The sequence below is a fragment of the Sturnira hondurensis genome, unplaced genomic scaffold (assembly GCF_014824575.4).
Source record: "Sturnira hondurensis isolate 20B ecotype Veracruz unplaced genomic scaffold, ASM1482457v3 Scaffold0000256, whole genome shotgun sequence".
NCBI classification, from domain to species: domain Eukaryota; kingdom Metazoa; phylum Chordata; class Mammalia; order Chiroptera; family Phyllostomidae; genus Sturnira; species Sturnira hondurensis.
This window is the reverse complement of record NW_028072887.1, coordinates 5610426-5898783: the sequence shown is the minus strand read 5'-3', so window position 1 is coordinate 5898783 and position 288358 is coordinate 5610426. Positions and strand designations below refer to the sequence as shown.

The 288358-nt window shown below is 38.5% G+C and overlaps 1 protein-coding gene across 1 annotated transcript; it reads left to right on the top strand.

Moving 5' to 3' along the window:
• The first annotated feature begins 109497 nt into the window (after positions 1–109497).
• NXPH2 (neurexophilin 2) lies at positions 109498–251201 on the top strand. Its single transcript, XM_037029042.1, has 2 exons — positions 109498–110076; positions 248800–251201. The coding sequence occupies exons 1-2, from the start codon at positions 110026–110028 to the stop codon at positions 249541–249543; spliced, it is 795 nt and encodes a 264-aa protein (XP_036884937.1). The 5' UTR covers positions 109498–110025; the 3' UTR covers positions 249544–251201.
• The last annotated feature ends 37157 nt before the right edge of the window (positions 251202–288358 follow it).

The following is a 288358-nucleotide window of genomic DNA, read 5'->3' as shown; positions in this document are numbered from 1 at the left end:
ACATCAAAAAAATTCAACATCGATGTCAAATCACTACTTTTCACTTTTAAAAAACAATCCAATCCTCTGCAATAACCTGACATAAGCAGAAATTTATTGCATACAAGCTAAGATAAAGTCTTAGCTTGTATGAATTCATAACACTGATCAGAATTTGGTGGGCGTCTCATGTATGTCATCTCATTCCCTGGTTTAAATATGGGTTTGCTAGGGCTGCTCTTGGGCCAGGTGTTGTGTGTCTGATCTCAGGAGCTGCAGAGTCCAAACTTGGCTGATCCATGTTCACTGCTGGTGTCCCCTCCAGGGCATGGCCGTCCAGAAACCCCAGTGGGGTCCAAACTATGTGCAATGCTTGCACAGGTAATTTGCTAGCCTAGCAAAGCTGGGTAAACTATTTCAAAGAATACTGCTTTAAAGATAGCAAGTGTGAAAAATCACCATAAGAACTGCATTTTACTCTTAACTAGATTTCTCTCTGTTTGCTGAAAGTAAAAAGGACTTTTAGAAAATGCTTGCAAATACATTGTAGTTTTAATAAATGCAATTCTGTAAAATATTTTCATAAAACACTTTCAAATGATTTTATTCTATTTTTTGTATTTTAACCAGAATATGACTCTTAGCATTTAAAAAATTTTAACCTTTATTGAAACTTTTAAAAAGTTCTTTTCTAATTTATTATATCCATTACAAATAAGGGTTTTTCAAGGTTAAAACAGTTTTATGCTGACAAAAATCAAATGCTGAGCATTGTTTAATATAGAGCCTAACATTACACAACATAACAGCTTCCATTTATTTCTATTTAAAGCAACACTAAGTGACTAGTAATATCATATGATTTATATTTTCCTATGCATAGCATAAAACCTACAATTTTATATACTTAAAGCTTAAGTATGGGCTACAAACTACAAATATTCTCTGTTGAAAGTCATACTATATTAAGAAAATAAATATTTATGTCCTATTCTTAATTTAAAGATGCACATTAGTTTTCAATCCAATCTCTTGCACAGAGAATTGATGTAGTTTTAATTTTTATTTAATAAGCAGTTTCTTTAAGAAATCCTATCATTACTTGAGTGCTTTGCTGAACTCTCTGATAAACAGATATTTAAGCTTTGAGTATTGCTGAGCCTAGCCTGCTGCCTTCGCCTTCTATTCATGGTTCCCCACACAAATGTTTCTGTTGGCTTCACAAATGCCGGCCTCGAGCACTCGGGCAAATGAATGAAGTTGGCTCTCTGTAGAATACTAATAGCCTTAACCTTCCTCTTCGTATACTAGTGGTTTTGAATCTTTTTTAACACAGCAGATTTAAATTGGGCAAAAACCAACTGGTCCAACACCAAACTTATTTTCACATTTGAATGGCAAGAGAACAACATGAAAAAGAATTTGAGACTGGGCACAAATTATTTACCATTCGCTTTTTAAAACAGGGGTCAGAATACGATGTCTATAGGCCAGATTTACTCAGCATCTGCTTTTGTAAAGAAAGTTTTTGTCCTAACATAGCCATAGGCAGTTGTTTACATAGTGTCCCTGGTGGCTTTTGTGCCACATCAAAGTTGAGTAATGGTGAGAGACACCATACGGCTTGCAAAGCTTAACATTTACTATCAAGCCCTTTAAAGAAAAAAATCCTATTCCTGATTTAAAAGAAGTACAGCAGGATATACACTGATCTTATAGGAATAGCAACACTCTATGAATTTAAAAGTGACTGATAAACCCTACAAGACTTCTCTTGGTAGTTTGTTGCAAGATCATTTATAGCCAGTCCGTTGCTGATGACTTCTCATAACAGATTCAAAGTATAGGAGCATTGTGAATGTGTTGGTTTTAGAAATTTAGATGTGTGAACAGCAGGGCAAACATATCTTTATATGTTGTTTGGTAAAATACAACATACACTTAACAATTAACTACACATGACCTAAGTGGAGGTGATATAATGGTACTATAATTTATAATTATGAAGCAAAATAGCCATTGAAAACCATCACTGAGATGTCCCATTTATTCTGAGAGGCTATCATACTTATTGCACATATGTCTCTGACCAGAAGCTTTGCAAAAGTTTGAGCCAAGTCCTGAATTCTGGGCCATGATAAATACTAACAAAGCAGTAGCTTAAAATTAGAAGGAAATGTTGATAGTTCTTACTAATATTCTGGGTTGGTTACTGGTAGGTGACCAATAGTTTTCTTTGAAAGCATAAGTCTCAAGAATTATGAGTTAGGTGCCTCTAAAGTTCCAAAAAGGGCTTGTCCAATGTTCTTGGTTCATAAGTCATATACCAGTATTTTAATCCAGGCAGTTTGACTTCTTAACCCTGATCTGACATTGACTAGGTTTAATAGCCTCTTTGAGAAATGACTTCATTAGATGATCCATAGGATGAAAAAGGAGAGGGACCACTAAGCTCTACTCTTCCTCTGTGATTCCCAGTCACCTCCTGTCCACTAATACAAGGTGGTCCCTCTCCTTGTATTAGCAAACAGTCCAAGACCACAGATAACTCAAATGAACAATTTTAGCATATTTTTATTGTGTTTCTTTGTAGTACAAACTCAGAAAAGGTAAAATCTCTACAAGCCCAGAATGTAGCAATAATAAAATTGTTGGATCTCCCAGCATTTTCCAGATGAGTCATCTATGATGAAAGAAAAAGGTGCTTCTGTGGACCACCGGTCTCCTGACTCTGCTCCCCCTGCTACCAGGGCACCACCTTCCTGATGGCTCAGGCTGCTCAGTGCATGAGGAACAATACAAGCTCTGAGTTTCAGCCTGGGCCTCCTGGCCACTCGACTCTCCCATCCACCATTGTTTTCTTTTCCCCACCTCACTAAACTCAGCTTTCTCCCCTCAAATCCAATAACCTTCTGTTTCCCAGAGTCTTTCAGAGGCTCAGCTACAGTCTTCTGCTTGGTATTGAAGCAGTATAGGCTTTATATTTTACCTGTTCACTAAAGTTATACATATTCTTGGATTCATGTATCTTTCAGCTCTCTGACAAGAAAAGAATTTTTTAATGGACATGTTTTTTATTTGTTTTGTTTAGCTTATCTGTAAAATGGATCCTAATTCTTAAATCTTTTAGTTGATGCTGCCATAGAAAAGTGTGTGTGTGTGTGTGTGTGTGTTTTGTCTTGCACATTCTCTAATGAAAGTTACCTGGAAGGGGTCATGTGATCCCACCATCTACAGATGAAGGATGCAGATGGAAGAAGGGAACATGGGGAGGAGAGAAATGAGAAGCTGAATCACACTGTGTATTTCATTAGTATTTGGTAGAAAGATTATGGTTCAGTGGGTTGAAAATATCACATACATCAATTTTCCTAAATAGTGAAAAAATTCAGAGTCTGTGATGAAACTAACTTCAATTTTAAAGATATAATTTGAAAGCCTTTGATGTACACATGGCTGCATATACTCACACTGACCTAAATTAAATGTATAAAGACATGACTGTTTTGTGAGAGGCTGGAGAATATAATGCCACCTCACAGATAGGAAACCAGAACTGTCACAGAACCACCAGAACCACCTCACAGATAGGAAACCGCACCAGCTGGCCTGGGGACTCTCAGCAATCACTCATCTCACCTTGGACTCAGCAACCCCATCTTTAAAATGAGAGCATTGAGCAAAGATGATCACAATAGACTTTTCCCAATGCTAACATTATGTGAATCTGCAATTACCCAAAGTCTCTGCCCTGAAAGAAATCTGAACCAAGACAATGCCAAGGAGTACCGGTTGCTAATATTCCTGGAAATCCTGAACTGATGCCAGAGTCTGAGAAGGTAATGAAGTTGGCTTTAGGCTAGTGCAAGTCAGTGTAAGCCTATGTAGTAAGTTGGTACAGTTGAGCAATCACCCTCGGAGCAGAGGTAGCCAATTATCTGAAAAGGGAATCGCTTTTGCACAAAGCTTCTATTTCAGAAATCAGAAAACTATTTCAGTGACACGATCATCCAACTTCTGACTATAATCTTGTGACTCTCGGTACATTCTTAAGTGTGTGTCTTGATTCTCTCCATTCCCCACGTAGTGTAGGGGCATGAAGCACAGCTAGCACAGATGTGGTGACTGCTCAAACCAGTAAATAACAAATACTCTGGCAATACCATTGATGGGTGACTAATGCCATCAATTTAGAAGTTTTGCTACAATTATTAAAACTCTTAATATCATCTTTTAGTTTTCATTCTTATTGTTTGGCTATGAGATGCCCATAAGCTCCAGTCATGTTTTTCTGTTATTAAAGAGTAGAGTTACTGAAAATTTATGCATTTACTCATGTATCCATTCAAAAATATATATTATTGAAGTGTGCCAGCCTATTGTGTCTGATGAGACTAGCAGAAAAGTTTATTTTCCAGCACAGGACATAGATACATCATCAAATGACAGTAATATTATCAGAGCTACAATAAAGGTATACAAAATGCTGAGAAATCATGGAGGAAAATGCACTTAATTCTTCTTGGTGTAGGCAAGTTGGGCTTCACAGAGGAGGTGACACCTGAGTGTTAGAGGAGGCCACATATCCTACATAGAGGAAATAGCATTTCCCAAGAGAGGCAAAGTGGAAGCTGCAGTGTGTAAGGCACCTAGAGAGCTGTGCTGCATTTAGCATCACTTCGAGCAATGGACAGAATGGTGGCGGCCATGAGAGATTAGACTGGACAGGAAGAGAGGCTCCAGGAGGTGCCCTCTCACATCTACAGCTAAACCAAACTGAAGTCGTCTGATCTCATCTGATCTCGAAGCTGAGCAAGGTCAGCCCAGTTAGTACTTCAGTTGGGCAGAAAGAGTCCCATTCAAAGAGTGGCTTAGAGCCTGAACTAATGAATTTGGATACTATCTACCAGAAGGGAAAAAATTACCACACTTTTCAGACTATAAGATGTACTCCCCACCCCAAATTTGGTAAGAATAATGGTTGTTAATGCTGCTGTTGAGTTCTGTTTACATTTACATTGGTGAAATATTATGTTATTAGATATTTTACCACATTTTTTGCTTCAAAATTTTTTTCTTATTTTTCTCCTCTAAAACCTGGGTGCATCTTATGGTCTGAAAAAGGGGGTATATAACCCAATATGCAGTTTAGAAAGAATGCAGAAAAAAATATAGACTACAGATTATGAGATTACAATCAGCCCTCTATATCCACAGGTTCTTAATCTGTGGATTAAACCAACAGTGTATAGAAAATAATTATTTTATTTCTATAAATTTTTGATTGATTTGAGAGAGAGAGAAACATCAATTTGTTGTCCCACTTACTTGTGCATTCATTGGTTTATTCCTGTATGTGCCCTGACCAGGGATCAAACCCACAACCTTCGTGTATTGGGACATATAGAAGAGGGTATGTAAGGTTATGTGCAAATACAAAACCTTCTTATATAAGAAACTTGGAGGTCTGGGTATGCTGGAATTCACAGAGATTCCTGGAACTAATACTCCAATTAACGTTGAGGGACTATAGTTTACTTTATGCATATTTTAAAACTTAAGAAAATAGGCCCTTTATCTTGTTTCAAACAACTAAGGAAGGAACTAATCTCTTTCACTCAGTTCTGCCTGAATAAAAATTAAAGACCCCAGATGGATTGCAGCCCATGTGTTTGAATTGACTTCACTTCCATAAGAATTTTTCTAGGCTCTTCCTTGCAAAAGATGGCCTGGGGGGCTAACAAGTGTCGCATTGATCAAAGGTTCGGTCTGCGAAGAGAGAGCCAAGGGTACAAGCTGCATTTTGCTCCTGGGAACCAGGATTCAGAAATAAAGAGAATAAATAAGAATCAACCAGTTAGAAAGGAGTAAACTGTGAACATCTCTCCCTCTTGCACATTCAGGTAGCAACAGCCGCCTTTTCCTCCTTCGAAGTGAGCATGAAAGAAAGGCGATTTTCACTCCTCACACTGACCATTGAATAGGAGGCTTGACACTAATAGTTGGATGACACTGGACATGGTCTGTTTAATATTTTTTATCTCTGTTATAGTAGATATATTCTCATGTTTGCTGGAAGAGTAAATTTTTCTGGATTCAAAAATTTACCTTTTTGTCTCTATAATATAGAGTTCTGAACATAGAAATATGTCATCTTTGTAACAGCATACACTTGTTATTGTGGTAAAACATACATAATGTAAAATCTACCATTTTAACTGTTTTTAAGGGGGCAGGTCAGTGGCATTAAGTCCATTCATTCACTCTGTTGTGAAACCATCACCACCTTCCATCTCCAGAAGTTCTTCTTCCTGAACTGAAACTCTGTCCCTATTGAGTAACCCTCCATTCTCTCTGCTCCTCCAGCCCTGGTGACCACTCTCCTATTTTCTGTCTCTGTGAATTTAACTACTCTAGGTATGTTATACAGGTGAAATCATATAATTTTGTCTTTCTGTACCTAGCCTTTTCACTCAGTATGGTGTCTTCAAGGTTCATCTGTGTTGTAGCATGCATTAGAATGTCATTCCTTTTGAGGCTGAATAACTTTCCGTTATTTGTGCTCCCAAGAGAACCACCTTTGGCTTTCCATTCACTAGCTGATGAACAGTCCAGTTGTTTACACATTTTAGCTATTGTGAAAATTGGTTTATATTACTATTCAAGTCTCTGCTTCCTATCCTACAACGATTTCCATTTGCTGCAGTGGAATTTCTGGGTCACGGGGTAACTCAAGGTTTGCTCTTTTGAGGAGCCATCATATTATCTTCCACAGTACAGGTACCAGTTTATATTCCCACCAGCAGTGCACAAGCATTCTCATTTCTCCACATCCTCTTTAACACTTGTTATTTCTGTGTGTGTGTTTGGTTTTTAGCAGTCATTCTGATGAGTGTGTGGCCAGTAAGCAAGTGGGATCTCATTGCTTACTGGCCATCTGCATTTCTCTCTCTCTTTCTCTCTCTCTTGAAATGTCTATTCAAGTACTTTGCCCATTTTTAAATCAGGTTGTTTAGAGTTTGTTGTTGTTGTTGTTCTTGTTAGATTATAGATATTCTTGATATTAATTCTTGTCAGATATATGATTTGTGAATATTTTCTCCCAGGATTTTTTATTCTGTTGCCAGTGTTCTTTGGTGCACAAAATTTCTTAAGTGTCATAAAGTTCAATTTCTCTATTTTTTCTTTTGTTCTTTGTGTTTGGTGTCATATTCTAGAAATCACTGCCAAATCCAAAATCATGAGACTTTCCTTTATGTTTTCTTTTAAGAATTTTAGTTTTACCTCTCACATATAGGTCTTTGGGTTCAATTTCATTCTTCTGCATAAAAATATCCAGTTTTCACCCTGGCTGGTGTAGCTCAGTGGATTGAGCGCGGGCCTGCGGACCACAAGATCGCGGTTTGATTCCCAGACAGGGCATGTGCCTGGGTTGCAGGCCAGTTCCCCGCAGGGGCCAGTTCCCAGCAGGGGATGCACAAGAAGCAACCATACATTGATGTTTCTCTTCCTCTCTCCTTCCCTTCCCCTCTAAAGATAAATAAATAAATATTTTTAAAACTATATCCAGTTTTCCTAAAACTATGGAAAAGATTCTTGTTTTCTCATTGAAAGGTCTTAGCATCTGTGTGAAAATCCATGATGGCATATACTTTTAAATGACTTCTAACTTGGGGAAAATCTGAGCATAACAGTAATGTTGCTTTTGCTTAGTTTAAGTTTCACAGTAAGAAAATTCGCTGTACCCTGGTTAGCTGCATCCCACACCCTCAGGAGTGCAGAATACTAATTGCTAGAAAGAATAAAAGAAAGCATACAATAATGAGAAGAATGCTACTTGAAAATGTTATCTGTCAAAAGATGTAACTTGCTCCACCAGAAAGGGACTAAAGTTCATGTCAGAAGAATGACATTGTTACCTCACACAGCCCCTCTTCATTCTGTCCCCACTGAGTATACACACAGGCAAGGATTCCTGTCTTGTAGTATCTTGTTCTTCTGATCTGTAAAAGGAGATTTATTAGTTTATTAGTTTATTATGCTGAAGGATCAAGTGGAGGTGTTACTAGATATTCTGAAAAAAATAAAAGCTCTGTAATTGATATTATTATCGTTGTTATTTTCATTGGACATTTATATAAATTCTATGATCTCTCTCATTAGGCTTCTCTTTTCTTATTTATAAATCAAAATCATAATGCCATTCACTCAATAACACATTCAAAGTAACTGTCTATTAGACAAATGCCAAAATGCCTCTCTCATATATGACTTGAAGCACATCTACCGTTACTCAATTTCAATCACACTAACATTTACTGAGACTCTACTTTACACTAAAAACAGCATTAACTGGCAGAAATTCAAAGTTGAAAAAGACAAACCAGCACATGCAATATAATTTAATCTCTAAGATCTTTTGCTGTAGAAATAAATACCTTCAATATATTCAAATTTTGTAAAGAAAATTACTGGGAACCATTCTGCCTGGTATCAGGAGCTGTAACCCCCCCATGGCTAAGGCTAAGTGAGCAACCTTCAGACACAAGCCACTAAGAAGACAAAGCTTATCTCCCTGGCAGGAGTGCTGCTTCTACTCCTTCATCCATTGCTTGATCATTTAGCCAATGATGGGTAAGATTCCCCAAGGGGGAAATAACCTAAGACAGGCATGATCACATGGTGGCCCCAGGAAAGGACTTGGGGGTTATGGAGAAAGGGGGTGATGGACCCTTGCCCCTCAGCTCTGACAAAGCCTGAGTCCTCATTCTGTCTGTGAGAAGTCTCCTAATCTCTTGGCTGCTTTGCTTCCACACTGCCTGACTTAAGCCTGAAACAATGACAGAGGGTGGTGCAAAGCTGTGCTGGAAAGGGCGGGTTCCCCAGGTGATCAGGCCTAAAGAAGAATATGTAAAGTCCTGTGAAATCTGCCTTGCTAAGAGTGCTCGCAATTAAATGATAAGGGTTTGAGAGGAAATGAATTTGTTTCCCAAAGTTTTGTAGCCCTTTAGCTAACAGACCCTGACTCCAAATAGGCCTGTGGGGTTCTTTATATGCTATCTATTGTTTGATCCTTACTGCCTGACAATAATTAATGAACTTTACCTGTATTCATGTGCTAAGTGAACCCAATAAAAGCTTGTCCAGGCAAGGATCTGCATGCTCTCCCCTTGAGAGAGTGGCCAAGCCACTCTGAGGCACTCTCCCTCCTTGAGGGAGTAGCTGTGCCATCCCTTTTCCTCCGCAAGACTCAGTAGTCCATGTGAATTTGTCTCATGTCTCATCCATAATGCCACGGGCACTGCCGGCCAGTGCCCACATCAGAAAATAATTATGTATATTTATAAGTAATGTATTTGCAATAAATTATAATTGATCTCAAACTTTTAATTCTGTATTTGCTAATTCAGATTTTTTATATTTATAGCTCCTTTTTAAAAAGTATTTGTAAATCAGAATTAGTTGTGCATATACTTTCTTCTGATAAAACATAAGGTCTGTTAATTTCTCTCTTTTATATTAGAGCTATGTGAATGCATTCTCTAAACTTATATAATTTTTTAAGTTTGAATTAACTGTAATAAAAGGCTATTTTTACTTATACAGAATTTTTTTCTTAAAATAGACTATGGGAGGGAAGATTACTATCCTGGCATTTGCTTTGAAATCAGCCAACAGGAGTATGAAATACCATGCTCTACACAGAGAGCGATATGACTACCGCCAGCTGAATTGTATTTGTACAAAGTTTTTGACAAATAATACCAACTTGGTAGTGTTTGTCTCTTGCAACTTGGAAAATTGGTTTTGAACCTAGAAATTATCCCCAAATACCTACAATTGTCAATGGGAGAAATTCCTAGAAACCCGGTTCTTCTTGCTAAAGCAATAAAGATTTAAAGATTCTTTAGCATCTTTATTAGCGAGACTATTAGCATGTAAGCAGGGTGTATTGATGATCCATTCTCATATAAAAGATAACAGGCCTAGCTAAGGTGGGTGGGGGGCTGAAAGGCATAGATCCTGGGTGAAAACACCAGGGTGGCAAGGGCAGGGGTGGTGGGGGCTGGGCTGGCAAGTGTGAAGGTGGCTAGAGGCCCCAAGTCCTTTGTTCTAAGGATGTATATCCTTAGAGTATACAGTCAACTTGGCTGTATGAAATGAAGGTGAAGAAGTTACATACTGATGGACAGGTAAAGGTGGTGCTAGCTTTCCAGGACTGGGGCGTGAATACCCAAAGGTATAGATGAGCTTCTTCCTTTAGGCCACAGGTGGCAAACACAAGGCCCATGGCCGAATCCAGACCTCTACCTTGTTTTATCTGGCCCAGCACCTTGTTTCTACCCAGTGGCAGTGCAGAACTCTTGAACTCTTGCTTAGCTATTAAGGAGCAGTGACATTCATACAGTCCTAAAATTACACTGGGCTTTTTGAAGGCAACCTCGAGGCTGATGTGGCCCCCAGTGAAAATGAGTTTAACACCCCTTGTCTTGTTCTCTAAGAAGACAACTAACCCAATTAAAAAATGGGCAAAGGACTTGAACAGACTCTTCTCCAAGGAGGACATACAGAGGATCCAGAAACACATGAAGAGATGCTCAATATCGCTTGCTATCAGAAAGATATAAATTAAAACCACAATGAGATACCATTTTACACCGGTGAGAATGGCTATCATAAACAAAGCAATAAACAACAAATGCTGGAGAGGGTGTGGGGAAAAGAGGACTCTGGTCCACTGTTGGTGGGATTGCAGACTGGTACAACCATTATGGAAAACAGTATGGAATTTTCTCAGAAAACTAAAATTGGACCTGCCTTTTGACTCAGCAATTCTACTGCTAGGATTGTATCCTAAGAACCCTAAACCATCAATCCCAAAGGACATATGCACCCCAATGTTCATAGCAGCACAATTTACAATAGCCAAGAGTTGGAAGCAACCTAGATGCCCATTGGTAAATGACTGGATCAAAAAGCTATGGTACATTTACACACTAGAATTCTATGCTGCAGAAAGAAAAAAGGAGCTCCTACCTTTTGCAATAGCATGGATGGAACTGGAAAGCATTATGCTGAGTGAAATAAGCCAGGTGTTGAAGGGCAAATACCATATGATCTGACCTTTAACAAGAAGCTAAACAACAAAACAAACAAGCAAGCAAATTATAACCAAAGACACTGAAATAGAGAACAGGCTGACAGTGACCAGAGGGGAGAGGGGAGGGAATTTCAGGGGAAATAGGGGAGGGATTTAGAGGAACATATATAAAGGATACATGGAAAACAACTGAGAAGGGTGGAAATGGGAGGGAGGGGGGAGCACGGAGTGGGGGGGATGGGATGGGAGTAATAGACAGAAAACTGTACTTGAAAAATAATTAAATAACTTTAAAAAGAACACCCCTGCTTTAGGCACTATGGGCCCTACTGGGCATTTTAGGCTTTGGGATGAAAGCACAGTTTCAAAGGCTTTCTTTCCCAGACAATGGAAAAGATACAGAGAATTTCAAGGACTGCTGAGTTAGTGGGTGGAAACACATCTCCCTCCTCCTCCCTGCCTTGCCCCCCCCCCTCCCCAGGGGGCTGCTCATTCTATTGTAACATTACCCACTCCAGTATCTGAAACCCAAATCTTTAGGGACTTTAGGATCAGGACACTTGGGTCAGTGGGTGAGACCTGTCTTCCGCCTCCTCCCTGCCTTGTACTGTCTGTCTATTCTGACTAACACAATGAGCACCCATTGTTTTAACAGTCTAGGAATGTACATAATAATATGGTATTTTTATTACTTGTAATATCCTCTGCCCATTATGTAATGTGGTAGGTTGGAGCAGAAATTGCTGGAAAGCAGGGGACCCCAATTTGCGCAGGAGACCCCAATATCCAGCACAGAGACTGCTCTCCCTCTGCCAGGAAAGCAGAGGGTCCGGAAGGGATTTGAGGTGGTGGAATAAAGCAGCCTGCCTTCTACAAAGGGAGGGACTGCCTCCTGAAAAGGGGGAATTGCCAGAGGCATGAGGCCAGCCTAACACAATGCAGTGAGCAGCAGCAGAGAGTTCCCAGGATTGAACCCAGAGCTGGGGGCAAACTGCCTACAGCCTTGGGGCTACTAGCTCATGACACAGGCTGCTCTGGACTTCATGAGCTGTGGGGGCTAGATGCCTGCCCAGGGTAACTGGAGACTCTTCCTCTGCCTGGAATAGGGAGCAAAAACAGCCATGGCCATTGGTTAAAAAAGCTGGGCACTTCCTATGGTTTCCAGAGTGTATGGGATTCTTAGAGACAGGGCTTTTTAAACAGTTGGCCAGGAGAAGCTTTCTCAAGCTTTTGGCTCTGAAAACAGGCTTTTATCTCTCTCTTGGCTCTTGGCTCATGGTGCTTTGTCTTGGAACTTTTGGTCACAAGTGTGCTTGATGTTCTGGGCCTCTGGCCCTTGCTCCCTGTACAGATGGGAGTGCTCACAGGACCAGCAGGTGCCACATCTACCAGGAACTTAGGCGCCTAAAGGTTGGAAGCCCACTCCTGTATGCAGGGTCCCACATGTGCCTCACTGGGCTCTAGCCTCTGGGACTCTATGATCCAATGCAACGTGGGACATGCATCCAGGACAGCTACCCGGAGACTGAGAGCAGCACACCCCAGACCCAGAAGGGGAGAGAAGAGGAAGACGGCTACTCTGAAATCCATGGGTGCACATTCCAGAGAGGATGGAGATCTGATCGTGTGACCAGTCTAAGCTCCAAAAAGGATAGATAAGGAAACGGGGAACTTCTTGATGTGGTTTTGGATTATAATCTTTTGGGGAGAAAGAGAATTTCTGAGTCTCATGGACGAGAGAAAGGCTCAGAGCAGGAGTGCCCTCAGCTCCCCCCAAATTGGAACTCTGTTAATCAAAACATGTTTTCTTCAACATAAATCGTTGGGTCATGTATTAGAGTGACAGGCGACCGAACCCCATGCTGCAAAGTTAGAGTTGGGCTTTCTTCTTTAGTCCAGGCTCTACGTCTGAGAAGTCTTCCTTGACCCATAATAATAGCTTTTGCCTGAAGACCAAGTACTTAATCTTTCTTACACTTTCTTTATATGTATGCATTCTTATACCTTTGCTTTCATCTCTTTATGACTTTTCCCCCTGTTAGAGTAGAATCTCATATTTATTTTTTTGTAGCTTCTGGCACACAGTAGTCACTTGATTTGCTTCCAAGTGGTTTCATTCCAGGAGGCACCAAATAACACACAAGGGGGAAAGTTAATGCAAAGAGTAGCTGGTACATGCAGATCTAAGTATAGCTTTGTTTATTTACTCAAATGATGTTGATCATTTTTGGTGTTTTACTTATGTTCAAGGCATCTGAAATACATCAGGGAACAAAATAACAAAGTTCAGCTCATGAGAGCTTACATTTTAGAGTAAGAGACAGACTACAAAATATGCAAGGGGGCAACAAAGAAAAACATAATTTATTTATTAAAAATTATGCATTTATTCTTACCTGTTTAAACTTCACTCATCTTCAAAGTACTCTCCATGTGCTGCAGTACACTTTTTAAGACTTTTTTCCACTGCTTAAGCAGTTTTTGAAGTCATTGATTTTGATGCCCTTTAATACTTCTGCTGGGTTTTTTTGGTTTGTTTGTTTCACCTCTTCCACATTGTCAAAATATTTCCCTTTGAGCACTCTTTTTTGAATCCAGGGAAACAAAAAAGTCACTTGGGATGAGACTGGGCATGGGAATCGTGTCATTTTTGGTCAAAAACTGCTGAACACTCAGCATAGTATGGGCAAGTGTGCTTGTAAATCACCCATAATGAAATGGATAAACCCATTGAAAAGGTCTTCAAAAAATTCACTGAAACCAAACCTAGCCTCTCACAACAGCACCAGCTGGTGCACTGATACACATGGGCTCCTAGGACACTTACCTAGTGAGGGAAGCCTGTTCTCCACAGGGCCCACCCTCCAGAACATAGTTCTGGTGTTTGGGGTTCCCCCACATACATATGTTTATGTACACACACACACACACACACACACACACAACTTTTCAATGTAGGCAAGTGCTAATAAGAGATCTATAGTGAGGTAGAATATCATGACTTCTTTTTACATAAGGCACATGGAGATTAGACTGAAGGAAGCACAAGAATAAGCAGGAAGACTATAGATACTACCTCAGCAGGTTATTGTCCAATGGGATAGGTTACATGACAGCACTGGAGGTGGTAAAAAGGGATCTATTCTGCATGCATTTTGAAGATAAATACAATAGACTTTGATTATTGGAAATAGGATATGAGAATAAGAGAAAAGTCAGGTTTGACCCTAAAATTTTGGCCTGAGCAACTAAAGGAATGGAATTCTATTTACTAAGATAGCGAAGCTTAGGAAAAGAGCTAGTTTAGAAAAGAAAAATTAAGAATTCTGGCACTATATTGAGTGCGGGCCTGCGAACCACACAGTCACGGTTCGATTCCCAGTCAGGGCACATGCCTGGGTTGCAGGCCAGTCCCCAGCAGGGGACTCACGAGAGGCAACCATACATTGATATTTATCTCCTTCCGCTCTAAAGATAAATAAATAAAATCTTTTAAAAAAAGAATTCTGGCACTATAGACAAAATAAAATTAAGAAACCTGGCATTATAGACAAAATTTCTACATTGAAACCCTAACCCCTTATACCTTAGAATGCAGCTGTATTTGGAGATAGGTACCTTTAAGTGACAACTGAAGTTTAATGGAGTCACTGTGTTACACAGCAGACATGGGGGCAGGAGGTGAATGATATACTACTTCCCAAGGGACCCACCCTTGTGTTTTGGGGGTCCCCCACCCCATACTAGGTGCTCCTTGCCCATCATCAGGGAATAATATCTCTCAATGCCAGACATTGGTGAAAAGGAAAGGGACTATTTATTTTTAAAGTTATACAAACTTAAGAGTAATAACTTATTGTTTTCACGGAGATCTCAAAGTCCTTTAGAATACCCCAAAACGCACAGTCCTTCTTTCCTCCTCTGCCTAAGCTGGGCTACTGTATCTCAGAAAAAGAAATAGAAGTGCGTGGTTCTTCTCTGCCTGAGTCGCGTGGTCTCACAAAGACCCTGCATGACTGCCATGCCTGGGTTTAAATTCCAGCACCAGTCTTCTCCTCCCCGTACCATTTCTGACTCCTCCCACAATTGGCCACAGCTGCCAGCATTCCTGTATTTTTCCAGCTTTATTGGGCTGCCATAGTAAGTCGGGGCAGTTGGGCCAATCATCTGCAAGCTCTTACATAAGCTCTGTAACCAGGGGGAGTTGCCTTCCAGTTACATCATGGGATAAAGTCACTCCCATCCCCTGGCTCAAAGCATGGCCACGGAGGTTTAACATATTTATGAAGCCAGTTAAAGGTAATAGATATGTTAACTGACCATTCTAGAGGCTATCTGTAAAACTGTTGCTATGCAAAACAGCTCTTAACAGCCCTGCTCCATGTGTCCCATCCCCCAGCTCAGACTTGTGGGGTGAGGACATCCTATATATATATATTTTCCAATATTTTCTGGACACCCTGAGTTCTTGACCTCATTACAAACCCCTATTTGGGGTCCCCTCCAGTTGCACCCTGTTATAATAGAGTGGGGCCCCAATCCAATCTGACTGTCAATCTTATAAGAAGAGGAAGAAACATCAGAGGTGAATGTACAGGAAGGCCATGTGAAGGCATAGCAAGAAAGTAGCCATCTACAAGCCAAGAAGAAAAGCCTGAGGAGAAAGGAACCTTGCCCACACCTTGATCTTGAACTTTCAGCCTTTAGAACTCTTAGAAAATAAAAGTGTATTGTGTGAGCCACACAGTCCATGGAATTTTGTTTTGACAAGTCTAGAAGGATAATTCACATGAATATATTGTCTCTAATATCTTTTTACAGTCATTTAGAGGCTAAATGAATTCTGATGGCTCCATATTTGCTCAATTTTTCACTGCTTATTCACGTGTACTTGCCTAACAGCTGGGAATGCCACCTGCATCCACGACATACTAGGGAGAGGGCACACAGGTACAAAACTTCACCTTGTCAAGCTGCCTTCCCCATTTGATAGCTCATTTTCTCCTTTCAGTTTGAATTACCTGGCTTTCATTTCTTCTTTTAAAAAATGTTTATTAAATTTATTGAAGTGACATTGGTAGGAATTCTGGGCATCAATATAAACACTTGGTAAACTCTTAAATCTCTGATTAAATGTCAAGACTATTGCTTGCCTAGTGCATTAATCAGTTCTCTTCTGGTAAATACGTGTGCATACACACACACACACAGCCTTGCTCCATTCTTTTCTGTCTTCCTCATGTCACAATCTGAACTTAATAGGTTTCAATATTTCTGACCCTGCAGAGGAATGTAAATTTTCTCAGAAGTTAAATAAACAAGATAGACATAGGAGGCAGGGAAGGGAGGATGGTATTAATTTTCTACCAAAATAAATCAATTCTCCACCTCACTTAGCTTGTGCAGACCTGGCTTAAAGAGTGGATCTGGATTTTAGAAGCCCTGTCAAGGCCATTTGTAGAAATTGGAGGATTTGCTAACCAAGAAGTAATGGCTTCATCCCAAGTGCCTCTTTTCAGTGTTGTGTTCCAGAGGGTGCATAATTGCTTTGGTGGAATATTGCAAAAATGATTTCACACTGTGACTAAAATATTTTCACAACTATCATCAAGGGAATGGTGGAAATAGGAAATACATTTTTTTTAGTGTGATCAACTAGATAGATAGCCTTGAGGCTTAATGGTGTGTTCCTGGCTTAGAGCCAGTTAGCATGAAATTTAATTTGCCATAATCTGCCTCAGACCATTGGAGGACAAACTCACCTCTAGCTGGAATTTACCCAGCTTTTAGCACCTAATAACTCAAGGGTAGCATGCCTCTAAAATGATGTCTCTTGTCAGTTCTTCCTTTGTTATAACTCTCCCATTCACAGCTTCCCTCTGCCACCACGGTCACCATACCTGAGGCCTTTGTCACTTCTAACTTGGATGAAGAGATAGCCTGCGTATTGGTTTACCTCCCTCCCTCCACCATCGCCCCTATACTGCTTATTACCACCCGATGAATCTCCCTAAAGTACATATTTTCATAATATTTCCTACTAAAAAAAAGCAGAGGTATCTTTAACTATGCAGTGGAAAACAACTACCTTTCTAGATTTAGCCTCAGTGAGTTGTATTTTTATCTCTTTTACTGTATCCTGAGCATCTTACTAACAGTGTACCCCAAACACAAGAATTTTAACTGCTTCTGTGACCTTTCTCCTGGTCTCACACTTACCTTGATTGTTCTTTTCTTGTTTTTCTTACTACCTATCTTTTGGGATCATTAAAATTGAACCTTAAAGACTTTTTAATCCCAGCCTTGCCTTAAAGTAAGTTTGTTTTGGCCCTGACTGTATAAACCCATTTTATAAGTATTCAGATCACAAAGAGGCATTTCTTCTATCTTCAACTTGAAAAAATACATGTATTTTAAGAGATTGGTCTTTATAATTTTAGCAGAATGCTAGACATTTTTACGTGTAGTAGATAAATAGACAATAAATATCAAAGATGCTATGCTGAAGCCAGAGATTTAGTTAATGTTATTAAAATGAAACTTGAAACACTCTGGTGGGTAACACCAGGGCCAGCCTTTGCCTTCCACAGAGATGATTAAATAATTGTCTTTGGAAAATATGACCTGTCCACAAGAAGAAAAAATCTCTAAAGATTTTTATTTGAAGGTTCTCTGATGAAAGATGTGGGTTAAATCAATCTACAGCAAAGGCCACAGTGAAAACACCCTATACATGGACACAGAACTTTGGTTTTTATGATTCTGTCTTAAGTATGATTGAACAGTGGCCTAGAATTTCAGGAGAACTCAATTTTTTTAAATCCTCACCTGAGGACATTCCATGCTTATTGATTTTAGAGAAAAGGGAAGGGAGGGAGAGAGAGTAGGAGAGAAACATCGATGTGAGAGAGGAACATCAATCAGTTGCTTTTTGTACATTCCTCAACCAGGAACACAGCCTACAGTGCAGGCATGTGTTTGATTGGGAATCAAACCGGCAACCTTTCAGTTTACTGGACGACACTCCAACCAACTGAGCCGCACTAGTCAGGGCAGGAGAACTCAAATTTAAAAACAGAGCATAAGATGAAAAGAGAGGAAACAATTGGTGAAAATAGAAATTTTGAAAAGAGAAGAAAAATCCACATACTACTATTGTCCTCAGGGATAAAAAGATACTGCAATTGTAAGAGAAAAGAATACCATGGAAACAGATATTCAGAGAATAGAATAAAATTTTTATAAATTAAAACATAAGATGAATAAATTAAAGACTCAAGAGAATACTTGAAAAAAAATTGAGGAATTGTCCTAGATTACAGAAATGAATGAATGAATGAGTAGTAAAAAGAGGGAAAATGAGGAAAACACATCACCCACACTCAAAACCAAAAATCTGAACCATAGGAATTTCAGAAAGAGCAAGGAATAAAAACAAAATGAATAAATTTCATCCAAAAAGCAATTAAGTCTATTCTCAGGAACCAGACAATTTGTGCTTACAGAAAGGAAGAGATCAGCATAAGACATATGTGTATGATACACGCAGCACAAGAAGTGAAAATAGAGGCATGAAATGGGACATCATTACAAAGTTTCAGAACCTGGAGTGAAAGGAAAGACCCTCAAAGCTTCCAGGGAAAAACACAGATATATTATACAAACAACTGAGCAATATTAGAGAGTGAAATACAGTGGAGGGTAAATGCCTTTAAAAACTGAGAGATAATAATCTCTAACTTAGAATTCTATGTTAACAAAACAATTAAACATGAGGATGATTAAAAATTATGTTTTAGAATGTGAAAAGTCTAAAAAGTTTACCTGCAAGGCATTCTTTCTCGGGGCACTACTGCATGAGAGATCCAAGAAACAGGAACCCCTGAGACTGAAGCAGCAGGGAATCCAGGAAGAACAGAGGCAATTTCCATGATGCTGAGGGAACTCCTGGGACTCTTCACCGTACCAGGGAGGAGAGGAAACAGACTAGATTGGAGCAGATAAGAATGCCCAGGAAGCAAACCTTCAGAAAATGAAAATGACAGTACATTTATTGTGATTGGATATACTGAGTTGCTCTTATCACCTGGGAGAAAATACAGGAGTAAACTAGTCTCAATAAAAAAAGAAACTAAATAAAAGTAACATAAGAAAACTACTATTCTGGGTGGGGGAAAAAAGCAGAAAATATACCTGAATGACAATAAATTTTTAAAAAAAGAAAACTTATTATTCTGAAGAAATACAAATTAATCATCAAAACAGGAAAGGTCATCATAGACAACTACAGAGCTCAGCTAGTAATCGAATTTACATAGTCATGATGTGAATCCTACATACTAGTATAATTCCAACGGGAATTTATTAAAGGTAAGGGAACACAGGTGCACAGGTGTGTGTGCCTATATTGGAGGTGCAAGAAAATTACTACATTTTCTTTAGTAGTGAGAAGTCAACAGGTAATGCCTACATCAGAAAACATTAAGAAGTTAATTACTTAGAGACACAGTTATTATTTAGAGATGTAGATCAAAAGTTTTACAAGTACTTAAAGAGTAGAAAATGTGGAAGATGTTTTTGGAGATTGCTATGTTCTGTAGAATAAACCATGTTCACGTATAACTTGGATAAAAATTTAAACTAAGTTAAAAGTCCAATCAACCATACTCACAGACACAAAGAATAAGCAGTTTCTGAAGGCAAACTGAATTAAATTCCCAGCATATGATCAGGCCTCATCAATTTGAAGTTGAAAAATTCCCCACGGCCCAGCTGCCCCAAGGCCTGAGCACCCCCAAACAGGGGCAAAGTATCTCCGCCTCAAGGTCACAAAATACTGGTCAGCAAAGAACAGCTTGTCTGCATGTCCTAGAGAATTTGTTGACAAACTATATTAATTTGTAATCATTTTATTTTTCTGAAATTAGAGTACAGGCAAGTTTGTTCCCATAGTACAAGTTTTTCCACATTCTTTCATGCTATTATATTTTCTTGAGCAGCAGAAAATGTGTATAATTACAGAAAATTGGCTTAAACTGAAACTTACCTGCTTAATGTTACTTTCTATAAGCTGAGTATTGTGAAAAGTCATCAATCGTGTGCATTTCAGCAAGTTTTTTCTAATGTGAACCCCTTTGGTGTAATTAGAGGTATAGATGTATAAGCATAACCTTTTCGGTTGCAAATTACAAAAACTCTACTGAAATTAACCTAAAGGGAGGAAAAGATGAATAAACTCATGAAGTTTGGAAGTCAAGGTTGATACCTTCAGATATTTCTGGATGCAGGTATACAAATTGTCTTATTATGACTGTATCTATCAGTGCTAATTCCAAGTGTTGGTTATTTTCTTTCTTAAAAAGAAACACATTTCTCCAATGAAGCTAAAATTGATGGCAGTCTGGTAATTTAGGCTTTCCTGACCTTAATTTAGAAACTCTGGTTGAGAATGAGAGGGCCTTTCTTCTTCCTGTGGTCACGTGTAAACTTGAGGAAAGAACTCTGATTGCTGTGCGTGTTTGTGCCTACCACTTGGACCAATCACTCTTCCCTGTGAAACTAATCTCAGTGATTGACCAAGCCTAGATTATGTGTCAATTCCTATTGTCTACCAAAATTGACAGTTCTACCAAAATTACATGGAACTGAACTAGAGCTTTTCTTTAAAGCAGTGATTTTCAAGCATTCTCATGTCACACATAAACTAGTTAGAAAAACTCTGTGGCACACTGAAAATATATTTTTTGCCGATCTGACAAAAAACAGGTGTAGTTTTGATTCATTCACACCATACAGCAGTTTGTTGTGTTGGCTGCTGTCATTTTTGTTTGACAATCTAAAATAAGAAGGGTCAGTACCCCCAACTAAATAATCAGGTGTTGCATGTTTTAAGAATTACTGTGGCACATCAGTTGAAAATCACTGTTTTAGGGTAATGGACCTTAATATACCCCCCACCCTATCACCCACTCCCCCACTGATATATGCCTGTCATCACATCATTAGAACTAAGTCTTCCTTAAGGTTTTAATGTCTTTTAAAATATAAATGTCACGAACACAAGCACCAGCTTAAACTGTAAGTCATATAAACCCTCTGTTCCAATCAAAGTGCTTACATCAAGTTTGGTGGGTTGAAGGAGAGGCAGTAAGTATTTTTATGGTTAAATTCCGGAGCAGAAGGATACACTATGTGAAATTACTGAGAGTGAAGATGTAATGGGGACCCCTCACCTCCCGAGAAATAGGGGAGACGTAAGAAGGCCAGGGATACTTCATGGCTGCCGAACCCGTATACATCATCCTGGCAAACAAGGCGATGCACGCTGGCTGGGCAGGGGATGTTGGGGAGCCTTTAAAAGCGGAGCATGCAGAAACCACTCTCTTGGACTCTCTCCTCTTTCCCGGCAGCTGACGGGTGGAGTTCCCGAGCCCCAGGCCTTTGGGACCCGTGGTCTGGGTTTGTTCCTGGGCCCCTCCCTGAGCATTTCAGGGCCTGCATGGAGCACAGCCGGCTCCAGCAAAACGGGAGGGGAGGAGGCTCCGGCTGCAGGGCTTGGGAAGCGTGGCAGGACAAGCTCCATGCCCCTTCCCCCTACAGGAAGACAAGGAGGCTGCTGCCTGCCTGCTTCAGCAGAGTGCAGGCCTGTGGGACCCAGTTCTTGCACAGCTGGGGGACAAGCCTCCTGTCCCTCTCCTGCACAGGAAGCTGTGGGAACTCGCGTGGTAGCTGCCCACCCACTGGTCTCCCACTGGCTCCTTCATGGTAGTGGGGGTGGGGCTGCCAATGGCAGCTCCTGCCCGGCAGCCCACCGCCCAGTAGCTACTGTGGGAGCAGTCTGCCTGCTCCTCCAGTGGGGAGGACAATGGCAGTTCCCGCCGTCTCTGCTACTCTGCCTGCTCCAGCCCAGGCAGGACCTCAGACCCACCACATTAATGTGCGGTGTGGGACTGCGCAGGCCATCAGGGGGTATGTTGTGAGTACGACGCCTGGATGCATGGACTCTGAAGTATGAAAAGGACCGTACTTTGGATGGAAGGATAGGTTTCTGGTGCAACCTTAACCTGAGCTGGCAAAGAGTGGCAGGGTGATTTTCTCTGGACATTCTAAAGGAAACAGACTTTGAGATAGAAACCTGCCATCATTTCAAGCTATATACACCTTAAATAAAGGATTCCTTTTTTTCCCCCACTGGATGCTGTCTCCAGAGTTTTGCCTCTGAGCAGCAAGCAGTAGGACCCCACTGTTCCAGAACAGCACTGGTTATTTGGCTACAAAAACACTTTAAATAGTATTATTTTGCCTCAATTTCTGTTCTGTCAAGCTATGAATGCCAAACAAATAGTTCCAAAACCTAGGGGCTTAAAGTGACAGTAACTTGTTTCTAATCTCACATGGTTTTGAGGGTTGTCAGTATCTGTGGGATGACTGTTACTCGGCGCCTGTCATCCAGGGGTGTTCAGATGTTAGCTGGAGTCATCCGGATGAGTTCTCACTGACTGATCTAGTGCCTGGCCTGGAAGATCCGGCAGCAGGTCAGCATCTCCCTCTCAGTACTGCGCATCCTTCCTATCAGGTATGGGCTTCTTCTCAACTTGGCAGGATAGTCAAGGGTGCTCAGACGTGTGATACAGCAGCTGGCTTTCCCCAGAGCATGTATTCCCAGAGAGGCATGCACAGCTGCCACTTCCCCTGGAGACTAAGCTGGAAATGGTTTGGCGGCGCTCTTGCTGTATCCTACTTGTTAAAGCAGTCACAGGCCAGCCACATAAAGATGATTGAGGAACAGATTCCATCCTTGATGGGAGACTGACAAGCATATACAGGGATGTATGAAAGAAATTGATGGCAGCCACTTTGTTGATAGGTCACTACAACTGCCCATCAACTGGGAGATTTTCTGGAAGCAGCAAGAAGGAACTTACTTTGTACCCATGTAAAATGGTACAAAGGACCACTGAGGGTTGCCTTTTCACCTGTTCTTAAGTATTTCCTTGCATGTTCTCTCTACTTCATAAGGATAGATGTAAGTTTTCAAAACCAAAGAGCTGAGTTGCATAATGAAGTATTATAAAAACTTGCATTTATTACAGATTTTAAAATGCTCCAATTTTTGGTGGGATTTTTGCATTTTTGCTTGATTATTGATATTTTTACCTACGAACTTAGCAAAAATTTCAAAGCATATTCAAAATTGAAACTGAGTTATGAAGGCTATATTTATACATTTTATAGTTGGGAATATAATATCAACAATACAACAATATAACAATGACATAAAGAATACATTGAACATAAAAGTTGTGATATATATATTCATATATATATATTCATATATATATATTCATATATATATATATATGAATAGTAGCCTTAATAAGAAAAGATGAAATACTGTTATTTGTGATGACATGGATAGGTCTTGTGAATATTGAGCTAAGTGAAGTCAGTCAGTCAGAAAAAACTATGAACATTATAATTTCACTCATATGTGGAATATAAAACTGAAACTCTTAGGCACAGACAATAATATGGTGGTTACCAGAGGGAAGGGGCTGGGGGATAGGAGAGGGCGAAGGGAGCCAAATATATGATCATGGAAGGTGATTTAACTTTGGGTGGTGGGCACACAATGCAGTAATACAGGTCATGTATGATAGAAATGTATGCTTGATAACTATAATTTTACTAACCAATGTTATCCCAGTAAATTTAACTTTAAATTTTTTTTAAAGAATATAAGTTAAAGTGCAAATATTCTCACAATTAGTTCCATTTTGCAAAAATCTGTCTTTAACTAGTTATTTGATACATGCACCGAACAAAAAACTAAAACTTTATTATTGAATAATTATAATGATAATTTTTGGAATAACTTATGTGTCCTACAATAGAAATATGAATGATAACTCTGGTACAATGAAATCAATGTATTTTATGCAATCATACAAAATATACTTATAAATAATTTCTAATATGGAAATTTGCCTCAGTGACAAATGACAAAAACAGGATACAAGTCATATAGAAAGATCAAAATTACAAGATGTGATACAAAGGAAAAGGTGTGCCAGGGAAAATAAGACTATAGACAAAACCACCAAAGTATCAATAATATTTAGACAGCTAGATGATTGGACTATCAGTAAATACATTTATTTTTCTGACTTTTCTTTATTTCCACATTTCTATAATAATAAATACCACCCTAGCTGGTATGGCTCAGTGGAATGAGTGCCAGCTTGTGAACCAAAGGGTCTCACATTTGATTCCCAGTCAGGGTATATGTCTGGGTTGCGGGCCAGGTGCTCTGTAGAAGGCATGTAAGAAGCAACCACACACTGATGTTTCTCTCACTCTCTTTCTCCCTCCCTTCCCTTCTCTCCAAAAAGAAACTTTAAAAATATCTTTAAAAAATAATGATAAATGCCATTTATGTTCTTTAAAGAATGAGTATGGCCTTTCTCATCTTTCCTTGCTTTTCATGTAATCAAGAAACCCCCAAGAAGACATCGCCTTGGCAATATAAAAAAGAGAGAGAGAGAGAGATCATTTTCTCTAATCACTTCACTAGGTGGTGGGGGAAACGCCAAATCCAAATGAAGATGTCAAGGCACTTATCCCAATGGGAAGTAGCCTGTCTCCATCTAAATTGGGCCTAAGCTGTGGCCTTTTGATACTGAGGTATGAAGTCCCTGAACAAAACCTCCAGGCATTTGTTAAAAATTCAAGGCCCTGAGGAGTAGGACACAGATGGGCTCCAAGTCATCAAAACATTATTTCATAGGTTGATAGTAAGTCATAAATAATTCTGGAGTCTGAAAACTTTGCTGTTTTATAGGCCTTGGCTATAATATCAGCACAACTTAGATGAGTTTCTTCTGAAAGTTCAGACTCTTAAATGTTTATGAACATGTTCCAATTCAATTCAAGAAGCGTTTATTAGATAGTGCTAAAACATTTGTAAACATGATGCGGTACAGAGAGGTGAGGAATATGTTATCAACTTCGCATTGTGGGCACAGCTCTGCAAGTAACCAAGGCAGGCAGGCTCCACAGAGACACAGGAGTATCCCTGGTAGCACTGTGTCCCCACAACCCAGTACAATAAAAGATGGCAATGGCGTGTGTTCACCCATCTGAGAAAAGGGAGAAGAAATAGTGAAAGGTTAATGCATTGTGCCTTTAGTTGTGAAAAGCAATGTATTTGGCCATATCCTGAAAGAAGGTGGTATTTTCTGCTAAAAGAAGAGAAGCAGATATTTAGTCCCATGTTTTGACAGTAAGGATTAAAGCTTTGCTTATTTTCTTTGGCATCTGAAAATGAAGTAAAGCTGGGCAATCTGCAATTTCCCATCTCATTTTTGTGATGAAAAATTATGAGCTGAATGATCACGCACAGCCTCTTGGCAGGACATGTTCCAGGTCTTAGAGTAGACATTTAAATGCTACACCTATCAATGTTTCCGTGTGTGTAGGGGAGTGACCGTGGCACTGGTGACCATTGTCCAGGGGTACAGAGTCTCACTCACTTGCATAGAGCAGACCTGATGCTATACATACTGTACCAAAGACTATAAATAATTTGTGGGAGCCAATACAAAATGAAAATGTGGAGTCATTTCCTTGTTTAAAAAATCTATGAATTTCTAAAGGATTATTCCAAGCATGGGGCCATTTTAAATAGAGGCCCTACTGAGTCACGATCCTGTACAGACTGCCCAAGGAGTTGGCTTAGGTACATTTGTTCTTCCAGGCTTGCATCCCTATTCCTCCTTCTCTGAACCCTCTGATAGGACTGTCAGTCTATAACCACACCCTAGGCTGGCCCTCAGCACATTGACAACTCGTGACTTCTGATTCCAGCTCTCTTCTCGCCTTTGAACTCCTTCCCACAACTCCCAGAAGCTGGTTATTCTTGGCTATCACCAGATTGCTTGGAATCTTCCCTCCTCCCTGCCATCCCTCACAGGCCATACTCTCCGGGATACTTAGGATAACTTTTTGTCTTCAAAACTGGGCCAGATTGCAGTCCATTTTTTCACATTAGGAAAACAAAAGTTGATAATGCCAATAAAGATGTCTCCCAGAATAACTGAATTTACCCCAAATCACAGAATGTAGAAAACTTAATGTGAGTAGAGTAAGACGGCAAAATTGCTGGTTCTCTCTAAGGTCAAATGGGAGGACTCAGGAATAAAGGGTTTGATCATACCCAGTTGTGCCCCCTCTCAATAACCCTACATAACCACATCTAACCATGCCACTGTGGTCTTTTATCCTGAAGTTGTCTGCTAAAAGCACAAACAGGGAGATCAGCAGAGAAAATATTTCATTGACACCCAGCAACAAAATTACGAGCCATTTTGTTATAAAGATCTAGTCCTAGAGAACTGAATAGCAAATATTTACTATATAGTAAATATTTGTTACATACCTATTTTTCATACTACTCATTACTTTAAAAAACACACAGGATTACATTCAGCCCAATATTATGTAGGTATGGCTTGCCAAACTTGTTGTCTCAGGTCAGGCTCCTTGAGGAGGCAGACTCCGGGATGGAGTTTAACAGGCAGGTCACTTACTAAGGAAGGCCCTTGAGGTCATGCTTATGGAAAAATGAGGAAGGAGGCAGAGTTGTGCAGAGGGAGAAATAAAGGGTTGCAATCCAGGCCAAATGACAACGTTAGCCAGTGCTGTGGGATCTCAGAAACTAAACAGCCACCCACCATTATCCTAAGAAAAAGTGAAAAGGCCAGACATTTAAACCCCAACATTTATCCATCATTGAGAACAGCCAACCCCAGAAGAGTTTGGTCCTTTTCAACTGAGACAAGCCCTGAAAAGGCTAACAGTACATCCACCACACCGGCTGTTAAAATATTGAAATGTTCTTATTATGTCTCGCATAATCAGGTACTGCCATATGCCTGGGCCACACCAGCATTTTGGGCCTCCAAAATTATCTAATCTTATGACTAGGTTCTGATTGATAAGTGCGGATGCTATACCAATTATTGAACATTTTTAATATCACTTGGACCACTAACAATATCAGTGAAGATGGAAGAGTGGGGCCATATTAAGGGAAGCTACAATCCATATTTAGGGCCAGTTGACAAGTCTTAAGAGAGCTTAAATTTTGTTGGATTGCCTATAAAGAGTTGATGGAAATTCTATGCAAATATACCATTAACTAAAGGTAAATTTTATTAAAAACTGGTGTTCTAGACAAATTAGAGAAGAGAATCTGAGAGGCAAATGATAAATATAAAACAAGGAGGGAGGTGAATAGATCTGCAAATAAAGAAGATCTGAATCCAAATGCTAATTTCAAATTGTGGGGATCCAAGTTTACTAGTTCAATTTTAAATGATGAACTTTAAATTAAAAATTATCCTCTTTCAGTCCCAGTTCATTAGTTTCATGAAGCGCTCATTATTTATTTCTGTCTTAATTAGAAACAATGCTTAATTTAATTTGGGCCTGCTGACCAAAAGATTCCTGATGGGCATTTACACTCACAATGCACAGTTACAACAAGGACATAGGGATTTTCTCTAGAGTATTACTGGATGAATTTGTTAAAGGACATTCAACACATTTTATTAAATAAGAATTTCTGAATTATGAGCCCTGGCTGGCATAGCTCAGTGGATTGGGCATCTGCGAACCAGACAATCGCAGTCCAATTCCCAGTCAGGGCACATGCCTGGGATGCAGGCCAGTTCCCAGCAGGGGACACACAAGAGGCAACCATACATTGATATTTCTCCCCCCCTCTTCTTCCCTTCCCCTCTAAATAAAAATAAATAAAATCTTTAAAAAAAGAATTTCTGAATCACAACTAATCTTAAAATTTACATGAAATATCACCGAATATTTATAAGCTCAAATTTACATTTCATAATTAACTCTAGAGCTGAAGTTAGAAACCAGATATTACTACGAGTCTGCTATATTCCTGTGGAAGAAACATAGGAGGAAGAGCAGGTTGGAGATGAACCCAGAAAAAACATCTTAAGTACTCTACTCTTTCTTTGTCTCATGGCATCACTTACAACTGCACTATTCATCCATTCTCATGTCCAATAGAGAGGCCCTCCATAAATAATGGAGAACTATGGAGCCTGGGATACTTTAAAGCATTCTTTTCAGATGGTGCTTCAGTAAGCTTCAGGAGTTATGGGAGACGCTCAGGGTTACAGGTGGGCAATCCATGATTGCGGGGAGGCCTCTGGTCTCCACTTCAAGTAAGCCTTTATTTATTTTTATATAGAGTCCTTTTACAAACTATTTACATAAAACAATCTCATAATTTTTTTAAAAAAGTGCAGACTATGGTGGCTTAAATCATAAACTATTTCTTTTTTTTAAGATTTAATTATATTTATTTTTAGAGAAGGGAAAGGGAAGTAGAAAAAGGGGGAGAGAAACATCAATGTGTGGTTGCTTCTCACATGCCCCCTACTGGAGACCTGGCCTGCACGTGCTCTGACTGGGAATCCAACCAGCAACCCTTGGGTTCTCAGGCCATCACTCAGTCCACTAAGCCACACCAGCCAGGGCATAATTATGTCATTTTAGGGCCAAGTATAGGTAATTTGGATGAATTGAGAACTCATGAATTGATAATTTAGACCTAAATCACTATCACATTGACCTTTCAATATGTGTGGGGAAAAAATAGGTCAGCAAGAAAAAAACCTTAAAACCTTACCTTACCTTAAAACCTTAAAACCTTTAAACCTTACCTTAAAACCTTAAAACCTTTTGGTTTTAATTCCTTAAAACCAAAAATCATTACAGTTGAAACTAGATCAGATCAAGCCTTCGATTCTGACAGTCACCTCGCAGAAAAATGTGTGTGGTGACAGTGCGGAGATTTAGGACACACAGGCAGCAAAACGCAGAAGACGGGAAATGCTGCTGAACCTGGATTTTTCTGAAAATAAATTGCAAGGATAAAGAGTGACGGGACCCTGTAGATTGAAAGAGATTTAAGAAACACAACAATGAATTATAATGTACATTTCTGTGTGTGTGTGTGTGTGTGTGTGTGTGTGTGTGTGTGTTTTGTGTGTGTTGAAAGAAACAAGTTTTTATTAACAGGGTTCCAATCTTGGGGGTGCTGAGCTCATTCCTTCCCAGAGCCCTCCTCTCCCACAAGATCCAGAACTTCCTTTGCTCCCCAAAAGGTTACGAACAAAAACTTTGCCCAGAAGTTCCCCATATCCTTCAGCCAGCCGTGGAGACAGATTTTCTATCCTCTCTAGAAGTGCACTTGTGAGTTTCAGTGTCACCGTCCTCTCAGAGCAGCCCTCTCCTTCAGGACCTGGGGTGCTTGCTCCCAGTCTCCATGTGGCAATCGATCCATGCTACACTGGATCATGCGTCTCAGATGCTAGAGCCCAGAGAGGCACACGTCAGTGTGTGGGACCTCTAGGTCTCTAGGAGTTGGCTCCTGTCCATGCAGGGTCTAAGTCAGTGGTGGGCCCCACATCTCCTGGTCCCATGAGCGCTCCCATGCGTGTGGGGAGCAGGGCCAGAGGTCCAGAATGTCCAAGTGTCAAAAGCCCAGAGGGAGAAACTTCTCACCAAGCTCCAGAGTCCCACACCAAGAACCCCTGCACCAAGAGAACAACTTCTCATATTAGGCACATGAGAGAGCAAGAGAGCTCAAGGGTGAGAAAGTGCCTTTCTTTTAAGAGAAGGCCTCCCAATATCCCGTGTGCACAGGAAGCCAGTGGGACCAGACCCCATTCTGTTAGGGATCTCTGGACCCAGGGGCAAGTAGGACTATGACATGGTCAGCAGGAAGTAGCTCCAGAAGACAACAAGGCCTCCTCCCATTGCCTTTGTAAGATTACAAAGGGTCCAGAGTTGTTAAATGGGGGATTACAATGGAGTACAGAGCATGGGTCTCCTGAAAAATAGGAAAAACCCCAATCTTGCAAAAGGTAGGAAGGGGGCAGGAAACAGCAGGAAGTACAGCGTTTAAAACATGGTACATAACAAAGGCAGGTTAACAGCTTGTGCGTTCCTGAAGGGAAGACCTGCAGAAGCTGCAGGATTGTGTCTGCGACTGTGAAAACATGCTTGGGCAGAGTGACTCGTGACACAGCTGGGGGAAGCTCACGCAGACGACCCCCTGGAGGCCCGTGTTTCGCCGGGAACTCTTGTCCTGACTAACGATGGCGGCTGGAAGAGGCTCGAAGACAGTAGGGAGCTGACAAAAATGGTGGAAACTGGTGCACTGTAAGAAAAAGTGATGTACATTTCTTATTTGAACCCTTGTTTGAAAAACCTGGACAAAATTTAGACTCTGAGGAAATCTAAATACAGACTGGATAAACAGCCTTAAATTTTAAAGGTACATACCAAAATACTTATAAAATGATAAAATTTCATTAACTTGCTTCAAAATTATCTTGGGAAAACTATGGGTATTGCTATATGTGGGATGAGATTGGCCATGAATTAATAATCCTTCATATTGAGTGATGGGCACCCAAAGGCATATCTTTTTACTTTTGTAGTTTTTGAAATTTTTAATAAAATCTTATAAAATTATTGAAAACTGTGTGTAGTAGGAAAGATTTTACTTGGCTTATAAGCAGCACAACCAGTCTTATTCTGCCTCAATTTCTACTGGTCAGCTGTGCATCCACTTCAAATCCTGTGATCTCTTTAGCTAGAGCCGAAAAGTAATTTGGACATGGAAAATTGCCATCAGATCTGGAACTTTTCCATCAATGAAATAAGCAATTGGAACTATGTTACAAAGAGATAGAAGCTGTGTTACCTCAGTGTTTCTTGAGAGTTATCTGCATTGCCCTAGCAAGAGGCCTCACTACCTACATTGGAATCCCCCAAAATCGTTTCATGATTCGTCTCGCACTTTTTCTCATCGCAGCTCTGTCACCCCTCCGTCCCCAACTTCCAACCCCAGTCATTTAAATTCCCTGTGGACCTGTGTCTAGCCCAAGTCAATTAAATTTGTGGTTGGGAAGATAAGCCCAAATGGCATAATAAAAATACCCTTAAAACTGCAGTTATCAGGTACGGTAAAAAATGCCTCCCCAATATTCATCTTCCCTTTCTTCTTCCCAGAATAACTTCAATATGCTCAATTTATTCAATAAAATCCTTACCTTTCCAGACTCTCTCACGAGACTGTTATCCATGTGACATAGTCCTGGAATTTAAGTGAAGATTCTGAATAGGGATAAGAGTGCTCTCTCAAAATGAACCAGCTCCTCGTGGTCTTTCCTTCCTCCCTTTCCTGTTTGGAATGCAACGTACCCGGTGCTCTAACTGCCATGTGGCCACCACAGGAACAAAAGCCACATGTTACAGATGACAGCAGGAAAAGAAGTGGAACCTTATTCCTCCAACAGCTGACCAGCCACGAACTGCCTACACCCCAGTCCTCATCACGTGAGGAAACTGGGTCCCTATTTTAATAAGCTATTGCAGTACGATTTGTGCTATTTGTGCTATCGAGAGCTAAAAGTAATCCCTGATATATTGCCCTATTACTTGTCCAAAATAAGAAAAATATGACCCTTATTATTAAATTTCCAGGGAAAAATATGAAAGCCCCCAAATTAAATCTACATTGTTTGGTGAGTGTTAATACACAGCAGAGATAGTAAAGATGTTATCCTAAAAATTTCGCACTTTGCTTATCTCAGGAGACTGAGATCACGTACGTAGTAGGTCTCCATCAGATGTCTAGGCATTAAAAACATCTCCTCTACCATTAACATTCTGTGTGCCTGTGACTTAATATAACAATATATATTGAGAATATTTTATATGTATGTATTTGTGTGTATATATATCCTCATCTTTTATTTGTGCTGGGAGAAAGAATAAGTATGTAACATAAGTTTCTAATAGGAGAAACTCACACTTTCATTGGAAAAAGAGACTTGTAAGCATACAGGATGGGGCAAAAGTATGTTTACAGTTTCTTGTTTGGAAAGCAATACAATTATTAATAAACAATGATACAAGAATAAACTTTGTGTCTCTCGTACTCACAACTGTAAACTTACTTTTGCCCCACCCTGTATTGATGTAAAATAAAAATGTATTGCAACTTTCCAATGTCCACAATATAAGTACTATAAACATCCAGGATAGTGCGGCCCATATTCTGCCTTTGTGCAAGTTAGAAAATTGTGCTTTTCCACAAAACATCGTATTGTTATCTTCCACTGAACATTTACTACTATTTACATAAACATAAAATAATACTGTAAATAAAAATATATAAAAACACAAATGCACAAGTATTATATACAAATACACATGATGTAACCAGCATCCCTAGAGGTCATGTCCTGCACAGGGATCTTTCCAGTCTGGGATAAATCATAGTGGGCTGGAAAGTCAGGGGTGTCTGTCTCTCAGGGCAACAGTTTTGAGTTGATGCCTTCATATATTACTTAAGCAAAACAGAGGCAAAATAAAATTTTGTGCCCATGTATTTTAGCTTAGGTGTTCATTATTCTAAGACATAGTATCTATCCCCAGAAAATAGTAAACCATGAATCCCTGTATCCTGCCAAGTCTACAAAGTTAAAAAGCTTTTCAATCATGCTATTAGAAATCCATGGATGCCTACTCTCCAACGCCATAAAGGAACTCACTCTCAGAGTGGCAGTAACCCACATTCCAGAAGAGCTTTTCACAGACTCGAGAATCACACATTTGCAGGGGAATGAACATCTGCAGGGAAGCAGAGGAAGCACTGTGCACCCTGTGTCACTCCACGTGCAGCTGCGACTGTCTGCATCGCCACCAGTGAGGCTGCAATGCTCCTGGCTGAGACACCCGAGCCAGGGGTTTTATTCACACAAAAAGAAAGAAAAGAAAGAGAGAGAGAGAGAGAGAGAGAGAGAGAGAAACCTAGCCTTTAACCCATCCTGCACAAAACTATAACAAAGCAGACGAATTTAGTGCAATGACACTTTCCAGTAAAGTGCTCACTAAAGTGTACTGAAAAATACCCTCTGAATAGTTATGATTCCTCTCAGATTAAAAATAGAAATGATTTCATACTGAATAAGCCTTTTGTGTTTTTACTTTAATAAACTTTTTCTTAAGTTGTAACTGCCCCCTACAATTATCAGAATGTTTGCAGATTTACCAGGCAATAATTTCTACTCAAATGAAAGTCTTTAAATTACTAACTAGTCACATTAAGTGATTTTATAGCTATAAAATGTTTGATACATAAATAACAATTAGTATACTCGACTTCAAATACTAATTCAAGACCAAATATAGATAATATTCCTATATAAATGGATGAGTAAGAAAGAAACATTACATATTGATTAGTAGAAATTGTCTCTCCTTTTGATGATTTTTCATGATTAGTAAAACATCATTCCCATAAATATTTTTATTCGTATGTGCTAAGAGACATACAATCATAAAATACATTACTATTTGGTTATCAACACTGGACTGAGCATAATAGAATTCTTCTATTTATTCCAATGGTGATCAATATAAATATACTCTGTTATTGATATTTATATACAATAGTAGAACTTTATAATCTAGATTATTTGGGATTCAGTAGAAGTAGATATATATAATCTACGTGATTTGAGTTGTTTAATCACTTTCCTTGCATAGAAGAGAGCTCAGGTAGTGAGGACACATCTACCCAGGTGTCTTCTGAGAGTGAAATCTTTCTAACATCTTCCAATTCCAACCTGACTAGTTGGGAACCTTCAGTCCTAGTTATACTAGCTTTGTAATATTGGGCATTTCTTGGCTCCTCTGGGCCTCCATTTCCTTATGTGAAAGTGAAAAAGAAGAATATATACCTCTGCATAGTATTGTTGTAAAGAATAAATTGGTTAACCTATGTAAAGTCCTCAAAACAGTGCCTGGTATATAAAAAGTACTAGGTAAGCATTAGTGACCATATCTTTTTCCTACTAGAAGAAAAAAAGCTAGTTGTCCTATGAAAATGATCAAAGTATATTTGTAACCCATAAAGCAAAGGCTGAATGAATCAGGATGCACAAACAATTTAAAAATCATAACAACAAAATACATCTCTTTGTTCTGCACAGTGAGTTCGCTGTTCTCCTTGTTTGTATTGTCCACACTACGACCTAGACAGGCAGTCCCACAGCAGGTGCTGTCTGGTGATGGTCCAGATAATGGTCCAGAGAAAAAGAAGTCCCCAGGCTTCACTCACTGGCTGATCAACTCTGGAGAAAACCTTTAACCTCATAGGCTGTCACTCTTTTACTCTGAAAATAAGAAACTGGAAGAGGAGCGGTGGATCCAGAACTCCTGAAGTTCTACACGATCCCAACATTTCATCACTTTATGAATTTACAATTTACGGATTTTTACAGTTATAAAATATGGAAAATTCTTTGATATAAAAAGTGGGAATGATCTCATCTTTGGGTGAGAAACTCATTTTTAGATAGTTGAAGTCAAGAGCACTTAGCTGGATAAGGCATTCAATCACCTGAAAAGTTTCAAAGCAAAGAATTCTCAACCACCCTCCAAACTCTCATCCCAGTATGGTATCAAAAGTCGGCCATCTTTAATAAGTTACTTATATGATGCAGATATGAGCTAGTGTGGCACCGAGTTGACAGATTGATTTCTTTGAAAAGTAAATCATGTAATTATCCCAGTTCACATTTATATTTCTGTACGATGGTGTTTCTCAGTTCTTCTTGGGCCATGCCACTCACTGAAAATAATTATATTCATAAAGCTCACTGAATAATTGGATGAGTTTGTTCACAGCCACAGGCAAGGAACTAGGAGTCTTGTCACTGTCACCTCTGACCAATGCCCCAAGGGCTGAGGACATTAGGACCTCATATCACCTAAATGCATTCAAAGAAGAGGAGGAAATCTCATGGCAGGACTTTATAAGTTAAAGGAAAAAAGGATCCAGGACACTGAGATCAAATTAGTTTTCATTTCCTCCTCAATGCCAGAAATGCTATAGTCCTTTTTAAGCAGTAAGAAAATTTGTGTGTGTGTGTGTGTGTGTGTGTGTGTGTGTGTGTGTGTAATATTGCTCCTGCCTATGCTATGTTGTTTAAGAAGTATTCAGCCCTGGCTGGTGTAGCTCAGTGGATTGAGCACAGGCCTGTGAAGCAGAGTCACCAGTTTGATTCCCAGTCAGAGTACATGCCTGGGTTGTAGGCCATGCCTCTCGGGGAGGCGGGGGAGAGGGGCACAAGAGCCAACCACACATCAATGTTTCTCTCCCTCTCTTTTTCTCTTCCTTCTCTCTCTCTAAAAAGAAATAAATAAGATATTTTATTAAAAAAGAGAAATATTCAAGTTCTCTGTCTTGGGTTTTAGTATATAAACCCCAGCTCCCAATAAAACTTGGCTACTGAAAATTGAAAGCATTCATTTTAGACTATTAACTACCTATAGATTTTAAAGCTCTAAAAACCCTATTTTGAAACTCAAAGACTGCTTTGCTCTGGGTAGAACCCAGCTTCTACTTTCCTGAACAATACATTTCAGCTCCAAGGCAAATGCTTTAACAGAGGAAGAATACAGTGGGCAAATTTATTATGTGTTTTATTATTTACTCATTTATTAGGTGAAGAGGTAATATTTCAATGGAATATAAAGACACAAACACAATGAACCTTGACACAAACCAGATGGTGACATATACTTGAGAAGAAGAATATGCAAAGTGTTCAGGGAAGTCCTTAATTGAAGTGATTATTTTAAGAGAAAAGGCAAGAATTATTTTGGGAGACATTAACTTATGTACTTGGAAATATTCCTTGTAAGCACATTATTTTTTATTTCAGCAACTGGTTCTATTCCCACAAGATACAGGAATGCATTATTAATTTAACCATCATCACTGAACAAGAGTTCTGGTACATGAATTTTCTAGATAACTGTGGCCTACTTCCTAAAGACTTGCCTCTAATTTTCTGCTTTTTTAATTTAACATCTATAAATATTCTCCTTGTTCTGATGTCCATGCCATGCTTAGAAAGTTCCCTCAAACCCCAAGGTTATAAAAAAATTTATATAATGTATGATAAAAATAAAATACACAAATAACTTTTTAAAAATTTGTGAACCATCTTGTTTCATGTCCATAAAAGAGCAAGGCAGAGAAACAATCTTTTTTCAAATAGTTTTTCAGTTGTGCCAATCCCATTTAATGACAAACTCAATCTTTCTCCACTGATTTGAAAGGCCTCTTTTACCATATACTAACTTCCTCCACATATTTCTGCAACAGTGTTTTATATATATATATATATATATATATATATATATATATATATATAGCTAACACATCTATACACATGCATATATGTGTGTATTTATGTGCACATGTATACATATTTAGTTTGTATGTGTATAAAAATATTTAGCTGACATTTATATATAATATACTCTTCTTTACCTGAATTAAAATTGGAATTTTGATTAAGATTACATAGAATATTGATTCATTTTTAGAAAAATAATGTTTACATTATATTTATTCTTTCCATCCAAACACATAAAATCTATGATGCTAAGTGGTTCTCATATATAGTTCTCACAAATATCATATTAACTATATTAATATACATGCTATATCATGTTTTCTAAATGGTTATTTTGAAAGTATCAGAAAGCTCTTGATTTTATTATAGATCACTTGTGATGAATCACTTTACTAGAATCTCATATTATTTATAATGGTTTTCAGCAGATTCTCCTTCCTTTCTAGGTCAAGGACCACACCACTTTAATAATAATTTTGCGTCCAACTTTATATAAATTTTCCTTCATTAATTTTTTCTATTGTCAAAATTACTCAGCTATGAAACAGTTTTATTAGGATTGAATATAAATGAGTCTTTGGGGGAGAGATGACTCTATGTTCTAAATTAGTCCTATTTATTTGAGGGTCACATGAATGAATCAGTGAGTGTACATGAGAGTTCATGGTACATTTGATAACTTCTAACCTGATTTTAAGTTTTGTAATTATCTATTTTGCTAAATCCAATCTGCTGTCTGACATTTTAATTTTGATTACCGTATTTTTTTCATTTACAAAAGTTCTGCTTGGTTCCTTTTTTCAAATTTTCTAAGTTGCCTTGAAAATATGTTAATGCTTATCAATTTTTCACTAGCTATACTGAGTGTTGTTCAAAATCTATGTATGATAATTCCAATATTTGATTATCCATCAGGATTTTCTAAAACACATTGTTTCTGCTGGTTCTTTTTCCTTTTTCTAGCTTAAATGAGATATAATTGGCATGCACCATTGTGTAAGTTTAAGGTGCACCATGTAGTGATTTGACACATACATATATCGCAATATATTTACTGCAATAAGATTAGTTAACACATCCTTCCACTCACATGATTGCCATTTGGGTCTTGTTGTTATGGTGAGAATATTGAACTCCACTGTCCTAGCAACTTTCAAGTATACAACACAATATCGTTATTTAGCCACAATGATGGGCGTTAGGTCTCTGGAAGTTACTGACCCTGTAAATGCAGGTTTGCACCCTGTTATGAAGAACTCATTTCCCACACGTCTCAGTCCCTGGTAACCACCATTCTACTCTCTCGTTCCTATGAGTTCCAGGTTTTTAGATTCCATGTGTAGGATCAGGAGCACTCGCCTTGTCCACACTACTCTACTAACCCTGAGGCCACCCACCCCCATCCATGGGCAGGCCTCAGGCCTTGACCTTTCTCCCTTTTGTCACAGGCTGCACAGAAAGTCTAAGTACATGGCACAGGCAAACAACTCTGAAACAAAAGGCTTTGGTGCTCGGATATTCTGCTTATAAATCTGATTCAGTTTATTTTCCCATAGTGCTCAGGCAATAAGCCACTATCTTTTTAACTTATCCATTTTTTAAAGACATTGGTTTCGTTTTTGTTGGTGGGCGTAGTGGCTTTTAATTAGCATGTTGTTGTTATTCAAGCAGGAGGAATGACCTGAATAACCAAGCCCGATTGCTCAGGAAGTTGTGGGACCATTTTTTAGTCACTGAGGACTGAAGAGTGTGGGTTCTAAACAATGTGCAATGCAAGTGCTTGTCAAGTGTATGAACAGAGAGCAGCTGTGCCTTCCTTATCTGGCCCGTATTTGGTCATGCCTGAAATGCTAGTAAATTGAACATGTAAAACTGGAACTTTCAGCCCAGCTGGAATTAACTACTCCTTCCTCAAGAATCTTAAAGCAATTTGTAACTCTAATACGGCACTAAATCTTCCCCTGGATAATACATTTGTATGTATACACAATTTGTATGCATTTCTCTTTTGATGCAAAGCTTCTTGATGGCAATGGTTTTGTGTTCTCACCTTCAGAGTCCAAATACCCCTTGGTAACAGGATAGCTGATGTGGTGTCGGCATTGGAATGTGTGTGTTAAATTATAGTGAATGAAAGGAGACTGGTAGAGGTGTTATTCAAAGCCAAAAAGAACATGCTTTTTAACATTTAAAACAAATCGAGAGATGCAAACAGGCAAATCCAGGCTGAAGGCAGTTTATACACTTAACAAGTGATTTCACGAAAGAAAAACAAAACTAAGGTTAAAGTAGGACTGGTAGAGGAAGGGACACAATTTCAGAGGCCGACTACGAAGATCACGTGTTCTTGGGCCAGACTGGTGTGTGGTTATCGTTTGAAGGTGCACCAGTCTCTGTGAGACCTCCATCAAGCATGCTAGCAGTCCTGCTTTGGCAGAGGTTATGGCAAAATGACACATTTTGAAGTCACATTTTAGATGTTGAAATCGGGCTTACAGACACCAAAATCTGTATTTCTTTCCTTAACCTTGTTTTTGCATTCAGAACTAAATGAAGCCACCTTCTGTTGCTGAAAAATTATTTCCCAGTGTGAATTATGGAGGCCTCCCATACATGCCTGGACCAGAGACCACCTGTCCCCAGAGTGGTGATTGCAAGCACTTACCCTGACCTGGGATGGAACCCACGATGTAGGTATGTGTCCTAACTGGAAGTCCTTAAATGAAGCATTCTTCTTGTAACCAGAATGGTGAGAAAGTTTTACACACTCAGGTATATTGAGGCAAGTGGCTTACTGAACTGTATTAGAAATTTATTTGACTCCTTAGTTGGCTAATGTGACAGAATCATCTTTCTTTAATTTGACAGTTTTGAATATAAAATAAAATTTAAATGTGCTGCTCATCTGAACAGTTTGAGACAACACTGTCAATTCCGTTTTCAACTCTTTGCCTGTACCCGTGGGATTTTTGAAAACTGTTAATCCTCACTTCCTCAAAATTTTAAATTAGTTCAGTTTGAAAAAGAACAGCTATAGTTCATTTTGTGGAACATATATATTATTGACTGTGTAGGGAAATAGTTGACAACTTTCGAAATTTGCCTTATTTCAGGCTTGGAGTTGCAGAGAAAGCTGCCTTTGGTTTTGTTATGTTTTCTACTTACACCACATTACTTTACATTGTCACCTCTTTCCTACTTGCAGGCACTTATGCTTCCCGTGTGTGTGCCCTGACCAGGTATTGAACCCACAGCATAGGTGAGTGCCCTGACCAGGATTTGAACACAAAGCTTTTTGGTGTGCAGGACGACATTACAACCAACTGAGCCACCTGGCCTGAGCAGATGAGCTGTACTGTGTTTCATAGTTGCATGTAACTTCCATTTTTTAAACAAGGTGATCAAAGTCTGTGCACTCACAGTCCAAGTTCACAGTTTGGTTTGAATCACCTTTGACCACATGCATTGAGAGATGGTGACTCGGTGGCACATTGTTTTAGACCAAGTTCATGGATTGCATCTCTTTGCCATTCTTAAGGTGACAGTACAGGTTTAAGAAATGTACTCTTTCATTAGATAGAGCCTCATTTTTCCCCTGAAACTCAAAAAGTTTCTCTTGAAAAATTATCTTGAACTTCTAATAGATATATGTTCAGTGAACAAGTGTCAGGATTCCATGACACACAGACTATTATTTTATCTTCATTTATTCTTGAGACTTGAAATTTCTACCTATGTTGTTATTGTTTGGTTTGAATTAAATACTTTTTGCAAAAATAACTGCTTTCTGTCTTTTAATATTAAAGTGTAATATTTTCAAGTCACCTTAAGAAATGATTAGGAATCCAAGTTCAAGTTTAAATATAAACACCTTGCCTTTATGAAAGCAAATAATATAACTTAGGTGATAATTAATGAATAGTTTTCCTCTCAGGTTGATATAATATATACATACATGGCCACAAAGTTGTTTTCTATTTTTTCATCATTTTAGATTTTCATAAGATTTGAATTCCATGGGATTCCTTTATGGTCTCACTCTCTGAAAATCTCTTACCTTACTCAAGTGTTCTTGAAATCCAAAAGATTTTAACAAAATTCAGAAATAAAGGTGAGTCTGTCATACGGTCTGTGACACGATATTATAAGATAGTATCACAACATTGTAGAAATGATGTAGTCATGTGCCCACCAGCATATTAACCACTACCTATGTATGACTATTCAAATTTAATAAAAATTAAATAAAATTAAAAATTATTTTTAGTTATAACAACACAATTCAAATGTTCAGTAACCACATGTCTAGTGGCCATCAAGTTGGACAGGGTATATTATAGAACATTTACTTCATCACAGAAATTTTTCTTGCTCAGTTCTAATCTATACATGCCTACCAATTTTGTCACTAGGGAAACAAACACTGACCTTAAATGATTAGCCTAAGTTGTTCTCTGATTGACAGAGATCCAGGCATAAGTTTCACATCTTCTGATACCTGAATCGATTTTTTTTATTTTCCTTTTTTTTAATCCTCACCCAAGGACATTTTTTTTTCAATGCTTTTAGGGAGAGAAGATGGGAGAGAGAGAAACATCAATACAAGAGAGAAGCATCAACCAGTTGCCTCTCTTACCTGCCTGGCCCAGGGACTGCCTGCCTCCAGACTAGGGATTGCAAGTACCTGACCTGATCCGGGATCAAACCCATGATGTAGGTTTGTGTCCTTACTGGGAATCGAACCCACAACCTTTTGGCTACAGGGTGAAACCCCAACCAGCTAAGCCACACTGTCCAGGGACTGAATCAAGACTATTTTTGCTGTTCACTGATCAAAACCATTTTTAAAAGCAGCTCACACACACACACACACACACACACTTAAAAACATCAGGTGTTCCTTCTCTGCTTTGCATCTTATCTGCAAATTGCAGATGGAAGATTAGAGAGGAGTTTTAGACTGTGCTCGAGATAGTGAATCAAGAATACTGAAAAAGCCAAGAAAATGAAACTTTTCTTCTAGAACACTCTGGTAAGATTAAGCACTGTTGATCTCCATTAATGATAGAGAGCAGAAAAAAAAAACAAAGAATGTGCATGACTAATATTGTTAATAAATGTTAGCTTTTCATATTCTGGGTTTTCATAGAAAAAATAGTTTATTATAAATTCACAGAAATAGATCCTACAGTACTTAATATCTTTGTAACAACTCTTAAAATTTTCAATTAATTTCAAATACACTGAAATATTGCAAGAATAGTAAAAAGAACTCATATACTTTTCACCCAGTTTTATCTTTCCTTTTTTTCTCTTCTACAACTCTTCTCTTTCTCCCTCTCTCTTTTTTCTCCTTCTGTCACTTCCTGACCTTCATTCCTCCTTTTCTGTATAGTTTTATTTAAAAATAAGTTCCATAAATTATATCTCTTTAGCCCTAAATATATTAGTTTTTGACATTATCTTATACAATCACAGTAGAACTATCAAAATCAGCAAAAGTGAACTTTGAAAATAATTTTTACAATAGTCTAGCATTTGTTTTTATACAATAGACTCCATAAGCTCCCCAGATGAATGAAATAAATATATTATGTTTAAGTCTTAACTCAATGCTGCTTTTCCCATGTAGGCTTTGTTTATATAAAGTATTTGCTGGGTTTTCTGGAACTTCGTCATCACACTTGTCTTATTTTAGTAGTAATCCTCAGGCTAAGTGAATGTTTAGCCTTGTTACCCTATTCAATAATTAGCATATTTAATAATCTTCCCCAAAGTCAATCATAATAATAGATCTATCTAGAACAAGTCCAATCATTGTTAATGTAACAAGAACAGTTTGGGTGACATTGATGTAAACTGGCAGCCAAGGACAGTGGACAGGAATGTACATGTGTAAACAATGATGACTTCACTGTACTAGTCAGTGGGGGTGGTAGATATTGTTGAGTGAGCATGTGTACTGTGTAACTGTTGTATTCAAAATGACTGAGTGAGTAGAGCAACAAATGGGCATCCAATTTTGTGTTAAGCTCAAACACTCCTCAGAGGAAACTATTCAGATGATTCAGAAGGCTGCAGCTGTGGGCAACTGATGATAGGCAGCTTTGTCATGACAATGTGCTGTTCGTGCAACACATTTCCTCAGAGTTTTGGGGAAAACATGAAATTACCCATGTGACTCAGCGCCTCCTACCGCCCACATTTGAAGCCCTGCAACACCTGTCTTTTCCCAAAAGTAAAATCACCTTTAAAAGGGAAAAGATTTCGGACTATTGACGAGATTCAGAAAAATACAACAGGCACCACTGATGGTGATTGGGAGAACTGTGTGAGGTCCCAAGGTGCCTACTTTAAAGGGGACTGAGGGATCATAGTCCTCTGTACTGTGTTTCTTGTATCTTTAATAGATGTCTCTTATTTTTCACATTACATAACTGAATACCTTCTGAGCAGACTATATAAAATATATATGTTTGTGTATATATATGTGTATATTTAAGAGGAGCAGACTATTAACATCTTATTTTGAATCAATTTGTCAGTGGCCCAGCTGAGAACAATATTGTAAAAAAAATGACTCACAGAAAAAAATATATGTGAATGAAGACAGAGTAAGGGGTGATTTCTGAAGTCAAGGGACGACATAACCTGTTGGGGTACCTCAGTGTGGGACCCTAGGGATGAGCTAGGAAGCAGAAAGAAGCAACATACCTGGGTGTAGAGAATCAGAAAGAGGCCACTGAGAGGAAAACCACTGGCACTTTCAATTGTACCACGATTGTTAACAGTCCTCCAGTGGACCAACATTATAACCCTGGTGGAATAAGGACAGGGTGATAAATGCTAATAAGGGCAGAAGTCCCAGGAAGCTAGATCCAAACGTCCTTTAGTTTATCTCCTCGTGACAAGGAACTTAGGTCCAGCAAAGCTCTTTGATAATTCATCTGTAAATTCCTCTGTACTCACAGAAGTCTTCCTCCCTATTCTGTACCCCTGCCTTAAAGAGGGGGATGTGAATGTAAGCTCCTTCTTCGGGGCCTCCAAAAGAACAAAGCAAAGAGACTATTAGTGTCATTAACGGGCATTATGAGCAGTGACCAGAGCAGAACAGTCAGTCTTAATCTGACTTGTCATTTTGCACATGGCAGGGGAGGCAGAATGGACACCACATGAGCCCGACAGAAGAGGGCAAGTTTTGTTGGCTAAAGGGTTTCCTTTTAGGAAAAATATATGAACACACACACAAATGTATTTCTGGCTGTTTTGTGTTTGGCTGGTGTTCCGGTTCCTGTCGGATGACAGATGAACTTCTCTGCCTTAGAAGATGTGATGATCAATTTTATGCGTCAACTTGGCTGGCCTACAGTGGATGGACCCAGATGTTTGATTAAATATTATTCTGGATGTTTCTGTCAGGACATTTTGGTGAGATTAACATTTAAATCAGTAGACTTTGAGGAAAACCCATTGTCTGCCATATGTGGGTGGCTTCATCCTATCAGTCAAAAGCTTGAATACAACAAAAAGACACCTTTCCTGGAGCAAGAGAGAATTCTCCAGCAGTTGGCCCTCAGACTTGATCTGTGGCATCAGCTCCTCCCTGGCTCTATCTCAGATGCCTTTGAACTCAAACTGGAACATCTACTTTCCTGGGTCTCCAGCCTGCCAGCCCACCCTGCATATTTTAGATTTGTCAGCTTCTGTGATGAAATATAAAGAATTAGCAACATTTTATTGGTTCTGTTACTCTGGAGAACCCTGACTTACAGAAAAGAGATGCTCACAGAGGATGGGAAGATACCTGGTCAGCAAACAGAATGAAATTGTCTTGACCTAGCCCTGGCTGGTGTAGCTCCGTGGATTGAGCACAGGCCTGCGGACCAGACGATCGCGGTTCGATCCCCAGTCAGGGCACATGCCTGGGTTGCAGGCTGGTTCCTTGCAGGCTAACTACCAGCAGGGGACACACAAAAAGCAACCATACATTGACGTTTCTCTCCCTCTCTCCTTCCCCTCTAAAGATAAATAAATAAATAAATAAATAAATAAATAAAATCTTTTAAAAAAAAAGAAATTGTCTTGACCTTGCCCTCAGGAGGATAATTACATGTAAAGTTATTAAATAAGGATCATACTCAATTTCTCCATTTTATTCTAGCTAGGACCCCTAAGTTTCACTATAATTTCTATTTTAAAGGAGCCTACTGATAAAGACAATATTGTACATTTATTGGACATATAACTTCCATTTCAAGGAAATCCAGTCTCATGTTGTAGGGGAAATCCAGTCTCTTATTGCCAGGCCATTTGTTTTGGTCTGGCAAATGTGACTCAGCTCTGTACAGAAAACCTACAGAAGCAAAGTGGTGGGCAGGAGCCAGACCTTCAAACTGAGTTTTCCCATGGGAATCAGGCCCAGAAAATACAGATTGTTATCACTTGCTCTTGCTAAAACTCTATCACCCTTGTCTAAAACAATAAATGTGTATTGTCTGTCTTCAAGGTAATTTCCAAAGTCTGTATGAGTTCTCCCAAGGACAGAGCTAATCAGCTCATTGTCATTCCCCTCTGCATGTTATTTTCATTTTCTTGATTGTACCTAAAATGTAGACAATAATATTCTGTGTAATAGATAATAAATATTTCTCTGATGTAAGACCCCAGGAAAACAATAAAAGCCTGTCTAGGCAAGGGTTGGCGCACTCCCCTCTTGAGGGAGTGGCCAAGGCACCCATAGGTACTCTCCCCTTGAGAGAGTAGTCCTTCCTGTTCCCTTTTTCTCCACAGGATTGTCGTCGCCTGTGCATTCATTCTCATCGTCAGCCACAACAGGCAGACTCTGCTGGACAGGGTCCGCTACATCTTGTCAATACTAACTCTGAGATTTTCGCATTTTTTTATGTAAACAGCACTATCCTGGGACATTGTCAAGTTTTTCCACTGCAGAAGGCAAATAGTTCTAAAAATATACTACTCTTTGACTACCCATTCTATGTATTTTATAGTCTCAAAAATTATTTTCATAAAATTTGCTCAGGTGAGATGGTCGGTTGCATAACCTCCTTACTGGCCACATCTCTGAGAAACAGGAAGTGATGGAGGGGTGTGAGAATAGTGGTGAGATGTTAGCTCGCCCTTTAATAAGACCTTGCAGTTCATATCCAGCTTCAGAAACTCCTAGTGCAAACATTTTATGTGTTAGGTAGAGGAAAACAGTCTTTCTTCACTTATCTTACCTACACCCAAGCTTATCGAGGGTTCTACCTCCACCCAAAATTGGTACAGAAGTTAACCAACCACCTAAACATAGAAAGAACAAAAGAGAGTCATGAGACAGACAGCAGTCCATGCAAAGGTATTGTCCAAAAGGCCACAGGAAGTGACAGAGCAGGGGCCTACCCTAGAACTATTATTTCATGTCTAGGTCTACGGACGTATATATTTTTAACATGATAATTCTACTAATTTACTCCACTACTTTGAAAAAAAATGATCATCCTGATTCTGGGTGAACTGGGAACCATAGGACCTTTTTGCTCGGTATACACAGTGTGCTGTAGCACTGAGGAACACAGGCTCTGGGTGCTGAACCTCTGGCTTCAAGTCCTGGGTCCACCACTTGCTGGATGTCTATGGGTAAGTTACTTATTCTCTCTAATCCTCTATGTCTTGTTTTTCGAGAAGAAAGAATAATAAAGTACATCATAAGAATGTTGTAAAGATTAAACAAAACAAGTCATTCAGAGAGATTAAGATTTAGTAAATGCTACTCATTATTAGAATCATTATTATTCATAAGCAACATATGCAAATCAACAGTTCTTGAACAAAAACTTTGAACAAATAATAAGCTACAGAAATAGGAGCCCTGTATGAAGTGGCTGTGAAACTAGAAGAAAGACTTGCTTAGCATTCCTTTAAAAAAATCACCCTTAGTAAACTATTTTGTGCTTGCTATTATAAGGAGACTGGTCAATCCAAGTACAGCTGGCTGCAGGCTTTGTTTCAAAATATGAAGGCATTCAAACCCTGAGTACTACTGACTTTAACTTCAAATAAAATAGATAAATAAACTTCTGACCCAAAGAGGATCTAGCTGTGGCTGGAAATATTCTATAAATTGATTTATCAAAGCTGGTCTAAAGGATTGCTTCATAGCTTCTTTACTGAGTTGTGGGGGCGACTTTCTTTGCAAGTCCCCCCGTGTGCCATGGATGAGAGTAAACATACCTGAGACATGATGTGATCTGCTAGGGGAGGAGAGGTGGCCAGTTTCTCAGAGAAAAAAAGCCTTGAGCAGTGGCCAGTTTCTCAGGGGAAAGAGGCATTGAGCCCCTTCCTCCAAAGGCTTTTATTGGGTTGTAATACACAGGAATACAAGGCAGCAAGGATCAAACATTGATAACAGTAGATAACAGTAAATAACATTTCAAAGAAATCTGAGGGCTTAGTCTGAGTTAGAGTCAGAGTCTCTCCGGAAGAGTTTTAGCGTTTCTTGCTCGAACCCTTAACATATGAATGAAAGCACTCTTAGCAGAGCAGGTGCCACAGGTTTATCAGGAAGTCTTTGTGATGCCAGATTTTCCCCCAGGACACGCTCTAGCAAGACAGGGAGCTGTACCCCTCCCCATCAGGTATTCAGGCTTAAGGGAATTAGAGCCAGGAAGCACTTCTCCCAGAGAACATGGGGTCTTGGGCTTTGTCAAAGTCGAGGGGCAAGAGTCCATTGCTCCCTCTTTGTCGCAGCCTCCCCGAGTCCTTCCATGATGACCTCCCAAGTGGTCATGTCTGGCCTAGGTTGCTCCTCCTGTGATGGGTCTTACTCATCAAGGACTTCCAACCAAGCTTTGGGGGCTGGGAGGAAACTGAGTCAGCATTTGCTACCAGAGACAAGCTTTTGTTTCCTGCTGCTCACATTCCAGAGGTCACTGACTCCTCCTTAGCCACAGGGGGTAGAGTTATAATTCCTAGAACCAGGCAGAGCTATCCACGACATTGAGTTGTTTACAAATATAGAAAACTATTTCATTGAGATAATTTACAAACATATTAATATTTCAGTTGGTACTAAATACTTCTTAATTTCCCCAAATTTAAGCTGATGATGCAAATGAATCATTATGTACCTATGCACTAATACCAATAACAAAAATGGTATAAAGTGGGTTTGATTTTTACCACATCTGAAAAAACTGAGATATCACAGGTCTTCAAAGATTGTTGTAAGGACAAATTTCAGGGAAAGAAAACAGTCTTTATTTACTTTGTCTCCTTTTTGGATTTCCAGGACACTCTTCTGTTCCCTACCCCTATTCTTTACTGAGGAAAAAAATTAATCTGATAACTTGATGTCCTTTTTTGTGTGTGAAAATTTTATTTATTTCTTTTTAGAGAAGGAAAGATAGGGAGAAAGAGAGAGAGAAAAAAATCAATGTGCTGTTGCCTCTCATGCACCTTCTACTGGGGCCCTGGCCAGCAACCCAGGCACGCGCCCCAGACTGGGAATCAAACCAGCCACGGTTTGGTTAGCAGGCTGGCACTGAACCCGCTAAGCCACAACAGCCAGGGCTGATAACTTGCTGTTCTTATTCAGATCATGTCTTCTGCCAGCCAGCAAATGAACAAATAAGTTTGAATTTCCCTATGTACAAGGAGAGATATTTGAAAAAAAAAGCATTTTCTTCTGAAGTTCCTCATGGCACATTCAAAGTGAACTAAATCTTTCTTTGTGACATATGTGAATTATTATTTTAAAACTATTGCTATTGGGAATGACAAAGGTTCTGAGCACATCTGGGTCATATCCAGCTAAGAAAATGTGTTATAGACATCTCACCTAGGAGAAGATCATTCGCTATTTCCTGAAGGATGAGGAAGAGACTCATCCTTCAACCAGCACTTGGCTTCGAGAGGGAGAAATCACAGAAAGAGAACCTCTCTTTCCTGATTATGAAGGGGACAGATGTTCTGGAGGCAGATCTGTGCTGGAGAATGTTAAGATGCCAATTTTCTTGAAGAAGTAACCCTAAAGTTAAGAAAACATGAACCAAAGAAAGGTGTCTTGGAAGATGCTCAGTCCTTCTTGGATAAACTTTGTTGATTTCATTATCATTTTTCTTGGTACTTTATGAGACTCTCTAAAAGGCTCCAGCCAAGCTCAGCTTTCAAAGGCAAAATAAAGGGAAAAACATTAATCTTGTGGGTGTCAAAAAGGATCAATATGTCTTGTAACCCAAAGGTATTTTGTACCATGGTCGTACTGATAGCAGTGATGATTATGGTGGTGATTTTATTTAAAGTAAAAGCATCAACCTTAGGAGAAAAGAATCTCATGAGGTGGTCCAGGAGTCCTCCCCACCAACAAGATCTCTTTCAGAGTTCAACTTTATGGGCTTATTTGGGGGTTTTGCATTTGTTTTTGTTTTTTTTCACAATTTTGAATGTGCAGAATTATTAATCATTTAAACTGAGACCATATCTCATTTTTTTTCCTGTTTTATTGAAACAGAGTTGACATACATTATTATATAAGTTTAAAGTGTAAAACATAAGGATTTGCTTTACATATAGTTCAGTTAATATTCAGCACCTCATAAAGAGAGAAAATAAACAATTTTTAAGTTATCCTTTCTTAAAACATTTAAAAGTGATACATCTATTGTATGAGTATTTTATTATGTATCCATACATTTTAATTAAAAAATATCACTGCAGTTTATAAGCATAAAAATAAAAGAAATACCCTTTTAAACTACAAGTAGAAGGGAAATTTCTCGATGTGCGTTTGAAAAACCTACACCTAACATCATATTTAGAGGTAGAAGACTGAACACTGTCCTCCGAATGTCAGAACAAGAACGAATGCTTGCTCTCAACCCTTGCATTCAACATTGTTCTCACAAGTATAATGAACAAAATTTTTTTTAATTATACTAATTGAAGGGGAAGGAATAAAATTATCTCTAGGTTCAGACAACATGATGGTATGTAGAGAGCATCCTAAGAAGTCTATAAAAACTGCTAGAGTTAATAACTGAGTTTAACAAGGTTGCAGGAAAAAACAGATAAACAAAGATTAATGGCATCTGTACGAACTACAATATATGAAACTCTTAAAATTAAAATTAAATAAATAATTTGATTTACAATAGCATCCAAAACTATGAAACACCTAAGGATAATTTAACAAATACATGAATACTACTGAAATCACACACCATGGTTAAAAAAATTTAAAGACCAAAATAAATTGAGAGGCATATTACTTTTACGGATTGGAAAATCCATATTGCTAAGATATCAACCCAGTTACAATAAAAATTTTATCAGATATTTTTGCACAAATTGACAAACTAATTCCAACCAAAATTTAATTGGAATGTAAATAACCTAGAATAGCTAAATAATGTTTTAAAAGGAAGTAAGTACAAAGTCAAAGCACTTATGCTCCCAATAGCAAGTCCTACTTTAAAGCTATAGTAATCAAGGCAATGTTGCCTGAATTTAACAACAGACATATGGAACATAATAAAAAATTCAGAAATAGAAATACACATTAATGTTTTACAAATTGATAGTGGAAAAAGAAATGTCTTTCCATAAATGATGTTGGAACACTGGGGGGAAAACCTCAGTCTTTACTTCAATCTACACATAAAATTAATTAACATAGATTATAGCCCATATGTAACAGCTAAGAGGATAAAACTAGATGAAAATATTGTGACCTTTAGGTAGGCAAGAAGTTCTTAGGCACACAAAAAAGCATATTAGAAAAATTATATATTGGATTTGGTCAAAAGTAGTAATGTTTTGTCTATAAAAGATACCATTTAAAAAAAGGCAAGCCACAGACTGAGAAAATATTCATAGCACATACATGACAAAAGCTTGTATCTAAAATATAATTTAAAGCCTTCTGTCTCTATTAACAGACAACTTAGTTAAAAGCACAAAGAGTCAAATGGACACGTCATGAAGTATGAAATTTGAGTAGAAAACTAAGGGCACAAAAAGATGCTCACATTCACCATTTATCAGAAAAGTGTACACCTTAACTATAGTAAGGTCCCACTTTATACTTACAATAATAGCAAAAATTAGAAAGTCTATCACACCAAATGCTGGCAAGGGTGTGATGCAACTGGTACTGTTAGGTTTTGCTGGGAATAGTGTAAAATGGTCCGACCATTGTAAAAACACTTTGGCAGTGTCTTTAACAGTTGCACATACACCTGTCATAGAATCCAACCATTCCACTTTTAGGTATTTATTCAAAAGAAAGAAAGGAAAAACATTTAGGCACACAGAGACTTGTGCCCAAATATTTGTAACAGCTTTATTCATATTTCCAAAGTGGATATAACCCAAATGTATGTCTATCAGCAAGTAAATGGATAAACAAATTGTGGCATAACTATATATTATAACGACATACTGATCGGCAATAAGAACCAAACTATAAGTACATGCAAAGCGAATAATTCTTAAATTACTATGTAGTGTGAAAAAAGTGATCAAAAGAATATGTACTGTTACATTTATTGGAAACTCTAGAAGAGATAAATCTAATCTATAATAGTTGCTTAGGAGCTGAGATGTGAAGGGTCAAAGGAAATTTTTGTGGTGATCAAGATGTTCTCTATGTTGATTATAGTGGTGGTTACATGGTATATATATACCTTTTTCAAAACATCAAACTACAGTTGACCCTTGAATGACATGGGCTTAAACTAGGTCCACTTAAACGTGGAATTTTTTTCAAGACAATAAATGTGTTTTCTCTTCCTTATAATTTTTAATAGTATCTTGTTTTTTCTGGCTTACGTTATTGCAAGAATACAGTATACAATACATATAACATACAAAACATGTCTTAATTGACTGTTTATGTTATCGGTAAGGTTTCCAGTTAACAGATTATTAATACAATTGGTCTTCCACATCCTCAAATTTCTAACCACAAATCAAAATTTTCAATTTGCAGTTTGATGAATCCTATGATGTGAAACCCATGGATATGAAGAGTTGACTGCCGTTAAGTTTGGGGGCAATGAAAACATTCACAGATTTTTGACCGTGCAGGGGTTCAGTACACCTAACCCCTATATTTTTCAGAGGTCAAGTCTATAGAATTGAAATCAGTGCACTGGATAATATGCATGAGCAAATTATACCTCAAAAGTCAATAATAATAAACTTCACTAAAATATAAATGTCAAAATTAAGCCTTTAAAATATGTCTTTGCCTTCTTTCCCATTGCCATTTTCCTTTCTCACAGGCAGCATGTCTGTAACACCTGTATCTAAGATTGTGTTGGCATCTTTGAGTCAGTGTCAATGAGCTATGTACAGAGAAAATGATACATCATCACAAAACATGAAAAACCATCAGTCAGTCATGGAAATAATTTAATTTTTAAAAAATAAAACAAGACCCTTTTAAGAAGTGCAATGTTTTCTTTTTTTCTTTTCTTATTTTACTTTTTTAAAATTTAATTCTTGTTCAAGTACAGTTTTCTGTCTTGTATTCCCAGCCCTGCCCCCCCCCAGTGCTCCCCACCTCCCTTCCATTTCCACCCCCCACCTTAGTAATTATACATATGTCCTTTATGTTTGTTCATGTGAGTCCTTCCCCTTTCCCCCTGTGATTCTCTCCCCTCTCCCCTCTGGACCCTGTCAGCCCATTCTGTATTTCAGTGTCTTTGGTCACATTTTGCTTGCTTGTTTGTTTTGTTGTTTATATTCCCATTAACAGTGATATCACATGGTATTTATCTTTCACCGCCTGGCTTATTTTGCTCAGCATAAAGCTTTCCAGTTCCATCCATGATGTTGCAAAGGGTAGGAGTTCCATCTTCCTTTCTGCAGCATAGAATTCCATTGTGTAAATGTACCATAGTTTTTTGATCCAGTCATTGAGCGATGGGCATCTAGGTTGCTTCCAACTCTTGGCTATCGTAAATTGTGCTGTTTTGAACATTCGGGTGCATGCATAGGTTCTTTTGGATTGGTGCTTCAGGGTTCTTAGGATACACTCCTAACAGTGGAATTGCTGGATCAAAAGGCACATTCATTTTTAGTTTTCTTAGAAAATTCCATACTGTTTTCCATAGTGGTTGTACCAGTCTGCAATCCCACCAACAGTGAACTACAGTCCCCTTTTCCCCACAACCTCTCCAACACTTGTTGTTTGTTTCTTTGTTTATGGTAGCCATTCTGACTGGTGTTAAGTGGTATATCATTGTGGTTTTAATTTGCATCTCTCTGATAGCTAGTGTTATCCAGCATCTTTTCATGTGTCTCTGGATCCTCTGTATGTCTTCCTTCGTGAAGTGTCTCTTCAAGTCCTTTGCCCATTTTTTAATCGGGTGGCTAGTCTTCTTTCAGTGGAGTCATGTGAGTTCTTTGTATATTTTGGAGATTAAACCTTTGTCTGAGGTATCATTGGCAAATATGTTTTCCCAAACAGTTGCTTCTCTTTTTATCTTGATACTGTTTTCCCTGGCCATGCTTTTAAGTTTGATGAGATCCCATTTGTTTATTCTTTCCTTTATGTCCCTTGTTCTAGGGGACGTATCAGTAAAAATATTGCTGCATGGAATATCTGATATTTTCCTGCCAATGCTCTCCTCTAGGGCTTTAATGGTTTCCTGGCTTATATTTAAGTCTTTTATCCACCTGAATTAATTTTGGTGTATGGTGTAAGTTGGTGCTCGAGTTTCATTTTCTTGCATGTAGCTGTCCAATTTTCCCAACACCATTTGTTGAAGAGGCTGTCTTTACTCCATTTTATATTACTGCCCCCTTGACTGTAGAGATTTGGGTTTATTTCTGGGATGTATGTTCTATTCAATTGGTCTATGTGCCTATTTTTATGCTAGTACCAGGCTGTTTTGATTACAGTGGGACTGTAATACAGTTTGATATAAGGTATTGTGATCCCTCCTACTGTGTTCTTTTTTCTCAAAATTGCAGCTGCTATTCGGGGTCTTTTATGGTTCCATATAAATTGTTGAAGTGTTTGTTCTATGTCTGTGAAATATGCCATTGGTACTTTAATAGGTATTGCATTGAATCTGTAAATTGCTTTGGGTAGTATGGACATTTTGATGATGTTAATTCTTCCAACCCATGAACACGGTATATGTTTCCATTTATTTGTGTCTTCCCTTATTTCTTTCTTCAGTGTTGTGTAGTTTTCTGTATACAGGTCTTTTACCTCCTTGGTTAGATTTATTCCCAGATATTTTATTTTTCTTTTTGCTATATCGAATGGGATTTTTTTCTTGATTTCTGCTTCTGCTGTTTCATTGTTGATATACAAAAATGCCTTTGATTTCTGGATATTGACTTTGTAACCCACTGTTTTGCCAAATTCATTTATTAGTTTGAGCAGTTTTTTGGCAGAGGCTATAGGATTTTCCAGGTACACTATCATGTCATCTGCAAACAATGCCAGTTTTGCGTCCTCCTTTCCAATTTGGAAGCCTTTTATTTCCTTTTCTTGTCTGATCACTGTGGCTAGAACTTCTAATACTATATTAAAGAGAAGTGGTGAAAGTGGACAACATTGTCTTGTTCCTGATCTTAGTGGAAAAGATTTTAGTTTTTGCCCATTGAGTATGATGTTGGCTGTAGGTCTTTCACATATGGCCTTTATTATATTGAGGAATGCTCCCTCTATTCCCACTTTGCTGAGTACCTTTATCATAAATGGGTGCTGTACCTTATCAAAAGCTTTTTCTGCATCGATTGATATGACCATGTGGTTTTTGTCTTTGCTTTTGTTTATGTGATGTATTACATTTACTGATTTACGAATGTTGAACCATCCTTGCATCCCTGGGGTGAATCCCACTTGGTCGTAGTGTATGATCTTTTCTATGTATTGTTGGATGAGATTTTCCAGTATTTTATTGATGATTTTAGCCTCTATGTTCATCAGCGATATTGGCCTGAAGTTTTCTTTCTTCATTGTGTCTCTATCAGGCTTTGGAATTAGGATGATGCTGGCTTCATAAAAAGAGTTGGGGAGTTTTCCCTCCTTTTGGATTTTTTTGAATAGTCTGTGAAAAATAGGGGTTAGCTCTTCCTTAAAAGCTTTGTAGAATTCTCCTGTGAAACCATCAGATCCAGGGCTTTTGTGTGATGGGAGTTTTTTGATTACTTCTTCAATTTCATCTGCTGTTATTGGCCAGTACAGGTTTTCTGCTTCTTTTTCATTGTGTTTTGGAAGATTATATTTTTCTAGAAATTTGTCCATTTCATCTAGGTTTTCAAATTTCTTGGCATACAGCTCTGCATAGTAATTCCTTACAATCCCTTCTGTTTCTGTGGTATCAGTTGTAATCTCTCCTCTTTCATTTCTGATTGTGTTTATTTGGGTCCTCTCTCTTTTCTTTATGAGCCTACTTAAAGGTTTGTCTATTTTGTTTATCTTTTCAAAAAACCAACTCCTGGATTTGTTGATCCTTAGAATTGTGCTTTTAGTCTCTATGTCATTTAATTCTGCTCTGATCTTGCTTATTTCCTTCCTTCTACTTGCTCTGGGCTGTCTTTGTTGTTGTTCCTCGAGTTCTTGCAGGTGTCGGTTAGGTTGTTTGTTTGAAATGTTTCTATTTTCTTTAGGTAAGCCTGTATCACTATGAACTTCCCTCTCAGGACTGCCTTGGCCATGTCCCATAAGCTTTGGGTTATTGTGAGTTCATTTTCATTTGTTTCTAGAAACTTTTTGATTCCTTCCCTAATTTCTATCTTGACCCATTCATTGTTTAATAGCATACCATTCAGTCTCCATGCTTTGGGGTGTTTTGGGTTTTTTTCCTGTGGGGTTGGTTTCCAATTTCAGTCCCTTGTGGTCAGAGAAAATGCTTGGTATGATTTCTATTTTCCTAAACTTGTTGAGTCACGTTTTGTGTCCTATCATGTGGTCTATCTTTGAAAATGTTCCATGTGCATTTGAAAAGAATGTGTATTTAGCTTCTTTGGGATGAAGGGCTCTATATATATCAATCAGGTCCATTTCATCTAGGGTGTTGTTTAATGCTGCAATATCTTTGTTGATATTTTGTTTGGAAGATCTGTCCATTTTTGGCAGTGGGGTGTTAAAATCCCCTACTATAATTGTGTTGCTGTCAATATCTTTCTTGAGGTCCTCTAGGATTTTCTTTATATATTTGGGTGCTCCTATGTTGGGTGCATATATATTTATGATGTTAATGTCTTCTTGTGGATTCTTCCCTTGAGAAATATGAAGTGACCTTCTAGGTCTCTCTTTATGGCCCTGTTTTTGAAGTCTATTTTGTCTGATGTGAGAATTGCTACCCCGGCGTTTTTTTCTTGTCCATTTGCTTGGAAAATTTGTTTCCATCCATTCACTTTTAGTCTGTGGTGGTCTTTTGACCTGAGGTGGGTCTCTTGAAGGCAGCATATATGTGGGTCATGCTTTCTTATCCATTCAGCTATTCTATGTCTTTTAATTGGTGCATTTAATCCAGTTACATTTAAGGTTATTATCAAAAGGTACTTATTCATTGCCATTTATGTACCTGTGTTCCTCTCCGTCTCTCTCTTTTCCTTCCTTTCCTTAAAGCAGCCCTTTTAGTAATTCTTGTATAACTGGTTTGGTGGAGTCATGTTCTTTTAGACTTCTTTTGTCTTGGAAGCTCTTTATTTGGCCTTCTGTCTTGATTGAGAGTCTTGCTGGGTACAGTAGCCTTGGTTGTAGGCCTCTGTTTCTCATTACTTGGAATATATCTTGCCATTTTCTTCTTGCTTGGAATGTTTCCATTGAGAAGTCAGTAGCCAGCCTTATTGGGACTCCCCTCTGTGTTACTTCCTTTTTCTCCCTTGTTGCCTTTAGATTCTCTTTTTGTCTTGGAGGTTTGCCATTTTAATGATGATGTGTCTTGCAGTAGGTCTCTTTCGGTTCCACCTGATTGGGACTCTCTACAATTCCTTGAATTCGTGTGAGTTTATCTCCCATCAAATTAGGACAATTTTTGTTATTACTCTTTCAAGTAGATTTTCTATCCCTTGTTCCTCTTCTTCTCCTTCTGGTATTCCTGTTATTTGGATATTATTACGTTTCATATAGTCTTGCATTTCTCTTAATCCCTCTTCATTCTTTGTAAGCCTCTTTTCTCTTTCTTGTTCTTTTTGGGAGATTCTTTCTACTGTGTCCTCCAACTCACTGATCCAATCTTCTGCCTCATCAATCCTACTCTTCATACCTTCTACTGTGTTCTTCAGTTCAGAAATTGTATTCTTCATTTCCTCTTGGCCTTTGCTGATGGTTTCTATTTCATTTTTCATGCTGGTATAGTTTGCAGAGAGTTCATTGTAGCTCCCCTGTATTTTCTGGTAGCTCGTTGTAAGCTCTTTGAATTTCCTGATAACCAGTGTTTTGAATTCAATATCTGATAGGTGACTTGCCTCTATTTCATCTAACATTCTTTCTGAGGCTTCCTCCTTTTCTTTCATTTGGGGATTTTTTCTTTGTCTTCCCATTGTTTGTGATACTCTTCTTGTTGGCCTCAGCTTCTTAAATTGATCTATTCTGGTTCCCTGGGTTTATGGTGTGAACTTCTGTGGTAAGATACCTGTGAAATTCAGTGGTGCAGTCTCCTGCAGGTATCTTGGTGTTCTCTGCTTCCACCTAGTCCCTTCTTTATTGTGTATGTGTGATCAGTTGGAGGGGGAGGCAAAATGGTTTATGATAGCAGAAGATTATTTAATGTTGTTAAAATAATAACAGAAGGACTAAAACCGGACAAAAAGAAAAAAATGAGGGACAGAGTACTGAAAGATAGAACAACAATACAGTTTAAAAGATATAATATTACTTAGAAAGAAAGTTGAGAAAGAAAAAAAGGAGAGGGAAAACAACCACACACACACACACACAAATAAAAACCTTCCTTTGTCAGTTTCAAACTATGCAAACCGGTTTTTCTTCTCACAGTCGGTAGAGAAGAAATAGACAATCTTTAGGCTATGTATAGAGTTAATTGTGCTCTTTGACCCAGCTTGCCACTTTTAACAAAGGATGGCCAGAAGATAAGTCTCTTGTTGGGAAGGGGAGGCTGTGAGTTGTATCTAGAAAGCAGTGTGGTTGCGGGTGGTCAGATTTTGAGGTAAGGTGAGAGTACAGGTTAGTAACTAGGTGTAGCATGTGAGCAAATAGAGTTAATCACTACAGTAATATAATTCAGGAACCTGTAAGGTGGTCTAAGGTCTGAGAGATGTGTTATGAAGTATTTACCGTTGCATAGAACAGCTATTATTTACAATAATATTAGAGCAACATTTTCATGATAGGCTCTATGTGTTCTGTCTAAATGGGGGTTATAGAGCTTGGGTAGTATGCCAAAGGAAAGCAAGTGGTGTGAAGTGTAGAAAATTTGCAATACAACTTGGAGGAAAGAGCAGTGGGAACCTGTCAGGTAGTACAATATAACCAGCCAGGACTAAGAAACCTGTACAGAAAGAGGAGGAATACAAAGATAGTATTAAAATTAAAAAAGAAATGAGAATAATGCAAAAAATAATAATACACCTGGAAGAAAATTAAGCAAAAAACAAACAAACAATCCAGCACATACACACACATACACACACACAAGTCAGGAGAAAGGAGGAATAAGTGGAAAATTTGGGAAGAACAGAAGGACTAAAACTGGACAAAAAGAAAAAAATGAGGGACAGAGTGTAGAAAGATAGAGCAACAATACAGTTTAAAAGATATAATATTACTTAGAAAAGAAGTTGAGAAAGAAAAAAAAAAGGAGAGGGGAAAAAAACCACACACACACACACACACACACAAATAACAACCTTCCTTTGTCAGCTTCAAATTGTCCAAACCGGTTTTCTGGTTGTGGCAGGACCTCTCTGAGGGCTGGTGTGCAGGCGTGCACTCGAGTGGGAGCCAAGCTACCAGATTGGGATGTGGGCGCCCGCACCCCTGGCAGGCTGCCTGGGTCCCGCGGTATCTGGCACTGTTTTTCTCAGTCTCCTGGTGGGACCCAGGTGTTCCCACCCCTCCCCTGGATGGCTGCTGGGTGGTTGGGCCATGAGGCAAGTTGCTGTCACAGAACACCTCAGTTCACTTTCCAATAGAGACTTCTCCACAAAGTCTGCCTCTCAGCCCAGCCCAATCCCAAAAGACCTGCACGACAGTGTCCTTCTCAATTCCCTGGGGCTGGCAGTCTGGTGGGCTGGTGGGCTGGTGACCACAGAGTCCACAGTTGAACAGGCCCCTCCACCCCTGCCACCCTTTACATAAACTTCAGCCCACAGGTCTCTGCCCAGTATTACCCAGCCTGCCTAGACTGGGAGGGGGGGAGTCAGTTCTCTCCCATGGAGTCTGTTGCCGGCCCACCGGGTGCCAGGCTTCTGGAGTTCCCTCTGCCACAGGCGCTCTGGCACTGGACCCAGACGGGGCCTCTGTTTCCCATTGACGCCTGTAAGGCATCAGATCGGTGGCCGCTTCTCGTCTGTACTCACACACTGGCTAGAGATTGCCCGCCATGGGCACAGCCCGCTGCGGAGGAGGCCATGGGCGCAGCCGCTTTTGTCTTCACTCGCCTTCTGGAGTCCTCGCCGACCTGAAGCTGTCTCAGAAGTGTCAAATAATTTAAATTTTTGAGGATTGATCACTATAAGCATTATTTCAACATTCATTTAATTTAATTGTTATTCTCTTCTTTTTCTTAAGTTGTAGAAATACCCCTTATATTTTAATCCTCATTGGAGAATATGTTTATTAATTTGAAAGAGAGAAAGGGAGAAGAGAGAGAGAGAGAGACATTGATTTTAGGGAAACATAATTGGTTGCCTCTTGTATGCACCCTGACTGGGCATCAAATCTGCAACCTAGGTCTGTGGGATCAAACCTGCAACTTTTCAGTGTATGGCACGATGCTCCAACCAACTGAGCCACCCAGCCAGGACAGAAATACCTCTTCAGAGCTTCTCCATATACAAAAATATCCCAATCAACCAAAAAATACAAGAGCAGAAATAAACAATGTATAGACACTTCATTTTTAAAACAATCAACTGACTGAGTGCTTTCAAGTAGTCCTATTTCATAACACTGGGAAAAAATACGTAGAATGACTGGCCAGCTTGTTGGAGTAACATCGGCTCTGTTATATGATTCTTTCTTTTGCTTCCCCAAAGCACAGACAAAGCAAAGAGGAAAACTGAAATCTCCCTATAGCCCTGCCCCCTTTCACCCACAACTTACACTCCAAGTGTGGCCCTCAGCACTTTCTCACATGTTCAGCCCAGCGAGGGCAAGAGCTCAAAGTGACCACCTACCGGGCCATTAAGCCTTAGTCAAAATTTAAACAAACAGACAGACAAAACCTCTGAGCAATGTCCACTGCTATTTCTTCTGATTTCTAGCTCTGTGGCTCATATTTTACCTAAAGACACAGATGCTGGAAAGAAGGTCTATAGAAACATTTCCTAGATCAGGACCTAAGGAACACTGTTCAGGATCCCACCTTCTGGGAGGTAAAATTTTATGCCCAATTAAATAGAAAAAAATTACAAACATGAAAAAAAATAACTAAAAAATACTAGTTCTTCTTCCTCTGTTCAAAAGTATGTTTATTCTAGAAAATTACTGTTCAAATGCCCTCTCCCAGCCAGCTTTCACTCCCTGATCCTAACTTGCTAGGATGTGAAAAATGCTGTTACTAGAGGGACCACAGTTCACAAAAATAGAAGAATTGGAAACCCAGAAATGTTGTGGGCCACTCTGCCTGGTTTCAGAAATTGTAACTCTACCCCCCATGGCTAAGGATGAGTGAGCGACCTCTAGAATGCAACCCACAGGAGACAAATCTTGTCTCTGGTAGCAAACACAGCCTCAGTTTCCTCCCTGCCCCCAAAGCATGGTCAGAAATCCATGACAGGTAAGTCTCCTCACAGCGAGGAGCAATCTAAGCCAGGCTCGATCACTTGGGAGGCCATCATGAAAGGACTCGGGGTGGGCTGCAACAAAGAGTGAGCAATGGACTGGAGCCTCTAGCTATGTGAGATAGCCTGAGTCCCCATGTCCTATGGGAGGAGCACTTCCTGGCTTTAATCCACTTAAGCCTGAATTGCTGATGCGAAGGGTTGCAGCTTCTTGCCGTACTCAAGTGGATCCCAGGGAAAAATCTGGCATCACAAAGAATTCCTCAAAATCTTGTGGAACCTGCTGTACTAAGAGTGCTTTCATTCATATGTTAAGGGTCCAAGCAGGAAATGAGTATGTCTCCCAAAGTTTCTGCAAACCCCCTTCCTGATGCACTCTGACTCAGACTCAGCCCTCAGATGTCTTTGAAATGTTATCTACTATTTGATCCTCGCCACCCTGTATTCCTGTGTATTACAACCCAATAAAAACCCCTGGAGGAAGGGGCTCGAGGCCCTTCCCTTCTGAGGGATCGGTGACCTCTCCTCCCCAAACAGATCATGTCTTGGTAGTGTTTACTTTCATCCATGACAAATGGGGGGACTTGAGGGAAAAGTCGCCCCCAAACAGAAAGATATAAAAATTAGAAGCAAATAAAAAGAAAATATATGTGGTGGTAATACAAACAGGTTTCAGAATTGAGCCCACCACCTTTTCTCTGGCTAGCAGTCCAGGACCGCCTGTCCTCTCCCTGGGACCAATGTCATGGGTCTGTCCACACACTGATCGCCCAAATGTGCACACACATAGGCACCAGGTAGATTCTTACCCTTCTTCTCTCACTAACCTAAAGAACAAAAGCAATCTGCAGAAGCACATTTGTAATTCCATATCTGCCATCTGTAAGTTTTTATAGAAAATTAACCTCCAAAATAAATCACTAATAAAGTTATTTATTTGCCATTTTTAAGGCTCTGTTAAGTTCTTTGTTGGCCTTGTTTCCAAATATTTTTCAACATGTCACAAATGCATTTAGTCTTTGGTTATATAAGTCCCAAAGATGTTTGAAATTAATGGATTTATGAATTTCAGCATGAATATAAAATCTACTGTAAAGATGAAAAATGAGCCCTAGCTGGTGTGGCTCAGTGAATTGAGCACTGAACTGCAAACCAAAGGGTCACTGGTTCAATTCTCAGTCAGGGCAGATGCCTGGGTTGTGGGCCAGGTCACCAGTAGGGGGCGCATGAGAGGCAACCACACATTGATGTTTCTCTCCTTTTTCTCCCTCTCTTCCCCTCTCTAAATATAAATAAATAAAAATATTTTTAAAATAAGGATGAAAAATGGAAGAAGAAATAAGAAAAAGGAGAAGGATGTGAAAGAAGGAAAAAAGAAAGCATGTCAAAAGGCAGGCACTGTCCCCTGACCAAATTCAGTGTTTGGGTAATATTTAGGTGAGCACTTTATTCTAAACAGTTTTCCTGGGGAGCACTATCAACCCCAGACTGCATCGTATGACTTTGGTATGAGTGACTGTGAATGAATGATCTTTCCCCTCTTCCTTCCAGCCTGCCTTCCTGCCACACTTTTTTCCTCTTACTTCCTCTCTTCCTCACTCTCTCTCTCTTCCTCTCTTTCTTCCTTTATCTTTTGAAAATTTAAATTATACCCAAGTATGAAGTTATTTATATGTCTAGAATACTTCTGTTTATTTTACACTTATTTATATGCTTCTTTTTAATGTTTCTCTGCCATTTTGTTTGCTGTATGGTTTTCCTCTCATCTTTTAAGTACTTGGAGGACAGAGTTAGCAAATTCTTTTTGTTAGTTTCTTCCTTTTTCTACCTGCTTCACAGCCAAATTAACAAATATATGTAGAATCTTTGTAAAAGATTATGCTCAGGATTGGTTCTTAGTAAATTCTTACTCTCTAAGTAAGGAGTATTAAATAAACCAAATAGAATTATACTTATCATATAAAATTATGGAAATGCTTTAAAATAATTTTATTAAAAAGGAACAACCATCTTTCAAATGGCAGTGAAATGTCTAAACATAGATATGCATTTGTCATATTTTCTAAAGTTAACTCTACAAGGAGAGTTTTTTCTAACCTTGTAGAGTAACTAAATATTCGCAGGATTAATTTAGTAGATTTGGTGTATTACATTAATAGTAAAATGACATTCCCTTGATATTATACATCACTCATTGATCATATTAAAATCCTCAAACTAAATTTAAATTACCTGTAATTTTGAGAACTTCACACATATTTATGCATTCTAGCTACACTTGCAGCTTTCAAGTCTTGAGAAGATGAAAGAGATTTGTTTAACTGTGAAACCTTCTTAAGAGCTTTCTAAGGCTCCACACACTATACATATTTTACATATGAGACAAAATTTAGGAGAATTTAGGCCACAGTAGTATAAATGTCAGATTCATTTGCTTATAATATAAATAATGCAAATGTTCTTTTATACCAACAATGATTAAATTCTTTTTGATGTAGTAAAGAAAACGATAGACCAACCATTCAGGGTGATTAAAGCTAACTAAGTATTTTAATATGACTAATTTAGTAAAAGTAGGAAGAAAAGAAGGTGGAAAGTTGAGAAGGAGGAGAAAGAAAGACAGAGAGTTTCCATTTTAATTGCTTATAATTATAGTAGGTGACAATGATCTGGACCAACCAAATTGATTTCTCAGTGGGGAAACTGAGACCCAGAGTTTAGAGTTAGTTTATCACTTTCCTTGTATTTGTTTGCTATTAGAATACTATCTACCTCATTAAACAGATGCTACAGCATCCTAAAAACCAATGAACCTGTCATCCTCTAGATTTAAAGAAGTAGAAAACTCTCTTCATCTTCTTGAAATTCCAAGTCAAAGTACTTTCATTCTCACACACACAAAAAACACTGGGTATACTTAATAAGGTAAAATTATGATTCTAGAGCCAATCTTTAGATCTCTAATTAACACAAAAGTAGAAAATGAGTATATTCACCTAAATATATTAAATGGTAGCCATGAATACATATTGAATGATTCCTTAGGCAGGAGCTCAGGGAGACAGGGTAAATGAATGGAAAATAAATGGGCTTTTGAATTTTTTTTAAAAATAATAGCAATAAAAATTTGAATTCCTCATCATTTAGACCTTAATGACTATATGTTATGGGTCAAGGAACATAACTAGCTTGACCTTGGTTTCTCTCATCCTTAATATGAGTACAACAATGTCTGTGTTATGCAACTACGGGGCAGGTTGTTGGAGATACATTAAAAAGAGAGTACACAGTCTGGCAGATAAAAGTCCTCAATCTATTTTAGTTATTATTATTACTTTTATTATTATTATATTTTGGTATCATTGTTAATTACATTAGTATTGGTTCACCTTCAGAAAATTACCTAGTTCATATTCTCATTTATGCAGAAAATTCTAAAGCTTAATTATTTCACACTACCCAAACTATCAAGTGACTGGTTTAAATAACACAATATTAACTTTTTAATTTAAAACACAAATTGGCTATAAAGAAGAGGGCAACACTGTGCTTAGACAAAAATTATATATCGAGACATGTTTGAATATCATTACAGAAGGAGTTGAAAAATATCAACAGCCAATGTCAGTTGTATAATTACTGTGTATGAAGCTGTTTTCTCATGTTGTCTCATTTGATCCTGCACAAAGCCTGTAAATTAAGCACTACCCTCACCTGCATTTCACAGACAAACTGAGGCCCAGAGAGATTCAGTACCTTGCTCAAGTTTACAGATCAAGCAAGTGGTCGAGCCAAATTGAATGTAAGTCCTTCCCACACTGTTAATCTTTACATAATTCTACCTTCCTGGGCCCTAGTGCATATATTTTCAGGAAGGTAAGATGCCCTGATAAAATATTCTTTTCATGCGTTAGTTTGGATACGAACTATAGCAGAAAGCACGGAGATTCAAAATCATGGTGGTTCTTCAAAGTAATTTTATTCCTCATTTACATAAAAGCCAAGATAGGTGGCCAAAGGCTCAAATGGCAGCCCCACAATTATTGGGAATGCGGGCTTCCTTTCTCTTGTTGGTGTTTGTTGTTACAAACACCTTTTTGCATAAAAATCCACATATCTATTTCTCTACATACACATTCTGTGTAAAAATGCAGGATGGCTGTTCCAACTCCCACCACCATGTCTGCATTTCTGCTGGTGGGAAGAGAGGAAAAGGACAATAGTGAGCTGGGCCTTTAAATGTTTGGCCCAGAATTTTTCCACAGTTCTGCTCCTGTTCCATTGGCCAAACACTTGGCCACATAGCACAGCGAGCTGCAAAAGATGCTTTAAAATGTATATTTGGTTGCAGATGGCCTGTGACACACTAACATTATATTAATTCAAAAGAAAGAAAAAATCAGCAGTCTCTTCCACATCCTCCTACTTTTGTCTAACCTGGGAGTCCAGATCCGGAGCAGCCCCGCCTCCCCGCCCTTGGACACTGTTTAAAAAGCACTGACCCATCCCATAGCCCGTTCGTCTACAGTAGACAGATCCACTGAGGTTCAGTGTGCATTTTCATTCAGATTTTTCCTGGCCAGTGATTTGTTACAATTTCCATGGCTATAGCTCATTTTTCACTATCGTCATTTAAAGTGGGTCTTTCCTTTACCTAACATGGGATATGCTTGTATCTCTTGCCAAGGGAATTGTACTTTTTTTGGCCCAAGATCAAAGGTGATCTAGTTTCCCTTAATCACAGATGATCTCCTTATGTTCTTTACAAGATATTTGTTATTGTTGGACAGAGCAGACTTGAGTAAAAATAGAAATTACCAGTGTGAGAGTTTCCAAGAATAATAACTTTAAAAATGCTGACAAAAGCCCCATTGCCTATATAAGGATAGGTGATTTGGTTTTCTTTTGAGAGGTCTCTTTGGTTCTCTGCTGACCAGCAACTATCTGACTAGAAACTTGGATAGAGAAAGAGAGAGAGAGAGGGGGGAAGGAAAGAAGGAAGGAAGGAAGGATGGAAGGAAGGAAGGAAGGAAGGAAGGAAGGAAGGAGGGAGGGAGGGAGGGAGGGAGGGAGGGAGGGAGGGAGGGAGGGAAGGAAGGAAGGAAGGAAGGAAGGAAGGAAGGAAGGAAGGAAGGAAGGAAGGAAGGGAAGGGAGGAAGAAAGGAAAGAGAAACTGACTGTGGAGACTGACCAGTCCCATGGTTGTAAGCTGTAGGTGCAGGAAAGCCAATGTGCAGTTCTTGTCCAAGTCCCAAGGTCCAGAACCAGGAAAACCAATGGTAAAATTTTCAGTCTGTGCACAGGAGAAGATTGATGTCCTAGCTCAAAAATAGTCAGAGAGAGCAAATTCTTTCTTTTTCTACCTTTTGTCCTATTCAAACCTCCACAAGGCTCACCCACACTGGGGAGGGCAGACTGCTTTATTCTTGATTCAAATGCATGTCTCGTCCAGAAACACTATTACAGATGCCCCCAGAACAATGTTTAACCATATATCTGGAAACTCTGTGTCCCAGTTAAGTTGACACATAAACTAAGTATCACAAGGCTGGAGACAGTGCCGGAAAGAAAAGAGGGTACTGATGGAGTACTGCTAGCTTTGGCTAAGCTGTTGAAAGAGAAGGCAGTGATAGGCGACCAAACCACAATCATCCGAGCTGCACTGGCGGAGCAGCTAGCCAGAGAACTGGTGACTTAATAGACACCACTTTATAACATTTAGGACAAATGGGATTATTTTTTCCAAAAAAATGCACAAAACAAAAATGAGTGAACAAACAAAATATTATGAAACACTATTTTGCTCTGCCTGCATCATTTTTATTTTTCTTCTTCTCTTAGGCAATGTTTCACCACAAATTCATAAAATCATAGCCTAACCTCCTCTTGATTTGGGGGCTTTAATGTGGTCAAGCTATCCGGGGCGGGGGGTAGTTTAAGATCTGGAGACTCAGATAATAGCACCACAAACCCAGGATTAAGTGTATGTATTACTTTGAGGGACTTCAAATGTCAAAATAGGATGGCTCTTCAAGTAGTAAAATTTATTGTATTTAAACAGTAACTTCATTTTATGTTTTCTGCCAGAGTCAGAAATCAACCCAACCAGCTCACTTACATAAATATCTGAAAATCAAAGGGAAAACTGGACAAATATTAGAATAAACTTTCGAATTAAGTTGCAGGATTTCTGGGCCGCATTGTGCACAAAGTTTCAAATGTCCACACACAGTATTCAGAAGCCAAAGCAAACGCTGCTCTGCGGCTCCCGAGAGGCATTCAGTTCTCCAGGGGCAGCGCACTCAGGAGCTGAAGGAGAAGGGACAGACAACCTGAGCTTGAGCAGCAACCTTATAACAGACACTCTGGCACGTCCTCCGTGGATGGCCCTGCTGACCTTTGGAGCAAGACGCAAGGTTTCCAGCAGGGGGATAAAGCTTTCGGCAGCTGATCACACTCACTCTGATAAAGACAGGTAAGTGCAATGGTTTTAACACATGGGATTCTGTCCTCGTGGGCACAGTAGATTTTTCAGAGGTCTGTGGATGGTGCCTCAGGTGATATCTCCTCCTCAAATGGTAAAGATTCTCCACAACAGATGATGGACCCAGGGGAGAAAGGCACCACAGGCAAGTAAAGATGCAAGCAGTTCTTGCTGGAAGTTGACAGCAACCTAACACTGATTGCCTACTGAGGCTCAGATATTGTTTGGTTAAGCCTGAGGGAGAGTATCTGCTTAAAAATCATGAAAAACAAATAACCCAGAGAATGGGATGCTTTGGCTCATGGGACTTTTGGTTATCTGAAAAGCCCTGATTTTTCAGCACTTTTTAATTTTTATTTATTTATTTACTTTTAGAAAGAGGGAATGGGAGGAAGAAAGAAAGGAAGAGAAACGTTGATGTGAGACAGACACATCAATCGGTTATCTTTTGTACGCACCCCTTCCAGGGACCAAACTCACAACCCAGTCACGTACCTTGACTGGGAATTGAATCTGCAGACTTTTGCTTTACAAGATGATGCCCGACCTGCTGACACCCACCGGTCAAGGCTGATTTTTCAACACTTGTTGGAGTTCCTTGAAGTTGGACGATTCAGTTCCCCACCTTAGTGTACATTTAGGAGTACAATGAGTGTACCTGAATCAGTGGGACGGAATTTGGCTCAGACACTTGAATTGTAAAAAACCTGTGATTAATACTGACCCTTGAACATGTACCAAAAGGCCATTTATTTATTAAACAAATAATTATTTAATATGTACTGTCTGCCAGGCATGAAAGACAAATATGCCTGAGAGGAAAAGAAAAAATTGACAAAACATTACATAAATAAATATTTAATTACAGACAGCTGTGTTCAATGCTATAAAAGTGGTGAGCCGCTGACAATTACAAGAGGCCCATCCTTTGCCGTCAGTAAAGGAAAGCTTGCTTGGGAAGCTGATATTAACTTAAAACCAAACAGAAAAAAAATAGCATTTATAACTATTGTTAAAGCCAAATTTGTATTTAATTTTTAATACAACTGCAAAAAATACAAACAGAATAGTTTTTCTGTAGCCAAATGTTGCATCCAAATAGCATACTTCAGAGTGAAAAATATTTGCAGATATTATAGATTAATTTGAGATTCTTTTCAAATATTTACTGGCGAGGATATACCTATTCATATCCTCCATTCATTTTCTTTAACTTTGTCTTTTTCTTATTGATTTAAAGGAATTCTCCTGTTATAGAAATGAGCACTTTATATGCTGCAAATATGTTTCTTGTGTTACCCTTTTGATTACGTTTTTTTATCTCGTGCACAGATTTTAATACTAACATGGAAAAAACTAGCAATCTGCTTTAAATTGTGTATGTTTTTTGGGTGTCCAACACACGGCCCACAGGCCACATGTGGCCCAAGGTGCTATGAATGAGGCCCAATAGAAAATCATNTCATTTTCTTTAACTTTGTCTTTTTCTTATTGATTTAAAGGAATTCTCCCGTTATAGAAATGAGCACTTTATATGCTGCAAATCTGTTTCTTGTGTTACCCTTCTGATTACGTTTTTTTATCTCGTGCACAGATTTTAATACTAACATGGAAAAAACTAGCAATCTGCTTTAAATTGTGTATGTTTTTTGGGTGTCCAACACACGGCCCACAGGCCACATGTGGCCCAAGGTGCTATGAATGAGGCCCAATAGAAAATCATAAATTTACTTATTTATTTTTTTTTGCTCATCAGTTTGTGTTTGTATATTTAGTGTGTGGACCAAGACAGCTCTTCTTCTGCTGGTGTGGCCCAGAGATGTCAAAAGGTTGGACACCCCTGTTAGATCTTAAGATATCGTTGTTTACTGTAAGGTTGTAAAAGTAGTCTGTGTATTTTAAAATAAAATTTAGGGGGTTACTGTTTACATTTATTCCACATTTAACTTGTTTTGGAGTGTGTATAAGGCATATTTTTCAAAACTGTTTTCTGCCAGACAGTAAGCCAATTGCCACAGCATCATTTTCTGAAACTATCACTCTTCCTCATTTATTTGAAATTTTTTTTTGTCCTCTACCAAGTTTCCATACGTATTTCTGGACTCTACACTGTCCTCACTTCCCTTTATTTTCATCTGCTTATCTTATGACCAGTATATATTATCTTAATACTATAATTCTGTAACAAATCGTTCTATCTAGAAGGGTTGCTGCCCAACTTTGTTTTTAGGAGAATTTTACATATTTTGTTCTTCTGTACATTTTAGGGTCACCTTATTAGGATGTTGATTAGTATTGTACTGAATTGGGAAAGAAAAATCATCTTTACAATATTGACTATTTCAGTTCATGGATCTGGTATACATTTTCTCATTTTCAAGTTTTTGTGACTTGATTCCACTGTAAAAGAAAGCACTTAAAAATTAAAATTCGGTTATCTTGGTATTCAATTGGTATCTTCAGTTATTCAGGTATCTGAGGTTTGAAGCAGGAAACACAGGGCTCCTAAAGTGCTTGCCATTCCTGATGTTTGGGGAAGCAGTTAAGTTCCTTGCTCTGAAGTCTACAGATTTAGGAGAAGAAACCTCTAGTAAAATCATGATTCGTGGCAAGTACAATGTTTTTTGAGACATTCTTGGGGATTACAAACACTATTTTATCTCAAGAATTCCCTTTTACTGTGATCTTTACCTGCTGAATCATGGGACAATTTTCCCCTACTGCCTTCTTATTTCTAAATTGGTTTTAGCCACAAAGAAAATTGCACATCTGCAGAAGGTAATGGTCCACTTCAGTCTGATTCAGTTCTACAGAGTTCTGATTTCAGTTCAAAACTTCTGACAGCCAGTGCAGCAAGGTTGGAAAAGAAAAAATGACAATATAGCATAAGTTCATTAGTTTTACATACAGTCATTTTGGCTTTGAAATAATCTTCTAAAGCTTACTTCTTTAGCTTCAAACATTTGTTTTTTTCTCTGTTTTTCTAACTCTCTGTTAAACACAACAATACATTTTACAGTATTTTCTAATAAATGCAAAAAAAAGAAAGCATATTTTCTAAAAGTCCAGTAGATGGCAGCATAGAGCTACTGTTCACAAAGCTGGGCCTCAGGTTCTGCTGAGCAGAATCAAAACATAAACAGTGAGTCCCTGATACAGAATGTGAACTGAGCATGTAAGCTGACACCAACCCAAGTGACAACTACAACATCTCCAAATTTCCTGCGCATCAGCCAGTGGGCATTTAGAATGAAAACTAATTGCAAGTAACAAAGGAATGGAACACAAATATGATTATTACACACTGGCTGATTCACTGGCATCATTTAGGAAGCAGTAAAAAGAACATTTGTGAATTTGAATATCCTTTATTGGCTATTTATGGGAAAAGAAATGAAAAGGCTAAGTGCTTCATGCCGATTACTTTGTTACCAGGATTGATGTTAAAGGCAGTCAAATGTTGGTTAGACACAGGGCCCCAGCCATCAGCACATCTGCAAGTCTCAGAGGACAGAGACTCACAGGCTTATCGTGCTAGAGGGTGGGATCTCAGCCCACTTCCTCAAAATAACAAGAGCCTGGAATCTGCTTTCCAGGAGACCTAAAGTGACTTCCAGCTTGTTCCCTGATGGCCATCTTTCCTGACCTTCAATTACATCACTTGTAAAATTGCAAGAATAGATCCTTCTCTGCTTCTCTCCCTGTGGTGGGGACTGGAGGAATCAGGAATTCAATGGTGGATTCTACAGCCACCAACAAAGGCTTGAACCCAGGTCCACGCTGTTTGCCATTCAAATCTGAGCAAATTATTCAAGCTTTCTAAGCCTCAGTGATCTCCACTGCTATGTAGGTTTAGCTTATGAGGCTAGAATATATTTAGCCTGTTTTCTCTGCTCAGTAAATTTCAGCAATTATTATTAGAAATGTATATTTTGTTCTGGTCGTGCCACCAGCCATTTGTATGGACTTAGATAAATCATACAGCCCCCCAAAGTCTTGGCTTCCTTATCCCTAAGTAAAAGTTGGGTTTCAACCACATTTGATTGAAATATTATATATACATACACACACACACACACACACACATATATATATAAACCCAGCTATCCCACTTCTGGAAATATATCCAAAAGAACCTAAAACACAAATTTGACAGAACACAAGCACCCCTATGTTCACTGCAACATTATTTACAATCACCAAGACATGGAAACAGCCTAAGTGTCCATCAGTAGATGAGTGGATAAAGCAGTTATGGGACATTTACCCAGTGGAATGCTACTTGGCAGTTAAAAACCAAAAAGACAAAGAAGAAAATTTTACCCTTTGTGACAGTATGGATAGACCTTGAGAACATTATGCTAAGTGAAATAAGCCAGTCAGAGAAAAACAAATACCATATGATTTCATTCATATGTGGAATGTGGAGTCTAATGAAGAAACTGAACCAACAAGGAAAATGAGGACAGATTCATAGATAAAGAGCAGGATGACAACTAAGGGCGAGGAGGATAAGATGTGGTGGGATTGAGCAAAGAGGACAAAGGACTCATGGACATGGACAACAGTGTGCTGACTGCTAGAGAGAGGGTGGATAAGGGGACTAAATGGTAATGGGAAAAACTACAACAAAGATTAAATGAAGTGTATTGTAAAAAACACGCATAATGTATTATAAATTGCAAAGCACCGTAAAAATGAGAAGTATCTTCCCTAACTGGAAATCTGGAGGAATTAGATGAACTTGGCTGACAGATAGTTTCATGGAAGTGGCCAGGTGTGGGGACCGAGTTAATCAGAAGGTTGCACCCATGGTCTGTAAGCACAGCTGAGGTAATCTGAACATAATCATGTTAAAGATGATGGATGTTAAGCAGGAGACAGAGGCAACACAGCCAGACCAGGAACACTGGCTGAGGCTGGCTGCAGATGCTTCAGGAGAGGAAAAAACCTCAGGTCCAGCTACTATTTGACAGTCCACACTCAGAGGAGACTTTACCACAATTCCATGAATGTCAAGCCCTGGGTCATTCTCTGCCTGCCTGCGTGGTCTGCTGATACAGATCAGTAGCATTCATCCTTCCCACAAAAAAAAAAACAAAAAACCTACAGGTCTGCCAGAAGTTTCTGAAACTTGAGTATTACTCAAAGAGAAAAAGGCTTTTTATCAGGCAGACATGACAAATGTGGAGGAGGTTTGTATTTAGCGGGATGATTCTTTACCATCACCTATCAAGAGATCAGAACCTGAGGAAACATCACACATACCTTGAATGGAGTGAGGACTTCGGACTGAGAGCAGGCTACTAAAATGCCCTGTGAGGAGCCAGGAGACCAGGGAGCAGCAGACACCTTGTGGATGTGGAGAGAGATCAACCAGGTTAGAGAAAATGAGAAATTCACCAACACTGGTCAGAGCTCTGAAGTTTAGTCTCTCGGCACTAATTGTCCAAGAATTCAGTGATGATGAAAACAGAAGCTGTNAAAAAAAAAAACAAAAAAAAAAAACCCTACAGGTCTGCCAGAAGTTTCTGAAACTTGAGTATTACTCAAAGAGAAAAGGGCTTTTTATCAGGCAGACAGGACAAATGTGGAGGAGGTTTGTATTTAGCGGGATGATTCTTTGCCATCACCTATCAAGAGATCAGAACCTGAGGAAACATCACACATACCTTGAATGGAGTGAGGACTTCGGACTGAGAGCAGGCTACTAAAATGCCCTGTGAGGAGCCAGGAGACCAGGGAGAAGCAGACACCTTGTGGATGTGGAGAGAGATCAACCAGGTTAGAGAAAATGAGAAATTCACCAACACTGGTCAGAGCTCTGAAGTTTAGTCTCTCGGCACTAATTGTCCAAGAATTCAGTGATGATGAAAACAGAAGCTGTGAAGTCCTAATAAAATTAATTGTTGTGGTTAAGCTTCAGCCAAGATCAAATTGTATTTTTAAGATATGGCAAACCAAAATAAAACCGGAAGGCTTCTTGGCGAGTGTAGCAAATTAGAGCTAGAAAGGCATCTGGAGATGGTCAAGGCCAAGGGCTCTGTGGAGAGCAGCATCTTGGCCAGGGTCTGCAGACACACCCAGGCCCCTGGGACTCTTTACTCTTTACTGATGTCAGCATGGCCCTCCGTGGTCAACAGGAAGGATGCGGCAGGGAAGGATTTCCCCTGTTCTGACGGCTGTGCCAGCAGCAGCCTGGCGGTGCTTCACTGATGAATAGCTCTTTGCTCCTGCCTAGCCTTTTCTCTGCCAATGTTAATGTGGTTTCCTGCATGCAGTCTCTCTGATAAATGATAGTAACAACGGGAGCACTTATGAAACTCTTTATTAAAAGAGTTAATACAGAGTTAAAACTCTGTATTAACTTCATCCTCACAATAACCCTATAAAGGTTAAAGCCCCATTTTACTCACAAGGAAAATGAGACATATAATTTAAATAACCCAATAGATGACATTTAGTAAACAGTATATGAAGGCACGATTAATTCTGAAACCCAAGTTTTTAACCACACCAAGAAGCAGTAAGCAGCAAAGCTACCCTTATACATAAATAAAGATTGGAACTTGGAGTAAAATGTGCTTTAAAATACCTTCCTCCGTTCCCATCAATAATTTTGTGTATGTTATCCTCTAAAATTGCAGTGTTATCCATCCAATATAGATTGAATAAATTAACAAGCAAGATTACTAATATATCAAAAACTGTGAATATTGGTGCACAGTCAAAATGAAAACAGGAGTTTAATATGTGGAGTCAGTATGTTACTCATAATCTTCTGTTTAATTATATTATAGGATGACCAAAAGATAGGAGTATAACAGTAATTCCCTATATTAATCATTTTATATGCACACTTTTAAAGAACAACGTAAATAGTTTTTCATTGTTACGCTGTTTTTCTAATTATATTTATTACACTATAATGTTGCCCTTTAAATTGAATAATACGGACTTGAGAGTTACATTTTGGATGTTTTATTTATTTTATTACTCTGATAATTAATTTTTAGTTCATTTTACAAAATCACTCACCCCTAATGGATCCGGGGCAGGGAGCGGGGGTGGGGGAGGAGAGGCTGCTACCTCACAGAGACAATCAGAGAAACACTGCTGTCAGATCTACAAAGGGAGTTGCACTAAGAATTTCCCCACCGCGGGAAAATTGGTCTCTGTTGAGGGCAGGGGGGAACTAGCCAGAGCGTAGCTATAAGGAAGTAAAAGTTGTTTTGCTAACTAATGCAAGGGGGCTCCGGGACACACCCGAAGAACAGGGTGTGTTCCAGGATGTGGTGCAAGAAAGAGAGTTAAGCAGTTTAGCCATCTGGACAGTTACTAAAGAGGAAATTTTTACCCCCGTGCACGAGCTCCACTGACCAATCAAGTAAAAGAGCACGAGCCAGTGCACGAGTTAACTCACCAATCGCTAACTGCCACATTGTGCCCCTGAGCCAATCGATAACTGCCACATCTGCTTCTGTATCCAGCTTGCTTGCGCGCCTCTATAAAACCCTGAGCCTGTAAGCGTTTGGCATGACTCTCGTTTGCAGCCCTCGCAGGAACGAACGGTGTCCTTGGACACCCTGAGAGTTCGCCCCTGCGCAGGTTAAACTTGGCCAATAAAGCAACATCTTTGAACACCTGAAAGTCTCCGACGTTTGTTCTCGCGGTTTTGAATGCAACAGTCTCATGGATCTGTCGCCTGAGGTAAATGCATTGGTACACGAACAAAACCAAAATCGTTGTCTTTAACCTAAACAGATCTCCGGGTCATTTCCTAGCCCAAATGGCTAGTGCATCCCAGCCACCATCTGCATCCTAAGCAGCACAGGTAAAGAAGAGACAAAGAGAGGCTGGCCTCCCAGCCTTTACGGAGACTCCCAGATGTCTCACACAAAGTTTCTACGCGTGAGTCTTTGGACAGAACTTAGGCAAATGTCCAGTTACAGCAAAAGGAGGCTTTTGCTTATCTTTTAGGTTTGGAAACACTAATTCCTGAATAATGTGAGGTTCTGTTACTAAGAAGAGAGGGGGGAATAGATGTTGGGTGTTGCATTCGAAACTGCGAGAACAAATGTCGGAGACTTTCAGGGTTCCAAAGATGTTACTTTATTGGCCAAGTTTAACCTGCCCAGGGGCGAACTCTCCAAAGTGTTGGGAGACACGGTGCCCGCAAGGGCTGCAAATGAGAGTCGCACCCAACGCTTACAGGCTCAGGGTTTTATGGAGGCGCGCAAGCAAGCTGGATACAGAAGCAGATGTGGCGGTTAGCGGTTGGCTCAGGGGCACAATAGGGTCACTGATTATTGGTGACTTAACTCGTGCACTGGCTCGTGCTCCTTTACCTGATTGGTCAGTTGAGCTCATGCACAGGGGCAAAATTTCCCTCCCTAGTGACTGTCCAGATGGCTATCTGCCTGACTAACCTTGTTGCTCTTACACCACATCCTGGAACACACCCTGCTCTTCGGGTGTGTCCCGGAGCCTCTTTGCGTTAGTTAGTAAAACATCTTTTGCTTCCTTACAGCTATGTTCTGGCTAGTTCCCCTTTGCCCTCAACATTGGGATCGGAAACTAGTAATCTGTGCCGCATTATGTGAGATACAAATTACACATTATTAGATAAAATCCACATGCAGTCTAAAAGCCATGAGAAAAGTACAAATAAAACTTTAAGGAAGTTCGAGCAAAAAAAGAGTTTCTTTTTTTTTTAAATATATTTTATTGATTATACCATTACAGTTGTTCTATTCCCCCCCTTCAATCCCCTCCACCCACACCCTCCCTCCCCCACCATTCTCCCCCCCTTAGTTTATAACCACGTGTCTCAAGTTCTTTGGATTCTATATTTCCCCCACTATTCTCGCCCTCCCCCCTATTTTCTGCCTACCATCTATGCTATTTTCTGTGCCTTCTCCCCTCTTCTCCCCCTCCCACCCCCCTGTTTCTAACCCTCCATGTGTTCTTCATTTCTATGGTTCCACTCCTGATCTAGCTGTCTTCTTGGTTTGCTTTTGTTTTAGGTGTGGTTGTTAATAACTGTGTGTTTGCTGTCCTTTCACTGTTCATCTTTTTCATCTTCTTTTTCTTATATAAGTCCCTTTAGCATTTCATATAATAAGGGCTTGGTGATGATGAACTCCTTGAACTTGACCTTATCTGAGAAGCACTTTATCTGTCCTTCCATTCTAAATGAAAGTTTTGCTGGATAAAGCAATCTTGGCTGTAGGTCTTTGGATTTCATGACTTGGAATACTTCTTTCCAGCCCCTTCTTGCCTGTAAGGTCTCTTCTGAGAAATCCGCTGACAGTCTGATGGGTACTCCTTTGTAGGTGACTGTCCCCTTATCCCTTGCTGCTTCCAGGATTCTCTCCTTCATTTTGGTCTTGGCTAATGTAATTATGATGTGCCTTGGTGTGTTCCTCCTTGGGTCCAACTTCTTTGGGACTCTCTGAGCTTCCTGGATTTCCTGGAAGTCTATTTCCTTTGCCAGACTGGGGAAGTTCTCCTTTATTATTTGTTCAAATAAGTTTTCCACTCATGGCTGTTTCTTTCCCCCTTCTGGTACCCCTATAATTCGGATGTTGGAACGTTTAAAGATGTCCTGGAGGTTCCTAAGCCTCTCCTCATTTTTGAAATGAAGGGAGATGCACAGGAAACCAATAGTGATGGAAAGGAAATGGGGACTCAAATCAATGGAATGGACCAGAAGGAAGAACAAAACATCCCACCAGAAAGGAATGAAGAAATGAGAATTCAAAAAAAAAAAAGAGTTTCTTTGGGAAGAAATCTCACAGGATGATCTGATCATAAATTCTTCACTGGGCAGGTCAGGTGGGTAGTCAGGCCCCAGGGTTATAACTTCTTTAGTGAAAGGTTTTAAGCCAGCTTTGTCCATTGTTCTTGTGCACCTAGGTTAACACACCTTTGAAATAACTGTAACTGCCTACAAGAAAGAACATAATCTTGTTAGCTTTCCTTAGTCCCCACCTTGTTTTTATTCCCATCTGCATGTAATCTTCCTTAATTTCAATTGCATAAAAAAAACCTGCAAAACTGTTATTTTTCTGGAGCATTTGTTATCAGTTTGCAGTTGTTATCAGTTTGTCTGATATACACTTTTATAATCCCAATTCTTTACAAGTTTGGACATTTCTTATGTTGACAGGGAGAATATTCCTTCTAATGGGAAGCCCCCATCCAAAAGGAACAGGAGAAACACCTGATGAGCACAGCCATATACCAAGCACTGTGCTGGGCAAATTACACACATTACCTCATTCTTTCCCATAGAAATCTTCCACAGACAGAAAAGTTAACGATTTCAAAATTACGCAGTTGCTAAGTGGTAGAATCCTAATCCTGAAAGAAGTGATAAGAACCTTCTTTCCCCAGGGAGCACATAAAATGAGTAAAGAGGAAATGGTAGGCCTTGTGTATCAGTGGTGGTTAGTTCTGTTTCACTGGAACCCAGAGATCCTGAAGCGGGAATGAGAGTTCGCCTGAGGCTGAATCACGCACAAGATGGAAACCAGCCTCAGGACTTAGAAGTTTAGCCTGTCCCAGGATAGGATTGTGAAAAAATACCTCAGACCTAGGAGAAAGCCTGGGAGAATAAGAGGGTTGGGAGTGGGGAGTGATCATTTCTAAACATAAACAGTTGAGGGAAATGAGAGTAACTCAAGACTATGTTAAAAGGAGAGCATATTCAACATGGTTAGGATCACTACTTAGTCAAATTTTAAAAGTGGACATAGTGTAACAGGGCGCAGTCAGGAGGGGGGCCCTAAAAAAGGATTTGGAAGGGGGTCCAGAACTCAAGGAAATATTTCCAGGAAATATTAAGATGTCCTCACCTCCCCCCACCAGGTGTCAACTGGGGGAAGGGACAAATGGAGCAGGGCCATTGAGAATTGTTTTGCATAGCAACAGTTTCACAGCTAACCTCTGGAATGGTCATTTAACCTATCTATAACCTTTAATTGCTTTCATAGATATGTTAAATAGCTGTGGCCACCCACGCTTTGACCCAGGGAGAAGGGAGTGGCTTCTACCCAGGGTGTAACTGGGGGCTGGTCCCCTGAGTTACAGCACCTGCGTGAGAGCTTGGAGTTGATTAGCTCCAGAACATGGGGCCACACCTGCCCAGACTCACAATGGCAGCCCAGTAAAGCTGGGAGGGTATGGGAGTCGTGGCAGGTGTAACTGATTGTAGGAGGAGTCAGAAATGGGGCTGCAAAGGAGGACTGGTTCGGGGATTTAAATGCAGATGTGGCAGCCATTGGAGAGAGAGAGCCACATGGTTTGAGGCAGAGTGAGGACCCCCTCTTGTCCAGGTGAAGAAGAAAGCCACGTGCTTTTGGCATAGTGCAGACCCCTGCGGCTCTGGTAGAAGAGGCCCACATGGCTTTGGGGTGCTCCCTTTGGCCCCGTGGTCTGGGAAGCAGGAGAGACTTTGCCTGGAAGAGGAGTGAAAGAACTCTTTGCCAGTAAGTCATGAGAAGGCACCATATCACTTTGGATTAATTGAAGATCCTGCCTGGATGGCGACACAGCTCGCAGTGCCAGCAACCTGAAACACAGACATGTGCTGCTTTTCCTGAGGTACGGTACCCCGAATTAGGGCAGGGGGGAGGAACTTCGGTGGGTGTCTGTGGTTATCCTAAAGGACTTTGATATTTTTATGGGGACATCGGGTCACTGCTTTAAGTCTGTATAGCTTTGAGTAAACCTTTCCTTTTCTTTTCACAAATCTCTGACATTGAGAAATGTCTTTCCTTTGGTGGCAGACAGATAGGTATTACCAATAGGTATTAGTATACTGTCCTTGGGAAGGGCCCCTGTTTTCTGTAACAGTTTTTGGCATCCGTGGGTGGGCCAAATAGTGCCCCCCCGCCTTGGACCTCTGTTCGGTGACAATAGCAGGAAATTATGTAATGTGATACACATATGTATTAAACATTTGTCTCCATATGTATAAAAGTAAATAGATGCATTATCTTTTGATATAAAGACAAAGAATAGTTAGATTTTTTTTTTGCAAAAGTTACCTCCTAATGCATCCCCTGTAATTGAAAGGTTTTTCATAGATGCCAAGAACAGTGTGAAGCAAACTTCATACAGAATCCTGTGGGTCTTTACCATTCATCCAAAACTTTTACATATGACTCGATAACTTGTTTTGACAACTTAGATTTATCCCAAACACTAAAGTGCTGTTTTGAACTCTATTTCATACTTAAATTTCATCAACTACTTGGTATCTTGTTTTGTTACGTAATTACAAGTACAAGCACCTATGCAAAGTTACAGTATTCCTATTTACCAACATTTAATTCATAGATTGCTTCTTCACCACCCTTAAAAAAATATGTTCCATCCTCTTTCTATCTTATATCGTGGTTCGTTAACACAGGACACAGTACACCTGTGTCCACTCATAGAACAGTGAGCTAGAGGACCTTACAGATCATGAACTTAAGCACCTATATCCTGTAGATTGATGCCGTTATGGAAATATAATATAAATTTAAATTTTCTACTAGTCATGTTAAAAAGTTAAAAAGAGAGACATGAAATTAATGTTTAAATATACCCATGGCCAAAATGTTATTATTCAACAAATAAGCAATATAAAAACATGTATCAATAAAATACTTTGTATTTTTGGTACTAAGTCTTTGAAACCCAAAACATTTTTACATTTATAACACTTCTCAGTTTAGACTAGCCACATTTCAATTGCTCACTGGCCACACGTGACCAGTGTCTACTGTATTGGATGGGGCAGCTTTGGGTGACTTGAGATGTATCTCTGGTTCAGGAAGTTTAAATGACTTGGTCCACGTCATTTAACCATGATTAGCCTTAGCTTAGCATCCACTTCCTGCCCCCAACACCATCAGTACAGAATAGTGCTAATGTGGATTGCCAGACTTAACAGAAGTATTACAGATCTAATGACTGATTTAATAGTGCATTTTTTATTTAATTCCTGTTCAAGTACAGTTTTCTGTCTTTTATTCCCAGCCCTGCCCCCCCAGTGCTCCCCACCTCCCTCCCATTTCCACCCCCCACCTTAGTTATTGTCCATGTGTCCTTTATACTTGTTCCTGTGAATCCTTCCCTTCTTCCCCTGAAATTCCCTCCCTTCTCCCCTCTGGTCCTTGTCAGCCTGTTCTGTATTTCAGTGTCTTTGGTCACTTGTCTTTGCTTGCTTGTTTGTTTTGTTTAGATTCCTGTTAACAGTGAGATCATATGGAATTTGTCTTTCACTGCCTGGCTTATTTTGCTCAGTATAATGCTTTCCAGTTCCATCCATGGTGTTGCAAAGGGTAGGAGTTCCTTCTTCCTTTCTGCAGCATAGAATTCTGTTGTGTAAATGTACCATAGTTTTTTGATCCAGTCATTGACTGATGGGCATCTAGGTTGCTTCCAACTCTATTGTAAATTGTGCTGCTATGAACATTGGGGTGCATAGGTTCTTTTGGATTGGTGTTTCAGGGTTCTTAGGATACACTCCTAACAGTGGAATTGCTGGGTCAAAAAGCATGTTCATTTTTAGTTTTCTTAGAAAATTTCATACTGTTTTCCATCGTGGTTGTACCAGTCTGCAATCCCACCAACAGTGAACTAGAGTCTCCTTTTCCCCACAACCTCTCCAGCACTTGTTTGTTTCTTTGTTTATGATAGCCATTCTGACTGGTGTTAAGTGGTATCTCATTCTGGTTTTAATTTGCATCTCTCTGATAGCTAGTGATATCGAGCATCTTTTCATGTGTCTCTGGATCCTCTGTATGTCCTCCTTAGTGAAGTGTCTGTTCAAGTCCTTTGCCCATTTTTTAATTGGCTTGCTAGTCTTCTTTGAGTGGAGTCATGTGAATTCTTTGTATATTTTGGAAATTAAACCTTTGTCTGAGGTATCATTGGCAAATATGTTTTCCCAAACAGTTGCTTCTCTTTTTATCTTAATATTGTTTTCCTTAGCCATGCAGAAACTTTTAAGTTTGATGAGATCCCATTTATTTATTCTTTCCTTTATGTCCCTTGCTCTAGGGGACGTATCAGTAAAAATATTGCTGCGTGGAATATCTGAGATTTTCCTGCCAATGTTCTCCTCCAGGGCTTTAATGGTTTCCCGGCTTANTTTGATCCAGTCATTTACCAATGGGCATCTAGGTTGCTTCCAACTCTATTGTAAATTGTGCTGCTATGAACATTGGGGTGCATAGGTTCTTTTGGATTGGTGCTTCAGGGCTCTTAGGATATGATTCTAACAGTGGAATTGCTGGGTCAAAAAGCACGTTCATTTTTAGTTTTCTTAGAAAATTCCATACTGTTTTCCATAGTGGTTCTACCAGTCTGCAATCCCACCAACAGTGAACTAGAGTCCCCTTTTCCCCACAACCTCTCCAACACTTGTTGTTTGTTTCTTTGTTTATGGTAGCCATTCTGACTGGTGTTAAGTGGTATCTCATTCTGGTTTTAATTTGCATCTCTCTGATAGCTAGTGTTATCGAGCATCTTTTCACGAATCTCTGGATCCTCTGTATGTCCTCCTTCGTGAAGTGTCTCTTCAAGTCCTTTGCCCATTTTTTAATTGGGTTGCTAGTCTTCTTTGAGTGGAGTCATGTGAGTTCTTTGTATATTTTGGTGATTAAACCTTTGTCTGAGATATCATTGGCAAATATGTTTTCTCAAACAGTTGCTTCTCTTTTTATCTTGATATTGTTTTCCTTAGCCATGCAGAAACTTTTAATTTTGATGAGATCCCATTTGTTTATTCTTTCCTTTATATCCCTTGCTTTAGGGGACGTATCAGTAAAAATGTTGCAGCGTGGAATATCTGAGATTTTCCTGCCAATGTTCTCCTCTAGGGCTTTAATGGTTTCCTTAAATATAAAAGACTTATATTTAAGTCTTTTATCCACCTTGAATTTATTTTGGTGTATGGTGTAAGTTGGTGCTCGAGTTTCATTTTTTTGCATAGCAGCTGCAATTTTTAGAAGAACAAAGTAGGAGGGATTACAATACCTGATATCAAACTGTATTACAGGGCCACTGTAATCAAAACAGCCTGGTACTGGCATAAAAACAGGCACATAGACCAATGGAACAGAATAGAGAACCCAGAAATAAACCCAACTCTCTACAGTCAATTAATATTCGGCAAAGGGGGCAATAACATAAAATGGAGTAAAGATAGCCTCTTCAACAAATGGTGTTGGGAGACCTGGACAGCTACATGCATTTTTCTAACTATAAGATATAATCTTATTGTAGAGAATGTTTACTAACTTTTTACATACTTACCCCCAGAATATGTGGGGGTTTTTTTAAGTGGATTTTGGAGAGCGGGAGAGACAGGGGGACAGAGAGAGAGAGAAAAAGAGAGAAATGTGAGAGAAAAATGTCAATCAGTTGCCTTCCATATGCACTGGACCAGACTGGACCAGACGAGTAACCTAGGCATGTGCCTGACAAGGAATGGAACCACAACCTTTTGGAGCACAGGATGATGCTCTAACCAACTGAGCCACCTGGCTTGGGCGTATTGTCGAGAATGGTTTTTAAAATCTAGAAATATATGTAGAAAATAAAAGTCACCCCTGAGAATGACTACAAATATTTAAAAACACTATGAACAGTATCATATCTATTAAAAATAATCATTCTAGCCCTGGCTGGTGTAGCTCAGTGGATTGAGTGCGGGCCTGCAAACCACACAATCGCGGTTTGATTCCCAGTCAGGGCACATGCCTGGGTTGCACGCCAGTTCCTGGTAGGGGACTCACGAGAGGCAACCATACATTGATATTTCTCTCCTTCCCTTCCCCTCTAAAGATAAATAAATAAATAATTTAAAAAATAATTATTCTAAATATTGTTTTGAGGTTTATTCCTATTCTAGCCTTCACATTTGTTTTTGTGTTCCTAAAGCTTTCTTTTTATTACAAATTGTTCTCTTTCTCAGTGCATTTAAAATGTTGTATAATTTTTAATCCTACTATCAAAAGAGCAGCAGTGCCCAAAACACCAGTTGAGTAGCCTGGGGGTGGAAAGGCACAGCTGGGATCTGGCCTCACTGGGCATTTAGATACTTCTAATGATCCACAAGTGAGCCTGCCAGCATCTTCCGGCTGTTAAGAAAGGTACACGCCAGGTTTATAATCTCATCTATCCCAGATCAACTTATTCTTAGAGTAAAAGCATTTTTTTTTAGTTAAGTAAAATATCCTTCTTCAGGACATAGTCTGAAATGTGTCACTGGAACTGTGGCATTTTGTATTTTAAACATATCATTTTATTATATTCAGTGTTACAAGACAACCCAAACAAGGTCCAAATATAATAGAAAGTCAGAATGTTCTACATAAGAATCAGGGTCTGAAACTTGCACATAAAGAGCCACCTGTGCACACAAATAAAGTTGTAATTTAAAAATAAAAACAAAACAAGGATGCAAGATAAAGAGGGGACAGGGTTTTGCTTTTAAAATGAATCCAACAATGAACAGACAAACCACTCTGAACTACATATGGTTTAGCACGCAGTACCAAATTCTCTCACAGCCAACCACTCACCAGAGTTTTTCATGTTTGGCTTCACATGTCTCAGTCTGTTCTTGCACACATTTGACCTGGCTTTGCTAGTGCATTTAAAGGCAGTCTGTTCTGACGAGGACTCCCAGCTGAGCAGGAAGATTTCCTGGCATCCACCCAAGCAAAACAGGCAGCATCTCTCCAGCACTGCTCACACACCCTCACAATGGTTTTACAACATAAGTGCAGGCAGGAGAAGACTTAGCAGGAGAACTCTCCCGTGTGTGTGGCGGCTTCTGGAGTTTGAGGGGCATGCCATTGGTTAGAGCACTTTCAAGGGGGAATTTTTGTTACTCAATGCCCTTAGCTGGAAGCATAAGCCTGGCACTCAAAAGCCCTCTGAAGTTTATCCCCACAAATCCACCAGTCTTACCTCTTCATAAATATTAATATACCATATTTTGCCATATACAATGCATACCCACATTTATGGCCCAAACTTTCAGGGGGAAAATCTTTCTTTTTAATGTTTTAATTCAATTTTGTATTTGTTTATATTTAGGTACCTGTTTTGGTATTATTAAGGAATTTTAACAATTATTTTTTAACATATTATGGTACAAGAAATTTTATGTAACAAATAATTACAAAACACAAGAACAGATACGAGTTATTTTATATACTACCATGTATATATAATGCNGCCATATACAATGCATACCCGCATTTATGGCCCAGACTTTCAGGGGGAAAATCTTTCTTTTTAATGTTTTAATTCAATTTTGTATTTGTTTATATTTAGGTACCTGTTTTGGTATTATTAAGGAATTTTAACAATTATTTTTTAACATATTATGGTACAAGAAATTTTATGTAACAAATAATTACAAAACACAAGAACAGATACGAGTTATTTTATATACTACCATGTATATATAATGCACATCCTTATTTTTCCCTTGAAAATTTGGGCTAAAAGGTGTACATTATACACAACAAAATGCAGTAAATCTCTTTTTTTCAAACTGATTTATTTAATATTACATCAATAAATGACATTTTCTAACTGTTGCACCATTGTTCATGCATGAAATCACCTTCTGCCAACTCCCATGGTTCTTTAAATTCCACTTGTCTTTAAATTGCCACTCACATGAAGCCACCCTGTGTTTCCTTAGCTTATTTACCCTACCTGCATTTCCAAGGCACTGACTAATAGGAGGTCACACATAACTAGTGTTTTATGATTCTCACCCGTATTATTATCCAAATGTGTTGACAGAACATCTACCGAGAGCCAGGCTCTGTGCCTGGTGCTGGAGATATAATGGTGAGCAAACCAAAGCAGGACTCCAACCCACCGTCGTGGGGCTCACTGCCTACAGTGAGAGATCCACGTCAGCCCGATCAAACTGAAGCTTTCTTCCCCCTGAAGTTTCAGATGTGCCTCTTATTTTACACTTGCCATAGATTATATTTTTATTTTTGGTACATATGTCTACTCTGGCCAAATAGGTTTCAAATCTTTGTTTAAAAAAGAAGATAAGAAACTCACATTGAGTATTGCTGCATTCCACTCCTGTGACACACCACTTACACGTGTTACCTCTCATCTTCACAGCAGCACTGTGATTCTAGCATCGTTCACCTGCTCTGGACCTGAGGGATCTGAGACCCAAGAGAACCAATGAGAACATGCGCCTCTTCAGTATTTACTGAAGAAATGATTGACTGAGTGATTGGAAATCAGATGTAGTTACATTCCAGCAACTCATAAGTATACCAGCACAACCATGGAAATTAAAAAATATATAGTGGATTGAGCGTGGGCCTGCGAACCAGAGGATCACAGTTCGATCCCCAGTCAGGGCACATGCTTGGGTTGCAGGCCAGTTCCTGGCAGAGGACACACAATACATTGTGTGTCTCTGGCAGAGGAAACCATACATTGATATTTCTCTCCCTCTCTCCTTCCCTTCCCCTCTAAAGATAAATAAATAAAATCTTTAAATAAATTTTAACCTATATATATATATATATATATATAGGTTTAAAAATTTTTTAAACTAGCTATAAGAGCAAACAATGAATGATCAGAACAAATGGTTGTTTCCTTTTCTCCCCACAATGTTTTAAAAGCTTAATTGTCTCTATTTTATTACATTCTCCACTCTTTAATACACAAACACACACTTTTATTCTTTCTTAATGTATTTTTCCAGGGTGACTTGAAGTCCACTGATTGCCTGCAGTAACTCAGGAACATATGGTATATTTTGAGAAAGCCCTTGAATCCATGAGAATATGTTTCGTGGAGATGGCTGGGACGCGTCCTTCAAAACATGCACCGCATGCCACCTGATAGTGCAAAGTTGTGTCGAGGGATCTACTCTTTTATCTTCAAATTAGACTCAAGGACCACACAAAAATGAACAAAAATCTGATCTTAAAACCTGGCTTCTGTCCTTCCCTTTATGCTGGCATTTGATTTAGTATAAACCACTCATAACTCAAAAAAGAAGAATCCTGAAGGCTCTGTTGGGCTTCAAGCATAACATTTTTCAGAAGAAAAATGTTAACTTACAATATAAAGTAGAGATACATGTTTTTGCTTGTTTGGATGCTCTCTCTTTATCGTTCATTATGGGGTTTCAGGGCTGAGAATTTATTAATACCAAGCTGATTTTAGTAATAAGTGCTATCCTAGAGTAGCGATTGCAACTGGTGTGCCACAGAATTTTAGTAACTAGTCAATGTGTATCATGAGACAGAAAGGGCTAAAAATAGCTATCCTAGAGCACAGGGACAAGGTGGAAACTCACCAGATTTAAGTCACAGTAGGAGGTCTGAGTTGTTGAGAGGCAGAAAACGGAGTGTGAGGATGGAGAATACAGTATTCTACTTTCTTCCTTTCTGAGTGAAAAAAACAACAATTTAAATCAGAGACAAATGATGGCAAAGGTGGAAGAAGAGGAGAGAAGGTACACCAAAGTGAGGAAAATGGTAGAAAAAGATTTGTCATCTGTCAAATGGGGTAATAACCTCAGAACCACCGTATTGCATAACTCCAAAGGATACCCACCACCATTCATACCAGGACCGGCCACACACTGTGGCTCCAAGCTACACCATAGAGTTAAGTGTACAGCACAGTGTCTGGCATATAGTTAATCTGCAAACAACTTCTGGTTATTTTATTTTCCCTTTTTTTTTCTGCTGCCTCATTGCATAGTGACCACTTGCTCCTTTTATCCACCAATTTCCTTAGCAATATATTTGTTACTGAAGCCATAATTCAGCGTACTGTCTTCCCTAAGCCTAGATCACTGGAAACTTCCCACAGAAAATTCTAATTTTTAACTCAGATAATCTTCTTCTCTGGAGCTCTGACACTTGCTCATCAGTGGAGTTAGAACAATCATCCTCCTAGACCTGACTGTTCAATATGGAAGCCCCTGGTGACATTCAACTACTGAGCACTTGAAATGGGTAAATCCAGACTAGGATGTGCTGGCCACACACACTGGATTGACAAGACTCAGTGTGAAAGATGGAAGTAAAATGATTTCATTAATATTTTTTCATAGTGATAACTCTTAAAATGATAATATTTACAATTTATTGGGTTGAATAAAATAGATTATTAAAATTAATTTTACCTGTGACTTCTTGCTTTTTTAATGTACATGCTGGAAAACTTTGTTATATTTATTTATTTTTAGAGATAGGGGAAGGGAGGAGAAAGAAAGGAAAAGAAACATTGATTAGTTGCCTCTCTTACATGCCCTGACCAGGGACTGAACCTGCAACATGGGCATGTGCCCTTACTGGGAATCAAACCAGTGACCTTTTGTTCTGCAGGATGACACCCAGCCTACTGAGCCACACAGTTCAGGGCCCTAATTGAAAAAAATTAATTGTATATGTTACAACATTGTGTTTCTATTGGACAGCATTGGCTTAGACCCTTTTTTCCCAAGCATACTAAATCAACACTTTGAGTTGTTTACTAGAAGTATTTGTATCCTTTCTCTCTCTCCATTCCCACCATGAATTGAGCTCTCCATTTTTGTTCTATCAACCTGGATGTTCCTAATGCAGCCTTCACTCAGCTCTCAGGGCTGCCATAAGCCTTGATGGAGCTCCTCCTACCTGGTGCCCAGAGCCTCCCAGTCCTGATGGCCCAGCAGAATCACTCACATGAAAGTTTTTCAGAATACCCAAGGGCAGAGTCAGGCTCCTGAAGTTTTCCTACCCTCCACCAATGAGTCAAGGTGCAGCCAATTACAAATTGCTGCTTCAAGTCCAAATTCCCACAGGTTGACGTTTGAGCAAAATCTAATGATGACATACTTACTCAGTAAAAAGTATATACATAATAATCAGCCATTTCTGTGTTGCTCCTTTACAAGCAATGGAAGAAAGAGCATGTTGAACACTGGAGAAGCCTTTGCCCCATGGGTGGCAAAACGATGAAAGTAACAACACAAACCAAGCCTACTTTCTTATGTCTTCAGGCCAAAATTTACAAAACTCAGAATTATCTTGTTATTTTAGTTTTTTTAAGGGAAAGCAATAATTTAAATATCAAGATGGTGGATAAATTGAAGACTGTAAGTAGCTTATAACATTGCAGGTAGTGGGTTTTCTCTCATCCTAAATGCTGATTTTTTTTTTCCTTTTAGCAGATGTCTTTTCCCCCATTACATATCCCAGTGAGTTGCTCATTGATTTTTCACTGGTGACCACACAGGATGATTTGGAACAAGTCCTGTAAAGTTGGGAATCAGACAAAAAGTTATTGATTGAAGATATTGGTTTGATTCCCTAAGCCAGATCTGGCTGGTACTTTGTAACAGCAGTTTCTTGTGGGATGTCCATCATGAGCTTGCAAGACTGGGGACACTTATAAGCTATTGGCCTCCCAATGGCATAGCTAAATTAACTGTCAGCGTTTAAGAATCTCTCTCCTGAGCAGAAAAAGTAAAGGTGAGCCCCCACACAAAATCCAAAATAAGAAAATCAACAGAGTTGGGGACATAGTAGGTGCTCATGGAATATCTGGTGAATGTTGAATTAATTCATAAATAAGTTCTGACAAAATGCTGATGGATATTATTATAAGCTTGGAACTTGAATATCAATAAATCCAAAAGAAAATAATTTGAATAAATTTTTATAATCATTTATATTTTATAATCATTTATATTTAATCATTATATTTATGTGTCTTTTGATCCAAAACACAGCTTAGGTTAATGAAATGGGATATAGCAGAGTAGTTAATAATTTGAATGTGAGTGAGAACACTGGATTTAACACTAGTTAAATGGGTGACTTTAGGCCAATTACTTAACTTCATTGAACTTTATGTTTCACAATAATTAGAAAAATATTAATGTCTCAAAAGTAAAAACTCTGCTTTATGTGAAGGGCTAGATATCTATTTCTAAAGAGCATATAAATGCAGTAAGGTGCTAGATTTACAAAAGTTATAATTAATTGAAAAATCGGATACTGACAAGAAAGAAAAATGCAGCATTAGAGATTCACCCCAGAAAAAAGAAGAAGGAAAAAGATGTGTGTGTATATATATATTTGAAAAAATGTGACCAGCTGGGAAACACATTTCTAGACTTGTAAGTGGTAACAGTAGTAATTATAAAGATACCATATATGAAAAGTACCTTATAACATTTTTGCCTGGGAGGAGATGAGATTCCCTGGGGCAGGTTTATTCTTCTATGCACCCCGGTGGACTTCATTTACTATCCTGGGAAGCTCCAGGGTGGAATTGCAGGAACACTCTACAGATTATAGAATTCTTACTTAGGAATGTGGAAACAGGCCAGACACATTTGTGGATCAGTGGGAACCCAGGAACACTGAGGGCAAGGAAAAGAATCCAGTGTTTTATTGGAGTTCATACATGGACAGGGTTTGAAGAAACTGTGCCAGAAGGAGAAAAATTAGGGTTCCTGAAAAAGCCAGATTAAGGAGCTGGTCTGGGGTTTGAAGCAAACAGGATGGGCAGGTTCAGGTGAGAAGAGGGTATGAGATAGGAAGAATAAAAGTGGCAAACAGAAAATATTCATTTAGTTCTGCTCCTTCCCAAAACCCTGTTAAAATGATCATAGATTAAATTTTAGTAATTTTTGAACATTTCAAAGGATAAATTCATAAGGTAAAAAACAATGGGAAGACAAAAGCTTAAAAACACAAATTGGGAAAAGCAGAAGGATTTATAAAACCTACTGTAGCATCGTTGAGAAAGCTCAATCCTAAATCAATAGAATTAAAGGTGAGGGGGAAAACAAGATTTCCTGCTTTCAGATGAGGCTTAGAAATAGATGACTTCCGACAACTCTGGGAAATGTAAACAAAACAGAAACATCAGTTGAAAGTGTGCATAAGAAACAGATATTCCCCCAAATCCTTATTGATGAGTAAATTGCACTTCCTCGTCCCTGAATGTTATAAAACAGAGTCTCTGAATTGAAATATATTAGACGCCCTGAATGTTTGGAGATACATAACCAAGACAGAGAGATTAAGTAAAAATTTGGATACTGAATTTTGACATCATTCCCTGCAGGCTAATATTGCCAATCAGCTCCTAGGACAATAAAACCAAGGCATGTACCCTCTGAAAAGAAGATTGGAAGATTCTCCTCTGAGTGTTCTGATCAGGCCAAGAGCAAAATGTGAAGGGTATTGATTTCTGTTGTTGTTGTTTTTTTTTTAAATAGTCAGGCACATTAATTCTCAATGAAGCTCAGAACCAACATACTAGTACATAAAGTGGTTCCAAAAAGCTTTCCAGTGGTTCCTTCCTCAGTCTGAGGAGACAGCTGAGGACCGTTCTGCCATGGGGAGAGCCCTTAATGCGAAAGACGGAGACCAAGACAATTAGAAAAGAATGCAGAGGTATTAGAGGGAAAAGAACACTTCAAAAATAAAGTCATATAGTTAGAAAGATGAGAGAAGGCATTTTGTCCATAAACCAGAACAGGACGAGAGCTTTTGTAATATAGCATCTTAATGTAAACTGAAAACTCAATAGAAGCCTTGGAAGATGAAATTAAGAAAGCTTTTCAAGGTGTCAAAGGAAGAGGACAAGTAGATGGAATAGAAAAGATGAAAAATGAGAGTGTAAAAAGACCAACATCTGAATAATAGTCCTTTCAGAAAGGGAAAAAATGAAACAGAAAAATAAAATAGTAAAATAAATAATTCATAAGGTCAAAAATAATGGGAGAAGATAATAAAATAAATAATTCAAGAACAGCTTCCAGTCCTGAGGGGTGTGTTTTTAATGCCTACTGAGCCCTCAGCATAGTGGGCAAGTGTAAATCTGCATAAAAGGCCCATCGTCATGAAATGCCGGGGACAAACAAAAAAAATTTAAAGCATCCAGGATATACAAACCAAAATAAGATGTCTGATCGGGCTGTGACTGGTTTAGATCAGTGGATTGAGCACAGGCTGCAAACCAAACGGTCACCGGTTCAATTCCCATTCAGGGCACATGCCTGGGTTGTAGGGGCACCATGTGAGAGGCAACTACACATTGATGTTTCTCTCCCTCTCTTTCTCCCTCCCTTTCCCTCTTTCTGAAAATAAGTAAATAAATAAAATCTTTAAAAAAATAAGTCTGGTAGGAAGGAAGATAAAAAACAAAAAACAAAATGCATAGGAAAGAAACAGTAATTACAGTTTTCCACATACCTTATCCATAAATACCATTTGTAAAAGCCATAATAGTGCAAAAATGAAATATGTAACCAAGGCTTTGATGTAAGTATATTGAAGGGGTGAAGAAGGTGAGAAATAATGTAAGAAAACTATAACAACAAGGACACATGCATCATTAGGTGATTTTGTCACTGTGTGAACATCCTAGAATGCTACACTTACACAAACCTAGAGGGCACAGATTACCACACACCTAGGCTGTACGGTGTAGCCTATTGCTCCTAAGTCTGCACAGCACGTCACTGTACTGAATACTATAGGCAATTGTAACACGTGGTAATATTTGTATCTCTAAACCTAGAAAGGAGACAGTAGAAATGTAATATAAAAGATAAAAAGTGGCACACCTGTAAAGAGAACTTGTCATGAACGGAGCTTGCACGGTTGGAAATTGCTTTGGGTGAGTCAGTGAGTGAGTGTTGGGTGACTGTGAAGGCCTCAGACATTATACTGTAGACTTCATGAAAACTCTACATTAAATTCATTTAATTTTTTTCTTTCTTTATTAATAAATTAACCTTAGCTAACTGTAACATTCTTACTTTGTTAACCTTTTTAACTTTTTAAACCTTTTATAATAACACTTAGCTAAAAACACTATTGTACAGCTATACAAAAATATTTCTTCCTTTATGTTCTTATTCTATGTTAATAGTTAGTTGTGAGTAATGCTCTGCATTATGATGTTGCCACAGCTAAGAAGTTTTGACATCTACAATCATCTACAATCTTGTGATGGCTCTGACATCTCTACAGCTGTAATGTCACCACACCCATGATGACACTACTCCAAACATATCACCATAGCTGCAGTATCACCATTTTTACCATGTCACTAGGCCTCATGGGACTGCTTTGTGTATGGGGTGCCTTGTTGACCTAAATAAAGCTCATTATCCTATGCATAACTGCATAGCTATATCTTCCATATCAGAAAATCAATAGAAAATGCCTACCATAAGAAAAAAATGAGGTATGGCAATCTAATCATTGTTTTAGAAAAAATGGTATGGGGAAAACTAGAAATAGATAAAAATAGAAAATAAATAAAAAATAAAGGCCCAATGAACCAGATATAATAATTGAAGTGCTTGAATGTGGGGATCTGATTATGTAATGGGGCAACAGGTAGCATGAGACTACAATTCTTCATAGTAGATCTTATATAACAAGTAAGCTTTTTAATGTATGTGTATCTTTGAGGAAAATAAAGCTAAATTTAAAAGGAAGTAGGAGGTGGAGAAAAAAGAGAAGGAGAGAACCACGTCACTAGAGTGCCTTGCTGCACTTCTCTGAAATCTTGGGTGCAAGTTGATCACAAAACCCAAAAATTCACTCTGTAAGAAGTAGCAAAGCTCTAGAAGCTGACCCTTTAGAGCAGCTGGCAGCTTAGCAGCTGCAAAGGGCTGTGGGGGCCACAGGCACATTGAGCACCAAAAGGGACAGAACCCAGAAAAGGACAGTTGCAGAAGTGCAAGCAGTAGCTCTAATTATGAGCAGTCAAGTTCTTTTCTACTGCCTCCAACTCCACCATAACTAGGAGACGGGCCTTGTTAATCAAGCTGGGCCATATTGAAAGTGTCAGTGTAAATAACACCCGCCATAGTTTTCTGAAAGACTTCACAGTGCTTCCTGATTAACTGGCTATAAAGAACCACAGTAGGAAAAGCTCAACAGAATGCTGTAAATGCATACATACAATGCACTCAACTAAAATATACTTAACAAAATTAGAAGTGGAGGTTACAGGTAACAGCTTCTTGTAGCATGGTCTAGAGAATAGATGAAAAACCCATACAATTTATAATATATCTCCCACAAGTTTGCTAGATGTTGAATGTTCTCCATTGTTGACCTCACACATAAAATTTCAAAGGAGACACACACAGGGCCTAAACATAGTGAGATGTTGTACAGAAATGTTGAGAAAAAATGGAGTCACTCTTATTTAAGCCACGTCACCAAACCAAAACTTACTAAGTAACCTGACTGCAGTTTCATCCTCTTACAGGAGTGGAACTTGAAACCAATCAGTCTGGAAGTTCTGGCTCAATACTTGGAAGTCAATCTGCATGATCAAATCCCTGCCATCCCCTTCCCCTCTAAAGAAGATGACCTGGCCTTCCAAAACAATTCTTTCTTCCATTTGGCCAGTGCCTCCCCTGTCACAACCCTCTGCCCATAAAAACCTTCCATTTTCTATAGCCTCTTCCAGGGCCCTCCTAATTGCTAAAGGGAATGCCGCCTGATCCACGAATCACTTATCAAAGCCAGTTAGGTCTTCAAAGTCGCTCTATGACTGTCTCTACAGCTCAGGTCTTAGATAGTGAAGTACCAACTTCTCTACTTCCTCATTTTATAACTTTACAAAATGTTTTTTAAACTAAGTCTTTGCTTGTTTTTATGAAAATGGTATCATAATACCAAAATGTTAGATTGCTTTAAGGATTATGAGAAAATGTTTGTAAATCACTAACTAATATGTCTGGCATACAGAAAATGTTAAATAAATAATAGTTATCACTGTATTCTCAAGGAAAGATTATAGAAAACTCCAACTAATGGTCAAAAAAACTAAGGGTCAAACTCCAACTAAGGGTCAAAAAAACTAATGTGTTCCTCTAAATCCCTCCCCTATTTCCCCTAAAATTCCCTCCCCTCTCCCCTCTGGTCACTGTCAACCTGTTCTCTATTTCAGTGTCTTTGGTTATAGAAGAAACCTGCATTGGATTGGGTTTGTCAAAGAGCTTTTTGTTTTGCTTGCTTGTTTGACAGTGACCAGAGGGAAGAGGGGAGGGAATTTCAGGGGAAATAGGGGAGGGATTTAGAGGAACATATATAAAGGATACATGGACAACAACTGAGAAGGGTAGAAATGGAAGGGATGGGGGACCACAGGGGGTGGGATGGGATGGGAGTAATAGACAGAAAACTGTACTTGAAAAATAATTAAATAAATTTTAAAAAATCAAATAAAAAATAAATTGAAGGTAAGACCCTTTAACAGCAAAAAGATTAAAAAAACTAATGTGTATTGTGCTCTTTAGGTTCTAGAAATACTGCATGTACTTTTATTTAAACTTTATATTCCACCAAGGTCATAAAGATGGTTCCTGGTAGAGTTCAGATTTGAATATAGGACTATGTGACTTCAAAAACCATGCACTTTCCACTAAAATTTCTAACCTGAATTCTGTTAGTGTATCATCAAATGTTAATCTTTCAGATCAAAATCTCTTCTCTCTTTCTGATCTCCACATGTCACTTAGAAAGAAAAAGACCTTTGAGGACATGGTGCAGCTGAGAGAAAATGTTTGATCAGAAGAATGAAAAAAGCAAAGCCCCAGAAAATTTGGCTCTACATAGAGGATCTAATGCAGGGGACCCCGAGTACCAGGTGAGCTCACCCAGATGCCAGGAATGGAGGGGGAATGAAAAGCAATGAGGAGAAAAATAAGAGACAATTTAGAACTATGGAGATGAACTACATAAGCAGCCCTACTAAAATCCAAACACTTTCCAGGACAAATGTTTAAATTTGGAGTCATATTAGAAGTCTGACTATTTTGTTTAGTGTATCAAACATTGAAAGTTAGTATGTTCCAATTAATTAATTAATACTTAGGCATATCAGTCATGTACACTGCATACTCTCGAGTTCTATAGAGAGAAAGAAGAAGAAAAATACAGTCTTACTTTCAGGGAGTTTACCATGTGGTACTTCTGATAAAACAGTCCAGATAAAAATGACAGTAATGAAATACCTCAATGTTTGGGAGTTGGGAAGCATTTCATGAGTGGTGCTCACAGAATCTATGGAAGAAACTCAGAAACCAAGATATGACTGTCAGTTGGATAAGCCAGGAAAAACTTCATTTGAGTTAAACCTTGCAAATAAATTTGAAATAAAAAGGGTAGCAGGGTTTTGGAAGAGGTGAAGGAATGAATTAATAGGCATGTTGATACCACTATATGTTAGAGGGGCAGTGATTTGCTTGGTCTAGAAATGAGAACCAAGGCTAAAAGGTCATAAAACGTAAGGCTGGAAAAATCAGATTTTGCTGAATCTTATTTTTTTGAGAACTGTAAATATCAGGCTACAGTGTTTTACTTTCTACTAAAAAAGGAGCCATGAAGATTTGTGTTTGTTTGTTTGGTTAATCAAGAAACATGGTAAAAACTTCATTCCTTATCTCTTTACCCCAATTTGACCTATAGATTCAAAATGTAATGTCAACATAAATTCTAGAAAAAAATTTTTTAGATGTTGACATACTAATTTTAAAATTTAAATGGAAGGCAAAGGACCCAGGATGGCCAATTATGAAATTCTGAAAAAGAACAAAGTCAGGGCCTCATATTACTTACAAGATTTACTATAAAGCCACAGTAATCAGGGCCATGTTGTATTGTGAAAAATCTAGATACATAGATCAATAAAATAGAATAGAGAGCCCAGAAATAGATGACGTAAACACAATCAACTGAGATTTGATGCTAGTTCAGAAGCAACTCAAAGGAGAAAGCTTTTTCAACAAATGGTGGCAGAATAATTAGGCATCCTGTAGGGAAAAAAATAAAGAACTTCAATCCATACCTCACACTATATTTTTAAAAAATTTTACTTAAAATGGTCATAGACCTAGAGGTAACAGCATAAAGTATAAAAAAATCCTGGTAGAAGAAACCTGCATTGGATTGGGTTTGTCAAAGAGCTTTTAGATACAACATTAAAAGCATAACCCATAAAAGAAAATACTGATTAATTTGACTCTCACAACTTTAAACTGTTGCTCTGTGAAAGACACTGTTAAGAGAATAAAAACAACTCACTGATCCAGAACACTCTATTTGTAAATCGCATATCTGAGAAAAGACTTGTGTGGAGAACACATAAACACTCCTGAATCTCAATAATTCAAGAAATAAAATACCACAATAGAAAATGAGCAAAACATCTGAATAGACACTTTACCAAAAAAAGATATATGGATGGCAAATAAACACATGAAAGTATGCTTAATATCATTGGTTTTTAGGGTAATGCAAATATAAAACACAATGAGATGTCACTATACATCTTTTAGAGTGGTTTAAAATTTATTTATTTACTTATTTAATTGATTTTAGAGAATTAGGAATGGGGTGAGAGAGAAAAAGAGAGAGACAAACATCGACCTGTTGTTTCACTTATTTTTTACTATCTTTTTTATTTTTTATTACTTATTATTTAAGTACAGTTTTCTCCCTTACCCCCCCACCCCAGCCCAACACCCCAGCCCTTCCCACCTCCCTCCCATTTCCCCCCTCCCCCACTCCCGTTATTGTCCATGTGCCCTTATAATTGTCCCCCAAAACCCTTCACCCTTTTCCCCTGAAATTCCCTCCCCTCTCCCCTCTGGTTACTGTCACCTTATTCTCAATTTCAGTGTCCTTGGTTATATATTGCTTGCTTGTTTGTTTTGTTGATTAGGTTCCTGTTAAAGGTGAAATCATACAGATTTTTCTTTTACCACTGGCTTATTTTGCTTGGCATAATGCTTTTTAGTTCCATCCATGCTGTGGCAAAGGGTAGGAGCTCCTTCTTTCTTTCTGCTGCATAGAATTCCATTGTGTAAATGTACCACGGTTTTTTGATCCACTCATTTACTGATGGGCACCCAGGTTGCTTCTAGTACTTGGGTATCATAAATTGTGCTGCTATGAACATTGGGGTGCATAGGTTCTTTCAGATTGCTGTTTCAGGGCTAGCATAGAATCCTAGCAGTGTTATTCTACTTATTTATTCATTAATTGGTTGACTCCTGTATACTGTCTGACTGGGAATTGAACCAGCAAAATTGATGTATCAGGGCGATGCTCTAACCAACTGAGCTATCCAGCCAGGGCAGTTCAAAATTTCAAAAACCTGACACTATCATATGCAGATGAACACAGATTAACTGTAACTATTACACACATCTTGTGAGAATTAAAAATGTTACAGGTACTTCAGAAAAAAATTATTGGTTTCATTTAAAGTTAAATATCAGCATGACCCATGAACATGAACTAAGGGGGCACAATGCTGGTGGGAGGTGGGGTATAGGGCAGAAAGGAGTAAAGGGACACTGTAATAACATAATCAATAAAATATACTTTAAAAAGATTTTATTTATTTATTTCTAGAACTAATGGAAGGGAGGAAGAAAGAGAGGGAGAGAAACCATCAGTGTGTGGTTGTCTCTCATGTGCCCCTCACCAGGGGCCTGGCCAGCAACCCAGGCATGTGTCCCAATTGGAAATCAAACTGGCAACCCTCCAGTTTATAGGCCAGCACTCAATTCACTGAGCCACACCAGCCAGGGCTAAAATATACTTAAAAAATAAAATAAAAAAGTTAAATAGAAACTTAACAAATGACTCAGCAATCCCACTACTGGGTTTCTAGCCAAGTGAACTGAAAAATGAATGTTCACACAGCTGTGTTCATAATTGTCTCAAACTACAAGATACCTAGATGTTCTTCAATAGGAGAATTGATAAACAAGCCCAAAGCACCTGTACCAGGCAATGCAGAATCTCCTATTGATTTGTGCAACAACATGGATGAAACGTAAAGGCATTTTGCTAAGTGAAACAAATCAGATCCCAAAGGACATATTTTTTTTAGATCCAAGAAAAAGGGAAAACTATTGGAATGAAAACTAGATCAGTGGTTACCAGAGTGTGGGATTAGGGGGTGGGAAACTACAAAGGGATAGCACAAGAAAGTTGTGAGGGAACTAAAACCCGTGAAACTAGGTACAACAAGAGAGAGCTTTTGTATTTTAAAAAAGCCCAAAAACCCAAGACAATAAAAAGAAACAAAAAATAAACACCAACTTCTATTTCAAACTGATTTTTATTTCCTCAAAGCAGAAACATGCTAACTATAATGAAAGGATAAAGGCAATTATAATGAAAGCTGGTGAAATACACAAATCGGACTCATAACTCTTGCTCTCGCCTTCTCCTTCCCCATGATCAATGCAGAGAAAAAACCTGGACTTTGCCCATTATCCCACTGAATCTCCCCTGTGTGGTTCTCTTTGTGTCCCTCAAAGTGTATTTTTATCACACTAGTCCCAAAAAAGGTGCTCAAAAAGTTCCAAGGAAAATAATTATGGACTTTTAATAGTCCTTCAACAAATCAAGCTGTTTAACTTCATTTCATCTAATGTTTTCCAAAACTCAGAATTTTTTCTTCATGTAAATATCCACAAATTTTGTAAAATGTATTTCATATTTTGCATCTATTAATTTAGTAATTTATATCTATTAATTTAGTAAAACAGACTTTAAGAAACACTTATAAATGTTAGAATGCACTTTTGGATAATACCTAAAAGACTAATTTTGGATTCATAAAAGAGTTGAGGTCTTCAGGGATTTTAGAGATCTGGGTGGATTGTTTTTACTGCTGATCTACAGACCACGTGATATTCATTAACTTTATTATATTCATAGAACCACAGTCTACATGTTCCAGCCCCAGAACGGCATCACAATTTAAAAACTCAATCCATGCAACTGAAACTCACTTCAGAATAATGCAAGTTCTTAAGTTTTTGCACACCATGGAAGAGCTGTCGAGTTCCTGCAGTAGTTTTCAGAATGCTCCTTTGTTCCTTTCCACTGTATTTGCACACAGACTATCTCCACCTCTGTTGTCTCAACCATTCCTGGAGTTCCTCCAACCCTCCCGACTTCATGTCTCCTTTGGTTCGGCTTCGTTTCACATTTACTCTTGAACCTCCAAGGCTGAGTTTAAGAAGTCTGGCAAAGTAGACTTTCCTTAGGGAAGGAGAGTGGGGAAACAATCAGCAGGTTCACGCACAAGGGCAGAATCCTCTTTGTTAAGGGAGGAAGAAAAAGCCAGGAAATAGTGGTGATGTTTATTCCATTATACGCCAGTAGGGGGCATAGTCCTACCTGAGGAAGGCATTTTAGCCACAAGGGAGCAGGAGATGAACATTAGGGGAACTCGGGGCCTCTGTGCTTATTGACCAATCGTTACCATGATGGCCAATTTTCATCTGGGTAAATACAAAAAGAGAATAATACTTAGAGATGATGTCAGCAGGGATATTTTGAGAAGCCTAGTGGGGTACTCAGGGGGATCCATGGGGCATGTAAGGGAGGATACCTGTGTGCCCAACTCTCCTGTGGAGCCACACCAGGCATCTCCTGTTGGGCTGGGCTGCTGTCTGCCCGAGGGACAGTGCTTGGGAAGAACAGCCAGATGAAGATGGAGGAAAGAGAGCCGAGGTGGGAACTGCTGATCCGATTGGTCCATCTGGTCAAAANCCACAGTCTACATGTTCCAGCCCCAGAACGGCATCACAATTTAAAAACTCAATCCATGCAACTGAAACTCACTTCAGAATAATGCAAGTTCTTAAGTTTTTGCACACCATGGAAGAGCTGTCGAGTTCCTGCAGTAGTTTTCAGAATGCTCCTTTGTTCCTTTCCACTGTATTTGCACACAGACTATCTCCACCTCTGTTGTCTCAACCATTCCTGGAGTTCCTCCAACCCTCCCGACTTCATGTCTCCTTTGGTTCGGCTTCGTTTCACATTTACTCTTGAACCTCCAAGGCTGAGTTTAAGAAGTCTGGCAAAGTAGACTTTCCTTAGGGAAGGAGAGTGGGGAAAAAATCAGCAGGTTCACGCACAAGGGCAGAATCCTCTTTATTAAGGGAGGAAGAAAAAGCCAGGAAATAGTGGTGATGTTTATTCCATTATACCCCAGTAGGGGGCATAGTCCTACCTGAGGAAGGCATTTTAGCCACAAGGGAGCAGGAGATGAACATTAGGGGAACTCAGGGCCTCTGTGCTTATTGACCAATCGTGACCATGGTGGCCAATTTTCATCTGGGTAAATACAAAAAGAGAATAATACTTAGAGATGATGTCAGCAGGGATATTTTGAGAAGCCAAGTGGGGTACTCAGGGGGATCCATGGGGGATGTAAGGGAGGATACCTGTATGCCCAACTCTCCTGTGGAGCCACACCAGGCATCTCCTGTTGGGCTGGGCTGCTGTCTGCCCGAGGGACAGTGCTTGGGAAGAACTGCCAGATGCAGATGGAGGAAAGAGAGCCGAGGTGGGAACTGCTGATCCGATTGGTCCATCTGGTCAAAGTTGAAGACAGTGGGAGAGGAATGGCTGCCATGGCGCTTCGGCCCCTAGATCATGCGCAGATGCAGCTCTCTGTCCAGTGCTATCACAGAAATTTTCAGGGAAAAGGAATCTGGGAAACGTGGGTTCTGGTGTGGTTACACAGAGCATTCTACCATGGGGATGATTAGGGAAATGAAAACTCACAAACACACACCCTTCTTTAGTAGCGTCACACTATATGCTACTTTTCCATTCCTGTTGGTCACAATGAGAGAACAATGAAGACGAGTTTGGGAAGATCTGGAACTTTGCTGGTAAGTCATACACAGCAACACTGTTGGAGACCACGTTCTGTGATGGATAGGGGCAGAAGCTCCAGGGTTGCTGGGTCCAAAACCTGGGGCCTATCACATGAGTGCTAAGTGTCTCAGGCTAAATACTTAATTCCTTTGTTCCTCTCTCTATTCTTCAGCTAGTCGTTGCAAATACCCACCTTACAGGACTGTTGTAATAACATATGTAGAATGCCTGGGGTTAAACGAGAATAGAAAGCTCAATTTAGAAATAATTGAAAACAAACACCAGTGAAGATCCTGCTTGTTTAAAATTATCAATATAATTTTAAAGTTTTTATTGCTGAAACAAAATGGTTTTAAATTATAGTTATGTATTTTTAACTTATGTTTTCTCTTTTTCATTATCAATCAAAATGTTTATAGCTATAATTATTTAATAACATACAGGTAACTGAGTATATTACATATATAATATAATCCCAGAATTCAGAATATTCCATTTTAAATTATAATTTGACATAGAATACATAGGCATAAACTGGCATAAGTGTAACTCCCAATTACTGAATAAACAATTAAAATAATTTAGTGAAAGGCAGCATATTTGGCATTCTAATATCTTAGAAATTAAGATAGGAAATTCTATTTCCCTGTTTTTGATAAATTTATATGTCTGCATGAAGTTCCTGGATATTACAGCTTCATAATCTGGGCCCTTGCTTAGGTTAATGTCAATACATTAGCCCTTTCTCTTCATTATTTCCTGATAATGAATAGTGATCTCCTGTCCTTGGTTTTTCCTTTATAACTGTTTGCCCTAAATGAGACAATCAGTTGTTTTGCTACAATGAAGAAGACCCCACGGCTCTTTGACTACATGTCCCAGATCACTTGGCATTGACTCAGATGTTCCCTGTCCTGTCCTCCCTCCTGGTGTGCTCTTTTCTGCAATCCTGATTAAAGCACACTGTACTTCTCTGGGTAATTTACAAGATGCTTTAAAGGGAAAGACCCTGGACAGAACAATCTGAGTCAATTAGCATAAATTAGATGAATTTTAACTCATACTGAATATTTGCTTTCTGTTACCTTTCAGGTATTGTGTTCAATACTAGCAGTATTGGCATGTGCTTTTTTTTTTTTTGCCTACCATTAAGTACAAATTAACTGGAAAAGATTTTTGTTCTTTTTTTATACACATGAAGAGATAGGATTATTGATTGATTCCGTATAGCTCATTTTATTTTTTAAAGATTTTATTTATTTATATTTAGAGAGAGGGGAAGGGAAGGAGAAAGAAAAGGAAAAAATATCTGTGTGGTTATCTCTCACGTGCCCCTACTGTGGACACGGCCAGCAACCCAGGTCTGTTCCCTGACTGAGAATCAAACCAGTGACTCTGGTTCACAGGCCAGCACTCAATCCACTGAGCCACACCAGTCGGGGCTATATAGCTCATTTTAATTTAATACTTTATTTTTATCTATTCACATTACTCAGCGAAGTGAAAATCAGATTTAGGCTATTCATTGTCATCCATTACAAGGAGGGACAAGTGGACACCTGCCCACCTATTACATTTCCCTTGCATTACAATTTGTACGGCTCCAAATTGAGGGGGCTTTTTATCCAGAAGGCAATGAGTGATCCCTAGCAATGACAGAATTCAAGAGTGCAGGTCCTCAGTCAGTATGCATTAAAACTGGGGGCAGATATTCAGGCCCTTAACAAAGTTATCCTTAGAAGAGCCATGACAATTTTCCTGAAGCTCGAGCTTTATAAGGCAATGCAATGCTCCATTTGGCCAGTAGATAGCACTCAAGATATTTCAATAAGAAACCTTGGGGCGATTTCACTCTGCCTGCGAAGTATTAAACAGGTTCATTCTAGATGGGGAAAATAAATGCCCCCAAATGCTTAGAAATTGGGATTTTGTACCTAACTTCAGCAGTCTTGTCATGTAAATTTGTACCTTATCAGGAAAGGAAAATTAGCCCACTTGTTTCCTTCAGATTTCTTTTTGAAGGCAAGAAAAGTACTGCTCATTTGACACAGTTGAAATAAAACATGAAAGCAGTGCTTAACTGATAATGTTGAGATCCAGAAAGACCACAAAGTGGAATGTGCCAGTTGCATTTCACGAAAAGACTCAAAATGCTACATCTTTTGCACTCATCCACTCTGCTAAAGAGCACAATTCAAAAGTTGCATGTATTTCAGAATGCAATGTTCAACTAAGAACCTGGCTGTAAAAAAAAAAAAAAAAGAGCCATAATTACTTGACGCTAATGGGCAATGCCTTGGAGTGGCTAAACCTATGAATATGTGTGGCTGCAGCTGTATTTTGATAAATGATGGCTTCTCTGATGCATAAGGAGCAACTCACATTCCTTTTGAGGGAAGAAAAGGTAAAGTGAGCAGCTCCCATGAATTTGAACAATCTCCCACTTGTCGCAACCTCAGTTCATCTGATACAGCAAGTATTGGTCTGTGTTAACTAACTAAGATGCTGTTCAAGCAGACACAGAAAACTGAAGGGTGAGAAGTTAGAAGATGAGAGTCATTCAAATATCTATCAAAGAGAAATTGGAGGTAACTGAGTGAGGAAAGATCATGTCCAGGGAAAATGCCATCTGAAAAAGAATCCGAGAAAAAACTAAAGAAACAACTTCAAATTCCATCTGCAGAAAATTGATGGTCAGTCTCTTTAAAAAGTTTAAAAAGGGAATGAGGATAGGTTTTCATTCCCTGCTCTGGAGGGTCCAACCTTAAGCTTTAGCAGTTGCTGCCCAAAGCCCATTGGAATGGGTTTACATACTCAGGAAGGCTGACCCGGGATCCTGCTAAAAACTTTCCTTATTTAGCCTCAGATTGCCTGAAACTGCTTTCAGCCTTTGGATTTCCTATTCATGTGAGCCATTAAATGCCTTTCTGTTGTAGTTGTTTGACTCACTTGGGCTGTTTGGCATTTGCAACCAGAGGTGCCTTACGAATATGCAGGAGAGGTGAGGGGGGGCATTCCAATCTCTTTTCCTCCCGGATTTCTGTGTTCCCTCTTCTACGAACCCTAAGCATTTTCAAATTGGAAAATTTCCACTTGATTATCTAAGAGAGTGTTCTGTAAATGTGTTTTTCTTTCTTGCCCCTTTCTTAATCATTGTGGGTCAAGCAGTTGGCACTCTGCAGCTCTACCCTACCCAGAGTAAGAAGCCCAGCAATGTGAAAAGAGCCACTGACTCTGGGGTCTAGTCTTCTTCTGCCAGTCCCGGGCTGTATGATCTTGGAAACATCACTTTCCCTCTCTGGGCCTCAGTTCTTTCACCTATAAACTGAGGGGGCAAGCAAGATATTCCAGTTCCAACCATCTATGTCTCTGTTCTCCTGCCTTGTCTCCATATATGAGGCAACATCTAAAGCAGGTAAAATGACTTCCTAGTAATGACACTCATCAAATATTTTATACAAGGAGAAAAGGTGATTAGTCAGTCAAATATGGACAACGCATGAGAACCCATGGAAAGATAAAGGCGGGTTTATAAAGGAAGTCTGATGTGGTGAGTAGGGCTGTAACATGAGCACACAGAGAGAAGCTCTCTCCTGCCTTGTCAGTCTTAAGGGATGTTCTTTTTACCCAGTCACCCTCTCATCTGGAACCCCAGGCTGCCTTTCTTTCCCTCCCTCCAGCTTCTCTTCTTGGCTGTTAACTGTTGCATCAACCACCAGCACACTCCTGGTAGCACCTCTGACATCTAAGTGAAGAGACAGTGAAGAGACAGTGACCACCAAAGGCGGAGAAGAAACAATTTCACCAGAAAGGTATTCTTCTATTTGTCTTTGAACTCAGAGCCACTGAGTTCTTTAACAATAAGTTAATATGATAAAATTTATGAATTCGTCAATTATATCTACAAAGAAAACGTCCAGTTCTCTCCTGGACATTTAGAGTTAAGTCCTGTAGAGTTAAGAATGTAAATAGGTTCTAATGATCATCTGTTGAAGCCTCAGTGCATTGCAAATGTGGGGGCTACTGTTCTGTGGGAGAATGAAAGAAGGGAGGGAGGAAGGAGGAAGAGAAAAAGGAGAGAAGGGACAAAGAAAACATTAAGTTTCTGGGAGAGCAGCTGTTCTCAACAATAGCTGTAGAATGAAACCTCCTGTGTGAAAAATACCAATGCTCAAGTCCACAGTTAGAGAAGTTCAAGTCCCCAGTGGTGCATATGCAATCATGGTTGTGAACAATGTTATACAGCATCATGTTTTATTAAATAGTTACTCAAGAATATTCCATTACTCCATAGTGTGGCAACTTAAGAAGATTTTTAGTAGTGAAGAATTGATATTAAAAAGCCCACCAGCTTTTCATTATATAAGAATGAGAGGTCCCAAGGCCTCCTGAGAATCCTTCCATCCTTGGGGTAAGTACTTCCATGTCCTTGAGTCCCAGATCACGCTTCTCTGAGGGTGCACAGTAGCCCCGTGCCATGTACTTTTCCCTATCTCTCACCCTTCTAACATTATGACTAGATAAATGCTTTAGGCTCAGTACCATCAAACCTCTTTTCTTGATAAAAAGATGGACTCTGGGGCTTTTAGCATCCATAGATTATTCCCACAACTCTTATTAGCAAAAGGTTCATTCATTCACTACATCAAAACTTTTATAACTGCTGGCCAGAGGAAAAATACCAGAGGCAGAGTGATGATGAATTGGAAAGAGCACTGCACTGAGAAATGGAAGGCCTTGAATCAAGTTTCAGGTTAGCCCATGCTTTTCCAGTTGACCTGAAGCAAGTCACTAACCTTTTGAGCTTCCATGTCCTTAAATGCAAAGCGAGAAATTAGTTAATGTCTAATATCCAGTGAAACTCTGAAATGTTATATTCTTATCCATGTTCTGGTAATCACATAATAAACAGTTAGGGTGAGGAAATAAATACAGAATAGCACAAGAAAAAAGCTGGCAGTCCAGATAAGCCATTGACAAAAGCTGACAAATTTGCCCTCAAAAATTTAACAATATCCCTGTAAGTTGTCTTCTTACAAGACCACAGTGGAATTACATGGTAGTGAACTTGGTAGATTAGCCTTTCTGCTCCTTGTTACATGAAATGACCATCCTCACTCACCTCACCTTTGCAAAATTAAAAACCACCTTTGCAAAATTGAAAGGCAAAGATCTGATTTTCTAGTTGTTAATTGCCTCAAGGAGAGAAAGTGATACTGTTTTTTAAAAATCTAATATCACCCTGGCTGGTGTAGCTCAGTGGATTGAGTGCGGGCCTGCGAACCACACGAGGATCGCGGTTCGATTCCCAGTCAGGGCACATGCCTGGGTTGCAGGCCAGTTCCCAGCAGGGGACTCATGAGAGGCAGCCATACATTGATATTTCTCTCCTTCTCTCCTTCCCTCCCCCTCTAAAAATAAATAAATAAAATCTTTAAAAAAATCTAATATGCCAAGAATAATTTAAAATAGTTCAACCCCAAGTTCAATTCACTGTTCCTTTATAATAGCTCTTGCCCCCTTGTCTCTCCCCCCCCCATTCTTTTCTTTCCAACTACGAGGACTGTTTCCTTGTGCAACCTCCTCCTCAAGACCATCCTGCAAGTTATCACTGCATAAATCTTCATGCCTCCTAATGTGTGACTTTTCTACTCCAAAGAATGTTAAGCCTCCTTATTTCCTGCAGATCAAGCTAAACTGTTTAGCGTGACATTTCTAGAACTCTACAGTCTAGCCCATAACTTAGCTTCCCTCTCACTTTTTCCTCATCGCATTTCCTCCAGTCAGTCTGGTCCACTTATTGTCTACCCCTCAATTGTCCACCCTTCAATTATGTCATATGAAGTCCCTCTACTATATCTTTGCTTACATTATTCCTCCCACACAGAGTGGCTTTCTCCTCCCCCCCCCCCACATTTGTTGAATGTTTCCTGGTTGGACTGCATGTTCTGAAGGACAGAGTCAATGTATTCAAAGTATTAAACGCCTCTATATGCTTCTGCCTATCTTCCCCCTTTCCTTCCTCCCTCTTTTTCCACTTTCCCATAGTATGTACACCAAAACTTAGGAAATACAATAAATTATCAGTAGCCACCTTATAAATACAATAATACCAGACTTTAGTCAATGATGTTCTTGGTGCTTCTCTCTTACACAGGCTGATCAATAGGACATGCAAGTTCCCCCGTGTCCCTTAGTTTGGAATTCAACACCCTTGAGGACATTTCTTTGTGAGCATACTTGGATATGTATCCTAGTAATAGTAAGTTTAGGTTCCACTTTAAAATTTTATGTGTGAGTTTCCCCAAAACACAGGCATATTCTAGGAAATACAATTTAAAAAAAAACGAGGGAAGTATTCCAGTCATTATATCACTTATTTATTTCAATAGCATATGAAGTCAGGCACTTCTTATTTGGAGACTCAGTGATAATACAATTGGAAACTACTAAACAAGACAGGAGCACACCTTCTGGTTTCATAGACGAGTCACCTGAGGCTCAGGCAGAGAGGACCATGAGTCCAAGTGAAGTATGGCACCTTGCAAAGTTGTGTGCCCTCCTTCCTCTCTGAAATAGGGATTCTTTCGGTCTGCCAAGCCCTTCCCCATTAAGTCCTTCTGTTTCCCAGGACTGTTTGTAAATAAAATGCAGCTCTATCCAGGGATCTAAAGTTGGACAAGAAGATCAACCTATAAAGATCTCTTCCAATTTTTGAAATTATCTTCCTTAATCTTCTAGGATAGAGTAACTTCCCGGAAGTGGGATCTAAACATGGGTAAAGACAGAATTTTTGTGGAAGTGGGGGTAGCTATAAGAGGTGTTATAGATTTAGATATGCAAATAGTGATTTTGTTTGTTTTTTATGGTCTATTGCAAAGAATAAGAAGAGTCTGATGATAAGAGGAGGAATAAAACTAGTGCATCCCTTGCAATAGGGCTCCAGAAACCCCCACTCAGGTGCAGCAAGGGATTAGTTAGGATACATATCCCTGGGTTGCCGCTCTCTCCCCCATAAAGAGAATGGCGTTATACTAGAGAAATATTCCACCTGCTGCCTCAAAAACAAAACCTCTGAAAGTCTGACTGAGATCCCAGAACACTCAGGAATAACTTCCCTCCCCAAACCCACAATCTTGACACACCCAGTCAGTGAGAAGAAGTGTGGGATATTGTACTACCCAAGTCAATGCTCCTATCTTTGGGACCAAGGAAATGAGACTGCTCTGCTGCATACATGATCCTTGGCCATTTACAAAGTCCCCTCTCCTTTCCGTGTTGGGGTGGGAGATAGTAAGTGGAGGTTCCTGAAAATTCCAACCCAAACTTTTCTTTTTGTTGTTTTATTTTTATTTTTTAAAAAGACTTCATTTAGCCCTGGCTGGTGTAGCTCAGTGGATTGAGCATGGGCCTGTGAACCAAAGGGTTGCCAGTTTGGTTCCGAGCCAGGGCACACGCCTGGGTTGCAGGTCAGGTCCCCAGTAGGGGACACATGAGAGACAACTGCACATTGATGTTTCTCTCCCACTCTTTCTCCTTCCCTTCCCCTTTCTGTAAAAACAAAACAAAACAAATAAAATAAAATAAAATAAAGACTTCATTTATTTTACTTTTAGAGAGAGGGGAAGGGAGGGAGAAAGAGAGGGAGAGAAACATCAATGTGCAAGAGATAAATCAATTGGTTGCCTTTCGCCACCCCCAACTGGGGACCTGGCCTGCAACTCAGTAATGTGCCCTTTCTGGGAATAGAACAAGTGGCCTTTCAGTTCACAGGCCAGCACTCAATCCCCTAAACCACACCAGCAATATTTATTTATTTATTTTTAGAGAGAGGAAGAGAGGGAAAAAGAAAGGGAGAGAAACACTCATGTGTCCGAGTGACATCCATAGGTTGCCTTTCCCGCCCCAACTAAGGACCAGGCTCAATTCAGGCTTGTGCGCCCCCACTGGAATGGAACTAGCAACCTTTTTGCCTCGCCAGACAGCGCTCCCTACGTGGGTGGTGACGGCGTGTTTTATTTATTTTTTAAGGGCTGGAAACCAATCGCAATTCCATTCCCTTGTCTCAAAATATTGTCCTTCTGTACAAGCTTTGTGATTCAGGATGAAGTAAAATAGCGTTGCCTTTCTTATTCTGTTGAAGCAGCTGCCCAGAGACTCACCCCAGGAGAAGTAACTTTATCTCTCTGGACCTTAGATTTCCCATCTTTTCAGTAAAGGAGTTGATGGCTCACGTCTAAATTGCCATCCACAGCAGACGTATGGGAGTCCGCGAGCCCCGTTGTCCTCTGACTTTTCTACTCGAGTGTCCAGAACGGAGATAGCTAGAGGTTAAGGACCTCTTCAAAGGAGAGTTGTTGTTGACACAGGGCTAAGAATCGCCTGCCGTAGGTTTGTAGCCTTGCAATACCCCTCTCCAAGATTTTCGAAGAGGGAGGTTGTAGCAGGGTCTCCTCTCTTTACTCTTCTCCCTCGCGGGGCACAAGGTCTCCGAAGTGCAGCTCTGTGGGTCTCCGGGACACCCAGCTCTCTACACAACCCTCAAAGCAGAGTAAGCCAGGACGCTGCACCTAGCTCGGTTTCTCATAGCGCTGCTGCTACCCCTCCTCAAGGTTCCTCTTAATTTCCACTATTTCCATTTCCAGAGATCCCTCTAGCCGAGCCAACAACACTTTGCACCCCTTGCTCAGAGCTCTTCAAACCACGACTGCCCAGGAGAAGGGCGCTCTTCAGGTACGTCCCAGACCTCAGCCCTACCTCGCTGTCCTAGCCTTTTCAGTTCGGAGCCCTCCACACCCCGCCCTGCCCAGGATCCAGACGTTGCCTCCTCCCGCCCCAAAAACTCCCTGGATGTTTCCAGGGTGCACTCTTTCACGCAACCACGCAAAGGGACCTCCCCTCTCTCACCTCCCCAGCAAAATGAGAGCCGGTTAGCAAGCAGGGCGCCTGGCCCAGCGGAGCTATCCAGACCAGCCCTCTGCTGGGCGGGGGCAGAGCAGGCACCCGGACTCTCGAGGCCCCGGGCACACTCAGCTCTGACCTGCAGCCGCATGGAGAGGCTGAATCATTAAATAATCTCATGCAGGAAGCCGCACCAAAGCGCTCGACAGTGCACCTGCAGCCCGAAGATGCCCCAAGCGCTCACCCAGACCCTGGGACGCCTGAGTCCTGGGCGCTGCTAGAGCCCCGCACCTCATATCGGAGCACCAGCGGTCCCTCACGCTCCTTTCCTACCCGGTCTAAGGAGAGGTACGTGGGGGCCGGATAGGCAGTGCCCGCCCTCCCCCTTCCCTCCCGCCCACCGGCCAGCGCTGCGCAGCTCTGCGCTGTGCTTGGATTTCAGGAGGCAAGCATCGCGCTGCGTGTCCCTGGCGTCCTCAATCCTGCCCCCGCGAAGTGGAGATGTAGGAGAGGCAGGCGAGGGCGCTCAGCTCCTGAGACACCGTGCCAGCCGGCACCATGCACCTACGGCCGCTGCCCCTCGTCGTGGTCCCAGGCTTATTGCAGCTGGTGAGTGCTGGTCCAGCCATGCGCCCCACGCACTGGGGACGCGTTTCGGCGGGAAAACCGAGCCGGTGGCGGATTCGGAAACGGAGCCTTGCGCTGCTTGGGACGTTGGATTAGGGAAGAGAGCCGTGGAGAGAGTTGAGGGTTGCCTCGGGGGTTGGAGGGGAGAGTCAAGGATTGCAGTGGAGGAGACTTTGGGGCAAATGAGGAGCTTAGCAATGGTTGCAACTTGAAGTCTGGAGTAAAGTAGTCAGAAAGTGGCCGAGGACCTGTGAGAGGAAGAGGTTTATTGAGTAGAGGCCCAAAAGGGATGAGAGTAGAGGATTATGGTGAGGACGGACTGAAAGACCCGACTCCAGCCCATAGTTTGAAGGCTTGGCGGTTTTTATTTTTCACGTGTTTTGCCCCTATGTCCACTGCTTCCAAAACATTGCACAGTGCATCCTTGTTCACAGGGCCAGTGAGTGGAGGCTTGCTGGGGGAAAACTTGGGTAAAATACCGATCTGGAGGGCCGACTTAATTTCTCTTTCCTTCCTCTGGCGCTGGAGACTGGGATGGGGTTTTCTGCAGGCGACGCAGGATGTAACTTTCACACCCATCTCTACGCAGGAGCTACTCTCGGGCATCTCTAAGCAGTATGCATGATCCCCAAGACTTCTTCCGCTTGGTCCGGGCGGCTCAGGGGCCGCTGAGGAATAGGCAGGCTGCTGGAAGGTGTTTCGGGGTTCGCGGACGTGGCTCTAGGAGACTGTTGGCACTGTGCAACTCCTTTCCCGCGTGGCGCCCTGCTTTCCCCCTTCCGAAATATACCTGTATGCTGTATGTATATCTAGTTAGTTGTACTTAAGGGACATTCCCAAATAAGATTTTCCGGAAGACAACTTTTAAAGTAAAAATATAGAAGGGGATTACTTTGGCTCAGTCTGCATCTGTGATGGATTTCTCCTGCTTTGTTGGCACAAATCTTGATAGGGTGCTGTGAAGAGCTTTCTCCAGATGCCATGGTTTCTTTGGCTGTCATAGAAAAGACTACCCAGTTAGCTCTGGGCTGTTAAAGCAAGATTAAGGATCTGGAGCACTTAGAGAATGATGATCTTTCCCTTTTTTCTTCCTTCCTTGTCCTTTCCCCTTCCTTCTTTCCTCCCTCCCTTCTCTATCTCTTTTTTTTTCCTATCATTTTCCTTTACAGAGAAAGATCAAGTAAGTTAAGGAAGTTTCTTTACGATATGAATGATATTATAGAGGCAGAGCTACTTTGCAAGTTTTGAAGATAGAAGGAACTCTAAACGGTTTTAGGGAAGGAGAGAGGTTGCTGCAAGGAAGGGCTGGTCCACTCTTGTTACAAAGGAGATTAGCTTCACCTGCTTAGCGTTAACTAAGAAATTCTTCTTTAGCATCAGAAAAAAAATGCAGTAATGCTCTCAAGTGTCCTTGCATGAACCAGTACATACTGGTTAAAATGTTGAAATCAATCTTACATTTAATTGAGGCATTATGCAAGCAAAATATATGCCACACTAGTCTTTAGTATCACTTGCTTTTTAAAAAGTTTAATCATGATTCCAATGAAAGATGATATAACAAAGCAGTATTTGTATAGTGTGTGTAAATAAAACTGTAAAAGCCTAAGGAAATCAGGTACTTAGGTAGGATCTTCAGAATATCTCCATAAATCTCTTAGTTCACTAATTTATTTTGGCATTTGATGGTCATGAACTATGCATCTGTTTCATTGTATTAGACTCAAAGATGAGAAGATGAATTTCAGCATATATTGGGGGAAAGTTCTGCCATATGTTATATATAAATGTTAATTTTCTTTTCACACCACCATAGTCAATAGGGAATAGGAAACACATCTTGAAGGTATTACATACCCTCCTTAAGAGCTGGATTCTAATATAGCATGGGTTGATTGATTACTTTTTAAGGAAGCTTATGTCAAATTCTAATCCTTTTTTGGATTGTGCTTGGGTTGTAATGTTTTTTTCCTGGAGCACTTTATCATGGTAAGTGAGGTGGGGAGCTGCAGCTGTGTGATAAGCACACATTCCTTATGCTGCCATCCTTTTGGACAATGAAAGGCTGTTTACATTCTCCACATTATTAGAGCTGTTTCCAGCCTTATAACACAAGGGGGTTAAGATCTGAAAGGAAAATGAGTGGCTAGGCAGGGTAGATCTAAAGGAAAACATCCCCCAATCCCTCTGCATGCCTTACCACAGCAAGTTTCAAAAAGGACAGATTGTACTGTGGCCTGTATGGCTTATAGTTTTGTTCTACCTTTTCCAGCTCATGTTGAATTTTTATTTATTTTATTTTTTTGCTAAACCCTAACTGCAAATTGATAAAATATTTTCTAGATTTTAAAACTAGGTTTTTGGGGTTTTTTTCTAGGAACCACTTGTACCTAGTAGATCTGCCCTTGCAGGGAGGGAGTGGGGGCGGCAGTGGGTTGTTGTTGGAAATGGATTTTACTTTTCATTTTGCACTGCCAGACTAAAGAATACACTTTTTACAAAAATGCTAAATATTTTTAATGAAAAATGATTCGCTTGGTGTATTGGATTTAGTTTTAAGAAAATTGCATTTTATCTGAAAGCAGTCTTATTTAGATTTGGCCCAAAGAAGTCACTAACCCCATAGAATACGGGTACAATAACTAGTGTTTTTACTTATTCTGTGATATTGAAAAATTTTAAGAAAACGATAAGCTGAATTGATAAATATTTCAGATAGCTTATGACATATATGTGTATGTTACCTGTCTGCCCAATTTTCCTGGCATGTGTCCAATGTTTTTATAGACAAGTTGCTATACCTAATTAATAGTATTGCTAGGCATTTGCAAAATTTAAATATCAATTCTGAATGTATTATTTTCTTTGAAATTTTCATTCAGCAGCATATTCTTTATAAAAGTATTAATAGCACGTTATTTCTTTTCTGCCATCTAATGAAGAAAATTAGCATTTGAAATTAATATTATAATAAATTGAGTATTATTTCTTGACATGATCCAAGGTGATGACTTGCCAATGACAACTTCTTACAGGTTTGCATGATAATTTATAACTCATAATAAGTACGATTTTTTGCCTTTAAGTAAAATGCAGATTGTAAAAAGCTTAAATTTGAATTTAAGTGGATATTAGCATGACTTTAAGATAAAATTTAACTATGATTTTTGAAATAAAATTTTATATATTTTCACTTGTTTTTCTGTGATATAATGATGAGTTTATAAAGTAATATATAAATTAAAAGTAATGTACATTTTTAGAATCCTATCAAATCAGAATACAATGCAAAGTGTTAAAAGAATAATTTCATTCTCATTATATAGTATCGTCCCACATAAACTTAGCACATTTTTGCTATCTTAACAAACTAATAATTTTCATATTTTTAGTGCAGTGTTTTTAACATATTTATTTCCAGTTCTGTATAAGAAGTGATAACCGCTGACTGTCTTTCATTCAAAAATCACAATTTTCCGCTTACGGTTGTTTTTCTCTCATACACTTTTGATCAATAAACATCAAATCAGTATTTCCCAGTGTAGGATCAGTAGTCATCTGTTGGCAAGATAACAATTCAGAGGAGGAAAAACATCATATCATGGTTATAATTTAGAGTTGGCTACACTTCAAAATTAACTCCTTCTTAAAAGCATTATTATCCTAGACACTTATAAAAATGAGAATTTGGATGAGACAATTAAGTCTTCTGTTCCAGCCACTCACCACCCAGTGTAAATCATGTTCCTTTGGCCTACTCTAAGATTGTGCTACCTGGTTCAGTTTTAAATATCTGTACGTAGGAAACTGACTCCTCATGGGAACTTATTTTATAGCTTAACTAAATTTCCAAATAGAAAGGAAAAACTTCCTTAATCTTTGCTCTGAATTTTTTGTTTTTTGATAGTTTCTGATTAGTAGTCAAAATGCTAAAGGCAGAAGGCATTTTCGAAAAGCCTTTTCGAGTTTTATGTTGTCAGCTTAAAATGTGTAGCTCTTACAAATTGAATGAATTAAGAAATATTGACTTTTATACTATGTTGCCCACCTTTTATCTACTGAAGAGCTAACCAATGTCCTTTTAATAATTTAGTCATTTAGTAGTAGAAGCCCAAGATGAGTATAAATGTGTCAAAGGTTTGTGATTTTGTAAAAGCTCTAGGACTGCTGTACTGTTGACATATTCTGCAGACTTCTTTACCTGAAGCTTTGCTGGGTAAGATTTGAAAAAATAATTACAGCTGCACACTCATGTGCCTCCAGTTAGGGCTGTGTCAGCGTTTCTGTAAAGAATCTCATTTCTATCTTAGCCATAAGCATTATTGCCAGTTAAAAGTTGGCATTTGATATCTTGATTTGAGAATCAATTATTTTAAAGCTGCTTTAAAAAATTGGTGCAAATGATTTTGAGCACTCGTCCACGTGAGACTACTCTCTAGATATTGTTGTAGTACACAGGATGACAATCAGTGAGTTAATTTCTATGTTTATTCTTGCACAGTGGTTATAATGTAGATTGTTGTATGTTTAAATTATTTCAAATAACATTTTCCAGTTAACCATTTTTATTGCACCATTCTAAGATTTTGTAACGCTATTTTGTCACAAGTATTTTTGATTGTGCCAAACTCAGATGCCCTAGTCAGTGTTTTTATGAGTCTCTGTTATTAAGAATCTATTTGAACTTTTTTATTTCTAGTGATATGGCCAATGGTGTTGATGACAACTCCATTCTCAGTTCATTATCCTGTTCAATAAAAAGGATCTAAAGCAATTTACAGTATAGATTTTCACATTATAGGAAGTATTCTGATATATGATTGATTGAAAACTTCCATTTTATGTAATTTTTAATTTGCGAAAATCTAGATAAAAACTTTCAAATAACAGCCTATTTTGCTCTAAGATTAGTATATAAGGAGGAATTCTAATTCTTTACCATTAAAAAGGAAAGTTTTATTATTCAAATCCAAAAGCTATAGCATATATTCTCCTTTTTCCTAGCCAGATTATTCAAGAAAATAAAATACATAGCTTTAAAATTGCTATTCTTATACATTTTGCCTTTCTTAGATTTACGGACCTATAGTAAAAGAAGTGGAAATTTTATAAACTTAAACTACCATGATAATAATGCTGTCTTAGATTTGCACATGCTTACATATTTTCAAGCTCTTTCACACAATTTATCACATTCTATTCTCTGATAAAACTATAAGATAGAGAAGGCAATTTTAAGCATTTCCAGGTGTGTATTGGAAAGTACAATGCCTATAGTGTCAAAGGTTTGGTTTTACTTCTAAATAAATTACAAATTCAGCCAATGGTTACTGACTGTTTTGATCCAGACTTTACACAGAAACTACATATAGCAAACATTGATGAGATAGCAGTAAACAAAATAGAACTGGTTCAAGAGTGTGCATGGATGTGTGGGCACACGGGTGTGTATGCATCTTGGGCAGATCATGTAAACAGCCATGATCTCTAAAATGAAATCATTAATGATAAAGTAGATGAAAAATGATTCTTAACACCTCATTATTTTAAAAAATATATAGTAAAAGTATTTTTGTATTTTTATTTTTATAAATTACATCTTAAATTATGATACATTTTAATGTCTTAAAATTGTTTTAAATAAAATTGTTTAAATAAAAAACAATAATAATTGTTTTAAATAAAAAATGTATGTGCTGTTAACCACATTGTAAATGATACATATGTTTAAAAGTAGATTTAAAACACTGCAAAATTTCTTATGCTATTCCTGATCATGTAAAAGGAAAATTTAGTGAAACTAGGCAAAGGGAATTGACAAATACTTATTTAATACCCAATCAACCAAATAAATAAAATTTTATTAAAATGGTGCATTCAGGACTCCTCTATGTGTCTTTTAAGTTGTAAACTACTAACATTTAGTCACTGTTTTAATTTAAGTAAAAAATAGATTGACTCTCAGTTAAATTCTAATTACTGAAATGAGGAACATTACAGTTTAATGCTGTATGTACTTCAACCAGAAGACCAGCACGTGACTTTTTTTATGCCCCAGTAGAATGCAGCCTATTTAAATCAGGAACACTTATAAACTAACTCCAAAGCTTTCAGGAATTCAGATGTAAACAGCACAAAAATTTTTGAGGAAAACCAATAAAGAACTGGCATTCAAGACTTAACAAAGACGGAGAAAATCGTTAATGGTCTTAATCTGTGGAAACAGCTAATGAAGCAGCCTGACCACTCCTGAAGTTCAGTCTTGCTAATCTTTGAATAATGTCCACGTCTTTAAAAATGAACCTTGACTTGTGATGTTGCTGTTTTTAGCCAAATAAAGTGATTCTAATGTCATGAAAACACTTGTGTAAATCTCTTCATGCAAGAATATGTAAGATTGCAGTTTTCAGGCACTATCATAAATACTGGCAATTTAAAATCTCACCAATTTTACCTTAAGTTACATAGCATACACACACACACACACACACACACACACATATATATATATATATATATTCCTCAAAACAGTAGGTAACTAAAGAAATAGTCTAGGTTATTTGAAGGGAGAGACTGTGTGTGTAATTTACATGGTTGTGAAACACCCATGTGATTCCCGTTCCAGAATTCTATCCCACATTTGTGTGTGTGACTTAATCAGTGAAAGTAGTTGAATATGCTAATCTGCATTATATTTTGAAGGGTTAAGAGGTACACAAGAATAAGGACTTCAAAGAACCATTTTATGTTCTGCGGTAGTGATAATTTTTATCAATAAAGTTTCATTTGGATAATCCAGACAGAATAGATTTGAGGTCTGTTTAAGGAATATGGTTACAGCAATGTAAAGAGAAGTCAATTTTTTTTTGAAGGCTTGCTTCCCATAGTAGTGAATTTATCTCTCGGCCCCACGTAGATGACTCCCAAATGTGTACTTTAGTTTCTACCCTAGTGCTCAGGCATGGAGGCCATATCCCCACACTTACTGTTCATTTTTACTTGGATGTTTTACTTCCTATTCACACTCAACATGTCCAAAGTCCCCCACATCTTCCCTGAACAAGTGCTTCCAACATTCAAGGATTCAGATCTTGAAGTTACCACCTCCTCCTTTTTAACCTGGTATCTTTGTGTTTGGACAAGTGACTTGGTTTAAAGTGCTACATAGTTTACACGATTCTCTCATGTATGTGATCTAATGGTTCATTTCATATCAACTCTGAAAGATAAACAGAGTAAATATTGCACTTGTTTTACAGATGAAGAAACAGAAGCATTGAAGTTTTTGGAGATGGACTATAGACCACATAAATGGTCAAAGTTGAATTGCCCATCCAGTCCAGCCCTGAAGTCACGACAGCAACCATTTGTAGTAGAAGGTTGTGAGCTCCAGTACTGACGTCCAGAATGATGCGCTTGAGGGACTTTTCTAGGAAATGTATCATTCTGCTCAGTGATCGTGCTGAGGTTGGAACCTCAACTCATTCATTTTAAACAAGTCTGTCAGAAAGTCAAACAAGTTAAACAGAGCAAGCAGATTCTTGGAGCATGTTTTTAAATTAGGAGTTCTATTTAGAATTCAGTGTCACAGTTTGAAGCCAAGGGTCCCAGCTTCTTTTTGCAGCATGAGGGTTAAGTTGATGGCCAACTGATGTGGTTCCACTTAGGATCAGCAGAGGATTTGAGAGTTCCTTTGATTTCTCATCATCTCAACCTGCACCACTTCAGATTAAAAACATGAATAAGAAGAGACAGTAAGGCCCTAATTTCTAATAAGGGCCACTTAATCCTTGTTTTCTAGTGAGCAGTTGCGAGTATGAGAAGAAGCTAGTGTGCTGAGCGTGGCCATCTATTACTGCAGGTGCTGGCACCTGTGCAGACCTTGTGAGCATTCATGTGTAGTTTACCTGTAGTATCCTTGGTCTTGCTTTCTCTCTCCCTTTCTTATGTTTTCTGAAAATATATATTGTATTAGAAAGATAGTGTAGGGTAGTGGATATTATTGCCTCTCTACTCAAATCCATTTGAATCTCTTTTTAGCATTTCTATGCCTCCTTTTTGGTTTTTATTTTACCACTAGGTGCTTGTAACTTTCCTTCCGAGGAGGATGTCTTCAGCTGTTGGACATACCTGGCCAGAAGGCACTCAGAGCCAGACTGCTGTTTCCTTCCGTCCAGGACAGCTCTTGACAAATGACTGATGGCAGGGGCCAGGAAGTGAAAAGCCCTTCCTTTGCTCTTAGGTTTAACTAATATTCTGGAGTGTGCCTGTGGGAGGGGACTGACGCTGCCCTCCAGGGGACTTCGCCCGAGTTACACACTTCCAAGGCTCCCTCCCATTCTCAGACCTACTGTTGCCTTACTCCCTTGGCAGACTTCTCCGGGAGCTGTTCATTATAAATCACTTGCACTCAAACACGTGTCCGGGCACCTACTTCTGAGGAACCCAGCTGAAGTTTTCTGTTTAAATTTTTTTGATACTCAGAAATTTTTAGAGTAGCCATTCTCACCCCTGCCTGCTTTCTGACATCTCACATAAAGATATTTACTATTAACAGTTGAATGTGTATCTTTCCTGAAATTATGGCTCTATCTGCTTTTATCATAATTATATGAGCATAACATATTGTTCTATAACATATATTTTTAATGCAATTATATACTGTTGCCATTTTAATACACTATAGAATAATTTGTATCTTTGAGAATCCTTAGTATTTCATGCCACTGGAGTGCCATAATGCTTTTAATCAGTCCCTATTGATTTTTTATTTTTTTGTATTTCTTAATATAATTGTGAGTATATTTATAAAATAAATTCCTAGATTTGAAAATACTGATTCTGGGCTGGGAATATACAATACAAATTTGGATAAATATTAATTTTCTCCTAAATGAAATACAGTACCACTTATAGTGTGTATGCTTACCAGTATTCCTACGTGGATAGTGCATTTTTTTAACTTCGCCGGTCTAGTAGAAGAAAACACCTTATTGTTTTAAAAATGTGTTATATATTCTTATTAGGAAATGTGTTTTCATATTTAATAACAATTTCTATTTCTTGTTTTGCGATTTCCTTTTTAAACGATTTCCTGTTTTTCAGTTTCTTTTTTCTACAGCCTTTCAACTTTTAATTTCATTTTTATACTACTGTTGCACAATTGCTTATTTTATTATTCCTGGATATTTTTTTATTATGGTGGTGTTGTGGATACCATTTCTATGCCTCCTGACATTTAACAATTGCTTTTGCTGGAATATGAAGAAAACAATTTATTTTAGTATATTTATGTTTGAATCAGTTCTATTTTTGAACTGGATTATTAGTTTTAATAATTTTTAATTGGATTCTTCTGGGTTTTATGTATAGATAATCATATTATCTGTAAATAATTTTATATTAGCTATTTGTATTTAACTTTTATAACTCTTAACATTTATTCTTCTCATGTACTGGGTAGAGCCTTCAGAATGCTTTTGAATAACATTGTGAAAGTGGCTATTTTTTTTCTTAGTTTCAACTCAAAATTTTACTACACATGGTGTTTGCTTTTGGTTTTCAATAACTAATCTATCAAGTGAAGAATGTACTTTCCATATCAGAATAAATTTATGTTGATCATAGAGGCTAATTTCAGATACATTTTAAAATCATTCCATTTTAAACATTTTAATCATTCTAAAATATAGAATGATGCTATATTTTAAAAATGTCAATCTGTTTCTTATTTCTGAATAGGTTTCTTAAAATTAAGCTCCTTAAACAAAGTTAAACTATCTATATTTTAATACATTGACGTATGTATTTTTATGTTGTTAGTTTTTTTAATTTGGGAACACTGATTCTATATTCATAATAAAATAAAGCAAAGTGAAATGTGTCAGGTTTTGTATTGGGATTATTTGAGGATCACAATTAGAAAAAAATCTACTTTTCTCCTCAATTCTGGGAGAACTTAAACAATTAAGAATTTTTTTCCCTTGGAAGGTTCTTGGGAATCATTTTAATTCATTTGAATATTTTTTCTTTTAGGCAAAGAGATATTTTTATAAACATTTCATTTTCTTTATAGATGCTTACCTATTCAGATTTTTCTTTAATCCTTACTGAATCCCTTTTATTTATTTTAAAGGAAAATTATGCATTTTTGTGTATCTTCAAATTTATTTAGCATAAATATTTACATACTATTACCTTAAGTTTTTAGAAATCTACTTCATTTTTGTGAATTGGTGCCATATTTCCTCCCTAAGTTTGTATTAGTTGTTTTGGAACAGCAGTAGCCAGGAGACTGCCTTCATTTCCTCTCTAGGTTTGCCAATGTAAGTGGAAGCTTTCTGTGACACAATCTGCTGTAAATTTACTAAGTTGCCCTACGCTGAATGAAGCCTCAAGGTAGGGAGTGAGCCTCAGACCTCATTCTGCTCAGGAGAGGACTGTGCTGCCTCCTGTCAGCTGCCCTCGCTAGTGTCTGTGAGCAGGCACGTCCAGCTCCTATGTGTTAAGCTTGTTGGTGGGAGAAGGGAACTCTGATGGGGGAGAGGGGTATACCATAGTTTACTGCTTAGGTGCTGTTCTCTTTTGCCTTTGGTTTCGGTCTGCTCAGTGCACTTGGCTTGTCCATCATCTGATTTACTCTTTTTTACATCGTTTAGAGGTTCTCGAATTTTGTCAACTTTTGGCATCCTTTCCTCCTCTTAGCAATGCTATGCATACATTCTAGTTTTCATGTTAGTAGTTTATTTCATTGGAAATTTGGGAAGGAGGCGATGTAAATATATTCACTCAGCTTTCCTCGTTGCAACTGGAAATCTTTTAGTCATTCTTGGATCATCTTTCTTTACCTTCTACAATATTCATTCAGTCACAAAATCCTCTGAAATTTTCTTCCAAATTCCCTCTGTAAACTGCCTCTTCCCTCTACCTGCTTGCATTCCATCACAACAGTAGCCTCCTAGCTGGTCTGTTTTATCCCAACGTGAGCTGACTGAATTCATGTCGTATGTCAGAGAATTATCTTTCTTAAATTCTTGTTTGATTTACTATGCCACTCCACTATCAAGAATGAGATTGCGATTCCTTCTTTCTTAACACATTGAGTCTAAATTTCTCTTCCTGGCTGTCCTACCTTGAATCTCTCATCCAATATTCATCACATATTCTTAACTGCAGCCAATTCTTTACTCTTAATACTCCACGAATACTGCAGAGTACCGGGAAAGCATAGGTCTTGGTGTCACACTGACTCAGTGTGTTTATCTCTAGCATCTTGGTCAAGCCAATAAATCTACTCAATTTCAGTTTCTTTCCTTATACAATAACCATAATTACAACTGTCTCATAGAGTTATGATGATTATATATAAAAATGTAAAATGCCTAGTACCTAGCATTAGCTTAATTTCAAAAGTCAATTTTTGTTTCCAACTGCACCAGCTGCAACAAATTAGGTTCTTTGTGTGCAAGCAACAGAAACTGGCTCTGATGAACTTAGGCAGGACAGAAATATTTGGAAACAGGAAGCTTACAGGAGAAGTGGAGAACCAGGCATATTTAGAGTAGAATCAAGAGGCTAGCTATCAGGAAAGTATCAATCAACCAAGATGATGAATAAATACCAACCTGTTATTTATTTATTTATTTTTTTAAATTAGGCCTTGTATCATTTCATTTAAGATATTATGCTCTGGTTGAGAGAGCCTGGTTGGGTTGGGTCATATGTCTTGGCTTGAGAAGGGTGGGGCACTTTGATGAACAGTTCCACACATCCTGGGGAATCAGCACTATATGTTCCAAATAGAAAAAATTATCAAAGCCCTCAGTAAAAATTATCAAAGCCCTTAGAGAAAGAGACCCAAACACCTACAGAGAACAACTGTTCTAGGTCTTTAATTAGTTAGCCTGGTCTTTTACCCATAAGTAGACATAGACAACCAAAGATCATCAGACATTTAGGAGAACTCATTAGACAAAATGAAGGACAAAGAGAAACTAACAGAACCTACCCTGGAGAGAATAAGTAATATAGGGGGTATTTCAATTTTAAAGGTTCCTAATTAGTATCCTCAGAAAGTCAAGAGGATGTTGCATCGTGAAAGACAGAGCAGACTGCATCCTGAAGAGAGAGCAACTGGGTAATGAGCAACAACTCTTGGAAATGACATATATAACTGACAGAATTAAAAAGTCAGGGAAAAGATGGGGAAAAAAAGGACTAAGGCCCATGCTGATGAACTGTGAGATGAAGTCAAGAAAATCTGCCATAACAGAGCCCAAAGACCAAAAGGAGGAATATCAATAAGAACAGTGAAGAGACCCAGACGATTAATCAAAAAAATCCAGTGAGGAGCCCCAGAAACAGATAATATGGTCTGAGGGGAAGGAACATAATCAAGGAAACAGTATTGAATGGGCTGACTAAAAAACAAGCAAACTTCTGGTGAAATTTTTGACCTTAAAAAAAAAGGAAACACTAAGAGTTTTCAGAGAAACAAAATAGATTACTAACAAAACAAATTCACATTTCATTAACCACACTGGATGTTAGAAGCAATGGAATAATGCCTTCAAGTTCTGAGGGGAAAGGGATATATTGAGAGCCAAATTATCAATCAAATATGAAGGAAAAAGGAGGAAGAGAAGAGAAAATCAGGAAATAAAAATGTGGCACTGGAGCATACAAGGATTTCAGGGGAGTTATCATTTATTTCATGTGGAAAAATCCTCAGAGAGGTACTTCAGCAAAGCAAGAAAGAACATAGAAAGAACACATACCATTCAGTGGTATCTGAGTGTGACTCAGACATGGTGGGAGCTAGAGAAGGATTCCTTAGCTGCTGACCCCGGGAAGGTACCGGATTTCATTTCCTTCTCTGATCCAATCACACTGTTGCTCTAGAGGGAATTCCTTAAATCATTTTAGTTTTATAAATGCTGTTTGTTAGTTTGCTGTGTTTGAATGCATTTCTACACAAAGCTTGAATGATCTCTATATAGGTTAATAATGGAGAGTAACTATAATAAATGTTAACAGACTAAAATAAAACAATATAAAACTTGGAGGTAAAGCAAATACAAAAGATGAGAATAGTTGATCATGCTAATTATTTTTCTTAGTTAGAACTTAAGAGGAGCTATCTGATGTTAATAAATTAAGAAATAGATTTTAAGGCTTGAAAGCTATAAAATAACAGAAGAACTAAAAATAACAACCAACAAAAGTTCAGCATGGAAATTTAATTATTTACTATGTTTTTTACATTTTATTCTGTTAAATAGATTAGGAAAATAAATTTCAAATTAACATCTCAAAAAGGCATTTTAACCTTAAAATGGGATTTCATATTCGTGCACTTCCTTTTCTGTAGTGTTTTTGACAAACATTATTTCTACATGAATTCGAAAATAAAGTTCTTACTAGCAGGAAGAGCTGCCCAGCGGTGGTAAAGGCATGCTCATGAGGCCGTGAGGTCCCCTTCACTGGGAAGTGATGAACGCGCTCCTGGCGCAGATTGTGGTGGCAGTGTTAGGGGTGTATACTTGAAACTCGTCCAGTTGTATACAGTAAACATTTTCAGCTTTTTGCATGCCAATTGTGCTTCAATAAAGTGGTTTAAAAATGGGTAAGGGGAGGAGATCCTAGGTCATGCTGTACAGCAGGGTTTCTCAGCATCAGCACTGTTGAATTTGGGGGCAAATAATTACTTGCTGTGTGTGGGAGTGGGGAGGTGGGCAGTGACCTGTGCAGTGTGGGATGTTCAGCAGCATTCTTGGCCTCTACCCACTAGATGCCAGTAGCACACTCTCCTAACTGTGTCAACCAAAAATGTCTCAAGACATTGACAAATGTCCCCTGGGGAGCAAACACACCCCAGCTGAGAACCACAGCTGTAGACGGTTCCCGGCGGTAAGAAGCGGAACCAAGTGACCTCTCTGGTCTCTCCCAAATAAATGTGCTTTGTCTCTGAGTTGTTGGGGAGGGGTCAGCAGTTTGCATAAACCTAGTTTCTTTCTTAATACCTTTCTTTTCATCTGAGGCAACTTCCCTTTGGTTCAGTTCAAAGCAACCAATATATTGATTGAGTGCCAACTCTGTCAGGCACTGTGCCCACATCTCTAGTTGACAAATGTTCCTTTTTAAGGCAAATGAATGAATATGTTCCTGCTATTCCTCACTGGTGGGGAATTCCCTCTCTAGTAGATATTCACACACTTCTTTTTGCCTCAGGTACACATATGGTGTACACTCTTTTTACCAGGTATTAGGGCTGGCTTGGAGAGTTTAGTAAAGCTTTTCAAGTTCCATATTTTAAAATGCAGTGATGAGAAAATACATTGTAGAAGATAGCAAATAAAACAGAAAAATGACAATTACAAGTAATAGTTGCTTAACAAAAATGAGAGGTAAATCACACTTGACATGCATATTTGTTACAATTAAAATATCATGAGATTACATTTTTCAAAGAGTTTATTACAAACCCAGATTATATTGTGGATATCCAAATTGGGAAGCAGCACTTTGAACTGGAAAATTTGATTCAGTGTCTTTCTTCTAAGTTTTAAAAAGTTGCTTAAACCTCTTTAAGTTTATTCTTAGGAGCTAGAATACATTTCCTTTTTATTGAAAAATTGGGGTTGTTCAAGTTTACTGAAATGTAAATTCTGAGTTACTCATTTTTTATAAATGGTATGTATGCATCACTTCTACATTGGAATGCATTTTTAATTAAGTTTCTCCTTTAAGGCAATTCTCATTTTTTAAAAAACGTGTCTATGAAAGTATACTGTGAGAGTTTCATCTTTTCCCCCCAAGATAAACAGGGTAATAAAAAAGTAGATGGAATGTTTCCTCATGTCAACATTTAAAATATATTTTCATGAAATGATAGCTATGCACAAATAATGACCTTTCTTATTGGGACACAGTGAGAGCCACAGGGGACTGCACCTGTCCCTTTACATCAACCACAGAAGGTGCGCCTCCGCAGAGCCTCCTGGAGCTTTCCAAGGGAGTGTGCCGGACACCGTGGGCAGGCAGCCCATTCTTGCTTCTTCCTTTAAGCCATACACACAGGCATGCACGCAGATAACACTCTCCTACTGACCTTTCTGACCTTTTTTCACCACATCAAAAGGGGTGTCTTTTCAATGGCAGGAGGATGTCTTGTCTCTACCTTTGAAAGTTATTGACCTACATTATGCTACTGTCTCTCTCAGTACAAATACTAAACAAACCAGTGTTTGTCAACAGACTCAGCTTTCCAGTGCAGCAAATGGCCATAGAAAAAGGCTTTTTGGTACCACATTTTCATTCATTTCTTCATTCAGCAGTTAAATGTCTGCTGTAGGCTATGCTAAGCTTTTCCTTAGAATGTACTCCTAGGGAACAAAAACATTTGTTTGTTCTTTTTCCTGATAGACCAAATAACTTTATTTAAAGAATGAGAGTTTCAACTCAAAGTTTCTTTTTTTTCACTTTCCTACCAGAAAGAACAGAACTAATTTATAGCTCAGCTCCAACAAAACCCTGTACTAACCCCAATTTTTTTGACATTTTTTCCCATCATATAGTTCTTGAACATGTATATTCTTTTATAAATGATTCTATTATATATGGATTATATGATATCATGTACTTTGGAAATACTTTTAAAAAGTATATGGGCTTAAATTTCTTTGCCAGATGTGTCACCATTGCTGCCCTGAAATTTGACATGCCTGAAATTTGATGGAGTCATTTTGATTCTGTGTATATGAATTATCTCTACAATTTTCCTTCTGAAAATTGAGGTGGTTGGGTTGGATTCAGTGGTTTTCAAATGCTGGCCCATGGGCTACAGCCACAGTGAGAGTGTTTTCAGAGCCTTCAGGAATGTTACATCAGTGAGTCTGGGCTGGGGCCAATGCACCAGGTGATGCTGGGGCCTGGCCCGATTTGGGAAACCCTAGACCAGATGGGCTCTTAGATGTCCTTTGGCTTTATGAATATATGATACTGTCAGAGCCTTGGCCTCTTGTGGGTGGAATATGAGCCTGTCCCTAGGGAAAGAGCTGCAGCCATACTGACCACACTGACAAAGACACAGGAAGGAGAACGAACGCCTCAGGTCACCAGGGGTTTTCCCAGCTTTTGCAGAGTTCCCTCCAAAGGTGTGTTAAGTGCTTCTCTCCCGGCTCCTGCACACTCAGGCACATCTTCACGGTAGCATTCATCTCATAGCATTGTAATTGTGGGTGTACATCTTTTGTATATTCCACTTAATTCAGGTAAAATCTATGAACACTGAAAATGTTGATGTCAATGTCTGCAACACTGCAGTCAACCACACAGTAGGCACTTAATAAACACTCGAATGAACAAATGAATGAGTAAACTATCGAAAGAAACCACTCAATAATCCCCCAGTAGGCTGTGCTTCGAAGCCAATGGAAAACTGCCTGTGACATTACAGAGAATATGTTTATATTTAATGTAAGGTAAGCCCTTAGTCTGCTAATTTACTGTCAAAGATTTTATTTGTTTATTTTCAGAGAGAGGCGAAGAGTAGGAGAAAGAGGAGCTAAACATCAGTGTGTGATTGCCTCTTTCACGTCCCCTACTGGGGACCTGGCCAGTGACCCAGACATATACGCTGACTGGGAATCCAACCAGTGACCCTTTGGTTTACAGGCTGGCATTCGGTCCACTGAGCCACACTAGCCAAGTGAAGCCCCTTTGTTTTGGATCTCTGGATTTATATAGGTAAAAGCCGTTAAAGTTTCTTACTCTTGACAGTATCATCACAGTGATCCTTTGGGAAAAGATTTCTATACCTATGTGAAAGTGCCACACTGAAATACAGTTTGCTCTGTCTGAGTCTCTCAAGACTAAGTCTGTTTTCCTCTATTAGAATAAAGGAAAGATATGTGCCATAGCCAAGGAGCTGGTTGTTTGCCCTTTAGAAGTCCTTTGGAAGTAAATACAGATAGCTAAAAATAAAATTCCTTGTTCATTCACAAACATTCAGTTTATAATGTTTTATAATCCCTTGCTATCATTATTATTGACTTATGTATTTCTAGAGCAATATGCCATGCTGTTGTTCTTTTTAGTATGTTGATATTTATATAATCACAGAAATAATTAATATAGAAATGATTTCTAAAGTATAGACTCAATTGTTTGAATGAAAAATACTATGAAAGCAAGGATTTAGACATTTAATAATTTCAAAATTATGATCAAGATTTATTATCTGGTCTTTAATTCTGATATTTCAATACTTTCCTACATTAATCTCTTTATTTCATTAATTTATTTTTATAAGGTAATTGGCTTTTTAATTTGTTGGTATTCATATACTAAGGCATTATTTTTAGTATAGCCTAATTTACTCTCTTCTTAAATTATAATCACCATGTATCAGATTTTTATTTAGTACTAATTAAGGTGATTATTTCTTTTTTTAATTTAATTTTCATTGTAATTTTTTCTATTTCCATTTAGTCTCCATATATCCACCTCCCCTTAGCAGTCACCACACTATCTTCTATGTCCATGAGTCTTTTTTCCTTTTTGTTCAAACACCCCACCCCCTAACTTCCCCCCACTCCAGCTGTCAGCCTGCTCTCCATCTATGAGTTTTTTCCCCATTTTCCTTCTTAGTTCAGTTTGTCCATCAGCTTCCACGTGTGAGTGAAATTGTATGGTATTTGTCTTTCTCTGATTGATTCATTTCACTTAGAATAATGCTCTCTAGGTCCATCCGTACTGCTGCAAAGTGTAAAATTTTCTTTTTTATGGCTGAGTAGAATTCCAATGTGTAAATGTCCCACAGTTGTTTTATCCACTTACCTATTGATGAACACTTGGACTGCATCCCTATCTTGGTGATTGTAAATAACACTACAATGAGCATAGGAGTGTTTTTGTTCTTTCTAATAAGTGTTAAGTGTTTTGGGTTACTTCAGATATATTCTCAGAAGTGGGAACACTGGGTCAAAAGGCAGATCTATTTTTAATTTTTTGAGGTATTTCCATACTGCTTTCCACAATGGCTTCACCAGTCTGCATTCCCACCAACAGTGCAAAAGGGTTCCCCTTTCTCCACATCATTGCCAGCACTTGTTTTGTGTTGATTTATTGATGATGGCCATCTTGACAAGTATGAAATGATATCTCAATGTGTTTTTAATTTGCATTTCTCTGATGATTAGTGACATTGAGCATCTTTTCATATGTCTGCTGGACATTTCTATGTCTTGTTTGGAGGAGTGTCTATTCAGGTCTTTTGCCCATTTTTTAATTGGGTTGTTTATTTGTTCATTTGTTTTTGGTGTTAAGTTTTATAAGTACTTTATACATTTTGGATATTAACCCCTTATCAGATGTATTGGTGAATATATTCACCCATTTTTTGGGTGTCTTTTTATTTTGTTGGTGACTTCCTTTGCTCTGCAAAAACATTTTAGTTTGATGTAGTCCCATTTGTTTAGTTTTTCTTTTGTTTCCCTTGCCTGGGGAGATATAGCTAATAAAAAAATTGCTACAAGCAATGTCTGAGATTTTGCTGCCTAGGTTTTCTTTGAGAATTTTTATGGTTTCAGGTCTATCATTCAAGTCTTTGATCCATTTTGAATTTATTTTTGTGTGCGGTATAAGATGCTCTAGTTTCAGTTTTCTGCATGGATCTGTCCAATTTTCCCAACACCATTTATTGAATGAGCTAACTTTAGCCCGTCATATGTGCTTGCTTCCTTTGTAAGGTGATTATTTTATGACTGGGATTTTTTAAAACTTCAAAGGCCTTATATGGTTTTAACAGTGATCACTCTACCTGTCAATAAGCACAGCAACTTTTTTGCACCATTGGGTATTCCCAAATTCTCCCACCTTATCTATCAGAAAATGTAATGTAACGTAACGGTGCACATAGGGCAGTGTGTCCTGACCTGAGCAGCCACCCAGGGCTCTGTAGGGAATGGTTCCTCTTCTTGTTACACTATGCAAGCATATTTCCAGCAGATGGGGGGCAGTCCTACTTTCAGCTGAAGAGGATTACCAGCAGACGGTACGGTATAAGTGGAACACAGTGCACATGCTCCCCGTGTGATAAGACGCCCTGTCTTTATCCCTGGCATCTTCACATGGGCTGTCAGGGGAAGCTACTTGGATTTTCATCCAGGAACAACTTTTCTCTGGATTTGGAGCAACAAAAATCCTAGGGTATGACAAACCCTTCTTATATGTTGTACAGCATTTAAATTAAAAGGCCAACATTGACATGGTTAATTTTGACCGAGTAGTTGAGCAAATTTCTTCTATAATATTTTCTTTTGGTTTGTTTTTCTTTGGATTTATGTTGGAGAGATGTGGAACCAAAGCAATACAGTTGTATTCAAGTTGTTATTAAGTGAGGTGCCTGCAGAAAAAGAAGTGAATTCTATTAAGGCCTGAAGTGGGAAAAAGCTGTCATCTTCATCATCTTTGAATGTTATTAATGAGAGATTCGACTATTTTTATTAAGGATTCTGAGATGCTAGAGGCTTCTGGGTAAAGTGTGGATCATGGAGAGATGCCAGTATTGGAGTGAAATCTGGTTCCCTTGGTAGTAAAACAAAACGGCTCGTGGACTCCTCTTATCTCAGTTTGACCTTGATGATATAATAGTGTAGTTCCAGGCTCTCGTTTCCCTGTATGTCAGGAATAGGCCACAGCACTAGAAAAGCAGCACTCACATCTGCTGCCTTCACCCTCACACACTTAGCGCCAGATCGGCTCAATATACTTCCTAACAGAAACTCCAGCTCGGCGCTTTCTCTGGGGACCCAGGGTGTCCTGGCTACTTCCCAGTCCTCTATATACCATAGTTCTTGATCTAGGAAGGAAATTCTCTAAGCTTCAGTTGTGTCTGACCTTTACACTTCTATGGGTTTTAAGAAGCCTGATCTAGGCTTTCCACCTTTGTCACCCTGTACTCTGAAATGTGATGCTATGTATGTTTGCCTCCACTCCCATGTCACTCTCTTTGAGCACCTACAAGTACTTTAAATGGTGAGCTTCAGACACCTGCTTTTAATTTTCTCAGTCTCAGAGCTACTAGGTTTCTTTTTAGCTGAACCTGCCAACCTGCTTTTTTTAATCTTCAGATAAAGTACATTTTGCTTTAGATATGTACTTCAGTCAGAATCTTTGAAAGATTAACATTCTTGTATCTCCAAGTGGCCAGAAAACCACTCCTCAACTTTATTTTAGTGAACTTTGGGGGTGGAGGAAGATGTACTTGGGTACTAAGCCCGAGCCTCCTTTCTCAGCTTCAAATGACACAGGAAACCTCCTTAGATTTTCAACATGCTTTCTCAGAATAGCACTCATTTTTGTGCCACAGAACATGCTTTCGCTTCTTGCTGAAAATGAACATAAGGCACAGCAGATGTATTAGTAAATCACAGAAATTTCAAGACCACGAAGCTAATGCCATTGAAAGGCTGGAATGCATAAATGTGGCTGGAGTGTGCCATGACCCTTGATTACTGGAGACCTGGCCAAGAAACTAGGATGCAAAGTTGCCCCATTGCTAGAGAAATTGACAGCCATGGTGATCAGTGATGTCAGGTAATACAGATCAGAGAAAAAACGTTTGGTGTAGGGGTTAGCCATAGGTAGCCAGAGAACATTTTAGACACTGCTCTGGTGAACGATTAGTTGAGGTTAGTCAGGGCACAGACTGGGAAAAATGGAGTGCCCTGGAGAGACTCAAATGGAGGGGAAGGTTGGGGTGAATTGTGACAGTAGGTCAGGCATGAGGAGAAAAAGCTTTGGACCTTTATGGATATCTGAGCTTCAGGGGGAACTAGCTCCAGCACCGTCAGACTCCCTCAGGGTGGATGTTAACTGGCAGCAGTATTAGTCAGTCAGAGACCTGCATGTGCAGAGCCTGGTTTAATTGGGTGGCTGCTCTTATCTCAGATATTTGCTTGTCAAGAGGAGCTCTAGCCTTTTTCTGAACTTGGTTCCCATAAAGAACTGAAATTATTCTTCTACCAGCGTTTGATTTCAAAAGATAGTCCACATCTGCTCTGGCTGGAAACTCTGCCCCTCTGTCCACTCAGTCCGCGAGTCTGGTATATTAATCTAAGAGAGTAGTTTTCAACTTTTAGTATGCAAAAACTTGGAAAGATTGTTAAAAATGCATATTCTTGGGCTGCTGTGCATGAGACATACCATTGTTTCAGGTGGGGCCCAGGAGTTTGTGTTTTAAGCAGAATCTAAAGGACTTACAAGGCAGATGTTAGAGATGCTTTTAAGAAACACTAGCTTATAGGGAGCTGGTTCTACTTTGTTTTGTAAAATATTCCTCTAAGAACAATACAGGTTTTAATGACAGGTGACATTATTTAAGGATTTTGTTGGCATAGCTCCTCCGAAGCTGTGGTCCGTTGTGCAGTGGATGAGATACGGTTTCTGTGTGCTGCACATAGAACATGTCAGGGTTACACCATTGGTCACCATGCTTCTGACAGGCAGTTCTTTCTGTTTCAAAGGGTCAAGCTGAGTGATCTTAAAACCTAAGCAGCTATTGAGAATGTAGACAGACTAAGAATATACATCAGGGAAAAAAGGAGAATGTTGTTGGGGTGTGTTTATTATTGCCCACTAGTAGATAGGCAGTGGGTAGTCCATTTATCTTACTGCTGTGTCACCTAAATAAATGGGTATTTGTCCGATGTAAGTCAGCAATTATCTTTGAGAATGAACAAATTATAGATGAGTTTTAACTTTTTTATTTGGGACAAAAGGTGTCTTAGAATAGGTTATAAATTTTTAAGCATTTTTCAAAATGATGGTTAATTTAAAAACTTTATGGAAGCATAGTGATCCATCTAACCAAAGCACATGGGGAAGGGAGACTTGGGAAACCCAGACTCATCAAGGTGACACAGCATGAAGCCATCCTGCCATGAATCAGCTCCAAGGGTCTCATTACTCACCTGGAGGTAAGTTGGTAAAGCTGCATTGCTGGAAATGCAAAGCTAAAGACCATGGATTTCACAGTGACCCCAGCAAGTACAGAAATTCTGTCAAGCTCACCCAGTAAAACACTGGTCTTGGCTCTTTTTGTAATTCACTCAAGCATTGAGAACCCAGCCCACTGTTGGCACTGGGATACAGGAATGAAAAAAGATATAGTCCTGACAATTTTATTAAGTATGTCAAGATGTATTACAAAAAAAAAAAAAAAGAACAGTGCATTGGAGTCAGTAGCAGATGCTGTTGTTCAGCTGTCACTGTCACCGTCTACTACACCTTGTCCTTCGTAAAACTCTAGCAAACATAGGGTGGCTTGTCAATGGCATGTGAGTGGTAATTCGCTGAATTCTACTTTCAGGAAACTTTTTTTCCTTAAAATGGAATATATGTGGCTGGAATGACTTTTGCCCTTAGGCACTGTGCCCCTTTCCACCTGCATTATAGACACCCAGCTAGGGGTGCAACAGCCATAAAAACACTCACTATCAAAAAAATAGTTGTGAATCATTATAAATGGGATGTGTTCATTTTTAAAAAATGAAGGAAAGGAAAAGAAAGAAAAGTGTCCTTTAAAACCATGTGTGAGAGTCTTATGGGGTTCAGAAGGAGTTATAAGAAGTTTCAAATGACAGTCTGTTTCTATCCCAGCACACAGGGCCATAAATTCCTTTGCAAATTCAAACGTTAGTGACAAAATGTCTCAGGACCTAAGGTGGTGAGCTTTGCATCCATCAAGGTCACCGGAATTAATGCTTTAATGGAAATAAGTGTATTGTGATGTAATAACTAGCTTTCATTCCCTCAGAATGGGAGAGGAGAATGAAATGTTTGGAACCACTTCTAAATGAAATTTTTAAAGTGTTCTTGGTGATACACAATTGGTGTAAGTTTAGTCTGATTTCAGAATTCTCTAGACATGGTAAGACAGTCAGGGAAATAGGTTCTAGAAGGCAGCAGTCTTGAAATTTTGAGAACTGAAACTTGCAAATGTACCCATTTGACTTAACAAACAGGATGTTCTACAGTGAGGCTGGGCATGTTTCAGGCTGAAGGCTTCTGAGGAGTTCATAGGGTCCATTTAGGCAAAGACATGAGTCAGGCACAGAAGAATTATGGATTTATGGATTTATGCAGGAAACTATTATGGATTTGGGGTAGGAAATAGAACTCAGAAATTGAATTCTTCTTATTTACTAGCTGTGTGACTCTGAGCAAGTCACAATATCAGTAAACCTCATCACTCCTTCGTGTAAATGAACCTCAGTGTTCTTTCCCATAAATGTTATGTCAACCTTAAGTTATGCTCAGATTTAAAATTCTACACTACTCTAGTAATTTCACAAGGATAGAGGAATATGGCCCTTTGGATCAGAGCAGATTTGGGGCAGAGGCCTCCTAGTCTCCTGGATAGCTCCTCAATAATATTATATAGTATTATTATGGATAGAATCCAGATGATAATATGTAAAATTAGGGACAAGCTTCATGAAGAGAGCTGCAGTCTTATTCAATTATAATTTTTTGTTTTTCTGGATGTCTCTGTTTAAGGTTTTTGGCCTCTCTGATAAGATTTAGTCCATGGATTTAGGAGATGACAGAAGAAATTTCCCTGAAACTTGAATGTGTTTGAGAGTCTAACAGAATTATTCTCCCTTCTCTCATCACACAGCTTGTTGAAAGCACATTGTAACAATGGTATTCCTTGGGCTACCATTTCTGTCATAACTCTGTTATGAACTTCTGAACATTTCTGTTATGAACTCAGATATAACTCTGCAAGAGAATTCATTGGTATGTGTGTCAGTCCAGGTTCAGCGAGACAAGCAGAATCTCTGGGAGATTAGGTGATAGACAGGTGATGATAGATAGATGATAGATAGATAGATGGACAGACAGACAGACATAAACATATACATGATATATACATGAACAGTAATACTTCACTAGTGTCCACAGGTTCTTGAAACAATGTATAATGAAACCAATTTTACCGTAGGCTGACTGCTTTAATTAAGAGTTCGGTTCCTATGGCATCTCGTCAACATCACATCAAGTATTCAGCATAATTCTGGTAAGCTGCTAGTTCCCTTTCCCAGGTAGCCTTGTATTCCGGTGGATTTAAACTCGTGTCCAGTTTTCTCTATTAAAGTCATACTACTTACAGGTGGTCACACTTCCACAGAATAAAAAAGACTGTGGTACATCACATTGCTTAATTGGAGACTTTAGTTATTAAATGAGTGGGTCACATGTCTGCTGATTGTTGCCTCATTTGTCCATTGATCCAAATTGAAGGCTATCAATTAATAATACAATGAATTGCCTTTAACTCATTTAACTGCTTTGCCAGCCTAATTGGTGGCTTTGACTCTGTCAAACACACTGACTAATCCTATGAAACAGTTAGGGTTTGAGGCATTAGATACCTTTCTGAGTACAAGAGAGTTGTTATCAAGTCAGTTTACTTTTACTTGTTATTGTGATCCTGTAATTTAATTAATTATTACTGTGAATTAATAAAAAATTGATTCAGGATATAAAGACCTTTTTATTTATAAAAATTCAGTTAAATATCTGAGAGATTAAATAAAGGCTAATCATTTTTCTTAAAATTGGTGGAAAATTAGGTATAGACACAGCAACTGGCAAAAAAGTTTCTGAACATCTAGGCAAATTCTGAACCCAGATTACTTCATAAGTACATTCATTTGGGGGAGTGCTTAAAGGAACTGGCACTGGAAATCTTAGAAAAAGTGTTTTTTTGTAAGAAATATGACACATAACTTGCATCAGTGAACCCATTCTCAGGGAAAAGATCTTGGCCTTACAATGAAAGATTGACATCTTTTTATGTTTTGATCAAAACAAAAAATGTTTAGCCCTGGCCAGGTGGCTCAGTTGTTCCACATCATCCTGCACATGAAAAACCTGCAGATTTGATCCATGGTTAGGGCACATATTTAGGTTATGGGTTTGATCCTTGGTTGGGGCACGTGCAAGAGCCAAGCAATCAATGTTTCTCTTTCACATAGATGTTTTGCTCTCCCGAACATGCTCTCTCTCTTCCTTTCTCCTCCTCCTCCTCCTTTTTCTTCTTCTTCTCCCCTCTTTCTAAAATCAATAAGCATGTCCTCAGGTGAGGAATTAAAAAAAGAAAGAAAGAAAAGAAAAAAGTGTTTATATTATGAGAAATCCTAGTTAGTGCATGAAAACAAGAAAAAGAAATAAATGGTTTTCATATTAGAAAAGAATGAATGAAACTATTGTTATTCACAGATGGCATCATTGTATAACTAGAAAATCCCAAAGAATCAACAACAATAGCAAAAACTCTTGGAACTAATCCGTGAATATAGCAAGACCAAAGCTGAACAATATGAACAAAAAAGTAAATTAGTATTATAATGCAATGTTTAAAATATATATCTGTTAGTCTTTACTGATATAAGTTACTGAATAAGAAATAGAGAGAATAAACAAATCCACATGCCAGAGAATTCCACCTGGTTTATATAGATAGGATATCTGGAAGGAGGCAATGAGCATCTATCTATTCTTTAAACTCGGGCTGCACATGATAGTTTCTGTCCAAACAGAACTGTATGGAAATGATAAAAAATCAGTTTATAGTGGGAAAACATGACAAGTACTATCTAAGGGAGGTGATCAGTTAAAATCAATGGTGATATCATATTAATAGTGTATTTCTTTAATATAATGGAATGAAAATGTCACTTTACCTCTGTAATCTTCCTCCTAAAACACAATCTGCTCATGAGAAAAATACCAGACAAATCCCAATGGAGGGACAATCCACAAAATCTCTGCCCAGTACTCCTCAGAATTGCCAAGGTCATCAAAAACAAAGTCTGAGAAATTGTCGCCACCAGGAGGAGCCTGAGGAGACAGAACTAGGTGTACTGGGCATCCTGGAAGAAAAAAAAAGGACCTTGAGGAAAAACTAAGGGAATCTGAAAAAATATATGAGCTTTAGTTAACAAGGATATCTCAGTGTTTTTCTATTAATGACAACAAATATACCATATTGATGTAAGATGTTAATAACAGGGAAATCACTTATGGAATAAATGGAAACTCTGTACTATCTTCACAGTTTTCTGTAAATTTAAAGCTGTTGTAAAGTAAAAAGTGTGTTTAAAAACCACATAAGGTATGTGTGATGTATAATGTACATGTCTTGGATAAAGATATCTCTTTTGAAGTGGCCAGGTGCCAGGTCCGATCTCATCAGATAAGAAGCCTTCTCCTGAAACCTCTGCCTTTAATTCAGACTAGGAATTTCACCAGATGGCTTTTTCTCACATCCAGTCCCCATCATGACTTCACAGTGATACTGTTTATCTTCAGACCTGTAAATAAGGAGCTGATGCTCAGGAAAAAGGGGGCAGTCAGTATTCTGTATCTTAGTAAATAAGATCTGAATAAAAGTGATTTGAATAGACTTTTTCTCCTTATATATTTTTTCACATTATTTGATACAGGAGGCCTTTAAAACCATGTTGTTCTCTAGAATTAAATCATTCTTTATTGCTGTGTTCTCAAAATTTATTTTTAATCCCTTCAGGCCTCCATTTCATAACTTAATGTATCTTTGAAATCAAACTCACAGTAATTTAGGTGTCTCAGATATTCCTAAAGTTATCTCCCCACAATCTCAATGATGCCTATTACTCAGTTTGGTAGTTCAAACTTAAATTTGAGTATAGAATTTAATATTTAGTATTAGAGTTTAAAATTAGTATCCCTCACAGCCTTTAAAATAAGGAATGAAGATACCCTAGAAAGAAAAATGTAGTAAAATTAATTTGAATGATCTAAATAGAATTATTAGAAGATAAACAAATACTTTACCATAAAAGTTAATACGGTTGTTAAAATTCATCATGAAAATTGCCATTATCTGGTATCCAAGAAAAACAAGGAGGCTAGAGACCCAAGGTGGTAGGAGAGGAAGTAGAAGCAACACTAACCTCCTCCCAGGACCAATCTGGAAATTACAACTAAATTGTAGAGAAATCATCTTGAATAACCAACTGAACACGGCTAAAGGGAAGCCTTTACAACCGTGGACAGACAAAAGGAACCTCTTCACCACAACATGACTGGTAGGGAGTGCGGAGCAGGCACAAGATGGCTGATGGGGGTCCCATGGGTGGCAGCTGAAGTTCTGAAGAGATAGTTCAGCATCCAGGGTGTTTGCCCTGAGAAACATGGGGTCTAAACCCCAAGCTGGGCTCCCGAGCCTATAGCACCAGAGCCAGAAAAGAACTGAGATAACATCCAGCTGTGAAAACCAGTGGGGTTTCTGTCTGCCAGGGAGAGATGGCTGAAGACTCAAAGAGCCTCTTAAAGGGCCAACACACACAATTTTATTTGCAGCCACTTACCCCAGACTTCAGCAGAGTGGAGTAGAGATGCCTGAGGGGAGTCTGGATTTGGTGGCTCTAGGGAGAGAACTGAAGAAACAGCCACCAGTATCCCTGTGCTGAGTCATTTTCCACAGTAGAGTCCATTTTTCTCGGGCAGAGCACTACCTTCCATGTAGCATCAGCGTAGGGGGAAGCAATAGCCCCACTTGCAGGAATTACTTTGCCCTACCCTGGGGAGCTTAATCTGGGCTGCTGAATAGAGCTTGAGGCTCTATCACTGATTAGTTTAACAACTAAGGAGAATCTCTGGGAGCTCAGTGAGACTTCAACTGACCTTCCCCAATGTCTGGTGCTGATGAGAACCAGCCTTGGTTTGCAACCTGGTTCTTTCTCCACAGAAACAGGCCCAGCAGAAGGAGCCATACACTGTGGGTCACTGATAACTCCAAACAGGTTGACCAAGGCCAATCACAAGCAGCATCTGAAAAAGGCCGAAACCAGAGTCTTTACAAATCTACCTAATACATAGAAACAAATACAAAGAAGCAGCCAAAATGAGAAGACAAAGAAACAGACTCCAAATAAAAGAACAAGAGAATTCTCCAGAAGTAGAGGTAGAAGAAATGGAGGCAAGCAATTTATCAGATAAAAAGTTTAGAGTAATGATTATAAGGATACTCAAGAGCATGAAAAAAGACACATGACCCTAAAAGAAGTATCAGTCAGAAGTTAACAATGTAATATCTGAAATAAATAATACACTGTAGGTATAACAGTAGGTTAGATGAAGCGGAGAATCAAATCACTGATTTGGAAGACAAGGCAGAAAACTAAACAGCCAGACAACAGCAAAAAGAAGAAAAAAATTTAAAATGAGAGCTTATGAAACATTTTGGGCACATGAAGCTTAACAATATCCACATCATGGGAATAAGAGGAGCAAGGAATCGAGACCCTAACTGAAGAAATAATGACTGAAAACTTGCCTCATCTGGTAAAGAAAAATGACACACAAATAGAGGAAGCTCAGAGAGTCACAAACAAATGGGACCCAAAGACACCTACACTGAGACATAGCATAATTAAAATGATGAGACTAAAGACAAGGAAAGAATCCTAAAAGCTACAAGAGAAAAGCAGATAATACTTATAAGGGAGCACAAATCAGACTGTCATATGATTTCTCAACAAAAACATTTCAAGACAGAAGGAAATGGTAAGAAATATTCAAAGTGATGAAAATCAAGGACTTACATCCAAGGCAGCAAAGATATCATTTAAAATCAGAAGAGAAATAAATAGGTTCCTAGACAAGAAGAAGCTAAAGAAGTTTGTTAACATCAAAATAATACTGCAACAAATGTCAAAGGGCTTACTTTAAGAAGAAAAAGAGAGAGAGAAAAGAGAGAAATAGTCTAACAATAAAATGGCACTACATATGTATCTACCTTAAACGTAAATGGCTTAAATGTTCCAACCAAAAGACAGGGTAGCTGAATGGATAAGAAAAGAAGACCAATATTGTGGGAGCAACTTTGCCCACAATGTCCCGTGTCCCCCCCCCCCCCGCCACCCCCCCCACCCCATCCACCATGGATGAAAGTAAACACTATTAAGACATGATCTGCTTGGGGAGGAAAGGTGGCCGATCCCTCAAAGGGGAAGGGCCAAGAGCCCCTTCTTCAAGGGGCTTTTGTTGGGTTCATTTGCACAAGAATACAGGTAAGGATCAAATAATAGATAGCATTCAAAGAACCATGAGGGCTTATTCTCAGTCAGGGTCAGATAGCTAAAGAGCCATATCACTTAGAGGAACCAACATCTTGCTTGGACCCTTATCATTTAAATGAGAGCATTCTAAACAAAGCAGGTTTCACAGGATTTTACATATACTTTCTTAGGCCTGATCATCTGGAGAAACCACCCTTTCCAGTACAGGGCTGCACCGCCTTCCAATTCATAGGCATTTAGGCATAAGTGGACTAGAGCCAGGAAGTGCTTCTTCCAGATAGAAAGGGGGACTCCAGCTATGTCAGAATAACTAGGGTGCAAGGATCCATTGCTCCCTCTTTGTGGCAGCCCCCCCTGAGTCCTTCCATGATGGCTTTCCAAGTAATCATGTCTGGCTTAGGTTGCCCCTCTCTGTGAGGAGTCTTACCCATCTCTGACTACCAACCATGCTTTGGGGGCAGGGGAGTAAGCTGATGCAGTGTTTGCTACCAGAGACAAGCTTTGTCTTCTAAGTGGCTCACATTCTGGAGGTTGCTTACTCTAGTCTTAGCCATGGGAGGCAGTTACAATTCCTCAAACCAGGCAGAGTGGCTCCCAACACAATATATATGCTACCACCAAAAGATACATCTCAGAAAGATACACAAAGACTAAAAGTAAAGGGATGGGAAAAAAAAGTATTTCATGCAAATGGAGATGAAAAAAAGCTGAGGTAGTTGTATTTATCTGACAAAACAGATTTTAAAATCAAAGATACAGTAAGAAACAATGAAGGAAAGTATATGATGATAAAGGGAACAATCCAACAAGAAGATATAAACCTAGTAAACATTTACACACCTAATCTAGGAGCACCTAATAATGTAAAGCAAATCTTGATGGACGTAAAGGTAGGGGTCGACAGAAATACAGTCATAGTGGGGGATTGTAATACCCCATTGACTCAATGAGTAGATTTTCCAGACAGAAAATCAACTCGGAGATAACAGTCTGAAACAACACACTAGGTCCAATGGGTTAAATTAGTATCTTCAGAGCATTGCACCCCAAAGCAGCAGTATATACGTACTTTTAAAGTGCTCATGGAACATTTTCTCAGGTAGATCACATTTTAGGACACACAATACATCTCAAATAATTTAAGAAGATTGAAATTATATCAAGAATCTTCTCTGACCACAATGCTATGAAACTAGAAATCAATCACAAGATGAACACTGAAAAACATGCAAAGGCATGGAAGTTAAATAACATGTTATTGAACAATGAATGGGTCAATGATGGCATCAAGGGAGAAGTCAAAAGGTACCTCAAAACAAATGAAAATGAGGATACAACAATTCAAAATCTGTGGGACACTGGGAAAGCAATCCATAAATGAAATAGAGTCTTAAAAAATGATACAAATATAAACGAAAGAGCTGTTTTTTAAAAAAGATAAACAAGATCGATACACCTTTAATCAGACTCATCAAGAGAAAAAGAGAAAGGACTCAAATAAATAAAATCAGAAATGAAACAGGAGAAATAACAACTGACACCAAAGAAATACAAAGTATTGTAAGAAAATATTATGAACAACTATATGCCAACAAACTGGGCAACCTGGAGGAAATGGATAAATTCCTAGAAACATACAATCTTCCAAACTAAATCTGGAAGAATCAGGGAATCTGAATAGATAGATTACACATAGTGAAGTTGAAGCAGTAATAAAAAAATTTTAAAAACCTCCAACAAACAAAAGCTCTAGATCAGATGGCTTCACAGGGGAATTTTATCAAACATGTAGTAACACCTCTGCTTCTCAAGCTATTTCACAAAATTCAAGAAGGAAAGAAGGCCCACAAACTCATTTTATGAGGTCAGCATTATCCTAATTCCAAAACCAAATAAAGACACTACAAAGAAATAAAATTATAGGCCAATATCCCTGATGAACAGAGATGCTAAAATCTTCAGCAAAATATTAGCAAACCAAATAGTAAAATTCATCAAAAGCATCATACACCATGAATAAGTGGCTTTTATTTCAGGAATTCAAGGTTGGTACATTTGCAAATCAATAAATGTGATACACTGTATAAACAAAATGAAGGATAAAAACAACATAATCATATCAATAGATGCAGAAAAATTACTTGGTAAAATCCAACACTCATTTATGATAAAAACTCTCAGCAAAGTGTAATTAGTGGGAATATGCCTAAACATCATAAAGGCCGTATATGACAAACCCACTGCCAGCATCATACTCAAGGGGTAAAAACTACAAACATTCCCCTTAAGATTGAAAACAAGACAGGGATGTCTGCTTTCTCTTCTCCTGTTCAAATTAGAACTGGAAGTCCTAGCCAAAGCAATCAAGCAAGAAGAAGGAATAAAAGACATCCAAATTTGGAAAAAAAGAAGTAAAGCTATCATCATTTGCAGATGACATTATATTGTACTTAGAGAACCCCAAAGATTCCAAAGAAACTACTAGAACTAATAAATTCAGCAAAATAGCAGGATACAAAATTGATATCCAGAAATCAGTTGTATTTTTATATGCCAATAATGAACTAACAAAAAGGGAAATTAAGAATTCAATCCCATTCACAATTGCTCCAGAAAGAATAAAATACCTAGGAATAAACCAAAACTAAGGATGTAACACACCTGCAGTTGGAAATTTATGAGACATTGAAGAAGATCCAAATAAGTGGAAGTGCATACCGTACTCATGGATAGGAAGAATTAACATCAACTTGTCTATATCACTCCAAGCAATCTATAGATTCAACACAATTCCTATCAGGATTCCAATGACCTATTTCTCAGAATTAGAATAAAGACTTCAAAAATTTGTAGGGAACCACAAAAGTCCCCACATGGCAACAGAGATCATGAGAAAGAAGAACAAAGCTAGAGGAATCACACTACCTAATATCAAACTACACTACAAAGCCACAGTAATTAAAACAGCATGATACTGTTACAAAAACAGACATGGAGGTCAGAGGCATATAATACAAAGCCCAGAAATGAAGCCACACCTTTATAGTCAATTAATACTCGACAGAGGAAGCAAGCACAGGCAATGGGCTAAAAATAGTTTATTCAGTAAATGGTGTTGGGAAAATTGGACAGATCTGTGCAGAAAAACGAAACTGGACCACCTTCACACACAAGAATAAATTCAAAACGGAACAAAGACTTAAATGATAGACCTGAAACTACAAAAATTCTAGAAGAAAACATAAGCAGCAAAATCTCAGACACTGCTTGTAGCAATTTTTATCAGATATATCTCCCAGGCAAGGAAAACAACAACAAAAAAAGATAAATAAATGAGTTTTTGCACAGCAAAGGAAATCACCAGCAAAATAAAAAGACAACCCACGGAATTGGAGAACATATTCTCTGATACATCTGATAAGGAGTTAATATTCAAATTTTATAAAGAACTTACAAAACTCTTTACCAAAAAGTCAAACAACCCAATTTTAAAAATGGGCAAAGAACCTGAATAGACACTTCTCCAAATAGGACATACAGATGGCCAAAAGACGTATGAAAAAATAATCAATGTTACTAATCATCAAAGAAGTACAAATTAAAACCACAATAAAATATCATTTCACACCTGTCAGAATGGCTATCATCAGTAAGTCAACTAACCACAAGTGCTGGCGAGGATGTGCAGAAAGGGGAACTTTGTGTGCTGTTGGTGTACTGCAGACTATTGTAGCCACGGTGGAAAGCAGTATGAAGATACTTCACTTCAAAAACTTAAAATGCCTATCAGACCAGAGATTCCACTTCCTGGAATATATAAGAAGAAAACCAAAACACTAAGTTGAAAGAACACAAGCACTCCTATGTTCATTGCAGTGTTATTTACTATCACCAAGATATGGAAGCTAAGAAAATTTTATCCTTTGCAACTGTGTGGAGGGACTTGGGAACATTATGCTAAGTTAAATTAGCCAATCAGAGAAAAACAAGTACTGTATGATTTCACTCACATGTGGAATCTAATGAACAAACTGAACTAACAAGCAGAACAGAGAGACAAACTCAGATAGGGAGAGCAGGCCAACAGCTAGTGGTTGCAGGGAGAGAATTGACAGGGTGGAGGGATTGAGCTAAATGTAAAAAGGACTGATAGGCCTGGACAGCATTGTGGGGATTGCTGGAGGTGGGGGTATACAAGGACCAGTGGTAATGAAAAAAAATACAATGAAGATTATATCAAAAAAAGAAAAAGAAAGGAAATGTGATTAAATTATGTCTTGGTTCAGGAGGGAACACACTAACTTCTCAGAGAGGCAACCTTTCCCATGTTCCAGATTCTGAAATAATTTATTTAAGGTATTTCAAGGTGATAAAATAAAATAATTGTTTGCAATATGAAAATAAAAGTATATGGTTGTTATATAAATAAATAAATTTTATATGATTTCACAACCAATATGGAAATAAAATGTGTATAATTATTGCTCATAAAATCTAGCTAAAATATTAAATTCATAATAATAAAAGGCAGTTCAATGCATTTATAATTCAATGCAATTACAATGATATTTTAATATTAGTCCACTTATAATGTAGTATACTCCAAATTCTAATTCACTTTGAGATGTGGTAAAAAGAGCCAAGAGCAGCATGTAGATAGGGTGCTCCTCAAATTATCTTTTCTAAATATTATTCTCCTCCTCAGGATTTCTGTGAATAGCCAGGTCTCAGGGAGAGCACATATCTAGTAGGTGATGTATGCTACTTATACCATATATTTCTTTTCATGTACTTTTTGTGTCCCAACATATCCTGATTCATTTGACAAACAGGTTCCTGTTCTCATGAGCATATGTTCTATGAGAGAGACATAAGTTAACAAGAAAATAAACTATCAGGAGACCTAGACAGTAAGAGGTGCTATGTAGGAAAAAATTCAGGGTAATGAGGAAGAGATAGGTTAGGGTGCGGGGGGCGGGGGGTGGTGTGGGTTAAACAGAGGGACAAAGTTTTTCAGGCAGTGGGAAGAAAAGGCCTGCCTGGTGTGATATTTGAGCTGAGACCAGAGTGGAGTGAAGAAGCCAGACGTGGGAATAATTGAGGAAAGATAATCTGTGCCCAGGTAGAGAGAATGATGCAGTGATGCCCATTTATTGTCAATAGGTTCAATAACAACAATGTTGAGATAATAAGATACAAATTTTAAAGGAAGGATGCCAAGGCCCATCCTGGTGTTACCTCATTTAACATTACCCGGTGCAGGACGAAGCCCTTTCACCTTCCATGAGTGTGGTGGTGGTATTCCAATGTAGCTTTTGAAAGAATAGTTTAATAAAACAGTGTGTGTCCTTGAAAGATGTAAAATGAATTACATTTTTCTTGGATTAAATTTTATAAGGTAAGAAAGAGAACAGGTTTGCCTCTACCAATAAAAGAGATTTAGAAACATAAATTTACTGTATACTAAAAGTTTTAAAGCTAAGAATAATATTAAATGCAGCATTGAAAGAACCTAGTAAATCAGTGAACCTACCATTGTAAAAACTAAAATGTGTGCTAATTTATCATGTTTTTAATTTATCTACAGGAAACCATCTTTGAACTAATGAATAAAATCATCTATAAATTGCCAGTGGCAGAGGTCCAATGTTAGCAGAAAGAAGTGTGTAAGGAGGTCTTCTTGCCTTATCTAGCAGGGGGCTTAGTTGGACCATGGGGTTTTTTTTTTTTAATCTTTTTTTTAAGATTTTATTTATCTATTTATTTTTTTAGAGGGGCAGGAGAGAGGGAGAGAAACATCAATGTATGGTTGCCTTTTGTGCATCCCCTGCTGGTAGTTAGCCTGCAAGGAACCGGTTTGCAACCCAGGCATGTGCCCTGACTGGGAATCGAACAACAATCGTCTGGTTCGCAGGCCCGAGCTCAATCCACTGAGCTACGCCAGCCAGGGCGGACCATGGGTTTTGAAGCATGTTTCCTACAATCAGAATGCTTTTTGATATCACTCTAAGGTTATGTCACACTCCATTCATCACTTAATATGTTCCCAAACTTACCACAGTTCTAAGAGTTAAAACTAATACTTCTGATGTGGCTTATTTTATTTTACACTTTTTAAAGTAAATAAGCAATTGTTAGAAAATATTTAATAAAATAAAATCATCATTCAACTTAATTCTGTGCAATCAGCTAACTCTTGATTAGATTCTTCTGTATGCTTCTTAAACAACCTAAAAAATGTTTTTCCTTTCTAATTATTTTTATCCAGTTCAGAGAATGCATTTGTCTGGCCACAAAATAGTCTCAGTCAGATTTGCCAGGCCTTCAGCCAAAAGATCTGTCCTGCTGCCTCACTGTGTGAGAAGCCACAAAACAGTCTATGGCAACAGAAACCACCACTATTATTTATAATTTGCAAGGAGACCTCAATACTTCTGCTTTACTGCAGCTTATAATACTTAGATTTTTAAAAATTGTCTGAAGTTGCTATGGCTGTGCCTACATCTGCTTTTTTTCTTTTAATTTAATTATTTTTTTAAATTTATTTAATTATTGTTCAAGTACAGTTTTCTGTCTTATACTTCCGTCCCAGCCCACCACCCCCAGTGCTCCCCACTTCCCTCTCCTCCCCTCTACCTTAGTTTTTGTCCACGTGTCCTTTATACTTGTTCTTGTGAGTCCTTACCCTTTTCCCCTGAAATTCTCTCCCCTCTCCCCTCTGGTCACTGTCAGCCTGTTCTGTATTTCAGTGTCTTTGGTCATATTTTGCTTGCTTATTTGTTTTGTTGTTTAGGTCCCTGTTAAAGATGAGATCATATGCTATTTGTCTTTCACCACCTGGCTTATTTCACTCAGCATAATGCTTTCCAGTTCCATCCATGCTGTTGCAAAGGGTAGGAGCTCCTCTCTTCTGCTGTGTAGAATTGCATTGTGTAAATGTACCATAGTTTTTGATCCATTCATTTACTGATGGGCACCTAGGTTTCTTCCAACTCTTGGCTATTGTAAATTGTGCTGCTATGAACATTAGTGTGCATAGGTTATTTTGGATTGGTGTTTCAGGGTTCTTAGGATATACTTCTAACCGTGCAATTTTAATTTAATTATTGAAGTTAACTGTCTAGTGGATTTGTCATCATCTACTTGTCTGAAAGGTCTTCAAAGGTACCTCTGTGTCCCTAAAACTGTATAGTTTGTGACCTTTTAGCAGCTCTCAGTAAATGGGGCTGAATTAATTCATAACCAAACAGATGAATGAGGCCCCACACTTCTGCTACTTGCTGGGCTAGGTTCATGAAGTGTGTGATGTCTAGAATATCTAGCCAAGTTTTTTCTTATTTATGAGCTTATTTTCTATCTAAAAATGATAAATTATTTCATTCTTCATTTGCTTATGTTACTGGCTGTATTTGGACTGTACATTAAGGTTTAGAATTAAATTATTTGCATATGTTTCAAGATGTATTATTTACTCCACAAGAGACACGAAAAGCAGAACACTCAAGGGCTTTCACACTCACAAAATGCTTCTTTTGAACATAGTAAATGGTGAACTATAAAAAGAAACATCTTTTCAGCCTTCTCCATGGAAAAGAAAAAAACGAGAAAACATGTATTTTGGACGCAACAAAAGATTGCATTCTTATTTTCTTCCTATAGGATCCTCATGTCACCCTGAATATCATTGTATGTGTATTACTTGTGTGTTTTCTGTTCAAGACCAAGAGAAAAAAATGATAAACTGGAGCACTTCCTAAGCAGTGAAATTCCTACTATCCCCCTACCTTCCCTGAGATTCACAGGTAATGTACACTCATACCTTAGGCTCCTGGTGTAAGCCTAACTTCTATGGAAGCATCTTTTGAAATGAAAAACAATGGAAGTCTTTTATGTGAGCAGCACATTTCCTGCTGTTCATTTGATTTGGACACCAGAAACCACTTGCACTGCTCTTAAATTAAGTTGGTAGAAGAACGCTTGCTCATTTAAATTCATCCTTTATGAGGAACATAACTTAGACGGTGGTGTTTTCATAAGAGAAATATTTCATGTCAGTGAATTTGTTATTTTATTCTGACACTATAAACTGTACTCTTAACTGTTTGTGATTTAAAACCATCATCTTTTTTCTGTCTGCAGTTCAAGCAATTGCCCTCAAACCCTTGAATTTTTACCATTCTATTTTTCAAACTAACAACTCTGCTTGTGATAAAGAGGCAGATAAAAGGTAAAATGTAGGGAAACCTCTAATTCTTTAAATTTTCTTAAATTTTGTACTTTTATTTGAATAAGAAATTATTCTTTGAATATTTTATACATCTAGTATTCATCATTAGATAATTTAAATATACATTGACAATGGGAAAAGTAGATAAAATAATTGTATAAACATGAAATATATAAGCTACTATCATTAATAATTACTAATCAAATCTGAAAATTTAGCACTGGATGAACTAAGTCCAATAAGAAATTGCAAGTCTAATAAAAATAGTAAATTGTAGCCTTTTGGTGAAAAAAAAGTAGAAATGGAAGTGAGAATGCGAAACTACTTTTATTGCAATTTAATATGTAATCACAGAGTATTCCTTAAGCTTGCTGATCACAACACATAATTTTCTTTTTAAAAAAAATTGCCATTCTTAGTCTGTCTTTAAGTGTTCTGCTTTGTATGTTGATTCCTCTAAATTCTTAGGTTTTTAATAACATTCCATCTTTGACTTCTGAAAGCAAATCTAATAGTCAGGAAGTAAGATTTTCTATTCCCACTATTTAGATATGGCAATTTGTTCTTCCTCTCATAATAAATCATTTTTCACAGTAGATTGTATGTGTATGTTTGTGTGTGTATTTAAACCTCAAATACTAGCATTTTCCATTTCTCAATAATTTCTATCCATTTCAATATAAAATATTTCTAGCTAGTACCATATTCTTTACAGATGTTTTTGTTATTTGTGCTGTCATGGTTCAAGGATTGGACTGTGATGGCCCAGGAGGTGGCCTATCGAGCAGTGGTCTGCCTCATTGCAATGCTGACCTGTAGGGGGCATAAATGATGACCCTGAGCTAAGGTTCAGTAGCCACTATTGCATGCTCAATGTACAGCATCACCTTACGCCTCTGTAGAATGGGCCCACATTGCCTACTCAGTCTACCAGATAACCATAAAAAGAAAAAAGGGCAGTTGTGGGTTGCCATCTTCCTCACCTTTTATCCTCATGACTCACAGCACTATCACCAGAATTTCAGAGTGTGTGGATGGTGACTTTGACCATCTCTTTGTGGACTAGACCACCAGTCATGCTGTCCCATGTGAGTGAAATGCCTGAGCCATCACTATGTGGAGTTATGATCCTTCAATCATTGTGTAATTATGAAGTATATCAAATGTTTTATTTTTTGATAAATGAAACATTATAAATACAATTAAAGTACTTTCCAGCCCTCTCCCATAATTGAGTTCCCCTCTTTCCACCCCAAAGGTAATAGCTATACTGAAATTGCAGAGTCACTTTTGCTGGCATACTACATGTTTAAGTACAAGTAAATAAATGTATTACTTAAGTACAAGTATAATAAATTTATTATATTACTATAAGATTATTTATATTTAGGCCACTCTCTTTTTAAAAACTGCATAAATCATATCACACAATGAGCATCCATTAGCAGCTATTTGTTTAACCAGACATTATGTCTCCGAGATTTTTCCCTTTTGAACATGTATTTTATTTTCACTGCTATAGTGTGGACCACTATATAAATATACCACAGTTTACTTATCCATTCTCTTTTGATGCACTTTCAGATTTGTCTGAGTCTTTTCTTTTATTAAAAAGGATTATGTAATTAACTTCCCTATATAAGACTTCAAATCTATAAGAAAAAGTTACAAAGAATCAATTTTAAAAAAGATAGAGGCTATACATATGCAGCACACAAAAGTGGAAACCACAATGGCCAATGCATATTTGAAAGCACATTGAACCTCACTAATAATCACTACTTTTAGCAAAATAGCAAAAAGATCCTATTCCATATCCATCTAAATGTTGGGTGAAATTAGGTAGGTTGATACTACATGCACTACTGGTGAGAGTGTACAGTGGTGCAATGCTTTAGAAAACAATTTGTTAGTTTCCAGGGCAAACCCTATGATCTCCTTGGTCCTGTTTTAGGATGACTCTTCACTCTTCTTCTCTTTTCTAGCATAAGACTAATTGGGTAGCAAGCCCAGGCTACAGCTACAACAAAATGATGAACAGGGTAGTCTGAGAGTGTTCCCTGTTAGTGTTTGGAACAGTGAGGGCAGAGGTGTGGGTGAGGTGAGAATCCGGCTCCTGTTGTTATCATTGCAGCAGCTGCTACTTATTCCGTAGCTTTGCTACCCATGAAAGGAAAACTGACAGTTGGATGCACATCTCTACACTTGTACATTAAAGGTTTCAGGGCAGAGAGTCCTGGACTCTTTAGGAATACATGACCATTTGATTTCCCACTGAGTATGGGCATGGAAATGGGAAGAACCCTCTGGGAGCAGTGGTCTGCACTTGGAGACCCCCCCACCCCAACCAGCGAAGAAGTGAGCTTTTCTCACAGATCCTCACATGGTGATGCTAGAGCCAGGAAAAATCTCTTTTCTTCACACAGATCTTAAGGAACAGAGCTGTGCACAAGAGAAAGTGACTGAGAAGTATGTGACTGCAAAGCAAGTTGGTCTGTAACACAAGAGAGGCTCAAGAAGAGGAAGGAGGTCTGGGTACCTCAGGGATGAAGACCTAGGGAAGATGACAGCAGGGGACAGCAGATTAAGGGTATTGATAACTATGGGGAGGATCAGATGGACTCCTAGCCAATGCCAAAACATTGGACTCATCAAAGAAAAGATCAGTCTAACAGGTGGTTTTAGACTCTGGTACAACAGCCAGTTTATACAAGCCTCTGAATATTAATGCAAAATAGTAGGATCGGTACCAAAGATGACAATAAATTACTTTTGTTCTTCTAACCTCTGAGGAAGCTTTTTTGTTTGGTTTTATAATATTTTTTTTTTACTTTTCTCTCTTTTGGCAGAAAAGAGATCCACTATTAAGCCAATCATTAATTCACAGATTATCAGCACTAGTTCAAGAAACAGACTTGTGCCTATTTATTCATGGAGACAAATTCTTTTTTAAAAAAGGAAATACATGCTAATAGTCACAACAAATCCACAACTTTATACTTACTAAAACATTTGGAGAGCATGTAACTCCTTTACTAATAATGTAAATAAAAACAACACAATATTTAAAGACATGGTAATAAATAAAATAACAAGAGACCTTCGGTCATTTTTATAGCAGTTCCATTGAGATATAATTCATAAACCATAGTGTGCAACTCAGCGAGTTTCACAATATTCACAGAGTTGTGCAACCATAACTGCTAAATAATTTTGGACTGTTTCATCACCCCAAAGGAAATGCCATAATCATTGATGTCATTCTCCATCTTTTCCCTTTCTTCCAACTCTTGACAACCCTAGTTTACCTCATACAGGTTTGCCTATTCTGGACATTTTATACAAATAGAATCATATAATATGTGGTCTTTTGTGACTGGCTTCTTTTACTTAGCAGAAAGTGTTCAAGGATACATGTCATAGCAGATATTAATACTGCATCAATATTTATAACTAAATAATATTCCATTATGTTGATATATCACATTTTGTTCATTCAATTATCAACTGATAGACATTAGTTTAGTCTCTTTCAGGTAGGAGGAGATTCTGCACAGATGACCATGACTTCAAAGAGATACCTCATAGAGTGTGTAAATTTATTCCTCCTTGCTTTGGCAAATCTTATTTAATCAATGCAGATTAACTGCCTTTGAAACAAGCAATTAAGGCAACTACTTTTTTTCATCTATTTTTATGTATGTATGCATGTATATATGTATTGTTGTTCAGTTGTTCCACCACCAATACCCCCACCCAAGCCACCCCCAACTCTCACCCTCAATTCTATGCCCCTTTGGCTTTGTCTAGGGGTCCTTTATACATGTTCCTTAATGACCCTTCCCCTTCTTTCTCCTGTTATTGGCCTCCTCTCTCCCTTGTGGTTACTGTCAGTTTGTTCTTTATTTCAATGTCTGGTTATATGTTGCTTGCTTCTTTATTTTGTTGATTAGGTTCCACTTAATGGGTGAGATCATATGGTATTTGTTTTTCACTGCCTGGCTTATTTCATTTAGCATAATGCTCTCCAGTTCCATCCACACTGTTTCAAATGGTAGGAGTTCCTTCTTTCTTTCTGCTGAGTAATATTCCATTGTGTGAATGTACCATAGTTTTCTAATCCACTCATTTACTCATGGGCACTTAGGTTGCTTCCAACACTTGGCTATTGTAAATTGTGCTGCTATGAACATTGGGGTACACAGGTTCTTTTGAATTGGTGTTTCAGGATTCTTAGGGCATAATCTCAGAAGTGGAATTTTCAGGTCAAAAGGCAGTTCTATTTCTAGTTTTCTGAAGAAATTCCATACTGTTTTCCACAATGGCTGCACCAATGCTGCACTGCCACCAGTATACGGGGGTTCTCTTTTCTGCACAACCTCACCAGCACTTGTTGTTATTGAATTGTTTATGATGGCCATTTTGACCAGTGTGACCTAGTATCTCATTGTAATTTTAATTTTCATCTCTCTGATTGTTAGTGATACTGAGCATTCTGTCAGATGTCACTGGGCTCTCTGTATGTCCTCCTTGGAGAAGTGTCTATTCAGGTCCTTTGCCCATTTTTTAAGTGGGTTGGTTGTCTTTCTGGACTGGAATGGTGTGAGTTCTTTATATGTTTTGGAGATCAAACCCTTGTCCAAGGAAATATTTGCAAATGTATTTTCCCATATGGTTGGTTCCCTTTTCATTTTAGTGATGTTTTCTCTTTCCATGCAGCTTTTTATTTTGATTAAGTCTCATCTGTTTATTCTTTCCTTTATGTCCCTTTGTCTAGGGGACATATTGGTGAAAATACTGCTGCATGGAATATCTGAAATTTTCCTGCCTATGTTCCCCTCTAGAACTTTTATGGTGCCATGACTTATATTTAAGTCTTTTATCCATCTTGAGTTTACTTTTGTTTATGGTGTAAGTGGGTGGTTGAGTTTCCTTTTTTTTAACATGTAGCTGTCCAGATCTCCCAACACCATTTATTGAAGAGGCTACTTTTATTCTATTTTCTGCTTCTGCCCACTTTGTCGAATATTAATTGTCCACAGAGACATGGGTTTATTTCTGGGCTCTCCATTCTGTTTCATTGATCTAAGTGTGTCTTCTTATGCCAGTATCAGACTGTTTTGATTACAATGACTATGTAATATAGTTTGATATCAGATATTGTGATCCCTCCTACTTTGTTCCTCTTTCTCAAAATTTCTGCAGGTCTTTGGAATCACTTATTGTTCTGTATAAATTTTTGAAATGTTTGTTCTGTATTTGTGAAATATGTCATTGGTATTTTAATAGGATTGCATTGAATCTATAAATACCTTTGGGTATGGACAATTTGATGATATTAATTCTTCCAATCCATGAACACAGTATATGCTTCCATTTTTTTTATGTCTTCCTTAATTTCTTTCTTTAGTGTTGTGTAGTTTTCTGAGTACAGGTCTTTTACCTCCTTGTTTAGGTTTATTCCTAGGTAATTTTTTTTTCTTGCTGCTATAGCAAATGGGATTTTTTTCCTGATTTATGTTTCTGATATTGCGTTGTTGGTATACAAAAATGCCTTTGATTTCTGAATATTGACTTTGTATCTCACAGCCTTGCCAACTTACTTATTACGTTGAGTAGTGTTTTGGTGGAGTCTCTAGGGTTTTCTATGTATACTATCATGTCATCTGCAAACAATGACAGTTTTACTTCCTCCTTTCCAATTTGGAGGCCTTTTATTTCTTTTTCTTGTCTGATCTCTGTGGCTAGAACTTCCAATACTATGTTGAATAGAAGTGGTGAAATTGAACATCCTTGTCTTGTTCCTGATTACAGTAGGAAAGTTTTAATTTTTGCACATTGAGTATGATGTGGGCTGTAGGTTTCTCATATACGGCCTTTATTATGTTGAGAAATACTCCTACTCCCACTTTTCTGAGCGTTTTTATCATAAATGGGTGCTGTACTTTGTAAAATACTTTTTCTGCATCTATGGATATGATCATGTGATTTTCATCTTTCCTTCTATTTATGTGATGTATTACATTTATTGATTTATGAATATTGTACTATCCTTGCATCCCTGGGATGAATCCCTCTTTATCATGGTGTATGATCTTTTTAATGTATTGCTGGATGAGGTTTGCCAATATTTGGTTGAGAATTTTACTGTCTATGTTCATCAGTGATATTGGACTGTAGTTTTCTCTTTGATGTATCTTTATCTTATTTGGGAATTAGGATGATACTGGCCCCATAAAAAGAGTTTGGTAGTCTTCCCTCTTCCTGAACTTTTTGGAATAGTCTGTGAATGATAGGAGTTACCTCTTCCTTAAATGTGTTGTAAAATGCTCCTATGAAACCATCTTGTCCAGGGTTTCTGTGCGCCAGGAGTTTTTTTTATTACAGCTTTAATTTCACCAGCTGTTATCAGTCTGTTTAGTCTTCCTACTTCTTCTTGATTTAGTTTTGAAAGATTACATTTTTCTAGAAATTTGTCCATTTTACCCAAGTTTTCAAATTTCTTGGCATATATTTGTTTGTAGTAATTTCTTACAACCCTTTGTATTTGTTTGGTATCAGTTGTAATCTCTCCTCTTTCATTTCTTATTTGATTTATTTGTGTCCTCTCCCTTTTTTAATTGATGAGTTGGATTAAAGGTTCATCGACTTTGTTTATCTTTTCAAAGAGCCAGCTCCTGGGTTTATTGATCCTTTGAATTGTTCTTTTAGTCTCAGTGTCATTTAATTCTGTTCTGCTCTTATATATTTCTTTCCTTCTACTCTCTCTGGGTTTTGTTTGTTATTGTGTCTCCAGTTCTTGTTGTTGTAGGGTTAGGTTGTTTATTTGAAATGTTTCTCTTTTTTGGTGACCTGTATTGCTATGAACTTCTCTCTCAGGATTGATTTCTCTGTGTCCCATAGGTTTTGGACTGTTGTATGTTCATTTTCACTTGTTTCCAGAAATTTTTATTTGTTATTTAATCTCATTATTAACTCATTCATTGTTTAATAGTATGCTTTTCAGTTTCTATGTGTTTGAATATTTTTGAGTTTTTCCCTTGAGGTTGATTTCTAGTTTCAAGACTATGTGGTCTGAGAACATGCTTGATATGACTTCAAAATTATCGAATTTGTTGAGGCTTGTTTTGTGTCTTTTCATGTAGTCCATCTTTGAACAGTTTCCTTTTGCATTTGAAAAGATGTGTACTGTGCTTCTTTGGGATGAAAGCTTCCATATATATCAGTTAAGTCATTTGATCTAGGGCATTGTTCAATACCACAATATCCTTGTTGATATTTTGTTTGAAGGATCAATCCATTGTTGACAGTGGGGTGGTAACATTCCTTACTGTAATTGTGTTGCTGTCTGTATCTTTGTTAAAGTCCTCCAAGATTTTTTAAATATATTTGAGTGATCCTATTTTGGGTGCATATATATTTACAATATTTATGTTGTAAATATTTATGGATTCTTGATGGATTCTTCCCTTGAGGATATGAAATGTCTTTCTATGTTTCTTTCTATGGCCTTTGTTTTGAAGTCTATTTTGTTGGATGTAAGTATTGCACCCCTGTTTTTTTCCCCTTTCCATTTGCTTGGAATATTTTTTCCCAACCCTTCACTTTCAGTCTGTGTAGGTCTTTTGTTCTGAGGTGGGTCTCTTGTAGGCAGCATATGTGTAGGTCATGTTTTCTTATCCATTCAGCTATTCTATGTCTTTTGGTTGGAGCATTTAATTCATTTACATTTAAGATTATTATTGATAGGTACTTACTTATTCATTGCCATTTTACCTCTACTTTGACACTGATATATAAGTCTATTGGAATATATTTGTGAATGCTTTCTTTTAGCCAGTTTTTCTGAAATGTGAGCTACAAATATTTGCCAAAGGGAACAGATCTGACTCAATTATACCAATAGATTTAGAAATGAAAATGCATGAAAAAATATCATTGTTGTTTGTGTTTGTCATATTCCAGACCAAGCAATATTTATTATTTTTCATTACTACCATATCTGTATTTTGATGCAATCCATTAGGTTCAAACTCAGGTCTAGGCCTGGATGTCTTTGGAACACGAGCTTCAAAAATACCCTGCTGACATTGCAAAACTTGAGTCTGGATTTAAATTAGGTCATTGTTTATTTTTATTTGAGTTCATAGAGTACCTTTGACTTTCTCTGGCCCCATTGGAAAGGCAGATGCCTGCTTGCTAGCACTGGGTAGAGTTTCACCCAAGGGGGAGGTTTGCGTTGTTTTCCCATGTGTCCTGTTGGTGTCGTATAATCCTTCAGTGGATGTCATATTCAAGCATCATGGGATCCACTGTTGTTAGTTGTATTCATGGTATCTGAGGACCATAGGAAGAAACCTTTAATCCCATCTTCTCTGATTCTATAATTATCCCAGAGTTTTTTTGACATGAATATTCAGCAAAAATATTAGTAAGAAAATTTCTGTCCAAAGCACATGCAAATACTTTTCTATAAGATCCAAATTTGTCTTTTAATTATTAAAAGCAACCTCTGTTTTATTCAGTTCATTCTATTTAAAAGCCCTTACTTCATCCTAGAATTCCTTAGTGTTCTAATTTATGTAGGTTCCAGGAAAAATCTGTATCCTTCAGGGCTCTATCCCCTCATAACAACTAAGTGACTAAAAACAAAGTCAAGTGTTACTTTTGAAGTATCTCACATCTGACATTGTTGGGAATAAATTAAAAAATCTGAATACCGAGCCCAAGACTCTATTCCTGGGATTAATACCTTGATAAGCAGCTGTTCAGTTTGAGCCAAATGCTGTGTTGATCCCTTTCATTTGGAATGCTGATAGTTGGCTAGAATATGTGTGAATGAGGGCATAGGGTTGACTTTGCAAGCCCACTAAATACTGAGCAATATGCTAGTTTCTGTGGAAGGTGACGTGAATAAGCAGCAGTACATTTTACCACAGTAACATTCTCCCCATTAATGCCCAAACTGAGTGCAATAAAGGACTTTCTATGCTTTAGGTATCTTCTGCCTCTGTCCTCCATCTAGTTAATTGTATAAGAGCAGAAAGGAAATAGAAATAAATGTATTTGATATCTGGTTATTTCCAGCAGCAGTTCAGAGGGGATTAAATGTAACCACTATGGAAAATTCACAATACACTCAATACCTTGTCATTAAGTAAAGTTTTGCTCCTTTTGTTACATTAATCTAGATTTTTTTCTAGTTAAATTAGGACATCTGTGTCTAGGTTACCTCATTTTAGCAGTCAAAGTAAGGCATGAGTGGTCTTACTTCTGGAGTCAGGGAAATTAGTTAAATGACAAGAGGTGCTGCCCTCACTTGAGAAATCGGATTGTTTATCTCTTCCAGAAACTACTGGGATTTGGATCATACAATTTTAGAACTTCATTATATTAGAAACATGAAAACAAAAGTGTGGGGGGTGATTTCCTATTTTTCTAGCATTCTGAAAAAGTTGTTTCAAAGAGAAGGTAAACAAAGTAGCTGCCAGGACTCTGGGCAAACATTCCTCCATGACCATCTCTGAACTCCCCAGTGTTCCTCACTGTGTGAGTGGCTGAATGAGTGCATGCAAGGTTGTGCAGATCATCCAGCTGTTAAGCCAAGGGCGTCCACAACGCTGCCAATGCTGTGTTGGCCAGAGATGATAACTGTTTCTGAACAACACACTCCGTGAACTGACTCCCCCTGCCAGCTCTCCTCTTCCCATCCACAGCAAAGTTGAAACGTCAGCAGCATTCACAGAGAATCAGGCCGAATTGTCAAACAAAGGTGTTTTCACTGTCTCTCTCAGCTCTGTGGACTTCTATTCTATTTTAAAATAAGTCATTTTCTCCAGAAGTTGACACAGCACATATTACTTGCCAGGAAAATGTGGAGGGGAAGGTGGGAAGTAAGGGGATTGTCCCAACATGGCTCTCCTCTTTAAGGATCTATTTCAAGGTATATTACTTCCCCTGAACCGCCCCCCCCCCCACTCACATCTTTACTAGAATTGGCTGTCTACAAGAACAGGACAATCAGTGCCTGTTTCCAACACTACTTTAGCAGAATTTTCAGCATGACTTCATGTACATCATGGCGGATCTATTACGCAGTCTCTCTTTCCCCCTCGAGCCCCATTGTGAACAAATTCTTACCATGTTCTATAAAGCAAGCAAAAGACTTTAAATTTTATAATGTAATAAGAATTAAAATTTGGATGATAAAAGTTATTACACATGAGTGAGTTTGTCTCTCCAAATCAAGGAAATAAATTAGCTTCTCTGCTTTGTAGCATATGGTATCCTCAGAATTGCCTTCATATAATTATAACTCTGTTTATTAAAAGGAATTATGTAACAATATGGTTGATTTATTCTGATGTGACTGGCTTAGGAACTTAATTGGACTATGTAATATACCCAAGATAAAATTAATTTAATTAGCAAATCCATTTCAGGATGACTAGAACACACTATCATAGTTTGATAATCTTCTGAAAAGGTGAGCAAGCAAATAAGCAAAGGTCCTGAACAATTGGACATCTCTGTGACGTATTAAGGGCAGAAACAAAAAACAGAGCACTTCCAGCCAGAAAGTTGAAAAATAATACTTTACATCATGCTCTTCACTCGTTTTTTAAAGACAGACTTTGTCTAAGACTTTTATAGTTCTAGGACCTTCTCTTCCTAAGGTAACCAGGACACGGTCGCTGAAATCTCCTGGATTCCCGACTTGCCTCGCCCTTTTTCAGTGTTGCAGTCATGATCTTCAGATGGCCAGGTCATTTGTGCTACCAGGGCCCTGAGGTGAAGACTTTAGAATTAGCCTGAGCTCAGTAGGGGACAGTTTGCATGATTCTTTTCTGTGGTTATAGAACACCACTGCAAAATGGCACCATTTCACACAGGTAGATTATAGTGAACAAATATAGGTGGACAAGGGCAAAATTACCACAGCTATTACAAACATCTCAGAGTCTGAATGTCCAAATAATTCTAGGATCAAGAACTTTTTCTTCCCATCAGCTTCCTATCTGTTCTCCCTGTTTCTTTTTTTTCTCTTCTCATTTTTATTCATTTTGTACCATGCCAATATAATATATATTTTGGTTTATTTCATTATTTCATATATACATGCAGATCCTGCCTCACTCTGTAAAAGGACCTGAGGCAGCTTCACTTCTGCTAGGTTCATCTTGCACTGTGCCTTTGATCATATGTCATTTTCCTACCAGAGAGCAGATGGCTTTCCATCAACTGAACTGCAGAGCAAAATCCCACTTCCTCAATCCAGGTCCTCTGTAACATGCCTCCTCCATATTCCCCTGGCCTTGCCAAGCACAATCCCACTGTGGAGACCCTGCGTGGCAGCACTTGGGATTTCTTGTCATTTCCTCCCTTGCTATTTCCTTTCTCCCTCTTTGTGCCCTCCATGTATTTGCTCATCCCATATTCTATTTCCAAATAGTTCCTCACCACGTTTCATTGCTGAAGCCTTTCCTGATCATCAAAACCAATAATCATTTCTTCTTTTTCTGAATGTATCTATTGTAAAATTTGTTGTCATTTACAGAGGGTCTGTAGCCCTTCTTTCCTCTATGGTGCCTCCTAGTACAGCAGGCTAACATGAAAGCACATTATTATTATTATTAATATTATTGTGGTAGTTGTGATTATTATCATTGCTATTTTAACCATTGATACAGTGCTACGAGTTTCTGACCCTGAGGCAATAAAACATTGCTCATGGAAACAATTATTGCAATTTTATTCACCATCCTATGTCCAATCTGGACTATAATCCATTGTTTTAAGAACTTTCTACTTTTAGAAAAAGTAGACACTGTTTCCCAGGAATTCATTAATTATTAGTGCCAAGATATCTTTCAGGGTTTTCTGACTTCATTGTGCTGACTAGTGAATCTGTGAGTTATGAAGACACAAGGTCTCTGAGGATGTTGTTGTAGGTCTCCCCAGCCCCAAAGAAACTAATGAGAGACAAAATTCCCAGTTCACCCGATCCTTTCCCCTTTGATGTTGCAGTAGATGTGGCATGAGCAATAATATATTTCCTGAAAGCCATACTAAACAGCAAAGCTAAGGGAGCGAATTCAGATGGTCGCCTCTGTTATAACTGTGTTTCAGGGTAGTTAGAGTTGCACTGCATTGCATTGAACTTGAGACCTTTGTTTTTCTTTGTTTTAAGATCAAAATTGAAAATGGAAACTAGAACAGAGGTGCTTCTATAATGAGCGCTGAAGTTACCGAGGAAATCTGTATTGGGCCCATTTATCAGTAGACCCGTAAAAGACCCATTTATCAGTACCATGACAGTCCTATGAGTAACGCAATGCCTTTTTTCTTAGTCTTTTATCCTGGTGGGCTTAGGTGAAAGGTATAACTTTAAAGACTAGATTTAAGATTTTTGCACACGCTGAGGGGATGTGAAAATATGTTTTCCAAAGTAAATTTGAAGTAGTAATTACCATTTGGGGTAAGTCCGTGAAGTGTAAAATATTATTCCAAGTGTTTTTCTTCATTATTTTATTTATTTTTATTTAATTACAAGAAAAGCCACATTGCTTACATATCAGTTCCATTTTACAGATAAAGAAAATAAGTTTTAAAAAGTAATAAAGTCACATTTGGAACCCAAACCTAATCCAGACTCTGCTTCTTTCCACTACACTAGATTGTGTCTACATATGAGAACGAAGATGTTCTGCTCAACAAGACAATAAAGCTACTCTTGCATGTGGATTATTGAGTTGTTAACTACAATTTAGTCTGGCAATGTCTTTCAAAGATGACACACTTTGTAATGATTCAAAGAAGTGAGCTACTTATCAGTTGTCTGAAAATCATGTAAGTATTTTACAGATGATGATTAGGACACCAACAATTTCAAGGGCTGGAGTGAGCACTAACCCAAATATGCTGCCTTTCACATGAAAGAGTATCTTAGAGAGCTTGAGACATACCAGAGACAGACTGACTCTGAACATATACAAAAATGTGAGGGAACTGGAGACATGGGAGAGCGAGAAATGAGGACACCATGGTAAGACCTAAATCTTCCTACAAAGATCACCCTCAAGCTTCAGCTCTGTTCTTATTCACAAAATCATATTCATAATCACTGGGGACTAATGAGCTTTTAAGTCACAAACCAATATCTCCAAGTCCTGGCATCATTATCATGGATTTTTCAGAATGGCACCATGTCTATGTTCAAACAAAGTTTTTACCTGACAACTCTCTTTCCTTCCTGACTTTAAATTACTGACTTCACCAAGATCCTATTCTTGGTCGCCTTCTTGGTGAAATCCTCATCACCACACCAGAAGCACAGGGGAGGACCTGGATTTATGATGGCACCTACAGTCATGGGCAGTGCAGTCTTTTAGGACTGACCCGTTAACCTGTGGATATATATCTGGGTAGATAGTACCAGAGTTATATTAAATCATAGGACACCCCACTCGTGCCAGAGTATTGCATTGCCTGTTAGTGGGGGTGAAACAACTCATAAATGTTGAAACTGAATGCTTAGAACTTTTACTCTCCTTCTAAAATATAACCTGGGAAGCAGAGATGGAACCCCAATTATCTTTTTGTTGCCAGTGCTTAGAACATGATAGGTCATTAAGTTTTTGTTGAATATGTTCAAGCTGAGTCCTGCTTCTTAGTAATTTTCATTCATCCTAGACTTAACCTTTACAACAACCCAAAATGTCTCATTCTTCTACTTGACATTTCTTTGAATATTTAGAAATAGCATTTCTCCTGGCTGGCATAGCTCAGTGGATTGAGCACGGGCCTGCAAACCAGAGTATCGCAGTTCGATTCCCAGTCAGGGCACATGCCTGGGTTGCAGGCCAGTTCCCAGCAGGGGACTCATGAGAGGCAACCATACATTGATACTTCTCTCCTTCTCTCCTTCCCTTCCCCTCTAAAGATAAATAAATAAATAATCTAAACAAAAAAAGAAATAGCATTTCTATTTTCTTTGAAGTCTTTCTCTTCTTGATATATAACTGCAAGTCCTTCCACTATTTCTGACTTTATGTTTAGGACATTTCTAGATCCTGGTCACCATCTTCTGGAGACAACTCATTATGCAATGCCCCTTTTAGAACCAAGTATGAATGTCAAGGTGTGACCTGAGCTATGTAGGAACAGTAATCTCCTTTGATGGTCCTGCATGTTCTGTTCTTATAATGCAGCCAAAAGCTTGCTTAATTATCATATTCCCTTGTTGGCTTAATTGTAGCTAGAGGACAATTAAACAGATTTTTAAAATATGGAAATAACAGTTTCTGCAGAATTTTTTTCCGAATTTGAGAACTTCACATTTCTCTCTATTAATTTCAACACTGTTTCCCAGGAGTTGACATGAAACTTTCCTTCTTGCCTTTCAAAATCTTTTTCATTCTTAGTCCTTTGATCTGATATTAAAAATGCCTCCCAGTTTTCCCTGGCTAGGTAGCTCAGTTGGTTAGAACATTATCCTGATATGCCAAGATTGTGGTTTGATCCCTCATTAGGGTACATGCAGGAAACAACCAATGAATGCATGGATTAGTGGAGCAACAAATCAAAGGGTTTTTTTTTTTTTGCTCTCTCTCTCTCCCCCTTTCCCCCGTCCCTGTTCATCTCTCTCTCAAATCAATGAATAAATATTTAAAAAAATAATAATGTCTCAGTTTTGAGTCATCTGCAGATTTAATAAGTGATTTCCTTCTTGATTTAAACAAATAAAATACCTAGATATTTATTCAACCCCTGTTTAAAGTTAGAAGTTCTTGGCTATTCTAAATAATGTTGCTATGTATGGTGCCAGATGGGTTCTAGACATATTATGGTGCTCGCTTTGTAAGGTACATAAATGTTTAATAGCTGTGTTTGATACTTGGAAGTAATATAGCATTTTATGTCAAATATAATTGAAAAATAAAATATGAAAATTTAATATTCATTTTAGTCAGATGTTCTTTCTAGATTGTGGTAACTTTTTATTCTTTCTCTCTGAGTTACCCCCAGTTATAAAAAATGGTCTTTTGTTTATCTTGATTTCCTTAAGTACACTTATCATGAGGCCATTCATGCTAAAGAATTTCATAGAAATTTTTCAGTCAATAGAAAAATTATCATTAAGGGAACTTCCCCAAATCACTTCATTATAAGTCGTGTAGATATATGGAATGAGAAAGAATTCTTTCTGCAACATGACAGTGACCAGAGGGGAGAGGGGAGGGAATTTCAGGGGAAATAGGGGAGGGATTTAGAGGAACATATATAAAGGATACATGGACAACAACTAAGAAGGGTGGAAATGGGAAGGAGGGGGGAGCACGGGGTGGGATGGGATGGGAGTAATAGACAGAAAACTGTACTTGAAAAATAATTAAATAAAAAAATTGGAAAAAAAAGAAAGAATTATTAGAACATGAAATACAATTTACTTCAATAAGTTCACTTTTCTCAAGTCCTCAGAAATAAAAAAGAAAGCTGTGTAAATTATTTGCATGTCAACCAAGACAAGAGTTGACTTAAGAGCAAGTAGTCACAGGAACTGCATGAAAAGGGGCAAATGTAGTCAATTGCTTAGAAGTTTATTTTGAACAATACCAAATTTTGTCTTCTACCTCAGAAATGTTTGATTTGATCTGGAGGCTTTGTCTGTAAGTCAAATGTACTACGATGTGTATAATCAATGGCAGTGTGCAAACTTCCAAAAGTGAAATAAAAAAGAATAAGCAATGAAACCAGGAAGAGCCATATTATTCAGAATTGAGAAGAGCCAGTTGTTAGGACTTCAAATAAATGCTCAAGGCCACAGCTAGAATCACAATACTTGCAGAAGGAGCATTGAAAAGACCCTAGACTGAGAAAAGATGTCAAACAGACCACAGCACAGATTCATAAAGCCAAAGTGACAAGGCAGGAGAAGGGCAGGACCCAGACAGTGAAGCTTTGAGGTGCAGGGATCAGAAGGCTGGGTCTGCATACCTGAGAGAGCCTAAGGATCTCCTCTCATTGAGAAAGAAACCCACAGCCTCAAATCTGACATGAACTGAATTTTACAGGAGACCTTCTCCTGAAAAGAGTCTTGACCTTCATGGTTTAACTCAGTCAGTCTTTCTACTCTTTCTCCTTACCTAAAAATGCATGTACTTTTTAAAGATCTCTTCCAGTGCTGTCTGTATGACAGGTCACCTGAGGATCTTCCCAAACTTCTCCTCCTCTCTATGATTTTCATGGGTTAAACTTTCCTATAGTATATTCTAAGAACATTTTTGATTGACCAAGATGATTATATTCCTACTCACAGTGTGGTTATGAGATTGGCAGACTTGGAAAGCAGTGTCCATGATTTCTTATTTTCAAAATGATATACTCTGGATTTCAACAAAAATGACTGAGAACAATCAGCCAGTTTATTGACCTGCCTTGCCACATTTGTCACATTTTTCTTATTTCTGTTTCCTCTTAATCCACATATCCATCCACACCTGCCCACTTGTAGCAGACTACACAAACATAATTTTCAGATTTTGGAAGAGGTGCAAATATACAGGTTATGGGTTGAGGTGATGTATAACTCATGAAAACTGAGAGAGACAACTGTAAAATTGAGGGGGGGAGTACTATTTCCAAAAGAAGTGGCTTACGTATTGGGAAGCTAAAGTTGCCAAGGTCGTGCTACCACCTCCTCTTTTTGATGGTTTGAGGGCTCTGTTCATTATTTGTCAGAATGCTGATTTGGAGACCTGATTCTCCAGTCTGGTCCTTGGGCCCAAAGCCTCCAGACCTCTCCATGGGTTGACCTCCCTGGTTTCTAATAGATATACCACAACTGTGCTTAAATCTTTAATCTGTAGTGTCCATAGACTTCTCAAGGTTTGTCCTGGTATTTGTGGGAGAACTTGGAAACAGCCTCACCAACCAAGTTCAGACCGTGATGAACATTTTTAGCCCAGTTGTTTCATCACTTTGATTCCAACCTTAAGTTTCCAGAGACTGTGCCTAAAAGTAGACAATTTTTGAGTTGCCACTGTTTTACCCTCTAGAGGACTATTTAATATTTGGGTTTCCTTGGTCATCAATGCTCTTGTTACGGAACAGACCTGGATGGGGGTGGACAAATGATATACTATTACCAAATGGACCCACCTTTGTGCTCTGGGCATCCCCCATCACTAAGTTTGCCTTGCCTGCCACCAGGGAAAGATGTCTCTCAATGCCACAGATTGGCGAAAAGGAATCATTTATTCAAAGAGTTATACAGACTTAGAGTAATGACTTAATGTCGTTATTAATATACTAAAATCCTTTAGAATACCTACAAATGCACTGTCCTTCCTTATCCCCTTTGCCCAGTCTGGGGTACCATATCTCAGGAAAAAAAGTAGAAGTCCGTGGTTCAGGCAGCCCCTCGGTTCTGGCACCATCAGCTGTGTTGCCACAATCTCCAGTTAATCCAAAACCATGTGGCACCTTTTCATGGCCCACCAGCGAGAGTCCTTTCACTTCTTTTCTTCCAGGAAAAGTCTCACCTCCTTCCTAAACCACATGGCAAAAAGGCTGAAACCTAAAGCCGCCTGGTCCCCAAAAGCCCCCAGCATGGCTGCTGTATCTGGGTTTAAATCCCAGCACCAGTCTTCCTCTGCAGCCCCATTTCCAACTCCTCCTACAATTGGTTACACCTGCCAGTATTCCTGTATCCTTTCAGCTTTTCTGAGCTGCCATAGTAAGTCTGGGCAGGCATGGCCCCATGGGGTGGAACCAATCATCTCCAATCTCTCACGCAGGCACTGTAACCAAGAGGAGTTGCCTCCCAGTTGCATCATGGGTTGAAGTCACTCCCATCCCCCTTGCTTAAAGCATGGCCACAGCTATTTAACACATCTATGAAACCATTTAAAAGTTATAAATATGTTAAATGACCATTCTAGAGGTTATCTGCAAAACTGTTGCTATTCAAAACAACTCTCAGTGGCCCTGCTCCATGCATCCCATCCCCCAGCTCAGACTTGTGGGGGTGAGGAATTCTATATATACATTTTTTCTAATATTTTCTGAATACCCTGAGTTCTGGACCCCATTACAAATCCCCATTTGCCCCCTCGCTGCATCCTGTTATACTCCATGAGCTCCTAGGCTAGAGCTAGCAAGAGCAGGTACTCAGTAAAAGTGTACTGCTTAAATTTAACCAAGGATCTTTTTAAACTCAATCTGTTTACTTTTAATGATTATTTTTCCACAAGAAAGAGCAATACTGAACCAAGTATTTCACAGGCTCCTACTGTGAGCAAAATGGACATATACTGTGCAGTGGTTTCTGCCCTTAAAAAGCAAGTAATAACATGGAGGAGGTAGGGAATAATAATATAAATAAATAAATAAATAAATAAATAAATAAATACATACATACTGTTAAATATTTATGGACGCTCTGAGAAGGTTGGGGAACCCTAACACAAATGAAAGGAAACACTTTACATTGGCAGTCGGAGGAGACTTCTCCCAAGAGGTGATGTTTATAGTAAGACTTAACAGATGATGATAAAGAGCAGAGGGAAGAGCATTCCAGAGGGAGAAAAGAGCAAATATGAAGACCCCAAGATGTTGTGTCAGTTATCTGTTGCTGCATAGCAAAGTATGGCACCTATACTAACATAAAACAACCAATTTATTGTGCTCATGGGTCCTGTGGGGCAGGAATTTGGATTGACTGCAGGTGGGATGGCTTATCTCTGCTCCATGAAGTATGGGGCATCATCTGGAAAGACTCAAAATGTCTGGGCGACTCAGGTGGGTCCAGACTGAAATCAGCTGGAATTATTAGGACTTTACTCCCATGTCTGTTTTTGTGACAGCCTGACTCAGAGGCTGGGCTCAGCTGGGGCCATGAGCCTGAGTGTCTACACATGGCCTGTCCAATAGTCTTCTTCATAGCATGGTGCCTCAGAGTAGAAATATATCTTACATAGCAGCTCAGGGCCTCAAAAGTGAACAACAGGTGATGCTTACCCTTTTATTACCTGGCATCAGAAATGTTATGGACTGAATTATGTCCCCCCCAAAAAAAAAATTTCATATGTTGAAGTCCTATCCTTCAGTACCCCCAAATATGACTATATTTGGAGATAGAGCTTTTAAAGAGGTAATTAATGTAAAATTAGGTCAAATGTGTAGGCCCTTTCAATGTCCTTATAAGAAGGAATTAGGGCAGACATGATAAAGACAAAGGGACAACCATGTAAGGACACAGTGAGAAGGCAGCTGTCTGCTAGCAAGTAAAGATGCCCCAGAAGAAGCTAACCCTACTGATTGCTTCACCTCAGACTTCTAGCCTTCGGAACTGTGAGAAAATAAATTTCCGTTGGTGAAGATACCTGAAGGAAACCACAGGCTGCAGTGATTGTGATGTTAATTCTGGCAAACTGTTGGTTTGAAGGGTAGTGGTCTTAAAGATAGAGACTGATGGATGGGTACAAAATAGGGTTTGAAGGCAAAATGGACAAGACTTGAACTGAATCTGAGTACAGACAGAACTGAAGGCATGAAAGATTACTACCAGGTTTCTGCCTTCAGAAAGCAATGGCGTTTTTTACTGGGCTGGGAGAAATGAGGAAATACAGATTGGGACATGAAGAAGAATGCAAATTAAAAGCTTTACATTGAATACTTAAAGCATTTTTTGAATGTCTCCCGATGGAGTTGACCAAATCATCCCCAAACAGTAATCCAGAAGTGATTATTCACGTTTCTCTCATAGAGTACAAGGAGAACAAAAAGAAACATCTGAAACTGTCAAAGATAAATGTCAAGGTTACCTCAAACTTTCAGGGTAGGCTCCAGGGATGCAAGTATGTACTGAAAAACTGCTTTTAATTAAAAAATAATAATAATCTAATACTGGACCTGGTTGAATATCAGTTTTACTTTATAAAAAAAGAAATATCACTTCTTTTAAGGAATGAGTAAATCCAATTTGTCCCCCAAAATAATTAGAACTCTGTGTACGTCTAGAAAAGAATAGAACTCTAAGTTGAATTTGGTATCAACCCATTTTTAAGAGTAAGTAACATATTTTCTTTTTGAGAACAACAAGTATAACCTGTTCTCTGATGAAATATTTGGCAGCACCTGAAGAGAGTCTGAAACTTAGGAGAAGAATGGGCCCATCCATACCCAGTAATCTGTGGCTTTCTTGAAAAGCAACCAATCTTGTTGAAAAATTGAGCTAATATATATAAAAAGAAATAGAAGGAAATTCTGATCTACTTAACTCTAGGAAATTAATTAGATTCATAAGATACCTTTAAAACTACCAGAAAGTAGCTTAAATCCTGTGGCAAAACTTTGTGTCTCCATGATTCCAAACATTGAGACTGAAAAATGAAAGAAACCATTAAAATGTTTTATAAAGCTGTATCTCATTTTTACTCTTATTTTCTATTTTAATTTATAGTTTTGACTATTATGCACAGCTTGATATCTAAATAATGGCAACCATTTTTATCAGAGAATAAATTTATGTACATTCTTGTTCTGGTAGTATTTTCATATTGGAAGTTTTTATTCACTCTTTGTTTAAAAGCATTATTTATGCCTTAAGAAAGAATGTATTTCAGGCTAAAGCCATCTGTTTGGTTTCTGGTAGGTTAAACACCCTCTTATTAAAATTAATAATAAGTAATTTTATTAAAATCTTTCCATATGTCAGGTGTATACTAAGTAATAGAAATTACTTTTTAATTTAATTTTCCTCATCAAATGTGTGTCATTTTTATACCGGAAAATTGAAATCTATTTTAGAGATTGTGTTGGTCTGCTAGAACTGTTACACAAAATACCACAGGTGGGTGACAACAACAGAAAGCTATTTGTTCACAGTTTGGGGGCTGGAAGTCCAAGATCAAAATGCCAGAGGGTTGGTTTCTGGTAAGACCTTTCTTTCTGGTTTTACAGATGTCCACCTTCTCACTATGTCCTCACATGGCCTTGCTCCAGTGCCCACTGAGAGTAGCTTGATGTCTCTGCCTCTCATAAGGACATTATAGTCCTATTGTAATAGCATACATATATGATGTATGCTTTATTCTGCCTACATCATATATCTCCTATTATATTAGGGCCCCACTAATACAATAGGACTGTAATGTCCTTATGAGAGGACATTACAGTACTAAACATCATATATCTCCTATTATATTAGGGCTCCACTCTTATAACCTCAGTTAACCTTAATCACCTCTCTTTATTAATTTAATCTTTATTGTATTTTTCCCATTATGATTAATCCTCTTATACCCGCTCCCCAGCAATCATGGCACTGTTGTCCATGTCCATGAGTCCTTTCTTCTTTTTTGCTCCATCCCTTCACCCAATAACCTCCTTCACCCCAGCTGTCATCTGCTCTCTATCTATGAGTCTGTCTGTTTTGCTTGTTAGTTCAGTTTGTTCATTAGATTCCACATATGAGTAAAATCATATGGTATTTGTCTTTCTCTGACTGGCTTGTATCACTTAACATAATGTTCTCCAGGTCCAACCATACTGTCACAAAGGGTAAAATTTTCTTTTTTTTTTTTACCACCGAGTAGTATTCCAGTGTGTGAAGGCCCTACCTCCAAGTGCAGCCACATTGGAGGTGAAGCTTCAGCATATGAATTTGGGGGAACACATACAGTCCATAACGGAGATATTAAGAAACTTGCCCCAGGTCATGTACCCAGAAAGTAAGCACAGGAGCCAGGTTTGGAACCCAGGCAGCCTGGCTCCAGAACTTTGAGCCTCCAACTACTATTGCACATTTTCACTCACTTAACTTTCTGTATTAACATTTGTCTCTGTCTCCCAGAAACCTTAGCAAGTTACACAAAAATTAGAAGTAAATATAGCAGGAGAGCAGAAGTTTATAATTTAGGTCAAATAACATGAAAACATATACCAAGCCAATAAAATTTGGATTTTGGTGCTGTGTTAGAGGTGTGTGGTGTGTCTGTGTATGTGTGTGTATGTGGTCCTTTTAAGAAACTGATGCAAATTAAACAATTTAGTTCAATATGGATTTAATATATTAAGTCTATAGAAATTCTAAGGAGAGTATAGCAGTATAATAATAGTCCAATCTAGTAACACAATTTTGGTATCTTGGTTAATACTCTACAGGGAAATATATCAACATTAGGTTAATTAAACTCTATGTTGGCCATACCTTGGGAGATGTTATGAATGGTGCTAAGAAGAAAAAGTCAATGTGCAAATACTTACAGTATCAAAATACAGTGAGGGGATTGTAGCACAGCTGAATAAGCTCATACATTCATGAAAGAAGACTATAAATGGAGATAATGTGAATGACAGTGAATGCTAGAAATAAGCATACTGGAATAATGATAATACATCTTACCCATGCATTTGAAAATTCTTTACACACAGTAAATGGGTTTTTAGTGCAGGAAAATAAAAAACACAGAGATCCTGTCAGAGAAAGCCCCTGATCATTGAAGCTGAAAAATACAATTCATTGTCAGAAAGTATTTTGAAATACAATGAACAACTATATACATAGGTTGGTGGGACAAGTGTGGAATAAACCAAAGAATAGAAAGCAGTGCATCTACAGTGCCAGATATCGTATAACATAAGCTGTTGGGGACCTCTTTGCCTGGTTTCAGGAATTGTATCTGCCTCCCATGGCTAAGACTGAATGAGCAACCTCCGGAATGCAAGTCACAAAGAGACGAAGCTTGTCTCTGGTAGCAAACGCTGCCTTAGCTTACCTCCCTACCCCCAAAACATGGTCGGCTAGTCAGAGATGGGTAAGACTCCTCAGAGAGAGGGGCAACCTAAACCAGACATGATCACTTGGGAGGCCATCATAGAAGGTTTTGGGGGGCTGCGACAAAAAGGGAGTGATAGATCCTCACCCCTGAGCTGTTCCGACACAGCCCGAGTCCCCATGTCCTCTGGGAGAAGTGCTTCCTGGCTCTAATCCACTTAAGCCTGAATACCTGTTGGGGAGAGGTGCAGCTCCTTGCCTTGCTAGAGCAGTATTGGGGTAAATCAGGCATAAGAAAGAATTCCAGAAAGTCCTGTGAAACCTGCCTTGCTAAGAGTGTTTTTATTCATATGTTAAGGGTCTGAGCAGGAAATGAGTACATCTCCCAAAGTTTCTGCACCCGCCTTTCCTAACAGACACTGACTCAGACTAAGACCTCAGATTTTTTTGAAATGTTATCTACTGTTTGATCCTTACCACTTGCATTTGTGTGTATTCCAACCCAATAAAAGACCCTTGAGGAAGGGGCTCCTGGCCTTTTTCCTCTGTGAAATTGGCCACCTCTCCTCCCCAGGCAGATCATGTCTTGGTACTGTTTATTTTCATCCGTGGTGGACGGGGGGGACTTGTGGCCAAAGTCACCCCCACAATAAGCATAACTAACATCCTTTTGCCCCGATTTTAAATTACATTAAAACTGTGAAAAAGAGTTTGCATTCATGAACTTTACCTAAAACAGTCACAGTTTAGCATATACAAATGAATTATTTGCCTCTAAATCAACAAGCATTTACCAAGTCAGGCACTTATATCATATAAGAAAGATATCATGGCTTTGAGGATTCATTGCCTTTCTTTTTCCTCCCCAAAGAACTCCATATCTATCCCAGATTAAGACACTAGTAGAATATTTTGAAATCTGAGTTTGGAAGATAGGTAGAGATGTAAATTTGTCTTATCTATTTGGGGATGCAGAGTCCATTAAACAAGGAGCATCAGATGAAAAGTTTAAAAATCAGCCACTTAGTAAATATTTGTAGTTCATGATTTCAAATATCTGCTCATTTGAAAATTTGCAGAGGTTTAAAACAGTCAAATAGTCTAGTCATTAGCTAGCCTCTCAACTCCTTTGTTATGGAATAGGTATAATCCATGTTTATGTTTCAGACTACCTTTTCAAAGCAAAAACAAATTGTATTTTACTCATACTATGTTTTAGCTCCCCTTTTTCACTGCTCCCATTTGTTAACACAAAGTCAATATGTTTTCTGTAATTTAGAACACCAGAAAAAGGAAAGGCTCAGTAATAACATTAGTGGCAATCACAGCAACTGCTGTCCTCTCGTTGGTGTAGCCTCTTCCATCATAGTTTGATTTTGAACCCTGCACAATTCTATTGTTATGAGAGCCTAGTTCCAAAGAGAGCATGTAACATGATGCTTATTGCATATTAAATACTCTGTTGCCATTTTGATTAAGTAATTATAATATTCCTCTTTTCAAGCCATAAACTAATTTAGACCATAAACACACATACACGCACACAAACAATGATCAGTGGTGGAGTTCTGCCAGTTCACTAAATTACATTAGCACTGAAGGAGTCATATATTATGTGCTACTCAAAGTTTCCCCCTGGTGAGGCTATGCTCTTCGTAATGTTAGAAATAATAATAAATAATATAAGGGGGGAAATGACTAGGATTAAAGGAAGGGCTTTCCAATAATGAGCAATGATCTGCTGAGCTCTGCCCCACAGAGCCATGTAGAATGTCATATACACTGTTTGTAAATACACACATTCACACACACACACATCAGCCCACTCAATTGCAGTGGTTTGGTGAAGTTAGATTTGGCATGAGTTCATTTCTTGCTTTAGCCTGTCACATACTGCAAACTCTGAAGTATGGCTGTGATTGGTGGAAGACAGGCTATGTGTAATGAATGCAATACTCCCTAAAGTTGTTCAAATTTTCTGTCTACTTAAAGTTCTTTCTGATAAATATTGGGAAACCATGAAGTAAATGGTTTATGAGTAATGATGAATTGTATAGGGGCTCAGAGAGTGTAAATATAAGCCAATGATAGAGAATGTACTGGAAGGAAGGACAGCAAAGCTCAAGATGAGTTGAGAATCCGTCTCAGCTCAGTAATACTCCAGCTTTCAGGCATAGCAGTTGTGAGACTTCTTAGTCTCAAGTATCAGCTCTGAAAATTGAAAATAATGATAGTCAATGTAGAGCAGTACTGTGAGAATTAAACTGAGTGCCAAGGACCTGGCAGGTGGCAGAATTAATCTTAATTTACTTTTAAGACCTAAGGGACCTTTGGATGCCTTATTCTAGGAATAGGCCAGGCTCAATGTTTTCCATGGAGATACATCAACGAAGACAGAGTTGTAAGAAAAATCAGGGCTGCACCCAAACGGTTGGTTTAACACTCACATGGAGAAGGGTGGTCTTACAGCTAATCATTGAAAACTAGATTTCAGAGACAGATTTGAACCAAAACGACTTGGTTTCTTCTCAAAAGCTAAATATTCTGATAAATACATTTAACCATGGTTTTTCCACCCGTTTTTCAGTATTTATCATGCTCAGTGAATTTCTTTTTTCATTGCTTTCTTCTGGGACTAAATCTTCTGCCATTGATGATTGTTACTTTTCAAGGTTTCATTAAATCTACTTGGTTTAAAGCTTTGAGCCTTGAAAAACACTGTTTATGTTGCTTGGCTGTGCTTCAATGTGAAAACCTACGATGAATTTCATCAGTGCTGTTCTAAGAAAGATAATACGTCATCTCAAGCAATTCTTGCCTCTGCTTGTCCTACTGATAGATACAAAATAATGTAGTGCTTAACCTTTTCATTTTTGTTCACCCTGAAAAATATGTAATCAAGGATACAGAAGGCAATAGATAATAGCCTTATTTTATTTTATTCTCTCTTCCCCATGTCATTTATGATTTGGGCATCTAAATGATAAAGAGAGAACTTCTGATGAAAAATCTAAACTCAGCTCTGATTGATGAGGGGCTTCATACTATGTTTTTATCTTACCCCCTCCCCCCATACTACTCTTGACTATGCTCTGCCTATGCTGAGACACTGGGGAAGCCTGGTGCTGCAGAGGCTAATGAGCCTCAAAGGACAGTGGACGGAACTCATGTTTTTGAGCAGCTATTAAATTTTAAGCATTTTACTTCCTTTGATTTATTTTCACAAGTCCAGCCAAAATTCCTTAAGCCAAAGATCACATGTTGGCCATCCATTGTCAAACCCTGCCAGCACCACCGTCTATCCAGAATATAAGCACTCCTCAACACTACCACCTCTAGTCTAGTCTAGGCCTTCTTCATTGCTTGATGTCCCATTACAGAATCTCTTCACTATTGAAATGATCTCTCCTTCCAATTCCCCTTGCCATCTACTCTACACTGCAGCCATCATGGTCCTCACACAAGTCAAGACAGATGGTGCCTTTGCTCTGCTCAGAATTGCTTCCCATCTCTCAGGTCACTCAGAGGAGATTCTGGCCTGGATGCCTCCTGTGCTTACTGAGTCCGCATGCTGCCTATGAATCTACATTGGCCTAGCCTGTATCATCTCCTGCTCTCATCTCCACTGATTTTCTACCCTGACCACACATTCCTCCCTGATGTGCAGGATCAGGGCCTTCATACTTGACATTTTCTAGGCCTATAATTCTCCTTTTCTCAAATATCTTTAAAACATACTTCCTCACTTCCTAAAAGTATGTGCTCAAGTGAGATTTTTATCATGAATGCCTTCATTAACTATCTCATATAAAAAAGCAGGGGTTTTTTTTTGTTACTCTCCTTGAGCAGCTGTCTTCTTTACCACACATATTGTCTTTGGAATATATTTGTTTATTGATGTGTCATCTGCTTCCATTAGTGTATAAATGAGTGATACACTAACAGACGAGACTGAGTCTGGCAGAAATTTACTTATCCAGAGTGTAAGTCAGCAGCTAGATGCACCCTTGTCTGGTTGTCTCTGCAGCCTGTGCTCTCTCTGCTAAATCAAGCAGCTGATTTTGAAGCAAAAATAGCCATGCTCCATCCATTGAATGTTGAGTCTGCACACTCAATAAAGACAGAATGTTCAAAGCACAGTGCACTTTCATATCTACCTGCTGCATCTAAATCCTGCAAACTTACAGGTATTATCTACTTACTGACTCGTTGACTCAGTCTGGGGAAGTTGAAGCCTTTGTTAGTGTTACATTTGCAGGAGAGAGAAGAAAGATAAGACAGTAACACTGAACCTAACAGGGGATTCCTTAATATCTAGAATTTGTGTCATCTCTCTAGCTATTCAACATACCCTTTTTTATTAGCTTTATTCTGCATACATCATATATCTCCTATTATAGCTTAAAAATGGTGTAATGCTTCCTTTGAAATAGAATGACCTTCCTGCCTGCAGTGTCACTACAAAACACTACCTCCAAATTCTCTAGTCCATCCTCTCTATTATTGCCAGGAGGATCTTTGTAAAACATAAATCTTATTTTTAATCAATTTTACAAGAAAAACTGCTTTAACATAATCGTGATTCCTTGACCCATCATACTAGCATTGGAGGCCCTTTCTAATTGGATTTCCTGTGTACCTCCAAACCTTCTGCTCAGCCTTCCTCTGGCAACCTTTAACATCACAATCCAAAAGTATTTAATACTGTCGGTCATATGTCATCCACTTCTACATTTGAATACTCTTTTCTACTCCAGACACTAAAACACTACCTTTTCTGCCCTATTTCTGTCTGTTGCACACTTCTAATTGCCATTAATATCCAGCATCTACTGAGAGCCCACTATGTGCCGAGTGTTGCTGAGGAGGTGTTTTCTGTATCGCTTAATGCTCACAGAAGCCCTACTCATCAGCACTTTTATCCACATTTTACAGATCCAGTAACTGAAGCTGAGAGAACCCAAGATCTCATGAGCGGACAGTAAGAGTTCCGGAAGCTGAACCACATGTCTTGCCACAGTGCTAGTGCTTCTAGCCTTCCCACTGTGCCAGGCAACGTACATCTGGCCCTGACTATGTCGCGCAATTATACCTTCTCCCAGGAGCTGCAGGCCCCTCACTGGCAGAGCATTTTGTTTTCCTTCCTAGCTACAGTGATTCAGTGACCTGGGTCCTCAATGTTGCAGTTATATAAATAGGATTAATTGTCTGTGAAAAAAGCCATGGCTGGGAATTACATCTTCACACCCATGATCTTGAGCAGGCAGCTCCATTCTTGACCCTGTGGCTTGTCCTTCTCCGCCCATACAAAGCTGTCTGAGAAATGCCCACAACTGTAGTTTGTTTGTTCAGTTTATAACCATAGGTCTGTGAACACAGCACTTCATAAACTTTCATGTTTTGTTATGGGCTGCCTCTGGGGCAGTTCTCAGGCATACTCACATTCTGCTAGTAGGGGTTTTGTTTTGTGTGTGGAGGTGTGGTTTCCTGACAGGCATTGCCGTGCTCGTCATACAATGGATAGGAGACTTGCTTTGCATTGTCCTTCCTAGGGGGAATGACCTCAGGTGATCTAACCATTCCGCCTTTTTTATTTAAAATTTTTGATCATAGTAAAAATACATATTTCATGTAATGCCCCCCAAATTCAATAGACTTATTTTTTTACTGCACTGGATGATTTGAAAGTTCTTATGGAAAAATAAATGTAATAATCTCAAGCACATAAAAAGGAGAAAGAATGATGAGGTGGTACAAGTAGTACCAGATATTCAATTTATATTGAAGCTAATGTAATAAAAGTGCTATTTACACAAGAAAAAGCAAATAGAACAGTAGAATAGAATTAATCGACAGTTTACTTAATAAATAATATTGTCGTTATTTGACTATCAAAACAAGTAACTACTTTGAATTTGAATAATATACTTAAGCGTTCAAAATTTTAAATGAAGCAAGTAAGGAAGTGATAACACTATATTTATAAATTTACATTTTTGACATGTTATAACACATTACCTTTGTGGTTTGAAGTATTTACTTTAAAATTAATATTTACATATTATGTATTATTATCCCTAACATTAAAACAATTCAGATGTTTTAAAAGTGGATACTGAAAGTCTCCTTTCTTTCCCCTATATTTCCCCTGTACCCCACCCTTAGTTTATAGTTTCTCTTCTTTGGTATTTTTATGTGCACTTATACATACATATGCACATAGATATTATATATATAATGTGAAGAAAATGCAGAGGATTTGCATATATACATATGTATGTATGTATGTATATATTCACACACATGCATATATATGGTTTTTTACCTTAATAGGAATAATGGGATATTATTTTGCAAATTCCTCTGCACTTTCTTTACATTAAGATATGATTGTGAACAACCTTCCACAAAAATATATATTGAAAAATCTCATTCTTACAAAGGCTAAACAGCATTTCATTATATGCCTCTACTTCAATTCATTTAAGTAATTCTTCATCCATAGGGGATGTCTTAATATATTTTTACAAGTCAAATCATTGAGAAGGGTCCAAAATGAAAAGTCAGGCTATCTCTTATGATATTTCCAGTATTTCTCCCCAGGAATAAATACGTAAAAGTTTTTGTGATATAGTTCTTCTGGGTCACCATTACAATTTAAATTGCATTTTTCTCTTTTGTGCTCTTGTGTGTGTTTGCATTTGTGCATGTGTTTCGACTTTAGAGAGTAATTACTGGCTTTCTGATAAGGGAATTATACAATCTAGTGAGCTTATACCATGTCTCCCATCTCCTCTATTCCCCTACATCTGCTATTCTGTGACTGTGCTTATGTATTTCATGTTTATTCTATAGGTTATGCAAAGCTTTTAACCCAGATTTAAGAGGCATCAATGAGGTTATGATGTTATAAATATTTACTACAGAACCAACCTATGCTATGGGATTCAGAGGCAAAGAAATATGTTAACACTGATCTCCAGCTGCTCTAAGAATGATGCTCTAAGCATGAAGGTCCAGTGGTTTTCTTTTCATCAATTTTGAGTTTTCTTAAGTCAGTTTAGCTGCTACTTTTACAGCTCATCTCTTTTTAAATTATTTCTTTTTTGTTGGATATGCTGGAGAGTACTGTTTTTGGAGAATTTGTGAGAGTGGTGAACTTTGTGTGAATTTGTATGACTGACACTGTTACTTAAAACAATAGTTTAAATATGGACTTCTAAATTCACAGTCATTATCCCAGACAGTTTTTTGACAATCAGTTCTTTTGAGTTTTAGTGTTCAGTGTAGATGCTGGAAAATCTGCAGTTAATCCAAATATCCTTCCTTTATAAGTGACCTCACTTTTTTTCTCTCTGCAAATTTTTCATAATGTCTTGACAGAACCTAAAACAGAGCATGTCTAAGAGTGGATCTTTCTCTATCTTCCTCATCTAGCCTTGGTGAGATCTTCAACATGAAGGGATCTTTTACATCTTCGGTCTGGAATATTTTTGTTCCATTATTTCTCTTGTTATCCCCCTCTTTTATATCTTCTTCTCTTGCAACCTTTTTAGTCAACTACCGAAACTCTTAAGCCCATTCTCCATATTTTTAAACTTTCTCTTTTTTTCCTATGTCTATTTTGTTTGTTGTTTTGGGTTCTTCAAAATTTCTTTGCTTTGGCTTCCCAACCAGTAACTTGCTTTTTAACTCTATCATAACAAGTGGTGTTCCACTGAATGTTATTTTTGCAATCACATTTTAATTTCCAAAAATTGTTAGTTTTGGAAGTGCAGTGGCCTTTTTTCTCTAAGGATAATATTTACTATTTTTAGCATCATTTGGATCCGTTGTACTTTCCTCGTATTTCTGGTAATCTTCTATTGCCTTTCTATGTTTGTAAATTGTATAGTTTGACCCAAGGTGCCATGCCATCAGCATTGCTAAATGTTCTTCAGGTGAATTGCATGTTGGGTATAGACCTAGGGGTGTCTCTGCTGAATAAAAGGCAGGCGTGTGATTATGCCCATGCTTTTCCACTGTGTTCTTTAATGATATACTCTGTAGATTTTTCTTATCAGTGTATGAAAAGCTTCCTTCTTTATTAGAGCTTTATAGCACAAGATAATCCCTGCTTTTTCAAAGTTCATTTTATGTCACTTCGCTCTTACAAAAGACCTACATTAGTACCTGTTTTCACTAACTGAAAGAAATCCAAAGAAGATTTTCAATTAAAAAGAAGACGAAAACCAAAAATAGTGTTCAACGTTTGTTTTGCATGAGTTGATAAAGAGTCAGTGCACACCCCAAGCAGCACGAATGGAGATAAAAATCAGTATCTGGGGGACTGTTTGGTAATTCATACTGAAAACAGAAAGGTTCGATAAGAAACACATTGGATTCCCCTGGCGGCTACATTGAAGTCTGCGTGAAACAAAAGGCTGGAAGGATCCCCTGCGCCTACTGTTCTTTCTCAGTCCTATTGTCTGGGCCCACACTCCATCAAGGAACACACACTGAGATAACATTTATCTTGGGATCCCGGACAAATGCAGATTTTGCTTGCACTGGTTTTGCAATATTTTTAAAAAGGTTTCTATAATTGACTTTAAGTGCAGTTACAGCCAATCTTTAGAAAGGGAGAAAGCGTTTTCTATTCTTAGGTTTCCTTTCCTTTTCATTTTGTTTCCCTCATTGAAATCAGGAGATACCAAGCACGCCAGATAACCCAGCACTGTGCTCAAAGCTGGGAGGGAAGTTCACTCGGTTTTTATTTTGTCTCCCTACCTTTGGAGGCTTCTAGAGATGGCCAAGGAAGAAAATAAACCGTTAACTCGCAGTGCATAAGGGTTCCTCTTTAGACTTGTTTGGGTCAGCAACACAGTCGGGAAAATTCAGCATGCTCCCCTGTAACTCTGAGGCCTCCAGTTTAAGGAAGACCCCAATCATAAGGGCAGAATTCAAGGGCCCAGCCCCAGCTCTGAGTCAAAGCCATCTGGCAGGTGAAAGGAGATCCTTAATGGCCTCCCAACCCAGTTTTCTCCAAGCAGGAAGCCCTCAGGGACTATTTCTCATCAAACACCTGTTTAAGGCCTGGAAGCATTTGGATAATTTTTTTTCATTCAGAGCATTTTCATGAACAACCAACGTTTAAAATTGTCTCAAGGTAATTATTAATGGTAGACTTATCCAAGAAAAGAAAGAATTAGAGGGAATTTATCACAGAGTACTTATGAAGATGGTCTCCGGTTCTTCCTTTTTCAATAGTACTGGTGGAATACCTGCTGTGTTGGTGGGCCACGTAGGCTGCAGACAGACATTCAAGACATTGGCCTAGTCCTCAAGGAAATTTTTGTTCACACATGGAAATAAGGGCTGAGCCCAAGTACTTACAGAGCGGTGGAGTTTGTGCTCAGTGGTACAGAGAAATCAGTGCATAACAGAACAGTAAACTAACTAAGAACATAGAGAAAGGGAAAAAGCTTTGTCTCTGGGAATTAAGGTTGGACGATACACTTAGACACATCTACAATGATGGAGCTGGGCCTGAGGATAAACCAAAGACAGGATGCTTCTGTAGATTTGAGGCAAAGTAAAACTATATTCAGAGGTGCCTGAATGTCTCAAGAAGTGTGTTGGTGGGGGTGGGGTGGGAGGTGTAAAATTGTGGTGAATTAATCTTAGGCTTCATGGAGTAAAGCTGAATTGGTAGAAGGTTGTGTGCCCAAAGAGGAGGGAATTCCAAAGTCCAGTGCCCATTATCTGAAGAAGATGAGCAGTTCAGATCTTGTGACAGAAATCCCCAGTTTGGCTCATCGAGCCACCAACTTGTTTTGATTCTACACTCACTTAATATTCTGATGATAAATTGGCTTCTAGTTTAAGTCTATCCATTAGGGAAATACTCTTCTACTCATGTGACATACATACTCATATCCATGTAGGTTATAGCTGTCATTGTAAATTAATGAATGGAATGACATTTTGCAGTGTGTGCGTGCACACAAATGCATGCACACATACGTTAGTTCTATGAGCTCATGTGAAATGTATCCATTCCTAAGAAACAATTCTGCCCAGCATACGTTGTTCAAAGCCAGGCTCCCTACCTACCAACCTTTGGATTGGAAACTGACATTAGTGATGCCTCACAGCAACCTAATTGAGATCATCAGCAGCTAGCCATCTGCCCTCTTCTACTGACACTGCAAGCTCACTAAATGCTTTTCAAATCAAGCTAAAACATAAACCAAGTGCTACAAACCACATGAGACCAGCAGAGGATATACATTTCACTTCTAGCTGGAGTCATCAAGAAACTCTATCCTTGAACAAAATATTGAGGCTCATTAGGCAAAGGGCCTTGGTGAATGGGAACCCAAAAGCCAAGCCATAAGCCAGATGCAGAAGGCCATGCACAGCCTGGGCAGGCAGGAGCTTCTAGGAAGAGTGGGAGATAATGTGGAAAAGGTGGATTGGGCCATCAATGAAGGCCTGAACTGCTCAAATCAGGTCTTTGGATCATATTGAGTAGGGACTATGGACAACTGAAGGGTTTCACTAAAACAATTTGTGCTGGAAGAACTATCCTATGATTGTAGTGGACAAGATGGATTCTACTGATGTGCAGTTTAGAGGCAAATAGACATGTTTGGGCAGGTTTGGAAGCTGTTGTGATGAGATAACTATGGCCTCAAGTAGGATGGAGGTGGATGGATGGATGACTGAAAAGGTAAGTGTAAGTGCTAGAAAGGAGGTGAAGGAAATTACTACTGAAGTGTTTTTTCTCTGGCTAAGATTTTTAAGTACTGCTATGCCCAGTCATGGGGCAGCATTGTACAATATCAGTGAAAAGGAGTATCTCACCTCATTTTAAGAAGTGAGGAACTAGCCCTAGGAAGATGGCAGTAAGATGAACCTTAGCTAAAGAGCAGGGATAAGAAATGCTGAGTAGCCCAAGGGAGGTCAGGCAAAGACTGAGGAATGGGGGTTGGGAGATACCAACTTGGATAAGAGTCTGGTGATTGTTTGCTTGTTTGTTTTGCATAGGTAATAAATAATAGAAATTATTTACTTATTTAAAATTTTAATATTTTTTCTATTACAGTTGTCCTGATTTCTTTTTTGCCTTTCCCTCCCTCCTCCCAGTCCAACCCTGCTCCCACAGTCAGTTTCCTCTCCATTGTCTATGTCCATGAGTCATTCATACCTGTTTTCTAACTAGGTCCTTCCCCTTCCACCATTCTCCTCATCCCTCCCATCTCTTTCAGCTATCAGTCTCTCCCATGTTTCCATATCTCTGGTCCAATTTTTCTTGTTGGTTTATTTTGTTCATTCCACTATATGATTCCACTTATAAGTGAGATCATATAGTATTTTCTTTCACCAAATGACTTTGTATCACTTAGCATAATAGTCACCAGTTCTATCCATGCTGTTGCAAAAGGTAGGACTTCTTTCTTTCTGTTGTGTAAATGTACCACAGTTTTTTAATCCACTTATCTACTAATGGGCACTTGGGCTGATTCCAACACTTGGCCATTGTCAATAATGCTGCTATGAGTGTTGGGGTGCATGAGTTCTTTTGAGTTCGTGTTTCAGGATTCTTAGAGTATATTCCCAGCAGTGGAATTGCTGGGTCACAAAGAAGTTCCATCTTTAATTTTCTGAGGAAATTCCATACTGTTTTCTACAGTGTCTGTACCAGTCTGCATTCCCAACAACAATGCACTAGGGCTCCCTTTTCTCCGCAACCATGCCAGCACTTGTCATTTGTTATATTGTTTATAATGGCCATTCTGACCAGTGTGAAGTGATATCTCACTGTGATTTTAACTTGCATCCCTCTGATGGCTAGTGATGTTGAGTATTTTTTCATGTCTATGGACCATCTGTTTGCCCTACTTGGAGAAGTGTCTATTCAGGCCCTTTGCTCGTTTCTTTTTTTTTTAATTTTTATTTTATTTATTTATTTATTTATTTATTTATTTATCTTTAGAGGGGAAGGAGAGGGAAAGAAACATCAATGTATGGTTGCCTTTTGTGCGGCCCCTGCTGGGAGTTGGCCTGCAGGGAACCAGCCTGCAACCCAGGCATGTGCCCTGACTGGGAATTGAACCGCGATCCTCTAGTTCGCAGGCCCGTGCTCAATCCACTGAGCTACATCAGCCAGGGCCTAATTTTTAAAATATATTTTATTGATTATGCCATTACAGTTGTCCCATTCCCCCCTTCACTCCCCTCCACCCTGCACACCCCTCCCCCACCATTCCCCTCCTTTCATTCATGTCCATGTGTCACAAGTTCTTTAGATTCTGTATTTCCCATAGTACTCCTGCCCTCCCCCCTGTCTATTTTCTACCTACTGTCTATGCTACTTATTCTCTATACCTTCTCCCCCCTTCTCCTTCTCCTGCTCCCCTGTTGCTAACCTTTTAAAGATTTTATTTATTTACTTTTAGAAAAAGGGGAAGGGAGGGGAGTGGGAGAGAAATACCTGCAACTGGGGACTTGGCCTGCAACCGAGGCATGTGCCCTCACTGGGAATTGAACCAGCGACCCTTTGATTTGCAGGCCAGCATTCAATCCATTGAGTCACACCAGCCAGGGCTGCATGTTTTTTAACTGGATTGTTTTTCTTCCTGGTGTTGTATCCTTCGAGTTCTTTATATATTTTGGAGGTTACACACTTGTCCGATGTATCATTGGCAAATATGTTCTCCCATACAGTCAGTTCCCTTTTCATTTTGATGATGGTTCCTTTAGCTGTGCAGAAGCTTTTTAATTTGATGTAGTCCCATTTATTCTTTTTTTCATTTCCCTTGCCCTAGGAGATATATCAGCAGAAATATTGCTATGTGGCATGTCGGAAATTTTACTACCTGTGTCTTCTGCTAAGACTCTTTTGGTTTCATGACTAATGTTAAGTCCTTTATCTATTTTGAGTTTATTCTGGTGTATGTTGTAAATTGGTGGTCTAGTTTCATTTTTATGCGGGTACCAGTCCAGTTCTGCCAGCACCATCTATTGAAGAGACTATTTTTACTCCATTTTATAATCTTACCCCCTGTGTTGAATATCAATTTACCATCGACATGTGGGTTTATTTCTGGGTTCTCTACTCTATTCCATTGATCTCTGTGTTTTTTCTTATGGCAGTACCAGACTGGCTTGATCACAGTGGTCTTGTAGTATAGTTTAATATCAGATATTGTGATCACTCCAACTTTGTTCTTCTTACTCAGGATTGCTGAGGCTATTTTGGGGTCTTTTTGGAATATTTGTTCTAGATCTGGGAAATATGCCATTGATATTTTGATAGGAATTGAGTTGACTCTATAGATTACTTTAGGTAGTATGGACATTTTAATGATGTTGATTCTTCCAGTTCATGAACACAGTATATGTTTCCACTTATTTGTATCTATCTTAATTTCTTTCTTCAGTTTTCTATACTTTTCTGAATACAGATCTTTTATACCCTTGGTTAAATTTATTCCTAGTATTTTATTTTCTCTTTGCTATAGTAAATAGGATTTTTTTTCTTAGTTTTTCTTTCTGATACCTTGTTGTTGTTGTATAGGAATGCCATTGATTTCTGAATACTGACTTTGTATCCTGCTACTTTTCTGAATTCACTTATTAGGTCAAGTAGTTTTTTCAGGGAGACTACAGGGTTTTGTATGTATACTATGTTGTCATCTGTGAATAATAAGAGTTTTACTTCCTCCTTACCAATTTGAATATTTTTATTTCCTTTTTTTTTGTCTAATCACTATTACTAGAACTCCCTGGTGAAAGTGGGCATCCTTGTCTTGTTCCTGAAAATAAAGGAAACATGTTTGTTTTTGTCCATTGAGTATGACATTCATGGTAGGTTTTCAGTATATAGCTTTTGCTATTGAGGAATGCTCCCTCTATTCCCACTTTGCTGAGTAATTTTATCATAAATGGGTGCTGAATTTTGTCAAATGCTTTTTAAACATTTATTAATATGACCATGTTATTTTTGTCTCTCATATTGTTTATGTGATATATTATGTTTATTGATTTGTGAATGTTATACCACTCTTGCATCCCTGGGATAAATCTCACTTGATCATGGTATATAATCTGTTTAATGTATTGCTGGGTCCAGAGTGCCAATATTTCTTGAAGAGTTTATCATCTATGTTTATCAGAGATATTGGCCTGTAACTTTCTTTCTTTTTTGTGTCTTTATCTGGTTTGGAATTAGTATAATACTGGCCTTGTAAAAAGAGTTTAGGAGTCTTCCTTCTTCTTGAATTTTTTGGAATAGTTTGAGAAGGTAAGTGTTAGTTCTTCTTTGAATGTTTGGTAAATTTCTCCCATGAAGCCATTTAATCCAGGGCTTTTGTGTGCTGGGAGTTTTTTGAGTACTGCTTCAATTTCACTAGTTGTTATTTATCTGTTAAGGCTTTCTACTTCTTCTTGATTCAGTTTTGGAAGATTGTATGTTTCCAGATATTTGTCCAGTTTGCCCAGGTGTCCAATTTCTTGGCATATAATTGTTCATAGTAATTTCTTACAATCCTTTGTATTTCTGTGTTATCAGTTGTTACTTTTCCTCTTTCGTTTCTGATTTTATTTTATATTTTGAGTCTTCTCTCTTTTTTCTGGTGAGTCTCATTAAAGGCTTGTCTATTTTGTTCATCTTTTCAAAGAATCAGCTGCTGGATTCATTGATTCTCTGAATTGTTTTTTTTTTTTTTGTATCTATGTCATTGAATGCTTTGATCTTGATTATTTTCTTCCTTCCACTCACTCTAGGCTTTGTCTGTTGTTATTCCTGTAGTTCTTTTAGATGTAGCATTAGGTTGTTCACTTGAGATATTTCTCTCATTTAGCTAGACTTGTATTTCTAAGAACTTCCCTCTCAAGATTGCCAGGTTTTGGGTTGCGTGTTCATTTTCATTTGTTTCCAGATACTTTTTCTTATTTCTTCCTTGATCTCATTGTTAACCCATTCATTTTTTAATAGCCTGTTATTCAGTCTCCATGTCCTTGAATGTTTTTTTCCTTTAGATTGCTTTTAGTTTCAAGCCATTGTGATCCAAGAAAATGCTTGACACGATTTCAATTTTCTTGAATTTGTTGAGGCTTGTTTTGTGTCCTACCATGTTGTCTATCTTTGAAAATGATCTATGTGTGTTGAAAAGAATGCATACTTTGATTCTTTGGGCTGAAATGTTCTATATATATCAGTCAAGTCAATTTGATCTAAGGTTTTGTTCAATGCCACAATATTCTTTGTTTGAGGACAATAAGCAAAGAATATTGTTTGTTTGGAATTCTTTGTTTGGAAGATCAATCTACTGTCAACAGTGGGATGTTAAAATCCTTTATGATGACTGTATTGCTGTCGATCTTCTTAAAGTCCTCCAAGATTTTTCTTATGTATTTAGGTGCTCCTCTGTTGGGTGCATATATGTTCACAAGGGTTATATCCTCTTGTTGGGTCTCTCCCTTAAGTATTATTTAGTAACCTTCTTTGTCTCTTGTTATGCCCTTTGTTTTGAACTCTGTTTTGTCTGATATAAGTATTGCTACCTCAGCTTTCTTTTCATGTCCATTTTCTTGGAATAGTTTTTTCTTTCTTTTTTTAAAATTTTATTTATTTATTTTTAGAGGGGAAGGGAAGGAGAGAGGGAGAGAAATATCAGTGTATGGTTGGCCTCTCATGCGTCCCCCGCTGGGAACCGGCCTGCAACCCAGGCATGTGCCCTGACTGGGGATCGAACCGCGATACTCTGGTTCGCAGTCCCTCACTCAATCCACTGAGCCACACCAGCCAGGGCAGTTGGAATAGTTTTTTCATCCCTTCACTTTTAGTCTGTTGATCTTTTGCTCTAAGGAGGATCTCTTGTAGACAACATTTAATGCAAGAGTGTCACTGGGGGACACATCAGCCTTGCAGTTGCCTTCAAAGGGCCAAATGTAATTTTAGGACTGTATAAGTGTAAATACTCCTTAGCTAGGGGCAAGGAGCTTGGCCCTGCTGCCAGGTAGAAACAAGGCACTGGGCCAGATAAAACAAGGTGGAGTGCTGGATTTGACCCTCAGGCCTTGTTTTTGCCACCTGTGATATAGTGGATTGTGTTTTTTAATCCACTCAGCTACCCTGTTCTATTTGATTGGAGCATTTAATCCATTTACATTTAAGGTTATTATTGATAAATACTTATTTATTGCCCTTTTTATCCTTTGAACCTATGTTCTCTCTGTCTCTATTTCTTCTTCTTAAAGCAGTTCCTTTTGCATTCTTACAGTTCTGGCTTGGAGAAGATGTCTTCTTTTAGCCTGTCTTTTGTCTGAAAAGCTCTTCATTTAACCTTGCATTTTAAATGAGAGCCTTGCTGGATAGAGTAGTCCAGGTTGCAGGTCCTTGCTTTTCATTACTTGAAATATTTTATGCCAGTCCATTCTGGCTTATAGTGTTTCTCTTGCAAAATCAGCTGATAGCCTTATCAGAGCTCCATTGTATATTACTAGCTGTTTCCCTCTTACTGCCTTTAAGATTCTCTCTTTGTCTTTAAATTTTGTCCTTTTAATTATGATACATCTTGGAGTGAACCTCTTTGGGTTCACCATGATTGGGACCCTCTGTACTTCCTGAACTTGCATGGCTTTTTCCCCTCACCAAGTTAGGGAAGTTTTCTGTCATTACTTTTTTAAACAGATTTTCTATACCTTGCTTCTTCTTTTTCCCCCTGGTAATCCTATGATGCAGATATTGTTATATATCATGTTACCCTGAACATCCCTTAAACTATCCTTGTTATTTTTTAATCTTTTTTCATTTTGTTGCTCTGATTGGGTGTTTTTTTCTACCTCATCTTTCAGCTTGATAATTGGTTTTCTGCTTCATCTAGGCTTCTTTTAATTCCTTCTAGAGTATTCTTCATGTCCTCCTAGTTCTTAGTCATAGTTTCTATGTTATTTTTCATGCTGTTGTGGTTTCTGCTCTGTCTTTTGTAGCTCCCATGAAGTTCCTTGTAGTTCTCATTAAGTTCCTTGAGCATCCTTATAATCATTATTTTCACTCTATGTCTGATAGATTGCTTGCCTCAATTTCATCTAGCTCTTTGCCTAGGGATTCTCTTTTTTCTTCTGATTGAGGTTTGTTTCTTTGTCTTTCCATTTTAGGTGACTCTTTTTGTCCTTGTCTTCTTTGGGTGGTCTTCTGGAAGGAGTTCTATGGGACTAAGTGTGCAGTCTTTTTTATCTCAGGAGCTCTGTTCTATAAGGATGCCCTTTACTTAGTTTATGTGGGCTCTCTGGTTGTACTTAGGCTTTGATTTTGACAGCTCATTCATTGGTGGGTTCTCCCTTATGGCTGGTTGACTGAGAGTTACGGCCCCCTCCATGTTCTGTATGCTGTTGTACAGGTAGTGGCAGAAAAAAAGCACAACTACCCAGAAAACCAAACCCATGCCTGCAAAAATACCACACCACCATCATGTCAGCAATATCAATAGCAAATGAGCAAAATTAATAAAGGTGGAAAGAGATTAAGAATATTATAAGATAGAAAAAAAGAATATGAGAAGACTAAAGGAGAGAAAAATGTTTTTGAGAGGAAAGAAGGAGAAGAAATTAGAGTGGGGAATAGAAACAAGGTGAATAAAGGGAAAATAAAATTTAAAATATAAGTAAAAAAGGAAAGGGTAATGGCAAAATGGGGTAAGAAAGGGAAGAGTGTAATATGAGGTTTGAAATAAAATTTTAAAATAATGGACCAGTAACAAAATTGAAGAAAAACTTCAACAGGGTCAATAACAACAACAGATGAGCAAAGATTAATAAGGTGGAAAGAGAATAAGAATATTGTAAGAAAAAGAATATAAGATATCTACAGTAAAAATGATTTTGAGATAATGGAAGAATAGAAATAATAAGAATAAGGAACAGAATCTAGGCTAAGAAAAGGAGAAAATAAAATTCCAAACTCAAATAATCAAGGGAAGGATTAAGGCAAAATGTAGTAAGACAGGGTGAGAGTAACCTATGAGATCTGAAATTTTTTTTAAAGTGAACAAATAAAGATAAAATTGAAGAAAACAGCAACAACCACAATATCCACACCAAACAAGCACTGATTAATAAAGATGGAAAGAAAAGAATAGTATAAGAAAGGGAAAAATGTGAGCTGTCTAAAGGAAATAAAATGATTTTGAGAGGATAGAGGGAAGAGAAATGGTAAAAGTGAGGATTGGGAACAAGGCATAGAAAGGGCGAAAATAACATTTAAAATGAAAATAAGATTGGACAGGAAGACAAAATGGAGTAGGATAAGGGAAGGGTACAATGTGAGATTTGAAATAAAAATAAGACTAAAAAATAAAAAAATAAAAAATGTAAGTTAAAAATTAAAAAAAAAAGACAAAAAAGAGTGAATTAGTTGGAATACAATTGAAGAAAAAGAAGAAATGTTAAAAGGTTATGCAAGAGGAAAAATAATGCGAGTTCTGAAGAAGAACATGGTGGAATTCATCTCAGCAGAGTTTGGTGTTTTCCTTCTGTCTTCTCCTTCTGGATCTGCCTCTGGCTTTTTATCAGCTCAAGGTCTGGGCATGGGTCATCCAGCTTCTGGCAGCACTGCATGTACCGCCTTCACCTACCTTTAGAGGGGGCTTCTATTGAGACTGAAAGAGCGGGATGCTGGGGTCTACCCTGGGAGGTCTTTTGGGAAAATTGTGGGATGTTTCCTATGTCCCTGCACTACCCATCTTTATCTGCTCTGGCTTATTTCCAAATAATGTATAGATTCTGATGAACTAGCTGTCCATTTCAAGGGAGTGGCCAATCTTTGGAAGAGGGTCACCTCTTTTCTGCTTGGTGCTGATGGCAGCTCTGTCTATGAGCCAAGGATGGGCAGGGCCCTGATTCCCCCTTGCTGAACCAATTAGAGATTGTAATCGCCTTGCTGGCCTCAGTGGAATAAGGCAAAGAAGCAGTGTATTTTTCACCCTGAGAGAAGTAGAAAATGGACTCTTGGAGTTTGTCTTCCTGTCTTTCTCCTACACATATGCACCCAGCAGGGAGTTCTTGAGCCTGTCCTGCCTGTTTTGCAGAGCTTCCCCATTGGATGCAGATGCAGTGCTTGCAATTCTGCAGGAGGCGGGGGCTGGGCACATTCTTCTCTTCCCAGAGGTTTGAACTCTGCCAAGGAAGAGGGCTCTGCCTGTCTGTAAATAATCTCAGGTGCTCAACCCTTGCCTGTCCAGTTCCCAACACAGTGCCTTCGCAGCAGACACATTCCAAACTCTCTTCTCTGCACAGCCCTCAGCCTGCTAGCTGCCCCAGGCTGGGGCCCAGAAATTCCCTTACTGTGTAACTTCCTGATCTGTCTGCCCAGCCGTATTGAGTGGGAGCAAACCACACTTTCAAACTTGCCCCTTTGATGGCAGGGCAGCTGTGCATGGAGTCCCTGACCAAAATGCTTCAGCTCACCTGTTAATAAGAAGAGCTCACCTGTTAATAAGTCTCACTGTGGCACATCCACTGCAGTACCAAGTCACTGTCTGGTTTTCTGTGCACACTACCTCTCCAGAAAGCCAAAAGTCTCTCATGGTCACAGCTGTGGCCAGCCTCTGCCCGACCCAGGTGCAGCCTCTGATCCTTTTGGGAGACACAGTCCCTCTGTCTCTCTCTGGAACTCTCCCAGTTGGTGTTTGGCACTGCAGCTATGGACATGCTGCTTGCTGTGTGTTGGGCCTGGTGGTCTAGATGAGTTAGAGTCAGAGGTGGATTAGACAGCTTCAACCAAGAGGGAGACAGAGAGTGAGTGAATGAAGCTACATATTAGTGAGAATAATCAGCCTGACACATAGAAAAAGAGGCATTAGTAAGGGGAACTCCAGTGAGGAACTGTAGGTCTGGAGCTGGTAAACTGTAATCGATTACCATGAAATTTATCTCAGAATGTGGTGGACTTAGGATCCAGGTAATTTCACAGTAACCCTCGGTAGGAGTAACCTCACTGCTTGGGTGTTAAGATAAGCTGCATGTTTGGAACTCTTGTATATTGCTGGTGGGAATGTAGAAATGATGCATTTGTGGTGGAAAAGTTCAGTGGTTTCTGAGAAAAGTAAACATATGATCCGGTAATCCCACTTCTGGGTATGGAAAAACGAGAAAGTGGAAAAAAATTGACAACAGGGATTCAAACATGCTTGTATTTGTGAAGAATATATTCACAACGCACAAAGGTGTAAATAACCCCACTCTCCATCAGTAGATGAGCAGATAAACCAAACATGGTACATACATACAATTGAATGTTATTCAGCCATAAAAAGGAATGAATCTTGACAACATTATGCTAAGTAAAATAAGCCAGGAACAAATGGACAAATATTGTATGACCACATTTAAACAAAACATTTTGCCTACTTCTATAAAATATGTATTTATTTTATTTATAAAATATAAGGTGGGGCAAAAGCAGGTTTACAGCTGTTCATATGGAAAATAATATAATAATTAATAAATAATAGTACAAGAATAAAGGCTGTGTTTCACATACAACTGTAAACTACTTTTGCCCCACTCTGTATATAAAATTCATAAAGCCAGAAAGTAGATTACCAGGGCCTTGGAGTGAATGGGGAGTTACTGCCTATTGGTTACAGAGTTTTCATCTGGGGTAATGAAAAAGTTTTGGAAAAAGATGGTGGTTATATTTTCACAACATGAACATACTTAATGCTGTTGAATAGTACACTTAAAATTATTAAAATAGTAAAGTTTATGTTATTTATATTTCACCACAATTTAAAAATATTTTTAAGAAAGAGAAGCTGCAAATACTTATAAGGTTAAGAATAAGAGATAAAATGCAGTTTGAGCCTGTGAATTCCTGAGAGTCCTCCCTCTCTCTTTAGCGATGCTGGGCCCCTCAGCAGCTCCCATAGCCCTGAGCAGGTGGGTGGGGTCATTGTGGGACCACATCCACCATAACTGGAACTGCCAGCCTACATCCCAGCAGCCCCCAGTGACTCCTAGTCAGTCCTGTGGGATCTAAATAGCTTCATCAGCATTTGGGATTAGCTCCACTGGCAGTCCTGCTGTTAGAAGGCACATGGGGCCAGGGGAATATCAGGGGTTCTGCTTTCTGCAGCTTTTGGTTTGGTAGAATGCCAGAGAACACAGCTTTTGCTATCATTATTGTTCTAAACTTAAACCCTCACTTATTTTTGTTTCAGATTGGTTTGTGTGCGAGGACACAGCCTAGGTTTGTGGGCAGAGAGTGTATTTTGCCAACATGGAGAGAATGAATCAGCTTTCTGTTCTCTAAACCTAAACCAGACCTTGTTTTCGGTCTTGATTTGATAAATGTTCTCCAGCCTTTGAGCCAAGGAAAGGTTGGAGTCCCACTACTTAATTGCATGTTTTCCAGTTCACAGTAGTTAACTTTTCTACAGCTTGTCTCCTTTATGTAGAGCAACATTCAAAGAATAATAAGCACTATACTTCACCTTAGTTTGGGCTTATTTCTAGACTGCTGTGTAGAATATTCAAAACTAAAAGAGATTTATTGTCTTTCAAGAATTTGCAATAAGTTTGTGAAGAGGGAAAAATTGTCTCAAATTTTGTTAGTAATTTCCAGTCAAATTATTAAAGGGGTAATTTAATATTTTTTCAGTGAATGCAGCATTAATTTGCATATTAAATTGTATTACATCTGCATCCATTAGTGAAATTGTTTTTAGATTTAGGCAATCAATATACTCTTTTACAATATTCAAATTCTGGTATAAGGAATATTGCTGGTTCAGTTGTACATTGAGATACTTTCTAAAACATCTCAATTCTTCGATGTTCATTCTTCTCCCAAGTTTGGGTTCGTGGTTCTGGTGGTAGTTGCGAAGTTGTTTGTGTGTATGAAGATGATGGGGGAAAGAGCGGCTGTTTTTGTTTACTTTGTTTCTTCCTGTCATCCTATGGTGGAAAAAGAATGAAATTCTCCAATTTAAACACATTTATTAAATGCCCTATGTGTTAGGCTAAATGCAGTTGCGGATGAGACAGGCACAGCGCCTAGCATGAGGCTCTGGCAGAAGACAGCCGGGCATCTTGGGACAGCCAGAGTTGTGACTGCCATCACAAATCATTCCACTGGGGAAGAAATGGAGAAAGCATGTACAGTAATCAGTTTGGCTGCCCAGGGAGCCTTCTGACAAGGTCAGATTTTAAAAAGGCAGACACAAGTCTTATTAAATTAGCTGATGACATGAGGCTCAGAGAGATAGCGGGGATACGCTGCCTGACAGCACTCAAAAGGGTCTCAGCAGGCCAGGATGATAGGACAAATCTACAAGGAAGAAAGTTAAAGGGGATATTTTTAAGGTCTGGAACTTGGATACAAAAAGAACACTGCCACCCAAGGATAAAGGGTGTATGGATATCAGGTATGGAAAATTTTTAATTGAAATAAACTGAAGTTGTGAGTCACCAATATGGTGAAAGCTTTCCAAAGGTGCATAAGCTTTCCAGAAAGTGTATGAAACCCTCGATGGTATTAATAGACTATGGTGTTTACTAAAGAAAAACAATAGCATAAAGCATTTGCAGGCAGTATACCCAGATAGATGCCAAGCAAATGCCCTCTGGGTTTAGATTACTGTTTTTCAGATTACATCTCCAGCTCATTAGGGGGTAGAATCTCTTTAGGAGTGATTTAGTATAAAAATATAAAAAGTGCACTACAATTCTTCAACTTGAATTAGGAATGTCTGTTTGTTCACTAATTTTTAGGTGAGAAGCCTTTTTCTTTGAGGGTGGAGCTGACCTTCAGTCAGAACACACCGGTATGGCCTTATCTGTGGTTGTGACTGCTTCCATTCTCATTGGCTAGGTGTGTGTTCTAATTGGTCATAACAATACTTAAAATACTGTTTCCTCAGTATTATGGGTCCCCTGACTGAAGTTTTTTATTTTTTATTTAAATAAACCTTATGTTTAATGAATCATCTAAGATTTCTAGCTTCTTTTTTTTAATGGAGCAAGTACATCAAGATATCTTCCAACCAATTCAAATCCTTCTAGAATTTTTGTTTTTCTTTCTTTTATAATGTCCTTGCTCTTATTTATTTCAACAACAATATTTTAAGACTTATCTGCAACAAGTTTCCCCAACCATTCTATTCAACTTTCATATAAATAATGCCCCTTTTTACTCATTTCAACAACTTATGTAATATTTTATTAAATTATATACTAAAAATGGCCAGTATAACTGGCAGAAACAGTATGGGGACAGACAGCTGTCTCACACGCAACTCAGGAGAAGTCGGTGGGTTCTAGAGAAGAGCCCACTAGCAGTCAGCAGTCAGTGTCCTGTGAAACAGGACTGTAATCAGAGTGCAGTTACCAGAATGGTTATGGGGACTGAAAGGTGGCTTATGACTGAAGCGAGTATAGGCATTTAGTAGAAAAAGGGGTTGATTCAATCATATGAATGTCCTTGGCTAGCAGAAGGTTTATTATGTGGAAGATTCTCTAGGACTCTAGAGAGAGAGAGAGAGAGAGAGAACATATACCATTGAATAACACTATAAGAAGACAAATTTCAGCTCATACCAGCATGAATTTTAATGAAGAATTTAAAGATGACATAGGCTCTCTTGGTATTGATGGTGCAGGACAAATTCAGGATATTCTGGATATTCTGAAGACTTCAATTAGATAATAATAACTTCTATAATTATAAGGGAAATCAGTAATTGAGGAAAATCTACTAAGAAGGAAAAGGCAGAAAATATTCTTAGGGCTTTTCGACAGCCAAAATAAGGGCAGTGCTAAATGTTGTAGCTTCATCTGAACTTGAAAGTATACATTTTTTTTCTTTAAAAGAAATATTATTGTCGCCCTGGCTGGTGTAGTTCAGTGGATTGAGCACGGGCCTGCGAACCAGAGGATCACAGTTCGATTCCCAGTCAGGGCACATGCTTGGGTTGCAGGCCAGTTTCTGGCAGGGGCCTGTTCCCTGCAGGAGATGCATAAGAAGCAACCATACATTGATGTTTCCTTCCTCTCTCTTCCCCTTCCCCTCTAAAGATAAATAAATAAAATATTAAAAAAAAAGAAATATTATTGTCTCAAGATGTCTGAAATCTAACTAGAATATATATACATATAATATATACATTATATATGTATTCTTATTCTCTTTCAGTATGAGAATGTCATATCTCAAGTCAAGGAGTAAAACAAACAAACAAGTGTTACTTATATTATCAATAATAGTATTTTATGAAAAAGATTATTTCACATCTCTAGTACATGAAGATTTGTTGAATGAATTTGCTATGAATTTAAAAAGACAATTCTTAAAAGAAATACATAAGGTTGATAATGCTTAATAGTGCTTACTTTGAAAAATATGGTCTGGGTCCTACCTACCCAGTTGAATAAAATCTAGTTGGTACAGTCATAGCTCTCAGAGCCCAGAAATCTAATAGCATAGATATTCCTTTGTTTTCCTACACAATTGCATTGTATTGAGACAAGATACAATAGCTGCATTATAAGTAGTCTTTAACTTTAGATAGTTGTCACATTTTGAGGAGTATTATTTAAACCCCAGTATATCTTTGCTCCATTCTTTATAGTGTTTTACTTTACTTCATGGCCAGTGTGTATCTATAAATTTCCAATTTAGAATCCCTTTAAAGTGCATTAATATGGACAAATATCTTCCATTCACATGTGGCTGCACCTATCCAAATTAACTCAGACTTCTTCATGAAGTGATTTATCACATCTGGACCCTCTAACATGAAAGGCTGATCTTCAGTGGGTACTGATGCTTGTAGGACTATTCATGTTTGCATCTGTTCTGATTGGTGGGTGCTAACCAGCTTCCATTCTGACTGGTTAGTACCTGTGCTGAATTAGTTGTTAGATTTGTTTGCTATCACCACATTAGAATCCCCTGAAGAGCACAATACCCAGGAAATGCTCAGGCTCCACATCTCCCCCATTCTGTTGTATTTAGTCTGAGATGGTACCAGCTTTCTATGTCAGTGTTTCTCAAACCATCTGTGTAAATGACCAGTTATTGCCGTTGTTGTCTGGATGTTGCTGCAATCTCAGATTGCTATAAAAGTTTCTAAACACAGAGCATTTATCTTGGACTCATGACAGTTTGTGGATCATACTTTAAGAAGCTCTGAAATGCAGAGTAATGAACCACAGGCTTAGAGAGCCTGGGTTGTCTGTCAGTCATTGCTTACCATGTAATTTCTTACATAGCTACTTGTATTTTACATTTTAATTGATGGAAGACATTTTTTTAGTCAGGACCATTTATTATAAAGAACTGGTCTATGTGATAATGGATGCTGGCAAGGCCCAAGGTCTGCTGGGTGAGTCAGCAGGCTCAAGACCTAATATTTCAGTTCAAGTTTGAAGACAGGAAAAAAGTTGATGTTTCAGTTCAAAGAGTGTAAGCAGGAAGAATTGTTTCTTTCTAAGGAGAAGGTCAGTCTTTTGTTCCACTCAGGCTTTCAACTGATTAGATGAGGCCCCCTCATATTAGGGAATACAATCTGCTTTACTCAATCTACAGATTTAAATGGTAGCCTCATTCAACAACATACTCAGTCTACTGATAAGTGCTAACCTCATCCAAAAACACTGTCACAGAAACACCCAGGATAATGTTTGACCAAATATCGAAGCTCCCCTTGCCCAGTCAGGTTGACCATAAAGTGAACCACACTATGACACATAGGAAAGTGCCAGGCCTTTATCAAACCTGCTGTATCATAGGCATTATCTAAGGCTCTGAAGGACACAAGGTGACACAGATCCAGGTTTTGGCCTCAATAGATTTATATCAAGTATGGGCAAGGGGAATGTAGGTAGGATGCGTTCAAACCATTACAATGTAATTTAATAAGTAAGTTAATACATCCAGGGCAGTGTTGGAGAAGTCTGTAGCCCCCAAGAGTTCCATAAGCTTGGAATAAAATCTAATATATATATTTAAAGCCTCTGACCCACCTTGATAAATGATAAATAGTAACAGACACATAATAGATTCCCAATCAGTACATGTTTCTCAATTGAGAGGCTGTTTGCCCTCCTTTTTTTAAAAATAACTATCACCATGCTAAGTGATAGTTATCACCATCCTTTCCAATGAATATAAGCAATCACTGTCATTTGTGTTTTACTGTATTGGCCCAATTCACATCATGTTCCAAATATTGTAACTGAAGTCTAATCCTCGAGACCCCAGTAAAACAGAGGTGTGGTTAGAACCTGAGCTAGGTTTTATATAGCTACTGGGCTGCTAGGTAAAGACCCCCGGGACCCATCTTTCAGTTGACTCAAGTGGCTGGAAATAATTTACTGTGGCACCTCTGCCTTTGAAAGGCACTGGGGACTTATTATTTTAATCCTTGTACAGCCTGATTTATCCCTTCAAACATCTGTCAGCTGTGCTTTGTCTTGAAATTGGTGTCGATGCTACTGCTGATTTTTCAACAGCAGCTGGGTGATGTTCATTAGTTAGACTCTCAGAGGGTATGTATGGCTGTAATATTTTCTTTTATTAATGATCTCTGGAGCATGAAATATTATGTATCTCATATCTACAAGATATCTTGAATTTTTATTTCCCTACTTCAAGATTTGAAGCATTAGGTTTTACTCAATTAGCCAAACTATTAACAACCCAGTCTCTGAGTCCTGGAGATATAAATGTAAAACAGACTTTAAGTTTCTGGTTTAAATAGCTGTTATTTAAAACAGGGGAGAGAACACAGCCCATCCTCCAGCATATATAAACAAGAGCTAACATTTTTTCTTAAATAATTTCCAGATTAGTTTGTCAATAGAACATCTCTTGGTTCAGCTTTCATTAAGTTTAACTGAGCTCACATCACTTTGCCTCTTTCTATATTCAAAATAGAAGCAAGTTTCTTTTGCCCTCCTAAATTTCCCTATCTTTCCTTTGGTTGGCTGTTGTTAAAGCTCTTATTTGTCTGCTTAAAGACTTAAAGATCTTTCATTTGTTTTGTTCCTAATACCTGGAATCTTACTTTTCACATGCGGACAAAGGCAAGAGCATTTTACTCTGTATTTGAAGCATTTAATATTCTCAGTCAAAGAAGTCGTCTGCCCCTCCAGCCTCGTTGTTACTAAGCTTTCTTTAGGTTATTTGAGAGTGAAGAGGGGTGGAGTAGGAAGGTAACTCAAAATTTTTTAATCTGTAGTTTTCACCAGGTGCTATGGGTGAGAGCCATGAGGTAATATAACATCATAGGCTAACTTTGTAATTTTACTCAAGTCAGGACCTGAGTATGGACTATATTAAAAGATAAACAGTCTCTAACAAATGTTAAAGTAGCCTCGATGTTGGAGAGGATTCTCCCAACGTTCCTCCACACTAGCCCTAAACCATGGTTTACCCTACACCAAAGTAACACCCGTGACCCTCCACCTCTTCTGTCCTCTCCTGGGCAGCCTGTGGGACCTGCTCCCTACAAAAGCTAGCTGTGCATGCCTGTGTACGGCACTCGCATAGAAGTGGAATGTTATCTGGTGAATCTCCCCAAATGCCCTCAGACAGATTCTGTAAGTGGGCCTGAGCCCCCAGTTGAAGGAGACTTTCCGTAGCATATGGATGACACTGCTGTACAATGCATGTTATAGACCACGAGTTCATTGAAGTGTGGATTCACATCGGTCATCTGTGTATCTCTCTGAAATATTGAAAAGCAACATCACATGATGGGAAAGACACAGAACTTAAAGTTAGACAACCAGGGTCTCAAACCCATACTCTGATCTCTCCAAGCCTTAATTTCCTCATCTGTACCATGTAGATAATACCCCTCCATCTAATCCTAGTCATCAAACACATAACGAACCCTAGTCGTCAAACATGATAAACCATCAATGAATGCTCTTCCTTAAGCTTTCCTCCTAGTGACTTGCATAGAGTTAGTTGGAGCTCAAAAAAAATACTGTCTCTCTTCTCCAGGACCAGTTTTTATTTCCTCTTGCTGTCTTCCTCTATCCTACTCATATTTTTACTCCTATCCTTCTTATTAAAACTCTTTCTACTTTCCTTAGTTCGCCGGTAGTTTTTCCCTTCAGCATACATTTACAACTTAAATCTGAGAGTCGTACTCAGTCTTGCCACTGCCAGGCATTCCCTAAGCTGGTTAATACTCTTCCACACTAAGGATATCATTGACCTTTATTCTAAAACAAGGAATAGCCCGCCCACCCATTTCCCACCCACTTGAGTCAGCAGATTAAAAATTCTCTAGAATTAGATAAGCTGTTGTCCGTCCCATTCAATTCCTCCCCAATGCCATACTTCCTATTTGATTGCTCTGGCTCCCTCGCAGAACGTATTACCGTGAATAGTTTTACAATTGAGCCTATTTACCGTATGTACAATTCTTCCTGCCTTTCTTTGTTGACCTTCCTAAAACACAGTTCTCTACATCTCTCTCAAATTACCTCCTTTCCAGTGCAAGGTAGCTCTTGTTTGAGGCTCCAGGGAATGAGAACAGATGTGAAATTCTCCTGCAGTTAGAAGATATCAGCGCCACTGCGGTTCGGCCAACGACATGAACCAACAGATAATTACAGTTTAAAATTAGTATTTTAATGAACCAGTTTTAGCAAATGTAAATGAAATCTCCCAGGTATTCAAGAAGCGAGCAGGAGGGAGGACATTAACTGAGATGTCCAACAGACGGATGGTCAGCAGGTGCTGGTCTGATAGAGTTGAATGTTCCAGGTTTTATGTGCTGCGCAGAGCAGGGGAAAGTCTGTATTTAAAGGTGAACAGAATTGCCAGAAGAGTGATAAAAAAATTCCACTGAGTAAATTTGAAGATCTAATTGGCTTTATTTAATGATTCATGAATTGAGCAGCATACCTTCTTAGCAAATAGAAAGGAATGCTGAGGAGCTGTACAAAATGGAGAGCTTTTATAGACAGCTTTTATAGAAGGGGGCAGAATAAAGAAGTTTACAGCAAAGAGTGGATTGTTTCAGGCAAGGTCACCTTCTTTTGGGGAAGGCTGAGGGTCTGTCAGGCAGATTACCTCACTAGTGCTGACCAGGTAGTTCCACATTGACTGGGTAAAGGCCACGTTCCTGGGAGAGGCCGAAACTGAAATTAAGCCTTGGTTTGCTGATGTAGGGCTTAGAATAAGTGACTATTTGGGGCCCATTGTTTCTTTTTTAACATGAGCAATGTCAAATTTTAATCAATCATAAAGCTGAGGCTTCAGTCCTAGAACCTCAAATGAAATATCAGTGCAAGACCTGGCCAGGTATCTCATTTGGTTAGAGCATCTCCCAGATACACTAATGTCCAGTTTCGATCCCCAGTCCGGGCACATACCAATGAATCAGCCAACGAATGTATAAATAAGTGGAACAACAAATTTCTCTCTTCCCCCAGCTCTCTCTTTCTCTCTCTCTCTCCCTCTCTCTCTCTCTCTCTCTCTCCATCTCTGCCCTTCCCTCTTCCTTGCTCTCTCTAAAAGCAATTTAAAAAATTTTTAAGTATTAAATATCAGTGCAAAATATAGGAAAATAAATTCCTCATCCATTTAAACCTAGTATCAAGGCTCTCTTTTTCCCTTTCAGAAATGAATGGCATCATTAAATATTTATGTGGCCTGATACCTAGCAGTAATTGTTAGCAATATCATAAACTGTTTCTGCAAAATAGAAATGTTAGAAACTAGATGTTAGTAGGTAAAATTGTTAAGGTTTATTTTTAAAATGCTTATAGTGCTAAATATGTATTTTGCTAAGGGCTTGGTTGTCATACAACCTACTCAATTAAAAAAAAAAGCCATAGATAATGTTAAAAATGATTTGATGCTGAATTAAAATGAACTATTAGAAGCGTCCCTGTAGGGGCAATAAAAGGAGCTGGGCCCTGTCTATTTTCCAAGGCTCACTTGCTTGGGAAACTTGGATTAGTTGCTTAAACTGTCTGTGCCCTGATCGCTCATCCTCCAAATGAGGTTATTACCATTTGCCTTACATGGCTTACTAGGAAATAGAGAACACAGAATTCGGTGATGTTCTGAAACTACACAGGCTAGCGCAAGGACATATCTAGCACATAAATGAAACAGTGTTGCATTATTGCATAGAATGTGCATTAGGACACCTGCCGTATATTAGCNAGGCTTCAACCCTAGAACCTCAAATGAAATATCAGTGCAAGCCCTGGCCAGGTAGCTCATTTGGTTAGAGTATCTCCCAGATACACTAATGTCCAGTTTCGATCCCCAGTCAGGGCACATACCAATGAATCAGCCAACGAATGTATAAATAAGTAGAACAACAAATTTCTCTCTTCCCCCAACTCTCTCTCTCTCTCTCTCTCTCTCCATCTCTGCCCTTCTCTCTTCCTTGCTCTCTCTAAAAGCAATTTAAAATTTTTTTAAGTATTAAATATCAGTGCAAAATATAGGAAAATAAATTCCTCATCCATTTAAACCTAGTATCAAGGCTCTCTTTCTCCCTTTCAGAAATGAATGGCATCATTAAATATTTATGTGACCCGATACCTAGCAGTAATTGTTAGCAATATCATAAACTGTTTCTGCAAAATAGAAATGTTAGAAACCAAATGTTAGTAGGTAAAATTGTTAAGGTTTATTTTTAAAAAGCTTATAGTGCTAAATATGTATTTTGCTAAGGGCTTGGTTGTTATACAACCTACTCAATTAAAAGAAAGCCATAGATAATGTTAAAAATGGTTTGATGCTGAATTAAAATGAACTATTAGAAGCGTCCCTGTAGGGGCAATAAAAGGAGCTGGGCCCTGTCTATTTTCCAAGGCTCACTTGCTTGGGAAACTTGGATTAGTTGCTTAAACTGTCTGTGCCCTGATCGCTCATCCTCCAAATGAGGTTATTACCATTTGCCTTACATGGCTTACTAGGAAATAGAGAACACAGAATTCGGTGATGTTCTGAAACTACACAGGCTAGCGCAAGGACATATCTAGCACATAAATGAAACAGTGTTGCATTATTGCATAGAATGTGCATTAGGACACCTGCCGTATATTAGCACACTAGCCTCAATTTATATCTTAATATCTTTTGGATTAAGAGTTGCTGTTAACAAAAAATAAGCAAACATATTTACAAGACTGGTGTCTTGTACTCCAGCAAGAGGCTGGCTGGGATCTGGTAGGATACTTGCTCACTCAAAGTTCTGACTCAGTCTCTTCCCTGAAGAAAACGTCCCCTCCGGCTAGCATCTCTGCTTCTCAAAAACTGGGCACAGCAAGATCTATTGTTATTTTCACCCCACCTGAGATCCTAAGGCCACCTCTCATCCCAGGAGCTTGATGCCGTTCTAAAAGAGAGGGGGCTGTTTTGCCCTATCTATTGATGATGATTCATATTTTATCACATAAATAGTAATCAATATTGCTTTTAATTTCTTTTTTGTTTGTTTCTTTTTAGTATTGTATAGTGAAAATATATCATATGGGCTAGCTGTAATTAAATTTTAAGAGAGTAGCCTTGATTCCATCAATAACATTTTTATAATATTACACATTAAAATCACATGGTAATATCAAGTTTTGTGGTATAATTATTTTTTAATTTCCCTACATAGGCAGGTCCTTTTTTCTTTTTTTATTTACTTCTATAAACTGTATTTATTTATTTTTAATTGTTCAAGTACAGTTTTCTGCCCTTTACCCCCATCCCAACCCACCCCCCGCCCAAGCCCTCCTCTTCTCCCTCCCATTCCCACCCCTGCCTGGTTATTGTCCATGTGAACTCTATACTAGCTCCTGCAAAGCTTTCCCTCTTCCCCTGAAATTCCCTCTCCTCTCTCCTCTGGTCACTGTCAGTCTATTCTCAATTTCAGTGTCTTTGGTTATATTTTGCTTGTTTGATTGTTTTGTTGATTAGGTTCCTGTTAAAGGTGAGATCATATGGTATTTGTCTTTCAACACCTGGCTTATTTTNTTGATGCTGAATTAAAATGAACTATTAGAAGCGTCCCTGTAGGGGCAATAAAAGGAGCTGGGCCCTGTCTATTTTCCAAGGCTCACTTGCTTGGGAAACTTGGATTAGTTGCTTAAACTGTCTGTGCCCTGATCGCTCATCCTCCAAATGAGGTTATTACCATTTGCCTTACATGGCTTACTAGGAAATAGAGAACATAGAATTCGGTGATGTTCTGAAACTACACAGGCTAGCACAAGGACATATCTAGCACATAAATGAAACTGTTGCATTATTGCATAGAATGTGCATTAGGACACCTGCCGTATATTAGCACACTAGCCTCAATTTATATCTTAATATCTTTTGGATTAAGAGTTGCTGTTAACAAAAAATAAGCAAACATATTTACAAGACTGGTGTCTTGTACTCCAGCAAGAGGCTGGCTGGGATCTGGTAGGATACTTGCTCACTCAAAGTTCTGACTCAGTCTCTTCCCTGAAGAAAACGTCCCCTCCGGCTAGCATCTCTGCTTCTCAAAAACTGGGCACAGCAAGATCTATTGTTATTTTCACCCCACCTGAGATCCTAAGGCCACCTCTCATCCCAGGAGCTTGATGCCGTTCTAAAAGAGAGGGGGCTGTTTTGCCCTATCTATTGATGATGATTCATATTTTATCACATAAATAGTAATCAGTATTGCTTTTAATTTCTTTTTTGTTTGTTTCTTTTTAGTATTGTATAGTGAAAATATATCATATGGGCTAGCTGTAATTAAATTTAAGAGAGTAGCCTTGATTACATCAATAACATTTTTATAATATTACACATTAAAATCACATGATAAGTAATATCAAGTTTTGTGATATAATTATTTTTTAATTTCCCTACATAGGCAGGTCCTTTTTTCTTTTATTACTTACTTCTATAAACTGTATTTATTTATTTTTAATTGTTCAAGTACATTTTTCTGCCCTTTACCCCCATCCCAACCTACCCCTGCTAGCCCTCCCCTTCTCCCTCCCATCCCCACCCCTGCCTTGTTATTGCCCATGTGAACTCTATACTAGTTACTGCAAACCCTTCCCTCTTCCCCTGAAATTCCTTCTCCTCTCTCCTCTGGTCACTGTCAGCCTATTCTTAATTTCAGTGTCTTTGGTTATATTTTGCTTGTTTGATTGTTTTGTTGATTAGGTTCCTGTTAAAGGTGAGATCATATGATATTTGTCTTTCAACACCTGGCTTATTTCACAAAGCATAATGCTTTCCAGTTCCATCCATGCTGTTGGTAAGGGTAGGAGCTCCTTCTTTCTTTCTGCTGCATAGAATTCCACTGTGTAAATGTACCATAGTTTTTGGATCCATTCATTTACTGATGGGCACCTAGGTTGCTTCCAGCTCTTGGCTATTGTAAATTGTGCTGCTATGAACATTGGGGTGCATATGTTCTTTTGTATTGGTGTTTCAGGGTTCTTAGGATATAATCCTAGCAGTGGAATTGCTGGGTCAAAAGGCAGATCCATTTTTAGTTTTCTGAGAAAACTCCACACTGTTTTCCATAGTGGTTGTGCCAGTCTGCAACCCCACCAACAGTGAACCAGGGTCCTCTCGTCTCCACAACCTCTCCAACACTTGTTTGTTGCTTTGTTTATGATGGCCATTCTGACTATTGTGAAGTGGTATCTCATTGTGGTTTTAATTTGCCTCTCTCTGATAACTGCAATACTGAGCATCTTTTCATGTGTCTCTGGATCCTCTGTATGTTCTCCTTGGAGAAGTGTCTGTTAAAGTCCTTTGCCCATTTTTTAATTGGGTTGCTTGTCTTCTTAAAGTGGAGTAGTGAGTTCCTTATATATTTTGGAGATTAAACCCTTGTCTGAGGTATCACTGGCAAATATGTTTTCCCATGGTAGTCTTTTTATTTTAACACTGTTTTCTTTAACCATGCAGAAGCTTTTTATTTTGATGAGTTCCCATTCCTTTTCATAGACTATTCACAAGGTATCAACTGGCAACCCAGGCTGTTTTGCTTCATTATTTCCTCTGTTTCACAGCTCTGCCCTGGGCCATGATTGCATAAAGGAAAGCACCTTCCACTGCTCTTTTCATCCAGGACTATAGACCAGCCCTTGCATTTAAGAAGACATTTTTGTCCACAAAAGATTAAATGTGTACTTTATTAGCAACTGCAAAATGGGTTCTCATCCATTTTAATTTTCTGTACTTATGGATGAAATTTTGTTACTTATTGTTGATTAATTTGGGAGATTTCTTTGTGTTATATATGTTTATATATATACCCATTGTATACATTTTCAATATTTTTTCATTTCTGTTCATTGTACTACATAGTCATTAACCATCAGATATTATACTAGGTATCATATAAGAATGTATTAATTACCTTATTGTGTACTGCCGAGAAATTGAAGTAGTTTAATTTATAAAATTCTTTACCCTTTTCAATTTCACCAGACACTAGAAAATTAAGTGATTCTACTTCGGTAGTAAATTGCCTGAATTCATTAGCAATGGTACAGTCATATTTTAGTTCAAGAATTTTATTTGAGAATAGTTGTTCAATTATACCTGCTTACTGTTAACTATTTTTGAAATAGAGAAATGCATTAAAAATAGCAGATAAATTATCAGTGAGCTTTCTGCTGTTAGTTCATGAGTTATTTAAGATATTTTTCTTTTCTAAAGTTCATTTTTAATATAGCACATTTGAAATAATACCTTATATATAATTTCATGGCTATTTTAACCTAACATTACAAAACTAAGCATTCTCTGTGTTATTAAAACCCATACCATTACTACTCAATAAGCTTTTAAGTAAATGTATCAAAATCATTTAACAATTTTCTTAAATGTTTAGAGATTTTAGTTGTTTGAAGTTTATTATGGTATAAGTAATACTATAATGAACATCATTGTACATACATCACTGTTGGCATTTTGAAAAAAATTTAAGGTCTACTACTTCAGAATTAAAATTATTATATCAGAGGGAATCAAGAATTTAAGGCTTTTGTGCATATTATAAATTGCTTTCCAGAAATGCTCTGATAATGTATATTGCCATAAAAAGTGGAGAAAATGTCTTTTTCAGAAGTATATACTCTTTTTCTGAAAAAAATTTTTTATGCATTTTATGTTTCCTAATATGTCAGCCACAAAAGTATGTGTTCTTTAATTTGTACTTGTTTGGTTAGCAATAAGGTTGGACTTTCCATTGTATCAAGTATTCCATCCATATTTTCTCTAAGAAAAATTACCTTATCAGTTTTAATTTTCTTTAATATATGCATTTTTAAATTATCAAAGTAATGTAGCCTTAATGTAGAAAATGAAATAGAGGTAAGTGCAAAGAAGAAACTATTCAACACTAGGAACCCATTATCTTGAGACAACCAGTTAATGTGGTGGTATATGTCCTGCCAATAATTTTGAACATATATGTAAACTATTTTTTTTTACAAAAGTGTATCACTTTTCCTCCCTTAACATTTTACTAAAAGTCTTATTTACATTATTTTAATGAATCTCCATATAAGATACATTTTAATGCTTTCATTAAATGGATATACTATAATTTTTGGTCATTATGAATGCTACAATTAACATGCTGATACCTAAATTGTGTGCATCATATCTTTTTACATTTTAATCAACTTTTAGGAGATATAATTTTCATGTAATAGAATTTAATTATTTGAAGAATCCAGTCCCAAGTGTTTTGACAAGTGTATGCATGTGTAACCACCACCACAATCAAGCTAAAGGAAACCATTGATCTGCTTATAGATTAGTTTTGCCTGTTCTAAAATTTCATATCAATAGATTCATACAGTGTATATTACTCTAACTTTCTCAGTCAGTAGTTTGTTCCTTTTTATGCTGAGTAGTATTCCATTGTATGAAATTATTCATTTAAAGGCTCTTTAGAAAACGGCATTGTTACCTAATAGTGTTTATTGTATTTATTTTTCATTTGGTTGTCCATTATTTAATTATCCATATTTGATTTTCTGTTATTTGGACATTCATATTGTTTTTAGTTTGAGGCTATCATGAATAAAGCTACTATAAATATTTGTGTAAGAGTCTTTAGACATATGTACTTATTTCTCATGGAAAAATACTGAAGAGTAAAATTGCTGTGTCTTAGTGTAGGTCTATCTATAATTTAATATGAAACTGACAGACTGGTTTCCAAAACAGCCCTTTACTTTTTACTTTCCCACCAGAAATGTACAAAAGTTTTAGTTAATCCACATCTCTGCTGCCATTTGGTACATCATTCTTTTTCATTTTAACCACTGTGGTGGGTATGAGGTGCTATCTCGGGCGGATTTCATTTTAATGTTCAGGATGTGACTAATGTGATGGAACATTTTATAATGAGTAAATTGACCACTTGCATATCTTTTGTGAAATATGTCTTCTTTTGCTTAACTGTTTTTCTTATTTTCAAAAATTGGATTGTATGTCTTATTATTGAGTTGAATGACTGCTTTACTATGTTTTGGATACAAACCCTTTGTAAGATAAATGTATTATTAATATGTTTTCATGATCTGTTACTTGTCTTACATTTTCTTAACAGAATGTTTCAAAGACCAGATGTTGTTAATTCTGATGACATACAATTTTATTAATTATTTTATGGTTTCTATTTTTGATTCCAATCAAAGAAACCCTTGTATACCAAGGTCTTGAAGATTATTTACTTTCTTTCCCTAGAAGTCTTATAGTTTTAACTTGTATACTTAGGTCTAAGATTCATTAGATCCAATTACCATGTATGGTATAAGAGTTCCATTTTTTTCTACATGAATATCCAGATATTTCAGCACTATTTGTTGAAAAGGCTACTTAGTATGCAAAATCTCTTTATATGATAAGGATATGGAGCTTTCTATTTTTACCATATTTATTCCAAACCGTTTATCAGTGTGTGATAGAATTTTAATTTAGTTAGGTTTCTAATATCAAGAGGTTTAGTATTTATTATTTTACTTCCAACTGGACTTTAAAATGACTTTTTTATATTCTCCAAAAAATCTCATTAGGATTTTTAGACCAAATTACATGAAATATATACATTTATTTGGACAGAAGTGATATCTTCACACTATCCACTCATTTTTCTCAGTCAAGCACACAGTATGTCTTCGTTTAGTGTAGATTTCCTTTGTTTCTCTTGGTAGACATCTGTAAATTCATTCATAGAAGTCCTAGACATTTGTTGTTAAGGCCAATTCTACATATGTTAAATTTTATGTTGCTAACATGAACAGCATCATTTTCCAAATCACATTATAAGATTTCTAATTTTTATATGGGAGGGAGACTTCTGGCCAAGATTGGGGCATAGGGAGATACACTTTGCCTCCTTACACAACCAAAAGAAGGACAACAAATTTAAAAACAAAAACAACCAGAACTGCCAGAAAATCAAAATGTATAGAAGTCTGACAACCAAGGAGTTAAAGAAGAAACATTCATCCAGACTGCTAGGAGGGGTAGAGACATGCAGCCAGGGTGGAGAGGACTCATGGCAAGGCAGTGGGTGGTGGAGCAGTTAGTGCCATATTTGCATGCAAATAAACCAGGGGGAATAACCAGGGGGCAAGACAAATCACATAACCCAGGGTTACAGAATGAGGAAATAAAGCCCCAAAACCTCTGGCTATAAAAACTTGTGGGGATTACAGTGGAGGGAAGAACTCCCAGCCTCACAAGAAAGTTTGTTGGAGAGATACACAGGGTCTTAAAATGTACACAAACTCACCCATCCAGGAATCAGCACCAGAAGGGCCCAGTTTGCTTGTGGGTAACAGAGGAAGGGGCTGAAGGCCGGCAGAGAGAGCTGAGCAAGTGGCAAGGCACTGTTCTCTCCTGGAACACTCCCCCACATACAGTGCCACAGTGCAGACACTGGGTTGCCGCAACCTGGCAAATACCTAAGTCTGCACCCCTTACTACATAACAGGCAAGCTGAGACAAAAAATAGGGCCCAAATGAAAGAACAGATCAAATCTCCAAAAAAACAACAACAACAAAAAAAAAACTAAGCAATGAAGAGATAGTCAACCTATCATATGCACAGTTCAAAACACTGGTAATTGGGATGCTCACAGAAATAATTGAGAATGGCTCAAAATAGACAAAAGAGTAAAGGCTATGAAAAGTGAAATAAAGAAAAATGTACAGGGAACCAACAGTGATGGGAAGGAAAACAGGACTCAAACCAATGGTTTGGACCAGAATAAAGAAACAAAAATTCAAAAAAAATGAGGAGATGCTTAGGAACCTCTGGGACAACTTTAAACATTCCAACATCTGAATCATAAGAGTACCAGAAGGAGAAGAGGAAGAGCAAGAAATTGAAAATAATGAAGGAGAACTTCCCCAATCTGGCAAAGAAAATAGACTTCCAGGAATTCCAGGAATCTCAGAGAGTCCCAAAAATGTTGGATCCAAGGAAGCACACACCAAGGCACATCATAATTACATTAGCCAAGATTAAAGATTAGGAGAGAATCTTAAAAGCAGCAAGAGAAAAGGAGACAGTTTCCTGTGTGCCCATAAGGTTATCAGCTGATTTCTCAAAAGAAACCTTGCAAGCAAGAAGGGGCTGGAAAGAAGTATTCAAAGTCATGAAAGGCAAGGACCTACATCCAAGATTATTCTATCCAACAAAGCTTTGATTCAGAATGGAAGGGCACATAAAGTGCTGCCTACATAAGGTCAAGTTAAAGGAGTTCATCATTATAAAGCCCTTATTATATTAAATGTTAAAGGGACTTATCTAAGAAAAAGAAGATTAAAACAATTAACAGTAAAATGATAACAAACTCACAGCTATCAACAACTGACCCTAAAATAAAAAAATAAAAAAAAACAGAAACAAAAATGAACTAAGCAAATAAGCCAAACAGGAAATGATTCACAGAAATGACAATCACATGGAGGGTTATCAGAGGGGAGGGGTAGGGAGAAGAATTGGAGCAATGGTACAGGGAATAAGAAGCATAAATGGTAGGTACAAAATAGACAGGGGGAGGTTAAGAACAGCATGGGTAATTAAGAAGCCAAAGAACTTGTATGCATGACCCATGGACATGAACTAAGGTTAGGGAATGCTGATCAGAGTGGGGAACAGGGCAAAGGGGAATAAAGGGGAGAAAAATGAGACAACTGTAGTAACATAATCAATAAACTATCTTAAAAAACATTTTTGTGCGGGTTACAAGCGTGAAATCAGGGTGTCAGCAAGAGCAAGCTCCCTGAGAAACCTCTAAGGGAGGATGTTTCCTTGCGTCTCTCGGCCTCTGGTGATCCCAGGAGTTCTTTGGCTGTTGGCAGCATAATTCCAGTTCAGAGATTGGGTCACCGTGTCTCTGCCTTCACACGGTGTTTTATCTGCATGCTTTTCTTCTTTTCTTGTGAAGACCCTAGTCATATTCGATTAGGGCCCACCCTGATGACCTCATATTAACTTGGTTACATCTGCAAAGATTCTATTCTAAATAAGGACACATTCACAGGTCTCGGGATGGGGGGTTAGGACTTCGACATATTTTTTTTGTGGGGGTGACACAATTCAGCACTATCATAGGAGCAGGCTGTTCTATTGATGGGCAGTCGTTTTGGTTAGAAATCCCTTCCTTTTACCAACTCATGGTCTGCCTACCTCTTGTCTCCACATTTAGACCTAGGGAAAAATGACTACAAATCAGCTGGCTTTTGTTGAATAGCCCTTTAGATATACCAGAACAGTTTCCATACTCACTGTTTAGAGAAAATCAAAAATTTTATTAAAAAGACATCAAGAATTGGCCACAATTAAGAGTCAATAAATTTATATGGCAGCCACATGCTGTCATCAGGCAAAGGGGTTCTTGCTGGCCACCCCCAAAGAAGAAATCAAGAGAGGAGGCAAAACAGATTCAAAAGAAGAGATTTACTGAAAACAAGGCACAGGGAAAGAAGAGAGGGAGGGAGCTTGATACACCACACTGAAGACAGTATGGCTCCCCAAACTGCTGCCAGGATCCGGCTTATACAGGTCTGGGTCCTTCACCCGGGTACAGAGCAGATCTGTTTTGCTCTCCAGGTTCCTGCTATGGGCTGCTATTGACTGACAGAGGCACAGAGCAGAGCTCTTTGGTGTTCCTAAAGAGAAACTTTCAACTGGTCTAGGAGAGTCTTAAACATAACTGAAGAACATTCATTCCATCCATTTAAGAGGAGCTTAGCCTTTCTCAATACTGTCCATTCATAGAAGATCCTTCAGAGGTACACATACTAAAGCTTGGTGGTAGGGTTTGTGAGTTTTGAATATCCTGTTTCTGATTCCCATCAATTGTCCCAGAAAGTAATTCCTAATTCCTAATGATGATTTAGGTGGTACCAGAGCATCTGAGTTGGTCTTTACATAACATATTCACAGGCATAGTCCTTACATTTTTAGCCTGATCAAAGGCTACTAACAGAGAAACCCCCATACTTATATAACACTGAATTCTCTTCTACAGGTACATACTTGGTGAGAAGGTGGTGACCAGCATCTCTATTTTTTAGCCATTTTAACTGACTATGGTGGCCAGAACAGAAGGCCGCTCCTCAGTGTTTTAGTTGTGTTGAGAGGCAAAGCATGAGAAGCATAAGGACATTCATGAGGCAAACCACAAAAGCAAATCAAACAAAGACATTAAAAGAGGAGCTGACTTGGAAAAGAGGCAGGCAAGATATTAAATGATACTAATCATTAATTCCTGGTTTGAAACTTATTTTGAAAAGAGAATATCCAGTTACATGTACTGTATGACAAGAAAAAAATGTTTATTTGAAAAAGGCTTTTTTGAGGATTTGACAACTAACTTAACAGAAACCAAGCCTCTTCTAAGTGTTTTCTCCTTTGTTATCCCTCTGCTACCGGTGAATTTTTTAATAAATATTACAAATCTCCAAGTATTCTGAGGCACCCACTTTTTAATAGGTAATTTCAAGATAAGTGAGATATCTAAATATCAAATAAACTATATATAAAATGATATATATTGTATTTTAAATAAATAAAAACCAACAATTAAGAATTTCACCTGCTTTCTGTTGGCCGAGCAGAACAGTGCATGCTCTATTATTTTCTTCTCTTGGGTGTTCATTCAGAATTAACCTTTAAGAATTCCATTCAGGACAAAATGGTGCCCTATTAAGACTGAAGAAATTTGGAGATTCTTAGGTGAAACAAAGCAGCGAGATGGTAATGTAGCACTGGAGGGTATTTATTACAGCTTCTCTTATAAATATCTAGAATATCATTTAAGTATATTAGGTTGACCAAAGCTCTCCAGTGGCCGATGAGGAGCTAGCACTGACTCCTTGGTGGCATGAACCCAACCGTTGAATCTTGTGGAAGTCAGAGCAGCAGTTTGGACTCAGATGGTTGTGTTCAGGGGATCCCAGGGATTAGACCAGGACTTCTCAAGGACCCGGCTTGCTTTTCTCAAGTACGGTGCCAAAAGTGAAGGAGGAAGCACCTGCCACTCCCAAAGCTGAAGCCAAAGCAAAGGCTTTGAAGGCAAAGAAAATGGTACTAAAAGGTGTCCACAGCCACAGAAAATATCTGTATGTCACCTACCTTCTGTCAGCCAAAGACACCGCAGCTCCAAACGAAGCCTAAGTATCCTTGGAGAGCACCCCCAGGAGAGATAAGCTTGACCCCCATGCCATCATCAAGTTTCAAGTTCCCCCTGACTACTGAGTTAGCCATAGCCATAAAAAAAAAAAAAAGACACTTGTGTTCATTGTGGATATCAAGGCCAACAAGCACCATGTCAAAAAGCTGTGCCAAGGAGCTCTATGACATTGATGTGTCCAAGGTCAACACCCTGATCAGGTGTGCTGGAGAGAAGGCTTATATTTGACTGGCTCTTGACTATGATACTTTGGATGTTGCCAACAAAACTGGATCATCTAAACTGAGTCTAGCTGGCTAATTCTGAATATAAAAATTATAATTTTACAGTGTAGAAAAAGAAGAACATGCCTCAACAAGAACTGTGAAATCCTAGAGACAGTTTAGGCAGACACTGGGGCTTTGCATAGGATCCATAAATCAGAGAGACTCAGGGCTGAACAATCCAGGCTAAGACTGCAGGTTAGTCTAGACACATAATCTCATTTACTGGACAGTGTTGTGATTATCTCTTTATCACCTGCACATTGTGGCTACTACTCTATTGACTCAAAAAATTACACATGCTCTCCCTGTTTCAAGTGTTGACTGCATGAAAAAAATACCCTCAAGACTGAACGAGAAGTATTGGTGAACCTGTGAACCTGAGTCCATGAGAACTAAATGTCAGGGTCATGTAAAAATTTATGTTGGCCCTAATTTTGAATTTGGAAGCTCCACCCTAAAGCATACTATGTATATTGTCTTGTACTCACTTCCCATAATAATGTTCTATCATAAAAGTTTTAAATAATTTTTAATTAAGTTAATGGCCTTATTACCCAAATCAGTATATACATTTAAGGCAATCTCCATCAAAATCCCAATAACATTTTTTAGAGAAATAGAATGAAGAATCATCATATTTGTGCAGAACCACAGCAACCCTGAGGAAAAAGAACAAAGGTGGAGGTATCACACTCCCTGACTTCAAATTATGTTATACAGTAACAGTTCTCAAAACAGCATGGTATTGGCAGAAAAACAGAACAATGAAACAGAATTGAAAGCCCAAAAATAAACCCACATATATATATGGACAGATAATTTTTGGCAAAGGCCAAAAACATACAGTGGAGAAAAGAAAGCCTCTTCAATAAGTGGTACTTAGAAAATTAGAAAGCCATATGCACAGATGAAACTATACTGCGATTTATCACTATACACAAAATGTAACTCAAAATAGATTAATAAGTTTTACCACTTTCACTTTAAGAATTATCATAAGGAGTTAACAGAATGTAATATCATTACTGAAGCTGCGTGACGGATACATGGAAATTCACTACATTATTGTTTTTTGTGTGTGTGCTTATGTTAAAATTTCTAAAATAAAAAGTTAAAATTTAAATTTTGAAAACTTAAGTCCATCAGTATAATAAGGTTAAACATCCAACAGTAAGGAAATGTTTGAATAAAAGACTTATCCATAAAATAGAATTTTATGCAAACATTTGTGGAATTGTGAGTCTCTGAGTGGTGGAACTACCCATAATTTTGATGATTTTTGTTTTTTTAGCATTTTTATTCAAGTATTGTTCAAGTACAGTTTTCTGTCTTTTACTCCCATTCCAGCCCACCCTAATTTTCTTATATGAATAAATAATATGTTTTACCCTTGTAATAAGTAGAAACCCAAGAAAAGTTATTTTTGCTGTACCTACAAGGAATATCATAAATCATGGAGGAATACTTATTTAATATCCAGCAAAAAGAATAAGTGAGGAAATTGTTCATAAATATGTTCTCTGCGTATTTTTAAAATAATAATAATAAAGAAACATTTATTTTGTAAAAACCTTTTATATGAAAGCTATTTTGTGGCATCTCATGATGTGGATCTAAAATTTGGACAGGGCTTAGCTGAGTGAGTCTCATGCTCCAAGTGGCATGTGCTGGAATCACTTTCAGGTACTCACCTGGGAGCTCAAATGGTCTGAAAGGTCCAAGATGGCTTCATTCACACACCAGGGGTCTTGAAAAGTCCAGAAATGTGGACTCACCTGGGTTCCTTCTCCACTCTTTGTAATTTCAGAGCCCCTATTCATGGTCTCTCCAGTAGAGTAATTCAACTTCCTACCAAGTTGCTTGAGTTCCAGGAGCAAATATATTAGAGAGATATAAGTGTCACAATAGGGAAGAAAAGCTTCCCTAGTGTCAAAAGCATAGGGAGTAATTAGACCAAAAGGAGTCTGGGGAAGAGGGAGCATCTAGGTGAGGGCAGTATTTCCTTTTAGAATAAAGATAAAGTCAGGAAAATTATCCATAGTTGTCACATATTCTAATAAAAAACTGTCTATTAATACATGACAGTTGTATTCAATCTGCACATGACAGAAACCGGCACTGTCACCTTCTGATGCTGAGTGGTCACATTTCAACTCTGCTTCTGTGTTTTCATTTCTGATTAGCAGACTATAGAGATACCAGAAAAAGCATTCACCTGGGAATGTGGAGATCTCAGTTCTAGATATTTTTCTTAACTTTCAGGGTCTCAATTGCTTAACTTGTATACTTCTGCAGTTGCTAACATAACAAACATGAAAACCTATTTGTGAAATATATAACAAACATTTATTGAACACTTGCTACAAGTGAGACGCTCATCTTAATACCCAAACGATCCTACCCCTTTCTACATCTCCAGTGACACCTTGTGCCCTTTCCCTTCTCACTAACTGCCTTCACATAATTCCTGGAATTCATTGAGCTCTATCTGTCCATGGGGACTTTCACGCCTACCCCTCTGCCTGCAGCACTCCTGCACCATCCCCACAGTAAGCGCTGGCTAATTCTCTTCACATGAGCTTAAATGCCAGCTGCTTATGCCAAACAGTCTAAAGTGACCCACCCTATTGTTTGGTGCATCTCCTATTGGTTTTCCTCTCTGCACTCCCCACAGTTTGTATTTATTTTGTAAATGAGTTTGTTTACAAATTGTGTCAGTCCACCCCACTCCACATTATACTTCATAAAGTGGGAGCTGTGACTGTCTTATTCACCACTGCACCCTATTGCCCAACCCCATGCTGGAACACAAAGGTGTGCCCAAAATATGTATGGATTAGGCATTATGGAAGATTTGAAGTAACTTGTAGTCTAGTGGGAGGAGGTAAAACGAGGCAGAGTATTAATATGTCTTATAAGAACTACAAGTGTACTGACAGAGTGGTTCAGCTGGTTGGAGCATTGCCTTGTGCACCAAAAGCTTGCAGGTTTGATCCCCATTCAGGGCAAATACATAGGTTTCTATCCCTAGTCAGGGTGGGTACAGGAGGCAACCAATCAATGTTTCTCTCTCATATCCACGTCCCATAAATCAAAAGGTCACAGATTTGATTCCTGGTCAGGACACATGCCTAGGTTGTGGGCTCAGTCCCTGGTTGGGGCACGTTCGAGGCAACCAATCAATGTTTCTCTTCCTCTTACTCTTCCTCCCTTCCCTTCTCTCTAAAATCAATAGGCATATACTGAGGATAAATAAATAAATAAATAAATAAATAAATAAAGTCACAGAAGGCACTGCATGGAAGTAAGTAGAATGCACATTGGAACAGCAGAGGAGCCACAGCTAGAAGGACCTTGTTCACCGCTTGAGGAGTCTGAATTTGATTCTCAGTGCGAGGGAAAGCACTGACAAGCTGGAGCAGTGGAGGAATGAATGCATGTGGTTCTACAATGGCCACTCTGGATGCTGTGTGGAGAGCAACTGAAAAACCAAGGTTAGACACAATAGGTTCTGAAGGTGTCTAGGAGAGAGATTGCATTGTTCATGGGGGACACAGTGGAGGTAAAGAAGTGTATTTAAAATAGAGTTAGGGATAGAATACAGGAGTTAGTGATGAATTAGATTTGGGAGAGTGAAAACAAGGTGAGGGGCTCAAGAATTACTCAAGATTCCAGGCTGAGTTACTGGTGGATGGAGACACTAGACAGGCAAGATTAGGTGATAAAGGGAGGAGAGTATGTTTCTGGGAGGCAAATCAGAAAGGAAATAAGCACTAGCAACTCTATTATTGCAGGAGGGATGGACATTGTTGAGGATGAGTCTATATTTCAAGTTTCTCAGTCTCTGGGTGACTCTGGACGACTCAGTTTCTGACCACTTCCTCCCTCTGCCCCAACCTAAAGCATCGTCCATTCCCTGCAAGTCCTGAATGAGGGACTGTTGCTCAATAAGCACCAAAGTAAACCAGTTAATTAACAGGTTGATTCATTCTTAACACTTATTTGTACATAAAGAACTAGTGAATTACTGATTGCTCCCTTTCCCCAGTAACACACTGGGGAGGTTTTCATTGGTTACTGTGTATTGTGGCTTATTTAATAGGTTGTTAAACATGTCTACAAAAGCCAAGTGCGGTTCAGTATGAAATGGAGCACTTACCTGTGATTTAGAGGTCCACAACACTTGCAGTCTGAAAAACTCAGCTCTCCCCACAACACTGTAACTTACTGAATAACTCCTTTCTCAGTCCTTCACTTTGACATGGACATCCTGGAAAAAGCGTACTCTCTTTTTGGTAATTCAGTGCATACTGTGATAATTCTTCCCTGGACACCCCAGAGTACTCTTCACAGTAATCTTTCTCTCCCAGTCCCTGTTTAATTAAGATAAGCCACAGCATCCCTTCTCCAGGTTGTTCCTGGATCTGATCTCAACCAAGCCCCCAAGCACTTCTCTTCTGGACCTCAGAGGCTGGGAGTGAGCACAAGTCCCCAAGGCCCAGGCTGGCCCAGCCCCCATCAGGAATTGATTGTTTCTTTCTAAGCATGACTTTTTCTCCAGGTTCCATACAAAAACTAGTCAGTTAAACCTTATGAATTTGATCCCCAATGATTTTTAAAATATTTTATAATGAGTTGGGTATAGGCCAGGGATGATTTTACAATACTTAAAATCTCAGGAGAAAATTTAATCAGGCTGCTCAGTTAATGTTGAAATGGTATTAGCATTTTATGGGGAGGGCCACACTTTTTCAGCAACATATGTTTGCTAAACATGTCTACTTAAGTTTAAACTTGGAAATATAGCAGAAAATAAGAAAATATCCCTATCTTTATGGGATTCAGACTCATGAAGGGAGACCAACCAAGTCAGTGTTATTATAGAAGTGTAATGATTGGAGCCCAGAAGGTGGGGAGTGGCCAAGTCCATCAGATTGTCAAAGAGGAGATGCTTCTTCTTTGGCAGCATCTCTCTATGCTTTATGGAGGAGATGCATCCATGAGCTATTTAGAGGCTGATATGACTGCAACAATCGTCTATTACCACTAATTTGAAGTTTCATGTTTAAGATCCTTATTGCTCTCATTCATATAAGTTATAAGCAGTTACACATTTGAACTCATATGTAACTGCACATTAATAAATGACATGGTATCTCTTTTAGAGATAGATATTGAGATTCTACAAAAGCTTATTTTAAGGACAAAAAGGTTCTGTTGCTCAGTGTGAAAACACTGCTCTAGGTAACAGGACGCGATTTAAAGGCTCACAACCAGGTCTTAGAAAATTCACTGGGCCAGATGCCTAATGTGTGTGGCTTGATAGGAAATGCTTATAAGACAGAATTTTGCCACTCACTGCCTGTGGTTCTGAATCATCTTCTAATCACAGGACAGTCCTCTTTGACCTTTATGTACCAGGTGTGAAGAAACGTATGGGGGTGGGGAGAGCACAGAGGGAATGCTACTAGGAGACTGCTGGAGAGACAGAAGAGACTGATGTTGAACTTGTTTGCAAATGATTTCAGACACCAAGAAGGAAGCCAGAACCTACGTTAGCCAAGAATCAGACGACTGAAAGAGAGATCCCAGTGTATATAGCTAGCGGTGACAGTTATCAGCAAGTTCATAGGGCCGTACAGACAGAAGTGCAGTGGAGATTGTATGAGGAAGCATTTCAGTCGGTTGACTTAGAACAAACAGCCTTTCTTCTCAGCCACCCAATTTTTTAAAATTTCTGTTCTTGTTTTTAACTGCTACTTATATAGCACCACGGATGAATCATACTATGTTTTACAAAGTGAAAAACTAGTGTTGTATACTTTTATGGTTCAATTGAACTGAAACTGTCTGTTAGAAAGCTGGATGTATAGACCTTGAACTCCAGATAAAGTTTAGGGTAAAGGTACCGCGTTGTGAGTTAATATCAGCTTTTACATAGTAGATGAAGTCATGGGAATGATTACTGCTTGAGAGAAATAGAATTCAATCATGTTTGTAACACTGTAAATTAATTCTCTTAATAATTATACCATCTTGTTCGTATTATTTTTATACGTTTTCATTGAGGTTTTATTATTCTATCAAATTGTTAGTGCTTATTATTATTCAGTTCCATTTTCCTAAAGTGTAACTTCTCATTCTCCAACTCCACTATTTTTCCCGCTTGACTGCTTTATCAATAATGTTTTATTTAAGATGTAAAACATTTCTCAAAGTGGTCTAAGAGTAAAGCCTAAGTAAATAAAAAGTTGTGAAAGGTCTAGGAGGTGACACAGTGCCAGTCAGATGAATATGTGCAGTTTCTGTTAGGCACTGATTGTGAGTCAAGCACTGTGACAAGCGCTGGAGACATGCAGTGGAGCAAGACATTGTGATTAAGTCATTATGAAGTCCCCATATTCTAGGTTCTGTGAACAATCTAAGAAAGCAAGAGGCATAATCGAGTCATGAACATAAAATATCCCCACATGAACGTAATTATTAAATCAAAAGGAGTGTTATCAGAGTTCTCAAGAGATACAGACCCAAGAGATAGCTAGGTGGGTAGGTAAGTAGGTAGATGATAGGTAAGTAGGTAGATAGATAGATAGGTAAAGAGCTGTGTTTCAAGAAATTATCTCTTACAAATGTCAGGGCTGGCAAGGGTGACATCCACAGACTGACCTGGGAAACTCTCCAGCAGGAGTTGCTGCTATAGTCTTGAGGCAGAATTTCTTCTATAGGGAAACTTCAATTTTGCTTTTAACAACTTTAACTGAATGGATGAGGCCCACTCACAAGTTTAAAAGTAATCTCCTTTACTTAGAGTCAAACTGCTTATCTGGAGGAAAACCACCAAAGGAGTGACTGGACAACTTTTGCTAAAGACGTCCAGGTGTATGACACATGGATCCAATCAACTATCTCAGCATGAGCCAAGAACAGAGATGCCATTATCTAGAAAAGATGTGTGGAGGGTACTCTTGTTGATGGCCTGGACCCTGGTGAATTACACAGGATATTGACAAGGTTTAGAATTTTATTCCAGAAATGTTTCCAGCCTGGAGGGGAAGGGAAAGCACAGAGAGACAAAATAATGACTCTGAAGATAGAGCTGTAGAGGCAAAGACCAAGGCTGTCCAGACCTCCTTGGGCTACGAGAGTGGGGCTGCTTCCCCAGCCCATCCAGAGCACAGGGGTCTTGCTACTGCCGGGAAGCATTCGAGATCCTTTTGGTTTGGACTTTGGTGACAAAATCAAAATGATGAAATAGTTGAGTGTCCCTCCAAGATGTAGGGAGGAGCTTTATAGGAAACTGACCCTGATTTGGATCTAGATTTTACTCTTAGTAATAGCAAGATTTTTATAGATTATTTAAGCTACTATGCAACTGAATATTATATATTTTCTTCATAAATAAAGATAATATGTAAAATATATTATTTATACTACATAGGAAGAAAATAGAATAAATATTAAAATATTAACAGTTGTCATCCCTTGAATTTTCCTCAGTTTTCTTAGATTCATTTTCTAGAATATACTTTTCATTTTGGAATGAGAAAAAAATTATTTATAAGGCAAATGCATTATATTATTTATATTGTATTGATTGAGGATTTTTTTTTTATATCATGTCCATTAGACTGTTAGTGTGGAAAGAGCAGGGACTTGATACAAAAGACCTGACTTCTAGATTTATTGCTGCGTCTCAAAGCTTGGACCTTGGACAAATCTCTTAAGCCATCTAAGGCTATTTCCTGTCCTACCCACCTCTCAGAGTAGGTGTAAGGATCAACTGAAATTATTTATGAAGATGCTGTAATTCTCAGTAAACATGTCAGGAATGATTATTACAAAAATAACTTTAGTACAATATCAGTTTCATATACAGAAACAGTATGCATTTGTGCTTTTTATTATATAGGTATTTTATAGTATGGAAACCATCACTGTTGTTACAAAACATTTATGTTGGATCATAATAAAGCAGCACATCTATGTAGGATCCTGTAAAAAACCTTAGTAGACTATAACTGTTTACATTTAAGTGAAATACAGTACATATCCAAAAGTCTGAAAAATTATTTTAAATTAATAAATGTCATGCTTGGTTTAAGAACATAACCAACAAATGCTAACATTTTGAACAAAAAAAATCAACTGACTGTAGATGTTAACCACATCTACAGTATCTCTTTTCAGCAACACCTATTTGTAAAACATCAACAGCCAAATTGATGCCTAAAACTAACCATCACAGGCAGTATATGCTAATTGCCAGATTAGTGGTACCTGAAGATTTATCTATCAAATGGACTGAACGGTAAAATACAAAGCTATACACATGTGCACTTCTAAACCACCCCTGCCCTGGTCCCTCCCCCACACTGTGCTTCCTCATTCTGCACTGAGACTCTGCCCGAACTCAAATAGAAATACAATATCTGGCATCTGCACTCCTCATTTGACTCCTTTCACTCTGCTGCAACGTTTCTTTTTTAAATGCCAACTTTTAGATGCCCAAACACAGGCTCGGGTTGTCTCTCCCAGGCCATTATGTTTCGGAAGTATTGATGTGAAGCTCTTCTTACTCACTGAAAAGGTGAGTGGTGTTCATAAAGGCACATGGGTAGAAACAGTGCCACTTATCAAAAAGGGATTATTACTATCTATTTCATTATTCAAAGAGTATTTTGTTTGGCTTTCAAAACTTGCATTAAATGAGACTGCAGGCTGACCCTGTTTTACTTAGAAAGAATGGCCATATCATAACATTTATGATATTGTGATAGTATAACAGCCCCCTACCACAAGGCACCTTTAATGTTTGTGTCTAGCCTATTCATAATTTGTCAAAGAGCCACTTTTATTCAGTTCACGAACACAAAATAAAATTTGAGGTTTCTTTCACACCATTCCCCTTAAATCTTTACAGAAATTATAATATGTGCATGCACATGTGTTTATACACATGATATTTCTGTGTGTCAGGATGTGTGTGCATGTACTATTTTTGCAGAGGCTGTGTCATTGATTTTCCAGATTACTGTCATCAAGATAAAATAAGAATTACCACATTTAACCTTAGCAATAAAACTGCTGCCAAGTACTGCAATCTAGCTTTTTGGCTCTCACTTGCTAAGACTTCTGTCTTCACATTTATGTTTCCTGTATCAATTTAGAATATTGTAAAGAGTAACTATTAAAAGATATCTGGAAGGTAAATAAATTTGCTACTCTCAGCAGAAAGGATGTCCGCTCTTTAGCTTTATTTTCCTAAGCAATCATTTGTTTTTCAACTTGCAAAATGAGTTTTGAAACAGTGCCACATTATGCCATGAAATATTAATAGGTACAATTAATACATTGATATATGTTTGAGTCTGTCATCCTTTAATGCCACTCTTCATTTAATCTGCTGTGACAGTTCTGTAATGGAGCCCCAGAAATATGAGTCTAGGGCAAGCCATACCACTATTCATCAATACAATGTTGCATGTTGTCCAGTAGATACATGTTCCTGTTTTGTCAGCATGGATGATATTCTGTAAAATTTCTACCCAGAGAAAATGTGTTCTAAGATTTGTTTACAAGAAAACAATTTAATGGGATGCTGAGTTTGATCATAGCAGCATTTTGTGTTTTGTTTTGTTTTGTTTCCTGCTGAGCAGGTTGTCATTTGAGTTTTAACTACAGGGTACAAGACAAAATTGTTAAACCAATCCAATTATATAAGCTATATATGTGCAAAAAATAGGCTTTAGACCACCTTTTGCTACCGGTTCTCTAATTCTTCAGCTATAATGAGATCCGCAAGCCACCTCTAGATTGTATACCAGCGGTCATTTTAGGGGTTCTTGGCTTAAACGAATATTCCCAGTGAAATAATTAATGGCTAGTTATATAGATTCCATGACCAGCAACATTGTAAACAGATCTGTTCAACAAACCAGTTATTCTTCCTAAGTGGCACCTAGCAATGATTGCCACTCTGAAAGAACATTAATAAATGCTTCCTAGATATCCGAGAGGGACAAGAGTAGCTGCCTTTAAAAAATATTTGTACAGATCTGTATCAATTGATCTCTTCTAGCATACACCAGTTCTGCTGTCAAGGAAAAGCCCACTCTCCCTGTCTGGTACAAACCTCTGCAAGTTTGGAGCATTCAGTCCCTTTAGCCTGATACTGGAAAGTCATATTTTTCTTTGATGAATAGAGGACAATATATTTCGTTACACTGTAAAATAATGAAGAGCATTGCTTTCTTTGTTAATGACAGGTGATCTATTCAATCTACGCACTCTTTATAGTATATATTATGGCAAGTGTTTCATGATGAACCTGTATAGGCTATAAATATGTTATAATCACTGTGAAGACTGAAAACATCCTCTTGAAGTATAGCTGCCTCTTCAATGCTATGATTACAGAAAATTTTTATGTTGTTTTGTTTTACCTTTCATTTACAACATTCATCAGTTCTTACGAAAATCCCCATCATACCAGTTGTTGTCTATCAGTATATTTTAACATACCTATAAACATAAAGACACATCTACATTATTTCATACTTTCTAAAGGTTTTATTTATTTTTAGAGAGGGAAGAAGGGAGGGAGAAAGAGAAAGAACCACTGACGTGAGAGAAAAACATCAATCAGTTGCTTCTGTCCCGTGGCTGGGGACTGAACTTGCAATGCAGACATGTGCCCAGACAGGGAATTGAACTGGTGACATTTAGCTTTGTGGAAGGATGCCCAACCAACACAGTTGCACCAGTCAGGTCTAGAATGTTGTTCTTTATTCAGAGTATACTTAGTTAACCAAGAGCATTAATATATATTAATTAATCTAGAGCACTAATGTATATTGCATTAATTATATAGAATTAAAGAAAAAGTTTATACCATAATTATGACAAAAATCTAACTGTCCCAGAACCCAAAATTGGATATTTTAAATTTTCAACAGCTCTTAGGAAATTTAAGGGCAAAATTTAATTTAATGTAACAGCATCAGAGTCACAAAGGAACCCATTGTGACAAACAATGCCTGCTAAGGTGGCCACCTCTGAGTTCTAAACCCCCAAGTCAGGATTAAGTTCTAACTGAACTTTGGAGCCAATTTATAGTTAAGAGAAGTGGATGTGTGCTTTCAGTTATAAGATAAATAAGAGCTGAGGACTTACTGTATAGCATGGTGAATATAGTTGATAATGGTTTATGTAACTGAAATTTGCTAAGAACCCTTCCTAAATGGTTCTAAGAAAAAGAAAAAGAGCTGTGTGAGGTGATAGAGGTGCTAATTAACTTGATGGGGGCAATCCTTTCGCAATGTGAATGTATATCAGATCATCACAGTGTACCCTGCAAACACAGGGTGGGGCAAAAGTAGGTTTACAGTAGTTCATATGGAAAATAATACAGTAATTAATAAATCATAACACAAGTATGCACTCTGTGTTATGTGTACTTGCAACTGTACACTTGCTTTTGCCCCACCCTGTATATTACAATTTTATTTGTCCATTAATTTCAATAAAGCTGAAGAAAGAAAAAAATAGCTTTTCTCTAGGAATAATATAACTATTGTCTTATAATGTTCCACACTCTCATTAGTAATTATAAACAAATTGATAAACAATTTGGAAGAAGAAAAATGAATATAAACACCAAGATCAATTCATTTTCTTGTAATGAAGTCATTTATTATCAACTGGTAGGTCTTGGGTTTTATTTCTCTTATCAGAATAGAGATATTAGTTATTCAATTCTATTCACTCCCTGCACTGCTGCTTCTACTGTTTAGGACTAAGGCTCCCTGCTTACTGTTATACTGAAAAAAAAAAGTTTTATATATATGAAGGTGTGTCTGGAAAAAGTCCAGCCATTGTTAGTATAACAAGAATGGTTTGCATGACATCAATGTAACCAGGCAGCCCAGGAGAGTGTTCGCACATGTGTGAACAATGATGACTTCACTGTACTACTAGTCGGTGGAGTGGTAGACACAACTGAGTGAGCAGGTGTACTGTGTGGCCATAGCATTCAAAATGATTGAGCAAGGCGATCCAAGATAGCAGAGAAGTAAATGGAAGCAATACTAACCTCCTAGGACCAATCTGGAATTACAGCTAAATTGTAAAGAAATCATCTTGAATAACCAACTGAACACTAACTGGAGAGAAGCCTTAAAACCACAGACAGAGAAGAAACCACTGCACTACAGCATCACTGGTAGGGAGTGCACAGATGCAAAAGGGCTGGCTGGGTTCTCATAAGTCTGAAAATCCAGACATTTCAGTGGCCAAAGGGTTCCCCCTGAGAAATGTAAATCTAAACCCCAAGCTGGGCTCCCAAGCCTACAGCATCAGAGTCAGAAAGGAACCCAGGTAACATCCAGCTATGAAAAGCAATGGGGTTTCTGTCTTTCGGGGAGAAACAGCTAAAGACTACAACTTTTAAAGGACCAATTTACAAAATTTTGTTTGTAACCACTTACCATGGACTCTGGCAGAGGAAGGACAGAGTGGACTAGAGACTCTTAAGGAGGGTCTGGAGTTTGTAGCTCTAGGCAGAAAACTGAAGGAACAGCTGCCAAGATCCCTGAGTTGAGTTCATTCCCCATACTTCAGAGACCATCTTTCTCAGGCAAAGCACTTCTCTCCCAGTGACATCAGTCTGAGAGGGGAAGCAAGAGCCCTAAACACAGGTATTACTCTCACACACCCTGTGGAGCTCAAGCTGGGCTGCTGATTGCAGATTGATTAGTTTAATACCTGATGCTTTGGATGCAAGAGAAACAGAACTCTCCAGAAGAATAACTGGAAGAAATGGAGGCAAACAATTTATCAGATAGAAAGTTTAAAGAAATGATTATAAGGATACTCAACAGCATGAAAAAAGATGCATACAATCATAAAAAAGGACCAGTCATAAATAAAGAATGCAATATCTGAAATCAATAATACACTGGAAGTAATAAACAGTAGGATAGATGAAACAGAGGATCACATCAGTGATTTTGAAGGCAGGGTGGCAAAAAACAACCAGGCAGAGCAGAAAAAAAATTACAAAAAAATGACAACTTAAGAAACATTTTGGACATCATATAGCATAGCAACATCTGCATCACAGGGATACCAAAAGGACAAAGAGCGAGCAAGGAATTGAGAACCTATTTGAAGATATAATGACCAAAAATTTCCCCAATCTGGTGATAGAAAAAGATATACAAGTCCAGGAAGCTCATACTTTCCCAAACAAATTGGAACTGAAGAGACCTATGCCAAGGCACATCATAATTAAAATGACAAGGCTTAAAGACAAGGAGAGAATCCTAAAAGTCACAAGACAAAACCAGGTAGTTGCCTACAAGGGAGCACAAAAATAGACTGTCATCTTATTACCATCAGAAATATTTCAGGCCACAAGGTTGTAGCATGAAATGTTCAAGGTGATGAAAAGCAAGAACCTACAACCAAGGCTACTTAACCTGACAAGGCTATCATTTAACATCAAAGGAAAAACAAAGAGCTTTTTAAACAAGAAAAAGCTGAAAGAGTTTGCTAACACCTAACCAGTACTGCAACAAGTTTTAAAGGTCTGGCTTTAAGGAGGAGGAGGAGGAGGAGGAGGAAGATGAGGAGGACAAGAAGAAAAAAGAAGAGAGAGAAAAAAAGACAGAGGAAAACAGTCTTACACTAAAATGGCACTACATACATATCTATCAATAATCATCATAAATGTAAATGGCTTAAATGCACCAACAAAAAGGCATAAGGTTGCTGAATGGGTAAGAAAATAAGACCCGTATATATGCTGTCTCCAAGAGACCCATCTCAGATAGAAAGATATATACAGTAAAAGCAAAGGGATGCAAAAAGATATTTCATATAAATGTAAAATAAAAACAACCTGGGATAGCTCTACTTATATCCAACAAACTAAGCTTTAAAACAATGGCTATAGTGAGAAAAAAAGGACATTACATCATGATAAAGGGAACAATCCAATGAGAGGATATAAACCTAGTAAACATTTACACACTCAACACAGGAGCACCTGAATATGTAAAACAAATCTTGATAGACATGAAGGGAGAGATCTATAGAAATAGAGTCACCATCAGGGATTTTAGCACATTGACCTCAGTGGATAGGTCTTCTAAGCAGAAAATTAACAAGGAGATGGGAACCTTAAATAGCAACCTACACCAAATTAATTGGTATCTTCACAGCATTTTACCCCAAAACAGCAGGATATACATACTTTTCAAGTGCACATGAAACATTTTCTAGGATAGACTACATGTGAGGACATAAAACAAGTCTCAATAAATTTAAGAAGTTTGAAATCATATAAGCATCTTCTCTGACCATAATGCTGTGGAACTAGAAATCCAGCACCAGAAGAACACTGAAAACCATGCAAAGACATGGAAGCTAAATAATGTCATTAAACAATGACTGGGTCCATGGTAAGATCAAGGAAGAAATCAAAACATACCTTGAAAGTGAGGATGTAACAATCCCAAATCTGTGAGACACTGGAAAAGCAATACCAAGAGGGAAATTCATAGTTCCACAGTTCTATCAAAAAAGAAGAGAAAAGAAAAAGCTCAAGCAATCTAACTTCCCATTTAAATGAACTTGCAAAAGAACAACAAACAAAGCCCAAGTTAGTGGAAGAAAGGAAATAATAAACATCAGATTAGAAATAAACAGTCTAAAAAATACAAAAGATCAATAAATCTAAGAGCTCATTCTTTGAAAAGATAAAGAACATTGACAAACGTTTATCCAGACTCATTAAGAAATAAGAGAAAGGGCCAAATAAATAAAATCAGAAATGAAGCATGAGAAATAACAATTGACACCTAAGAAATACAAAGGATTGTAAGAAAATATTATGAACAACTATATGCCAACAAACTGGACAACCTGGAAGAAATGGATAAATTCCTAGAAACATACAATCTTCCAAAACTAAATCAAGAAGAATCAGAGAATCTGAATAGGAAGATTATACATAGTGAAATTGAAGCAGTAACTAAAAAAACAAACAAACAACAACAACAAAAAAACCCCTCCAAACAAAAGCCCTGAACCAGATGGCTTCACGGGAATTTTACCAAATATTTCATGAAGAACTAACACCTCTGCTTCTCAAGCTATTTCATAAAATTCAAGAGGAAGGAAGGCTCCCAAACTCATTTTATGAGACCAGCATTATCCTAATTTCAAAACCAGATAAAGACACTACAAAAAAATAAAATTATAGGCCAATATCCCTGAAGAACAGAAATGTTAAAACCCTCAAACAAAATATTCACATACCAAATACAGCAATGCATCAAAAGATCATACAGCATGATCAAGTGGGATTTACTCCAGGAATGCAAGGTTGGTACAACATTTGCAAATCCATAAATGTGATATATCACATAAAAAAATGAAGGATAAAAACCACATGACCATACAAATAGATGCATAAAAAGCATTTGATAAAATTTAGCACCCATTTATGATCAAAACTCTTAGCAAAGTGGGAATAGAGGGAACATACCAAAACATAATAAAGGCCTGTATGACAAACCCAAGGCCAGCATCATATTCAATGGTCAAAAACTATAAGTTTTCTTTTAAGACTGGAAACAAGAAAGGGATGTCTGCTTTTTCACTTCTCTTACTCAACATAGTACTGAATGTCCTAGCCATAGCAATCAGACAAGAAGAAGAAATAAAAGGCATCCAAATTGGAAAGGAAGTAGTAAAACCGTCTTCATTCACAGATGACATAATTCTGTATATAAAGAACCCCAAGATTCCACTAAGAAACTACTAGAACTCATAAATGAATTCAGCAAAGTAGTAGGATACAAAATTAATACCCAGATATGAGTTGCATTTTCATATGCCAATAGTGAGCTAACAGAAAGGAAAATCAAGAATACAATCCCATTCATGATTGCTTCAAAAAGAATACAATACCTAGAGATAAATATAACCAAGGATGTATAAGACCTATAGTTGAAAATTTATAAGACACTGAAGAAATAAAATGGAGAAGATCCAAATAAGTGGAAGCACATACTGTGTTCATGGATAGGAAGAATTAATATCATTAAAATGTCCATATCACCCAAAGCAATCCATAGATTCAATGCAATTTGTGTTAAGATTCCAATGATGTATTTAACGGAATTAGAACAAATATTTCAAAAATTTATAGGGAACCACAAAAGTCCCCATATAGTAACAGCAATCCAGAGAAAGTAGAACAAATTTGGAGGAATGATGCTACTTAATATCAAACTATACTATAAGGCCATAGTAATCAAAACAGCATGGTAGTGGCATAAAAACAAATGTATAGATCAATTGAAGAGAATAGAGATCCCATAAATAAAGTCACACCTTTATAGCCAATATTCAAGAGAGAAAACAAACACATATAATGGACTAAAGATAGTTTTGTCAATAAATGGTGTTAGAAAAATTGGACAGATATGTTAAAAAAAAGAAACTAGACCACCTTCTTACACCACATACAGAAATAAATTCAAAATGGATCAAAGACTTAAATGTTAGACCCAAAATTATAAAAATCCTAGGAGAAAACATAGCAAAATCTTGGACATTGTTCATAGCTATTTTATTAGATATATCTCCCCTGGTAAAGACAACAAAAGAAAAAATAAACCAAACCTTTTCTGCACAGCAGAGGAAATCATCAACAAAATTAAAAAAGAGAACCCACAGAATGGGAGTCATATTGGCCAATATATCTGGTAAGTGATTAATATCCAACATTTACAAACTACTTACACAACTCAACAACAAACAACAAACAACCCAATTAAAAAATGGGCAAAGGACCTGAACAGGCACTTCTCCAAACAGGAAATAGAAATGTCCAGCAGACATTTGAAAAGATGCTCAATTTCACTAATCATCAGAAAAATGCAAATTAAAACCACAATGGGATGCCATCTCACATCTGTCAGAATGGCTATCATCAATAAATCAACAAACAAGTGCTTGCAAGGATATGGTGAAAGGGGAACCCTTTTGCAGTGTTGGTGGGACTGAAGACTGGTGTAGCCACTGTGGAAAGCAGTATGGAGATATCTCAAAAACTTAAAAATGGATCTGCCTTTTGACCCAGTGTTCCCACTTCTGAGAATATATCTGAAGTAACCCAAAACACTTAACACTTATTGGAAAGAAAATAAACACTCCTGTGCTCACTGTAGTGTTATTTACAATCACCAAGATACAGATGCAGCCCAAGTGTTCATCAATAGGTAAGTGGATAAAACAACTGTGGGACATTTACACATTGGAATTCTACTTGGCCATAAAAAAAAAGAAGAAAATTGTACCCTTTGCAGCAGTATGGATGGACTTGGAGAGCATTATGCTATGTGCAATGAACCAATCAGAGAAAGAAAAATACCATATGATTTCACTCACATGTGGAATCTAATGAACAATCTGAGCAAGGAAAATGGAGACAGACTCATAGATGGAGAGCAGGATGAAAGTTGGGGGAGGGAGGTAAGAAGGTGGGGATGTTGAGCCAAAAGGAAAAGGACTCATGAACGTGGACACAATGTGTCAATTGCTAGGGGAGGTGAGTATAAGAGAACTAAAAGGTAATGTAAAAATAATAATAAGATGTGATTCCTTAGAAAAAGTATAAATAAATAACTAAAATGAATGAGTAGAAGAACAAATCTGCATCAGTTTTTGTTTGTGTTAAGCTTGAACATTCTTGCACCTTTTTTTCCCACTATTTTACCATTGAGAAAACTAGGCACAGAGAAGGTACGTTGCTTGTGCAGAATGATGGGACCGTGACACTGTCAGATTTCCATTACAGTGTTCCTTCCCGTAAATCAATTCCCTACTCTTTTCACCCTTTGTTCTCTTCTGCTTCTGTTTTCACCTGTTCTGAGTTCATTGCCCTTGTTTCTTTCATTCATTCCTCTACTTTTGGCACAGTTTCTTTGATTGGGTAAATTCGGTCACTGGAGGATGTGCCAACAGGTTCTTTTCTAGAATACAGATTTCTACTTTTTTTCCCAGTTGAACAATTTGCAAGTGTGATTATAAGAGTACAGTAACATTCATATTATTGCAGATATAGGCTAAAGTCAGTGAAGCAATAAACTTACTTTTGTAAATTAAAATCACATTTTAATGGAATGTTTTAGGGCTCCTACTTTCTTCTTTTTTTTAATCCTCACCTGAGGACATGCTTACTGATTTAGAGAGAGGGGAAGGAAGGGAGGGAGAGAGAGGGAGAGATATATCAATGTGAGAGAGAACTGAACCATCAATCAGTTGTCTTTCATGAATTTCCCAACTGGGACCAAACTGCAACCTAGGCATGTACCCTGACTGAGAATTGAACCTGAAACCTTTTGGTTCACAGGATGATGCTGCAACCAACTGATCTGCACCAGCCAGGGCTAAGTCTCCCACTTTCTTAAATGAGGTGTATTAAAATCAGGAAAGCTATATTTAGGAGCAGTGAGCTTAAAGTGCAGAGCCGACTAAGGAAGCTGAATCCTCTCCTACTCCCCAAGTGCCATGAGAGTGAAGAGTCAATAAGTGTTAAACATGTCACTTAGAATTGTTAAACATCAGTCTTATTCCTGATCTTAGAGGGAAAGCTTTTAGTTTTTTCACATTAAGTATAATATCAGCTGTAAGTTTCTCATATATGGCCTTTATCGTGTTGAGGAATGCTTCTTCTACTCCCACTTTATTGAGTGTTTTTATCATAAATGAGTGCTATATCTTATCAAAAGCTATTTTCACATCTCTTGATATAATCATGTAATTTGTGTCTTTCCTTTTGTTTATGTGATGCATTACCTTTATTCATTTATGAATATTGTGCCATCCTTGCATCCTTGGGATGAAACCCACTTGATCATGATGTACCATCTTTTTAATGTATTGCTGGATTCAATTTCCCAATATTTTGTTGAGTATTTTAGCATCTATGTTCATCAGTGATAACTGGCCTATAGTTTTATTTCTTTGTAGTGTCTTTCTCCAGTTTTGAGGTTAGGATGATGCTAGCTTCATAAAAGAGTTTGGAAATATTCCCTCTTAGCATGTCCACGTTCACCACTTCTATTCAACATAATATTGTCAGGTCTAGCCATAGCCATCAGACAAGAAAAAGAAATGAAAGGCATCAAAATTCAAAAGGAAGGAGTAAAACTGTTTCATCAGTTTTCAGATGGCATGGTAGTATACATAGAAAATTCTATAGACCCCACCAAAAAACACCTTAACCAAATGAGGGAATTTGGCAAAACAGTGAGATAAAAAGTCAATATTCAGAAATCAAAGGCATTTTTGTCCACCAGCAATGAAATATCAAAACAGAAATCCGGAAAAAATCTCATTTGTTATAGCAGGGAGAAAAATAAAGTATCTAGAGATAAACCTAACCAAGGAGGTAAAAGACCTGTACTCAGAAAGTTACACAACACTGAATGAAGAATTTAAGGATGACACAAGTAAATGGAAGCATATACCATGTTCATGAATCAGGAGAATTTCATACTACCCAAAGCAATTTATATTTTTAATTCAATCCCTATTAAAATCTAATTACATATTTCACAGATATAGAACAAACACTTCAAAAATTTATATGGAACCATAAACAACTCCAAATTATCCATACAAATTTTTAGAAAGAAGAACAAAGTAGGAGGGATCACAATATCTAATATCAAACTATATGACAAGGCCATTGTAATCAAAACAGTTTGGTACTGGCATAAGAACAGACACATTGATCAAAAGAACAGACACATAAGAACAGACACATTGCATAGAGGGCCCAGAAATAACCCATGACTCTTTGGACAATTAATATTTGACAAAGGGGGCAGAAGCATAAAAGTATCCTCTTCAACAAATGGTGTTGAGAGATCTGGACAGCAGCTACATGCAAAAAAAAAAGAAAGAAAGAAATTTGACCACCAACTTACAACATACACAAAAATAAACTCAAACTGGATAAAAGACTTAAATATAAGTCATGGCACCATAAAAGTCCTAGAGGAGAACATGGGCAGGAATATTTCAGATACATTATGCAGCAATATTTTCACTGATATGTCCCCTAGAGCAAGGGACATAAAGGAATTAAACAAATGGGACTTTATTAAAATACAAGTCTCCTCCACTGCTAAAGAAAACATCAGCAAAATGAAAAGGGAACCAACTGTATGAGAAAATATATTTGCAAATGACTTCTTGGACAAGCGTTTGATCTCCAAAATATATTAAGAACTCATCTGATTCTACTCCAGGAAAACAAACAACCCAATTAAAAAATAAGCAAAGGACCTAAACTGACACTTTTTCAAGAAGGACAGACAGCTCATAGACCTGTGAAAGGATGTTCAGAATCACTAGCCATCAGAGAGATGCAAATTAAAACCACAGTAAGATACCACTTCACACTGGTCAGAATGGCCATCATAAACGAATCAACAAACAACAAGTGCTGGCGAGGTTGTGAAGAAAAGGGAACCCAAGTATGCTGTTGGTGAGAATGCACACTGGTGCAGCCACTGTGGAAAACAGCATGCAATTTCCTCAAAAAACTAAAAATGGAGCTGCCTTTTCACCAGACATTTCCACTGCTGTGTTTATACCCTAAGAATCCTGAAGCACTAATTCAAAAGAACACGTGCACCCCAATGTTCATAGCAGTGCAACTTATAACAGTCAAGTGCTGGAAATAGCCCCAGTGCCCATTAGTAAATGAATGGATAAAAAAAAGCATGGTCAATTTACACAATGGACTACTGTTGCAGACTGCTCTTCCTGGTTCTAGGAATTGTATCTCTACTGCTTGTGGCTTAGGGCCAGGGATGACCTTTGGAATGTGAGCCGCGGGAGACAAAGCTTGTCTCTGGTAGCAAACGCTGCCTCAGTTTCCTCTCAGTGCCCCCAAAGCTTGGTCGGAAGTCAATGATAGGTAAGACCCCTCACAGTGGGGGGCAACCTAAACCAGACTTCATCACTTGGGAGGCCTTCATGGAAGGACTCTGGGGTCTGCAACAAAGAGCAATGGACTCTTACCACCCCCTTTGACAAAGCCGAATCCCCATGTTCTCTGGGAGAAGTGCTTCCTGGCTCTAATCCCCTTAAGCCTGAATACCTGTTGGGGAGAGGTGCAGCTCCTTGCCTTTCTGGGAGCCTGTCCTGGGGAAAAATCTGGCATCACAAAGACTTCCTGATAAACCTGTGAAATCTGCTCTGCTAAGAGTGCTTTCATTCATATGTTGAGGGTTTGAGCAGGAAACTCTAAAACTCTGTTTCTGATAGACTCTGACTCATAGTAAGCCCTCAGATTTCTTTGAAATATTATCTACTATTTGATCCTTGCCGCCCTGTATTCCTGTGTATTAGAAGCCAATAAAAGCCCTGGAGGAGGGGGGTCAGGGCCTTTTTCTCCTCAGAGAAACTGGCCACTGCTGGCCTTTTCCCCTGAGAAACGGGCCACTGTTCACTTCTCCTCCCCAAGCAGATCACATCATGTCTCAGCCATGTTCACTTTCATCCGTGGCTCCAGGGGGGACTTGCGAGGAAAGTCGCCCCCACAGACTACTACACAGCAAAAAGAAAGGAACTCCCACCCTTCTCTACAGCATGGATCAAACTGAAGAGCATTATGCTAAGTGAAATAAGCCAGGAGGTAAAAGACAAATACCATATGATCTCACCTATAAATGGAATCTAATCAACAAAACAAACAAATGAGCAAAAAAGACCAGAAACATGAAAAAAAAACCAAAAAACCCAGCCCTGGCTGGTGTAGCTCAGTGGATTGAGTGTGGGCTGTGAACCAAAGGGTTCTGGTTCAATTCCCAGTCAGGGCACAAGCCTGGGTTGTGGGCCAAGTACACAGTAGGGGACACACGAGAGGTGACCACACACTGATTTTTCTCTCCTCTTTCTCTTTCACTTCCCCTCACTCTAAAAATAAATAAATAAAACCTTTAAAGAAGGACAAACTGAAAGTAACTAGAGGGGAGGGAGGAGGATGACAGCGGAAAAAAGGTGAAGGGTTGTCAAGGAACATGTATAAAGGACCCATGGACAAAGCCAAAGGGGTTGGAAGGAAGAATGAAGGTGGGATGTGGAGATGGAGGTGGGTAGAATAGGAGAGAGTGGGAGAAACTATAATTATTCAACTATAATTGAACAATAAAAAAAGAATTGTTAAACACTAGAGTGGACAGGAAGGCTAGTTGTGATATCCATTCCACTGGTATTTGTTCAAGTAAGAAAAATGGCAGCTGTTAGGACTGGTACAAGATGGAGCTACCGGGACTGGCAACAGTATTGTTTGCACTGAATGAAATTTGTACCTCAGAAACTCAAAGATTTAAGTGCTGTTCACTTTTCACTTTTTAACCACTGGCTGTAAAGAAAGCTCTCCTCTTTCCCATCTCTCCTACCCTCTCCCCCATAGTTTAGAACCCAGCCCCCATACAACCACAGGGAAGAAACAAAGCTACCACAAAAATGAGGGTATAGTAAAGGGCTTTATCACAATTATGTCAAAGTTCTCACTATGCCAGATCCCAAGAGAAACCAAGTAGCATTCGTGGTCCTGCAGTACACAGAGTGCTGTGACTGTAGAACACTCACTTGTGAGCATTTCTTTCATTAGCTCCATTCCCCTTGGCAAATAAGCTGACCTTCAAAGAAAGGCCTATCTACGGTTAATATTGACTTACTGGATATACAGAATTAAGTACAACGGACTGGCTCCAAAACTGAGAAGAGGGACATTTGGATCTAATACAGTCAGAAAACAGTAGGGAATTGATTTACTGGAAGGAACACTGGAATGGAAATCTGACAGTGTCATGGCCCCATCATCCTGCACGAGACACATACCTTCTCTGTGCTTAGTTTTCTCAACAGTAACATAGTTGAAAGAAAAGGTTGGAGGAATGTTCATGCTTAACACAAAATTAGATGCAGATTCATTGCTCTACTTACTTATTTTATTTATCTATTTATTACATTTTATATTAATATTAAATAAAAATAAAATAACAGTAATAGTAATATTGATGGAGACACATTTATCACATATAATGTTGCCAGAAAAATTTATTAGTGTATGATTTCCTAAATAACAAATAAAAAGAAGTTATTTGAGCCCTGACTGGTGTGGCTCAGTGGATTCAGCACAGTCCTGTGAAGCAAAGGGTCACTTGTTCGATTCCCAGTCAGGGTACATGCCTGTGTTGCAGGCCAGGTCCCCAGTAGGGGACACATGAGAGGGAACCACATATTGATGTTTCTCTCCCGCTCTTTCTCCTTCCCTTCCCCTCTCTCTAAAAATAAATAAATAAAATATTTTTAAAAAAGAAGTTATTTGAGATCATTCAGTGATATGGTAAAGAGTTATAAATTGAAATAATTGAGGGTTCCTGACCTTTAATAACTAATACTAAAATGAATGCTGCTGAATGAAATGTACATTAAACTAATCTTATGATAACAAAAAAGTACAGCCTAGTAGTATATCTGAAAATAAAACTTTTAAAAAAGAACTTCTCTACCTAAACCAGAAGTTTTAACATGAATATCAACAGTCATGTTGCTAGCATTCCATTAAGAAGAAGTGACAAAAGTGATGCCAAAACCCATAACTCCATTCAAATCACGAGAGAACCATCAGACCAACTCAAATGGAAGGGCATGCTGCAAGATCTGTAACTAGCACTGCTTAACACTTTCAAGGTCATCAAAAAGGAGAGACTAAGAAACTATTGCAGCCAAGACAAGCCTTAGGATTTATGAAGACCACATGTAATGTGAGATCCTAGATGGGATTCAGCAGCAGGTAAAGGGCAATAAGGAAAAATTAAAGAAATTTAAGTAAAGTATGGACTTCTGTTAAAAGTAGTATATCAAGGAAATTGGGTTCAGGGTATACAGTAACCCTTTATACTACATAGCTTTTCTGTAAGCTAAAACTATTCTAAAACAAATGGTTTACTGAAAAAGATGACTTTTGGTCAAGACAGTGACATAGATAAACACAGCTCAACTCCTCCTGTAGTTGTAACACAACTATATCAATATTACAACTAAACCAAAGAACAGCCATCACTGAGAAACATCAGAAATTGAGCTGAATGAAAGTCACACAACTGCAAAATTAAAGAAGAAACTACATCCAGACTGGTAAGAGGAAGGGAGATGCAGAATGGGCTGGCCAAAATCCATGTGTTGCAGTTAAAAATTGGAAAGGGTACCTCAGGAGTGAAGGGACCCAGCCCCTTACAAGGCCCCCCTAAGCCAAAGGTTCCAGTTCAAGGAAAGAATGTCTCCATGACTTCAGCTGTAAAAAACAGCAGGGATTGAGGCTGTGGAGGACAAAAACTTCTGGAACCCCAGGCAGTTCCTCTTAAAAGGCCTAGGCATGGACTTACCTGGACTCATTCCCTTGGAGCTCTAGCTCTGGGGCAGCAGATGGAAAGCATCAAAGAGGGACTTCCAGCCAAGATGGAGGCAAAGGTAGACACCCTGTGCTTCCTCACAAAACCAAAGAAGGACAACAAATTTAAAAACAAAAAACAACCAGAACTGACAGAAAATCAAACTCTATCGAAGTCTGACAACCAAGGACTTAAAAAAGAAACATTCATTCATCCAGACCTGTAGAAGGGGCAAGCATTGGCAGCTGGGTGGAGAGGTCTTGCAGCAAGGTGGCGGCTGGTGGAGTGGAGCGAGGTGGCTGGCTGGCAGACAGGGTGGTCCCACATTTGCATGCAGATACACCAAGAAGAATACCTGGGAGTGAGACAGACCAAACAACCCAGGGTTCCAGCACAGAAAAATAAAGTCTCAAAGCCTCTGAATGAAAATACCTGTGGGGGTTGAGGCAGCAGTGGGAGAAACTCCCAGCCTCACAGGAGAGTTCATTGGAGAGACCTACAGGGCCCCAGAATGTACACAAATGGCCCACCCAGGAATAGGCACCAGAAGGGCCCAATTTTGCTTGTGGGTAGCAGGGGAAGTTACTGAAATCCAGCAAAGAGCCAAGAAAGCGACACTGTTCTCTCTTGAACCCCTCCCCCACATACAGCATCATGTGGGTTGCCCTGACCTGGTGAAAGCCTAAGGCTCCACCCCTTACTATATACCAAGCGCTCTGAGACAAAAAAAAAAATGTCCTGAATAAAAGAACAGATCAAAGCTCCAGAAAAAATACAACTAAGCAACAAAGAGATAGCCAATTTATCAGATGCACGGATCAAAACACTGGTAATCAGGATGCTCACAGAATTAGTTGAGTATGATCACAAAATAGAGAAAAAAAATGAAGGCTATGCTAAGTGAAATAAAGGAAAATGTGCAGGGAACCAACAGTGATGGGAAGGAAACCAGGACTCAAATCAATGGTGTGGACCAGAAGGAAGAAAGAAACAGTCAACCAGAACAGAATAAAGAAACAAGATTTCAAAAAAAATGAAGAGAGGATTAGGAACCTCCAGGACATCTTTAAACATTCCAATATTTGAATCATAGGGGTGCCAGAAGGAAAAGAGGAAGAGCAATAAATGAAAAAGTTATTTGAAAAATAATGAAGGAGAACTTCCCCAATTTGGCCGAGGAAATAGATTTCCAGGAAGTCCAGGAAGCTCAGAGAGTCCCAAAGAAATTGGACCTAAGGGAACACACACCAAGGCACATCATAATTACATGAGCCAAGATTGAAGGTAAGGACAGAATCTTAAAAGCATCAGAAAAGGAGAAAAGGAGACAGTTACCGATGAAGGCGTTCCCATAAGGCTATCAGCTGATTTCTCAAAAGAAACCTTGCAGGCAAGAAGGGACTAAAAAGAAGTATTCAAAGTCATGAAAGGCAAGGGCTTACATAGAAGATTACTCTACCCAACAAAGCTATCTTTTAGAATGGAAGGCCAGATAAAGTGCTTCTCAGATAAGATCAAGTTAAAGGAGTTCATCATTATCAAGTTCTTATTTCGTGAAATGTTAAAGGGACTTATCTAAAAAAAGAAGATAAAAAATATGAACAGTAAAATGATAACAAACTCGTAGTTATTAACAACTGAACCTAAAACAAAAACAAACTAACCAAACAACTAGAACAGGAACAGAATCACAGAAATGGCGATCACATAGAGGGTTATCGGTGGGACAGTGGGAGGGGGAGAGAAGGGGAGAAGGTACAGGGAATAAGTAGCATAGATGGTAGGTACAAAATAAACAGGGGGAGGTTAGGAATAGTATAGGAAATGTAGGAGCCAAAGAGCTTATATATATGACCCATGGACATGAACAAAAGGTGGGGGGAATGTGGGAATTGGGTGTGCAGGGTGAAGGGGAATAAAGGGGGGATGGAACAACTGTAATAGCATAATCAATAAAATATATTTTAAAAAAGAAAGGCCTCAAAGTCATACAGTGAGGAACTAAATTGTCCAGCATCAGAATGAGAGTGGGGGGTCAGTTTTCTTTCAGAGAGAAGTGCTAGCAAAGGCCACTTTTCCTTTTCTGAGCACTTCCTCCACAGAGCCAGAGAGCTGGCAGGCAGGCACCTTATTTGAGACTCCATCTGTGTGACTCACACTGTCTCACCCTGGAGTTCCCTGGGCCCTGCCACCTGTGGCCCTGCCCCATACAACTTTCAGGCCCACCTAAGCTGTTTTCAATGGCTTTTCCATATAAATGACTTGTCTTGACCCATGCATCTGATTTTCTTACATTCTCTCAAATAAGCAGCATCTGGCTTCAATGAGCCCTGTACCTCTTGCTAAGTTGCCCCAGGCCTGGCCCTAGCAGCAGCTGGCCTTGGTTCATAACTGGGCATCACCTGGGCACCTCCAAGCCCAATATAAGTAGTAGCCATCTGCAGATTGCTTTGTAGCTTATGCTGTGTTACTCTAGACAGAACACAAGTGGTAGCTGACCTTGGATGTGCCAACAACAATAAGGGCTCAGCACTACGAGAGGACGTATACATCCCACAAAGTGGACACACATTGAATACCCAGCTTGGGTAATAGCTGTGACACTGGACCCTACAAGACACCTAGTACATTAGGCCACTTGACAAAGCCAATGGAACATACCAGCTCTACCTAATACATAGAAACAAACACAGGAAGGTTGCCAAAATGTGGAAGCAAAGAAACATGGTCCAAATGGAAGAACAGAACAAAACTCCAGAAAAAGAACTAAACAAAATGGAGACTAGCAATCTACTAGATGCAAAGTTCAAAACACTGGTTATAACTTAGGGAAAACCTTCAGAATCACAAAAAAAAGATCCTGTCAGTAAAAAAAAATTTAATTAATTGACATAAAAAACAATTTACAATGAATTAGCAGTACAGCAGATAAAACCAAGAATCAAATCAGCGATTCGGAATATAAGGAGGTAAAAAACAACCAATCAGAAAAGCAAGGAAAAAAATTTAAAAAGTGGGGATAGTGTAAGGAGGCTCTGGGACAACTTCAAGCGTACCAACATTCACATCATGGGGGTGCCAGAGGAGACTAGAGAGAGCAAGATATTGGAAAATTTATTTGAAAAAAAAATAATGACAGAAAACACCCCTAACTTGGTGAAGGAAACAGACATACAAGTCTAGGAAGTGCAGAAAGTCCCAAAGAAAATGAATCCATAGAGATCCATACCAAGTCATAATTAAAATGCCAAAGGTTAAAGACAAAGAATCTTAAAAGCAGCAAGAGAAAAGCAATTACCTACAAGGGAGCTGCCATAAGACTGTCAGCTGATTGCATGTAAGAAACTGTGCAGGCTAGAAGAGATTGACACAAAATATTTAGAGTAATGAAAGGAAGGACCTATAAGAAAGATTACTTGACCCAGCAAATGCATCATTTAGAATCAAAAGACAAATAAAGAGCTTTCCAGATAAGAAAAAGGTAAAGGAGATCATCACCACCATACCCATATTATCTGAATTGTTAAAGGGTCTTTTTTAACCCTGCAGAGGTTGCAGTTGATCTGAGAGATACAAACTCTTTTCCTAAATATTGTTACATATATTGGGTGCATATGTTCAAGATCATGACTAGCTCTGCATTTATAAGACGAATATTAAATCATACATTTAAGCCATCAGTTTAGTTATAACATGTTTTGAAATAGTGTGTGATACTCGACAATAAATTGTATCTGAGAGATACTGCCAACTCCAAAATCAGTATTTGTGTAGTTTCTTTCCTCATGAACTTTGAAGTCAGTGTTGTGGGGCTTGTTTGGGGTTTTTTGCCATTGAAAATGCCTAGAAAAATATATCAATTCAATAATCCAAGAGATGTTGAAGAACTTCAGTGAATGCTACTTGAGTTATTTATCAAAATATTTTTGCAAGTTTTGTGAAAAGTATTGCCTTGAGCATTAGCAATATTGTTTGTGATGATGTTTACAAATGTTTTCAAAGGCAACTATGAAGATTCTGATCAATTGAACTTAAAACATTTTTGTTGTATTTTTAGCAATATACATGTCCATTATATGAAAAGAAAAAAATTATGTTTTTATATTTATTTGTTTAATAATGTTTAGCTTGTGACTAAAAATAAAAAGTATATACTTTATTATATATATATAATAAATGCAAATTGGAAGTGTTTTAATTTTTTTCTCATTTCAGCACATACTAGTAATGAATGTATCACTTAGATACATGTGACCTAAGCTGTAATTTTTTTTGACCACGACCTCCATAGGGTGAAGAAGAAGAAGAAGAAGAAAACCATAAACAATAAAATGGCAATAAATGTGCATCTATCAACAGTTGAATCTAAAAAAACAAAATAAATAAATGGAACAGAAACAAAAACCTAAATGCAGAGAACATTTTGATGGCTGCCAAATGGGAGAGGGTTAGGGGATGGGTGAAAAAGGTGAAGGGATTAAGAAGTCAAATTCATAGTTACAGAATAGTCATGGAGATATAAAGTACGGTATAGGAAATTGAGTAGCCAAAGAACATACATTCATGATCCATGGACATGGACAATGGTGTATGGATTGCCTGAGGGAGTGGGAGGCGGGGTAGAGGGACATAAAGGGGCAAAATTTGGAACAACTGTGATAGCATAATCAATAAAATATTTTTTAAAAGAAAAGAAAAATATATAACAGATATGGTTGAAAAGAACATTCTAATAGAGTATTTGCAGAGGAACATGCATTTCAGCTTATAAATTATCATAATTCATGACCATTCTCACATATGCCACTGTAGAATTTATTGCAGCTTCTCTGCCTCTTGGGGAAAAATGTGTTTAATTATCAGTGAAATTCAACTCTAGCTTGTTATGATGAATGATTTGAACCTGTTGTCTTTTCTCCCTGTAAAACAAAAGAACTGAAGTGAAATACAGCCTTCTTCCTCTACTGCCTTTCTCCCACCTTCTTCATTTCATTGATGAAAGGTTGAGATTTGATTAATCTTTTTGAGCTCCTCTATAGATGCAGAAAAAGCTAATATGATATCATTGTATCTAGCTAATGTGTGTGCTTTGTAAAATTGATACACCCTGCCAAGACATAAATTACTTAAGCTTTGATAAATGTGTTGAAATCAGGGAATGTTCAAACAGATAAAGCACAGCAATTCCTCTTTTCCTATCTTTTTAAAACTCCATTTTGTGCTTGTGGTTAAATATTTTTGCACTATTTTTGTAATATGATGGGACAAAGATAACCAGTGATACTGATATTAGCATAGACAGCTTTAGCTGGTACACAAGTAACCAATGGGATTCAGGTATGTGTTTCATAGAACACATGTAACAGAATGTTACCACCTACAGCCCTCTCCCAGGACAACAGTTTATAGCATAGAAATTATCTGATAAAGAATAAGGGCACCTGCCAGACATGGAATACTTTCAGCTTCTTTTGCTGACTAATTAGGTAGGTTGGAATAAAAAATCCACAAACACTTTTTTTGGCCAAGAGAGCTCTCCTGTGCCTGCAATTTGGATACAAGTCAGATGCCAATGAGACAGGAAACATGAGGAAATATTTAATGGATGTTCTGGGGTTGAGAAGGTTGATTTCTACTCAGTCGTTAATGTATTACATGGCACTGAATCATTTTTTTGATTAACTATGATCGGTTTCCTGAAGGCCTGAGGATTCATAAAACTTTTTTTCCTTTTTTTATTTAATCTTCATGTATTTCTTTCATTACTGTTTAGTGCCATTATACCCCTCTCCCCACAGCAATCGCCACACTGTTCTCCATGTCCATGAGTCTTTTTTTTATCAATCCCTCTACCCCCTAACCTCCCCACCACCCAGCTGACATCCTGCTGCCCACCTGTGAGTGCCCATATTCCTTGTTCATTCAGTTTGTTCATTAGATTCCACACATGATTGAAATCACGAGATATTTGTCTTTCTCTGACTGGCTTATTTCACTTACCATAATGTTCTCCAGGTCCATCCATACTGTTGAAAAGGGTAAATTTTTCTTCTTTTTATGGCTGAGTAGTATTCCATTGTGTAAATTTCCGTTAGTTGTTTTAGCCAGTCATCTACTGATGGACACATGGGCTGCTCCCATATTTTGGTGATTATAAATAAGGCTGCAATGAACATGGGGGTGCTTATGTTCTTCCAAATTAGTATTTTGGGTTACTTCAGATATACTCTCAGAAGTGGAATCCCTGGGTCAAAAGGCAGATCTATTTTTAATTTTTTGAGATATTCCCATACTGCTTTTCACAGTGGCTGCAGCAGTCTGCATTCCCAACAACAGTATAAAAGGGTTTGCCTTTCTCCACATACTCGCCAGTATTTGTTGTTTGTTGATTTATTAATGATAGCCATTCTGACAGGTGTGAGGTGGTATATTTTTGTGGTTTTAATTTGCATTTTTTAATGATTAATGACATTGTTTTTTTTAATGTGTCTATTGACCATCTCTATGTCCTCTGGAGAAGTGTCCGTTCAGGTCTTATGCCCATTTTTTAATTGGGTGGTATGCTTTTTTGGTGTTGAGTTTTGTAAGTTCTTTATAAATTTTGGATATTAACCTCTTATCAGATGTATTGGCAAATATGATCTCCCATTCTGTGGGTTGAATTTTATTTTGTTGATTTCCTTTCTTGGAGAAAAACTCATCTGTTTATTTTTTATTTTGCTTCCCTGCCAGGAGAGATATATCCAATAAAAAATTGCTATGACAGGGTCCCAGATTTCACTGCCTATGTTTTATTCTAGGATTGTTATGCTTTTGGGTCTAAAATTCAAGTCTTTGACCTGTTTTGAATTTATTCTTGTATGTGATGTAAGAAAATGGTCTAGTTTCATTTTTCTTCCTTTATCTGTCCAATTTTCCCAACACTATTTATTGAGTGAACTATCTTTAGCCCATTGTATGTGCCTCCTCTGTCAAATATTAATTGACTATAAAGATGTCAGTTTATTTCTGGGCTCTCTATTCTCTTCAATTGATCTATGCATTTGTTTTTATGCCACTACCATGCTGTTTTGTTACTATAGTTTTCTAGTATACTTTGATATCAGGGAGTGTGATTCCTATGGCTGTGTTCTTCTTTCTCAGGATGGCTGTCGCTATATATCGTCTTTTGTGATTCTACATACATTTTTGAAATATTTGTTAGACCTCTGTGAAATACATCATTGGAATCTTAATAGAAATTGCATTGAATCTATAGATTGCTTTGGGTAGAGGGAAGGCTCCCAAACTCATTTTATGAGGCCAGAATTGTCCTAATTCCAAACACAAATTAAGACACTACAAAGAAAAAAATGACAGATCAAAATCCTTGATGAACATAGATGCTAAAATATTAGCACACCGAATACAACAATGCATCAAAAAGATCACAAAACATGATCAAGAAGGATTTGTTTTGGGGATGTAAAGTTGGTACAACATTTGCAAATCAGTAACTGTGACTTACCATATAAACAGATTAAAAAAATAAAAAACACATAGTCATATTAATAGATGCAGAGAATGCGTTTGATAAAATCCAATACCTATTTGTTATGAAAAAAAAACCTCTCAGCAAAATGGGACTACAGGGAACATATGTGATCACAATAAAGGCCATATATGACAAACCCATTGCCAGCATCATACTCAGTGGACAAAAAATACAGATATTTCCCTTATGATTGGGAATAATGATGTCCACTTTCACCTCTCTTATTCAACATAATACTGGAAATCCTAGCCATTGCAATCAGACAAGAAGAAAAAATAAAAAGAATCCAAAATGAGAAAGAAGAAGAAAACCGTTGTTATTTGCAGATAGAATCTCAAAGATTCCACCAAAAAAACTACTACACCTGATAAATGAACTCAGCAAAGTAGCAGGATACAATATTAATATCCTAGAATCAGTGACATTTTTGTATGCCAATAATGAACTAACCGAAGGGAAATTCAGAAAAGAATCCCATCCACAATTGCTATAAAGAGAATAAAATACTTAGGAATAAGCCTAACCAGGGATGTAAAAGACCTGTACTTGAAAAATTATAGGACATTAAAGAAAGAAATTGAAAAAGATACAAATAAGTGGAAGCTCATGGATAATTTTAAGACCCTGAAGAAAAGAAATTGAAAAGGATACAATTTTTAAATAGGAGACATGGACCATATCCATTGGACTATCCATTGGATCATACAAGGACCATCAGTCATTGAATGCCTTTTGCCAGAAATTGGGTTTAATATTTCCACTCATTCTTTTGGTTAGTACTTACAATCAATCAGCAAATTACATATTGGTGAAAAATACTAGTGTTCATGTCAAACACTTAAGTGAGGGGTAATGAGTTCTCAAGCATGTAAGTCCTATGCTTTTTCTACTATGTTACTTATATATTGGGAGTGTGTTGGTGTGTAGGGGGCCAGGCTGTGACTCATACAACCCCAGCAAGCATGAGACTTTGGGTCTTAGCACATACAACCATAGGAGAAGGTACCCTCTCAATAATGATGCACACATTTTGGGAAAATATTCCAGAGGGAAGGCTGAACAAGTTACACCAATGGCAGAGGAAGTTGGTAGAGTAGGTGCAATAGTCAGCTTTCTAAGACAACTAGGAATATATTTACACTTTTTATTATACATCATTATCTTATAGTTTTCTCAGATTTGTTTCTAGATATGGAAATCAACATTTGTGAGGACTGCCCGTGTATTTTAAAATTATGAATAGGAAGTTATATACAGTTTTTTCTCAATTTATTTAATGTTGTTGAAGCAAGTGAGAAATGCCTAGGGCCAATAAAAAGATATATGCATATACTTCTCATCTAAGAAACTGTCAGTGAGTGTTTTCACTGAACAGAACACAATTACAGATGTGTGCTATCAGTTAAATTTTATTATTTTTATTTAGCAAATCTTAAAACCAAGGGCTTTTTCAGCAGGTTTGAACCTAAAAGTATTGTGCTAGAATTTATTTTTTAGAGATCAAATTTCACTTTAAATTCTCATATGGGGAATCTTCTGAAGAGATAAGAATATCTTCTAAAAGGAAATAGTCACATGTAATTTAGCTGTTTGATAAAAATAGACTTTTTTACACTCATATTTCTTTGGATGAGTAACATATGTTTGGGTCAAGTTGTTACAACACAAATTAGTACAAAGAAAATTATCATTTTTTAAAAAGTTTCAGTAATTTTTTGTTATTATCATCAAATAATTTCAGAACCACCACAGAAGTTCTAGAGATAAGAGTAGAATCTCATAATGCCTGGCTCTTAATGGGATCTGTCATGTATTACAAAATGCACCAATACCAGTTAACTTCATGAGTGGAAATTGACTTTTGTTTTTCAATGATGGGTTCAGTGTTTATAGATTTCTCAATAACAGAAGAGTAAGGAGAAAATCAGGCAATGTGCTAAATAAATAAATAAAATTTATTTTTAAAAACAAAAATGATTCAGGCAGAAAAAAATGCAGGAAAATGTGTAATGTAAAACAAACACTTTAAAAAGAAAAAAAAAGCATGTTGCTGCTTGTAGCAAAGATTGTTGTTATATATATGAGTAAAAAAATATTTAATTAGCAGAATCTGTGTAAAAGTAAGACATCAGTGTTTTGTTGTTGTTGCTGTTGTTATTTTTTTTTTAAACAAGCTAAAAGGAGAAAATGGCAAAAAGTGTCCTGGCCAGTGTGGCTCAATTAGTTGGAGTGCCATCCCATGCACCTAAAGGTCACAGGTTTGATTCCCAGTCAGGTCACATATGGGAGGCAACTGATTGATGTTTCTCTCTCACATTGATATTTTTCTCTCTCCCCCCATCTCTTTCTCTCTCTCTCTCTCTCCCTGCCATTTCTTCTCTCTCTAAAATCAATAAAAGTATCTGTGAGTGAGGATTATTTTTTAATGTCAGAAAAGATTTACCCTATGAAAGAAAAATTAAGGCAGGAGTGAGGGAAGAGGTTAAGAAGTTGTGCCAAACAGGGTCATAGAGACCAGGAGGTCAAGGAAAAGTTCTTGTATACAAATAATTCTCAGCAAGTGGGAGGTATGCTGTCACCACTGAGCAAGCAAGGCAGAGCTCATGGAATACTGGAAACAGGTGAAAAATATATAATAGACTCTGTGCAACAAGAATCATATTCACAGAGAAGGGAAAGTGGACCTTGATCATCAAGGGGCTTCTTATCTGCCTGTGTGTCCTTGGATCTCTCACTGGAGAGAGGCCAGAACACATCATTTAGACCAGGCTGCATCAGTTCTCAGGAGACGCAAGTCGTAGCTGTAGCCAGCACTAACTGCACAGGCTGTTACCAATTGATTTGAGTGAGGTTTGTGCATGTCATAACAAACACCATTCAAAATCAGAAAGCTGGTTACAGTGATAAAAAATACCCAAATGTTTCAAAACAGATCCCTCATTTCCTAATGAATATGCTAGCCTTTCAACAGCTGCATGGAGAAAAAAGTATCAACTCGGGATGTGTAAGTCCCTGAGAAGAGGTAGTATGGATTTAAGTTCTCAAAATAGTAAGAATGTACATTGTATCAATTTGCCCTTCTGCCTAACCTCAGTAATTTAAGTAAAGGGAACAGAATCATAAAAAATACTATACATGAGGAAGAAAAGTCTTCAGGAAATTAATCGAAGGGGCCAAACTCCTCCTCCCAAAACAAGTTACAAGAAAACCCACACATACATTTAAGTCCTCGGATTCCTACTCTTAAGGATCTTGGGGATAAGGTATAAGTGAACACACTTTTTTTTTTCAAAGCTCTATTAGAATTTGAACTACTAAGCTTTTATGAATATGAAAAAGATAGCCTTGTGTTATTAGACTCTACCGTGTAGATGAGTACAATATATATAATTCAGGCTATGTCTTATTTTTTTTCAAAATTGGTTTGAAAGCAATAATTTTTGTAATAATCTGACACTAGTTTCACCAGGTGCTTTGCCAAGTTTGAAGGAGCTGCGGAAACAGTACATAAACACAGCTTCCCTTCTTCCTCATCCTTTCCATCATGCTGACAGTTTTCCCAAGAATCATTACCAGCGTGGTTTGTTCCATTAAAGATAAGAGGCTGTCTGTGTTTCCACTAGAAACTTCTATTTTCCAGACTTTATAACTCATTTATAAATATTCACTCCAGGCAACAGTTTCATATAGTACAATTCTGTGTCTCAGAATCCATATTGACTTAACTAAATGACTTTTAGAAATCATGAGGACTTTTACACTGCTACAAAAAAGAAAAAGAAAAATCAAATGCACGTAAAGTGCTATGTTTTAGTGGGTATGATTTAAACCAAAATACTGTGTAACCTATAAACCACATGCATATAACTCTTTCATAGTAATTCTATCATTCAAAGTAGAATTCATTTGTAATAAAATTCATTGCATCATATACAGGCTATCGATTCAAATTATGCATTTCTAATCTATTTGTTTCTATAAGGTAACTAAATTTGAAATTATAATATTTCAACTAAAACTTCTGTAGAACTTTCTATTATTAATCATGCTCTTTTTTGTTACAGAGTTTGAAGTGGAATTATATCAAAAGCAATGAAATTATATAACATAAGCCCTTGCATATAATAATATCCTTAATATTTCTAAATATATTTAAGGCATTAATATTTTATATTCAGGTGGTTTGTAGATCCTTGAAACAAACTTTCGGCTTTCTGGATTTGTCTTCTACCCAAAAGAGAGAATATCACAGGTTTAATGTTTTTTATTAAATAAGAGACCAAAATATACTTCTTGCCCCATCTGGAAAGATAGAATTATAAAGATTAAGAAACAAAGACTAAAATTACATCAAACCATTAAAATGAAACACTCTCTTCTTAATCTCATCATTTTAAATTTTGTACCCACAGATTTACACTGCTTGAATTAAATGTTCTTCTCGGTGTACTGCTGAGCCAGCTATCTAAAATGCTATTTAGCAAGAATCAAAATTTTATTGCAAGAATTTCCTTTGTGTTTTGACTTTATAGTACATATATGCTCAAAGCCTAACATAAAATTTATTCCTTTTTTCTTTTCACACAGTTATTTTGTGACAGTAAAAAGGCAGCGCATGCCACAGAGGGGCTGGACTGGGAAGACAAAGATGCTCCAGGGACATTGGTCGGGAATGTGGTTCACTCAAGGATCATCAATCCTCTGCGCCTCTTTGCTAAGCAGTCTCCAGTCCCAAAGCCTGGACATGTGGCCTATGCGGAGAGCATGGAAGACTTCTGGGACTGGTTGGCCAACATCACGGAGGTTCAGGAGCCATTGGCGAGAACTAAGCGGAGGCCCATAGTAAAAACCGGAAAATTTAAGAAAATGTTTGGTTGGGGTGACTTTCATTCCAACATTAAAACTGTTAAACTCAACCTCTTGATCACAGGGAAAATCGTCGACCACGGAAATGGAACCTTTAGTGTTTATTTCCGACATAATTCCACAGGCCTGGGCAATGTTTCAGTAAGTTTGGTGCCCCCTTCCAAAGTGGTGGAATTTGAAGTTTCCCCACAGTCTTCCTTGGAGACCAAGGAATCCAAATCTTTCAATTGTCGCATTGAGTATGAAAAAACAGATCGGGCGAAGAAGACTGCCTTGTGCAACTTTGACCCATCAAAGATCTGCTACCAGGAGCAGACTCAAAGCCATGTGTCTTGGTTGTGCTCCAAGCCCTTCAAAGTCATTTGCATTTACATTGCCTTTTACAGTGTTGATTATAAACTTGTGCAAAAGGTCTGTCCTGACTATAACTACCATAGTGAGACTCCTTATTTATCTTCTGGCTGAATCTTTCCACAGTGATAGAAATGAGGGACCAATGTATATTTAAATAGAATAACCAAGAATGAAGCCCAGCTGTTCATGGTAAAGGATCCCTTTTGTTTCTGGCAGTGAACCTTAGTTCCCTAATAGGTTTATGAATTTTAAAAAAGAAAAGTAAAAGAAACCTCTTTAAATGTGAAGTGTGTTTGTTTTGATCATGAGTACCTTAATGTCAAGAGTCAAACTGTTTATGAAGCCACCACTTTCATGTAGGATGGCTGAGTTCTCGGAATGTTGCTTCTCTAAAAGAAGCATCAGTGGAAGCAACATGGAACAAGGAAGAATTGAATTATGCATGTGATAAACATTGCTCTTGAAATGAGCCTGCCTTGAAATATGTTTTGGAAGGTTACCTTCAAAATAGCAGATTCAGTAAAGTAACTGAAAAAATTCTCTTTGATACATGAACTGCATTTCTGACATCAAGTTTCTTTTTTATTGTTGTCATCCACCCCCCCCCATTTGTGCTGTTACTGATATGAGAGATGAAGGGGTAAGATTTGTTTCAAAACTCATGTGTGAAGTTTCCGTGCCACAGTAGAACTAAATACATCATTATCTGAGCTAGAGTTGAGTGGATGTGATTTAAACACCAAGCCCTATGTTGGTCACTGGCCTTATAAGTCTTATCTGAGGAGTGACACTGGTGTATTGGGAAAGCAAATATGGATGTAAGCAAATTCAACAGCAATGAAGATCACACTGTTTTTAGATTCTTTTGCCAAATTCAGTGCTGTGAGGGATTGTCAAAATGTCATAAATCTACATTCTTCCTATAACCTATACCCTCACTCTATTCATCTGGGAGTGTGATTTATATATATATGTGTGGAACAACTCTGAAATGGAGAGAAATGATTGTTTCCTAGGCTAGAATGAGAGAAAATTTTGAAGTGGAAGGAAGAAATTCCAGAATTATGGATTCATTATTTCTAGCCTTTCAAGTTGTGTTTTTTTTTCATTTTTATTTTTATTTAGTTCTTGTTCAAGTACAGTACATTGTTAATTATTTGAGTGAAGAGTCAAATTCTATGTGGAAATAAAGAATATATTTAAACATTAACAATTGTCATTAAGTGCTAATAACCAAGATACCCGACACACCAGGCTTTTGAAATAATTTACAAATTAATGTTTCTTCCCAGTTGTGTCTTCCCACATTCGCCGGGTGTGTGGACAGTCATTCTGATTTGCAGAACTGGGTAACCTTGCAGCAAGCACAGAATGAGTCTCAGTGACCAGCAAAAGGGTTTCTAGAACTTATTAAAACTCGTGGAATGGTAACATTTTTTACATATTAACTTTTATATGTTAGCATTTCCCCATTTCTCATCTGTAAAATATCAGATAAAGTACAACATTAAACTGAGGACTAAAGGAAAACCAGTCTCAACCAACAAAAACTCCACGTCACTGAAAAAGCCAACAGCTCAATTCTCTATTTTGCATCTCCATCCCTTTCCTTTTCCTGCTATCAGCACAGTGTTTGATTTTTGTCTTTTGTAAAAATTGTACTAGGTTTAGTGTGTGGTAGTACACGCTTGAAATTTTTGCTCTGAGTTCCTCAGAGGCTTTTGCAATTTTGTGGTTGGTGTGAAATATTTTGAGACTTTTTTAATTTTCATCTAGAAACAAAATTAAAATACTATTTGTTGTAAATTATGTGGGAACCATATATGTATATATACTTAGAATTTTCTGTGTACAGAGAAAGTATGTGTACACATTTCTATGTAAATAAAAAAATTTGCTAAATCTGTCACATGACATCAGGGTACTTTTTAAAAAACTGTTCTTGTTTTTTTTCTCACAAGTGTTTATTGTGTGTGTAGGTGTGTGTGTGTGCAATACCAACTGAGCACTAAGATTCTCCATATGTATGTATTAAACAGAACAGCTCAGCTATGGAGATTATAAAGTAGAGTAACAAGATAATTCATAATTGTAATTTCTCAAAGCACTTGGCACACAGCCTGGCATGTAGTAAGAACTCCATAGTGTGAGTTGCCTTTATGATTATTATTATTACAATGTGAAATGAGATTTAAAGCCATCTGATGTTCCAAAGTTGAGTGATGAAATCATTATATCCATGCAAAGAAAAAACACTAAATCAGTTTACAGGAGTCTTAGATTTTAGCAAGGCTTTAAAAAAGAGGAAAGTTTCCCTAGGCATACTTTTAAATGGGAGTAGAACATATGCCACATTTATTTTTTGTCACAACTCCATTTCAAAGCCTACATTATTGTCAGTAGTGGTTCTTGGCACAATATAAATCAGATCCATTTAAACATGCAAATGCACACATTTCTACAAAAACCATTTTTGCCTTTGAGTACTGCCATGGAGGCAAAGGGTGTTCATGTAAGGCAATCTTATACCAAATCACCAATTGTTCAAATTTTTTAAGAAGACCCTTTAAAATGAAAATTAAATTAATGTATTATATACCTGATATGAATATAGTTTCATATATCAATATACCTCAATAAAATATTTTCAAAACTTAACAACAGAAACAACAGTAGCAGAAATGTAATCCTCAGGGAGATGTCAGGCATTTTTTCAGGGTCCCTCAAGGTCTGCTGTTTACCAGACAGCAAACTCGTTTGAGGACCTTTTCACCCCTCAGCAGAAACAATCTTTTTTACCAATCACCACACAAAATGAGAAAAGAGACCATACTTCTATGACTAAGTACAATGTGATCACACCAGCCACAGACACTGTCGAATCTAGAGAAGAGAAATAAGAGAAAGATCCTGTGGACAGTATGCAGCAAAGCAGCAATCAGTAAAAAAGAAACAGTTTTCTTCTTTTTTAATTTCAACACATTCTCACGATCTAGAATAACAGCAGCAATGAGTGTGGTTCTCTGATGCAGTCATTCCTAAGAGCACCTGACACATATTACATTATAGTCTTTATTTTATAACACTTTTTTCTTTACTTCATATAACCCAGATGCCTACATGCTACATTAGGCAGGATTGCTCCATTTTAAACATGCCACATTGGGCTAAATCTGTCCCTATTCAAGAGATGGTTCTGCTGGGTTGGGACTGCCATTATGGCTATTTCAAAATTTGGTCCGCAGATCACCAGTATGATCTGTAATGTAAGCTTGTTAGAAACATAGAATCTCAGGTCCTACCCCAGAATACATTGAATTGTAATTTGCATCTTAATAAAATCCCTGTGTGACTTGTATAAAGATTAAAAACTGAGAAGCACTTCCCTAGAAAGTCTGATTTAGTGAAAGTGCTGTAGAAATTAAGAATCTACATCATGCAAAGCACACTAGGTTATGTGGACTCTCAACAATACTTTAAAATAAAAGTTAAAGGAATGTCCCCTTTTAAAAACAAAATTAAACTAAAAGATTGTGAACCACATAAAGAAAAGTGATCAACCCATATGGAAGAGTAATATTGCAAACAGAGTGCAGTCTTCTCTGTCTTTTAGTTCGACCCCCTCCTTTGACAAACAAATAAAACTGAGACCCCATCAGAGTAAAGGACATGCCCAGCAATAAGTGACAAACCCAAATGAAATGCAGGTCTCCTGACTCCTGGTCCCAGGTATTATGTCACACAAGATAGCTAAATTAAAGCAGATATTCAAGACAAAACAAAAGTAAATGCAGTGAGTTGATATCAAGACATACTCCAGAAGACAAAACTAAATATGAAAATGGCTGGAAATGCTCTCTTTCCAAAATTTTCAGGATTGTAATTTCTCTAAAAACACAAAATTGTTAAAATCTAAAACTAAGAAATAAAGTCAAGATAGAGCCATTATATCCAAGGTAAGAGTCCTGAGTATTAGAGATATGACTGGCTAAAAATTAACAGTTGAATCCTACATTTGGCAGAATTTTCAAGTGATTAAAACACCTGACAATGTATTTTCATAGAAATAGGTAAATTGTGTGAAATGTCTTAATCCCCTAAAGGTCTGATTCTACTTCATAAAGAATCTTTAATTAATTGAAGACAAAGTTATGCATTTTTACTTGCAGTAAAACTATAGTTAACACCAAGTTAATTAATCAGAACGTTCAATGAATAGAAACTTAATATCTTCAATTGTAAGAGACAAATCACAGAGAAGTAAACTCATGTTAAGAGGTTTTTCTTTATAAAAACTGTATAGATGATATTCAAGAGTAATTTCAAGGAGTCAGTGAGGGGAAGTGTTTTCAGGAACTACTATAAAGGACACATGGACAAAACCAAGGGAGAGGGTGGAAGTAAGGGAGGGAGGTGGGATTGGCTGAGGTGGGGGGGGGATGGTGGGGGAGAAATGCAGACAACTGTAATTGAACAACAATAAAGTAATTTAAGAAACAAAGAATTTTTTTTAAAAAGTAATTTCATTTTCACCTGCATCTCCGACCCAATACTGTGAAGTCTCTAGCCATGGAAACACATCCCATCTTTCAATTCCAGTCTTCTCTCTCTTCTTCATCCAACTCAGCTTCCCTGAACATAGTGCGTAATCTATTCTTCAAAAAAAATGGGTTAACTTCTTCATGCCCTCCACAGCACCTGATAAAGTGTCTGCTATGTAGGAGATACTTGTTCAGTATCTGTCACTTGATTTCTAAAAAAAATTCCAGCACAATACAGTGACTATTCAAGACCCCACTCTACCCATGTAATGGGTTATCTTGCACCATTTTCAACCCAAACACATTTCCCCAACTGACTCCAACGCCAATTGAATGTGAGCTCACAGAACCACAGAACCTTAAATACTGGAAAAAATTTAGAAATTATCTAGAATGAGTTTTGTTTATCAGATAAAAGACGCCTGATGAGGTTTAACAACTTGGTGTTTCTTACTGTTCTTCCTGCTGGGTCAAGTCATTCTTTCCTTTCTTTGTTCTTCCAAATCACTGATGTTTCATATTTGTGATAGAGACTGTCAGCTGTCCACCAGAATGGATCTTCTTCTTCTATTGCAATAGAAAAGTCAATTATGTGGCAAACTAACGAGGTTGCATGCCCCTGTCTCATGTGGTGAGATGTGACCCTGTTGCTGAGCTGCAGTAATGAAATGAGAGGAGAGAGGATACATAAGCTATCAGAACTCATATATAGAGACCCATATTTATAGACTCCTATAATAGGGCCCCCATGCTCTCTGTGCTCTTCCCCTTTCATGGTCTCAGACTGATGCCCTGAGGGACCTGAGATGCTGCACAGTGAAGGAGGTAAAGCCCATGTGAGTGTCTTTCTGACCATGCAAGAGAGCCACTCTGCTAAGCAAAGCCCACTCTGGACTGCTATATGAGAAATAAACATATTCTTTCAGTCACTGAATTACTAGAATGGATTTGTTTCTGCACCTCAGTATGACCTAACTAACACAAACACTGCATCAAGTCTTCCCTCTCTATGCTCACCCATCTATTTGAGTTATTTCTTTCAGTCAATTCTGGCCATTGCAGTAATAATTTTGTATGCAAAATTTTTAGTTTGCCTCACTTTTTATACTTTTTCATGCATTCTATCATCAAAAAAGTAAGTTCAGCAAAGCTAGAGATTTTGTTCTATACTTTTTTGAATGTCCCACAATGCCCAGATAAAGCTATTTTCATTAAATAATATGTACATGATGGTAAGTTGCATTAGAACATATCATAGAGAGTCATTTACTTAAAAACATTTGTTTTAAAAATAAATCATGTAAAATAGAGGCGAAGAATTCTCAAAAGACAATAAAACAGCAAATTAAGAATCATATTAACTCTACCTCACCTATAAACACAGGTAAGAAACATACATATTTCCTTTTATATCTTTTTTGTTAGTAATGAGCTTAAATGGAACCATAATTCCAAAGGTACCAGTGTGGTAGCCCTCCCTCCCACCACTATTCTATAGCCACTCTGCTTCCTTTCCAGAGAAAAACCTTCCTTTGTATCCTGATACAGATAAATTAATACATTTTGAAGTGTTTTAAATGATTAAAAACTTTTTCCTTAATTTTCCAGGATGCTTGCATTCACATGTATTCTGGTTAGTTGAAACATTATGATGCATTAGTTGATTACTGTTCCCTTTTTTAATTAAATAAATCACTTTCTAATGTCAAAAATTTTTAAATACTACCCATAACACCATCACTAATAATTAAACATATTTATTCTTATATTTTTCTTTTAGTCTTTATCCACATATATGAATATGAGTATACATTCATAAGTATGTATGTACACACACACATTCCATGTAGTTGCAATTATTCACAGTATGGTAATGTAGTAAATATACATTTATATCTTACATATTTAAAAAGTCTGAATGGAATTAAAAGACACTAAGAACATTTTCTAAGCAAATCATGTGAGAAACAGTATGTGGCTCAATAGGAACTCAAAAACCAGAACACCCACAAGTGAGCAATGGCTCGCCTTCTGCCTTCTCTCCTTTTGTCATTTACTCTATGACAAATAGAGGTTTGGTAAAATTATTCTAATCCCTGAAATGTAGATAATTTTTCAGAATATGGGCCAAAGCAGAAATTATGTATCTTAATTGATAGGATCTGGCTCAGAATCTGCTCTCCATTGAGTCTGGGAAGCTGACTCACTCTCACTCTCAGAACCCCTGTGGCATCTAGTGTACCAAATGGAAGCTATTATTGTCATAATCCCACTCCACTTACATACTGAAAGAATGATTCAAATCATAATATTATAGAGGCAAGAGAGTCTTCACAGGGAAAGGAAGCTAATGTTAATTGATGTCTACTATGGATCTGATACCATCCTGGATAGTTTACAAATAAGCAAAATCTATACTTTGGAGTTAATCCAACCTGGATTTATGTCTTGAATCTACCATTTAGTATCTGTCTGACCTTGATCTTAGGTTTTCTCATCTGCAAAATAGAATTATAATAGCTAGTTCATAGTAGTGTTGAGGTGAAAATAAATATTACATTGATTCTAAGTTATAAGGGATGATGAAAGCTTTATAATACAATGCTCTTATTATTTTTTGCTAACAATAATTTTATACAGACATATGAAAGCCATTGTACATGATTTCACTTCATTGTCTTCCTTTAAAATTTCTCCCTCCAAAATTACCTGATATTAGTGAAAATGTCCTTATTACCAGGCTTAAAGTCACATATGCCACTAGAAAGGATGTTGGGCTTCTCAGGTGTCTTCAGAGAGATGTCTACTTAAGATGTAATCTTTCTTTTTATATTTGGGAGAAGGTAAAAATTCAGAGTTACTATCTTGCATTAAAAAAAAATAAGACTTACCAAAAAAGCAAGAGACAACTCTGTATTATAAAGTCTATATTTCTTTTAAGTAGAGAATAGGTATTTCACTAAACAAAGTAATTTTATTTAGTTAATAAATGCCATTTAACAAAATATGATCACATAGAAAAACCAATGCCAAAAAATGACATCTAGCTGTAATGAACACCTAGTGGGTGGTCTTGCCAACCCTTTGTTCTCCTGTTGATTTTACTTTGGCATAACCAATGCCATGACTTTGCTGGATCCCAGCAGCTGTTTTGTACAACATGACCTTGCTCCTCAGATTCTTTCAATAGCACTGGGAATGAGCATCTCTTGCACACTGGGCCAGTTTGTAGCTTTCTCAGAGAATTTAGAGTTGGCTCAAAAGACAAATCATCATGGAATATTACACTGAGGAAATATTGGCCACAATGTTTACTGACATGTAGGTAAAAAGAAGAAAATGGAGCTATCTCCAGAAAGGGAAACAGGTACAAAACCAGAAAGAAGTATAGGCAACGGTGGTAAAAGTAGGGACAATTGTAATAGTGTAAAGAGTAAAAAAAATTAAATGGAGAAAGTCCTGATAATACTCAAGTCTCTTTTTATGGTTCATTCTGGAGGCTGGCTGCAATCCCTGCCTTTGGGTTCAGCAAGACTGCTCTATCTACCATCGTAATAAATGTTTTGTTTTGTTTTCTTCTATAGGTAACAGTATCAGTCCGAGGTCTAGCAGAATTAAAGGTCACCCAGAGAGTCTGATAATCCTTTGGGAAAAGTACATGCCCTCACTTCTTTGACTTAAGGCTTGGCCATGTTACATGCTTTGGCCACTTAGAGGTGAACAGACTTGACCTTTGCCTTATCTAGGCAGATGTTTTACATGTAATTGTGGGATTTGGGTTGGACTCTCTTGAGTTTCTGCATTCTGCCATGAAAACTTCATATTCTTTTAACCTGGAATCAGGAATGAGAAGACACTTGGAAGTTGAGCTACAGTTGACCCCTAGCCCTCAGATAACAAGTGCAAAAAAATGTCTATTGTTTTAGGCTACTGAAACTTTGGGGTTGTGCGTTGCCACAATAAAAACTGACAAACACTGTGAGGCACCCAGAGATGAGCAACAGTGGAAGCCACTACTACCTGTGGCTTAAGAAATAAAGAAAGGAATAGTATATGGAAAGCCAGTAAGAACTGGAGTAGTGCAGAAGGGCTTCAGAGCCTATGGGAGCTGTGGACAAAAAAACATAGCTGCTGCTCAGAAAAAGATTAGAGGAAAGAAATGAATACCCAGACTTCTCTTCCCTTGCCCTCATTCACATCTGATGGCACCTCCCATTGCCAAACCCAAGCACAAGTCAATCAATAAGATGATCAAAGAGGATGAGTCCACAGAGCTCAGCCTCCCAGAGCACAGAGTAACATAGTGGCAGAGACCAGCCACTAGCCAAAACTGCAGAAAATGGATGGAGAATGGGAGGGGAAGATTTAGAATCACCCCCAAAATAGTTCAAATCAATTTATGTTACATGCAACCAAGAGGTCTCCTAAGGTGAAGATAAATTTGACTTACACAAAGAATTAATGAGAAAAACATAAGGATTTGAGATAAATTTCTCAATAGGAAAGAACGTAGAGACCATATGTTGCTTGTAGGCAATAAGCTACTTTATTGAAGGAAGAATATTTGATAGGAAGAAAAATCACATTTTATTATACAGATTCCATCGTACCTAGCACTGTTCCACATAATTCATAGGTTATCTAAATACTCAATCAAGACAATGGCAAAGATGGTAGATGTGCTTTTCTTCTAACACCAATTTAGATAGTTGTATTTCTATTTTCAAGATTACACAATGTAGAAAAAAATGTACTGTAGCACTCAAAGATTTTAGGTAAAGAAAAACAGAGTCCGTTATTTTGCAAAAGACAACCCTGAGTTGTGGTATGCTACAATGATTTATTCTGCTACGTCATGGGAAAATAAATGCCCTTTCCAACTGACTGAGACTCTTTTCATTCGTCAACTATTGATCCCCTCCCACAACCTTTCTTCTTAGCTCCATGATTCTTCTAGAGATTAAACCAATGAAGCCCAGTCCCATTTATTTCTTCCTACTTTATGCTGTGGTATCACCATCAATAACATCAGAGCAGCCAGCCACTCATCTTCAGTGTCAGACACCAGCTAGAGGGAAGCTTTTAGAGGTTGTCTAGGCACTTCCTTTCAGGACCCAGCTACATAAATTAAACCTTAAAAGTTACTATAGAATGCATATTTTAAAAATTATTTCCTTTAAATCTTATGTGCATCTATAACGGCAGTGCCCCTTTGTTTGCTTTCTAAGGAGAAAGCAAGGAAGGAAATCACTATAGGTATCAGCCTGCTGTATGTTCAGTGAGAGGTCGGCAGGTTACAAGAGGGAGACTAAGGGGAACAGGTGAGACAAATTTAAAGTCAAAGAAAAATCTCCATGATTCTCAAATGCCATGCTCTCAATAATTTAGGGACCACTGATAATGTTCCACTTACTTTTATTTCCTCAAATCTGCTGAAGAACTTTTTGCTCCCTAAATATTTGTACTTATTGTTTCTAATTCATTGATTATTACTTCCAATTTCTGAACTATTGTGCAGGGATTCTCATCTCCCCATAAGTCCTCCCATTCAAATGGCCTGGTTCTGAATATCTCAAGGACCCGGACTCCTCCACAAACACTTAGAATACCCAAACCCAAGCCTATGTTGTGTAAGGAAGAGGTCAAAATAAAACGTGTCTGTCTAAGTATTTGTTGTTGGTTCTTTCAGATAGACTATTGATTTTTTTCATTTGAAGGATATCATAATTTGAATTGTACTGACTTCTTTTTAGATTTGAACCTATACAATTTTTTTCAGTCTCTTTTTGGCATTTTTTCTAGTATGTGCAATAGTAATAACAGGTTGTCTTACTTCAGTGGTGCTTGACCAATATTATTAAAAGTGCCAGTAAATCAGTCTATCTATTTATTTACTTATGCTCTACCTTGTCCAAGAAATTATTTAAGAAAGTTTATAGGAATAAAATTTTTAAAAATACAAAATACTATAAATCAAGGAAGGCCAATGGCCTTTATGCTACATGAAACTTTATTGGTTGGTAGAAACTTTATTGGTGCTGAAAAAGCACTTGCAGTATAGTTGGCTGCTCACTAAGAATGAGTGTCATAATTAATTAGTAATGTCTGCCATGAGCTGGAAGAGGAAAATAGTAGATATGCTATCCTAGTTTATTAACATTAAAACAGAAACCACGTTTGAAGTGAAAATGTAAATGAATAATTATTATACTAGAGATGGTTTTCCAAATACGACACTAAGGTAGAAACCATAAAACAATAGGCTGATAAACTTAATACTTGAATTTTTAAATATGGAAAATGACCACACAAAAAAGTAAAAAGTAAAGAAATGAGAAACTGAAACATGTTTGGGAGTACTTGTTAAGTACTTGGGTTTGTACCATTTAAGTCTAAAGACTTCTTTTAGATCAATAATCAAAATATGTTCTTCACAATTAGATATGGACAGAGAACATTATATCAGCTGCACCTACTAAGCACCCTACTTATAACAGCTGAAGCCATGGAGGTTTCATTGTTTTCCAGTAAAATAAATCTGTAGGTAAACTGTCTGGGGCTGTTGCAATGTAATTTTGCCACAGGGACCAGACTCCTCCTGCATGTGGCTTTCATCTCCTCACCTCACAATAAAAGTGCCTGGGACAATGCAGTCTTAAATGAGGCAGGAGCAAGAGGAAGGAACAGGGCAAAAGCTAAAACACACAAGCTGGCTTATCTACCCCACTTTAAAGTGCTTTCCCCAAAGTCTGTCCCAGAGGCTTCTGTATATGTCTCATTAGCCAGAACTGCTGCTACATATAGCCAACACCAGCTGCAAGATAAGCTGAGAAATACAGTCATGATGTTAATATTGTTGTAATTCAATTTAGCAGGTGATGGCCCTGAATAAAATTGAAATTGTTTCAGGAAAAAAGAAGAAGAGAATGGACATTATGAAAGCCAGTCACAGTGTCTGCCATGAGCATAAACCTGCAATTGAAAAGAAGGAAGGAAGAAAGGAAAGAAGAAGGTAGAAAGGGAGAGAGGAAAGAAGAAAGTTGGTTTGAGAGAGAGAGGGATAAAGGTTAGGAAAATAAATGGCTAATATGTGAAAACAGTTTCATTTTCATTATGGTTATGTCATTAACCATATTAACATAAACTGATACACTATTTTTCACCTAAAAATTAGAAAATATTTGTAAAAGTGTAATGGGGTACAAAGCATGTGTCCCCTGAAAATAGGGGAACCCTCAAGTCCTTAAAAAGGCATAAGGTGAAGGGAGGACCCCAAAATCAGACAGTACAGCATTTAAGGCACATTGCATAACAAAGGCAGATAAAGGGCCTGTGCCTTCCTGAGGACCTGCAGAATCTACAAATTGTGTATGTGCCTGCAGAACCTGACAGAGTGACTTCTGACATAGCCGAGGGGAAGCTCACAAGGAAACTGCGTGAACTACGAGGGTGGATGCCCACCCTGGATGCATGTGCATGGATGAGAACTCTTGCCCTGACTAAAGAGGGCAGTCAAAAGAGGGTCAAAGACATCAGGTAACCAACAAAAATGGCAGACACAGACACATTATAGGAAGAGGCACAGTTTAGCCACTCCATAATTTCTGAGCCAAGCATTTAAGATTGGAATAGGCCAAGAAACAAGGAAGGAGGTCCGCCTGGAGATCTGCAAGTCTGCCATGATGTCTGCATGGAGCTCTGCAGAGAAGTCTGCCATAAGATCAGGAGGTCTGCCATAAGATTGAGAGGTCTGCCTGGAGGTCTACCTATAGAAGACAGTAGCAGAGCTGGCCGGGCTGCAGGGGACCTACCTGCAGATATGAAGGTGAGCTAGTGGCTGAAGTAAGGCAGCTCCAGAGGAGAGAAACAGATGCTGGAAGAAGTACTAAGGCCAGAGCACACAGAGGTGTGAGGGATGCTTAGAACTGGTGACCGGGAATGCTGGGCTGCAAACTTCTGCTTTTCTAAAGGATGGTACCTTTGACTGGCATATTCTGAAACTGGCTTGGCTTGGTAGAGAGAAGCAGGATTATTTGTTTTGGGTGTTTTTAAGGGAAGAGGGACTTAATGGCAGAAAGCCTCACTCTCTGTCTCTTGCTCACTTATGGGCTCAGGAAATGCCAGGCCCACCTGGGGCTTAAACCCTGGGTGGATGTAAGCCAACTCTGGGAGTCAGAGTCCCACAATGAGAAATGTGCTTCCCTGAGCCCCAACATCTGGGACACCATGATGGAGTGTAACATGGTACACTGTTCTGGGACTGCTACATGGAGACTGAGAGCAGTGAACCCCAGATGCTACAGGAGAGAGATGCTTCAGGATGGTGACTCTGAAACCCACAGGTGCACATTCTGAAGAAGATGGAGATTTGTTTGCATGACCAGCTTAAGGACAGAGAAGAATATGAGGAACTTCTGGTCATGGTTTTGGTCTGTAGCCTTCTGGGGAGCAAGGTAAGTTCTAGGTCTCATGGGAGAGAGGGGCTCAGAGCAGAAATGCTCTCAAGACCTCCAAGTGTGGATCCCTGCTAATAAAAATCTGTTTTGTTTAACACAAATCATTGGATCATGTGAGTTCAAGGTGCCAGTCAGCCAAAACCACATTTGCATGGTTACAAGGGGTCTTTTTTTATATCAAGAAAAAATGCATGCTGGAAAGCAACCTTTTTTCATAGTCTGCCTTGCTCAAAGGCAATATCTTTAAAAGCCTCTCAGTTTTGCTTGTTCATTGACCCAACTACTGCGGTACTACGGAGCTAGTCCTAGATGAGCACAGCGTTTGAATGCCAAGAATATTCACTGGAGCGTCATTATTAATATGGAAATATTAGAAGCAACTAATATTTTCAAATAGAATGCTAGTTAAAAACAACTGAGGTACATCTATGCAATAGAATTTTGTGCAGTTACATAAAATGATGGCAAGAAAGAAAATCCTTTAGAAACAAGTCTCTCAAGGGCAAGTTAACAATAGTTAACAGGTTATTTTTAATTCATTACAACATATAACATAGTGAGCTGTGGGAGCCTCAACATTTTATCCCACAAAGTGTAGATATAATAGTTTAAACCTGGAAATCATTCTAAGAAAGAGGAAACATGACAGCTATTCTTCCCCCAACTTCCATAAAGCTCCTATCAACGGCCCGGCTTTCAGCAAGGCTATATTCTGATGTGTGGCACAAAGCAAACCACTTCCAAAAGGCCTGACAACAAAAATACATAAAGTAATTTGTCAATAAATCATTCTTATTTATTGACGACATTTACCAAAATAAATACTTTTATTTGGTTGGCCAAAAAGTTTGTTTGTTTTTTCCTTAAGATGATTCTAGTAGAGCTTAGCTGTCTTTAACTTCATTTGAAACAATTTTGTTAAATTGTATTGTGATAGCTGTCATATCAGCATGCATTTAAAAATAACTTATTAAAACTGGTGAATTTTTGTGAAGCCATTTTAATATTGAAGATGGAAGCAGCATGTAACATTTTCAGCATGTTATGCTTTATTATTTCAAGAAAGGTAAAAATGCAATTGAAATACAAAAAAAAGATTGTGCAATGTATGGAGAAGGTGCTGTGACTGATCAAACATGTCCAAAGTGGTTTGTGAAGTTTTGTGCTGGAGACTTTTCACTGGACGATGCGCCATGGTTGGGTAGACCAGTTGAAGTTGATAGCAATCAAATTGAGACATTAGTTGAAACAATCATATTATACCACATGGGAGATAGTTGACACATTCAAAATATCTAAATAAATAAAGTTATTGGTGAAAATAAAAAATGTGGTTTTTATTTTATGGAAAAACTACTTTTTTTTTCAGGAATCTGCTATAGAAGCAATAGTCAGGTTGAGAGCCCCACCTGCCTTTTGAGGAGTGTGGCCCTTGCAGAGTGAACATGCAGAGTCTCTGAAAGGTCTTTGGTGGAGGAACAGAGGAGCGAGACTAGAGACCGACCCAATGGGAACTGCAGTGATCACTGCAGTGAACCCTGTAAGAGGTGGCTGCTACAGTGGTGGTAGTGGGGTGAGATCCAGCAAGTGACACTGGCAGGACTTGCCCAGTGCTGGACGCCCTGAGGAGTCAGCTGCTCTGTGGTGAGAGGGAAGCACCAGCCCAGGATTCCTGGCACGTAATCAGCCTCAGCACAGCCCCCTGCCCCAGCAGCGCTCCCCCAGGAGAATATGGCTCTGTCTGTAGTCCAGTGTGTCCCCAACTTTTCCTAGTAGATGATGCATAGTGGGACAATGTTTCATGAGGAAATGCCCCTGACTTCTGTCTGGTGGCAGAAAGAAGGAGATTCCAGCAGCACGGTGACAATCCCAGTTCTTGGAGAAGATATGGGGCATCATATCATTATCTGCTTGGACACCTTCCTTTGTCACTAGGCAGCCAGCGCCTGCTGCTGAGATGATGTCTTTATTCACTGCCCAGGACTATATGCACCTCACTTCTTAACCTCAAGTGTGATGGGCACATAGCTTCTTCATTTTTTGTTTTGAGGACACTTAGTCTTGGGTAACTGAGAAGTCTTATCTTCTTTCCCCAGGAACACACAAGTGTGGCAAGTAGTGCTTTGTAGGGTGTGGGGCAGGGGCAGGCACAGGCCTCAGGGGGCTTCTTTGGTCCACTCCAATCAATATCCAACATCCCTGAGAAACCCCAGCAGATCAGGGCTTGAGCCCTCAGCTCCTCAGGCTGTGCTTGGATACTGACCTGCTTGCTCCCTCCCTCACAAGCCCAGAGATCATCGCATGCTTCCTGATGTAGAACACAACCCTCCTTCTCCCTGAACCCCAAGACTGACTGGATGAGGTCTTTCATGGTTTTCCACCACAACCAGGTGTGCAGGGGTCATCTGGGCTCCCACCCTAGGCTGAACCATTGGATTCTCTGGGGAGCTCAGCACAATGTCCCACCCTCCACTTGGGCAGGAGCAGCACCTGGTCCATCTGCTTTCTTGTGGCCATGTAGTGCCTGAGGCTTTGTCATCCCCTCCCCACGGCTCCCTCACTTTGGGGCTGTGAGAGGCCGGCATAGGTCCCCTTCTCAATGACCTGTCAGTGTCTTGGGGTGTCTGCAAGGGAGCTATTGTAATAAGGGCATGTGGAGAGGGGAAGACAGGACAGTGAAGAACTGGTGGAGTAATGGATAGGGCTCCAGGGCCCTGAAAGGGATGGGAGCACTGGGCCAATGTAGGTGGTGACATCAGAAGAAACAGACATGAGGAAGGAGCTGTGATAGAACAGCAGCTGTTGGTGGCTTGATGGGGTGTAGGCTTTCTGGGGCACTTGCTTGGGGACAGCAGTACCTAGAGAAGACAAGGGGTCACTGGATTTGAGGTAAGTTCCGTAATACTCCAGTCCCCCAGGTTCCTCAGCCCCAGCTGTCAGACTCATGGAGTCCTAGGAAAAATAACTTAGTCACATGTGGGAGGGTGTGGGTGTGGCCCTTTCCATGTCAGGTTTCCTGAGTCTGCGTCCACTGCTAGGAAATTTCCACCATTGTCCTAAGAAGTCTCAAAGGCCTTCTGGAGATCCAGAGAGCGGAGGACATTTCTGCCTGAATGACAAGTGACCACACAGAGGGACTCCCCCTGACTGTGGTCACTGGTCTTTCTCCTGGACGAGGACAGGGAACTGGGGTGAACAGGGACAGGCTTGGGGCCTGTGCCTGGCTCGCTGTGTCCTAGCACAAAGCCCTGGGAGGACTCAGCTCTCCGGGAGGAGAGCAACACTCCAGAAGGCTGTCCCTGTTCATTCCAGGAAATTCCTGAGCCTAGACATGTTCTGGTCACCCAAGTTCAGGGACCAGCTGAGTCCCTTGACCCTCTTATGGAGGAGCTACTTGGAAAGGGTAGATGTGCCCAGAAAGGAGGGGACACTCCAGAGCACCAGCCAGCCCGGCTCTTAGGCAGCCTCCCTGGGCAGTAAGCGGGCCTGGATTCAGCCCCAGCCCAGGTGACTCAAGCTGTAGGAAGGACATGCTCTGGTTCTGGACCAGGCACTGCCTTCCACAATCTCCCTACATTTGCTGATCCCTACATTGCACACAGATGTGCTGCAGCCAGACCCTCCAGATCACTCTCTTTAGAATTCTCTACCCTGAGGTCACAAAGACACACCCTGAGTTAACAGAGACAGACATATGAGATTCTAGAACCCCACGCTTGGGTCGGACTACCATTCTCTGCATTGGCAGCAATGAAGAAGAAACGCGTCTCTTTTACTCCTATTCCCAGACCAGGCTCTCCCACTTCTCTTTCCTCTGCCTCTTCTCTCTCACTTGTTACCCTCTCCCCCTGCCCTCCACTGGCCACCAGCTCTGGGCCTAGGCCTGTTCCTCCCCCTGCACCCCCTCCTCGCCAAACCAAGTTCCCATCTGTAGTCAGCAGGCCCTCTTCTTTCCTGGCAAGCTGCAAAGCCGGCAGCCTCCACAGGTCCTCTGGGGTCCCCTGCACCCCACGCCCTATCAATCCCCATTCCTCTGCTTCCCTCCCCCTTGTCCAACTGGTCTCCCGCACTGCTAGTCAGTGTCCTCTCCTGAATCCCCCTCCTAGTCCTTTTGTGGCCTCTGGCCCCCTGGGCAGAGGGTTCACTGGCCTTTCTCCACTTCCTGCCGAGTCACCACTTCCTGCCACCATCTCCCCTCCCTTGGGCCATCATGCAAACTGTCCCAGGGTCCAGGAGTCCCTGTTACAGGGGACCGCTCAAAGATTGAGGTGTCAAACACCTGCTGTGCACAGGGACCAGAATATGCTGGGAAGTGGCCATAGGTAATCCTGGTGGGACCCCCAGAAATCCATGAAACCTCCACCCCCCACCATCTCCACAGTGAGTTCTCAGGCATGTGGGTGTCTAGCCCCTGTCATGGGGTGAATGCCCCTCCCAAGCATTGGTGGAGGAGCAATGGTGGTCTGTGCCTGGTGTATACCCCACTCCCCAAACCAGCCTCCCTGGGAGAGAGTGACTAGGTTCCCTCTGGCAGAACAAGGACTGTCTGGGCTGGGGGTGGGGAGAGGGGACTGTGGCAGTGGGAAGAGAGGCAAAGCCCTGCTCTAAGGTACTGGGGCTAGAGGCTAGGGGAGGTCAGGGACCCCGCTGGGGCGAAGCACTCTCTTCACTGTGGTCCTGGGCACTCAGGGGGCAGTTGCTGAGCTCTGCAGTTGAGCTGGCCCTCAGCATTGCTGGTTCAGGGCCATGTTCCTGCAGCCTCCCTGAGGTCTGCCATAGGCCTCTGGGGGTGTGGGAGAATGTTGCACGTGAAGACTGTCTGAAGGGGTCCCTCTGAGGCTTCGGTGGAGCCCCACACCATCCTTCCCTCCTTTCCCGGCAGGGCCCAGGACAGCCAGAGCTACTCCTGTTTTCCATCTCTGACACAAGCAAGGAGAGCCATGACTGGCAGGCTCTTGGGGAACCCGCATCTTAACTCTTCTGTCTGCCCAGCTGACCCAAGTCACTTGAAAGTAGATGGCAAAAAATTGGCAAGTTTCCCCCATGGCCCCAGGAAGGTAAGCCTTGGGAGTGCTGAGTGAATGTGGGGAGGGGAAATGCTGGACATTCAGAAGCCACACAGGCTGTATGCCCTTAAAGGGGGACTACCTGAGCTGGCTGTCCTGACCACAGTTTGCTGTGCTCAGGGTCCAGAATGATGCTTGCTTTTGGCCCCTGTAGCCTCCTCAGTTTTGATGACCACGTTCGAGCCTGGTGAAGTCGTGCGCTGAAGACACACCCTTCAACTGGCGCCCCCTCACCAGGAAGCACAGTGTTTGCAGGCCAGGGGAGATGGACCCCTCCTGCCTGTGGCCTCCAGTTTGCAAGAGATCATCAGGTGAATGCAGCCTGCCAGGACCCCAACCTCAGGTTCTGCTTTCTAATGCCAAGAGCAGATGGGCAGCCAGGCACTGTTTCACACAGGATCCTTCCTGAGCGGTTATCCCCCTTCCCCTCTCTGTTCATCTGCTGGGGGCGGCAGATAGGTCCCACCCTAAGTGGAATCTTTGTGGGGCCCTGGTCCAGGTACAGGCCAAAATCCAAATAAGAACATGCTGTCATAAGCTTTAGCATCCCCAGGCCCAGCATGGCAGAGCTGGAGGGTGGGAAAACTGGCTGACTCTGGGGCTGCCTCCCAGCTGCAGCCCGTATGCTGTCCAGTCAGGGGAAGAGTTATGGCCACTTCTCAGAAGAATGACCACTTCTCCTACTCCTGCACCTGACTTCTGGCCCCCCAATTCCTCCTGTCTATTTTCCCTCAACACACACAGCAGTCCTCCAAATCAGATATGGGACACCTTGGTCCACGTGAGATTGCTGCACACCTGATTCCTCTCCATTCTTGATGGGGTAAATGGGCACATTTGGGCCTGTGTTACTGCCAGAGACCCACAGACACTTGTGCAGTGGGGTTGACAAGCCCTTGGGTCTCCTGCTCAGTGACTAGGAGACACCACTAAGAATGCCTGTGGAGCCAGCAGTACAAGGTTCAGACTCCTGCAGCCTGGGTGAAGGAGCCGGACAGCCTGAAGGACACATACTGTCCTTTCAGGACCACAAGGGTGAAAAGATTCTATGAACACCTCCCTGGACCACACCCACACTTTGGGTCTGGAAACTCCTCTGAGAAACATCTCTGGTGCTCCAAATAGCCCCAATCTTGAGACCCCTGCCTTCTGTCCACGAACTGAGGCTCCTCCAGATACTAGCATCTCAGACAGGATGGACCAAGCACAGAGCTGAGCCTTGTCTACACAAGAAACCCATGACCCAGCTCCTTGGGGCCATGGGACAGGGGCCTTGTCCCCTAGGACTCCTCAGCCCCCAGCCCAGAGCAAAGGAAAGACTGGTTCTCAGAGGCTCAGCCCATGTCCCAGGGCTGCAGGGCAATGGAGAAACCTGAAGAAGAAGCTTTAGGGAGGGGTCATGGTTGACTCATCCCCTCACTCTCCATTTGCAAACTTGCCCTCTCAGAAGGTGCATCTAAGCTCCAAGTGGGGAGGTGGGAGCTATGCAGTAGCCAACTTTCCTTCTCAAGTGCTCCATGGGGGCAACGTTTTATGGGCTCTCAGAAAGACCAGGCATTTCAGTCAATAACAGAAGCTGTGGTTTAAGCAAGACCCAGAAGAGGTGCAGCTGGAGTTAACATTCCCACAAACACGTGATTGAACTTGGAAACTTTATTTCTTCCCACCCAGAAGGGACGTCCTGCAATTCCCTGAGGGAAATGAAAAGGAGGCAAGGTCAAGAGACCTCAGAGAGAGCTCCAGGCTGCCCTAGGGCCAAGGAAGGAGGGGGGTTATGGGAGGGCCCAGAGGCCCCTTGGAGCCCTGCCTCTAGGGGTCCCAGAGACTTCCATATTGCTCAGAGCTGGTAGAATAGAGCCTAAAGAGGGCTGGAGATCTCCCCTGACTCTCCTCCTCACTCCAGGCTCCCAGCACCAGTCAGCCCGCCCTCATCTTTTCTCTAAGTGGTAGAAAATAGTTGTTAAAACCATTTCACAGAAGCACAGTTAGAAGGCCAGGGAATGTGGGGCTGGCTCAATCATTTTTGGTAACCTGGTTATAGAAAGATAATTTTGATTGTTGTTCTTAATGTATTTTATAATGAATAAACAGTGTCAAATGCTCTTCTGTAAATAAAACTGATTCCATCTGAAGCCCATTCTGACAGCTTCATTTCCTCAAGCAGCAGCTCAGAAGGCCCTGGCCTGAGCTTTTACACGACCCACCCAACCGTCAGTATGAGGATGACAAACCAAACTTTGGAGCATGCACACATCTCGCACCCCTTGGCACATTTTCTCTAGTCTTTTTAGTGATCTAACAGCATCTGTGCTGCATATTTTACAGATCTTGAGAAATTAGCACCAGTGTTGTTCTAGATGAGGCTTGTGTCACATGACTGTTCTTTCTGAATCAGCCAGGGCAAGACTTTCTTCAATGGCTTCCATTTTTATCCAGAATCCACAGAACAGGTACTTGCTAATTATTCTATACTATATTTTTTAATATAATGTTAAGTCATAAGGCCCAAACTAAAACCAGGGCCATCTCATTTAAGGAAACCTGTTCAAATTTTGTTAAATTTGTGTTTAATTTATTAACACGTTTATGATGTGCCAATAAACTTAGGAGACTAGGGAGACCAAAAGAAAACTAGGGCAACATTTTTTGGCAAAGGAGATCCAGCTCAGTTTGGACTCAAGAATCGCCACTTCTAATCCTTTACATGGAAGCTAAGAAGAATCATCATAAATATGGTCTCCTTGTCACATTGCCTCCAGCCAGACCACCAGTAAGCCCCTGATATTCACCAACACTTATTTTCCTAGTGTGTTGGAAGTGGTCAAAGTATACTCTTTTGGTCACAAGGCTGAGGTGCCCTGTCATCTGCTTTGATGTCACCCTTTGGTCTCATGAGGCCACCTAAGGCTTCCATTCTCCTGTAAACCAGGTGAGCCTGTGCTATCTTTGCAGCTAAGATGGTGATCTAGGGACTCATAGGTGTAGGAAAGGAACTCTGGTGTACACTAGGCATGAGGCGAGCTGAATGTTTACAAAATGAACTACTAAATGAAGAAACAAACAAACAAAAAAAAAACCTCAAAGAAACAGACTTTTCCAGCATGTTGCCCACTCACAATGTCTTGAGAGTACAGAAAAACAGGTGATGTTAACTTAGGGGAGGGATGTGAAATACTTGAGACAGGTGACCTTTAGCACTTTTTAAAGTTACACTATTCAGTTCTCCCAACACCATTTGTTGAAGAGGCTATCTTTACTCCATTTTATGTTACTGCCCCCTTTGTCGAATATTAATTGACTGTAGAGAGTTGGGTTTATTTCTGGGATCCCTGTTTTGTTCCATTGGTCTATGTGTCTGTTTTTATGCCAGTACCAGGCTGTTTTGATTACAGTGGCCTTGTAATACAGTTTGATATCAGGTATTGTGATCCCTCCTACTTTGTTCTTCTTTCTAAAAATTGCAGCTGCTATTCAGGGTCTTTTATTGTGGGGGCCTGCTAGGCCACAGGGGATCAAGGACAGAGTTCTCCACTGTGAAAATGGTGGATGAACTTGGTTTCTGGTCCCTGGAGCCGGCGGGTACCTTGACATTTTCCTAACCTTCTCGTTCCCAGCCTTGAAGGATATAACAAGATTTTGGCATAGGTGTCATGTTCCAAGACGGTTATGAGAACTTCTTGCCCTTTTGATAGCTTAAGGGAGTGCAGGAACTTTGAAAAACAACATTGTTTCTAGTTCCTTGCAGTCTTGCTTCAGGCGTTAGCAGTTTGTATATAAGACAGCCGTTCCTTGAATAAAGTTGCCATTTGCCAGCAGAGCTTATGGTCCTCTCCATTCTTTTAATTCTTTCAGTCCCTCGCCTCACCTCGCGACCACCCTTGCTGCAGCGGGCTGCGGCATTTTATGGTTCCATATAAATTGTTGAAATGTTTGTTCTATGTCTGTGAAATATGCCATTGGTACTTTAATAGGTATTGCATTGAATCTGTAAATTGCTTTGGGTAGTATGGACATTTTGATGATGTTAACTCTTCCAATCCATGAACACGGTATATGTTTCCATTTGTTTGTGTCTTCCTTGATTTCTTTCTTCAGTGTTGTGTAGTTTTCTGCATACAGGTGTTTTACCTCCTTGGTTAGGTTTATTCCCAGGTATTTTGTTTTTGTTTTTGCTATATCGAATGGGATTTTTTCCTTGATTTTTGCTTCTGCTGCTTCATTATTGGTATACAAAAATGCCTTTGATTTCTGGATACTGACTTTGTATCCCGCTGCTTTGCCAAGTTAATTAATTAATTAATTAATTAATTAATTAATTTTTGGTAGAGGCTATAGGATTTTCCAGGTACACTATCATGTCATCTGCGAACAATGCCAGATTTGTTTCCTCCTTTCTGATTTGGATGCCTTTTGTTTCCTTTTCTTGTCTGATCACTGTGGCTAGAACTTCTAATACTATATTGAATAGAAGTGGTGAAATTGGACAACCTTGTCTTGTTCCTGATCTTAGTGGAAAAGCTTTTAGTTTTTGCCCATTGACTATGATGTTGACTGTAGGTCTGCCATATATGGCTTTTATTATATTGAGGAATGCTCCCTCTATTCCCATTTTTCTGAGTGCCTTTATCATAAATGGGTGTTGTACCTTATCAAAAGCTTTTTCTGCATCTATTGATATGATCATGTGGTTTTTGTCTTTGCTTTTGTTTATGTGATGTATTACATTTACTGATTTGTGAATATTGAGCCATCCTTGCATCCCTGGGATGAATCCCTCTTAGTCATGGTGTATGATCTTTTTGATGTATTGTTGGATGCTATTTGCCAATATTTTATTGAGGATTTTAGTGTCTATGTTCATCAGCCATCGGTAAATGACTGGATCAAAAAACTATGGTACATTTACACAATGGAATTCTATGCAGCAGAAAGAAAGAAGGAGCTCCTACCATTTGCAATATCATGGATGGAACTGGAAAGCATTATGCTGAGTGTAATAAGCCAGGCGGTGAAAGAAAAATACCATATGATCTCACCTTTAACAGGAATCTAAACAACAAAACAAATAAGCAAGCAAAATATGACCAAAGACACTGAAATACAGAACAGGCTGACAGGGACCAGAGGGGAGAGTGGAGAGAATCACGGGAAAAGGGGAAGGATTCACATGAACAAGTATAAAGGACACATGAACAATAACTAAAGTGGGGGGGTGGAAAGCGGAGGGAGGTGGGGAGCACTGGGGTGGGGCGGGCAGGGCTGGGAATATAAGACAGAAAACTGTACTTGAACAAGAATTAAATTAAAGAAAAAGAAATAAACAAAATAAAGCTACACTATTTGTGCGGAGAGGGTGACCTGGCCTAGGCCTGAGGCATTCCGCCCTCCTGAAAAAACCACATCAGCGGGGGAATCACCCTCCATGGACCAGTCCCACCAGGGAAAATTCTCAGCCAGCACTTGTTGTTTAGGGTCTTAGTAGCATAGAGACCAAACCTTGGAGCTGGGGGCCCCAGTGTCAGAGCCTGAGACCCGTGAGGATGAGAATGATGACTCCCTGCTCATGAAAGACACTCAGAGGGATGCCAGTTTCCACGATGGACAAGAATTGAATCAGATTCTTTCTCCATCCCTCTGCTTCAAGCCCTGCACAAACTCTTGGGAAAACCAAGGCACCAACCATGGAGCTTATGCCGGGAGATCCAAGGTAATTTTCCTTATGCTGGTGGATGATTTTAGTTATGGTTACTCTTCAGGCTTGGCAGCCAAGCAGAAGTCAATAGCATTAATTCAATCATGTAGGTTTTCTCTCATTTTAGCTTCACACCATGTAAAGTACCACCAAAATTTGGAAGTAGAGAACTTCGACCTGGTGCATCAGGGGAGGCTGAACAGATGAGGAGGCATTTTGGGGGGAACCTCTCTTAAAGGAAGGATGGCACTGAGATGGAAGAGGATGAGGCAGGGAGGTAAAGGTGCGTCCCACAGGCAAGTATGGATGGCTGAGCCGGGAAACCAAAGGTGAGTGTCCCAGAGTAGAATGGACTTCTGGGATAATAGTGTAAATCTGAAATGTATCCAAAATTTTATGTCAAAAGTCTACCAGACAAATTTTAAATCTTTGAGGTTTGGGAACAGAGATCATTATTTCTTGGGCCTATTAATGGTGAGATTTCTCCCATAGTTACTCTGCTGAACATTTGCCAGGGCAAGTTTTCTACTGAGGCTGGTGGATGTTTTTCTCTGAATAGGAGCAGAAGGTTTGGGGAGCACCTGGGCTACTCAGCATCATCACATTTATCCTTCCCCCCAAAAGTGTCCCAGTTTGGACAATGAATTATAATTGTCAGTCTATTTATCATGATTTTATTTTTATAATTGTAGTAAAATTTACCATTTTAACAGGGTGTACAGTTTGATGACATTAAATCTATTCTTGCTGTTGTGCCACCATCACTATCATCCGTCTTCAGAACTCTCTTCATCTTGTGAGACTGACACTCTGTGCTCACTGAGTATCAACACCATACCCACCGCCAGCTCCTGGCAACCAGCACTCTGCTCCCTGTGTCCGACGACTCTAGGTCTCTCATGTATCCATGATCACTCACACGGCCTTTGTCTTTTTCTTACTGGCTTATTTCACTTAGCATAATGTTTTTCAGATTCATTCATATTATAGCACACGTCAGTTTCCTTCCTTTTTAAGGCTGGGTAATATTTTATTGTGTATATGTATAAATTCCATGTTGTTTATTCATCCATCTGTAGATGAACACTTCAGTTGTTCCCAGCTGTTGGCTATTGTGAACATGTGTTGTGCCTCTGCTTTCAATTCCTTTCAGTTCAGGAAGTGGGATTGCTGGGTCATGTGGTAATTTTCTCTTTAATTCTTTAAGAAACTTCCATACTGTCTCTGTTAGTGGCCACCCCATTTCAAATTCCCATCAGAAGAGCATAAGAGTTCCAATTTCTCCACATGCTCTCCAGTACTTGCTTTAAAATAATAATAATAATAATAATAATAGCCATCTTCATGCATGTGAAGTAGAATCTCACTGTGGTTTTGACTGCATTTCCCTAATGAGTATGACATTGAACATCTTTTCAGGTACTTAATGTCCATCTGTATCTCTTTGAAGAAATTTCTATTCAAGTACTTTGCCTGTTTTTTAATCAGAATGTTTATTTATTTTGTTTTTATTTTTTGTTTTAGGAGTTCTCTGTATATTTTGGATATTAATACCTTATCAGATATGATTGATTTTGTTTTACATGATTCTGAAACTTTTGTTTCTTGTAAAATTTGGAAATACATAGAGTCCCCCAATTGGGCTTTTACTTAAATGACTCAGTCTGAATGATAATTGAATTGTATTGCTGAAGTTAGATACTGTCTGTCTTTCAGTCTTTCAAGGCCAGGGAGGTTACTTGGGATCTGGGCAGATGAAAGAAAATGCAGGGAGCCGTGGGAAGGCCTCACATGCCTTTATTCACAGGTGGGGTGATCCACACATGCTGAAAGCTGCATGACCCACAGAGGAAAGCCCCAAGTCCCTTATACAATAGATGTACACAAAGCCAGAAGAGTGCCAAAACATTGTACAACACAGTTTGATTGTGTGCGCATGGGCCCACTCAAAGCTATGGGAATATGGTTTATTGGATCCTCTCTCAAGACTATGGGAACACTGCTGATTTTAGTTGCCTGGACATCTGGGTGAGGAAGCCAGACTGATGCCGTTCATCCTGTACCATCTTCAGATTTATCTAGTCTAATTTTACAAATTCAAGTGCCCCAGGCAATTTTACAAGGATTATAATTGTAGTAAAATATAATCTCTGTTTTTCTGCTTAATATTATTATTTAAATCTTTACATTATTTGTTGCACTATAAAAATACAGTGTTTTTCTTAAAATGTTTTCTGGCTAAAACATTCTCTCTCAACCATCAGTTCACTTCCTGATTTAACTATTCAGAAGCTGTATATTTTCATTTTATTTTTTTAAATTTTGTATTGTTGTTCAATTACAGTTGCCCACATTTTTCTTTATTACTTTCTGCTGCCCTAACCACCCTCGCCTCCCACATTCAATCCTCCCCCCTTTTGTCTTTGTCCTTTGGGCCTGTATACAGGTTCCTTGATTTGACTCTTCCACTTCTTTCACCGTTATCTCTCTCCCCCCTCCCCTCTGGTCACTGTCAGTTTGTTCTTTATTTCCACATCTCTGATTGTTTGTTTTGTTGATTAGGTTCCACTTGTAGGTGAGATCATATGTCATTTGTCTTTCACAGCCTGGCTTATTTCACTTAGCATAATGTTCTCCAGTTCCATCCACACTGTCATGAAAGGTAGGAGTTTCTCTTTTCTTTCTGCTGCATAATATTCCATTGTGTAAATGTACCACAGTTTTTTTATCCACTCATTTACTAATGTGTACTGAGGCTGTTTCCAGCACTTGGATATTGTTAAAATTGCTGCCATGAACTATGGGGCACAGGTTGTTTGAATTGGTGTATCAGGACTCATAGGGTATAATCCCAGCAGAAATTGCAGGGTCAAAAGGCAGGTCCATTTTTAGTTTTTGAGGTAATTCCATACTGTTTTCCCCAGTGGCTTCACCAATCTTCATTTCCAACAGCGCACTAGGGTTCCTTTTTCTCCATATCCTTGCCAGCACTTCTTGTTTGTTGATTTGTTTATGATGGCCATTCTGACTAGTGTCATGTGGTAACTCATTGTGGTTTTAATTTGCATGTCTCTGATGGCTAGTGATGCTAAGCATCCTTTCATATGTCCATGGACACTGTGTATGTCCCCCTTGGAGAAGTGTCTGTTCAGGTCTTTTTCCCATCTTTAATTGGACTGTTTGTCTTCCTGGTGTGGAGTTGTGTGAGTTCTTTTTATATTTTGGAGATCAAACCCTTGTCTGAGGTATCATTGGCAAATATATTTTCCCATACAGTTGGTTCCCTTTTCATTTTGCTGATGTTTTCTTTAGCCATGAAGAAACTTTTTATTTTGAAGAAGTCCCAACTGTTTACTCTTTCTTTTATGTCCCTTGCTGTAGGGGACATATTGGTAAAATATTGCTGCAGGGAATATCTGAAATTTTTCTTCCTGTGTTCTCCTCTAGGACTTTTATGGTGTTGTGACTTATATTTAAGTCTTTTATCTATCTTGAGTTTATTTTTGTTTATGGTATAAGTTGGTGGTAGAGTTTCATTTTTTTATATGTAGCTGTCCAGATGTCTCAACACCATTTGTTGAAGAGACTATTTTTACTCCGTTTTATGCTCCTGCCCCCTTTGTCAACTACTAATTGACCATGGAGACTCAGGTTTATTTCTGGGCTCTCTGTACTATTTCATTGATCTTTCTTAAGAACAGATGTGTCTGTTCTTATGCCAGTACCAGTCTGTTTTGATTATAGTGTCCTTGTAATATAGTTTGATATCAGGTATTGTGATCCTTCTTACTTTGTTCTTCTTTCTCAAAATTTCTAAGGCTTCAGGGTTGTTTATAGTTCTATATAAATTTTTGAAATGTTTGTTCTATTTTCATGAAATGTGTCATTGGTATTTTATCTTATTTTATTTTTATTTATTTTTAGAGGGGAAAAGAGGGAGAAGGAGAGGGAGAAAAACACCAATGTGTGATTGCTCTTATACAACCCCTACCAAGAACCTGGCCAGCAACCGAGAAATCATGTGCCCTGACTGGGAATCAAACCAGTGACTCTTTGGTTCACAGGCTGGAACTCAATCCACTGACCCACACCAGCCAGGGCAATGCTCCCCTCTTCATTTCAAATATAATCCATAGAACTTAATTACATTTACTCTCAAAGTCATTGGTATTTTAATAGGGATTGCATTGAATTCATTCATTGCTTCAGGTAGACACTTTGATAATGTTAATTCTTCTAATTCATGAACATGGGATATGCTTCCATTTATTTGTTTCTTCCTTAACTTCTTTCTTCAATGTTGTATAGTATTCTGAGTACAGGTCTTTTACCTCCTTAGTTAGGTTTATTCCCAGATACTTTATTTTTCTTGTTGCTACATCTAAGGGGACTTTCCCCTAATTTTCTTTTCTGATATTTCATTGTTGGTGTACAAAAATGCCTTCAATTTCTGTGTGTTGACTTTGTATCTTGCTGTTTTGCCAAATTCACTTGGCAGATTGAGAAATTTTTTTGGTGGAGTCTCTAGGGTTTTCTTTATACACTATCATGCCATCTGCAAACAATGACACTTTTACTTCCTCCTTTCCAATTTGGATGTCTTTTATTTCTTTTTCTTATTTGATTGCTGTGTCTAGAACTTTGCATACTATGTTGAATATAAGTGCTAAAAGCATACACCCTTGTCTTGTTCCTGACCTTAGTGGGGAAGCTTTTAGTTTTTGCCTGTTGAGTATGATGTTGGCTGTAGGTTTCTTGTATATGGCCATATTATGTTCCCTCTACTCCTACTCTGCTGCGTGTTTTTATCAGCAGATAAAATGGGTACTGTATTTTATCAAATGTATTTGCCAAATCTATTGATATGACCATATGATTTTGGTCTTTACCTTTTTTTATGTGATGTATTACATTTATTGATTTGCAAATATTGTACCATCCTTGTACCCCTTGGATGAATGCCACTTGATCATGGTGTATGATCTTTTCAGTGTGTTGCTGGATACAGTTTGCCAACATTTTGTTGAGGATTTTAGTGTCAATGTTCATCAGCAATACTGGCCTGTAGTTTTCTTTCTTCATCGTGTCTTTATTTGGTTTTGGGTTTGGGACGATGCTGGCTTCATAAAAAAAGTTTGGGAGTCTTACCTCTTCTTGGATTTTTTTTTTGGAATAGTCTCAGAAGGATAGGGGATAGCTTTCCCTTAAATGTATGGTAAAATTTCCCTGTGAAGCCATCTAGTCCAAGGCTTTTGTGTGCCAGGAGTTTTTTTATTATTGCTTCAATTTCACTAGCTGTTATCATCACTCTGTTCAGGCTTTCTGCTTTTTCTTTGTTCAGTTTTGGAAGATACCGTGTTTCTAGAAATGTGTCCATTTAACCCAGCTTTTCAAATTGCTTGGTACAGTGTTATGTGTAGTAATTTCTTTCAATCCTTTGGTAATTTCTGTGATGTAGTTGTAGTATATTTTTTATTTCTGATTTTATTTATTTGGGTCCTCTCTCTTTTTTTCTTGATGAGCCTGGTTAAAGTTTTGTTATATTTTTTACCTTTTCAAAAAAACAGCTCCTGGATTTATTTATCCTTTGAATTGTTCTTCTAGTCTTTATGTCATTTAATTCTTCTCTGATCTTGGTTATTTCTTTCTTTCTACTTGCTCTGGGCTTTTGTTGTTCTTGTTCTTGTTGTTCCTCCACTTCTTGTAGGGCTATGTTGTTTATTTGAAATGTATCTATCTTTTTTAAGTGGATGCTATGAACTTCCCTTTCAGGACTGTGTTCACAGTGTCTCATAGGTTTGGGACTGTTGTGTGTTCATTTTCATTTGTTTCCATAAAGCTTTTAATTTCTTTCTTGATCTCATTATTAATGCATTCATTGTTTAATAGTATGCTACTCAGGCTCTATGAATTTGAAAGCTTTTGAGTTTTTCCCTTGATGTTGTTTTCTGGTGTCAGGTCCTTGTGGTTGGAGAAACACCTGATATGATTTCAATTTTCTTGAATTTGTTGAGGCTTGTTTTGTGTCCTAGTGTGTGGTCTATCTTTGAAAATTTTCCATGTACACTTGAAAAGAGTGTATATTTTGCTTCTTTGGAATGAAATGTTCTGTATATATCAGTTAAGTCTACTTGATGTATTGCATTGTTCATTGCCACAATATCCTTGTTGATATTTTGTTTGGCAAATCTATCCATTATTGACAGTGGGGTGTTAGAATCCCCTAGTATAACTGTGTCACTGTCTATATCTTTCTTGAAGTCCTCCAAGAGGACTTTGGGGTGCTCCTATGTTAAGTGCATATGTGTTTATAATGTGTATGTCTTTGTGATAGATTCTTCCCTTGAGTATTAAGAAGTGTCTTTCTGTGTCTCTTTTTATGGTTTTTGTTTTGAAATCCATTTTGTTTGATAGGTATTGCTACTGACATTTTTTTCTTGTATATTTGCTTAGAATATTTTTCCATACCTTCACTTTCAGCCTATGCAGATCTTTTGTTCAGAGATGAGTCTCTTGTAGGCAGCATATTTTTAGGGTCATGTCTTCATATCCATTCAGGTACCCTGTGTCTTTTGATTGGAGCATTTCATCCACTTACATTAAAGTTTATTATTGATAAGTACTTATTCATTACCACTTTCCCCCTTTGTACCCTGTGTTCCTGTCTCTTTCGCTCTTTTTCACCATCTTCTTAAAGCTGACCCTTTAGCATATCTTGCAGTGCTGGTTTGGTTGAGGTGTATTCTTCTGGCTGTCTTAACCTGGGCTACTCCATATTTCACCTTCTGTTTTAAATAAGAACCTTGGTGGGTAGAGTAGTCTTGGTTGCAGGCCTTTGCTTTTCCTTAATTGGAATATTTCTTGCCATTCTCTCTGGCTTGCAGTACTTCTCCTGAGAAGTCAACTGCTAGCTTTGTCGGAGCTCCCTTGTATGCTATTTCCTATTTCTCTCTTGCTGCCTTTAAGATTCTCTCTATCTTGGAGTTTTGCCATTTTAAATGTAATGTGTCTGGGAGTGACCCTCTTTGGGTTCATCTTGATTGGGACTCTCTGTGCTTTCTGTACTTATGTGACATTTTCTCTCATCATTTAGGAAAGTTTTCCATCATTACATTATCCAAACAGGTTTTCTATTCCTTGTTCCTCTTCTCTTTCTGGTATCCCTATTGTATGAATAATATTACATTTCATGTTGTCCTGTAGTTCCCTGAACCCCTCTTTGTCCTTTTTGAGTCTTTTTTCCTTTTATTGCTCTTTCTGGGAGTTTTGTTCTACTTTGTCCCTCAGCTTGCTGATTTGGTCCTCTGCTTCATCTAGCCTGCTTTTGATTCCTTCTACTGTGCTCTTCAGTTCAGAAATTGTATTCTTCATTTCCTCCTGACTTGTTGATAGTTTCTATGTCCTTTTTCATGCTGAGGTAGTTCTCAGTAAGTTCCTTGTAGCTTCCCTGTAATTTTTTATGATTCTCACTGAGCTCATTCAGCTTCTTTATAACCATTGTTTTGAACTCAGTGTCTGATAGTTTACTAGCTTCTCTTCCATTTAGCATTCTTTCTGAGGATTCCTCCTTTCCTTCCAGTTGGGGGTTGTTTCTCTGTCTTCCCTTTTTTTTGAAGACTCATCTTGTTTACTTCTGCTTTTTAAATTGTTCTGTTTTGACTCTCTGTCTTTGTGGTGTGAACCTCTATGGTAGGAAATCTGTATGATTCAGTGGTGCAGTTTCCTTGATCTCCTGAACTTGATGTTTTGGGGATACTCTTTATGCTCTTTATGTTGGCTCTCTGGATGTAGTTGAGTTTTGATTGTTGCTGGGTCATTCTTTGGTGGGTCCTTTTCTCCAGCTGGTTGACTGAAGTTCACTCCACCACGCCTTGTATGCTGTTGTGGACGTGATTCCAGAACAAAACCATGAAGCCCAAGAAACAAACCCACACCCGCAGTAATAGCTCCCCACCCCCAACAATCCCAACCATACTATTAAGGGTGTGAAGAGATTAAGTATTATATTAATATAAGATGACCTACTGAAAGAAAAGTGATTTTGAGAGGGTAGAGGGAAGAGCACTAATAAGGGTAGGGATTTATTAGACTCCACCACAGCTCTATCAAGAATAAATTAGCTAAAATTAATATAGGTGGGATGGAAAGAAAAGGAAAGAAAGGAAAAAACTTAAGAGATGTTTAGGGGAAAGGGAAGTGATTTTCAGATGATAGAGAGAGAGGGAATACTAAGAGTGGGGAATGAAAAACAAGCTAAAACAGGGAAAAGTTAAAATTTGAGATGGAAAGAAAAAAGGGCAGGGTGAAAGAGGGAACAAAGAGAGAATAGGCAAAGACAGGGCAAAATTAAAATTTGAGACTTAAAAAGTATAGGAGAGGGGAACAGCAAAATGAAATTTGAAGTAAAAAATAGTGAACATCTAGAGATAAAATTGAAAAAATGTAACAACAAGTACACTATTCACAACCAACGAACAGAGATTGCTAAATGTGGAGAGAAGATGCAAGTATTTTCAGAGAGGGAAAATGAATGTGAGATGACCATTGACAAGAAAATTGGTTTTGAGAGGGTGGATGAAGGAGAAATAGTAAGAGTGCAGAATGGAAACAAATTATAGCAAGAGAGAAGACAGAATTTAAAACAAGAATAAGAAGAAAGATAAAGGTAAAATGGGGTAAGAGAAGGGAGGGACAAAATATGTGAATTGAAATACACTACAAGATAAAATCTAGTGACTTAATATGCACAAACATGAAAGACAAGAAATAAATGTTAAAAGCCTATGCAGGAAAGAAAGAAAGAAAATATCACAAATCATGGAGAAGACCACAGTGGATTTCATCTTGGTAGCATCTAGCATTTAGATGCCACCTGTTTTTTTCTTTCTGGATCCACCTCTGGTGATGTCAGATGGTGCCCCAGCCTGGCCTCAGGCGACTGTTTGAGACTTTCAGGGATCTACCATCTGTGGCTGACTCCTTCAGTTGTTAATCTAGTAATTTTGCACTTAGCAGTCGGAAATAAGCACCACTGGGTGGGGCAGGGTCCTTCCTGGGTTCAGGGCTATTATTTGACCTCAGGCTGCTGCTGCTCAGAGAGAAATGGACTGCCTGAGCAGGCTGGCTGCTGCAGTATGGTGTATAACTCAGCACCAGGATCCCCGCAGCTACTCTTTCAGTTCTCTCCCCAATGCCTCTGACTCCAGTCTCTCCTCAAGCATCTCCAGCCTCTTCTGCCACAACCCCCTTTGCCAGAGCCCAGGGTGAGTGGCTACAAATGAAAATTTATGCATTGCTCTTATAAATAGCTCTTTGTGTCTACAGCCATCAGTTTCTGGCAGAGGGCAACCCTGCCGCTTTTCACAGTGGATGTCAACTGAGTACTTTTTGGGCTCTACTGCTCTAGGCTGGGAAATTCCCACTTAGCGTTTAGACCCCCACTTCTCATGGGGATCCAACTGGCTGTTTACACATTCCTCTGGTGCCTCAGCTGCCACCTGTGGATGCCCAGCCAGCCCTCTCATGTCTCTACTGCACTCCTCACCAGTGACACTGTAAAAGGTGAAAATGCAACCAAAATGCACAAAAAACAAAAAACTTTTTGACCAACCAAATAGTTAAGGAATAGCTGTTACTTTTGTTTTTGGCAAAAAAAAAAAATCAGGAAGGAGTTGTTTGTTCAGGTGTTTTCTAACAATATAACAAAATCCTATCAGCTACAAATAAAAGAATGGTGATCTTTCTGTTCACTGCAGTGAGAGATGGAAGGAAAACAGGCAAGGTACAATTAACACACTCACAAATGATATAAGTGTGTAAGAAATGAGTAAAGGAGAAAGCATTTTAAAACACATCCTGGCCCTGGCTGGTGTAGCTCAGTGGATTGAGCGCAGGCCTGCAAACCACATGATTGGGGTTCGGTTCCCAGTCAGGGCACATGCCTGGGTTGCGGGCCAGTTCCCAGCAGGGAACTCACAAGAGGCAACCATACATTGATGTTTCTCTCCTTCTCTCCTTCCTTTCCTCTCTAAAGATAAATAAATAAAATCTTTCTAAAAAAATTTAAAAAATCAACCAATGAATGCCTAAATAAGTGGAACAAACAAAAATCGATCTCTCTCCCTCTTCCTCTCTTCCAAAGTAAGTAAATAAAATTTTAAAAAAATAAAAAAATAAAACACATCCTGCTGTTACCCAATTAGAAATTTTAACTCTTTCATCCCCAAACATTCCCAACTGTCTTGTACACACTTCTTGTCTGAGTATTCACATGGAGGGTTCCATGATGCATGTTAGCATCTTAATTCAATCATGAGTTAATAAAACTACCAATTATTGAATATTAGTTTTACTTAATTTTCTTATAAGGTGGAAATAACAGGGTCTATGGCAGAATAACTGTGTCTAGGGAACATGTGCTTCTTATTAGATGTTACCGTGAAGTGCAACCTTAGGTACATAAATAAGGACAAGGCACAATGTGGATGCAATGATGAATAATGGGTACATACTGTGTATAAGTAAGTGGTATCCTTCTGACTAGACTGTCAATTTGCTCAGACCATGACCTCTTCTTTATTCTTCTTACTCACTGTTCTTCCCTAGCACTTAGCAAAGTTCCTGATCCCTGGTGTATTCAATAACATCTGTTTAATTCAACTGAAAATGGGAGAGACTACACTCTGGGAACATCTATTCAGGAACCATAATTACAGAATTATTGAAGTACACCTTTCAAAATGGTTCTATAAAAGTTTAGGTGACTTATCCATCAGTAAGTATCCCAGCAGGAAACAGAAAACAAACCTGAAGTATTTAAAAGTAAATTTAATGATCAGACTACTTTCAGAGGTGTTGCAAGAGGAGAGGAACCACTGAAGCATGTTGAGGTACCGAGGAAGGCATCAGTCGCAAATCCCTACTGCACTTAGGCCTGAAGGGGATGGGAAGAAAACAGTGTTACAAGTCCAGTGACTTTTGTAACTACTGCAGATCTTCTAATATCCTACTGGTGCCTTCCACTAGCCAACCTAAACAATAAGCCAAAGAGCAATGGGGACCAAATGGTATGACTATGGAGATCAGATTCCCATGACATAAAGCAGAGCAGAGAAGGGTGGAGGATGGATTGGGAAGAGAGGGGCAGCAGCAGATGGAGACTAATGAGCACAGGGGGAAAATAGTCTCCCTTGAGGCATGTTAGTCAGTGTGAGGGACCATTACAGGAATTCAATAAGAATGAATGAACAGATAACCTGGACTTGTAAATAAGAGAGAAATGAGCCTATCAAGCATTAAGTAAAGTAAGCTTTTCTAAACCTTACAAGACTCATAATGTACCATCTCACATTTCCTTCATTAAAAAAGAAATGCTAAATATTGAAGACATATTTATAAAGACATTTTTAATTAGGTAAAATCATTTTATGTTATTTTTCAATATTCTATTCCATTAAAGAAAGTCTCTGTCTATAGGAGCCTAAAGCCAAGTATCAGTCTATAGTTTTTAAGACTGAAAGCCTTTGAGGCCATCATATTCTGCAGCATCTTACCCTTCTGAGGCCCATCGCCACCCAAAATATCTAGGACAACAATATCCAGGGCTGAAACACAAGAAGCTTTTCACCTGAACTTGAGACCCATATATTCTATTGTCTATTCACCATCTCCGTGTAGATGCCAAAGGCAATTTTAGTTTCTTAAAAAATATTTTTGTATAATTTATTGATTATGCTATTCCAGTTGTCCAATCTCTTTTCTCCCTTTTATCACCCTCTTCCCTGCAACCCCCATCCCTCCAGCACTTCCCCCCATCCTCAGTTCATATCCATGGGTTGTACATTTTATGTTCTTTGGCTTCTCCATTTCCTATGCTATTCTTAATTTACCCTGTCTATTTTGTACCTGTCAATCATGCTTCTTATTCCCTGTAACTTTCCCCCCCATTCTCCCCATTGCCCTTCCCTGCTGATAAGTATTTTTCTGTGATCTCTGTTTCTATTATTCTGTTCCTATCCTTGTTGGTTGCTTAGTTTCTTTTTGTTTTTATTTTAGGTTCAATTGTTGATAGTTGTGAGTTTGTTGTCATTTTACTGTTCATAGTTTTGATCTTCTTTGTTTAGATAAATCATTTTAACATTTCATATAACAAGGGCTTGGTGATGATGAAATCCTTTAATTTGATTTTATCTGAGAAGCACTTTATCTGCCCTTCCATTCTAAATGATAGCTTTGCTGAATAAAGTAATCTTGGATGTAGATCTGTGCCTTTCATGACTTGGAATACTTCTTTACAGCCCCTTCTTGACTATAAGGTTTCTTTTGAGAAATCAGCTGATAGCCTTATGGGAACTTTTTTGTAAGTAACTGTCTCCTTTTCTCTTGCCTCTTTTAAGATTCTCTCCTTCTCTTTAACCTTGGCTAATGTAATTATAATGTGTCTTGATGTGTTCCTCCTCAGGTTCAACTTCTTTGTGATTCTCTGAGCTCCCTGAACTTATAAGTGTTTTTTTTATGACTAAATAATCAAGTTTTTCTTCATTATTTTTTCAAATAAGCTTTCAATTTTTTGCTCTTTCTCCCCTTTTTCTGACACCCTTATGAATCACATGTTGTAACATTTAAAGTTGTTCTAAAGGTTCCTAAGCCTTTCCTCATTTTTTTGAAATCTTGTTCTTCATTCTGTTCTGGTTGAATGTATATTTCTTCTTTCTGTCCCAAGTTGTTGATCTGAATCCCAGTTTCCCTCTCTTCATTACTGGTTCCATGTACATTTTTTATTTCTTTCACTTTGCATAACCTTCACTTTTTCCTCCATTTTGCACCCATACGTAACCATTTCTATGAGCATCCTGGTCACCAGTGTTCTGAACTCTGCATTTGATAGGTTGGCTATTTCTTCATTTCTTAGTTCTATTTTTGAAACTTTGATTTGTTCTTTCATTTGGGCCATATTTCTTTGTCTCGTCATGCCTATTATGGGGCAGAACCTTAGGTATTCTCCAGGGCAGTACAACACACGCCACTGTGTTGTGGTGCTATATGTGAGGCAGGGGTCTAAGAGAGAACAGTGATGCTTGTTGGGCTCTTGTTCCACGTTCAGTCACTTCCCCCACTCCCCACAGGCAAATTGGGCCCTTCTGGTGCTGATTTCTGGCTGGGTAGGTTTGTGTATATTCAGGACTCTGTGGGTCCCTCTAATAGACTCTCCCACAAGACTGGGAGTTTCTCCCGCTGCTGCACCCCCCACAGGTTTTTATAATAGAGCTATTGAGGCTTTATTTTCCCACACTGGAACCCTGTGTTTCACATTTTATCTTGCTCCCCAGTTGTTGTTCTCAGTTTATCCACATACAAATGTGGGACCACCTGGCCCACCAGCTGCCACCTGCTGTGCTCCTCTCCTCCCTGGCTGCCCATCTCCACCCCTCCTACCAGTCTGGCTGAATGTTTCTTTTTTAACTCCTTGGTTTTCAGACTTCCCATACAGTTCAATTTCCTAGCAGTTCTGGCTGTTGTTGTTTGTTTGTTTTTAAGTTGGTTGTTTCCTTCTTTTCATTGTGCAAGTGAGCAAAGTATATCTACCTATGCCTCCATTTTGGCTGGGATTTGCTTGTTCTCATTCCAGGAATTTTAGTCTTAACAGGTCTAAACTCAGTCTCCTAATCTTCTACTCAGAGTTGCTTTCTCTCCACAGGCTCCATCATGTTTCTGTTTGCTCAGCCCCAAAACCTTGGAGCCGTACTAGCCTGTCCTTTGTGTTATATTTCACATGCAATCCAAATGCAAGTCCTGTTGAAACTGCCACTTCAGCTGTACCACCCATTCTAAACTACAGTACCTCTGTTCTGGATTATTGCCTCTTAACTGGTTCACCTCCACCTACCCAGGTCTCTTACAATCTGTTCTCCAGTAGCTAGCAATGTGATCCTTTAAAATATAATTCAAATCACACTATTCTTCTTCTAATAATTTTCTAAGAGCTACCTTCTCATTCAGAGAAAAAGCCAGTCACTACAATCACCCCTCTTATCTGCCTCCTTCTTCTTTTGTATTTCTTCTTTCATATTTTTCCTTCAATTGTCCTCCTTCATATTGTACTCCTTCTTTCATGTTTTTTCCTTCAATTGTACTATTTCTTCTTTCATATTTTTTCCTTCAATTGCACTCCACTCTATTGCTCATGACACTGCAGGTATGCTCAACTCCATCTGCTCTGCAAATATAACAGGCATGTTGCTTCCTTAGGGCATTTGCCCTCCTGCTCCTGCTGTGGACAGCTGCTTTTCAAGAAAACCGCATGGCAATCTTCCTTGCCTCCATGAGGTCCCAGCTCAAATATCTGTGTATCAAGTGATGCCTCCTCTAACCACCCTATTTTAAGTATTTACCCCCACTCTCACTATATTCTCCTTTCAGACTCTTCTTTTTTTTCTGTCCACATATATCATCATCCACAATCTATAGATGTTTACTTTCATTTTTATTTTTTCTGTTCAACACTCTTCCCCACTCCCAGGCATGAAGCTCCAATGTGATAAACGTTTTCAACTGGTCCCTTGCATCTAGCTGTTTGCCTGGAAGATAGTATGCACTCAATAATTATTATATGAATGAAAGATTGAATGAATAGTAGATTAACAATTGTAGTAGAAATGTGAATAAAATTTCATTTTTTGTACCAATTATTTGACTTCTCAATTTCTGTTCAATAATTTTTTTAGTTTTTAAAAATTTATTGGGATGACATTGGTTAATAAGATTATATGGGTTTCAAGTGTACATTTCTATGACACATGATTCGTATCACCTTGTGTGCCAGCCACCCACAGTGAAATCATCTTCCATCACCATATATTTGGTCCCTTTTACCATTTATTACCTCCTAACTACTTCCCTCTGGTAACCACCATACTATTGTCTGTCTATGAGTTTCAGTTTTGTATCCTACATATGTATAAAATCATATGGTTCTTAGCTTTTTTTAACTGACTTATTTTATTTATTATGATGTTCTCAAGATCCATCCATGTTGTCATAAATGGCTGTATTTCATCTTTTTTTTATGGCTGAGTGGTATTCCATAGTATATATATGCCACCTCTTCTTTATACAATCCTTTACTGTAGAACACTTTGGTTGTTTCCGGGTCTTAGCCACTAAGAAAAATGC

Bases quoted from the DNA above. Each gene is read 5' to 3' on its own strand.
- NXPH2 (XM_037029042.1), top strand. From the start codon at position 110,026: ATGCACCTACGGCCGCTGCCCCTCGTCGTGGTCCCAGGCTTATTGCAG. The intron at 110,077-248,799 runs GTGAGTGCTGGT...CTTTTCACACAG, and splicing joins TCCCAGGCTTATTGCAGCTG to TTATTTTGTGACAGTAAAAA.